The 288358-nt window shown below is 43.0% G+C and overlaps 4 protein-coding genes across 10 annotated transcripts in view; 2 read left to right on the forward strand and 2 right to left on the reverse strand.

The window, feature by feature from the left end:
• The first annotated feature begins 4091 nt into the window (after window positions 1-4091).
• esr2b (estrogen receptor 2b) lies at window positions 4092-43323 on the forward strand. Of its 5 annotated transcripts, none has more exons than XM_040138012.1 (10): window positions 4094-4411; window positions 21097-21618; window positions 22732-22952; window positions 23042-23158; window positions 24368-24718; window positions 27302-27440; window positions 32168-32301; window positions 36486-36669; window positions 37298-37633; window positions 38598-43323. In XM_040138012.1, the coding sequence occupies exons 2-10, from the start codon at window positions 21188-21190 to the stop codon at window positions 38710-38712; spliced, it is 2028 nt and encodes a 675-aa protein (XP_039993946.1). In that variant the 5' UTR covers window positions 4094-4411; window positions 21097-21187; the 3' UTR covers window positions 38713-43323. The 5 variants fall into 5 exon arrangements, with proteins under 5 accessions (XP_039993949.1, XP_039993946.1, XP_039993950.1 ...); XM_040138013.1 differs by lacking the exon at window positions 4094-4411 and adding an exon at window positions 14805-15178; XM_040138015.1 differs by lacking the exon at window positions 32168-32301 and having other exon boundaries at window positions 4092-4411; window positions 37269-37633.
• A 107-nt stretch (window positions 43324-43430) lies between these two features.
• On the reverse strand, window positions 43431-200328 carry syne2b (spectrin repeat containing, nuclear envelope 2b). The gene is made up of 130 exons (XM_040137436.1): window positions 200306-200328; window positions 194024-194168; window positions 186092-186153; window positions 181807-181902; window positions 181632-181709; window positions 181206-181298; window positions 180821-181023; window positions 179692-179891; window positions 177466-177566; window positions 176345-176434; window positions 173633-173746; window positions 173073-173210; window positions 172556-172720; window positions 172001-172113; window positions 171351-171519; window positions 170499-170595; window positions 170065-170264; window positions 169499-169663; window positions 168639-168779; window positions 168420-168521; window positions 168053-168229; window positions 167780-167938; window positions 163948-167613; window positions 163372-163506; window positions 160750-160943; window positions 160330-160399; window positions 160014-160114; window positions 159765-159885; window positions 159297-159596; window positions 158142-158737; window positions 157632-157787; window positions 157130-157280; window positions 156704-156862; window positions 156149-156316; window positions 155955-156056; window positions 155591-155791; window positions 155124-155331; window positions 154818-154930; window positions 154477-154679; window positions 154141-154248; window positions 153131-153410; window positions 152353-152682; window positions 151892-152221; window positions 151478-151777; window positions 150808-151035; window positions 150392-150508; window positions 149606-149932; window positions 148702-149046; window positions 148230-148408; window positions 147216-147432; window positions 146831-146929; window positions 145971-146135; window positions 145072-145419; window positions 144642-144778; window positions 143813-143942; window positions 143260-143433; window positions 136817-143086; window positions 135680-135925; window positions 135053-135208; window positions 134449-134690; window positions 132229-134296; window positions 131058-131392; window positions 130425-130569; window positions 129969-130169; window positions 128809-129068; window positions 127922-128081; window positions 124830-124985; window positions 123517-123657; window positions 122634-122810; window positions 122134-122271; window positions 121683-121868; window positions 121380-121493; window positions 120935-121087; window positions 120735-120851; window positions 120346-120483; window positions 119014-119145; window positions 118254-118331; window positions 117036-117203; window positions 114291-114365; window positions 112158-112388; window positions 107174-107404; window positions 105892-106014; window positions 105271-105386; window positions 103921-104032; window positions 103525-103659; window positions 102934-103083; window positions 102052-102246; window positions 101602-101706; window positions 100761-100880; window positions 100451-100651; window positions 100156-100329; window positions 99454-99585; window positions 98040-98233; window positions 97439-97577; window positions 96994-97212; window positions 95434-95586; window positions 95130-95306; window positions 94373-94528; window positions 94092-94235; window positions 93670-93840; window positions 92505-92635; window positions 92217-92421; window positions 91084-91266; window positions 90457-90564; window positions 89278-89432; window positions 87713-87860; window positions 87527-87621; window positions 86846-87077; window positions 85612-85806; window positions 83500-83625; window positions 81295-81450; window positions 77967-78125; window positions 76236-76402; window positions 62249-62411; window positions 57887-58074; window positions 57564-57714; window positions 55165-55347; window positions 53686-53823; window positions 53321-53515; window positions 52325-52628; window positions 51345-51413; window positions 50646-50782; window positions 50378-50507; window positions 49206-49417; window positions 47851-48051; window positions 47308-47436; window positions 46219-46410; window positions 45453-45527; window positions 44748-44797; window positions 43431-43891 (listed from the first exon to the last, which is right to left on the reverse strand). The coding sequence occupies exons 2-130, from the start codon at window positions 194109-194111 to the stop codon at window positions 43681-43683; spliced, it is 33231 nt and encodes an 11076-aa protein (XP_039993370.1). The 5' UTR covers window positions 194112-194168; window positions 200306-200328; the 3' UTR covers window positions 43431-43680.
• A 5001-nt stretch (window positions 200329-205329) lies between these two features.
• gphb5 (glycoprotein hormone subunit beta 5) lies at window positions 205330-208953 on the forward strand. The gene is made up of 3 exons (XM_040137437.1): window positions 205330-205358; window positions 206254-206452; window positions 208393-208953. Exons 1-3 carry the CDS (start codon window positions 205330-205332, stop codon window positions 208582-208584), a joined length of 420 nt encoding a protein of 139 aa, XP_039993371.1. The 3' UTR covers window positions 208585-208953.
• Window positions 208954-233634: 24681 nt separating this feature from the next.
• kcnh5b (potassium voltage-gated channel, subfamily H (eag-related), member 5b) overlaps window positions 233635-288358 on the reverse strand; it is a 150571-nt gene continuing 95847 nt past the window's right edge. Inside the window, exons 11-14 of one of the 3 annotated variants that reach the window (XM_040137468.1) lie at window positions 286377-286569; window positions 268326-268522; window positions 234616-234810; window positions 233635-234531 (exon numbers count right to left, since the gene is read on the reverse strand). In XM_040137468.1, the coding sequence (XP_039993402.1) occupies window positions 233716-234531; window positions 234616-234810; window positions 268326-268522; window positions 286377-286569 (1401 nt within the window). In that variant the 3' untranslated portion in view covers window positions 233635-233715. Of the gene's footprint in view, window positions 234811-268325; window positions 268523-286376; window positions 286570-288358 lie in introns of all 3 variants that reach the window. The other 2 variants (XM_040137467.1, XM_040137466.1) reach the window with 2 other exon arrangements.

Genomic DNA, 288358 nt, shown 5'->3' on the forward strand with positions numbered 1-288358 from the left:
TGGACTCGCAAGAAGCAGAGCAACTCCACATCAGTGCAGATAGCCTGTCTGAACACATGACACAATCGCTCAAACACACACTGAAATTCACAGCCCTCCCTCCCACACACACACACACACACACACACACACACACACACGCACACACACACAAACACATTTCCCAGTCTGAAGGGGAGGGCACACTTATCTTTTTCTCTCTCGCTGGTCTCTGTGCTACTGGAGCAAAGGCTAAAGGAGAAGAGAGGACATAAGAGGGAACACACAGTTCCTCCCTTCACTCAGGATTTTTTGGAAAGGAAATAGTCCTGCCTCATATCATATAACATCATGCTGCAGTGTGTGGCAGTGACTAATATGGCAAATAGAATTACCAGAAGATAATTGAAGTAGGAAGAGAAAGAATCCGTGAATCAAAAAAAGTATTCTGTATTTCAACAGGACTAAGAAGCTGAATGAATGAATGAATCATCTGAGGGAAACATACAGAGGGGAGGAAACAAAGTAGTTTTCTATCAAAACTCCATTTCTTCCTCCTTTGTTCCATCCCGCAGTGGATTTCGTGGAGTGCGTCACGTTTAACGTATTCAAATGCTCCTCAAAACAAACTTAAAGTGGCTGCAAGATTAGAATTTCTCCCGAGAAGATTGTGCTTATTTCTCAACAATTAGATCCCCATTTTTCTGACTCAGTCCATTTTTACTATGACGAAAATGATTCATGAACTCAAATAAATGATTTTGGAAGCTGTTTTTTGTTTTTGTTTTTAGGTTAAAGCTATAAATGGCTGAAATGATCTACTCCATACTTTAAAATTAACATTATTATGTCCAAAAACATGGGTTAGATCAGCACTTTCCATTGACTTTTGACATTTAAAGTCTTATGATCAAGATGTTGCAGCATTTAGGACAATGGCAGGTCCTAAAACAGTTTGTTTGTTTGTTTATTTTGTTTGTCTTAGCTGGAAAAACTATCCCTGTTTGATCTTGATTTAGACGTTGGGACACTTAAACCTTCCCTGAGGTGGCTCCTTTACCAGGTTTTTACATAGCATAAACCAGGGTGAATACATATTCTTCACCTGCATCATATTGTTAGTTGGTAGCACTGACTGACTGATATCTGATTTTTAATCAGAGGCCAAAATCTACCAGGTTTATCAGTTTTAGGACTTTGTCACACCAGCATTCGTGAGAGTGAAGGTTCAGGAGCAAAATTTTAATGGAATTGCCGTGAACTTTGGAAATTCACACCAAGCTTTCACGTGGACTTAGATTTTGGCGAAGATTAATTCATGACCACCGCAAAATGTCTTTACAGTGCTGAACTTTTAAGGGAGCAGAGAGCCAAAGAGAGTGTCCAAAATGGAAGAGGCTGTCATATATAGTGCTGTCGGAGCACAAACGACTTCACCAAATCACCAGACAAGAACGCTGATACATTGGACCATTCTGCAAAACCCTGGATTACATTTAGTGACGACGGCCTCGGTTAATGGCCGAGTGTAGAAGTATGTCACTGCGTTATCGAGCGTCCAGCAGCACCTGACAAAGAAACGTCACTGATTTTCATTGGGCCACTTTCTTGTCTGACCCGTTAGACTGGGTTAATTGCTAGTTTTACAAATATTCTGCAGCTCCATCATATGGTTACTGGGCAGCATTGACAGCAGACCTTCATCAAACGGCCACAGTCAGTCTGACTTGCCTTTTTTTGGCCATTTTTCTCGTGGCCTTGAGAAGTATTTTTAAAATGTCAAACAAGTTTTGTAATCCAGCTCAGCTAACTGCTCTTGCTCCAGCTGCAAAATGTGAAACTGTACAACCCCAACCTGCTGACTACCCCAACTACGTCTAGATTACGGAGAGAAGAGGACCAAAAAAAAAAAAAAAAATCCCAGAAATCTGAGTATGGTGTTGAGGTCAGTGAAGGAGACGGCTGACATAAGGCAGGAAGACCTTATATTGATGAGACGACTTTAAAGAATCTAAATCAAAGGCGGAAATCGAATTAGAAGGGCTATGTAGGAGCTGTGAATCCTGGCCAGACAAAGCAGTTGGAGCCATATCACTGTAAAATCCCACTGCGTCAGCTGTCGCTGAAAAGGTTTATTCGAAGCACATCTCCACTGTTCATTAAAAACCACCTACACAGACACGAACACAAAGACTAATGGCATTAAATGAAAATGATGGTACTTTTAATTAGTTATTGGTAAATGAGGCCCCTGTTGGCAAAGGAACATGTTTACAGACTGAGTAATTATTGACTCCCAGAACAATTTCTTGAAAATGAACACTCTGCCGATTCCTACCTACAAACAGCCTGAAAGGGTATTAATACGCACAGCGTTGTTGCATGGTTCGGTTTTTCCGTCATGCTCTGCGATGTGTGAGCCTGACGCAAAAATAAACTATAGAAAAGAGCCGAGGTAGGCGAAACCCCCCCCCCAAAACAAAGGTATTTTCATGTTTCTACTCAAACAGAGTTAAAGCTGCTCTGTGGGCACTATTGTACATCGGAGACTCCGAGCGGCAACAAGAGGTAGGGTCAGGTTTTATAAGAAGGAAAAGCGGGAATCGGTAGAGGAAACACTCAAAACAAGTTAGCGAGAGTCAGGACTGTTGTGTTGCTCATGAATTTCATAGAAAATTGACTTGCACCAATTTTAAAAGCCACACCAAAAAAAAAAAAGAAATCGTTGGACAGTCTACACATTTATAAGGTTCGTTCGCCCAAATAACGAAAGTTTTCTCAGAGCTGACCTTATGATCTGAGTGACAGAAATGGGAACCAGCTTATGTGATTCCCTGTGTAAAGTCTACTTCACAAACGACCATTTCTGTCTAAAAACTCAAACCCACTCACTGTGATCTGAACTACTAAACTCACCACCTGCTCTGATTTTTTTTTTGTCAATGAAACATAAAATCGACGAATCTATTTCTCACCGCCTGAACGCGCCTTAAGGCCGAAGTTCTGAGCCCTTTGGCCAAACCTTCATCATCCACACGTCCCCCGTCCTATTTGACCCGGAAGTCCCTTCCAAGGCCGTTTGGATCTCACCTTAGATTTTTTTTTTTTCCTTTTTAACGTGCCAGCTCTTTTTGAGAGATTACCGATCAGGATAGCTGGAAGTGGACACAGTAACACGGACGCATGATGATGTTACGCAATGTAACGCAAGGGCACCACAAACTATGGCTGCAGAGAAATGACCACAGAGTTGAAGCAGCGCGTCTCTGACACAGTTGGACCAAAAAACTGACACGGCGCGGCGCCGTTCCCGGATCACGCTGTGCTGCTGTCTTTTGCACACAGGCACGTCAGTACATTTAAGGTCATACCAGAAAGGCATGGCACTTTACTTAGCGAGACTCTACTAATACACACACACACACACACACACACACACACACACACACACACACACACACACACACACAAACAATACATCAAGAGGTCAGCAGGGGCCCACCACTCATTTCTCCCCCAGTCCCTTAAAGGGTTAATACGGCCCTGAGAAAATAAATAGAAAACAGCTGCAGATCCAAATAATATACATTGTGTGTGTGTGTGTGTGTGTGTGTGTGTGTTTATTGTAGCATCACCGACTGAAGCAGATTTTACAGCAACATCTGCCACAAACTGAAGCTCCGGAACAGAAAATGAATCATATGCAAACCAGAGCTGCAGCAGGAGGCTGGATGTGGAGCTCTGTATTTTTCTGGCCTGTCACTTCTTTTGCTTTTTTTTTTAAAATGTGCTGAAGTTTTTTACGAGCACATACATTTTCCCGGTGGATGCAGATCGTGCTCTGCGGGCCCCGTTGGGCCCCTGTTGTTTTTTATTGAGCGCCGTCCCCTGTCAATCATTAACTGTGAGCGGACGAACTGAGCGGAAAAGGCGCTTGAGACGAAGTCCGGGGTCTGGTCACAGCAACAGGTTGGTTTTCATCATCTGACCAACCGGGTCCGATGAAGCGAAGCGAACGCGCATCGTCCTATTCCCGGATTTTTAAAACTGTTTTGGTTGTTTTTTGGTTTTTTGTTTTTTTTCCCCTCACACGACTCGTCTCAGTCCGGTTTCGGACCCTCCTCCTACTCCAGCGCTCCCCGGGAAGGCGGGCTCAGTGACGTCCTCCGGCCGGCCAAACCTTAAACCTGGCGCTTCGAGGGCTGGAGGGAGGATGAAGGCAAATGTTGGTGAGACGCCGGGACGGAGGAGTAACGCGGAGGAATAAGCACCGGCCGCATGAGATGTCCCCCTCTGGTTTCCCTGCTACGCCTCCGTTGTTTCCCGTTTGTGTCAGCAGCTGAAAACCGACTGAGGTCCGGCACCAGCACCAGCACCGCCACCAGCAGCAGCTGCTGCTGCTCCCGTGACCGCCGCCTGAGCCGAGTGACAGGTCTGTGGCAAGAAAGAATATGTTTTCCTTCCACAGCTTCTCATCGCTGTGCGCTTCGGAGGGTGAAAGGTGAGCGGTCGCGTCCGAGTCCGAGTCCGACAGGTGCAGCTCTGCCCGGTGCCCTTAGAGGAAATGCTCCCGATCCACGGATAGGACTCGGCTCGTCGCAGGGGGCTTCTCTCGGGTCCCCGGACAACTTTACGCGTCGCTTTTTGCAGCCGAGCCCCAAACCCGATTCGTTTAGCTGTCGGGATGCCGCTCGGTAAGTCGCCGGTATGCGGCCGAAGTGCTGAGTGTTTTCACACCGACGTGCACAGGAGCGGATTTTTCACGTAGCTGTGAGGCGGGTGTGTAACTCAGTGAACTTGCACCAACCCTTAGGAAAGAGACAGATTAGAGTTATAGAGGGTTTTTTATATATAAACCCCATGTTTACACCGGTCAGCCTCAACGTTCAAACCGGTAACTGCTTATAATGGCTCATTTATGCAGTATATACATGTATATGTGTGTGTGTGTGTGTGTGTGTATATAAAATATATATATATATAAAATAATACTATATATACACACATATATTTGTGTATGTATATAAACATATATATACACATACACTTGTATATATATGTGTGTATATATAGTATTATTTTTGTACTATAGAACCTTTTATGAATTTTATACATGGCGGTGATGCTGTTTGCTAAATATTAACTGACCAAAACGCAGCATAGAGAGAGACAATAAAAGTGAACGACACGTCATAGAGGAGCTGACAAAACAAAGTCCATTTAGTAGTTGCTCCGGAGCTTTCGGTCGTACCACACGCTCCTCCTCAGCAGATCAAGTTCGCAGAGGACTGTCAGTGTAAACCCGTTACATTACGAGGAGGAAACTCTCGAGTTGTACTTTTTGAACCTTGCGCTCGCCGTCAGCTGGTTGTGTCAGTCAGAGTTTCTTCACTTTTGTTCCTCTGGCAAGAGACAACAGAGACGTCGGACATTCGACCAGTTGCCCTCCTTCCTCTATCTGGCTGCACCTTCTTTCTTCAGTCTCCTAGAGAAGAAAACGTCCAGACGGCTGAGCCCCGAAAAGGTCGAGTCGGGACACCGCTGAGGTCACACCAGCGAAGATGGAAAATCTCTGAACGTCAGTGTTTATTACGCTGTTAGGAAACAAGCCCAGTGACCGAATGCATTAGAAAGACCGGAGCGCAGCAGGACTGTATAGGCTGACGCTGCCCAGTTTCAGTATCTGTAATCCACAAAATGTCAATGTCGTGAATATTTTTCAATCAAAATCTTAGTTGAGAAGGATTGAAAATAAAAAACAAAAGTATAAACCCAGAAAAAGAAGTCGTATGGATACGAAAATGTGGATCGATGTTAAGGAAGAAGCTCAGGTTTTACGGCATGAAAGCCTTGATCCAGCAGAGCCTATCGTATAGAAAAAGGTGGCATGGTTCAGCCCTAATAAGGATAACCCTTTCATCCAGGATCCAGGTTGTGCACCGGATGATATCTTTTTCTGCAGCTGAAGACACCAAACCACATAACAGCAGATTTTAAATTCAGATCAGTCTGTTAAGTTTTTTCCCCGCAAACAATGTGGCTCAGAGGCCCGTGGGATTCCTGCAGGGACCTAATGTGTGTCTGCAGATCTGCAAGAGCGACTGGAATGGGTTTTTTGTCTTATGTCTCCCAATAATGCTCCTCCGGGGATCTGCATTTCAGACGCTGCTCCTCCACAGTTTATTACAACATTACCGTAGTTTTTATCTAAGGGTCATTTGGCTTACACTCTAATCTTTTGACGCCACATGTGATTATTTTATCACACCAACAGAACGGACCCTATCTGCCGCTGTTCCCCTGGCTCTGCAGTGGAAGTCAATGAGGATGCAGGCCTGGCCACCTCCTCCCCGCAGCCTTGAGACGGTTCACACTGTAATAATAATCTGGCTGTTACTGTAAATACCAGATTCCTTTTCCACTCGTGAATAACTGAGCTGTGGGGGAGTGATGTGTGTGTTTTGGGGGGAGGGGGGGGGTCCTGCCATTACCAAAAATAAGAAGTCGGACTTTAAGCGCATCCCCTTCCGTTGTCCGGGGTTCGCCCACATTGAAAAGAATTCCACCGGCCGGCGCCGTAAATCGTAATCAAGGTCACGCTGCTCAACAATTCCTGCCCCCCACACACGCACGCACACTCACACCCTAACCCACAGGTCTTCCATCACCGGAGATACCGGAGTACAGAGTGTAACTAAAACACGGCTCTAGTGAGCAGAAAAGCAGCTCTGCAAGTTTGATTCCTCGCTTGAGCCGACCCCCAGTGGGTGCTTCTAGGCTGGCGAGGCAGCGGTGAGACGTGGGGCGTCCTGCCTCAGCCGGAGGGCGGTCTCTTTGTGCAGCACCAGGGTGCAATCGCAGTAGACACGGTGAAAGCTGTTGTTTGATCCCCGGAGCGCTTTCTGTAACGGTTCAGCTCGCCTGGCCAGGTGGCAGCAGAGCTGCCCGCCACAGGGTTCCCGAAAACCCCGAGAAGGTCTCGGTCCTCTGAGAGGAAAACTGATGCAATTTGAACCACTCTGGGTCCGACAGCCAAAAGTTAGACATGAAGCTGGGTTGGATAAAATGAACTTGGGCCGATGCTCACAGCTGCTCCCTGCTCTGATCTTAGTAGTAGTATTAGTGCTGCTGCTGTTGTTGTTGTATTCGGGGCTCAGCCAAAGGGCCGTCTCCCCCCATATCGCTCCCGTCCTCGCTACGCTGCACTGGCTACCTGTTAGGTATAGAATGGATTTTAAACTTTTACTGATTACTTTTGAAGCCCCTTCATGGCCTTGCTCCTTCCTCGGCCTCAGCTTAGCTCCGGCCCTACGGGCCCAGGCCGCCGCCTGCGCTCCTGAGCGCCAGTCCTCCTGACTGTTCCCACAGCCCCCCTCGCTGCAAGAGGAAACGGGGCGTTTTCCGCTAGAGCCCAACAGCTTTGGAACTCTTTACCTGAGGAACTTAGGTTGGCAAACTCAGTTCCTTCTTCTCAGTCACAGCTCCAAACTTTCCTTTCCCTTTTTTGTTTTTAGAGTTGTCTGTGGTCACTTTTATTCAACCTGTTTCTGTTGCTCACTCTGTTTTATCAGGTCTTATGTCCTATGTTTTTATTTATGTGTCTGTTGTTTTTATCTTGACTGTTTGTATTCCCTTATCTTGCTCTGTCAAGCACTTTGTAACTCTGTGCTATAAAAATGAAGTTCATTACTATTATCACTGTTATCTTAAAGGAACATTCCAGTGGTTTTGCGTGTGTAACCCTCACGTCTTGCTGTGTGATGCACTCCAGTGCAGAGCTGCAATGATGCCAGGAAATTAACTGACAACTATTTTTTCCCATTTCTTCTTTTTTTTTTTTCTCCGTTTGTTCGTATTTGCGGCTTTACCTCGTCCCACGTGACAGTTCACCGAAGAGCTTAGGGAGTAACTCAACTCTCCCTGAAAATTCCTGTTCGCTGACCTCCGGCCGTTTAAGTCCTCACCTCGCCGTGCAGTGATGTGCAGGTGTACTTTCACGGACCCCCGTGACATAACCGCTGTACTGTTGCGAGGCAAGGCGGCCTGGACCGGCCACCGAAGTCTTACGCATCCTTCATCTGAGTCTCCAGTGTAAGAAGTAGGGCGTAAACCACCTGCGGTCGGAAAATGCCTTGTGAAGATCGGCCGAATCTCGTTTGAGACTCCAGCAGGCTGAGTCGGGCAAATCCAGGGCACATCTTCCACAGTGACGGTCTTTTGAATGCAAATCACCTCTTGGAGTCTCCCTCGCTGAGCTGCCTTGGAGGAATAGTACCAAAAAAAAGGGAATTCTGTACTAAAAAAAGAAAAAAGTGGCTCTGGAAGACACCCAACTCGACTGGACTGACGGGGACAGCTGGGGCCTCACGTGAGCTTTAGCTGAACTTTAGCATTCTGCACATTTTTGCACGTATCGTCAGCTTTTTTTCCCTCCCTTATCTGTTGCGTGTTGGGAAGGAGGTCACAACAGAGGCAGTGTGGAAGGGAGCAATGGCCACAGTGATCAGTACCTCTCTCGGCAGACATGTGGACATGTGAGTCTAAACCTGTCCTTTACTGTGCGTAGCCTGACGCCTGACCCTGACCCCTGTTGAGTTTTTGCCTACCACTACTGCCGAGCACTGTTTACGTAAGCAGGTCTCCATACTGTTTGTGTGGCGCGTCATGGCCACGCTCCGTTTGGCCGCGCCGGTGCGCCGCTTCTCGTGTTGCGCCGAGGGGGGGGGGGCAGGCGAACTCCCTTCTGTGGAGTGAAAACCGGCTCACGGGGCAGACGAGTGTGATGTTGAACCTGTGGCCTGATAATCAAACGGCAGCAGGTTAAGACGCTGTGGTGAACTCTGATTTCATATTCTGACTGCTTTTAAGTGTCGACAGAGACTGTACACCACCTTGAGAAGCCCCCCCCCCCAGCATCCAGCACCGCACGACCTCGGCTGCAACATAATACACATCTGTAATACACTTTATTCAGACACGTATAGAGGCTTTGGAAGTGCAGTCATCATGTTCTTCGTCGCGCTCTTAAGGGCTTAAGGATGCAAACATTCTGCGCATGAAGTTCATGAAAATGATGCATCAGGTACCTTTAACCATCTCGGACCTAATATACTCCAAGTGTAACTGTTGCCAACCCCCGCTGTGTTTTTAATTGGACCCGACGAGCCGCGTTGAATTAGTTTTTAGACAGAATGGCTGTTCACGGTTGCAGTTAACTGGTGTAATAAACGCAGTGCTGTGCTGCTGATGGTGCGACAGTTGCTGATGGTGGCCGCCGGGCGTCATTCGATCGAATTTTTATGTGATACAAGGATGAGGTTTTTGGATCATTGTTTAATTAGGGCCATTATAGCTGTGATGGGCCTTTTGAGGTGAAGCCTTGAGATTTATTTTAAACTAAGCAACAGGTAGGTGGATATTTCGTGCGTAAACCTGCGTGTGTGTGTGCCACGCTCGGTTTGTGGGTCGAGGCCTGTAGAGCTTTAACACCCAGTGGTGCATGGAGCTCAGAGTTGGTTCTCATGGCGTTAAAGATACACACTGAGTGGGACCCAAAGCGTGATCACTGCTGTAACCACGCTAGCCACACGGCTGCAGAGTGTCTCCCGAGTACACAGCTGTGGCCCTGGTTACTGCAGCTGGTGTTGCTTTACGGATGAAGACTGCTGGATGAAATCTGTGTGTATTTTCCTGGAAAACTCTGATTTGAGACTCTCCATATATTCTTATACTGTATCCGTACATTGGTCGAAACCTAGGTTTCCCATTGACGTCGGGAACCTCCATTCCCGTGCAGGCAGGTCAGAGGTCAGAGGTCAGAGGTCAGCTGCAGAGCATCGGGTCTGGAGACACAAAGATTCCGTGTGTTGCTCACTGACACTTCAGCAGGTGAAGGTTTATTAATGGCAGAGCCTGGATGCTGTGGCTCTGTCTCTGCATTCATCCAACAGACGGGAGTCACATGAGCTGTTTTCACTGTAGTTCTCTGCTGTGGACAAGGTCTCCCCTCCCTCCTCTCCTCTCCTCTCTTCTGCTCTCCCCTGCCCTCTCCTCCCCTCCCCTCTCCTCTCCTTTCCTTTCCTCTCCTCTCCCCTCCCCTCTCCTTTCCTTTCCTTTCCTCTCCTCTCTTCTCTCCTCTCCTCTCCCCTCTCCTCTCCTCTCCTCCTCTCCTCCCCTCTCTTCTCTCTCCTCTCTCCTCCCCTCCCCTCCCCTCCCCTCCCCTCCCTTCTCTCCTCTCCTCTCCTCTCCTCTCCTCTCCTCTCCTCTCCTCTCTCCTCTCCTCTTCTCCTCTCCTCTCCTCTCTCCTCCCCTCCCCTCTCTTCTCTCTCTCTCCTCTCCTCCCCTCCCCTCCCCTCCCCTCCCTTCTCTCCTCTCCTCTCTCTCCTCTCTCTTCTCTTCTCTCCTCTCTCTTCTCTTCTCCTCTCCTCTTCTCTCCTCTCCTCTCTCCTCTCCTCGCCCCTCCCCTCTCTTCTCCTCCCCTCTCTTCTCTTCTCTTCTCTTCTCCTCCTCCTCTCTCCTCTCCCCTCTCCTCTCCTCTCCTTTCCTTTCCTCTCCTCTCCCCTCTCCTGTCCTTTCCTTTCCTTTCCTCTCCTCTCTTCTCTCCTCTTCTCCTCTCCCCTCTCCTCTCCTCTCCTCTCCTCCCCTCTCTTCTCTCTCCTCTCTCCTCTCCTCCCTCCTCCCCTCCCCTCCCTTCTCTCCTCTCTCTTCTCTCCTCTCCTCTCCTCTTCTCTCCTCTCCTCTCCTCTTCTCTTCTCCTCTCCTCTCGTCTCCTGTCTCCTCTCCCCTCCCATCTCTTCTCCTCCCCTCTCTTCTCTTCTCTTCTCCCCCTCCTCTCCTCTCTCCTCTCCTCTCCCCTCCCCTCTCCTTATACTCACTATAGCATGACTGATTCTGTGTTTTTGTTATTGGAATATTGCTATTTTAAAGTTATTTAAAAATCTGGTAATGATAGATCACTCCATGTTTTTCTTACATAAACACACAACTTAAACAACTCCTAAATTTGAATTTTTTTATATTTAAGGAGCCAAGATATGTCCATTTCGGTGTGTTGTGCTCTATTTGGGAGAAACTGTGTCTTGGCATCACTGTTTCTACCCTATTTCAATTATGTCTTTGGCCTTTCTGTGCTTAGAAGTTATTGTTAGTCATAAGCAGATCTCTCCATACTGATGCACTGCTGATAAACGTTATATCAGCCCATGGGTAAGAATTAATGAATGCATTTTTGCTTAAAAATGATAATGAACTAATATTCACTTATCAGAAATCAGTGAGGTATCACAGTCGGTTTGACTGTAACGTACTGATGCGTGAAAACTTTACACCTGGCACCTTTTGACACACTCATTTCCTCTTCCAAAATAATCATTTAATTCCAAGTGTTTTTACAGTATTATATCACTCAGTTTGATGAAAAGGCGAGACCTTGAACACAGGGCTCAAGAGAAGACGAAATGACTTTCCCAGAATGTGTCATATTTTTTGGAGCACACTACTACAGGAGATGGGCTAGACTCGTCTGGCAGGCGGAGAGTGCAGCAGCAGTGACAGGTGACGGGTAAAATTACTCCGAATCCTGACACCGTAATCAGCCCGTCGCTTCTGCCCAGGCCTCTCGCTGTCCGGCTCCTCTGAGAGCGAGCCAGAAGCAGCCCCCATCCGGCTCCTCCCGCTCCCGTGTAGTCTGCCGACCTCTTCAATGCGGCACGGCTCGTCTCCTCCGGCAGCTCCTTGTTGGCTTTGTGAGGCTGAGAGAATGGAGGAGTAGAGGCTGGCTAATGGTTTTGCTGGGGGTCTTTGTGTTTCGCTATGTGCTGCTGGCTGGGAGCCTTTGTCCGAGGGGAGGGGGGCTGCTCCCCTGCTCCCCTCTCTGCGCAACAAAATAAACACATTTTTAATATACTGGCCCGCAAACTCTGCTCTCTGGAGGAAGAGATTGTATTTTCATTCACGTTCGGGTCTCATGATGTTCTTTGGTGCTGACATATGCTTTGTCAAAGCGCGACGGGATGTGTGTTTCTTTGCAGAACACACACGTCTGGAGCTCTCCAGTAGATAGAAGTGTTTTTATTTTTTTGTTTAAGTGCAGTTCCGACATAAGAGGTTTTGGATCAGAGCTGCTTTTGTGGTCAGGCGCAGCGAGAAAAATCTCATTGCTGTGAGAAAAAAAACAAAAAACAAAAAACCCCACATTTTTTCCCAATGCGAACAGGGTCCTAGGTGGATTCTGTCTCGGACTGGGTTCTGCGGGGTGTTCCAGGTTTTGTCAGTGTTGTTCATTCGTGAATCCCATTCCAAACATCCAGTCCAAACATTTTTGGACTGGATTCATGTCCAAATTCATGTTTATTTGTGTCTCAATTCATGTCGGATTTCTTCTGACTCCTAATTTACGTGCGCTCTGCAGTACCTCCAACATGTCAAGCATTTTCTTCCTTCCATTGACTCTCAGCCAGTGGTCTTGTCCAGAACAAGTTAAACTGTTGGCAACAGCAGAAAAAGATTTTAATTTATTGCCCTGAATTACTAAGATTACGTCTGTATGTCTAGGAAAGCCTTTGCATGTGGTGAAACGAATTATCGATTAGTTGATTAGTGAGAGAGAGAAAAGGAAGCAGTAACAGTTTTTATATCGGATCAATCATAAAAACTGAATTTGAAATCATTTTTAAGTAGAAGTGCCAAACATTTACTGGTTTTAACTTGTGAAATGTGAACGTTGGTTTTTTCTTAGTCTTCTAAGATGTGAAGACTGTTGTCCTGACGAAGCGAGCAACGAAGACGTCAACTTTGGCTTTTGGGAATTGTGATGATTCTCCCGTTATCTACAGACAAAACAATCAATTATTTTTGGGAAAATAATCCGCAGCATAGTCAGTAATGAAAATAATCATTGGTTACAGTCCTGGAAGGGTTATATTAAATGACAAAAATGAGCAAAATGAATTGATGAATGACTGATGCAGCGGGATTTGAGGTAAATTCGGGTGTTTTTCAGTAAAATGAATCATGTAATAAGGAGCGCGGGTTCTGCGCCCTGACTCCTCCTTTAGATTAGAGGATGACCTTTTGAAAATTTGCGATTTATGGTAATCATACCATCAACTTGACAGTACGAAGGACCATGCATATGTTCCGTATATTACGCGACAGTTTTTTTGTTTTTCTCGTGGGTATTTACTTCACTCGGTTCTGCTGCTTCAGGTCATTGCTGCCCTGCAAAAAACTGGACATCATCAGCAAGACATTTAATGAAGCGCTTAAATATTTGTCATCCTGTCATCTGTTCTAGTGTCCCGCGATAGCACTGTTTAATTAATTCATTTATTTTTTTCCCCCCACAAGACGTAATCTTTGAGCGAGAGACGATAACAGCATGGGCGATGCACTGTAAAAGTGAAATCAGCTCGCTGCTGGCAGACCTTGCACTTGAATGTAGATTTTTAAGACTCACTGTCAGGTGACGGGAGTACATATTGTCCTCCCTCAGCGGGAATACCGTGTTTCCAGGTGGCACACAGACCTTCGACCTGTCATGCTGTGTGTTGCTGCTGTGTAACACGAAAGACTCGGTCAGTTTACTTAACCTTGAACCGGTTGTGTTGATTCCAAATAGGTGATTAGAGCAAATAATGACTCTGACTCGGCATGTAATTGACTGTGTTCCTGAGAGTGGGATGTTTTGCTTGCGTGCCCGCTGCTCCACCGCACGGTTCCTCTTCTGTTTTATTCCCGAAAGAAGCTGCGGACGCAAAGCGCTTCACCTCTGCACGCCAGAAGACCTGCTCAACGGCTTCGTGTCAGTCAGCAGTAGAAGAGCAAGGCAGACTTTGATTATCTGAAAAGGGGCAGATTATGATTAACCCGGGTCAATTTTTTCGTGGATCTGTTGGTTCACAGTCAGGAGCTCCTCACTGACACTTTAACAGGGGAAAAAAAGCTGTTTTTGAACATCGTGGTGGTTACAGAGATTGAGTGGTTACAGTGTGATGGAGTCAGCAAGTCAGTTTGTTCCAGTTGCCAACTGTAGTTACTGGGGGGGAGAAAAAAGAAAAGAAAAACCTCAATCCGAGATCAAATTGTCCTCGTAGAGCAAGATTATAAAGAGACATCCAATCCAATCAAAGCCTAGAAGATGTTTGTGCAGTATTTGATGCTCCTAGAGAATTAACTTTGAAGGAATTCATCTGCCCTTCAAGGTTTCATCACGAGCTAAAAAGTAAAATCCTGGGGGGTTGCTGTGGCAACAACATTCGGGGCCATTTCCATTTAAAGGCGCAATGTGCGAGTACTGGCCAACTGTCCAGTTCGTGCTCCAAACACGTAGGGGGCAGCATAGTACCAGAAAGTCGGTGTAGCAGGCCGGGGCTAGCTGGTTAGCTCGCTAACTTCGGTAGATATCTCTGCAGCAGAGTACAGAGACGACTCTGGAATAACGTCCAAACTGTTATTTCTTCACATTCTGATGATAATCTCAGTTAATTTGTAAACGTTTTTAAACTAAAATACTCACATATTGCCCCTTTAAGGGTAAAACGGTTTTTATCAAACATAAATCCAACATCAAACAGTATTTATCTCAAAGACGGGATTTAAGAAACAAATCTCACTACTCTCTCATACATCTGTGATATATTGTTTTAATTCACGCTTGGTAAGAAATTCTTATGCGTAATCATTAATCACAAACTAACAAAACTTTACGTTTATTTACCCCACCCACCCCCGCCTGTTAGAGTTCAGTTTTCAAGCTAAACAGAATAACAGAAATTATTCAGGTGTAAAGATGGTGTGCAGAGATTTTAGTTACCAAACCATGGAGGCATTAACTGTTTGGATGGTTATACAGTTTTTGATCGACGATCGGATGAACGGTTTTCCTCAGTTCTCACCTTCAAGACACAGTCAAAGCTGTAGCATGTACAGCCGTTTTAACATACTGTATGTTCACCTTGTTTAACATTAGACAGTTACTATATACCTCTGCCAGCTGAATGGAAAAACGGAATAAAAGACAGAGTTGCACTAAGACAGTGTCCTTTGACCTTTTGTTGCCTGCCTGGTGGTTTACCATGGAAGGCTGCCATGAGCATCAGTCTGTCCAAAGCTCAAACTTCGGCACAGACAGTCTGACAAAACAGATTTCTGCATAGTCGATGGGTAAAAGTCGAACTGCTGAGCTGCACAGCCCGAAGAAGTGAGTGAGGCGTTTAATCTTTTTTTGGTGTCTTAACATGCATTGTGCAGACCTGTTTTAGCCTGTGCTGTGCTTGTGGCTGGGAGACTGTTTAATGTCAGGCTTTTTTCCAAGCAACAGTGAAAGACCGTGATTAACTATATAAATGTAGGCTGAGAGTGTTTAATTCTGGCAAGTCTCAGAAAATAGTCAGGGGTGAAATGTCACTCAGAATGTAGGCAGTTAGTTTCACCACAGTTAATTTCTATGATTGTGCATACCATTATAATTTCCTGATATACAGCCAGTCTATATGAAAGCAGAATCCTACCCTGCTGCTGTGTAGTTGTATGTTTTTGTAGACCTAGACCTGGTCGTGTTTAGACCCTTGCAGTTCAGTGTTGTTGACGATTTGTGTGCCAGTTTTTGAGCTAAAAACGCCAGTTGACCACAGGGTCTTTGGCAGCCACGCACCTGTATTCAAGTGGATTTGATGCCGAATCCATTTAAAGCAAAAACATCTGAAATTTAGCTTGAAAAAAAAACAAAACAGAAAAACATAAGCTATATAAAGTTACAGCTAATGTGCAGGAAACAGTTGCCTATTTACACATCCGGCAGACACGTAGCAGCTATATCACCGCATTGGAAGTCGTGTTCATCCTGTGTCCTCTGGATGAATCCAAGTCCTCAAGTCTTTTCCTCAGGTCACGGACGCTGCGGCGCGTCAGAGCTCGTTTTGACGAAAAACGAGTGTCTGCTGCTGGAAACGGGCTTGATGACATTGACGAACCATAGAAATAAATGTGCTGGAAAACCAAAACAGCGAGCTAAAAGAGACTAAAACGCACCGTAGCGCTTAGAGCTGCTGATGTTTTCAGATTTTTACACCTGATATTTTGCTTTGGAGCTGTAACACGAGGGATTATTGGACGACCTTTTGACCTCAGTGGAATGCCCATGTTGTTCTGTATCTGCTTGATGTGTATGTTTTAATAGTTGCAGCACTTTTAGTACTAAACACTTTAACCACACCAACTTAATTAGCTAAAACTTTACTTTGAGTTTATTTTTGGAGTTTTATGCCCCCTAGTGGTCCAAGTAGCTTCCTGCAGCTTTGAATAGTCATACATAAGGTTCTGGAGTCACTTTGCTGATTGTTCTGTGTGTCTTTTAGGCTCAGTTGCTCTTAGATGAAGATCTCCAGACTTTCGTCTCTTTTGTGAAAACTGCTTATCCAAATCCTGCGAACCAACTTCAGTGGTTTGATCTTTCAAAGGACACAGCAGAGGTGTAGCTGGCTGAGCCTGGTCTAGTCTCACCGGGACCAAAACTAATGGTGCATTGAGGTGGCGCTGGTCAACTTGCAAAGTCACAAGTTTCCAAGCTCATCACTAGCAACCTCAAAATAGAAACTGGGACATGTTCCATGATACCCGAGTTTACAGTACAAGCTGGTAATGTTTAACGTCAACACATGATGGACAAGTGACAAATATTGTACGAGGTTAACGGCAAATATTCCACATCTGTGTCATTCATATTTATCTGTAATGCCCTGCAGTTAATAACAAGTCAAAGCTGGTCACAGATACAACATGACCATGTGACATTATCTGACTTTAAAAGTCGCGGCTCATCCTGTCCACTCGTGCCATGACACAGTTGACCGGTGCACAATGGAACCTTCCAAGTTTAGGTGAAAAGGCTGCTTTTCTTGGCTGTTTTTGCAGTGTTTGAAGTGAGACAGGCCGTGTCAAGCCGTTATGACATAGACGGTTTAGATGTGACGACTGCGAGGGGTTGATCCCCCGAATTAATACACAGCAGTGATGGTGCACAGAGCGAACAGGTAAGGGGGCACTGTTTTTGAACGGGGCCACTTTGACCTGACCTGTGTTACGCGCGTATTGATCGTGTGATGTGATTGGAGCAGCGGCGGTTTGACATGGCGTCTCCCGTCCGGTGTCACATCATAGCGGTCATGAACTTCAAAGAATTTAAGTATGTCAGCTTGCAAACTGCTGTCATGACTTCCTCTGTATGTCCACACCAAACAAGGAAGTAGTGGTTGTCATCATATATAATGGGACAAAGTTGCATTCACTGCTTCTCCAGTTGTGAAAAAAATATCTGGCGGTCCTTACTTTGATTTGATATCCATCGATTGGTTATTTAATATGTTTTTTTTTTTTTAACTACATTTTGAAGATGCTTCACTGATTGTCACATCTGCTTAATGTATGTTTGCACAAGTACCCCCCCCCCCATTTCTCACCATTGTTCTCTTCAAGGTCCACATCTCTCATGAACACGCGCTCATGAACTCCCTGTGCTCTACCAGGTGTTGGCAATCTGGACTTGTGGAAGGGAGGAAGCAATAGTTTCCCTGGTCGGTTCTTCTCTAGCTGGGTTACTGTAAAGCTACGTTTTGGCGTTTGGCATCGTCCTGTAATTGCGACCTGAGGCCGCAGTTGCTGCTGTTCATTATAAGTATAAGCTGATTTTAATATGGATCACTTTAGGGGTAAAGCCTGTATGTAGAGGTTTAGGTCTACACGCCAGGGTCGTCATTGCGTAGATGCACAGTTGTAACTCACTCTGTTTATCCTGTACTCCAGAATTTTTCGTCTCTCTTTTGGCCTGTGGAGTATCAAATAAAGGCAAACATCTCCAAAGAGACACCCAGACATCCCAGGTGTATATTTCCATTTGTGACTGGTGGTGTCTGAGGTTCACTGTGCTGCAGTGTTGTTGATTCTGGCACTGATTAACCAGCTGATGGCTTCTCTGGCACAGTTTGGTTATGGTATTTTGCAAGCTGGGTAAAGTCACAGGCTGATCCTTTTATGCTTTTACACCAAACAGCCAAAACATTAAAACCACCTGCCCAATATAGTAGCGCCAGCATTAAGGTTTGTCAGTAATTTGTGCTACAGTAGCTCTTCTTTGGGATTGGACCACACAGGCTAGTGTTTGCTCCCCACCTGCGTCAGTGAGCCTTGGGTGCCCATGACCCTGTCGCCGGTTCTGCGGCTGTCCTTCCTTGGACCATTTTTCGGTAGGTGGTAACCACTGCGCACTGAGAACACCCCACAAGACCTGCAGTTTTGGAGATGCTCTCATCCTGTCGTCTAGCCATCACAATTTGGCCCTTGTCAGAGCTGCTCAGATCCTTACTCTTACATTTTCTAGCCTCTAACTTCAAAAACTGACTGTTCGCTTGCTGCCTAATGGACCCCCCCATCCCCCACCCTCTGCTCCCCTCCCCGACAGGTGCCATTGTAACAAGAGAATCAATGTTATTCACTTCACCTGCCAGTGGATTAAACGTTGTTTATATTCTGTCTCCGTTCATGGATTAAATGCTCTGTTAATAAATACTGAGGTGATCTCTTCACCTTTGACACAGTAGGTTGCATCGCTCAATATCTCAGTGTGTGACAGAGAGACGGTGCATGCACACAGTAAAATACCTGCTTGTAACCGTCTGTAGGAACATTTTACATGTTTTTATGGACTTCACCTGTCCACATGTAATTCATTTACTTTATGTAGTACTGCAGAATACCTTAGGTTAATGATTTGAAATCTGATATTTGGCAGAAGCACATTCTGTGAATTATTAAAACTGTAATGCCTCCTTATGTGATTTTGACTGAGTAATTTCATGTACTAAGGAGCCCCGGGAACTAAACTCAGGAACTAATTCAGAAAATAAAAGCCCTTTTTGTTTCTTTCCGGTTGAAAACAGTGATGATCAGGCGTATTAGACTTGAGACTGATTACAGAAAGCGGCAAACTTTTTTTGTTACCTAATTTTTTATTCCTCTCCAAAACCTCTCACTTTTCTTGTGTGAGCCTTGTTTGTACAAGTGTTTAAGTCAGATTGTTCATACCCTCTTCAGTGCACAAAGTAGTTGTAAATTGCTCATGTCAGCCCGAGGAAAGCCACCCGCTCACGTGGAGTTGTACGTCCATGATAGTTGATCATTGGCCCCAAATTGTTATACAAGGAAGCCTGTTCTGCTCCAGGGCGGCACGGCCGTGCAGCGTGCAGCAATGTCGCCTGGGTTCTGGCTTCGAACCCCGGTTGAGCTTGGGCTTTTCTGTGTGGACTTTGCATTGTCTCCCCGTGCCGGCATAGGCTTCCTCTGGGTACTAGAGACTTCCTCCCACGGTCCAATGACGCACAGGTTAGGTTAGTTGGAGACTGTAAATTGCCCGTAGGTGTGAGTGTGAGTGTGAATGGTTGTTTGTCTCTATATATTGGCCCTGTGATAGATTGGCGACCTGTCGAGGGTGTACCCTGCCTCTTGCCAGATGCCAGCTGGGATTGATTGGACGAATGGATGGATGGATGGATGGATGGATGTATGTTCGTTCCGGTCAATTTGTGGGCAAGTTTCACTCAGGAAAATGTCAGCAAGAGTAAAATTTCTGCTCAATTTCTGCCGACACATAACAGAACACAAAAACATAACAAATATTGCAGGACCCAAAGCTGTTCGAAAATAAATATGGTTGCCGTGTCACCGGAGCAGCTCTGTGCCATGACCGAATAAGGAGGGAACGATCTGAAATGAAGTTAGATGCTAAACAATGATAGTGATCAACAATGTGGGGGGGGGGGGTGCCCATTGCCATTGTGTTCTTTGTAGTTTACTGCTGTGAGACTTTGAAGTTTGAATGGATGTTGGAGAGGAGACATGCAGGGGTAGGGCAGAGGACTGAAAATGCCAGAAAGATGAGGCGCCTATCTGCTGAGCTTGTTCTGCTTACTTTTCTGCTTTAGTGCGTAACTTCATTGGAACAATTGCCAGATAGAGGGGAGGTTTTCACCCCCCTTGTAGTTGTTGAGTAGTTGAGAAGTCAACCTAAAAAGCATCGTTTGAGCGTCGAACATTATTAGAAATCACATCTGTCTACAATCCTAACAATGCCGCCACAGGCAACTGCTGCTCGCTTCAGGTGTGAATGGACATTGTACGTGACTTGTAGCTGTCCTGTGGCTTGTGTTTGATCCTCTAGCAACGTGCAGTGCTTGAAACACCACCCGAGGTACTACGCTGAGATTCTCTGGCTGCAGGAGCTACAGTCCTGGAATTAAATTCAGCCCCTGGTTAAAATGCATGTGGAGCTCCTGAGTTCTTAGAAAGGTGCCTGGAACAGTTCCTGTGGTTTAAAAGGGCTCTGAGTGTGTTTGTTAAAGCTCCTTTTGGTCAGATCCACTAGGATCTCATTCCGTCCTCTGACTGTGATTCACTCAATAAAAATCCTGTTATCTTTTGTTTTTTCATGTGGTCTTTCGAGCGTCCTTGAATAATAGGAACACTACTGGTGGTAGTGTTCATTGGTAACTCCCAATGAACGGCACTGAGTCACAACAGCTCAATATTCGTGGACAATCTGATGCAGCCTAGACGAAATTGAAGCAAAACGATAAAAAAAGACTAATCTTTTTTACGTCTGGTCTTTGTAAAACAGAAAGTGAAAAGGTGATCTTCCCAGAAAGGATGCATGCATTTTGGAGAAAATCAGTACTTCATTGTTTCCAAAAAAAAAAATCTCCGTAATCACAGTTTAAATAAGTGTTTTGTCAACAATGTCTGACTCCAATTTTCTGCTTTAAATTTCCTTTAAGACCAGAAAAAGTGTCACTTTTGAGGTGTCATTCAGGAGTGAAGCTTTTCAAACGGAGCCGCGGTGAATGCTTTGCCTCCATGGTTACTGAGAACAACAAACACTGAAATTCTCACACAGTGAGTTGAATAAGATGAAGTGACAGAATAGCAGCTTTGATGAGGCTGCAGGGGACGATTCGATATATACCTGAGCTGGAAGTATGCTGCTAAGCATTGTGTGTTCTGTGATGTGGCTTTTGTTGTTTTTATTTAAGTCTAATAATTTAACACAGTATTTGTCCCCTTCTCCTACAGGACTCGTCTGCAGTAGAACATGCAATAGAGGACCCGGCTGCAGCATCGTATTCATCATCCCTGTCAACACACACAGTCCATTGCCCCTGACATGGCCTCCTCCCCTGGGCTGGATGCGGACCCGTTGCCACTGATTCAGCTCCAGGAGGTGGACTCCAGTAAAATCTCAGAGAGGCCGAGCTCCCCGGGGTTCCTGCCCACTGTGTACAGCCCTCCACTGGGCATCGACAACCACACCGTCTGCATTCCCTCTCCGTACACGGACAGTAGCCATGAATACAACCGCGGACATGGACCTCTGACTTTCTACAGCCCGCCTGTGCTGAACTACACCAGACCGACCATCAGTGATAGCCAGTCATCTCTGTGCCCCCCCCTCAGTCCCTCAGCCTTTTGGCCCTCCCATAATCACACCAACGTGCCTTCGCTGACTCTGCGCTGCCCCCAGCCTTATGTCTACAACGAACCCAGCCCACATGCACCCTGGTTGGAGCCCAAAAGCCACAGCATCACCCCCGGCAGGTGAGATTACTGACACTGACAGATGTATTACCTGAAGGGGTGTTCTGTACTGGGTTAACGGGTGCTAATGAAGATAAACCCAAACAATAACTGGCCTAGTTTAGATGAATAGAGCTTTTGGGGATAATTCTCAGAGACTGAAAACATTCTGCCGTAACTTTCGAACTCCAAAAGAGGCTTAAGGGCACCTCTTTTCAGTGTTTACAGATTTTCAGCAAAAAAAATCTTCTTAAAATAACTGTCGACCACAATTTCACGTCCCCATTCACCAAAACATTGTTTCCCATCACAAAAAATGACATCTTATGATGCTGACATTTGAAGAAATGCATCGGGTCACAGAAAGTCAATGGAAAAATTCAATTCAATTCAATTCAGTTTTATTTATATAGCGGCCAAATCCTAACAGAGGTTCTCTCGGGGGAGACCGGACTCTTTATAGTTATAAAATTAATAAAATGAAATGCAACTGAGCCTCCAGTTATTTTTCCACCTTCCCGTTTAAGTAAAGAAATATGTAAACGGGTTTACCCAATGCAGCACAACATAGGCATGTGTCAAATAAACTAAAAAAGAAAACAAACGCAAACAAAAGAAATGAAACCTTGGAAAAACATTCGATCAACGTTTTCGTGAAGTTTGAAAGTTTTAGTTTTAGATCAGTCGAAGTGTCCGCAGTCTACCTGTACTATCATTTCTTTTACACTGCGTCCCCAAATCATACGCTGTCAGCGTCGGTGGAAATATAGAATGTACTTTCAGTACATACATTTCATCCAAAGACACGTCATTCGTAGCGATCCCGGTACTGGATGGGTCTACCCTTCACATTACGGCAGTCTTCCAGAGATATCTATCTTCTGTCATTACGCTGTATATTTAGTGATTACCTGGGCTGCCCGCTCTCCAGTTGATGACACCAGCAGTGGATGTTGGAGATATATATATACCCATTACGTTTAATGATGAATGCTGTCAGTTTTCTGATACAATTTTCCACTTGACTGAAATGCGGCTGCGGAGACATTTTCAGCAAGACAGTACCTGTAGGAGGACTAATGGCAGATGAAAGACAGGCTAAAATTCCGAATGTCAAGTTGTCCCTTTTCACAGAGTCCGCGTTTCCCCTTGCAGCTCCATCATCAGCTGTAACAAGATGGTGGGGAAGAGATTAGAGGAAGGAGTGGAGGGAGTGAACTCTTCCTCGTGTGCATCAGCAGTAGGGAAAGCCGACATGCACTTCTGTGCCGTGTGCCATGACTACGCCTCGGGGTACCACTATGGCGTGTGGTCCTGCGAGGGCTGCAAGGCCTTTTTCAAGAGGAGTATCCAAGGTATGGGCTCTGTCTCTCTGTCCACATCTCTTCGCCGTTTCCCCTCCTCTCCCCATCCGTCAAAATAATCCTTTGCCTTGTTTTATCAGGACACAACGACTACATCTGCCCCGCCACAAATCAGTGCACTATCGACAAGAACCGACGTAAAAGCTGCCAGGCCTGCCGCCTACGTAAATGCTACGAAGTGGGCATGATGAAATGCGGTAGGCAGTCACTTTTTTTTTTCTTTTCTTTTTTCCCCAAATTATAACTGGGGTCCTTGATATGCGTCGTCATCTTACAAGAGCACAAAAGTCCAAGCACCAAACGGTGTAAAGGGAAAGGAAGGTACCTCTGAGTTCATTCTGAGATCTGAACTTTGAGAACTCTGAAAACACACAGGACTTAAATATCAAAGTACAATCATTTTTTAATCATCTTTAGTTATAATATGAAGTTTACTACGTACAGATACTAACAGGCATTTCAGCCATTATTGCTTCAGGGAAAGCAAACTGAGAGTGAGGCTCTTTTCAAGCGACGCCAGGGCTTCACCACCTGGTAAAAGCCGAAACTGTGCAAATGGCTCCTGAGAAGCTCCACTCAAGTCTCTCAAGAGCAACCGGACAATAGCTGCAGGGGGATGGAAGAGAGCAGAGAATAACTGGTTCAGAGCTCCATCTCTCCACTCGCTGAGGGTCCTGGTTTCATTCCGTGTGCGAAAAACAACTCAAGATGCAAACAGTGAAGCAATTCAACACATTTAAATGAAAGGTTTGCACAGTCTTGTCCCGTCAAGCGTGCCGATGTCTGGATTTTGAGTTTGCTATTTGAAAATCTACAGACGACTTGTTCCTGGTAGATTTTTGTTTTTTTTCTAGCTGATTCCAGGTGGTAGGACTCTGCCCTCGAAAGCAGCCATGTAGGCCGCAGGGATCTCCGGGAAATTTTGATCCCATTTGAGAGATTTGTGTTAAGTAGGAGAAGGCAATTTGACAGGAGTCAGTAGGAGCTATTTATTGTGCGTTTCAGTCTTTCTGTTGTCTTTTCAAGTCCCGTTTGTCAAGACACATTCAGTTCTGTTGGTTACTCTGTGAATCTGGAGTAACCTTGGTCTGTTCCACTCTTCTCTCAGCGTAAAAGAAAAAGAGTATGGAACACAGTGATGACGACCTTTGTGTTTATAAATGCCTTTGCTCCATTGAGTCACCAAAACCGGCTTCCGGAAGACCTGCTCAGAGGTATAGACCCTGCAGATCCAACTGAGGGAGTTCCCGCCGCATCTAAGTTGTTGGAAATTAAACTGAAAGAGTGCGGATTTCCACTTGACATCCAAGACTTGCCACAGTTTTTTAGTTTAGAACGCATGAAACAAGGGACATTACAGGTCATGTGACAGACAGTCTCTTTCACTTTCTGTCCTCATTCGTCAGGTATGAGACGTGAACGCTGCAGCTATCGGGGAGCTCGACATCGCCGTGGTGGACTTCAGCCTCGGGACCCAGCAGGAAGGGGCCTGGTCAGGGTGGGGCTCGGTTCTCGAGCTCAGCGGCATCTCCACATAGAGGTGCCTCTCGCCCCCCTCCCTCAGGTGAACCACACACACCACTCGGCCATGAGCCCGGAGGAGTTCATCTCCCGCATCATGGAGGCAGAGCCTCCAGAGATCTACCTCATGGAGGACCCGAAGAAGCCCTTCACCGAGGCCAGCATGATGATGTCCCTCACCAACCTGGCAGACAAGGAACTGGTCCTCATGATCAGCTGGGCTAAAAAGATTCCTGGTAAGATCCGAACTGTCAAATCCTGTCTTGCAATAATCCATTATTGCAGCTTGCGTTAGAGAAGAGCCTATTTTCACCAAATCTAACCTTAGTCTTATATGAATGTACAACTACTTAATGCAAGTGTCCAAAAAAAAATTGAAAAGTGAAACTGGGCCCGTTGAGCTGTTTTGTTGTAAGCTCTCAAATAAGAAAACAGATCAAGGCCAAAAGTTTTATTTAAAAAAAATAAAATAAATAAAATTTTAATGAAAAATTGAATGAAAAAGAAGTTTACTATTTTTTTTTTTTTCAAGGTTCAAGATGAATATCAAACATAAGAGAAACAACTTTAAAGAGAAAGGTTTTCTGAATTAATCATATTTAAAGTTCCAATCCAATACACTTTTTGTTGAATTCAGTGGGTACCTCCTCACGGTCCTCTGGCTGCCGGACTCTGGTCTTCCTACACGGCCCGGGCTCCGTAAATGGGATGTAAACAAAGCGGCTCGGACCGAGCCGGTCAGCAACGGGGGGGCGTTCATGCATGTGCACAGAGGGGAGGGGGGGGCGGCAAATCTGGCACATGCTAACGTGCTGAACTCTCCTGGACGAGAAAAACAGCCAAAGAGCAGAAGGTCAGACGAACAGATGCTGAAAAACGAGCGCTACGATCAGGCAAGGGCGAAGATTGTTTTCATTTTCAGCGAGCTAGGCGGCTGCTTAGAGGAGAACGGGGCTGCTGAGGAGTCGGCGTATTTTTGAAGCTTTGAAATTTGCATCACTTGGCCTTTCCCAACGACGACTGTGAACACGCCAGAGCCCTAACAAGCTCAATAAGGTCCGAGACCCTGGTAAAAGTATCTGAGAGCTCAAATCTCTTGAGGTGTCCAGATTTTGTCTGGTGCTCCTTTCACTTTTTTTCCCCTGTATAATTGTACAAAACCAAAATAAGACACTAATCTTGACTAAAATGTTGAAAAGAATGTTTCTGCCTTTAACTTTCTGCCTTTTGGAGATCAGTTCGTCTTCTACTCACTTCACAGTAACAGAAACCTGGAACAGGGGTGTCCAGACCTTTTCATGCCACTGTATATTGCCTAGCGCCTGAACCCTTGTGGTCATGGTCTCACAGTAATTTTTTTTTTGGACTTGACTCAGGAACTTTTAATTACAGTCCAGTTTACATGTAATCAAAGAAGAATGGAAACACGCTGTGTGGCCTTGCTGAGTAAAAGAGCCATTTCAAGGTTAAGGTCAGGGTAAACATTAGGACCATGTGTTCGTAAAAACAAACCAGAGGCTACAGTAAACACATTCATGTGTAAAATGCAATTAGCGACTTTCCTTATTTCAGTCTAGACTTATTGGCCCTGTCTCTTTTCCCCTACTTTTCCATTCAACTTTTGTTTCGCTCCAATTTCCTTTCTTTCCTATCCACTTATCTCCTCCCGCCTCCTTTGCCTTTCCCTTCCATTTGCTTTTCTCTCCTCTTCCTCTCGCCTTCCTCTCAGCCGACGTTCAGCCCCGCAGGTGACTTTTCAGGAGAGGTGTTAATGTGAAGGGATCACAAAGACCATTTTCCCTGATTCTTTTTTTTTTTTTTACTCAAACAGAGGTGAAAATGAGTGTGCATTGTCTGCTTCATAAAAGACCTTAGAAAGCACGGACAGGTGAGAACGGCGCTGTCAAGGAAAATACAGAGTCGCTGTTCGGTGATGTCATTGTTATACAGCTGGCTGCTGTGGTGGAGCGTTTGGAGATTTGGGCATTTCTATTTTTGTCGGTAACTCACAACAGTATGGTTGATAGGCTCCTTTTTAAAATTTCAATTTAGCAGGAACAGTTAGAATAAATACTGGCATTTTGGGTAATGGCGTTGTTTAATCCCTACAGAGGAGCAGATGAGAGGACTGATATAGGTTTAATCTTGGCGTGTTCAGTACCAGATGAGAAAACGGGGGCATCGGCAGGCGGAGCGTTGAATTCACTTCCCTCAATCAAAGGCCTTCAAATATATTAAGAAGTTGAATTTCACGTACCAAGGTCTTGAATATGTTTTCTTGCATCCTGTGGACGGCAGGATTAGTTAAAACCCTTGGCTGTCGGGAGGCAGGTGTTAAGGAAGCGACTCATAATAGGCACGTAAGCAAAAACTTCAGTTAACTGATGATTTATTTTTTAATCGGTTAATCCATCCGGGGGTTACACCAGCCTTTCTCTGGGTTTAGACGCGTGTAGTCGCGCTACACGGAGAAGTTACCGCAAACAGTGCCCAGACGACGGAGCGACGTCAGCATCCTCTCTGTAAATGTTTCTTTTTATCTTTTAGTTCTTTAGCCACAGCGTTCATGGAAAGTGCCTGGAGGGGGGCCACGCTACGGTCGCTAGCATCCCTGCGTTATCATTACATGTTAAAAGCAAAATTCAATAAGAAGAGAAGAGAATGGAGATGTGAACTGTTCAATCCCTTGGTACTAACTCTACCCCTTCCCCGGTCATTTTTTGGATTTTGTGGCGACAGTATGTTTACATAAAAAGTGAGTTTAAATGATGTTGTTGGAATTAAAGTCCACTTGCCCTTTCTGTGTGCTCTGTCCTCAGGCTTTTTAGAGCTGAGTCTAGCAGATCAGATCCACCTGCTGAAGTGCTGCTGGCTGGAGATTCTGATGCTGGGCCTGATGTGGAGGTCGGTGGACCATCCTGGAAAACTCATCTTCTCCCCTGACTTCAAGCTCAACAGGTGAGACACTGACTCCAGCGCCGTCAGGCTGACCGGGCAAATCGCTCGGCCCCTTTTTTCTCCTCGGGAGACTCAGTGATAAAATCGCAACATGTCTGGAGGTGTCAGACAATTGATCGGTTTGCAAACATTATTCCCCTGAAGCTGATCTCTAGACGTCCAGAACGCACATTGAAGCTGAACGTAGTGTGGTCATGTGTCATATGGCTCTAAAGGTGTTAGTGAAGTTGTTCATTGGCCCTTGTGCAGATTTAATATCGATGGGTAATGTTTTTGTGAGAGACTCTCCCGACAAATGTTGTTTTTTTTTTTTTTGTACCCCACATGCTAAGGCATGTCAGCGTTTACTTGCCGAGGGTGTTACCTCACCTGCCTCCCCGGTGGAGCGTTCAGCAACGAGCCCTCAAATACATGTTGCTGATATTTCAGAACTTTTGCTCTTATAAATACAGCATATGTACACTACCGGTCAAAAGTTTAAGAACATGCCCATTTTCCCACTTTGTATTGAATTTCTAAGCGGCTCGAGTCCAGTGAATAACATGAAACGGTACAAAAGGTCAGTGGTAAACTGCCCAAGGTAACAAAAAAGAAGAGAAAAAAGTTTAGGTCACAAAAAATGGAAAAATAGTGTAAATTTCACAGGAAACAGGCCTTTTTCAGGGATTGAGAAACGGGTTAAGTTACAGCTTTTTCCTGCAGCAGTGGAATAAATAAATGAAGCCTTGAAATTGAAGTCGAACAATTTCATACAGGTGCCCCAACTTCAGTCGACGACCTCCAAACCCTCTGCCTTTACCAAGGCAGCGTTGGAGCAGACTGTGGTGCTACAGCCCCTGATCCATTAAATGGACAACGCCGAGCAGCAGGAAGTAGTTACCGGTACACTGGTGTCAGAACGGTGCTTAAAAAGACACGTAACAGAAGAGGACGGAGGACGGTTGGTCCGTGCCTCATCCTACGGCGGGATAATGACCCGAAACGTTGGAGGAACGGGACCGGACGGCTTCACGTGACGGAAGACCGGCGCGGTCTCCAGACCTGAACCCCCTGGAGCTGGTTTGGGATGAACTGGAAAGAATGTGAAATAAAAGAAACCTGCCAGTGCAACACATTTGTGGGAACTTCTGCAACAGTGTTGGGACGAACGTTCTGAACAGTGTTTGATTTGCATCGTAGAAAGAACGTCAGGAGTGTGTTCGGCTGCTGGACGAGTTAGAACTTTAGATTAAATTCAGTTTCTACAAGAAGATTCCAGGATTCCTTGTTTTTAAAATCTCCAATTGTTTATTCGTTCTTTACTTTAATTTCAGAAACACGGAGAAATTGAATTATGTAAATTTAAACAACAGCTGGAAAAGATGGAAGTGTTGTCAAACTTTTGCCCGGTAGTGTAAATTACATATGAAAGGTGGGAGGAGCCTTGGTTCACCTCAGCTGAAGCGGTTTTCTTAAAACCACTGCTCCTACAAGAACATTTGATCCCCGAGCCTCCCCGTGTCCTGATCTGCTCTTCTTTGATTTGCTGCTCTTTGCTATTAAAGCAAACTCCATGCAGTTTCATCTTAGCAAGATGACCTCTTTGCCGTGCAGCAAAACGCGTCCATTGTCAGTAGCTTAACGTTGAGTTAGGGCGAGGTGGAATCAAGTCACAGAGGCACTTCTTCACTGTCCGATTGATTCATAGAGGGGCAAAAAACAAAACAAAACTCAGAGTAGCAGAGTGGGAAAGTAACTAAGTGCACGCCGGAGGTACTTTTACGTCTCCGCGTTTCGTGGGGAAATATTTCAGTTTTCACTCTACAAGTAGCCTTCGAGCAGCTCTGGCTGCCCGTTATTCCAATATGGAGCTTCGTAACAGATGAAACCACCCAGCAGTCTGCAGAGGCTGCGACGCCACGCGACCACCGTTAAGACGCCGCTTACGTGTCCGTACAAGCGTCATTGTTAGTAACACACAACTCTCTGAGAGGGAGCTTTTCTTTAGATGCGTCAGGCGGCTTTTGCTGATCAGACTAACGGGCTTTTACTTCCGTAAAATTTGATCGTTTCGACACTGTGTGTACATTGACTTGGGTAAAGGGTCTGACACTGGAAATGGTTTGCTCCGGATTTGGAGCTGGACGGCAGAAATAAAGCTCTGGCTCCAACGTTTGTCTTCCGCCCGGTTTCTGTCTCCACCGTGGGGTAAATATAGCGGCTTGCGGCCTCTGTCCGAGGGTTCACGGCGCCCGATCCCGAGTCTCTCTCCCTGAACGTGCGTCTCCTGCCATACTTTCGCCATTACGTCGGCGGTGGTTACAGTGTAATCTCTGATGAGTTGACATCGCACAGTAAACAGGGAGCTCACTTAGACCTTGAAACAGTAAAGATATCAGCGACATTTGCTGCAGATAAATCTCTCGGTTCCTCTTCACTGCCGGCTCCTTTCCGTGCCAAAAATCCTTTATCACTCGCCGTTCCCTACCGCACTGACCTTCAACTTTGGCCGAACAGCAGTTGGCTGTTTGAGGCGCTGCCGTCCACCCTTCGTCTTCGCGGTAAACACGTCGTAATTAGGGTGTCACTCGACCGGCGCTTTGTGTTTCCTCGCGAGTGAGCTTGATCCTGCAGTTTGTCAGCGGGAGCGGCAGTCAATAAGACGTTGGGGCGAAATGTGTTGTTTCTGGCGTTTGAGGTGCAGGGGGATTATGACAGGAGGTCAGGATCAGATTACTGGGCTGTGGAGGGGTGTGCCACGGTGCGTATCACCGGATCAAATGCATACAAACACAGATCACATGATACCAAAGTTTTTATTATTGTTATTGTTGTTGTTGAATAACTGGCTTCTCTTTTTAGAACAATTCAGTTTTGCACTTTGAAGTGACTGGTGAAATACAGCTATTAAGTTCCGACAGCTTTCTCCATTTTGGACTCTCCGGCTCTCCGTTGCCTCAGCCGTCAGATCCGTCATGATGGCTTGCTATTTGTCAACAGTGTGAATTTAAATTTTGGAAAAAAAAAAAGTCTTTGTTGAAGTTTTCAAAGTTAAACTTGATCTGTGCAAATTCACTTTGCCAATCCACTGACTGGCATTTCCAGTGAAATTGAATTTTCACAATTTTTGGGCCTTAATGCTGGTGGTGTTCTTTTTTTTCTTTTCTTTTCTTTTTTTGTTGTTGTCAGAAAATCCCATGAAAAGACCAAAACCCAACACTGTGTCAGTCCATCTCCCAGTACTCTCCCAGCCAGGATGTGTTTTTAACAGTTTTTTGGACAACAGTGCAGCTCCAAGGCAGAATAAGAGGAATGAGAGATGTCACTGGTAAGAGGATGCATTCATTGTGGGTTTGGGCCCTTTTATGTGATTTGCTGACGGGGAGAGAAAAGGAGAATCATGCAGCCTGATCCTCATGTGAAAAAGACAAAAGCAGAGTGAGATGATAGGTCAAATCAAACGAGGACGACAGAGAGGGAGAAAGCCGGAGACTCAGGTGGTCTGGTGGGTTGAGCTGGTGTTTGACCTTTCTGTCCCCACTACCACGGAAACTATCGCCATAAGCTTAAGTTAACCTTGATGTGTTTTCATAACACCGCCTTATTTTTCCTCTGTGGAGTGGTCCCCGTCAGCCGGTGGAAGCCCTTTCTCCTTGGACCTCTGAGGAAAACATCCGGGATGCAAATCCCGCTTTCTGGCCCCTTTTTTTTGAGCGTTTTGCGGAGCCAGAAAGCAGAATCATTTTCCGATAGTCCCTCTCTTTCTGCCTTTTTGGTCTCCTTCCACTCTCTCTCCGTCACCACACATCGCCAGCCTCTTCGTTCCCCGTCACTGTTTCACTTATTTAGCCTTGTGTGTGTTTTACTCACTCCAAAAAAAAAAAAAGCCAGTGTGTAAGATTCAAACTGCAAAACTGTTTTTTAGTGTTTTAGAGGAAAGTAACAGAGTGTGAGTCAAGCCAGATGGAAGCTATTGGTGTCTCAAAGAACCAGAATTTGGCAAGTCGGAGTTGTAAAGTTTTTAGAAGATGACAGGACGAGTAGGCTGCAGTGTTACCAGGCGTTTTACACACCTGCCACCAGGAAGTGGTTGTGTGAAAAGCCTCGGTCTCAGTGCCAGCATGATAACCTGACCTGGATCCAGACCTCCGAATCAACACAATTCAGGCCAATTAGCAGGGTAACAGTAGTAGTGAAGTTTGGGAACTAAAAACGTACATTTCTGTGCTGAGTTTTTTTTTTTTTTAAATTTCCATTTCCCCATAAACACGTACAACATATATCCAAGAGCAGTTGGCGGCAGCCAGACCTTACAAAACAATAAAACTGGCGAAAGCAACAAAATGGAAAAACAATAACTGAGACAAACCTACAACTAAAAAACTCAAAGTGGGGGGGGTGGGGTGGGGGTCAGTGGAATAATAACTTACAGAATATTAACAAAGAAGAATAAAGAGAGGGAGCGTTAATAACGATGTCTGACAGAGATGTCAGTATTTTGTCCTGCCCGTTGTACAGTCGGAGCTTCAGTTTTGCATAAATGTGTCCGTATGTTGCCTGAATATATTGTCCTGTATACATGAGGCAGACAAGAAGAGTGCGGCAGGAGCCCGGGGAATCTGATCCAGAGGCCCCCCGTTGCTGAATTCTGTCCAAACTGACACGGACACGGTTTAAGTGTGACCTGATCCAAGCTGCCGCTTGTCTTTTCAGCTTTTCTCAGCTTTGCCTCTGTCACGTCTGTGCAGGGAGGAGGGACAGTGTGTGGAGGGCATCATGGAGATTTTCGACATGCTGCTGGCAGCCACCGCTCGCTTCCGCGAGCTGAAGCTTCGGAGGGAGGAGTACGTCTGCCTGAAGGCCATGATCCTCCTCAACTCCAGTGAGTTTAACTGACGCCGACAACCCGCACTCTTCCCCTCACTGCCCCCGAGGACGACGAATTGGTTTGCTGCGAGCGACACAGTCCCGCTCCAGCCCGTCCGATCGGTACAGCGCTACGCGGGTTTGGGTCTTACGTAACCCAGATAAGGTTCTCCCTCTGCCTTGTTGTGGTTAATGAAAGAGTGATCAGTGACACCCGTCCCATGTCAGACCTACGTGAGACAACAGGTCTGACCAGAGCAGAAACTAAATATTACAAATACCAGCGTTGAACGTGTTTTCCAAAAAGTTTGATTGTCAAAATAATGCTCTTTGACCCGACAACCAAACAACTGACTGAAGAGTCAAGAACTATAAATCAATGTAGAGTGTCCAATATATTGATCTCCACTTCTGTGCTTGGCCCTGTTTGTTTGTCTGTGCGTGTTTTAAAATATCTGAAAAATGCTACTTGACCAGTTTCTATTGAAATCTGGTGCAAAGTTCAGCCATTGCACTGAGGGAGAAGCTCACCGTTCGGCACAATGTGGCCAAGCACCGAACATTCTGGCTCTCGGCTCCTAAACTCTGAGGCGCAGAGGGAAAAAATAACTTCACCCCGTCGTCGCTCGTTTGGACGGGCCCCAAAGACGTTCGACACTTTTTGTTTTTTCATATCCCATACTTTGGGTCGGGGTTTGGATCTTTGTACCGGATCTAAATTCTCTCAAACCGCCTATTGATATCTACTGAGGTTCAGCTTTTGGCATTTGTTACTAAATACAGTAATAAATAACTGAACCTCAAAGATCTCTAATCGTATTTTGAGCGCCGAGGAGGCGGAATGGAAGTTGCCCGGGTTGCTCTTAAAATAACACTATGTGGAGATTAGAACAGGCTTTGCTTGCTGTATCATTCCTCATGTTCATACCAACCAATAACACATCCCTTCCCAAATTCGCCACAAGTCCGGTCTCTATCTGGGCAAAGGGCCGGTTAAAACGGTAACATGGTGAGTTAGTACGAGGCTTCAAGTGTGTATCTTCCAAAATGACAGAACCACAGTCGTAGTTTCAAAAGGAGGGGATTTTCTCAAAACATGACTCAAAACATGATACCTACTCGGTTTGTGCCTAAATTTAGCTTCAGGTGATCTGGGAAAAACGCTGAACAGGAGGACGGATCACAGAAAGCAAAAGCTCCCTTTCATTAACCAGACAACAGCCAACAGTGTCAGAAGCGACAGAATTAAGATCGAGAGGCTGCGGCTGATTTAAAACCTGCCGTCGGCGACGGTTGTCGCTTTAATCTGGAGAAGCGACAGACAGCGTTGGCTAAAAGGGAGAAGCTCGCCGCCGATATCAAATGTTTGCTGCATTTCTCTGCCCTGAAAAAAAACAAAACACACACACAAAAAAAAAAAAGGAGTTAGGAGACAGGAGAGAGAGAAGGTTTGATTAGATTTGTCAGCATTTGAGCTGCGCCCAAACAGGAGCCTGATCCAAGATGGAGCTGGCCGGTGGAACCCAACCCCGTCCACAGGGGTTTTGATAACTGGCTGCTGATACTAGAACATGTACAGTACGTGTGGCCTCATTGGACGGAGATTAGTGGGTGGTTTGTTTTGTATTTTAATGTTTTGTGCAATTGCAACCAAAATTAACATGAGACGAGGATTTATCACCCTCACGCAGTCCTGCAGAATCTGATGACGTTTTGGACATAGGTGGTCTCACAGCGGCTCGGTAGATTCAGAAGGTCGCGAGTCCGACTCACTGAAACAAGGAAGAACTCATTTTGGTACGAAGCCCCAACACGCCCGGGGTTTAGTCACTCACCAATAGTCTGTCTGTGTGTTAAAGGTTGTTATCGCCCTGTGTATTTTCCTCCAGATCTGTATCTAGATGCAAATGAAAGACTCTAGAGGTTTGTGACCATGACAGAGGTGAACTCTCTCTCTCTCTCTCTCTCTGAGCTCAAGTTTTCCCCAGTTTTACTGATTAAGAGTTTATAGAAATTGCCCGTCGTCCAGGACAATAGAAGCTCATTTGCAACTCAACAACCTTTTCCAGTGCTGCACACCAGGGGTACACCCTCGCGCGGCTTTTGGATTTTTATTTTTTTTTAACCTTTCATGCGCTCCCAGCGGTCAGTGTCCCCTCCCCGTCCCAACTCACGCAGAACCGCCGGCAGACCCTGCGCAGGTTTCCCTCGAGGTGAGGGACCTCTGTGCTTGTCCTCGCATAGATTAGCAAAGTTCCTCCCTAACACACACACACACACACACACACACAGACACCCACAGACACTCACACACACACACACACACACACACACACACACACACACACACACACACACACACACACACACACACGGTCCTCTGGCAGACTCCGTTGTCTCTGTTGACTCTGTTCCACTGCAGCTGGGGTGAGGAGGAGGAGGGGAAAAAAAAAAAAAAAAGGACACATTGTGCAAGAATTGAAATCGAGTCTGACGCGTCAAAGGAGCAGGGAGGGATTTTAAGATTTATGACTTTGGACGGATGGAACGTTTTGGCTCTTATCTGCTCTGTCTGTCCTCTGCCCCGGTGGTGGGCGGACAGCTTCTCCCCTCTACCGCCCTCTAGTGTTTTACCTGCGGTGTCCGTCATGCGTGTCTGGGGGTCCCCGATGAGCTGGATGGACGTGGTTTCCGTTTAATGGAAGCAACTCAGATCTGAACACGAAAACGGTTTGACCTGACCTGTGTAAACAACGGCTTGGTTTAAATTGGCCTCTACTTGGATTATGAGAAACCTGGATTAACAATCTAATTGTAATGATAGTAAACTTTATTCGTATAGAAACGCGGCTCAAAGTGCTTTACAATGAAGAAATTACACATGAAAATAGACACAGAATGGACATAACACAGGGAGAGAATGGCATAATTAATGTAACATAAGATGGAAAATAAAACCCACTTGATGATGACTATAATAATAATAATAATACTGAAAATAAAGATGAAAGTAGAATACGTAGAGTGCTTAACACCCAGCAGAATGCAGCATTTTAAAGAAGGGCCCAAGTGTGAAGCAAAGCCTGTATCAGGAAAGTCGTGGCTGGTTAAAGGCTAAAGTCAAGAGATACGTTTTTAGCTTTCCAGCTGGCTCCCCAGTGTGTTCCTGAGCTCTGGGGCTTGATCCTTGGTTTTCTCCGGGCCGTTTCTTGGCACCAGTATCCGGTAAAACCCGGTATCCGGTACGAACCGGTATCCGGTACGAACCAGCAGCGGATGGTGGCAGTGTTCTTGAAGGCAGATGGTCAACAAGGGAGTTAGCAATGTAGCCATTAGGGCTTTAGACATAAGGAGGAGGACCTTCAGATCAGTGCTGGGTGTTAAAGGAAGCCAGTGCGGAGCAGTAAAACCGGACTAATGTGCTCTCTCCTCTTGTTTCTGTTTAACATCCGTGAATGAGCTGAAGTCTCTCTGTTTTTGTTTTTTTTCGTGATGCTGGTCATGGAATCGGCTTTTGAAAAACACATGAATCAGTTTTTCAGCACCTTTTTGTTGACTCATAAATCGTCATAGTTTTTACTGGACACATGGTGTTTTCATGGGACTCGAATCTTAGATCTAGATCTAAAACAACACCCAGACTGGAAACCTCAGATTTAATCCAGGGAGTTTATTTCCCCAGATTATTGCACAGCCACTCTCTTTGGTCCGCGACAGGTGTCTCAAAAAGGAAATGGCCAGGTTTCAGTTAAATCTGCCAGAAATGTTTATGGTCTCCAGAGGATGAATCCCAGTATTTTTGGTGACCCCCCCCACACACACACACACACAAGCACCACAGCCACAGGGCAGAGTGTCCACATGAACACGAGATAAATGAAACCCTAACGCCACTGAGCATATTCATGCTCCCCAGAAGTTGAACCCTAAAGATTTTAATGACCAAGCCTATTGTGTTTGTGGTTCCGTAGCCAAATCGTAAGTGCGTTGTTTATTCAGTCCGACGCTTTCGTGTTGTGGGGTGCGAATGTCGCGGCCTCTAGAGACCAACACGAAGTGTGGAAGCTTCTTCTGAATTTCGCCCCGGTACAATTAAACTCTGGAATAAAATGTAAAATAGCTGTTGCAGGCTGTCTGTGATTATTATCTGATGTACGGTTTTTAATGCAAGGTCAATGTCGACTGTGCTGTTCGTTTCAGATCTGTGCACGACTCCCCCTCAGACGGCCGAGGAGCTGGAGAGCAGGAGCAAGCTGCTGCGTCTGCTGGACTCGGTGATCGACGCTTTGGTCTGGGCCATTTCCAAACTGGGCCTGTCGACCCAGCAGCAGACCCTGCGCCTCGGACACCTCACCATGCTGCTCTCCCACATCCGCCACGTCAGGTACAGAGACAGAGGCAACAGGAAACTGCGAAACAGCAGCAGAATCCAGAGAGGAAGAGACATTGAAACGCTTGCCTGTGTGTTCTTTATGTTTAACCTCGCAGAAACGCACGCACACGTTAATTCTCAGGGGCTCAACGGGTACAGGTACATGCAATCACACGTGAATAAACACGTAAAGAGATTTGATTTTCTAGTGGTTGGATGGTTTTGACTTTTAAAGGAACCAATAAAAGCATCCCTGCAGTGATGAGGATGATAAAACTTTATCAAACATATCCAAATGCATCTATGCAGTGAAAAGTGAAGAGCGGCTAAAATAATGAATACATTTTATGTAAATTTCAAAATAATGCATTTTTGCCAGTTTGTTTTTTTGCCCCAGTGGGGTTTAGAGGCTTTTATGAGCCTAAGTTAAAATAATAAGGTTAAAAAAACAAAAACAAATCTCAGTTCATCATGAAGCATGTGATCATGTACCATGTAACCCCTCCGCGTCCTCCTTGGTTTTACAAAACAAAAGTTTGAAAGAGCAAAGACGTCTTTGCTTCTCAATCAGTATCTGTGACTTGTGTATTTCACCCTCTCTGCTCCCTCAGGGTCACGGTCATCTCTCTTCTCTCTGCAGTAACAAAGGCATGGACCACCTTTCCACCATGAAGAGGAAGAATGTGGTGCTGGTGTACGACCTCCTCCTGGAGATGTTGGACGCCAACACAGCCGCCGCCAGCAGCCGCAGCAGCGGCAGCAACGGCGGCGGCAGCAGCAGCAGCAGCAGCAGCCAAATGTCGTCCTCGCCGAACTCTGACATTTACTCCGACCAGCACCAATACCCGCCACCTCCGTCCCACCTGCAGCCTGACCCGGACCAGACCACCTCCCCCACCACTGTGCCTCCACGCGGACCGGCCGAAACTCCCACCCCGGTGCATGGTGTGGTGGTGGCTCACATGGACGGCGACGAGTAAGTCGGTGCGGTGAAAGAGAAACTCTGATCCTCTAGGGGACTCAAAGTATTAAAACCAGCAAGAGAATTCCATTACGAGGAAAAGTTCGGTGTTGAAAGGTTTACTTGAGTAGAATGTGCTCAGTTAGCAGCAGCAGCATCATAGTGAAGGGGACTAGAGTCGGGTTCTGAGGCATCCAGTTCAGATGCTTTCAGATCAGATCAAGAAGGAGAGGATGAGATAGAAGAAAGGAAAGAAGTGGAGAAGAGAATCAAAGCAAAAGTGAAGAGAAGTAAAAACACGAGGAAGGAAAAGCAGGAAGGGCAGAAGATCGGTTTGGAGGAAGAACGGCGAAGAAAGAAGGAAAAAAAACAAGGACAGATGGAAAGAGTGGAGGGAAGTTCAGAAGGAAGATTTGAAAAGTAGAAAGGAGAGAAAGTAAAAGGGAGAAAAAGGACAAGATAAGAAAAAAAGGCAACGGAAGGTAGGTAGGAAAGAAGAAATAAAGTAAAGGTGGTAGGAAAAAGAAGGCGTGAAAAGAAAAGCAAAACTTAAAAAGAAAGATTGGGGGTAAAGAAGTAAAGAAATGAGGAAAGAAGGAAGGACAGGAGGAAAAAAGTTAAGGTAAGGAGGAAAGAATAAAGTTGGAAGAAAAGTAATATTCTAAAAGGAGGGTGTTGGGAGGGAGAAGTGAAGATATTAGAAAAGGAGGAAGAAAAAGTAGCAAGAAAAGAAATGAGGGCATAGGGAAGGAGGGAAGGAATAAGTAAAGTAAAAAATTATGTAGGAAAGACAAAAGAAATCAAAAGAACATGAAAGAAGAAAAAGAAAAAGCGATATTTTCATCCCACGTTTACAGTTGTTGGAGAAAAAGTACAAAAATTGTCTCCGCGTGTCCAACCGGTGCTTGAGAACAATACCTGAGTAAATGTGCTCGTTTATTTCACCTCCAGTAAGTAACCGTCATAACTCTGCCCACAGTTACATCCACCCGGAGCAGTGGTCACCGGAAGCGCTGGACCGGGGTCCCTCGGGGGATCCAACACACTGCGTCATGCCTGAGCCGGTTATCTTGTTAACCAACCTGGAGGGGTGACGGGACTGAGAGAGGCAAACTGAGACTGAGCCTTGGCGGCTTTGCGTCCCCCAAAGACCCAAAAAAACAAAAAAACAAAACAAAACAAAAAAAGGCTTAAAAAAACCCCCAAAAAACCCCAAACAAAACATGAAGTGCTGTTGTGAGGTAAAGCTCTTTTTCTCCTGTTGAGATGTTTTTAGTCTTTGGGGAAAGAAGCGTTTTTGATCGACTGTATATTTTGTGTGCGTAAGTATTTCTCGTGAATGTGCACTACGGCAGGTGTTCCTGGGAACATCGCTGAACCTCTGCCAGTCAGTCAGTCGTGCTCTTTTTTGATATGCGGTATTTGTATCTCTCTTTTTCACCTCGGTGTCACGTCCAGAGCGAGCCGTGGACAAACCATCCGCAGTGACGTGCATGTGGTCAACACAGTGAATGTCCGTCTCCATAAGGGTCGTCAGTCATGGGGCTAGAGACGGGCCGTGTTTCCTATCACGACGTGGTGTCGTTTTGTTTCCTTTTTTTCCTGCCTCTCCGTCACTACTACGGTCTAGTCTGGTGTTTTGATCCGTGCCTGTTCATCCAAGGTTTTTCTACTCTCTTTCTACAAACCACAAGTGTCCGCGGCGTCGAGAGGCAGCGGTTTGTGGCCTTCTAACGAAACGACTGTTGAAATGGCTTTCTCCTCTGTTCACCTGGTCAAAACTCAGGCTGAGTTTACACGGCAGGACGTGGCACAGCTCTGTTATTTTTATTTTATTTGGACTGTGAGAATTCAGTCCAGCGCACCAGCAAAACTGAGAGAACACGGTCCAATTCAGCACAATACACTTTAGTTGATGACACGATCGCTGAAACTGACGGCCTACTTGAAAAGATAAAGTTTACGGGTTAAGTGTTAATTAATTACCCGGCTAACGGTGCAGGTTGTAATTCTAACGTGTTAAACGTTACATTGCTAATTGCTCACGCGTTGACCTGCCGACCCCTCTGTGTATAAGCCGTATGTTAAGGACCTGTAGTGAGCGACGTTGCTTATGTCCAAGCGGAATTGAATAAGTTGGCACCTGCAAAACGGAGGAAAACCTAATGCTTCTTTACTGTATGGATGCTTCATGTTATACACGTAAAGTTGAGGACACGTGTAAAAACCGGTAATTTAAGTTCTGTCGGCCTAAGCTGAACCTTTTAAAAGTAATATTGTGCTAATGCTAACATATTATATGTATACAATACACGGTAATGTTATGGAAGGTCATTCAAAAGTTAAAGCTAGTAAGTGGACTTTGAGTTGACCTGTCTAAAGCTAGTGACTGAATTTCTTTTAGCCTGAACTTTAGTCCCGATCGTGCCAAATGCTGGCACATTACCATGCCAACTACTACATGCCAAATATTAGCATATTACCGTCGCTAACCATACACAAGTTGACATGCTAAAAAAAAAAAAGCTAAGCTGCTAAATTTATACTAAATATTAGCACGTTTCAAACTGTTAAAACATTTCTGTATTGATATTTAGCAGCGATTTAAAATTTTGCAACAAGTTAGGCACGTGAAGATAAATCAATGTTTGTTTTTGTTTTAACCTGAACTTCATCAGTGTGCTATTATCAATCTACTCACCCAGCGAATGCAGTGCCCTTTCAAAACAATGTAAACGCAGTAAAATCAGCCATTGCTCACGTGTGTAGATATTTTTAATGCTTGTTTTGGACTCGCCTGTTGAGCTTTTTTCCCCCACAGCGGCCAGTTTAAACTCACATCACACCAGCTGTAGGCGGCCAGTTCATCATGGTATACCTTAGCGCAGATAGTGACCACTGCAAACTATTATTTTCTCCAAATATATTGAATTCAAAACACACTTAGTGTTGTACAGTATATACTGTATCCCTAACACTGATGAGCATTCCCTTTTTGTTAAGTGGTGATTTAGGAATTAAAGCTAATCCTGCTGTGGTTCTTACAGTAGTTGACCTCGACAAAGTGCCTCAGTAAAATGACTAAACAGAGGGAAAAAAATGTGCCTGCATATTCATATTTGGTTTGTTTAGGTTCAGTTTTGCCTATAAAAAAATATATCCAGGCCCGTAAATGGACAGAGTCTTGGAAGCCTCTTATCCGACCACGTTACTTAGCACGATGGAGCCATCAGTGGTTCTTCCCCACTGAATAAGCTGAATGTGAGCGTCCTTCCAGAACTTGCCTGTTTTGTTATTCTTGGCCTTCTCTAGGTTTGAGGAACTGTTGGCTTTAGGTCCTTAAACAATTTGTCTTCTTACACATGTAAAACCTCATCCCTCGGGCTTGTTAGTTGTGGTTTCTTTGGACGATGTTCTCATCAACCACAACCACGGTTCTGTTGGAAGAGCAGCAGTTAAGTCACTTGGTATGATCCAAGTTCAAACAAACAGAGGAATAAATGCCGGAGAAATTTGGATGAACTGCCCCGAACGCACTATTAAGATGCTTTTTGGACATAGTCGTGAGCTGTGCCACTTTTCTGCCGGTGTCAATTCAGCCTTCGTGCCAGATTGTCCACTGGTAATAGACAGATACATGTTCACTATCCTTTATGTCCTGATGTCTGTGGCTTGTACGTGCATGAACACACACACACACACACACACACACACAAACAACAAATCAGATGACGAAAATATGTCTCTTGCCGGTTTTGTGCGCAACACACACATTCACACCCCAGGCCTGGTTGAATTCTTTGCCCTTTCAAACCTTTCAGCTCAGCCAGGATCTTTCTCTGACCCGGCGATACAGTCGACGTACAGCAGCAAGTCATGGCAAACACAGTTTATTGTCAATCAACGACGACAATCTACACATCCGATAAATAAGTGTTCACAAAATAAATCAAACTTTACACACGTTTTTCTGTTGTTTTTTGTTTCTCTTCTGTTGGCCCTCTGAGCGGAGCGTGAGGCGGAGGTTGTGTCCAAAGTAGGATCAAACTCTTGAGTTTCAAAGCAAGTGACACAAAATCCTCTCTGTAATATTCATATTAACACAGTAAATTAGCAACATGTAATGATCTTTGATTGTGCATGTACACAGCTACATTCAGTGCCCTAAGAGTCACTTACATTCATGTTCTACTCCAAGTCTGGCGTGTTACAGATTTTCACACCAGTCCTTCAACTGCATTGAAGAAGAGTGTTTCGAAGCAGCGTTCAGGTAAATCCCACATGTACATCACCGACAACAAAACGTATCCTTGAGATAATTCTTTGTTTTAACCTGTTTAATGCCTGCAGGGCCTTACGTCGGGGGGGCCAACGCGGAGAACACTGGGTAAGTTCTGAACAACCTCAAATTGTTCTTAAAGAGGTATAGTTTAGAGTCTCCGATGACGTTGTAGCTGTGCGTTCTCTGTTAAACAGCTGAATGGCAGCGTTGGCGTGTGTGAGTACTGCTGGTAACTTCTTGACACTGGTCTCCAAGCCAGAGGTAAAACTGCTGCATCAATGTCAACCCAAAAAAAAAAAAAAAAAATCCCTTTAAAGCCTCATTAAGCGGTATCTTTTCAAATCAACTCCCAACGCTGTAGCCACACAGAGCTTTTAGACACCAGTCTTTGTTTTGCGGCTGAACGTAGCTCGGATGGGTGAATAGCCAGTCCAAGCGTAGCTCCCTGTCCCAGCACCAAAAGGCAGATGACCAGACTTAGCTACTAGTGAAGAGAGCGGAACATCGGTCTTAAGAGCCAGATGTTTTTTTTTTCAGGAATTAGAGACCATGACTCCAGCAGGATGATAATGTTGCTCTGTGTCTGCTAAAGAGGCTTTTATGCCACTAGGTTAGCTAAAAGCACTTGATTAGCTATTGCCAGATCACAGTTGTGTTTAGAGGCTTTCTGCCCCCAAGTGGTCAAAAACAAAAATCGCTTAATGCAGCTCTAATCTGAGGATCTGCGCCTCTTTGCAAAACAACTTCCCAACCACCTGCTGTAAAGTTTAGAGGGTCATAGGAAAATGTGTCGGGTCATTTAGAAAGGGAGCGCCGAGCTTCATCTTTATGGCCACCACAGCAATAGGATTGTGAAATTCTTTTATGTTGTGTGGTTGTGGCACTCAAACTGTTGCCCCGTGTGCAGTTCATCTGATAAGCCCTCGGTGCCACACTCAAACACGCATTCATACACAAAAGCAATCATTGATTTACCTGTTTCTATCTCAGTAGTTTGCCTTATATACAAACTTTAATTAATGACGCCATTAAAAAGTCCATTGTTATCTGAACTGTTATATTTCTGTTGGCTAAAGAAAGGCATGTCTGCAGAGGAGTCACTGCCATCGTTTGGAAAAAAAAAAAAAAAAAGTCATAGCTAACGTATCTTAAATACCTTAAACAACAACACACCTTTCATTTCTGTACAAAATGTGCTATCAACAAGTGGCTTCCTTCTATGAAAAACAGTTCAAATAGCTGCAGTGGTAGAAAATGGCTGCCGTACTTCTCGGCTTCTGGATGCTTTGGTAATAACTGTCCTTCAAATTCGATACCACAGGCTGTTGTGAACGTACAAAATATAGATATCAAAATAAATCTTCAGAGTTTTTTTTTTTTGTTCCTTTGCACCGTATATTGAAGATGTTCGATGGGGACGTTAACTGGCAAATCTATACATATATATATTAAAAAAAAAAAAAAAAAAAATCACAACTTTAAAACAGGCCAGTAATATGGCTTCTTTTTTTTCCTTTTTTTTTAAATAACTGGCGCTCCGCAAATAATAAATACATTTTTAAATACACCAATAAAATTTAGAGTCAAAAAACACATAATGAGGCCTTCAGACACGGAGGGCGGTGCTTCTTTTCTGTGGAAGTCAGAGGGTATATTTGACCTTGTGTCTGAACACCCTCCATCTTGGATTTCAACCTGATATGTGGCCGTTTCCTTTCCAGTCCTCCCCTCGCCTGGAGAAGCCAGAGACGAACTTTCCCACCGAGCGCCACGGCGGCGCTCATGTGGGCGGAGGGCCGTTGGTGTAACGCAGCATGGGGTAGAAGGAGCGTGCAAAGTTGTTGGACATGGTGCAGCTGTAGTCCTCCTCAGACAGAGGCACCAGGCAGGCCAGAACCAGCAGCACCAAGAAGAGCAGGTGAAGGGGGAAGGCGGCTCGTAGAACCCGGTAGAAGAAGGGTCGGCGTAGGGAGGAATCCCTCCTCTCCTCCCTGCATGTGGACAGAGGCGGCTTGTTTCAGTTTAAACGGGAAGACGCGGCTGGAGGTTGACTTAAATGAATGGTTTGACCTTTCGGGACACAGGCTTGTCAGCGTTGGAGGAGAATCTTGATGCCACACTCGTGTCTATGCGTTAAGGACAGAGCTACAGCCAGGAGGTGATTAGCGTAGCTTAGCAAACAGCTAGCCTGGCTCTGTCTAAATCCGAACAGCACAGCTTCGACTAACTGGTATCTGGTTAGTTTAATCTGTACGCTGACAGTCTGTGGGTACAGAGGGAGTTATTCAGCGTGACTGTTTCTTCAGGCGCGTGCAGTACACCTGTCTTGACGGCAAGACCCCTGGAAGTCCCCGCTCCCAGAGTTAACGCTTACAATCGCCCTGTAAATCCATTTTTCTTTTAGAATTTCCGTGTGTTTATGCATTAAACTAACTCCAGCTTTCTGCTAAGCTAAGACACCAACTGCCTCCCAGCTCTTGCTCCATACGCGTAGCTTCAACTAGCTCTCGCCAAACAAGTGAATTTCCCGAAACGTCAAACTGTTCTTTCAGAAGAACACCTTTTTTTTTTTTTTTTTTTTTTTTTAGGAACTACATCCTACCAAAGAGAGAATTCCTATGAAAACTGTGGACAGGGACATAGTTGCTATAACCATGTGTGGCACAAACAAAACTCCACCCTGTCGTATTGGGTCGGAGGCAGCTCTTTCCACACCTGGATGAATAAAACTATCTGCGTGGAGTGAGATAGCCGCTCTACCGAGTGCCATTCCAGTTTTTCTCTCTTTTTTTTTTAACATGTTTAAACTGAACCCTACACGCTACACATACAGCTTGTAAAAGTTACCTTCGAGTTGCTGCTTGTCCGACTGTAGCTGCCTGCAGACCAGACGCCTCCTAGAGCGAATCACAAGGCAAAGGTATGAATTCATTTTCTTTACCCTCAAAACACAACCCAACATCTGTAACTGCTTTCTAGACTTGTGGTGACAGTAATCACAGTTTGGCTTCATAAAAATGTCTGGAACAGATGAAAACTTTCCACACGTCCAACACTTGAGTTCGTGATAGGACTGAATGCCTGACAGCCTCTGGCTAAACCTTTTTCCATGGTAGAATGTCAGTGAATTTACTCAAGTATTTCCATTTCATGTTACTTTACAGATTCAGACTTATCATACAAAACACAAGCTTATTAAAAATGCTGCATTGTCTCAGATTAAACTACCCAGCAGAATCTAAGAGAGTAAAAATTGGTCACAGTCCATTTTTAATGCAGGAATTAGTATTCTCACATAAAATGTCAAAAAAATCAATTCAATTCAAATCAGTTTTATTTATATAGCAGCCAAATCGTAGCAGAGGTTCTCTCAGTGCACTTTTCACGTAGAGCAGGTCTAGACCAGGACTCTTTTATTGATATAATGAAAACCCCTTCCTATGCTAAGTTTGAATAATTGTACACGCTCTGTTTTATAAATGTCAGTGAGTAACTCTTCATCACCGTAGTCAACATTCAGCCTGAGGCTGACAGGTAAACATCGAGGTGTACCTTGTGCAGCAGCAGTGGAGGGCTGAGCGTTCCCAGACCGATGCTGTCCACCTCAGAGCTGACTGAGCAGGTTTCCTGAAACACAAACGGAACATCAGATAAAACTGGTCCAACCAGTTCGGGGCCCAGCGAGCGCTGACCCTGCACTTACTGGAGCTTCGATAGCATCTCACTCACGTCGTCCTTTTTGTTTTGAGGAATGTCCAACACTAGACCGGTGTGTGTAAACACTGTCCGCAACTAGTCAAGTCAGCTCGCTTGATTAAAAGGTGCAGTGATCCTGATAATTGTGCATCAAAACCTAAACTTTTCTCAGTAACACTTTATTTTGCTGGTCTGTAATTAGTCACCATTTCAGGCTCCTGTTAAACACAAAAGAATGTTCATTCATTAAAAACTTTGTTTCATATATTCTGAATTGCTGTCTGTAGCTGACCTGCTGAACACTGCCTCAGTTTTCCCTATAGCTGGTATTTTCCACTAAACTTGGCCAGGAGGAAGTTTCAGTTTCGGTTGCGCACAAAGCCGAAATCAGAGAGTGGAGCTTTGTCTCATTGTTTTCTATTGTTTGACGCGACTCTACATTAAACGTTACAAACTGATGCATTTGAGAAGTTTGTCTGGTTTTTATAAAATGAAATAAAGGCTTTCGGTCTTGTCGCTGAAGCTCAAGTGTCATGTGATGCCCAGCTGTAATTTGCCCGATGGAAAAAAAACAGCCACTCGCTTCCTGTCAAACTATGTCAAAGCGATGAAGTTGACCTACCAGCCTTCCCTGCAGCGCCTGCAGGTCGGCGGCCGCCTGTCGCAGCAGCAGACGCAGTTTGTTGCCGATGACGTGGACCTTCTCCTTGGCCTCCACGCTGTCCTCGCCGGTGGCCTCCAGGAGGAGCTGAGAGGAGATGGCCTGCAGCGAGGAGACCTGTCGCTGACGGCCGCGCAGTTCCTCCTGCAGAGCCTGCAGCAGAATCCCATATACAGGATTGACCTTAGAGTTTCTATCCATCCTCTGATCAATGGCTCATTAAAAAGTAGGTTTCATGTGACATGACAGGCAGAGATGGTAGTGCATTGTAACACCAACTCATCTTTCAAATGAAGAGTACGGGTATGTATGCAATTCTCTGTTCTTCACTATTTGAGGACGTAACCGGCGTTTTACTCAACTCAAGGGCCTTAAACTTGCCTGCTCATTATGACTGTTGCTATTCAACCATCACCTAGTGCTTAAACTGAACCTGAAGTGATTAGGTTGGGAAATTAAACACAAAGAATTTGTCTTTGGTGTTGTCCTGCCTTTTGAAATTCAAAAAAAAAAAAAAAAAAAAAGTTGTGGTGACAGTTGATAATTTGTTCCTATAACTGTCAACACAGCTTTGTATTCAAATCAGATGTTTTTATTAAATATATTAGATTCCCTAAGACCTTGATCTATCGCTGAAAAGGGGAAAACTTGGAGGAATAATTATCTTTTACTGATGTCAAACATGTTATCCTCTAAGCTAATGAAAACCAGGTGTCGCTGGGAGACACTTTCTTGTAGTGTATTTAACTGTGATACCTTTTGTATAACGACTGTAAAAAGAACACAGCCCAGACGACTGTAGGCTGTAAACCCTTGGTTTAAATTGGGCTAAAATGTAGACGATTTCCCATAAATGCTGCCACTAGCTGCTGGAAACCCATGAACAAATGACAGAAGCAACATTCTCAGAATTTGTCTCATAAAATGATCGATTTTAAGTAGAAATTTAAGGTTTGCGCTCATGACACCACCGGGGTGCGAGTCCTCAAACAGAATAATGAAGTGACAGACTCTCATGGCAGCGGCGGGGGAGATGATCTGTCTGCTCACCGTCAGCGTGTCCCGGTGCTCCAGCAGGGCGGAGCGCGAGGCCAACCGGTCGCCGACGTTCACGGCGTAGAGTTTGCGCTCGGCCTGAGCGAGCCACAACAACAGAGAGTGCAGCGTCTCGTGAAACTCCTGAAGAAGAGCGCAAAGGTCAGAGGGCGAAGGGCGTCGAAGCTATTTGTCTTTCACACAACGCAAAACATCCGATTTGTGAGAAGGGCTGAAATTGAACAGTCGCACCTAATATATGAAACTAGATAATCTGTTAGCTTGTCTTCAGAATGCAGCACTGTCGCCCCACAAAACGAATTTTTCAATTCTTATCGAGGTCCCAAGTTTTGGGGAGATGTGTATAACCTGAAGCACTAGACATCTGGAACAGTTTGTCATCCTCCTGCCATGAAAATGTGGTTTGGATATTTTTTTGTAACATTTGCAGTGTTTTGCTTTTTGCGAGCGTCACAGAAGAACTGTGTGCTTGTAGAACGTGGCTTAGTACACAACACAAATGCTCCACAACCTACAACAGGTGTGTCCACGTCTAACCTGACACCGCATGAGGGCGGAGTGCAGCCTCCTCTCCCAGCTCTCCAGGCCGCCGCAGGCCTGCGTCCAGCCGAGGTTGGCTGAGCTCAGAGCTTCCTGCAGCTCCCGCAGCTCGGCGCTGTCGCCCCGCAGGAAGTGGCGGCTGTTCAGGTTGACGGAGATCATCAGACACTTGTAGCTGTTGAAGGTCTTCTGCATCTCCTGAACCGAGTAAAATGAATGAACTTTCTCGTCTAAAATACACATTCCTCATTCCTCACTTCTTTCCCAGCCTCTACCATTTGAAATAGCTCAATGTTTAGATTTTTTTTTACACGACTCTCTTATGCAGCTGCTCCCGTTTCAGTCACGTTAAGGCCGCGCTTGAAACGACTGCATGGCCGCAAGAACAAATCTGAGACGCATTTCTGGCCCTCACTTCCTCAGCTTCACCAAACTGCGGCAACGCGACAGTTCATCTACACTCAGACATCAGACACAAACATTTTCAGAGTCTGGCATTTCCATTTAAACTGGAATATAACACTAATTTTTACTTGAAATTGAAAAAAAAAAAAAAAAAATCAATCAATCAATAATAATAAACACTGCTTCCCTGTGTGGGAGTGTCTGATTTCTCTTTTCAAAACAGCAAACACCGAATTCAAGGCCCAAGGCTTCATTTGATGCTTTTTAAAGTTTGTAAATGCTCGGACTTGGCAATAAAATTCAAGGCAGAGTATTTCAGTAGTGGCAGATTCCCTGATCTCACTGTGTGGTTACAACCCTTTGCCCTCAACAACATACGGATAGTTAAATGAATACACTCGGTGAAAAGATGCTGACAACATTCCCCATCAGTTAGACCATTAATTATTAATTCAGCTGAGGCTGAAAGTCTGCTTCTATTTGAAAACGCCGTTAGATGTTTACTCATCTTGTTTCATACTGAACTGAATTTTTCGTTTGTGTTTCTGGGTGTTTTTTCTAGTTTGTTCTGTACCTGTTGGTTACTGCTACAAAACAACTAATGTACTGGCAAGTGAGTCAATCACTCAAAAAAAAAAAAAAGTGTTATTGCTACTTAATCAGTCAACAAAGCGCTCAAGTAACCAAAGAACCAGACGTTAGACAAAACAAACTGATAAAAATGTTCAATATGCGCAGTCAATCACCGTTTTTATAGTGATCTAATAACAAGTTTGTTAATGGATTTGATTTGAAACTTACTTCTATGACTGTCTGTGTTGGTTGTAGCTGTTGAAGATGAAACTAAGCCATTTTGTGTTTTCGTATTATGCAGGTATTTTTCATTTTCTTAAACTGACAGCTGCGAGGTGGTATTTAATATATTAAAACGCTGCTGAGGTCGGTACCTTTAGTTTCCTGATGTTGACCTCGATGTCTCGGACGCCGGTGGACGGCGCGATCCGCTGCAGCCTCTCCAGCTCCGGCAGCACCCTGCCCAGCCAGGAAGTGACGTCGCAGAGGTCAGAGTTCAGCTTCTGCCACTGCTCCAGGTCCTGCTTGATGTCCGTCTCGTTGTTGAACTTTTGCGCTTGTAGCAGCTCCCAGCGCTCGATCACACCTGCAGAAAAGCAAGAGTCAGAGTGAGGAGGTGCTCTTAAACGCTGCTGTGTCGTTGTGTACAGCCTCTGTGTTTGTCATGGTCCCTCTCGTTTACATTGAGTTTAATTAAATGGTTAATATCAAGGCAGGATTTAGTGTACAAGCGCACACGTGAATGAGCATTTGAGCAATAAATGCTATTAGTAATGTTTGTCCACGACTGACAATGTAACTGTTTAGCTGTAGAGCTAAATGCAGCATTTCTACATCAGCTGAATCATTACCACTCGAATTATGAGGCATTTTTGTGAATACGGTAACACACAAGACACACACAGAGAAGATTATCAGCCTGCGCATGATGTTTTTACATCAGCGCTGACAGAAAATCAAGTGACGATTTTGACAATCGATTAAACGCCAACAATAAAGCAACTAGATGTCAACTATTCCCTGGTGCCGGCTTCCCGGGTATGTGGAGTTACTGTTTTTTATATCATTTAAAATGGAATATCTTCGAGTTTTGGATGCTGGTTAAACAAAACCATATAATTTGACGATGTTTGGGAACTTGTGAGGAGCATTTTCCACTATTCTGTGACACTGTTTAAACTAAATGATTAGTCAATTAATGTAAAAAGTATTCGGTACATTCATTGATAATGGGAAAAACCCTTAGTTGTAGCCCTTTCTGAGATACGTCAGTGTGGTTTACAACACAAAAATGTCATCCAGAAGGAAAACCAAAGGCTTATGGGAAAGTGGGCGCATGAGGGATGTTCAACCAAGTCCTCCTCTGTTCACGCAGATCAGTCTGCCACATGTCACACTTTTTTTTATTACAATCTGCATTTTCTAAAACTTCCGTCAGGACTTTGAATGCATCTTTCCCCGTGTTCTACGCTGGCTGCTGTTCAGGTTTCAACAAAGTCAAAGAGAGTGACGCCCCTGACTCCAGAGTTTCTCTCTGTCACCGTACCTGTCCCGGTCTGTTTGTCGGCCGTGCTGCTGGTCAGACCCGCATCCTCCAGCTCCTCCTCATCGTTCAGGATCAGCTTAACTCGCTTCACATTGTCGATGCTGCCGCTGCACTCCGACATCAGCTTAGCCTGAAGACGCACAAATTTAATCTCAAACACTCATTTTACATCCACGGTAAAGAAACAAACCCAGTTTAAACCTGCCAGGGTGGATTTGTCTTTTCTGCCATGGGAACAGTTCGAAGATCTGGATGTGTGTGTCCTTACGTAGCCCTGCGGGTGGAAGGGAGTACTGGTGGTGTGTGTGGGAGACGAGCTCAGGCCTCGGATGGTTTGTCGGGGAACTCGTTTCCTCTCTGGGGAGCCCGGCTGGTGCCAGCTGGGCGGGTCGGTCACGGACTTCACTGAGGGGACAGAGAGAAAGAGGAGTTGAAGAAGTTGAACAAAATGGTGGTAAAAAAAAATGTACAGACACAAAAAGACAAAACGGGTTCAAAAGTCAATCAGAAAATGGAGAGATAATGGGCGAAGACAAAAGCCAAGAGTTTCAGCAATGAAGTATCAAAACAGTCTCCAAGCTCTTCCATCAGCTATCTGACACATGCATGAAACTAAGGTGTCTATCAGTATCATGCAAAACCATTATCAGCAAATCACAAATAAACTGCAAAAATACATAAATCGATCGGTGCATCATGCAAGTTTCACGACTTTCAAGACTTGATCTTGATAAAGAAAAGATTGTTACAGTTTTCAAAGCGAATAAAAAGTTGTGCCAGTGCAAAGCCACATCTGTGACTTAGGATACAAATGGGGCAAAACAAGGGGAAATAGGAAACAAGGTGTCTGTGAATTAGATCAGAGATGGGGGATGCGGGGCTGGATGAGTTCGGGGTTGCCGTGAGGCGGGAGGTGGGTCCATAAACACACGGCGATGCAGTCGCATGCAGCAGGCAGAGTGCCTACCCGAGGCCGCCTCCACTGCTCTGACAGTGGCTTTAACAAACGCCTCTGAGCTCTCTGTGACCTTCACATCTGTAAGAGAGACTGGAGGTCAACAGCGGCCGACAGCTGCTCTGTAAAGGATGAGGCTCTGCACAAGTTATGGAGCTGTTTCAGGAACATCAAAGAATTAAAGTTAACAGAACAGCGGGGACGCCAAGACGGGAGGGAAGACGGTGGAAGATCTGCTATAAAAACTGACGGAAAATGTGGACTTAAAGGACACATCTGGTGTTACTTTATAGTTTTCTTCTGGTCATCAAATCCCATGAAAAGGCCAAAACCGTTCACTACAAAGTGACAATATTTGACATTATTGTTGAACATTTTTCAAACTTTTGGTTACTTTTCATTTCACGACAGCCTGGAAATAAACTTTGAAATGTCAATCGCAGTAAACAACTTATATTGTTTTTGCTTAGTAATGCAGGTGGGCGCAGGGACTGTTTTGAACCCTCTCTGCTGCTGTGTTCGAGGACGCGCCGAACTCCGAGGTCACCTCGCTGCATGTTGTAGTCAGGGCTCGATTTTTCAGCAGACAACTGTCAGTTTTGGGGCAAATGAGCGTCCTGGAATTCACCATCAAGGAAAGTTCTCTTTCTTGCAGCTGCTGCACTACACGATGATAAGATAAATTCTGACCGAGAATAAAGCTGGAACATTGTCAGCTGTGATAATTACTTAGACCGTCTCACCCAAATTAGCTTCATCAGCGTTCTATGCATTAGGATAAACTGAAACCAATGGCTTCCTAGGTGGAAGGGAATACCGTTAATCTAAAAACCTGCGTGTTTTGAAAAACTGTCGGTAATTGGTACTGAACATACTGAAAACATACAAAACTAAGTTTTTTATAATAACAGTAAAAAATGGAAGCAAACTTCTCTTTTGACTGACTGAGAATAGCAAACACATCATTTCTACAAATAAGCGGCCGTCATTACCTGACAGAGCACTGAAGAAGGTGGCGTCCTCGTCGTCCTCGTGCGACGACGACCCTCCCACGTCAACGGTGTGGTCCCACTCCAGCGGGATGGAGTCCACGCTGACGGGGGTCTCTCTCCCTGACCGCTCCAGAGGAGGCGCCAGCAGGTGGCACATGGCCTGCCGTCCACCTGAGACTCCACCTACCGCTGCAACGTCCTCCTCCTTCTTCCGCGTTTCTCTCCACGAGGTCCCGTTGGTCAGATCGGGTGAGTCGTCCCGGTCTGTGTCCCGGTCTGAGAGTTCCCGCTCCTCCTCCAGCACCTTCAACACATTGAAAAAGAAGACAAAGATACTAAGTTCCGAAAGATTATTTTGTCCGTCAGCTGTGTGTAGATTTAGAACCAATTCTGGCCCCAAACACCAAGTGTAAACATGGGTGAACCAATTCCTTAATGACAGACTCACAAAAAACAACCCTATCGTCATCCACGTATCCATGTTTGATAAATTATCATTGACGGTTCGTAAAAGATGTGCTTGACCCTCGAACTACAACTTAAGCATGGGATCATTTTTTTTCTTTAAGTTCAAACCAGCAACTTTCTTTCTCTGAAATCAAAGGTTTCGTAAGGTGACAGACATTTCTTTTAGAGAAAAGTGAGCCACTATTGGAAATATTTGATCTGATTTCTCCTGTACATCATCACGGAGCACCTGTGGCTCCATCTCCACCAGATCTAAAGGAACTGTTGGTTTGCATTATTAAAGAACTGTTTTCACACCGTTATTTTTAATTGATTTAGTTGTCAAAAAGTGCAACACTTAAAAAGAATAATATCAAATTCATCATCTATGAATTACACTGAGGCGGTAATGTTTGCAGTGTGTATTTTGTGAACCTGGAGTTCTTTTCTGCCACCACTTTGAAGTGGTCTACATGTTGTATCTCTTCTATTGACATTTTGTATTTGAGGGGAACGTATGTGAGTGCTCGCCCTACATGCAGCACTGACCGGGCGTCTGTTGACGAGGCGGTGGTGGAAACGAGCCACCCTGCCAAACACCTCCTGGCAGTAGGAGTGCAGCTCCTCCAGCTCGTCCTCGATCAGCACGGCATCCAGAGGAGCGCTCTTCTGGATCAGGTTCTCCCCAAACACGATGAGGGCGTCGATTTTGTTGGTGTTGAGGGTGATCTCCTGCTGGAAGCCCTACAGAGGGACACACCACATATTGCAGTCTTTTAGGGGGCCAGAGTAAGACCGCTTTAAAAGTCGGTCTTTAAACTAAAAGCTAAAAATGAGAACGGTGTGATTTACGGTATATTGCAAATAAATAATTACAATAATCATACTGTAACGGTCAGTGGGAGCAGACTTACGTTGAGCTGTCTCATCTTGTCTTCGATGTCACTCTCAGAGAAGTGCTCCACATTGGTGAGCTGGAGGTCCATCTCTGTCAGCCAGACCAGGATCCCCTCGCGAGTTCCCTCGAAGTCTTCTCTCTGAGAGGTAAAGTGCTGCAGGAGCACGGAGCAGAGGACGGAGATCCTTATTTTAATACTGTGCGGATAGTAGCATTGATGCAGATAGCAGTACTGTATTTTCAATATTTATTAAAAAAATATTGTCATCATTTACAATTCTGGTGAAGACAGAATAATTTTAACTCTGATCCTTTACTGGATCCATCTGTAAAATCCATTGCGGTCACGAAAGTCAGATACATCAAGGTAACAGGTCAGACTGAGGTTCAAGCAATGAACCTCAGCGAGGCACAAAACGTGGGTTTCAACTTTAAAAAAGCGAAGAAAAGTGAACTATGGTTCATGGAAACTTGAAGGTGCAAACTTACCAGCCCAGCTGTAATTTGTTCTGTACGTATTTTCTATAATTTAATTTTTGGGTGTTCAACTGACATGATTGATGATCATTTCTGGAAAGTATTTATTGATTTGTTGGTAGCATGACATCACTTCGTGGCCTGGATCCTGCATCTTTACTCTTTCAACATCAGGGACCATGTTGGACTTTAACGTGTCATGCTTGACATTTTTGTAGTTGTGTGTGATTAGATATTATTAAAAGATGACTCCTTTTTTCCAAAGAAGCTAAAATATCGTTAGTGCAGCGTTTAAGTCAAAGTAAATGGAATTTTTTCTACACACATTCCATCTGTGGTGCTGAGCTGAGCCGTAAATATAAAAAGAAAGACAAAGACTAGGGTGTAGATCAAAATGTTGTATCAATAAAGTGAATTATATCTCAGCACCATTAAATATCTCATCTCCAATCTTTGATTTAATTACTGTGATTGTACGTTTTTACTCTTACGTTAGGCACCGCCCAGCTGAGCCAACAGTGTTGTGAATGTGGCTTATAGAGAGCGAGCCCGCAGAGGTCAACCGACACCAATCAGCAGAACTCCTTGATTACACGCAGTCTTTCAAAAAGCAACATAAGCATCCTCCATCTGCTCAGCGATGAAAACAGCTTCCCGCCAACGTGACGCCACGCCAAGAGGTGACCCAAATCCTGAAGGCTTAGGGCGGAGCTGAGAGCAGGGAGATACTGCACAGATCTGCTGGGAAGGTTCGCTGATGGTCGGTTTCGGATTTCGGTCTTACTCGCTTTTTCTTTTTTCGTTATTATCATAGTCAGAAAAAGGAAAATCACTTCCTCTGCTGTGATACGCGCAGTACGTTGTTGTTCAGATTTATCAATCTCCTGCTGGTATGGGAGGAATTTTCCTAACACGTCTCTAAATATCCTTCATGATTTTACTGGCTGCATGGGTGCAGTTAAAGGTTTTAAACACTGTTCATGACCAGCTGCCATGTCCTCTAACCCCCTCGTCTCACCTTGAGTCTGCGGAGGACAGCCGCCACCCTCTTCTGCAGGCCGTCCCACCGCTGGTTCCCCTCGTGGACCATGACTTTGAGTTTGCTGGCGGTGTCGGTGCGGTTCTCCCGGGCCAGACGGCGGTACTGTTTGTTGACCAGCTCCAGCTGCGTCAAGCGCTCGTGAACCTGCCGCTGGAACGCCTGAGAGGGACGTATATGGGGAAAGAAACGAGCACAAAAGAACGATGAGTCTTCATTTAAAGTTTTTGAAAAGCAACAGAATTCTTTACAGTTTGAGAGTTACTGCCTGAAAAAGTGAACATATATCACACTCAGAAAAAAAAGAGTGATCCCATGACACACGGGGTTTGGTTTATCTGTTAACGTGTCCACGTGGAAATGGAAGTGTGGGAGAAACAGTCACTCAAAACCAAAAATAGCAGAACGTAAAAAAGAAGTGCTACACGATGGAAATGAATAATCTGATCTCTTCCCTGAAATATATGAGTTGAGAAGGTATTTTGTCAAAACGAGGGGGGAGAAAACTGCTTCTTAAGAGGAAGGCATTTTGAATTTTTGGGCACACACAAACTGGAGAAACTTAAATGAGATAAAAAAAAAAAAATCACATCCACTGAATTTAAAAAAATAGAATTTCTGGGGACCATATGAATGTTTGTCAAAGGAGTGTTGTGTTGAGGTCATCAATCTGACTTTCAAAGTTGTTAGTTGTTAGTAGTTTGCTCCTTTATATTGAAAAATGGAGATTTAACCTTTTTATCCGTGCGTTAAGATGAAATGTTGGATTTCAGTGAAGAGTATTTTCAACGTTGGTTGTAATATTATGTTGTTTTTTTTTTGGTGTTCATTTATTTCTCTTGTGAATTTCTGTATCCAATAAGATTAAATATGGATTTTTAAAAAAATCTGTTGTAAAAGAGAAAAAAAAAGATGGTAATGCGTGTTGTATACATGATATCAGGTGAAAAGCTGGATGAATGGTCGGTTGACTTTGAAGAAACAGGAAGCAACCTCAGACACCATTCTGATGAAAGCAACATTGCTGAAAATGGTGAATAAAGCTGTGGTCTATTGCTTTTATACGTCATTGTATCCAAACCTGGATCTTTTGGGAAGGGGGGATGGACGCATAGATAAAACTAGGGCAAGCACACATCGTCTTTTTCTGTCTGATATTCATTATATATCAAGGTCAATACATAGTTATAGGCACTGAATCTGCCCAGAGAAGACAACAGGCCTCCACCTCCAGAGAGGATTAACAACCTTTTCCAGTCAGTTTATGGATTTGAACCCACATCTGACTACTGATTTGTTTTTTTTAAGTCATGATGCGGCCACAGCTTCCATTAAATGCCGCTGACAGCCAGTACAGTATATAGGTCAGTGGTCCTTCCGCAGGATGAAATGTGTTTAGAAATCGACACCACCTACACTGGATCGCTGTTGCCGTGGAGATGAAGGGATCCCAGCAAAATCCAGATTACCGGACACTAATCTGCGTTTCTAATCCAGACTGACACATCAAAGGTTACCCTCGTGTCTCAGCACAACAAGATACCTGAACCTGAAACTGCTCTCACACTGGGACAAACGGTGAATACGATGAGGGGGTGAAAAAGTGTCCTGGCGAGCCGCTGTTTTAGAGCGGGTCAAACAAAACAAAAGCACAAAATACAACACTGGCTGCTTATAAACTGAAATTAACTTCAGCTTTCAGACCTGCAGATGATTTTGAACAACTGTCATTTAGTTTTCTGTCAAAGTAAAGGATAGCAACATGTGGCTGCGGTTGGTTCCCGATGATGGACATTTCCACCAGCCCATTAAGGGCACATACGAGTCTAAATTCCACACTTGCTGCGTTAAAATGGAAAATATCCACCTTTAGGATAAAACAGACTGACAACAACCGATTACATTTCTGAAAGAAACCATTGCTAAATGTCCGTTCGTTGAGATGCTACTTAGCTTCATGATGTCAAAAACTAAACTCCTGACAGGAAGAAACAATAGTAATTCCTCTTCCTTTATAATGTTTCCTTTTCTTGAAACAATGCTTACGGTTGTTGGTCTTTTAGACCTAATGAAGTTTGGAGAGTGTTCTGTCAAAACTAGATAAACTCCCTTGATTTGGACAAATCTATGGGCTTTCCTGTAGCACCACCACCACCAGAGGAAACATCACACTTTAAGCTGCTGTTTTTGGGTCTAGCAGGGTGTTGGACCAACTGACCGCTGCCTGAAAGACAGTGACAGGACATTAAACTGATCTTCCTGTTAATTTATTATCTTTATTGGCATCACTTCGCCTTTTGTCCCCCCTTTCCAGTGGTCTGCCAAAAATGAAACACTGCTAAAAAAAAAAAAACAAACAGAAAGAATTGTGTGCTGACCTCGAACTTCTTGAGCTCCTCCTTGGCGCTGGTGTAGAGGACGTCGGCGGATTCCGGGCTGGCTGCGGTGAACTCAGCTGTCTTCAGCCAGTCTTCAAAGCGAGAGTAGTCGTCCAGGAACTTACACCAGAGACGCCAGGTTTCCTCGATCCTGACATCAACATAATGAGAAAACCTGTTCAACCTCCTACTTCATATCCACTCATGTCAGTCCACAATGATCCATGTCGACACATTTTTTTTATATTTTCCGTTATGAAGTGTGCATTATAGAGGCTGGCTGACTGGTTGATTTACACAAGTCCCATCCTACAGGTGCTCACCTCATCCTCCTCTCCATAGACATGGCGCAGATGTTCCTCCAGCGACGGTCCAGGCTGCGAGTGGTCTGCTGGATCGAGTCGTTCTCCGAGTCGCTGCCACAGGCGTCAGCGTCATGGAGCAGGACGTCACACAGCGTCAGCACCGACGCCACGCTCTCCGTGTGCTGCTCGATGTCCCGCTGCAGATCCTGCAGGTCCAACGGCACAGAAACACTTCGATCACACCTGCGGTTTTTAGACAAGCCAGGGCTCGTCGATGAAAGTCGGATGGACTCACATCACTTCTAGCTCTTCCCAGGTTATAACGGTTTCAAAAACAGCCAATAATTCCTCAGAGAAATACCAGCATCACCAGAGAATGTCTGTTATCAGCTACTAGCTATTAGCCTTTCCCAGAAATTTCAACCTCATCTCATGATTTTCATCGGCAGATGGCGTTCGCTCAGCTGTCATGCAGGTAGCTCAGCTGTTACGAAGCTACCAAGATAAAGACCTTCAGTCGAGCGTCCACCGGTTGACTGGGAAGGGGTTGAACCCGGTGGAGAGCTAGAGAAAGATAAAGGAAGCGATCCGCATCTGATGCCACGGATCAGGGGAGACGGGGTGCATCATCTCTGCACATGTATGACCACCTGTTATCATGTGACTGAAGCTTCATCTTTAAGTCACGTGATTACGAGTGAACCAGCCCCGTTGGCGATGACATTGACTTAAGATTGTTTGTCAACCTAATGCACCTTATGACTGTTTTCATTACCGGTTGATCTGACAATTATCTTCTTGATTAATCATTAACGTGTTTGGTCTGTGAAAGATAAGAAAATAGTGGAAACATTCACATAATTTCCCAGAGCCTGAAGTGACGTCTTTGAATTGCTTCCAAGAGTCCCAAACTCAAACACATTCAGTGCTATAGATGACCATAAATCAATAAAATTTCATGCATGTAAAAGCGGCAGATCTTCACATTGGAGAAGTTAGAATCATCCCTTTTTTGGGGGGAGTTTTGCTTGGAAATGGTCTTAAATGATTAAGCCGTTGCAGCTGTGAACTAATGTTTCCAAAGATTTAAAATGTACTTTCTGCTTTCAGATATCTCTCTGGGGCTGTTTCACCATCAGCACTTTATCTGAATGTTTCGCAGCTGTGGGTCGCTCCCTGCATTTCCTTTCTGCGTTGCTTCGTGGGACAGTAGTGTCCACTAAAAGCACGTCAACTGTGTCCCAATTTAATACTACATACTCATTTCAAGCACCTGTAGCATCTGTATGTAGTGTATGAAGTGTGTTCACACTACAAAACATGATTTTTTAATGTACTGTTGATTTACACATTTGCTCCAAAATGTAATGCACAGAGGAAATGGGGAACTACTTAGAGCAGCAAAAGATTAAAATTCATTGAAGACTGTGGTTAGAAAACAATAGAAAAAAAAATAAGACATGTCGCTGTCTCTCTGAAGGTTTAATTGGCAGTGACATTTAAAAGGTGAAAGTTTGACTGACATCTGCTGTATGATTTCCTGTTAGTGTGAACTGTAAACTATGTTGATTTGTTGTACACTAATTGCAGAAACGATGCACCATAAAAGTCCAGTATATTGTACACACTGTTCACTATTAGACACAAGTATGAAACTGGGACGCAGCTCTGTTTTAAGACATTCCACACTATATCGAGGGCTTTGGTTTTTTGGGCGTTTGTGAACGTGTAGCTCCCTCTGAGGCCTGACAGCACTTTTTTCAGTTTGTTCAAAGTTACCACTCTCTGGGTTGCCGTGGTTACAGGTGAAAGCTTAAAGAGCCCTTCCACGCAGGAGTCATTTCAGCCGTCCCTCATCCGCTAATGGAGAGAGCTGCAGGCTTCTTCTAAGGAGCAGGAGAGGCTCCGTCTCTTTCAGCCAGCCTGGCTCTCCACCTGTTCCTCACTCACCAATTCAGTCATGCTTTCTCTCTCTCCTTTTTACTGCATGTCTGTCATCATGAATTGAGTTATTTCTTTCAGACATGTACTCCTCTTCTTCATTTCCTCGTCCAAACTCAGACAGGACACTTCAGTCCAACTTGATTTGCGGATACGCTCCAAATCAGACACACAAAAGCAAAAACCCTGGCTCAAATTTACAGCCAGTTAAGATGTGAGCCCCATTCACTGTTTTATCCACAAACTCCATCATAAAGCTAGACTAGGAAATATCCAACTCTAGCTCACCTACAGCCATTTCATTACTGTCTCCTGTGAACCCATCCGTTGTGTCCAGCCTCTCAGAGAGAGTGCGGTAATCCTAAATAATCGTGAACGATCCAGTGTCTGCACCGCAGTGAGCGGTGGCATCAGATACAACAGGAGCAACAGGAGGGATGAGATGAGCTCTCATGGGAACAGGGCGCCCAACGCACTTTTCGTTTCTCCTCACAAAAACAGCGCAGGCAGAAGAGCTGCGTGAGAAGGGAAACAACACACCTGCCTTCCATCGCATGCGGGCGCACAACTGGCGATTCTACTGGGAAACTCTGTCTCTCATTATCACATTGTGAACACCCGTGAACCAAAAATATAAAGGTGATGCCAATGTGCCAAACACGATCCGCTAACCACAAACTCCACCAGGAGCTGATGTCTAATGTGGCCGCCCTATCGCCCAACCCCGACGGGCTGTTTTTTGATTCAATATACGCACACAAATCTGGTCCTGATACTGGTAGAGGCAGTGAAGTAGACCGCCTACTGTACCTAAAAGATCCAATCTCATTCGTCCTCTGTCTGAATATTTCTCCCCCTGAACTTTCCTACTCCTCCGCTTCCTCTCAAACCAGAAAATTTGCTACTTTACTAAATCCATTTAGTAAAGTAGCAGTGCTACAGACTACAATTGGACTAACAGGCTAAAGTCCGTTCCTTTTTCTGCACCACCCTCTGGGGGCTGCTTCTCAGTGCATTTACCATCTCTCAGCCCAGTGTGACAGCTTCCTCCTTAACAAATACCCCTCTTCCTGCGGCTTGGCGAGATTTCACTTTGCAGCGCACATTGCTCGACTCCTCGGTTATTATGCGCCGGACCACCACAGGGTGGCCATAACACGAAGGGTGAGTCACCAGCGAGCGAGTGAGGTACTTCCTGCCCTAAAATTACCCTAAAATGACCTGTGGTGTGTCTCCATTCTGCTCTGTGCAAATTTGAGACAGCTTTTTAAACCCCCTTTTGATGTACGTTTCCTCTCTGTAAATTCCCATTTGAGCGTTTACTGATTTTACTTTTACCCATAACTCTCATTGTTCCTCAACACAGAAACGTAGGAATCTCCTGTTATGTTTTAATTATTCTACCTTTTTCTCCCCACATTTTTTTTTTTCGGTCGGTTTGATAGGGTGAGTGGCTCTGAATGTGACAGAAAACCAATGAGCCTCAGCCACAGTGACGACGGAGAGAAGAAGTGAGACAGATGCAGGAACTCAGAAAGCTTTGTCACTGTAATTGGGAGCACAAAATTGTGCCGTAATTTCTGAATTCATTTAACATTTAACATCTGAAGAGATGGAAATCATTGTAGCAGACACCGAGATATCCTAGTATGGTTGAACAACAAAAGCACTACTTCCTGCAACTGGCATAATGCAACTAGATAGCAGGACCCTCACTTTCTGGTTACATTTTCACATCTTTTGAATTCCAACCTCCCACTTCATGTCGCAGGCTTTGTGTTAGAATATTGAACTCCGAAGCCCAAGTCGAAATAACCTCGAATGACATGATGAGGGTTATTTTCTTACACTTAAAAACTCCCTCCAAAGCCTGAGGAGATATCATACAACTTTTCTTATTCCACTGTTCAAACTGTTTCTCGTACGTAAAGTCAGTGGAATGGCCCTTTAAATTCTGACTGGTTTATCAGGTCTCTCACAGGGATGTTTTGACTGAAATGCACCTTTGGACTCTCCTATACTTTTTATGTCCAAAGGCTTTTTTTTCTTTCTTCTCCTTCTACTAAACATTGATTTTCTGACAGCTGTCGATCTGTTGTACTGATGATTCCACCGGGAGACTTTCATGTCCACCAGAGCTTTGAAGAGCTCCAACCTGTCAGTGGCCTAAAACTGTCTATGCAGCAAACACACCGGATCTGTGATTCCGGAGCCCCGGACAACTGAAATAACTCCTCACCCTTTGCTAGTCTACTGGAGATGATGAATTCAAGACCAAAGCCGCCTTTTTCTTAATCACTAGGGAGCTACGCTAAGGAAAGCTGCAGTTAACTAATTTACAAGACATTCAACCAGATGAAAGCCGTGTTCGCACTTACACAAAGGTAGTAAGCGGCTCAAATATCGCATTAAATCAAAAACCGTTCCATCTTCGCCCACCTGCTGCTCAGCCAGTTTCCTCTGAATCTCATCGCTGTGGCAGACACTGTAGAGCACCGGCTTAGCCAGCTCCGCCTCGATGCGAGACAGCCACGTCCGCAGGTTGCTCATGTTCTTATCGAGCTGCTGCACCGTCACCAGCGTCTCCTTCAGCTTCCTCACCCTGCAGGAAGACAAATTCCACGTTACTGTGTCGCTGGAGTTTGGCTGCTCAAACATCGTGTAACTTTTAAAGCAGTTTTGATACAATAATTCCTCTGGGGCTTCTCTTTCCTACATTAGCATTTTGGAGAAATTATTTGAGTATGTATATGCAGTAGTTCAGTAGAAAAAAACTGGCCACATCAACATTGTACAAATGTATAAATCCAATGAATTAGTCGATCTCTAAATACTCCCCCTACTTCTGTCTGTGGCTCTCAACCAAAGGCCCTTTGGTTCCTACTGAATATTAAAATCTTTAAAAAAAGTCTCAACAATCCATGGTTTAATTGTTTAAAGAGCTCAGTGATTTCCTAAAACAGCTGGACACTAATTTTTAGCAAATGTTACTCAAACAGTAGGACACGGTACGTTTCCTGGGGGCTATTTTAAGCGGCAGAACAACACGTTTAGTTCTCCAGTGAATATTTTTTGGCAGCAGGACGGTGTGTGTGAGACTGAGTCATAATCAACTACAGCGTGTGTGTTCATGGTGATGAAGGAACATGTCATCCAGTGCAACCGTGTGGCTGAAAGATGGTGTTTTAATTGTTTTCAGATAACGATGGCGCTCTGTGGCTCAGAGGAATAAGAGCTGCACGTGGGATTTGTTCACAGTCAAAAATACATACACACGTTCTTTAACGTCACAAGGTTCAAATCCTTTGTTACTACACAGTCTCTTGAATCAACAGGTGAGCTCAACACCCTAAAATGCTGTATTGTGTATGAATTACTACTTTACCAAAGAGCAGCTTTCTTTGACAGGTACATTCTTTGAATTTGGTAAAGCAGCCAATAGTGTCGGCCCCAAAATTCCAAAATCTTGGGGACCTGAAGGCGCAACTGGTGCTACAACGAAATCTGCAATAATATCTGTACGTTCAGCCCCAAAACGGGGACGCTGCAAGACCACATCAGCCCCAAAATAATACCAAAGGTCTCAGGTTAATGATCCAGGGTTCAGTTTTTCGTCACGGCAATGCTTACAAAATCTGATTTCAGTGTTTGAATAAACAATTTCCAAGGTTTTGAATCCAAGTTTATACAGACTGTAATTGAAAAGAAGCGATTCCTGTGCAGCTTGTCACTGTTGGAAATGATCAGATCTGCTCTGTGTCTCATTTGAGGTTAAAAAAAAAAAAAAATGTATCTGAAGTGGGAAAGTTTGAGGTGGAACGTGAACACAACCTTACGTCACAGTGCAGGAATGCTGAGCATGGCTGTCCACAGTGAGAATCACACCCATCACCCTGCCATTGTTAGCGCTCCGCTCGGCTCCACAGCGCAGATTAGCACCGTGGCAGGCTGGCGCAGTGTCTGGGAAGCGTTGCTGTCATTCTCACGTATGACACAACAAGAGCCATTATTGCCGAGCTGCGGGCTGACCTACATCTGAGTGAGAGCTGGGTGTTGGTCTGGGAGAGAGACTGCATTCCAGTTCTGCTCCCAGGTCAGTGACCTACATCAGCTCATTCCTCTACACAAACCGTCATGTGACAGAGCATTCCACCAAAATCCACCTCCGAGTGTCGGTGTGTGTGTTTGCGTCTGAATGGGTGGTTCAGCCTGAACTCCAGACACATCCAGAGTTCAGTCTGCAGGTCTGTAGTTGCCCTTAAACAAACATATTGTAGGTCAGGCCATTCTTACTGACACCAGATGGGTCTTGTACGTTTGTTTAGCACGAGCTGGCAGTCGCACTGACAGTCGTGTTTTCAGCAGCGGAGGTTTCCGTTTTCAAATGAATTCCAGTGAGTTTGAAGGCTTTTGCATTCTGCCTACTACTAGAGTTTTGAGGTTGATATTGATACGTATGATGGTTGATAGAGTTTCTTTACAGAAACTCATAACATGCCCAAACATCTTCATACAGATCCCTTCTTTTTTCTTCTTCTTCTTTTAAGATTCGTGACAAAGACATGAACCAAAAATAAACGTGTCAGTTCTCTGGACAAACTCTGTCACACCGTTTCTACACAATCTCAAACACATCTTTGCCATTTCTGCACTGAAATTTCCTGTTATTTATTTACCGAGAAATACATGAATACATTAATATCTGCGATAAGCTTACTGGTGTATCTCCGGTAGTATCTCTCTAATCTAAAGGCCTCGATTTGGAAAAAAGTTCAATTTTTCTCAGACGTTGGATCAGAAGAGCACAGAAAGGGACTGGGCTGTGCAACTGAACTGTTAAGAACAAAATGGAGGAAAACCTGGAAGTTCAATTATTTGTATCTCGTGTCGTAGTATTGACTTTCCACAAACTATCTAACTAGCTTCACTATCAAGCTTGGTAAAAAAAGCTTCTGTGAGATAATGGAATGGGTTTTAAAGGTTTTTGAGCCTCTCATAAAAAGGAGCATGTTTTCCTTTAGTTTATCTGAAAATGTAAAAATCCCAAAACTTTGAGAAACACTTTGAGAGTCTCAGAAGTCGCAATATTATGCTACGGGTGAGTCTTGATGCAGCTGTGTGTGTTTGCGTGCATGCAGATGCGAGCCCAGGGCTGCGTGTCTCTCCGGCGCGTGGGGACGTGGAAGTAGGCGGAGGGGAAGAGAGCAACATCAGTGACATCGAAAACATGCTGCCGCGTTCATGGACGGACATTTAAAGGCTCACTGCATCCACACACGAGCAACCACACACACACACACACACACACACACACACACACACACACACACACACACACACACACACACCTGCTGTCCTAGCTGCCACCTTGTATAGATACCAACGCACATGCAAGAAAACGGCAGCTGAACTGAAACTGCTCTGGAGGAGTCGGCGTGCGTCTGCCTGCCTATATGCCTGCACTGACAAAGCTGGGCCCATCCCCCTTCGCTCCTGCTCTGCGTCTCGCCTCCACCTCCTCCTCCTGCTTCTTCTATTTACCACAACAAAACACCCGATCTGCTCCCCTTTCTCCCGTCTGCCTCCTCAGCCTCACGCCGGCCGGGTGCATCAGGGCATGAAGAGACTCGGGATCAGGGTGCGAGGTACTTACGGGCTGGTGAAGAGGCTACTCCATGGTGATGGCTTATCCGCGAACATGCACTGGCTCCCCCCCAATCACTCCCCTCCCTCCTCTGCAGTCTGCCTGTCCCTTCCTCCTCCCCTTGCTCCATCCTCTCTCCTCCACTTCCAGCTTTTCCAAACAGCTGGATGCACTCCAACAGAATCACTCAAGGATACACGGAGTCAGGAGCACCTTTGTAAAATTTGTAAAATGTTCACTAGAGCTGGAACTAAGTAATTATTAAATAATAATCTTGACTTTAAAATGGTGAAGAAAGTGCCCAAGGTGATGACTTCAAATCGCTTGCTTTGTTCAACCAAAAGTGCAAAAAAAGCCCAAAATATTCAATTTACATTGATATAAAACAGAAAAAGGAGGCAAATACTCACATTTTAGGCGCCGAAACCAGCTAGTGTTTGTCATTTTTCTTTGATAAATGACCAAAACAATTAATTTTCTGTTGACTGACTAATCGGATTATCGACTAATAATTTCAGCTGTAATATTTATTGTGGAGAAAACACATGATTAAAGAGATAAAAGGCCTAACTTCAAATATACTGAGGAGCCAGTCTGTCAAAGAAATGGTCCTTTCTCGTGCCAGGTTTTTCCTCCTTTGCTTCAAAACGAACCGTATTACTTTTTTCTCGTTCTATCAGTCGTTTATGTGAGTGTTCGAATCACTTTGAGTGTTCACTGTCAGTGTGATGAATGTCATTCATTTAAAAGGCAAAAAAGCTTAAAAATAAAGCTCTGTCTCAGCAGGTATTACAGAGAAATTACTTTCAATGAAACAACAGGTTATTTACACTATACCATAACCTTGCATTTAATTTGTTTATACATATATAATATACTTATATACACACACACACACACACACATACACGCACGTATACACACATCCTCTCACACTGGGTCCTGGCACAACTCCATACTGCTACTATCGGGTATATGGGAAAGAGGTGTTTTTGAAGGTTAAAAAAAAAAAAAATGCAGGTAACCTTGCAGTTCTCAGAGAAAGAAATCCTGTATTTATGTGTTTGGAAATCATCACTTCAGCCCTACTCACTCAGCAGGGTCAAAGATTACTTTTGACGCACCTAATGTAAGAGCAGAAAATGAGATAATTAAGTTGAAAACGATCTATAAAAGTAGAATATCACTTTAAAATAGTACGATCCTAAATCAACGAAGTCAACAACCGTGATAAAAGTACAGAAGCCTATTAAAGTTAGTCCAGGTCTTCAGCAGATTACAGATGCAGCCGTCCATTGCCGTTACCATTATTGGTATTGGCTGCAACCTCGGACATTTCCGCCAACAGGGCCGAAGCTGCTGACACAGACAGACCCAGTGGGAAACCTCAGCTGGAGAAACCTCCATCCGTCACCTTCTTCCATTTTCAAAAAAACCAGCCTGGGGCACAGAGCACTAACAGCAAGTAATAAACTGTAGGTCTGAAGACCGGTAAAAGCTAAACAGGTGGAGGAGAAGAGGGAATGACAAGTAAACGCACAGAAATGGAGAAAAAAAGGCTCAAAGAAAGAAAACAGAAATGTAAATCCAAAGCCCTTTTCAGATATGGAATACAAAACACTGTAAACTCCTGTCTGTTAAAGTACTGGCTTTCTGGTCTTCAGATAGAGGTGTCTGTTATGTAAATGTTTGCTGTGGCTTTTTTTGGAAATGGGCCACAATGCTTACGTGCTGTTTGGCACCTGGTGCAAGAGAGGGAGCGGCTGCAGGTATGAAAAACAGCAGTGAGTTAGAGAGATATCAGAGTAGGGAGTATTTCCTGTTCCCTCACAATCAGTGATGGGTTTAAAACCTTATTTTGCAGTTGAATCCTTAATTGACACATTTTCTCACCATTTTCATTTCTTTAGAGAGAATAAATGTTTATCGGGCACCTACTTCATAATGTCCAAAGGTGCAGAAGCCCTGTCCCACCCGTTAGACGCATTTGGCCTCGGTAGCGCTGCTCTAGGTGCGTTTTGGTCTGTACCGGACTCAGTCTTCACACAACCTTGACAAATTCTACATTATTGGAAAGCTCTAAGTCTCCTGTTTTTTCTATGCAAAGCATATTATGATCCTCATATTACTGCAAAAGCTGTTGATACAGAACTGGTTCAGACTTGTGGCTCCAAAATGTTTTTCACACAAAAGATCCTACAACAGGGCTAGATTCCCTTTTTCATGCCATAAAAAAAAAAAAAAAAAAAAAAAATGGGGCAAAAAACCATACATTTCTACCATGTATGTGCTTCTGTAACTTTGGTTCGATTTTTTAAAGACTTTTATTTCAAAAGGAGATCCAGGTTTGTGACTAATCAAACAGGTTGGAAAAGTGAAACATTTTTCGATTTTGAATTTTGGGCGTTGTTCACAAAATGGGGGCGTCTGCTAACGGGTTAATTCTTCACAAATCATTTTTACAGATTGGTCCGACGTGAGAAGAATCGCGGCAACAACTTAAAATTGTCCCATTCACATGTTTCATTCTCAGTGTATGTGCAATGGACGCTTCAAATTTAAACATCATACTTCTGTAAAATGCAAATTGGTCCACGAATTGCTCAAAACTGGTTGTGATGTCAAAATCCCGCTCATACGTACACTGAGATTTAAAGTGAACACAGAGAAACTTTTCCCCTTCAGCACATGAGCTTGAAGACCCAGTTTGTTATGTAAAAGTGACTCGGATACTTCAAACATGAGACCAACATGTGAAATGACTATCACATGTATGTAAAGAGGTGCTCGTCTGGAAGGGGCTTAAGGATACACGTGTTGGAGGCTTCACACCAAAACACCTTTTATCCTCGTCGTGATGAATGAAATATCCTTTGGTCCTGATTGCAAATGCCAGACGTCTTGTTGTGTGTGAGCCTCCTCTTTTTCAAGGGGTTTGGGCTTTCTGAAAAGGGTAGATACGTATCACGCAAACACGTTCACACAATGGAGATATCACTGAGAAGCTTGAAACCTAAAAAACTCAATTCTCTAATTCATATTCACTTCGCCATCACACACACAAAAACACAGTTTCTAAGAAGTCTGAAAGGGCCACAAACACACCAACCTATAATTCAGCTTCCCAGCCTCACACACCAGGACATTAACTCTCAGACAACTCCATCTTTCCCTCTCACAATCCCTTGTTCAAACTTGAAAAATCACCATGGTAACTGAGCCCGCCAAGAACACAAGAAGCTTGGCATCATCACCACGACGACCAGATCTACGGCCGCTTGAAAAGGGAGCCGAGTGGTTTTATGCGCGCGCTGTATTTCTTTCATCTCGGAGTTAAACTGCCAAACAACATGACACTAAGTAATGTGTTAAAGCTCCACTTGAAATTAACAGCTCGACAAACTGCAATTAAGAAAACCAAAACACTGCAACAATAAAAGAACTAAATCTGCACGTGTGCCAGGCGTGAGGAGACGGAGGAGGAGGCAGGAGAGCAGGAAGATTGTTTTTTTTCAAAGACAAACACCTGCCTCGCGTGCATCTTATTCAGACAATGAGGAGAGAGGACGGTGGGCTCCGGTGGCCCCCGGGGCCGAAGGCACATCAGCACAAAGGTCGGTGTCAGCAGACGGCAGCTGCTGGGCCGGGTGACGGAGCACCCGGTTTGTTCTGGGGGACAAAGGCGAGCCGTGAGCCAGTGTCAACGCATCTAATCCCTCGGCAAGTCAAACCTCAGCAGTCATCTGCCGTAACTTAGTGAGGCGAGACGCAGACAAAGGCTGAGGGACATCATAGTCATCACTGACACTGAATCAGCCCCTCTTGAACCCCATCGGTGCTTATCTGAAAATGTGACACAGTACTGACGGACTCTGGCAATGGACCAACCAATGAGACCAACCACTGACTCACGTCATGTTTGTGAAGTAAGCGCTTTTCTTTTCAATGCATTTGTGACATATTGTGTCAAAATCTGATAAAACATTGGGTCAGAAACGACTCAGTCAGTCAATGTGGGCCAGCAGGGGCCAAAACTCAATTATGCTTAGCTGAAGTGACGGGACCTGGATCGGGTCAGTAATGTCTCCAGTTGGTTTCTAAAGGTACATTTTGAAGCTTACTGTGGTGGTATCATTGTGAGTAACTGAACCCGGAAAATACAAGTTTGGGCAAAGTAAAGGAAGGCTTGGTGGAACTGCCGTGGGACGAGCAAGCATCAACCACAGCTGCTGAATATCTAATTATGAGACACATATACCAAAAAGAAATGTTTCCTTAAGCTATTATATTTCCTTAATGGAACAATTGTTCCCAGAACTGCCACTACGTCACACATTAAGAAGCAAAATTGCTTTTTTGGACCCTATTGCTTTTGGGACTTTATGAATTGATTTCAATACACCCTGAGGTTTTTCTCATGTAGTGGCCATGAGTGGTACTGCATCTTTAGGCATTTCCACTTTAGCTTCATCTTAGCTAATAGTGGTGGTCTGGTGGTCCAGAAGGTTAATAATTACTAAGAATCGAACCAAAGAAAACATAGCGCAGGTGTAAATCAGCACCTTAATTCTAAGTCGGCTTCTTGCAGCGCACGCTTCATTGGCTCAGAGAGTTGGGGGTGTGTCCTCTGTCAGCGTGCGGAGCCTGGGTGGATTAGACTGCTGAGGGGTTAAGGGAGGGCTGGAGCCCATTGATCTACAAAGCTACTTTTAGCCACGTCTCTACTTTTTCCCCACCAGCACGCACGCATGCATGCACGCACACACACACACACACACACACACACACACACACACTCGTTGCTTTGATTAGTCTCACCATGCACAGTCAGGAACACATTTTTATTAGTAGTAGAGCAGGTCATCATTGACGAATTGCTGGGCTGGTGGCAACACTGAATAATGTAATTTCATCCTTACTTGCACCACAAAGTGCTCTGATGGTTTTGATGTGTGACCAGCATGGACATGACTCACTAGAGAGACACTAAGGAAAAAAGTCATCATATAGCTGTTGTTTGTATCATGGCTATAATTGAGGAAAGCAAGCATGAACCTAAACCTAAAAGGTTACAGAGATAAAACATTGGGTCAGAAACGACTCAGTCAGTCAATGTGGGCCAGCGGGGGCCAAAACTCAATTATGCTTAGCTGAAGTGACGGGACCTGGATCGGGTCAGTAATGTCTCCAGTTGGTTTCTAAAGGTACATTTTGAAGCTTACTGTGGTGGTATCATTGTGAGTAACTGAACCCGGAAAATACAAGTTTGGGCAAAGTAAAGGAAGGCTTGGTGGAACTGCCGTGGGACGAGCAAGCATCAACCACAGCTGCTGAATATCTAATTATGAGACACATATACCAAAAAGAAATGTTTCCTTAAGCTATTATATTTCCTTAATGGAACAATTGTTCCCAGAACTGCCACTACGTCACACATTAAGAAGCAAAATTGCTTTTTTGGACCCTATTGCTTTTGGGACTTTATGAATTGATTTCAATACACCCTGAGGTTTTTCTCATGTAGTGGCCATGAGTGGTACTGCATCTTTAGGCATTTCCACTTTAGCTTCATCTTAGCTAATAGTGGTGGTCTGGTGGTCCAGAAGGTTAATAATTACTAAGAATCGAACCAAAGAAAACATAGCGCAGGTGTAAATCAGCACCTTAATTCTAAGTCGGCTTTGCAGCGCACGCTCATTGGCTCAGAGAGTTGGGGTGTGTCCTCTGTCAGCGTGCGGAGCCTGGGTGGATTAGACTGCTGAGGGGTTAAGGGAGGGCTGGAGCCCATTGATCTACAAAGCTACTTTTAGCCACGTCTCTACTTTTTCCCCACCAGCACGCACGCATGCATGCACGCACACACACACACACACACACACACACACACACACACACACTCGTTGCTTTGATTAGTCTCACCATGCACAGTCAGGAACACATTTTTATTAGTAGTAGAGCAGGTCATCATTGACGAATTGCTGGGCTGGTGGCAACACTGAATAATGTAATTTCATCCTTACTTGCACCACAAAGTGCTCTGATGGTTTTGATGTGTGACCAGCATGGACATGACAATGTTGAAATGGTTTCCTGATCATGTTAAGCAGCTTGTGCAGACCCAGTGTCGAGAGACACTGCCCATGTTTATCAGCTTAGTGGGTTTTCACCCCCTCAGTGCAGCCTGCATCAGGCCATCCTCTGGGACGAAGTTGAATGTTCACGTAACGATTGTTATGGTTTCCTGCAAGCCAATCAGAAATAGGTATGTTCTGTGGCCGTGGTATAACAAAATTTAAATCAAGAGTGTGACAACTGCACATTCCATCACAGCCATGAGGCTCGTGCCTCAGCAGCGGCTCTTTAAAAGGCTTAGCCTTGTTATGCTGGTCAGTCCCTGAGGGGACAGGGGGGAGGAGGGCAGATCCACTGTTGTGTGTTATGCTCCCTCTCCACTCTGGTCCCCCTTCAATTGTTAAAGATGGAGGGCAGATCTCCTTACTAACAACCTGCCAACCGTGACAGACACCCTCCTCCTCGTCCACCGTGAACCTCACGGCTGGGCCTATGTGGATTCATCCTCTTTTTCAATTTTTGCTTTGATTGGAGATTCTGGGAACTCTTCACTCGTTTACCCCTTATTAGGCTGTGTCCACAGTAAATGGGATACTCTGAAACCATCCTTTTCTCTCCATCTCTCTCTTCCATTCACACCACTGATGGCATTATATGGGGTCAATTTGAATGGTGTAGTATTCTTTATTTTCTTAAGTGCAACCAGTCCCCTTATGAAATAGTTCACTGAAGTTACTTTTATGACAGTTTGCTACCACTTATTCCAAATACTTCTCTGCTGTTGCTGCCTAAAACATCTTGAGAACAACCAGATGACAGGTGTTTAATGCCAAGTTCACACACAAACAGTAGAGACGTGAAAGGATGCCACTCACTGCGAATTGAACCTAAAAAAAAATAAAATTAAAAAAAAACATTGTGGTACTGCTACTCAAACTCAAGACAACCAGAGGCTCGATGTGGTGAAGTTAAGAAAGGTTCACTGAAATGTCCTCTGACTAACAAAAGCGAAAATCAACCACACTCATTTTGATTCCCTTGTGTGTTATTTTCTTCTCCACTCGACTACGTAAAAGTAGCTCAAGTGAATTGGAGAAAAAGCTGACTGTCACAGTCAACGGCTTCCCAAGTGCCCATGATGACAAATGATGCTGGGAGACACACCACCTGGGAGAGGAAGCACTTCTTCACGCACTGCTGCGGTGGCAGCATAACTGTTCAGTTGGAGCTAAATCTGTATATCACATGCTCAACACAGGCACGCGTACAAGCTTCAGGCCTGTTTGAGACAACAGACTTACTGCCTCTTTCTGTCTTTATGTGGGAACTGCCACTGTAGGTTAAAGTATCATTTTTACCAAACAGAGATTCAGTGTCTGAAAACATACGTTTATTCAGATGAACTTAATGCTAAAATTTCTCTTTTACATTATATTGTGACGGAGAAACAGAGCCTGAGGAGAGATGGCGCAGCCACAGCCACTAAACTGCCACCATATGGCAGATCTGAGTCGTTCTCGTGGAGGATAAGTCAACCCCATCCCCCACCTGCAGTGGTTTAACCCATCTGGCTCCGAGAAAGCATTCCGCTGTAGCTCAGCTCAACTCAGTTCGGTTCGATTTGCTCTGATTTTCGGTGTGGACAACATCAACCTGCCATCTTCTAAACATAGAATCCTTTCACAGGCACCGAGCAGGCAGTTATCGGGGGCAGAATTCACTCATCAGTTTAAATTCGCTGCCCTGTTGTTTGCTAGAGATGTAGCGGTAATTGGTGTGCACTCCGCCACCCTGCTTCCACTCTGCTGCACAGCGAGGACACTTGCCGGTAATAATACTGTTTGACAATGGGAAAACCAAGTTATTGAGGGAGAGCAAGAAAGGTCAAAAAACCTTTTGCTAATGCATGATGCTTGTTTTTGAGATCGGCCTTGTTAGTGCTGATGCGTAATTATCGAGAAAATAAAATCCCACCGTTCATTCTCAGGCAGAAGAATCATATTATGGGGAAGCCGAAAGTTAAGACTTACAGCACTAAACTCTAGTTGACAGAGGACTATTAAATCAAAATCTGTAACCTTTTAGGTTTAGGTTCATGCTTGCTTTCCTCAATTATAGCCATGATACAAACAACAGCTATATGATGACTTTTTTCCTTAGTGTCTCTCTAGTGAGTGAGTGGGTCATGAGAAAAAAATGCAAACATTAAAAAAAACAAAACAAGTAAACGTTATTTTGTGGAGCAGAAACGTTTTTTCCACTTTCTTATCCCGGCAAATCATCTCACCCCTCAGATTCATATTGGTACCCCTTGCTCCTTTGAAGCATTGGCTCCCAGTGTCCCAATGGAGCTGCTCAGGGAGCATGATACCATTGACCCTGTTCATACCCGGCATTAACATACGTCCTGGGTGATCCGATCACAAGTGCACAGCTCTATGTACAGGTGTGAATACACCCAAGATCCGATCGCTCAGACCACATTCATGTGGCCACATGTGTGTATGCAAATGTGTCCTGGGCCACACTGAAGGACCGCCCACTCAACTGACTGAATCATGTAAGCTGGCTTTGTCCACGATATCTGAAAATTTCGAAAAGCCGACAGAGATATATATATATATATATATATACACACACGAGAGTGTCAAACATCTCAGGCGATTTGGTTTGCCTGGAACACGCCAAGGAATAGACCCAGTCAGTATTATTTTGATTTTTTCTTTTTCTTCTAATTTCCGGCAGACCGGGCACGGGAAGGACATCGTTGCCAACCGCCGGTTAAAAACAACAACGCATTTGGTCCTTGCGAACCGAAAATATGTAGATGTTTACTTGCATATAGAGCGGGGAGGTGAGAGCCGATCATAAGTGGTCACCTGAGACGCGGGTGGGGATGCATTCTGATGACGGATGTGAACTGATGTACTGAGAGCTGTCCACTTTTGGTCGGATCACCTGAGGCGCATGTCAATGCCAGGTATGAACGGGGCCATTGAGGCCAAAAGTTAAAGGCCACAGTAGGCTGCAATCGAAGTGCTTGTCAGAGCTTCCAACAGTGAAAGCCCCTTTTCAACAGTGAAACTGGGGAGGGCTCTTAACTTTTTGAACGCAATACAATGGATGACAGTCAGGCCTGTTTCATGCAGGGATTAGGCGGGTGTTTGGAGGTGTGAAAGTTAGCAGGGTTGGAACTTCTCTCTCAAGATCTCATTTTACATTCTTCACACAACTACCTCATCCCTCTTCATGTTTACAACCATGAGGTACACCATGAATGGTTTCCAGGACTGTCCAAAGGGGCGTGGCGCTTGAACAATTTACTGTGCCAAGACCACAAATAGACAGACACAGAACTCTTGGAGAGATTTTGGAGGCAGTGTGATGCAGCCAGGAGGAGGAAGTAGCAGTAGGCTTTTGACCCAACCTTTGGCTGTATGGACACTTTTGCTTTTAGATGTGGTTGGAAAACCTGGTTCGTTTGTCTCATTCTGAGGCCTTTGCCATCACTGAGGTTGGGTCTGGCACCAGGACATGATTAAACCTGCCATGTAAAATTAGACAGCTTCTTTTTCTTAATATTCACCACAATAGATTGGCCAGCGGGTTCATCTCTTGCATAATGCGGCTCTTATGGAGATCAGGAGTAAACTGGCAGTAAGCTGCTGAATGGACATTTCAGCAGCTCTCTGTATACAGCCACCACTCCTCTCTGTGTGTTGGAATGAGATTTGCATTTGTGGATTAATATTAATATTACTCTACCCTCTGTCAGCTCCGAGCTTTTCTACTTTAATCTGCAGCCGCAGTAGAATAACAGCTGTGCGCTGCCCGTTCCTACCCTCCCGACAACACACAGATAAAGCTGCGTGTGTTGAACCGTAGCTGAAACAAGGAGGATTTGGGCTTCAAAAGAGTCTGTAATGAACTATGACAAAAGGAAGAATCAACAGGTTTTCTGGGAAACTGAGTCTTAGATTTGAGAAGCATTTGTGGGGTAGACACAGCCAATCATCTTTCAGAGTAAACAGTGCCACACATAGCACCTTCAAGGATCTATACCTGAACTTTCTGCATTTGAAAGATCGAGTCGTCAGACCAGTTGCCTGACAAAAATCGAATTCATAAAATGACAATAAAACATATTCACCTTACCGTTCATGTAGCACCAACTATAGCCTCACCTAAATCCACAACTGTTCTCATTGTTGTTGCAATGTTGAATAAAATACAACAGTGCTCTGTTAAAAAGGTACAAAGTACAAAGCTACTGCTTCCATCCAAGCAGCAAAGTCCTTTAAGGTACCACCATGTCAGTTTCCAAGAAGGGTTGCTCTTATAGTTATTGTTCAACATAGTCACATGAACCACAGCTATAAAAAAGGAAATGAGAGAAAATAATGGTCTGGTGAAAATGCCAGCACTGTGATTGGTACACACAAAACACTGGTTGTATAGCAACAAGACTAAAAGTCAATCCACTGAGTTGTCATGTTACAGTTACCATGTTTTGGTATCCCGATATCGTTCCGTTTGCTCGTATGCATCTTACTGTGCTAATGTTAGCATGTTAGCGTCCAAAGGTTTCCCTCTGAACTGAAGTGTTCAAGGACTGACAGACTGACCAAATCACATGACCATCCTGAACCGTTTTCCATGGCCGTCTTTCCTCCCACCCTCACTTCATCCTTGCGTGCTCTCTTTTCCTACCTGGCCTCTATGTGGTCAAACAGATGCTGCCAGCGGTCGTTGATGTCCTTCAGCTTGTCGTTGATCTCCGTCTCCTTTGTCTTGTTGCTGGCAGTGATGAGCTGTTCTCCGAGCTGCTTTAGGTGGGTTTTATTCTCACTGAATAGGTTGATCTCCTCCATACAGTCCTGATTCAAGAGCAAAAAAAAAAAAAGAAAAAAGAAAGAAACTAATAAGTGCGTGACGGTTCACATTTCCAACAAAAGCGACTATGCATATTCCCTGTTATGTCCATACAGGTGTAAATAAAGTGACACATTATCATTGGTGTAAGTCCCACATCAAGGCCAGGGTTAGTTTTATAGTCACTACAGGCAAGAGAAATAAAAAAGGTTTAATACTCAGTGACAACCATTAATCAAACTCAAAATATACTTTCAAATAAGTATTAATTTATTTATCCCCTTCAAATTTTTCACATAACATGTATACATTCGAGAATACTTACTACAGTTTCAACTGGAAATTCACCTCATTAACATTTTTGTTTGCCTAAAGTACATAAACTTTACATATAAAACAAAATCCTTTAACTTGATTTATTCTTCACTACATTCTTATTTAAAAATCAACTTTTTAGACAAAATCTTGACTACTCCTGACTTTGGAAGTTTGCCAGAAGGTAACGAAGCTCCTGTCGAGACTGTGCGCCGGGGCAAAACACTAAATTTAAAGCTCCAGGGCTTGAAAAGATTTAAATCTTGTGACAAGGCAATAAGTTGTTTGGGCTTCAGACACCCCCCCCACACACACACACACACACCGTAACAAATGAAAGGGGCCCTGAGTTCGACACAAAACAAACCAGCGTGGCCCTGCTGGGGCCGAAACAGCTGTCGTCTCTTAACAATCAGGAGTGAATTCACAGCTTTTTCAAAAGCCCGGACCGTCCCTCCACCACCCAGCCCGACGTGTCCCAATGCAGAGCAGCTCGCAGTTCAGAGCTGACTGAATGACACAGCAAAATAAACACGGTGGCAAAGTGAAACAGTCAAACAGAGCCAAACCGAATCTTCACTTTCATCAAAATTTTACTTTTCTCATTTTGTGTTTCACTGATAACCTTTGACGACTTTGCATGGTGATAGGGTTTGAGCAATATGACTCAACAGAACCGTACCACTGTGGAATTATTAATTTTCGCTACAGCAAATATCAAAACATAACCAGAAAGCATTTACCTGAGAGAGTTGGAGAAACTTGAATGTAGGACGAAGGATAAATACTTTTTCCACACGTAGTGATGTGCAGTCATGGGATACATGTGCCTGATTGTTTTTTTTTATTTTGAGCACAAAAAAACTAATTACTTCTTTCTTTGCCCACGGCCCTACTTTCTACAAAATCCTATTAAAAAGTTGTTTAAGACATTCTGCTAACAAGAAACACAGACAAATGGGACCTAAATTATATCCTCCCTGAAACTTTTAAGTCATTTTTCACTGCTGGCAAAAGGTCAAGCTGCACCTTCCTCAGTTTACTTCATCGTTTAGCCCAAACAACCAAGTGTCTCGTTCACACAGTAACTTTGATCATCTGCTCCGATGGATGATGGAGTTTACAGCCACAGCCATCCAAACCTGTGAAGTGCCACTAATCTAATCTTCAAGCCACTGTAACCAGTAGTTAAGTATCTATTGTTATCACAGTGACAATGTTGAATGGGGGTGTGTCTTTGCTGCAGCCTCCTACCTTCTTCAGTTTCTCCACCATTTCCTCAATGTTGAGGTCGGAGTTGTGTGCCACCTTGTTCTCCATCTGCGTCAGCCACTCACACAGCTCCTTGTTCTTCTCGTTGAAGATGATCCACGCGTTCAGACGGTCCGCGATCTCCTGCTTACGCAGAGACACCTGACGGGATTGGAGGACAGAAATTTACCTTAAGACGCTTAGTAGTGCTGTGTCTGAACATCTTATCACTGATACTGGTGCGGCTGGTGCACCAGTCATAATATCGGAACGTCATTTTAGTTTCTCAGTTTGATTTGATTGGAAGGGGTGATGAGGAGGAAGGTGTTGAAGTTGTTGAAGATAACTGACACCAGCTCTCCTCAGCAGTAAAACTCTTGTTTTCAAGCCCACTGCTCCCACATTATGCACAAGCCATTTACACCAGAAACTCCAGGATCAATACGAATCATGAACAGAAAAGTTTGGATTCATAGCTAGTTTAGAGACTGAGACTTCCCAAAAAAATTACTGGCACAGTTTGGTTTCAAATTAGTCACGTTTTAGCTGTATCAAACAAAAAATCTTCTCAGTGCATTCTTTAGTTAATAACTCTGAGGTCCTGAGAATGGGTTAGGCTTAGCAAAATACTCGGATATGCCTCTAAAACCAAAATACACTGCATTGTGCACTGTGATCCAATTGTGGCTAAGTGCTTTACTGAACCAAGAGAAGCTGTTACCTGACCGAGCAGCGATAAACAGCAATAGGTGGTGTGGTGCTGTCGAAGCGGCAGGAAAAGTGTCTGAAGCATGTCAACAGACAGGCCTGCATGGTGTTTGTTTAGCTCTGATCAACTGTCTCAGACCTCAGTCAGTAGCGCTCAGGGTGTTTGAACTGACTGTACTTGAGACAGACCGATTCACCAACAACACAAACGTGTACCTACACACAGGCATGAATGTAAACATACAGTCACACACACATATACACGTGCAATCATGTGTATCAGGACCATTTTAGACTGTCTCATCCACTGCATGGGAAACAATCCTGGATGCTTCCTGTTGAAAAGTTTTTGTAGAAAAAAAAAAAAAAAAGCTCTTTATCCGAGGTGGGAACGTTATTCAGAGAAATAATTTTTTGATAACCTTTATGTGATGCACATACTTGAAAACATGGATGTATTAGGAGAAGAGGATAACATGTTCCACTCACTCCAAAGAAAGTTGCTGACTGGACTGGTACACCAAAAAAGGTTTTTCAGGCTTTAACGCTGAGTCTGACCAGAGTCCCTCTCTGGCTCAGCCGGTTTACTCCCTGAGCTCGTGAATGGCACAAAAATCATGTGGAGATAATGCTCTTCGTGGCATTTTAAATTCCATTGGATATACTGGCTGAAACTGTCATAATACCAAGAGTCATTTCTTATAAACTTTTCCAAATTTCCAGCATTTTCTTAATAGTTTTACACTCTTCTTTAAATATTGGTTTGAACGGGAAAGATGAGCCCAAGATCATCATATGACCTGCAATTTGGACTGTGGTCTACAATAAAAAAAAAAAGAAAAAGAAAAAGAAAAACCTTGTTCAGACTTTTGCTGTTCCTGGGGGGAAACATACTTAGGATAGCAGACCAACATTGGTTCACTAAATGACATAGAGAGGGCGATAAGATTGACAAATATACCTCAGGTTAACTTTCCTACCCCTATTAACGAGCAGCAACAGGAGGCAACCAATACTGTCTCCCTGCAGTGGATGAAACAGACCAAAACAAAGGTACGAATGTGTGTGTGTGGGGCTCTGTTTAAAAGAGGTTTCAGTTAAACACACAGAAAAGTCGGTGTGATCACCTTCCCTTCCCCCAACCAAACTCATTTTAATACAAAAGCACCTCTTCCTGAAGTCGCTCAGCCCATTTCAACATTTCTGTCACCATCTGTTCCCCCATTTGCACAAGGCCCCTCACTGTCACCCCCCACCCAGACCTGTTGGTCTCTTTAGTCGCCGTTTAAAGGCTCACTAAGATTTATTAACTGAACTCCTCATTAAAAGGCTCAGACTTTTAACACCGATGACTGGGAAACACACATAAAGTAACCCGGGTGAAAAACACAAGGCACATTAACATGCAGCACAGCATAATAGACTGCAGATGTGAGAACTGCCACAAACATGTCCGATGACTGTTCCCTTCCACTTTCCACTTTTGAGGTAATTGAGAAAATTAAGATTTTGAATTAAGCCTTTTAGCCTCTGCACAAACTTTTCCCTCCCTCGTTCTCTTCGTCATGGAGCAGTTTAAGGAGCTAAATTGTCTCACCTGACCTGCTGCAGTTCCAAAACACACACACGCGCACACGCTAACTAACGAAACACAAAGTGAGTGACTGTTTGGGTTGGTGGTTTCCATATGTCAGTTCATCACTTATTAACCCTCTCCAACCAACAGTCCAACAGTGAAACTTGTCTGAGCTGGACAAAGGAAAGATTTAATAAAAAAAAAAAAGGGGAAAAAAAAAGAAAACAAGGGGGAACAGACCTTTATTTGAAATGATAGTGGAGAAACTTAAATTTCCACAGATGCCACATATGCTAGAATGAACCTGGGGAAATGAAGGTAAAATGATGCACGAGACCTAAGAATATTTACATGTGACGGATTGGTGCGGCGACATGAAGTTTTGGGTTTGACTGTTTCATTCAGAGTAAATATCATACATCTTAAATTTAGAGCCAGAACAAGCTGATAAACAATATATACATGATAGCGTCACATATGGTGGAATAAGATGATTTTTTTTTTTCCAGCCTTAAAACTTCTTGAAGGGGATACTAACGGAAATGGCACGGTAAGGAGCGAAAGATGGGTCCCAAAGGAAGAAAAATGTTGGGCCACCAGCGTCAATTCACTCTCACTACGCACTTTGTATGAATCTCCGCACCAATGATACCTTGAAATGACTTTCCCTGGCGATTTAACTCCAATTGTTTCAAGCCAGATAAGCATTTGAACTCAGTGCACACGCTTTCTAAACATGTTTAGCCGAGATGGTAAATGAAGTTGCAAATTTACCACGTCATGTTTTGCCATAAGATACACAGAACCACAAAGGGAAGCACATTTAAAGTTGAGACATTTAGACAGTCCACATCACATATAGCACCAGAAACAAATCTGGTATGGAATAGCAAGGTGAGGAGATACTGCTGTAAGCACTTAAAACAAAGCACAAGGGATAAAGTCCAATGAAAGCAGATAAACAGCAGAAGCAGCTTTTCAAAAGATGAGTTTAGTCAGATTTTAGCTTTAGGTAGGAGCTTGGTGTCCTAAACCCAGCAGACTAACCTTGAGGCAGAGCTCTTCCCACTGGCAGTGCAGGTGCTCCACCTGCTCCTGCAGCAGCAGGACGTCGTCAGCGATGATGTACTGGGACAGATCCGTCTTCATGGCGCTCAGCTCCGTCAGACTCTCAGCCCAGTCCTCCAGGGAGTCCTCGTTCTCCTGCATACCATAGCACACCAACCACCACAACAAACTGTCAGGGAACCCCTCCACAGCTGCTCTCTCACAGCTACTCCCTAATGTCTCTCTCTCTCTCTCCCTGGCCCCTTTCCCTTTCTCTCTCTCTCTCTCTCTGTCACTCTTCTCTCTCCCTTTCTCCCCGCCCATAGAGAGAGGATTAAGGGCCGCAGTCTGCAGGCCGGCCCGGGGAGGGGTGACTGTGGAGGGGGAGGGGATTGTGGGAGGGGTGGAGGCTGAAGGCTCTGATGGGTCGGAGAGGACGAGTTGTGAGTCAAACCTGTTTCAAACTTGGCTTTGCTCACTTGAAACTTTAAGTCATCGTTTCCCTCCCATCTCAAACTGCCTCAAGGCTAAATGTCTGTTTGTAGTTCTTTCATTGTTATTGTTCCCTGATGTCTTCAGACTATGTTTGGAGCTATTTTCATTTCTCATTGCTTTACTTTGATTATTAACCCTTTACAACCCACTGATGCACCTTCTAGCACTGTGTAGAACTTTCAGACTGATGGTACTATGAAGCGTTGCATGACTGTGAACTTGTACCATACATACCAATGGATTAGACTGTCATCTTTATAAATACTGAGCAATTGAAGCCTTGAGGGAATAGTTTGACATTTTGCCTATTTGCTTTCTTTCAGAGAGTCAGATGAGGAGAGTGATGACACTGTCATATCGGCCCATTAAAAACAGCCAAGAGAAGGTTAGTTTAGCTTAGCATAAAGACTGCAATTGAGGGGGAACAGCTAGCCTGGCTCTGGCCTAAGGTAAAAGAAAAATAAAAATCTTGCTGGCAACACTTCTAAAGCTCAATAATTGATCCGTAATGTCTAGTTAGTTTAATCGAAGCAAGCATGTAATAAGCACAAGTTTTGGTTTGAGGTGGGGGTTGTGTGCGGGACTATTTCTTGGCTGGGAGCGGTGAGATCCTGGTGGACTTTGTCACGTTCGCACAGAGCCGGGCTGTTTCAAGCTAACAGCCCGCTGGCTGCAGCTTCACATTTACCGTATAGACATGAGAGTGGTATCGATCCTCTCCCCTAACTCTCATAAGCACATTTCCCAGAATATCAACGTATTAATCTAAAAATACCTCCTACCCGGTCAGAAATGTAATAAATCCTGAAAAACTTTGTGTCCCATCTGATCACAAGGGTCTAATGATCAGAAACAGTCCCTTTGTTTCACCAAAAGGGGGAGTGGGTGGTAAAACTGTTAAAAACCTGGTGAAAATTTACAACAATCTGGCAGGAATTAATATCATCATAATAAAACAATGGCATTTGCTTTCTTTGTTCTCACTTAGCAGCAACTTATTTGTTTTCTGCGTTATTTATCTTGATTTTCTATGACTGGCTTTTCCGAACTGGTCTCATCACATAAGGACATTGTTTGCCGTAAACTGCAGTGATCAGTGTCTTCATGCAGCAGAAAATATTACAACATTTGTTTGTGAGGGGGACATGAAATCTGGGTCAAAATTGGTTTCAAACTTTTTGTTTTTTTTCAATGAAAATGAAAACATAAAAAATCGTAACCATGTTTTTTTTCACTGCTTCACATTGTGGATACGTAATTTCTACCAACTACAAAGGGTAAAACATTTCAGACTCATACAACAACTTGTCCAATCCAAAATCTGGGCTGTTTTATAGGGAGAAAAAAAAAATCCAAATTGTTGAGGTTAAACTAAACCAAAAGAACAAAAGACGGTTTAACTAATGGGACAGAGGGAGTCCTGGTCAAAATATATATTATATACATACATATAATAAAAAAGTACCATTGTCAGTCCCATGTTACTTAGCCAGACAATCCACCCCTGGCTCCACACACTGAGGTTTAACCCAGCCAGTGAGCTTATTGCTGCCTTCAGAGTGTTTCTGTCTTTCCACAGAATCTTCTGTATAAACAAAACCCTGCCTGTGGGCCAATGTACAGGACAATAAAAAAATATATGTCGGCAATATGTGGTATTCTGCATGTTTGGATCTATGCTTGTGCAAGCAGGTGTTGGTGCAGATGTACCTTGTTGAATTTCTCGGCACTCTGCAGCTCATCGTCGCAGTCCGGCATCAACTGGTTCAGTCTGGTCTTCATGTCCTTCAGCTGCAGCATGCTGTCTGCTAGTCCGGCCTCGCAGCGCTCCCAGTTCTGAGACACAATAAAAATAAAGATAGAAAACAACAACAACAAAAAAAACGAATTGGGCATACAGAGTGTTGCAATGGGTTCTTCAAATACTGATTGGCTTTGAGAATGACAAGAGAACCACTGCTTTCCTTTGTCTTTTACTTCCTAAATATGTCCTCTGTCATTCATTAAAGCTGATTGGATTAACTTGGCTGCACTCAGGCAAACAGAAACCGTCAAAGGCTACAGGGGACAGATGGAGGACAGAGAGTGCAGATGTCTCTACGGTCAGAGAAGACTGGTGTCTGTCCAGGTTGGCTGTTGCATCAGACCTGCATAACATATCCACCTGTAGCTGATTCAGGGCAGCGAAGACGACGTTGAAAAAGGTGTCAGGTTTACAAAGCCATTAGACTGCTGTGCTGTACCTGGAGTATTTTTAATTCCTCTGTCTGTTTTTATGCTATGATGAGTATTTCCTGCATCATGTACACTCCTGATAATCAAGGACAAAGTAGACTGGATATGCCCTATATTTAGCTCCAGGTTCAGATCCAGGTTCTGGAAAAAATTCTGTTTAAGCACTAAACGTTCATTGCAAAAGTGAATGCATGAGTAACCCACAATGCGAGGTTGAGGATGACTGGTTGTGGAGGTACGTAACAATATAATCCCACTTCCCTTGTTTCTTTCCAAATCTGTAACGACCAAGAGCAGCTTTCAGGTCACTTACGTGTCCTTAGATTCATTTAAAAAAAAAAAAAAAAAAAAAAAAAACCCCACATATTTAAATTGGAATTTGATCAGATTCAGAGAGTATAATGGAAATAGGGTCATACATTGTCAAACTGTCACAGTTTGTCCTAAATCATGGAAATACAAATAAAATAAAATCATACTGGGCATTTTGGTTGAATCTTTTCAAATCTAAAAAAATTCATCTTATTATTATTTTTTTTTTTTACACTTTTCAGATTGAACCAAAGATTAGGAGACTAGAATCCACACAGGCTGATGTAACTGTCTCACGGGACATCGGTGCAGCATCTCCACTGCCGGACATATTGACTGAAAAGATCACATTTCTACAATTCCATTGATTTTGTCTGTCCAGTGGAATCGGACCCTCCAGTTTCATTGACTGGAGCTCACTGGTCTGGTCTTCCACACAACTGAACCCCCGACACCAAAGACAATTCACAGGTCAAACAGTCACACGTAATACAAATCCCGATGTGAGATTTGGCCCAAAACTTAATTCCTACCATGCCAAACAACATGTTACCTGCTCTTGCAGAATGGTTGATACCACAAATACGCATTAAGCAGTAAAATACAGCTCTATTACAGACCCGATCTATCGATAATCTGTGTTTTTATTCCTGCCGAGCTTTAGAGTACTGTCTCAAACCATTCAAAACCATGCGTTTGGAAAACTTATAAAATTCAAAACACGTTCATTCCAGAGCCTGAAATATACAGTGCAAACAGCGTAGAAACGTGTAGAAACCTCACTGCAAGGTGCAATTGGGGCTGCATTTAAATTCTCAATCACCTCTCCGATTAAATGATGAAAATTACAGAAAATAGGGACAAATTCTCATCACAATCATCCCAAGCCCAAAGTGGTGTTTGTGATGTTAGCTTGTTTCATCTGGCCAACAGAACAAAACCCAAATATATTAAATGTACGAAGATATAAAACAAAGAAAAGCAGTGAGTCTTTCTAATTTCGAAGCTGATATTTTGATATTTTTTCATTTCAGTTGCTTTCAAGCCAATTTTAAATCCAGGACCTGCTGGGTTTTGGGTCCAGACTAGGTCCAAAAAAGATGGATTTAAATCGACCTTTTTAAATCAAATCAAGCCTCATTATTAGCCAAGACCAAAACAGGCAGTTGACAAAAATAAAGGCTGAGGAGTCCAGTAGATGTTCATGAAATCATCACTTAAACTTGTGCAGAACCACAGCGAGTTACAGGAACTTGACAGGGAGTGACCGAGTACCTTGACGATAGCTTCGGTGAGGTCCATCCTTCGGCCCAGCAGGCTGTGGAGGTTGTCCCACTCCTCCTGCAGGGTTCCCAGATCCGTCTGCAGCTGAGTCTGGGTCTCTTCATCCCCCATGGAGAAGAGCTGGCGGCCGACCTCTAGAGTGTGGATGAAAGTGCACTGATACCTCTGGAACAACAGCTCTGTGTGCTGAGGAGGAGGAGGAGGGAGGGGAGAGAAGGTTAAAGAGGATTTTAAAGAGGGCGGGAAGGAGGGAAACATGGGAAAAAAGACATTAGGATAGAATTCTAACCAACTGGTTGCGCTCCTGTGGTTTACATGGGAAACCTAGTTCATTAAGGGCACACTGGTGGTTGCTTTTATTGTGGAGTAGCTATCAACAGGCTGAAGAAAAAGAAAGTTATGTTTATTGTATCTTCATCACAATCAATTCAAATCTCCTCATTTCCCCTTTCATGGTAATTAAAGACTCGCAAAGAATCAGAATGGGAGGACTCGTTTCCTGATCTCATTTGTCTTTCTTTTGATGTAGACGCAATCAGCAACGTTTGTTTCTCAGTCTTTATATCATCTATTAACTCAGCCCTCAGACTCAGCTTTAAGCAGTTGGTTTCACTCCTGTTTGCTTCTGTCAGTGGTAAAGACTGGTCTGGATCCGAATTTTAAAAAAAAACAACAACAGTTTTTGGAACATCAATGCTCTGCGGGGATCTTTTACAGTTCCGGAAATGTACAGACTAGAAATTCGACCATTTCCTGGTTTGTGACGGTGTGGAAACGAGTCGTTTTTAAAATCAGAGGCAGCGGTGAAGAGCAACATTTGTCAAGTATAGCAACAATTCTCACTCAAAAAAAATTATTGTATCAAAGATACAAAGAAATAAAATGAAAAAACCTCCTGTTTTCATGTTTGGTAAATAATAAATAATAATATCTATATCTATTCCAAACTCTATCGTAGCCTTGATGTTGTCTTTTTCTGGGACTCGGCTACATAAAATATTATTCTGTCCTGGATGATTCATTTTGTTTTTCATCTTAGAGATTTCAGGTCAGTAGCCTCATTTCCACCACAGTCAGGCTGAGTTATTAAGCCAGTGTTTTATGTCCCTGTGAAACGACTTCATTATAAATCCTCCCTCACAAATTTTAGAAAACTCCCATTTTTGCCCCATCCGGCATTCACTATAAATTCCGCCATATTCCAGCCCTGATTTGTCTGTCCCACCTGGAGGTCTTGTAGGGAGCGCCTGAGCTGTTGCAGACTACAGCGGGCCGGCCCAGCGGGGGGAAGCAGGGTATGTGTGTCCGCCAGGAACTTCTGCAGCTTCCTCAGGCTGCGGCCGTACAGGTGCCAGTGCCTCACCAGCCCCTCCACCAGAGAGCGCCGCTGATCGGCACGCTGCAGCGCCCCCTGCCAGTGCTCCCTGAGCTGGGCCAACTTCAGGATAAAGTCACTCCTGTGAACATGAACGCAGTTAAATGTCATTCCAGATTAGCTCTGTTACGTTTGAAATGCATTTTATATGGCAACATTTCAGCACAACTCAATACCGGATCCATAAACTGCTTAGGGTCTCATTTTAGCATATTAGCATACAGGTGACTCTGGAAGGAATTTGGTCCTTTGTTTTTGTGGAAATTTTCACCTGCTAGTGGCACTGGATGAAAAGTCAGGGGATCACCAAAGTAATTATAATTCAGCCTCTTGAGACCATGAAAATCTGTATGGAAATTCAAGAAAATCCATCCGGTAGTGGTCAAAATCTGTCCTGGACTGACAGGCCAACCACCTTTGTCGCTATGCGGATCCACGCTACTAGCTTGACTAAAAGCTAAGAAGGTCTGAAAATTCAGTCAAAGTTTGAGCTTTTCACCTCCTGCTGCTTTACAGGTTTGAGCTTCTTACCTGTCGTCCACCTCTCCTCTATGCAGCAGATGAAGAGCTTCGGTGATGACTGAATGGAGGATTTGGTGACCAGTGGATAGCTCTGCCTGAAACCGCTGAAACACCGGGAGAGATCAGGATTACATCTGTGTGTTTTCTGGTGTTTTTGTCAAGTCTGTCCCTGAGTCTGTTAATCATGCCTGATACCTTGTGTGTGCAGAGCTGCTGTCTCAGGCCCGCGTAAGAGCCGGCCACATCCACCGCCAGACTGTCTTCCATCCTCTGCAGGAAAGACATCCAGCTCGCACACTTCTGCTCAAAGCTCTGCTGCCTCAGCGCCTCCGTCTGCAGCTCGCTGCACACATGAAACAACTGAATGAGCAATGCTCCATCATCATTTTATTTCATGTATATATCTATATCTATAGATATAGATAGACATATAGAACTGTTTTTAGCCACATAAACCCTGTAAATCCCCTTTAGAGTTACAGAAATGGCCTCTTAGGGGTTTGTTCTTGTTAATCAACCCTTGAGTTTTGTGTATTGCTGCACACCAAGTGCTTGTGCATTTGCCGTTTTACCTTGACAAGGTTTTTACGCCCTCAAATATGATACATGCTCATGTCACGGTTATTGGGAGTTGTCTTAAATTATGGCGGGGGTAGAGATTTTGGCGCAAAAGCAGAGGCACAAACACCTCTGCCTAGAGTTTTCACTCTAGGCAGAGGTGAATTATCATCAAACCACTGTCAGTGATCAGCATCCTTGTCTGAATCTCCTCAGGTATATTATGAGGCAGTAAAAACTTGCTCAAGTCCACTGATCAGCATTAATGATGCAGTCATCTCACAGTTAAGTGCAATACAAGGTATTAAACCACCTGTAACTATTCCTCATTTGGCAATTAATTTGCAAAATGGATAATATTCTATGATAAAATACTTTCAGTATTTATTTTTTACAGTTAATTTTCCATATTGAGTTTGTTTCAAGATGCAAATAATAGACTTGATTTAGAGATTAAATTGAAATCATCATTTTTACATACAGATCCTTGTTGATAATGTTGGTAAGATTACGAGAAAAAGTAATTTAATATGTACTGAGTAACTGAATTTCAATCTGCTGATGAAGATCATGGGATATGATCGAAAGCTCCGGAACAGCTAATGAATGGACATTGAGGTGAGATGGCTTTGTCAACCCATTTTATACAGTATTTTTGACCAAACAATGATGTTTTCAAGAAATTTGACCATATAAACTAGAGCTGAAACAATTAGTCAATTAACTGATCATTCAAAAGAAATTAGGGCTGCAATTCACTGCATTATGGATTAATTTCAAAACAACTAATCAATAGTCACCAATGTTGCAAATGAGTTTTCTGTCTAGAGCTGCGATGATAACTTTATTCATCCATACATTGATCGACAGAATATTATTGGGTCAATTATCAAGCAAATATGATAAACATTTCCTGTTTTCATCTTCTTAAATGTGAGTTTTTGCTGCTTTTCTCTTAATGTCACTGTAAATTAAGTACCTCTGGGTCTTAGTTTGTTAGCCGGCATTTTTCACTGTTTTTCTGATGTTTTATGACTAAGAAATGAACTGAACTCACGCTATTGATGAACAATATGTAATTACATTGCACCCTCTGGCATTTACCGGCATTGAATATAACTGAAAACAGCTTCAAGCTGTCGTGCCTGTCTCACAACCATGTGCTCATTCAGTCGTTAGCACACAGCGCCTCCCTCACTGACCTGCAGGCCTCCTCGGCTCTGGCGGAGGCGTCGGCCCAGCGGTGGTTGAGGCGTTGCAGGCGGCGTGCGGCAGCGTCGCCCAGCGTCAGGCTGCAGCTCAGCTCATTTAGCACATCCAGGTCAGCAGACAGGCCGCTCAGCTCCAGGAGGCCAGACTGGAAACATATGGTGGCATCAGAGACTCAGAGGGATCACAGCAGTCTGGACTACTACACACGTGACACCAGGGCTGAGGACCAAGACACTACATGCTATGCATGCCGTTTGACTTTTCTACTTCTTGATTCGCTGTTCTGTAATTTCTCTACTCAGATGGAGACAAACCTCTTGATTAATTTAAAATTCACTTTCTACTAATTTTATATATATATATATATATATATATATCTATCTTTAGGTCTATAGTGAGTCCTAAAAATCTTATTTTTCTTAAAAAGTAAATTACTAAATGTCTATCAGTTGGCTGAGAATACTTTAATCTGCATTGAATACAAATAAACTATCACAGATAATAGAGATTTAAATTATTTCTTGACCTTGGAAACAGAAGTTTTCACAACAATCTCACCTAAAAGTGTCCAACATCAAATCCTAAACCAACTGGGATGACACGAGGTCAAGAAAAGTGCACATAAAAAATTACATGACAACTGGGCAAACTTCATCTGCTGAGGAAGATCATGTGATACGACTGAAAACTCCAGAACAGCTACAAAACGGACACTGTGATGAGATTGTTTTGACAACTAATGAGGAAATGATTAAGTATTATCTTGATGCAGGACTGAATAAGACGGTGGAATCACTTGTAACATTAGAAATGACACCTGATTCAAGAAAAACATTGAAACAAGATGATTTGTCTCGAATACAGTTTGAAAAATTCTCAACAGTCACAATCTTTTCTCTTGTTCTAAGAAAATAAAATTTTCTGAACTCAGTAACGTAGAAAATATCTTATCAAGATGCAGATTATAAATGAATCTGTTAAGATATAGGCTAAATCTAAATTTAATCTGCTCCACACATAGTTACTGTGACTCAACAAAACATCTCTAGCTATAAAATATTCAACACACACACACAACTTCATTTCAACGTAAAAGTCTCGTTCAGATGAATACTCAGAGGAAATACTAGTACTGCAGTCATTCAGAAGCTCCATTCATGCCGTCTCACCCGGTCTGCTGTCTGAGCCGCATACTCCAGACGCTGCTGCCAGACCTCCAGGTTTCTCTCCAGTGTCTCCAAGAGGTTTCCAAACTCCTGCAGCCGCTCGAGCTCCTCCTACATGAAAAACATGACGAGATGGCACACGGCCATGTGTGTCTTAATTTATAGGCCACTTAGTGCACTACGGGATTCAGGCCAGGAAATATCTGCAGAGTGAGGGCAGCACTCTGACATCTTGTATGTATGTATGTTTGGCAGAGTATGTGCTAAAATGTGTACAAGAACATAAAGATGAATTAAAAGCCTGGCTCGTATATGGCTTAACACTTTAAAAACAGAGGAAAATAACAACAAAGGGAATAAAATCCTTTTGGATAAGCGACAGAACATCAGCTATGAACTGCAAACACGTTACAGAAAAATAAAATAAGCAGGAGGTTGAAATTCACTTGACCATGCAACTGTTCTTGCAGAGGGCCATGTTTACCTGACAGCTCATAAATATTCTCCTCAAGTCAAATACTTCATCACTTCAAGTATCACTCAATGCACTTCTGTAAGACACAATGGACAGAAGTCCTGCTCGGTCTTGCAAAATCCCACAAACACGCAAATCCATTCATGAAGTTGTACCTGCTGTTGACCCAGCTTCTCTGTCAGCGTCTGGCTAAGCTGCAGCACACCACGGGACAACAACCTGCTCTCTGATTGGACCAGACTGGCAGCTGAGGGTTCCAGGTGGCTAATCAGGTCCTTGGAAGCCTCCAGCACCCCCTCCAGGTCAGACTGCAAAGTGTCTGTTCTCTGTAGGAGACTCTGGAGAGGACAAAGATTGAGGACTTTCTGGAGCACGTACTGTTAGTGCAGTAAGATCCTTCTCTGGCTGAAAAGCCTGGAAAACACATAATCTGTTCAAGCTGAAGCAGAAGAACTAGCAATGGTTGAATAATACAGAGACAGTCCAGAAAATCTGGACAGTCATGTGGGAAATGACAAGTAAACGAGCACAGAAACTGCTCATCAGAAAAGGAAGTTGATGCACAGCTGTGTTCAGACACCAAAAACAAACCAGCTTACAAGGCAAAGTGACCACTTCAGTGTCGTTCTCTTCAAAAACAATTAGCTACGTGTTTTAAAATGGTGCAATTAACATCACTGATGGGAAGACAAAAAAAAAGCCTCCAGTATCTGTCGGTCTGACAGAATAAGTCTTAACTTAAGGTCATCTAAGGAGCTTTTCAGGCAATTCTATTTCCATCTCGCAGTCTTCCTCGGGGGGTGGCTCTGTTGTCATCAAGAGCAAGCTCCATCCACTTAGGAAGGCCGGGAGATGCGGCTGAAAGCTCCAGAAAGAGCTAACAAGCGGATCTTGAGTGAAGGTCTTATCTGTCAAAACTACTGTTTCCAAGGTCAAGAGTGAACCTTGATGCTGTTATCTGTTAAGCACAATTGAGTGCGAATGTTGCTTCATGAAAATATAAGGACAAAATAAAAACATGACATCTTCTACGCAAATTATTATCACTGTTAAAGAAAAAGGAAAAAACAGGCCAGCCGTGACGCTCAACTTTTTTTGCCAAAATGTGGAAATGTCACATAAAATAGTTTGAGTTGGAAAAAAACTTTTGACAGCCATTGGAGCTTAATGGACGTTCTCTGGACTTGATGTTCTTACTTTTTGCATCTTTAAATACCCGTTTTGTCCTTCTCGGTGTGCTGAGAAATTTGCCTTTCTAACAGTCTTTCTTGTCAGCTTATTTCCTCACCTGAACATTGTGAATCCTGACAGCGACCTGCTCCGTGGTGACGTCATCTCCGGGCGCTCCGCTCAGAGCGGACGTGAGGTCACTCCGCAGCGCCCGTAGCTGCTGGGAGGAGGACGCGGCCAGCTGGGCGTAGACCTCCCAGACCCGCAGGATCCCCTGACTCCTCTGCAGCTGCTGTTCCAGAGCTCCAGAGACCTGAGTCCAACTGAGAACCAGGAGAGCGACTGTGAATGATTGAGTCTCCGTGTGTTGTTTGTGTGCGCGCCCGCACGCAGGCGTCTGTCTCACCTGTCTCTGTGTCTGTCCAGCTGCTCGGCGAGGAGGGCGGCAGCAGGGCTGATGATGTCTCTGAGGGAGGAGACGGTCTGACTCAGTTCATCCCACTCTGCCCGCGAAGCCTCTGTCTCCTCATGAAGAAGCTGCTTCCAACACAACAAACACTACAGTCAGTCGTCACAGGTGCAATGTCCAAACTAGATCTGAATCTGAATCGTAATGAATCCTCTTTCTGCACATTGAAGCAAGAAGCGGGTTTTACAAGTAGCCGATTTTGGAATAACGTCCAAATGTGGTGTCTTTGAACATCTATTGTCCCAGCATTTGAATTCTCCCACATTAGGTTATCCTCATCAAATATGGTCAGCGTGGATGAGAAATCCCACAAGTGCTGAGGAAAATGGAAACTTTGAACAACTACAGTCCCATGACAACTGTGCAAACTCGAGTGCAGCTTGAGCGAAAATTGTTCCGTCAAAGTGCCTGACGTATTCAATCTAATCATCAGGTTTGGACAATACTATTCTCACATATCAAAATGAGAGGTGCAACTACTTTAAATCCCTGAAATGTCATGATAAAAGAACACATCTCTAAGGCAATGTCTTAACATTTATTATTTTCATTGTGTACAGATGGCTATACACTGCTGTAGTTGTGATATCGGAGATTTACACAGTTCAATTATTTTAATATTTGCTGTTTCCCCATCCGCTTTATGCTTGGATTTTTTTTCTTGAATCATTGAAGACTGTTTGTACATTTTCAAAGTTGTGTTTCTACACACTTGCTTGCCCCCCCCCAGTCCCATTATTGTCCATTGTGTAAAAAAAAAATGTCATCTGAAAAACATATGTAACAATAAGAAGACACTGTAGGTACTTGTCAAAAATAGCACCACTGAGTATAGTTTGTAGTTAATGAGCTAAGACATGTAAGACCAGCAGAATGGTCCTTAAGTATTTCAAAGACCTTCAATATTCAGGACAAGCATCTACAATCGTCAAAACATTGAAAAAAAAAGTTTTATTTATTCACGAATTCCTGAATATAATCATACATTTGTCTTGGAGAGTTTTAGAATCTGTACAATAACCAAAACCCTCTATCTTTGGGCCTTCACTGTGGATAAGGACAAACTTCAACAAAAAAGTGCCAGAAGGAGTACCAGTCGCACCTGTAGCCTTTCATGGAGATCCCTGTGTGCCTGCAGGCAGAGCTGAGGGCTGCTGTGATACTCCAGAGTCTGAGACAGTCTCACTGTTGTCAGCATCATCTGGTTCAGGCTCTTCTCCGCACGGTCCCAGAGCCGCTGAGCCTGAATCAGCCTCCGTCTCACCGATTCATTCTGTAAAAGACGAGAAGATGATCCGGTAACAGGGAGAAACAAGCAAATCCCAAACAGTTATGAGCTGAGAGACTTTAGTCATCACCAAGACGTGTTGGATCTAGAGCAAGTTCAACACCAGTATGAGTACATCATGCATACTTTTCATTTTTACCGCTACGTATACTTTTTGTGTTCATTTCGTCATTCTGTTCATTCAACTTTTACGTCTACAAGACATTTAACTTCTAAATTTCCCTCGTGTCACTCACCTGTTGCCTGACAGCTGCACAGGCCTGGATGCATTTATCTGCCTGAGAGATAAAATCACAGCTGCTGTTTCCTCGTCCGCCGCAGAGTTTGTCTCTCAACTCCTGAAGAGCCGCGGACTTCCGCCTGATCTCCTCCTCCAGGCTCTGATACACAGACGGGAGGAGACTTAAAATCTTTGTTAAGTTTCATGACCACCTGCAGACCTAAAAACTATATGTAGCTCTTTTACAAGTGTTGTGACTGTTCACACAGAGGTCAGAGTACAGATGTGACTCCTCACCTGGCAGGTGCCGATGCTCCTCTGCAGCTCTGTCCGGCTGCTGGGTGTCTGAGCTGAGTCGATCCAGAGGCTCTGATCTGTGATCCAGCTGTTGATCTGCAGCAGTCGGGCCTCCCGCTCCGCTCGGTTCCTCAAATCCTGCTCCACCTCCTGGATCTGAAATTCACAGACACTCAGACTTTCCTCATCTCCTCTGAGGGTCTAAAATGATAAAAGATCGGAAGATATGGCCAAAACTGATGACTATAAAGCCTTGTTGAGCTGCATTGAGCAGTGAGAAGAAAGCTTGTTAATCATTACGAAAGTAACGATAAAGGGGAAATCCAAATCAAGTGACTAGATCAACTTTGATGTCGGAATAGTCTGTTATAAAACCGGTATATAGTATATGGTCCCATGACCCTATACTATCTGTAGATCCAAATAAAATAAATAAATACTGATAAAAACCTGTTGGATATGTTTGAAAGCTCCAGAAGAAAATAGTAAGCTGTCCTTGAGTCAGAATTGTATTGTCGGACTGCAGTTTCCAAGGCCTAGATTGAACTCCATTCGCAAATTTATGCTAACATGGAGGAGGAGTCTTAAAAGTGAGCTTGACTTCCATGTCAACAGATCCGTCTCCAGGAAAACTGAGCTGGGATGAGCTTCATCTACTGATGAAGACCATGTGATGCGGCTGAACGTTCCACAAAAAGCTAATAAGTGGACTTTGAGTTGGGATTGTTCTGTCGCAGTCTGACGTTTGTTTTCTGACCTGAGAGTTGAGGGTTTCCTGTAAACTGAGCCACTGATGGTTGAGATGACCCTGGTCCTCTGCAAACTGGTTGCGTTGGTAGCGCCCCCTCTGGCCATCCTCAGTGCTACTGGTCTGTAATGGCCGGTTCACATAGTCCAGTGTTGCCTGATGGGCCGCCATCTCAACCTGACACCCCTGATAGGAAAGAGCGAGTCAGTCAACCAGATATGCAAGTAAACGGAGAGACTGGCAGAAAATACTTGAGTCATCGGGATATTTAAGCAGAATATTTCTGGCAGTTCATCATTCAGTCCATTTCTACCTTGCAGTATTTTAGGAGCTTCGTGACATCAGCCTTCGTTGAGGATTTCTGCTTGATCCTGCTGCGATTCTCCTCCAGCTGGCACTCAGCAGCTCCGAGCCAGACCTGCAGCTCCAGCAGCGCCCCCTGCTGGGTCAACATCTTCTTCCACCGCTGAGGAGGAGGAGGAGGAGGGAAGGGAATGACGTCAGTCTTCATTGACTTTGTCAAAAAATTACAAACTACTAACTCTCACAAAAGTCCTTACTTCCACAGAATCTTCGACGCTGCTTTATTTTACTCAGCTTTTCATCCTCTGACCCTCAAGAAACTGGAAGTTGTTACTAATGTTTTATTTTTTGTGCCTCTCAAATATTAGGCCATTCAGCCAGAAAGGTGCTGCCTCGTTAGCAAATATGTTGTGTTATTTAAAATTTTTAGTCCTGTAAATGATCAAGCTCCTGAAGACATCTCAAGTCTCCCTGAGTCCAGATGATAAAAATACCTTTGTGTTCAGGTGTGTGTAGCCAAGGTGAACAGCCATTAAATTACATAGAAAAAACATGCCTGCACAGCGTAAAAATAAAAAGAGCCTCCTCGGATGCACAAAATTATGTTTGTCTTTTTAATATGTAAATACGGAAGATTCATGTGATTTCTCTCTAGTTTTTGTTTTAAACTGTGTGAACCTACGTGCTAATTTGTGAAAGAAATTCTAAATGTATTTGTCTGAAATGAGCTTTAACCAATAAATTTGAACTTAAACTTGAAAAGGCAGGTAAGTCAGATGGCAAAAGGTAGAGGGAGGGGAGAGACATGAGAGAAAAAGAAAGACTATAAATTGGAAGAGCAGACAAAGATAAGAAAGATGGTAGAGAAGAACAGAAAAAAAGAGAACAGCAGGAAGGGGGAGATGAGAGGGAATGAAGAAGATGGAGAGAGGGAAAGGAGGAGAGCTGAGAGGAGAGAAGGCTTGGAAGATGGGATAGAAAGGTGGAGGGGGAAGAGAGAATGGAAGAAAAATATTGGGAAGGAGGAGAGAGGCAAGTAGAGAAAGGAAGATCCAGACAAACGACAGATAGATGGATTTGGGGGGAAAATGGTTTCACACCAATAGGGGCGAGAAGAGTCCTCAGGATGGCATTGTGCTGCACAGTGGGGATGTTTAAAACTAATTGGTGACAGGAAGACTGCATCGTGGTTTTTTGAAATACCAAACCCCCCTGTCTTTGCATGTGGGCAGGGAGAGGCTGAATTCAGGTAAACTCTGACGGCAGAAACACACAGGGAGAGAGGAATGTTTTCCGCTGTTATTGTGGTCAGGGTAGCTGAAGAAACCCGGGCTGGATGTCTGTGGTCTGGTTCGGTTTTGAGAAGTTTCACGGCATTTTAGCAACTCAGAGAGATAATGAAAAAAATTACTGAAGAAAAGTTTTAAAACATTCAGAAAGTCAAAAAGAAACTGTGATCAAATCTACTTTGATCCAGTGAGAATTACACAGTTAAATACCTGAGACAACCCTCTGGAGGAGGCTGTGGTTTACGTTTACCTTATGGAGGTCACGTGTTGAACCTCCTCACCTTATGCAGAGCTTGCTGGACGACAGGGACATCAGCCAGCAGACTGGACCAGTCCACCTCTATCTGTCTGAGCTGGGATTGGATGGGTAGTGAAGTCCCTTTGTCTTCCTGATTTCTATCTGAGTGCCCGCCTGCTTCGCTCATCTGGACCAGCTGGGAACCGGCGCCAATCACCGCCACCTTCAGTTCAGATCTGGCCTCCACCTCTTTGGTCAGAGCCTAAAGCAAAACTGTTTTGTTATATTCTGTTCTCCGCAAACGCAAAAATGACCAGAACACAGTTTGTCATTGGGGTCTGACAAGGCTCATTGATGAATAACAAAATTTGCCCAGAGATGAACTGACCATCTGAATTTGGTGATAGCAGGTTTAAATGAATTCTTTTCTCAGTGGAGTGTGTTATTTACACTGGGCGAGTTTGCGGCTGTCTCCGGCTCCTGCTTACCACACACTGGAGGTAATGGTCGTGCCTCCGTTCAACATCCATCTCCTCACTGGCCGTGACAGTGAACTGACTCCATTTATCAATCAGCTCTCTGGCCTTCTCCATCCAGTCAGCTAGTACAGCAGAGTCACGAAGAAACCTGTTTATTATAGCAAATAGCACCATTTAAGAAATGACTGAAACATCTGCCAGAAAAACAGTGGCATCTAAAAAACTGAAGTTTTTTTTGAAGCAAATCTTGTTTATAAAAAACTTACATAAAGTTATTTATTATTTAAGAGTCTTACTACATACTTTCTTATTAGGTTTTATTATTAAAAATAATTTTCTGTTTCAATTTTATGATGTTTTGGTCACATTAGTAACCAGGCTTATGAAGAATTAAACCACAAAGGAAGGAAGGATAGGGACGGGAACAATATAGGGCAGGATTTCATTCCAAAATTGAACTTAATAAGAAAAAAAATGTAAACTATGCATATCCAAACTATTCTATGCTTTCTAGGACATAACAGACCAAACCTTTACAGTCTAAACATATGACAAGTTCTGACTTTGCAGCAGGAAAGTTCTCCGTTTTTCTTTCTTTCTCATCTCTCACCTGCTTCTCAATTTCCTTTTTCTGTCGCAGCTGGCGCGTTCCTTCTCCACCCTCTCGTGCAGAGCTGTCCAGCGCGCCCCCAGCTCGCCGGTGGTCACGCCCACTCCGCTGCAGCCCGACTCCTGCAGACGTAGCCCCGCCTCCAGCATCCGCCGGAACCGCGCCTTGTTCACCTCCGGAACACCCCCAAGCTCCTGCCAGACAAACACAGCTGTATGACCCTGCATCAGAGGTCACATCTTCATCTCCTGAACCCAAACACAGAGGGACAGTGGCCATTTTACACCATGTCAGACTCAGCTTAACATCCGTTAGCCTAGGCCGCACTTTGAGTTTTAGACTCTGATCTCGCGCCACGTTCACGTCGTATCGTTTAATCCGTAATTAAGAGCAGCCGAGTGGGAAAAACCGTTCCCGTCAGAGTCGGAGACATCAGCAATTTCTCGCAGCGACGATATTTCCCACCTATCGGAAAGAACCACAGACACGTCAACAAACTACAATTGATTCAGCTGATTTTATAGGAGCTATAGAGTACACTGCTTGTTTATATCTGTTCTCACTTGGCAACAAACTGCTCCAAATATGTCACACAACGAAAGAAGCTAATCTGGGCTGTTTATCTGGGCTGACTTCAAGGTTAGCATCCGGTCTAGCACGGGGGTGTTTTTCGTTCTTCGCACTCTGCCGACGTTGCATGAATGCAGCATTAATGCTGTCATGTTAGCATGCTTATGCTCACGCTTAGCTTGCTGATGGATTTGCAGAGTTTTACCACAGTTCTAAAAGTTTATTGAATTCAGTTTAGTTGGTTAAGTTTCACTCAAAGGGCTCCTAGTTCACCGGGGGCTTCAGGTTGAAATGTATTAAAAATAAACACAATAAAGGTGCTTTAATTCTCCTACAATGAGTGGTAAGTCTAAGTATAACCGAAAGTACAGCGGAGGTTGAATTCTGAGTCTGACAGTGTAAAAGTGAGCGAGTCTGAGATCCTTCCCTCATCCATCTATACCCCCTTCGTCATCTCTTTTACCACATACACACTCTGTTGACCATTGGACAAGCTTCAACACCTCGTCCATTTCAGAGGAATAAGAGACACATTTCCAATCCCACAGCAGAGCAACAAGGAATACGAAGCAAAAGTAATTCTAGTTGGAGGTCCCCGCTCGGCTAATAACCGACTTCAAAGCCGAGGAACATCATGTACCCCTACAGAAAACAACCAATTCGCTTGTATGTAATTGAGCCAATTAGGTTTTGAGTGCAATGCACAAAGTACAGCGCGGAGAGTATGCCCAAATGAGCAGAGCGGAAAATTGCAAAATGCACTCTGTCCTCAGGCCGGCTGCTTGTTGGTGAATCAGAATTATCCCCGTCAGTCAGAAAGAACACATATATTAATGAAAATTACCAGGTAGACAGAGAACTTCTCTGATATCTGCTCCTCAGAATCAGCCTCCTCGTGCATTTTGGGAAACGAAGTCTCAATTTCTTTCAGCAGGGAGTCTGACCAGGCTCTGTCCTCCTCCCACTGCGACCATGTCTGACGCAGACAGAGAAATGGTGATTGTCAGAGGACATTTCTCATGAAAATCAATGTTGTGATTGTTTTTTTTAATTGTTCTTCTCAGTGCTGTTGGCTTTATTTACCTCCTCCTGTTACATAAACTAAACGCACATGTGTCAGTTTGCAAAATGTCTCATAAACAAATGAATCTGGCTGAACTTTGGCGGACAGATTAATCTGAGATAGATCAGTGGATTTGGTTTTGGTGATCCAGATCAAAGGGGGCCTTTCTGGCACTGAATAATTGAAGTTTTTTTTTTAATTCTCATGCATTATGTTAAATTCATGCTTTTGTGGGACATTTTGTCACACTGTCTTGGATACCTTCAAGTTCTAAATAAATATACTGTAAGCTTGTAAGCTAAGATACTAAGAGACTCAGAGGCCTGGATTGGAACACACTGCAATGCAATCCCTCTCTGTCTTTCGTGATTATTTATACACAATGTATGTCCAGAAAAGGAAACGTATTCGCCTTTGTTGGATGGTGTAAATGTGTCGTCCACGGGGGAAAACGTGTTAATAAACCGCATTGCGTGATACTACCTGTAACGTTTCCTGCATCCTGGTTCCTTTCTCCAGTCCGAGCTGCTGCAGTCGGGCCACCTCATCCCGCAGGCCCATCAGTACGCCGTCCCGCCTCTGGGGGACGCTCTCCGGGAGTCTCAAGGTCAGGTACTGCAGGATCCTAAAATGATGGCCCAGGAACTGGAAAAACTTCTGTTGACAGAAACAGTACATAATGTTAAAGATGATATTTTTAAGCTTTTGTCTTCAGATAGCGAAACACTCTACACCATTCTAAACTACTCTAAACTTTCTCCGTCTCCCACAGACTGACCGTATGACTGCCGAGCTGCTGCTGGAGCTGAGCTCTGCTCCGGAGCTCTGCGTCAGGCTGCTGCGTGAGGCGTCCGGAGCCCAGAGTGAGCAGCTCCCGAAGGCCGTGGACCAGCCGCTCATACTGCTGCTGCAGCTCCACACTGCTCCTCAGCTCCTCACAGCGGGAGCCGACACCACGGAGAGATGTGTCCAGCTCGCCCTGCGCACAGGAAGGACAGACACTTTGAAGACTCAAACATGCGTGGGACGACTGAATCGTCTCTTATTTAGCAGGATCTAAATTGGACGACATGCAGCAGCTGGCATACCTGTAGCTGTGTGGCCTGGTGGACGAGGGAGGCGGGCAGGTTGTGTTGGTCAGCCTCCTCCAGCAGAGAGTCGACCTGCTCGACCTGCTGCTGCAGAGACTCCTGCATCTGAATCACAGCCTGGAAATTAAAGACATGTACACTGTGACAAATGAAAACTTGATATTTTACCGACAAAGTGTCAAGAACATGTGAAATTGCTCTCCTTAACACATTTTATTTCGCCAGGTCTCTGGCTACTTCTGAGTCTTTTACATATGACAATGCCAGCATCGTCAACAGCTCGATGCCTGAAGTCACGCTACATAGATCAGCAGCTTCTGTCAATACATATCAAAATGACACAAATGATACTTAAAATAGTGTCACACGTCAGTAAGCGATCTGTATTTGTTGCTCTAGTTTCTGCAGATTATAATCTCTTCAGTATCCCTGTACTCTGGGAGCAATGCTCATATTTTTCCCCAGTAACGTTCGGTTTTGACGGCTTGTCACTTATTTCAGTTAAACTTATGTTAGGCCATGGACGTGCCCTACTCTAGAAGATGCCACGGGCGAGTCGATTTGCGTTTGACCTTTGACCTTTGATGAGTTTACTTTGAGTTTCGTCAGTGACGACAGAGACGGGTGAGATACAGCGATGCCGACAAATGACAGATTTCTTACCATCTTCTGTTTCTATGATCTGTTATTTTTTCGCTGAGCATTAATGTGGAGAGCCTGCATCTAAACTCACTACGATCAGTAACAGTTGACTCAAATCGCTCAGATACAGCGCAGTGTTTGTACATTGACGATAGCAGCATCTTATGACAGGGAGACATCTCCATGGAAACAGTACCTGTAGCTGTTCATTAAGGCCCAGCTTTCCATCGAACCCGTTACATATTTGACGAATGGTCGACTGGTTAGAGGTGAAGGCTGCATGCAACTCTTTCAGGGGTCTCTGTTGGGTTAGACAGAGTCTGTAAACTGCATGCAAACAGCAAAGGTTTCATTTTGAATAAGCAAGAAAAGTCTATTTCCACATTAACAATGCAAGTTTGCAGTTAGACTAGTTATAAGTAAGTTAGGTAAGGTAACGTGGGTATGAGGTAGACTAGTATTCATTATGTGGAGGAGGTGAGTTACTGTGTAAAGGTGTGAAGAGACAGTGGGATAACTCTCACAGATCATCAACACTAATACAGTTCAGATAAAAATGAGATTAAGCAGGACCTCATTTAAATATTTTCAGGGTGGTTTTATTTCTGCCCGTGCAGCTAAACAAGTGTCAGTAATGATATCTGACCTGTTGCTTTGCCGTCTCCTCCCGCAGGTTCCTGAGCTGCTTCTCTCTGCCGGTCAGAGCAGCCTGGACCACAGGAAGGACTCTGCTCACGTCGTCAACACACCGCCGAGCACCATCTGACCCCAGGATAGCGGTGACCTTCGACCCCTGCGTGGCCAGCTCGCTGCCAAGGGTCGCCAGCTCAGCTGACAGACTCTGAGGTAAAGGAGATTAAAATCATGTTCAGGGAAGTCAAGTCCAGATTGAGTTTGTGTCATTTCAGGTAAGATGGTACAAAAATGACAATGTTTTCGGAGGAGTGTGGAGGATATTTTTGGACCTTCAGTATGTCATCAATTAATCCATGCACCATTTTTCCAATTAACCGTTTGGTCTATACAATGTTAGAAAATAGTAAAGTCCCTCAAAAAATTCCCAGAATCGAAGGTGACAACCCCACATCGCTCCCCTTTGTCTGACAAACGGACCAAAATCCAAAAGTATGACATTTTCAATGACATAACACAGAGAAATGAACAAATCATCACATTTAGAACCAGGGAGTGTAAATGGGTCAAACAACATTAGACACTTTTTCTTGCTTTGAGTTTGAAAGCAACCTGAACAAATAAAAAACCCCACAGGTAACGGATGTTGATGGAGGTGCGTTGTGACATATGATGACCAGCAGATTCTTCGATTTAACTGAAGCTGAATGTTGAATAAGGTGGACGATAACACGATTACTGATACAGGTACTAATTATCATGACTCCACATCAAATTTGTCACACGGCTTGTTCTTTAATTTAATGAAATCGAATTTAAAGTCTAAGCGTTTTTCCTTCATTTAAAATGAGACCAACGCAAAATAACTGAACCACGTTGCAGTGGGGAGTCCTACCTGCAGCTGCAGCAGCCTCAGCTGAGCATCTTCTTCGTGTGCCGGTGAGTGCAGCAGGTTACTGATGGCGGACAGGGACAAGGAGGCTCCGCACAGCACGTGAAACAAACCCTCGTCCAGTGTCTGATGGGAGCCGTCCACAGAGGAGGCCTGGGATCAGAGCAGTACGGTCAAACTACGAACGAAGTCTGAAATTTTAGGAAAGTTTAGGAAATTCCTACATTTCCTCTCCAAAGTGCCCAGGATCAGCTGTCTCACTCTTTCAGATGACTCCATTACGTGGTATAAGCGCATACCCACAAATGATGTGCGGCACGTGCATCGTTTCCTGTCAGTCCGGAGCGCATAACTAATGAGTGTAAATACATTTAACGGAATAAAATGCCAGCCATAGACAGTGCCAGTAAAATGGGTTTGATATGACGAAATCTTAAGGAATATAAACTGAAGGGGCGAATCATCTAGTAACCCCTCAGATTTATCTTGTGGATTGGAACTGCTGGTCTTGAGTATGAAACCAGCACCACTCCAGAGGTCACATTTCACAACCTCTATAATCTCTGATAATCAGCCATGATATCGGAGCCTCACCCCACTCGGAGGCACTGCAGCTGTATCTCCCAGCTCTCTCAGATGGCTGATTAGGGTTTGAAGCTCTTTCAGGGTTTGTGTGCCAATCATACGTCCTGCTGTTCCATCACTACGCCTCATAGATGAGTCTGTCACCTTCAGGGAGAGAGAGAGAGAGAGAGTCACGTATACAGAGGGGCAGACAAAAAGAGAGAAAAACACCAGAAGAAAAGTCAGAGATGCACATAACTCTTATCAAGCCCTGCAGGAGTTCCCATAACACCAAAGAGACAACAAAGTGCCTTCTGCTCAAAGAAGGTGATAATCAAGCGTAGCGAGAACACCAATTTTTCTTTTCTTTTTTGTGTGCTGAAAAGTGATAATCAAGCACTTCGGCTCTCATGATGAAGGCCTTACCTCAGAGGGAGGAAGCAGCCAGCTCTCCTCCGAAGCCAGCAGCCGACTGTGAAGGCCATCCCACTTCTTCTGCACAGAGTCCTCCCCCCCATCAGCCTCAGCAGGAGGCGACCTGCAAGGAGAGAAAAAGCTGAAAATGAACACTTCCTCTCTCTTCCTCTTATGTTCTTTCTTTCTTGAAATTGCATAATTCCATTGCCTTACATGTCAGTCTCTACTATGTAAACAGGAAACATATATAAATATGTTGCACATATACACTCACTGAACACTTTATGAGGAACAACTGCACACCTGCTTATTCATGCATTTATCCAATCAGCCAATCATGTGGCAGCAGTGCAGTGTATAAAATCCTGCAGATGCGGGTCAGGACCTTCAGGTAATGTTCAAAGATCAGAATGGGGAAAAAATGTGATCTCAGTGTCTTTGACCGTGGCATGATCGCTGGTGAGGGTTTCGGAATCTGCTGATCTCCTGGGATTTCTCTAGAGTTTTTACTCAGAATGGAGCCAAAACCAAAAAAACATCCAGTCAGCAGCGGCTCTGCTGGCGGAAACGCCTTGTGTATGAGAGGCGTGGTAACGCACCATGTCACAAAGCAAGAGTCGCCTCAAACTGGTTTCACGGACATGACAGTGAGCTCAGTGAAATTCAGTGGCCTCCCCAGTCTCCAGATCTGGATCCAGTAGAACAGCTTTGGGAGGCGGTAGAACGGGAGACTGGCAGCGTGAACGTGCAGCTGACAAATCTGCCGAAATGGTGTGATGCAGTCAGGTCAACAGGGACCATGGATTCAACATGGATTCTTGGGGAATCCAGGCCACGAAGACCTGAGGCTGTTTTCAGAGCAAAGGGAGGAACTACCTGGTATCAGTACGGTGTTCGTAATAAAGCGCTCGGTGAGTGTAGACGTCCTTAAAAAGAATTGAGTGGCATGTTTCTTGATTCTAGTGCATCTGTCTGCCCCATTCTGTCTTGTTTCAAGATGCTGGCAGTTATCATTATGAATATTCTGAAACAAGCTTCATCAGTGTGTTTTTTTTTTCCAGAGGTATTTCTGGGGCATATCTTGCCTTTGTTAGACTGTTGGCACTGGGGGAATAACAGGCAAACGAGGGTAGAGAGAGATGAGGAAAGACAACAAAAGTCCTCGGTTGGATTCAAACCGGGTCTCGGGGGAGCACAATGATGACTTGTTAAAAATGGAAATTTAAAAAAATTGGAGAAAATAGGCATGAAAACAGTAAGATAAAATAAAATTAAATGAAGCACATGCACATTATATACTCTTCAAAACACATATGAGAGAGTAGAGATAGGAGTAACCGCATGTGTATTATTATATACCATGGTGACAGCTGGCTGTGGTCCTCTGACTCCTGGCTGTAAAGTCGAGCTCGGTTGCCCTGCCGGGCGATGGCCTGCGTCAGTCCTCTCTGTTCGGTCAGCTCCTGCTCCAGCTCCTGCACAACAAACCGCAACAACACAGCGTATAGTTATCTGAGCTTCCTATGCGTCCACGTTAGGGTCTTTACATTTTCCTTACATAATACAAAGTTTGCTGTGACTTGACATGGTCAGCAATGGTCCCGATAAGACAGCTATGTTACACTGACTCTCATGTTTTCATGTTGATGCGTTTGAATGGAGTTGCTGGTTTGAATTCCAGAGCAACACATCTGGCTGGCAAAAGTGAAAAAGAAACACAAACTACTACCAACTGAATATCACTAAAAATCAGTGTCTTGGTTTGCTTTTTTTAGACTGAGTCTGATATTCAACCTCTGATGTAGCCTTACGGCTACAGAAGAAATTGTCAGGGAAAGCTGATATGAGGTTTTAATCCAGAGTATTCCAGAGTTTGAGTGTCCCTATTTAAGATATTTAAAGATGAATATCATATGCTGATGCTGACATTATTCCAAAAATATCGGTGCCCCAACAAGTCCAACCCTACACCTCCAGTACCTTCTGCTGTTGCAGGCTGCTCTGTCTGAGGAGTTTGTTTCTCGGGCAGGTGAAGATGTCCTGAACGCTGCTGCTGCGCTTCAACGTAGACCCAAGCTGGCGCCCCGACTGAGCTGCTGACCTCTGAGGAGTAAGAGATAAAGAGGAGACACCGGGAGGAAAAACGACCATCAGAGGTGGAGTCGTCTTTTTCACTAAATCAAAACCAATATTAGTGATTTAAAGTAACTCGCGAAAGTAGAAAGTAGAAATCATTTAAAGTAGAACGTTTGTGGAAATAATTGACTGATTACAGTTTCAATCAACAACTTCATCAACACCCTGAAGACGTTATGCTCATTTCGTAGTCATAGGGAGTAAAAATCAGACTTGTTATCAGATTCCAAACATCTTATCATGAGTTTTGTCTAATAATGTTTGCGTCTTTGTTCCCAATTATTTAACAAACAGCCGACACAGCGTTAAAAGGAAAATGTTCGCCTCCTGTGGGTTTTTAAAGGTCAGCGCTCAGATTTGAAAGACTTGCATCTTGGCTTAAGATTTGCCTGTGAAGACTTGTGGCTCGAGTGGGACTTGTCTGCTTAGTGCTTGTCGGCATGGAGCTAAAAAGAGCTGCTTCCACGCTGAGCGGGAGAACCCCTAGCGGGGTGCTGGTGAGCCTGCAATGGCTTATTTGCAAACCTGTCAATGATTATCAGGGAGTGACTTTGCCACATGTGCCCCGTCTGCTCTGCTTTCAGCCGCAGAAACACCTGCCTCAACGACTTTTTGAACATGTAAACTACATTCAAATTTTTGAGTAGAAAGAGACAGAACAAAAGCTTAGTACATCAAGTGGAGCAAAAGAATTTGATTCTGCGTTTTGTGGGAAAGATGACTTAGTTAAATGTTTTATGTTTCAAAATTTACTTACCGGACTTTGAATATTTGTATTTCCATCAAATTCTTTCAGACATAGTTTAAATCACATGTCCTGCTTTTCAGGGTTTCAAAATAAAAAAAAAAGTGAAGTTACATAACATAATGTCACATATCCATATCCCAAAAAATACCAGACATTTTCTTATAAGGGAAATCATTTAAATTGTTAGTACTGAGAAAGTGACGAAAATAAACCAAAATTAGTCAAACTGAACATCTTAAATAGCAGAACCTATTTTACCAGCCTACCTAGACCTGACTCTGATTGATACTTTCAGCTGCATGTTGTGTTTTTTATCCCGTTTCTAAAACCTCTTTCCCTTATTAAACGTTCAGAGTTTGAATTACGGATCGTATGTACCTGTTCCTGAGGCTCTTTGTGGGTGATGGTCCTCTCCTCTCCCTGTCTGTCCTGTAGCAGCTGCTGGAAGGAGACCAGGTTGGCCTTAAGGAGCTCCAGTTTGGAGGACAGCAGCTCAGCCGCCTCCTGCTGGGATGCCGCAGCTCCCAGTTCATCCTGCTGCTGCGGGTCAGCAACCTGGCCGAGCGATGACAGGCTCGCCACCTTCTGCTCGATCTCCAGGAACATCTCCTGAACACCCACACCAAACAGACTCGTGTTGAACCGTTTGCAGTTTTAACTAGAACTGGAGATCCAGGGATCCACAGATCCAGGGCCCAAACTGGCTTTTACCTTCTTTATTTTTAATTTATGAAATTGTTTACAGTGTTTTAAAGAATTAATTCATTTTTTATCTATTACTCTCCGCTGAGGGTTCACATGCTAACTGGAACTTCAGCTCTCTACAGCGCTTGAACTTACAGTGATTCTTAAACTCCTATCAGCCGTTTTACTGACACTTCCACTTCAACTACTTTCGGTGCATTCGCTTCATGCTTACACTTCAACTGACATTTCAGCTCCTTCAAGTACTTACACGTTGGGTTTACTCTCCAACTATCCCTTGAACTTCTTTCATCGCCTACAATTGATCTGATTCTTCAGCTCCTTTCAGCGCTTGTCGGAGCAAAGTTGTCCTGAGGCAGTGGGCCAATCACAATCGAGGATTCCGGGAACTGAAGGTTGGCCTTGGACCCTTTTGTCCACCAGTTAGACACATCCCTGTCTTTTAATCTCATTTCCTGCTCTCTTTTTGCCACTACTGTATCAAACACAACACTTGAAACAGATTTACATTATGAGGTCAGTTGCGAACAAAGCATCACAAAGGTTCGATGTTGAACTTAGATGTGGGTCACTGAGTGGGAGTCTCTGTGAACGAGGCTCTATAGTAAAATTGAATAGGAGACAAGATCTCATCAGTCGCTGTTTTTTTGCCCACGCAGCCTCATTCAAATGTGACGTGTGAACGTAGGACGTGTTTAACCTCTGGAACTTTAATGGAGGATCGAGTTACACTCCCAGGGTCAGCAGGGAGTGAATCCTGGGAGAAAGGCCAAAGCTCTGAATAAAGACATAATGTTGAAGCCTGTGAGGGCATGACTCTATTGACTGAAAATTATCACACCACAGTGTGAGTCATGCAGATCATCAAACACCGAATACCTATAGAGACTAAGATCTTCCATTGAGGCTTTATTTGTATAACAGGATGAGCAGAGGTAGAAAATAACTGAGTACTGAACCTTTAAGAACATCTCTGAAGTACTTGTACGTGTTTTGCCATTTTTTGAGAGTTCCTGCTTTTCCTCCACAACATGGTAGAAGAAAATATTGTACGTTTTACTTTACTATATTTATCCAAAAGTAACATTGCAACTTTATTTTGCAAGATTTTACAGTGAACATGAAAGCGGATAAAATACAGATGTCAACATTTCAGGAAGTCTGAATAGAAACAAACCTGTTTCAGCTTGATAACAGTCCGTGCATTTTAGACATTTTGTAAAGAGTTCCTCTGGAGCAGCAAGTGTTCATTCAACTGATTTGGAAGAATGAAAATCCACAAAATTTTGAGAAATAGGATTTTTTAAATCCCACTCTTATGCATATATGTTTTCATAATATTGACACATTAAAAGAAACTTCTTTCTACCTCTGATACGATGGATGCTTCTCCCTGAATATAGCATTGTTGACTGTAAAATCACACTGTATAATTCACGTACTAGCTAGAGCTAAATTTAATCATAAAAACTATTGGGTGAATGTTTAAGTTACAAATGAGTTTAATTTGATCTTATTTTATCTTTTGGTTAACAAGAGACCTGCGCTGGTTTAAAAAAAACACTTACCAGCTAATATTGTGTATCTTATATTCAATGTAAACTGATAACATAAATCAATATATATAACCTAGCTGCAGCAGCATTGTACCTGCTACTGTCTCCTGCGATATGTTTTCATGTGTTTGATTGGTAGTTAGGGAAAAGCTGAGAAGACCTTCAAACCACAACTCTTGACTTGTTGATTTCTGACTTATTGATCTTGGCCAGTGTGGTCACCACCCCTGCAGCCACGCTGTGCCCTCAGTGCAAACACCAGCAGCTGGCATTTAGTGTTTATTTTAAACTGTGAACTCTACAATCATTTGTTTTTCTGAGACGAAGGTTGCAACGTCCTGACAATAAGCTAGCTATCTGACATGACATAATATCGCAAAGTTTAGCAGGAGCGAGACGGATGCAGTGGGATTCAAAGAGCAGTAAAAACGTTTGATGTCTAAATAAGTGTGCTGTGGGGTTAACGTTACTGAGAGAATTGTTTGACTTTCCCCACCAGGCCTGGTTTGAATGGACAGTCTTTCATCCACGCGCGACTTAAGACTTAAAGCAAACTTCAGAGGTAATTAAATCCCAGCAGGCGACAGCTATTGAACTCATGAGCTCACTGAGACCTATCTGAGAAACGTGCCGGCCTGAGAACAAGGAAGAAACGACAATATAAAAGAGTATACGGCATTCAATGAGGACAGGTTATGTCCGGAAACGATCGAGATGTTATATTTAAAAAGATCTTTTAAAACAGTCACGAAAAACAAACAAACTCACAGAAAAACATAAAAAATATTTGGCAGACAGTACGAAAGGCAAAAGAATACAGAGATGGATTGTGGTAAATATTGTTAATCAAATTCTAAAACGTGTCATTACTCAAAAATTCCAAAACTAATTTTTAAATTTTTTTTAAATTAAGTTAAGCCATGGATTCAATTGAGAAGCTAACTATTTTTTTCCTATATGCCTTATTTATTAATTCCAATTTTGCTTATTGCTGCTATTAAGTGAAAAACTCGGAAAATGTATCTCGCTTATAGCTAATAGTTGAGGATGGTTACAGAATGGGTTTAAATCTGTGGGGTCTGGAGTGTCCCTTAAATAATTATAAACTTTTTCCTTGTCTATTTATAATCCATGAATACACTGGTCATTTTAAAAGAGCAATTATCAATTAAAAGGGGAAAAAAACATGTTAAAAATACCGTAACATTTGGCAATGACTTATGATGAACTGATAATTAAATTTGAAAAAGGAACAGCAAAGACAACATTTAAAAAAATGACATGAAGTCCAACCCACAGAGCAGCAGCTGGAGCTCTGATTGGCCAGATGTTACATGTTGGCGGCAGATCTGATTTGGGTCGGAGCTCAATATATCTGGTGTATACGTGTTTTCAACACACAGAAATAGCCACTGATTGAATGTGGGGTTTTTTTTTTTGTAGTTTAAGTGTCTCCGTGTGCATCTTTTAACCCTGATCGTTAGTTAGGTTGTAGTGTTAGTCCACAGCACAACCTACTGTGCATCAAGGAAGCACACACACCACATATATGAATATGAGCCTTGTGTTTACAGCCATAAGCGGTGAGACTGCCGTCATTATTGTGTTATCAGCACCGAGGTACTAAAAGCAGACAGGTGACTCATATCTATAACATCCAGCTGCTAGAGGCAGCTGCCAGACAGACAGGCTGCGTGTGTCACTGTACACACGTACACACTCCTGCAGACATGTCTTTAACTTTAACTGACCTCGGCATTCCTGGCCAGTCAACTTTGACCGCTTCCTGCACAGAGCCAGATGTGTCTAAAGTTCTTACATCATACATGAGACTCAAAAAAACAAAAAAAAACAACAACATGGGAGGGAAATTTGAATCTGTGAGCTGCCAAAATATCTCGGGCTTGTGGTTTCTTAACTTTGTTGGTGTTGCAAGATCTGAAAATAAGCAGCATGGATTTGGAAATGACTTATGAGTCATAGTTTGCTCTTGAAAGTACTATGTGCAACTTAAAATATTTGTAAAGTCACATGACCTTACCAGCGAAACATGACTGTTGTTATTATTAGGTGCTTGTTGCACACAGACGGATGAGAAGCAAGAGGATAACCTCAGAATGAAAAACTAGTTCAGCCTCTCGGTTCTTGAAGCCGCGACCCCGAATCAGTGTTACTGTCATTTAAGACCAGCTTAAAGCCGAAGGTGCCGTTCGTCACAGAGGGCAGGAAAAGCTCCACTTGCTTGGTTGAGATACAAGCAAACACGGTCATGTTTATTCCTTGCAGACTTTGCCTGTGATCTTCACTTTCCCCTCATGAACGAATAGAAAATGTAACATTTTCAGACCTTTAAAAATAATTCAGATGAAAGAGTCACATCGCCCTGTGCCTGAACTGCTCACCCTCGTGCTGAGTCTGGGAACCAGTGAGCTGACACGGTAGGTTTACATCAGCAAACAGAGCAAACATTAAAACTGCGATGGCCAATAAAGTGATAGGAGTTTCAAAGCAGACACTTATTCTTGAATAATTACGTATAAAAGCCCCCAGGTTGCAAAATCACGCTGCAGCCCACTAAGATCTGATTTGGTGATTTCTGGGTTTAAAGAAATCTAGATATGCACCTTCAAATGAGGCTAAACCTGATTGAAAGAGGAAGGTTTTTTTTTCCCACTGTTTCAGTAGCCTTTTTGCATGTTTTTGCATTTCTGAATACCCATTAGATTCACAGCGTGGCTTCCCGGGGTGAATGTAAAACAGTGTTGAAAAATAAGCTGGTTCAATTTACAGCATTAATTACACGAGAGGCAGAATAATCCAAACTTAACCATCAGAAAAAAAGTAAAGTGATTCTGCAAAAGAATGGTTTAACAAGAACACGATGAAAACAAAAACCAATAAAAAGGTTCAAAGGTTCAAACATTACATCTATGTGAGACACAGATAGAAATATTTTTTTATCTTTCAATCTGTAGTTAGGACCTAACCTATACGTAACCTAGATGTCTAAAAATATTTACTTTATAACCATATTTATCCCAGACTTAACTAAGACCAGAAAATCCTGGGATTGGCTCGGTCCCCTGGTGGGTGTGTCTTACCTGGCAGGTGAGGAGTTGCTGCTCCACGCTGTCCTGCATGGTGGATGAACCGGCAGCTCCGGCGGCTACCGGGCTTCTCTGGGCTTTCTGCAGCCACAGCTCCAGCTGGCTGACCCTCTCCAGGCAGACATGGAGAACACCTTCTCTGGGGCAGGGTCCAGGCCGGAGCCCGCCCGGCCGAGGCTCCTCCAGTCGCTGGGACACAAACACAGCACACCTGGCTGAGCCTCCCTGCTCCAGGGTCACAGGTAGAAAGGGCAGAGAGGGAGGGAGGGTGAGAGCTGAACGGGCTCCTGAGCAAACTGTAGCTTTCAGATGAATCCACCTGAACAGGTTGTAGCTCTAATACCGATCCAAACAAACAATTATGAGATGTAATTCTGCTTCTCACACCGACACTTTCACTACCTTCCCCCTGCCTGGTTCTCTCCTTTTCTATCTTTCCCTCGCTCTCAGTCTCTCTCCTCTTTCTTTCCCTGTCTGCTCCACCCACCTGTGGCAGAAACCACTTCCTGGAGCGGTGGCCGGGTTCCAGTGACAGCGACTCTTTATCACAGGAAGAGTGAGAGAGACTGACAGGGAGAGAAGAGAGGCCTCAGGCCGCAGGGGTGGAGCTGAGTAAGCACTAAACACGGAATACAAACACTTTCCTAACTTCCTCATGCAACTGTTTATGCAGCTTGTAGCTGTCACTCATCTGATAACTTATTCCATCAGAGGCTTAGAAGTTTTAGTTTTCTTTTCCTTTTAATTTCCTCTTCTTCACAATTTTTAGCCCCTGCTTCCTTTTTGGAGCAAATTATTTTTTGCACGTGCCCTGAAAAGTCCAAAGCTCACAGTTCAGCGAACAGCTTGGTTTCCCTCGTGACTGAGCGCTCTGCAAACAGTTGCCAAGAAAACTACCGAGGATTTGACGCAGCCCTAACAGGACGTAAAACACCAAGAGTCAACAAACCTGCCTTAAGTGCCAGGATCAATCACTTGACTCAACCATTCACCAGGGTTTCATGTCAGTAAGTCTAGTGTGAATAGAAGGAGCCTTCTATGTAACGAAGAATATTTTTTTGATAAAAGGTTTTCTCAAATTAGTAATATGCACAGTCAGTACACTTATTTCATGGTGGGATCACAAATTTTAATAACAGCCAAAGCTCGAAGTAACTCAGTGTATCTTGAAACTATATTAAATGCGAGGGGTCCATAGTGAGTGTGTGAGAGACGAGGACAAGTGGAATGAGGGAATTAGTTAAGTAATTTTACAGCATAATTTAGTAATTCAAGGCCACAAATTTTAAGTTAAGAACACAAATGACTAAATTTAGGAAACAAAATGAGTGTCTCAAGCTCGCTAATGATTCATTTTAGGAATCAAATGTTCAAAATTTGCTCCCCATGCTACCTCCTGGGCTCTGTATGAATGTGAATTCACAAATGTAAAATGCGTAACGGGATAAAAATGCATGAACGGTAGATGCAAATGAAACCAAAACAGCATTCACTGGGTTTTGAGTGTGAGTAAACTCAAAAATGGGGCAACCTGAACATCCAACTCCAAGGCTGTGTGCCGGGTCAAGCATAAAGCCCTTCAGCTAGTAAACCAAATACCAGATGGTTGTTTTCTGACTGAACAGTAGTTTTGTCAGCTCAGTCCATCCGTGAGCTGGGTGCAACTAGGCTCCACCTCTGCATCCACTCCTGTACGGTTAGAGGGTTAGGGGGACGACGGTGCTCCTGTCTGTGTATCATGCTGAAACCTGGGCAGCGAGTATGATATTTTTTTGATCTATCAGGGGTGCTGCAGGACGCAGGCCCGGTCTGGTCCTGATGCTGGCGTCTGAATGTGGAGGCGGGGAGGCTGGAGGCACCGAGGCCTCTGCTGATGTTACACTGAGTTGAGAAGGTGTATGCGCCTGAGTGGTGGTTACAGTTGATGCTTTCTAGAAGGATTTTAGCAGCCAACAATCCTCCATCTGTTGGCAGAACCAGACTTTGAGACGTCTCCACTGACCACCTCGTTGCCTTCTGATCTTACAGCTCTGAAATCTTTGGTACAATCACAATCTTTGTGAGTGTGTCCTGTGCAGGTTTGTGTGTGTGTGTGTGTGTGTGTGTGTGTGTGCTCTGTGTATGTACTGTGTTTGTCTTCAGCCCCTCTGGATTGCTGTCATGCCCCCTCCATGCAAGCCCCCTCTGACCCTGCATGAGCTCCTGACACAGAAAAAGAGACGGAGGAGTAGATCACTGTTGTGGGTTTATTTGTATTTGTGCTCTTGTTTGGATATGTAGACAGAATGGAAAGACAAAAGTGGAACAATATACAAGTACAGCACATGCCATATAATGTAAGACATCTCAGTATTGCTGCTTTCAGGTGAAAACCTTGTATCTCCAAAAATATGGCAGCTTCATAGGCGTTGTTACTTTTCATAGATTGATATTGATGAATTGCTGAAGTTATAGATGAGCCTCTAAAAGCTTGCATAAAAGCAAGTAGCATAATTTTCTGATTGTTTATGTACAATTGCTCTAATTAGGTATTGCTAGATTAAAACTAAATTTGGAGGTTTTCACCTGCCAACAGCAGTGTGTTAATCAGTAATCATGTCAAACCAGTGCATTTTCATGGCCAATGATCATCCGAGAAAGGTTGGATTTCTTAAGTATAAAGGCTGTATTGCAGAAAGTTAGTGATTACGCTGAGTCATAACAAAACCAGAATCTTTCTCCACACATTCCTGCTGCCAGGAAGAGACTGAGCATTTAATCAAAGTAATAATTACTCAGTTACTCAATCAATTCTGTAAACAACAATTTATTATCAAATTCTGCTTATGGCAATACAAATGGCAGATGCATTAAAGCAAGCAAGCAAGAGTTTATTTAACATATGCTCTGCATTTGCTGGCAAATAAGCTCCAATGGTAAATGAAAAGGTCAACGATCAAGAAGTTTAACCATTCTAAATTCCCATTCCCTATATGATACATTTTAAAACATGGTTCACAAAATATGTCTATGAGTACACTTTGTTTCTGCCTTTTCTAAAAACATTACCCCATCAGAATTCAGGGTTCTGCAAAAGCTTATTACAGACTGTTAAAAACCATCCACCCCACATGCTAAATACCATCAGTCTGCTTTCATTTTTTGATAAAACAGTAACCATCACCCTGCCAACCACTTCTCTCTTAGTTGCAAATAATGTGCTGTGTCACCTTGAACCACATCTCAGTGGTGTCTGCTTGTCACCGAATTGGCAGAAGTACTCCTAGGATGGGTAAGCTCAGTAATCCTTCATGTAAACACACAAGTAAACTTAGAAAAAGTACGTGTTTGGCACACATTAGATTTGAATTAATTACTTATTCTTATCCTCTATTTTAATTTTAATATTTGCAGTAAGTAATACGGATAAACAATCCAAAACAAACAAAGCATCCACAGCTTTGAGCTGTAGAGGCCAATATATGGATTTCTCTGCCATGTAAATGCACTGAGGGTTTAAAGTCAGACATTTCTAGAAGAACTGAGTTCTAGGCTTGGTGCTAGAATATGTCAGGTGTTCTAGACTTGGTTCAAGAAGAATGAATGTTCTAAGCTAATTTCTTGAAGAGGTTAAAAGTTCTGAGTTTGTAGACAAAACACAGACTCTAGAAAAAGTCAAAAGTGAGTTCCAGGTTTTGTTCTAGAAGATTCTCGATTCTAGAAGAGGTCTAAGGTTAGATCTAGAAGAAGCTGGGATATCTAGAATGGGTTCTAGAAGTAATTGGTGTCTTAGGTTTGGTTTTAGAAAAAGTGAGGAGTTCAGGGGTTTTGTTGCAAAGACAAGCAATGGTTCTAGAAAAAGTCAAGGGCTCTACAGCTGGCTCAAGAAGTATGGAGCTCTGGATTTGTGCGTAAAAGTGGGACGTACAGATTTTAGTCTAGAAGAATTTGGATTTGAGTTTCAATGGTCTGATTGAAGTAGAAACCTTGAAATTGAGAGTTCATTCCAGCGGACAGTGGGCATTTTATGGTGGGATCTAGAAAAAGTTGGTAGATCAGGTAGAACAGGTTGTAGAAGTAATTTATGTTTTACGTTTCGCTCAAGAAGACACGAGGAGTCATAAGGTTTAGTTGTATATAAAAAACAAACCTCTAGGAGAAAAAAGGGCTATACAGCTAGTTAGGAGAAGAGTATAGAGTTCTATATCAGGGTGCCAACATTGGTATAAAGGAATTTGGGAATTTCAGTATTGTGGAAGAGGTAGTTCTTTTTCCAGAAAATTCTACAAGAAGCCTTGTAATCTAGGCTTGATTCTAGAAGACACCTGGACCTCACAGGCTGGATCCTGAAAAAGTTGGGGGATCGTAGAAGAAGTAGGTTTTCTAGATTTGGTTATAAAAAAGGGTTTTTTTGTAGTAAAAGCCTTGGTTCCAGAAAAATTCAAGAATCTTACAGCTGGTTCAAACGAAACATAGAGCATTAGATCTAGTAGTAGAAGTTGGAATTATAGACTTAGTTCAAGAAGATGGGACTAGAAACAGTAGGAGCTCCAGGATTCATTCTAGAACATTGTAGACGAAGACCTGATTCTAGAAGATTATTAATGCGTTGTAGAAGACACTGCTGTTCTAGGCTTGGTTCAAGAAGGAACGGCAGGACTGACTTTGATTCTAGACACACTGTGAGTTCTAAGGTAGGTTCTAGAAGAGACTGGAAGCTCCAGGATTGGTTTCAGAAAAGAAATGACAAGTCTAACGTCTATTGTAGAAGAAGTTGTGGAATCTAGGCTCATTTCGAGGATGGTTTGGAGATTTTGCACATTAAGCTAGACGTAGTCCTTGGCTTAGAGTGAGAAGAAGTGAACAGTTCTACTTAAACAAGTTCTAGATCTAAGAGACTACACATTTCTGTTGGGGCCCAGAGTTGGATTTGGAAACTTTTACGGTCGAGGCTGTGTTTACCATGCTCTCAGGCAGAGACTCATTTCTGACTGTGCCCAGGGGGTTTGATAAAGCTTCAGATGAACTTGCTTCTGTGTTGTCAGTGGGGCCCTCAACATCCTGAAGAAACATGAGCAGGGTTAGAATATCAGTCAGGTCAGTCAGTTAAATACACTGATCATTTAGTCTACAGGGTTACCCACAAGGTCAGGAGTCACACAGTTATTGATACACTCTGTTAAGGAATTTAAGGAAGTTACATAATGTTACAGACATCTTTTTGTTATCTTTATAACATCGGCTTTATGGTAAAATAAATTCAATGGCTCTTTTTGGCAGTTTTCAGTACTTCTTCAATCTTATTAAAGGATGGAAGTTGGCATCATTAAAATAAATGTAAAATGGAAATGTGAAGTAATTTTACACTATTAGCTAACTCTTAAGTAAAGTACAAAACATGCATGAGCTCAAATTACTAGGTCACAAAACTGTAAGAAACTGATAAGAAGAAACAAAAGATCCACCACAACCTATAACTGAGATTAATTAAAAGATATGGCGGTCAAAGTTCTATACTTTTGTTGCTCTCAACAAATCCCATTAAAAGATTATAACCAACAATGTGTATTCTCCAACTTTCCTACCTTGTCTTTGGCACTCAGGCCCAAGTTCATTTGTTCCTACTAAAGAAGCAAATCTTTTAAAATGGGCCGAAGATTTTTAAAAAAGGCAAAGTAAAACTTCTGGGTACCATAGTTTTTAGCAAACAAACAGGAGTAAATAGTGCAATTATTGGGGACTATTTTCAGACGTGGATTTCGTTTCCTATCGAGTATTTATGTCGGCAGTACAGTGTATGTGGGATTGAGAGAAGATAATCTACAGTGTGTGTTCATGGTTATGATTGCAACAGTGTGGCTCGATGTATTTTAATAGTTTTATGACAACACTGGAGCAACTATATTATGTATCAGGCTTCGGATACACAGGCAATACTTGTTAGTAGGATCAATTCATTGTTGGTTAAGGTCTTTTTGTTGGATTTGTTGACAATATGGAAATATTGAACATTATCAGACTTATCCTATTAAAAAAAGCGAAGAATTACTCATTTAAATTATTTCAGTAGGAGCCAATGATGAGTTTTGACAGTGCTGAGAGTTGAGTTACCTGTCCATCTTCTCCAGTCTGTTCAGTGCCTTGTCCAGTAGCAGCTTCAGCCTCTTCTGGGACAACAACCACAGGTTCCTGACACCAACAATAACATATATTATAACAGTCTATATAAACAAACAGATGAAACTGTTAAATGCTGAAAGAGAAAAGACTGCTGGTAACCTTTATGAGTTAACAGAATTCATTCATCTACAGTGCAGTCACACAAATTACAAAACCTGTTTGATACTGCCCTCTAGAGGAAGAACAAAATCCAGGGAGGTTGAAAAAGAAAAGAATTGGAAACTGCAGTGACTGAATAGATTTATTAAGGATCACGAAAGGATCTGATATCCTGCGTAGGGAAATAGTAGTAGAGGTGAGGAGGGTGAAGGAACTCAGTGCCAACAATGTGGAGTGCGGAGTGACCCAGGTCAAAGAAGGTCAGAGATTAGTCATACAGCCTTTACAAATGGTTTAATAGGTTCAGTAGGATAACTAAATTGCTGGGATTTATGATATCAGGAAGAGCAATATGGTCTCAGGTGTCTCATCAATTTTAACAAAATTGGTTGACTTTCAAATGCTTTCTTATAATTTGTTCTAGAAATCGTTACGGCATCCAGTGTGATAAATCCCTCCCACCTACTTTTAAGTAGTTGACCTTGGTAACAAGCAACTCCGAGGGGGAAAAAAGAGGTGATCGAAAGAACCGAAGGACAGAGAAGGAATATGGATGAATGGTTTTTCCACAGTAGCTCTCAACCTTCTTTACCTCTGGAGAAGCACCCAGGAAAGCATCCCAGAGCCACCACAAAACACCTCCTCCACCTTCTTCCACTGTCTGCTGCTCACTGTCTTTTGTCTCTCTGGCTTCTTCAGCCTGGAGCACGCCTTGATGCTCCCGCTGCTGACACGGAAACACGCTCATGTGCAGAGTCACATGGGGGGTGTGGGGTGGAGGGGCTCGTGGTGGGGGCGGGGGCGGGGTGCGGGGTGGTCAAAGTGCATCTGGGACTCTGAGCTGCAAACTGACCATTGTTTCTGCTGACGACAGTCATTGTTTACTTTTGCACTAAAAGCAGCTATAACATGCTTTTCAACCTTTATAACTTTGGAGAGTTATATTTGTTAATTACCTGGATATTTCAAAAACCTTTCCACTGATTTCAATTAAATCTGGTGAAAGGTTAGGCTGTGGACCAGGGAAAAAGTAGATAATATGCTTTTTTAAATGCAGATCAAGGAATTATCTTAAAATATTTCTTAACACTGAAAAATAAATAAATTAAATTCAGTGTTTTCACCATTTTCTCATAAACTACTACACTGTCTTGTGAGAGAGTTCTAGTTTAATCAGAAACACATAGCTATGATGCCTCTAGTAACTTTGTTAAAACTGAATACACCATGTTTTTTAAAGTCGCAACATTACATCAAATTAAAATATTCTACAATATCTTGCATATAATTTTATACAATATTCCCACAAAATTCTGCCAGGCATATTTGGTATCTTTAGAAACTCTGGGATTTCCACTAGAATTTAAAGTTAAATTATCTGGGTTTAAACAAAGTGTGTCTGTTCAACATGTGTTTATAATGAATCCAGTTGGGGAGGTTAACATGATGGCCAATTTTTGATGTGAAAATGATGTCTAATGAGTGCAATATGTCAAACATTAGCTCAATGTCCCTGTGCCTGCACTTTTAACGGCAAAAAAGATTAGTATTAAGCATGCAGGGAAAACAAACAACAACTTTGGAATATTTTACATAATTTGTTAATAACATACGAGTGGGTACGCATGCATGTTAGTAGCAACCACTCTACACTTTGCACTAATATATCATAAAGAAGCAAACAACAAATTTAAGCGCCACCTCTCAAGGCTACAGAGGGTAGCTAGTAGTAGATAGTCGATATTCAAAACACAGGTTTTATTATCCAGTGATGTTAAGTTCATGTAATTGAGGTAACAGTGAGCATAAACATGTTTTGGTGGTACACCGCTGAAGATCTACGTGTGTAAAGACACAGTGTTCACCAGTTTGGTTGTTTCTTTCAGCAAGAGAAGAGAGGAGGATGGCGCCCTGGCTTCTTTACCTGAGCACTGTCAGGTGTCCCGGACTGCCTCTGTTCAGGTGAAGACCACTCCACGGTCAGCGGTGTGGGTCCAGATATCTTCAGTACATCCTCTTCATCATGGACAATTTTGATTTGGCCCTGCTCTGTGTCTTCCTTCTGAGAGCCAGCCAAAAAGTAAAGTTCTTGTTAAATTGACTATTACTTGTCTTCTACACATGGTGACTTTGGGGCTGTAAATAATCTTGGCAATATAGGATTTTAAATCAATCTCAAAATAATATTTCCCTTCAAAAAACGGAAAATATTTCAAACTCCCAGATCTCCTAAACCAGTTTTAATCACTAAAACGAAACAGTAACCTAATAACAAAGCACAAAATACAGTTTTGGACAGTGAACCAAACTAACCTCAGCCTCCCCTGAATTGGATATCAGGAGGTGAGACTGAGAAGTAGTCTGCTCAGCTGACAGAGCTTTGGCTTGGATCGGAGTTGGAGGCTGCTGGATGAACAGCGCTGGGACTTTCTGCAAAAACAGTGAAGAAAAAGGTTCAGTGAAGGACAAGTCGATAGTGCAGGACTGACGGATTGATTGCTTGATTTACTGACCTTCTCCAGTTCCAACAGTAGAGTCTGGAGCTGGTCCACTACACTAAAGACAGTCAGAGTCTCGTCAGCCTTCTCTGGGAGACAAAGGCCTGGTTTACACTTCTGGATCTCAGCCACTGTTCTCCTCATGGACTGGATCCTTTGCTCAACCACCTGTACACATAAGAAGAGCATTCAGATAAAGAAAATGATGATTAAAAACAATATTATATATTTTTTGAATGTTTGTATTGCAAAGTGGACAGTTCAGAATTGTACACACTGCAAAAAAGTTCCACCATGTAGAAATTATAGTTTGAGCCACTAAAGCATACACTGACTGCCTCTGGCACCGACAATCACTTGATCAGTTTCACACATGATTTTAGTCTTTTCTCATACAAACAATCACTATGTGTTGATATAAAATACCGATGGAAGAGATGTGTCCTTTTCCTCATCTCACCTTAAGACTTTCCTCTCTGGGGCTGGGGAAAGTCTCTGGAGACGATAATAAAGTCTTGATCTCAGCCACATGGTTCTCTATCTGCCTGACCTCACTCTCAATGGCCTCCACCTCCTACAAATCAAGAAATCACTCAATATATTTGGCCATTTACAAAACAGAAAAGTACGGGAGCAGAAGGATAAGCAACAGATGTCTCGGTAAAGAGAGATAAGATAACATAAATGCAATAAATAATATCTGTTGAAGATCTGTTCAAAGACAACTAAAAAAAAAAAGAAAAAGATAAAATAAAGAACTCACAGCAGAGGCGTGCTCCAATTGAGACAGAGGAACAGTGAAGCTGTCCTGAACGTTGGCCACTTGGCAGTCAGCTTGGATCAGCTGTTCCTGGAGAGCTGTGACGTCGCAAACCTGTGACATTTCCTGCAGTACTGAACTGAAGCCCTGCAGGGTGGTCCGGATCTGTGCTGAGTCACTCAACACCACCTGCAACACAAGACAAGAGAAGAATTTTTGGTCAAAAATGTGTTTACATTCAGTATAGATCCATCAAGAGGTGTTCGATTTTTTTCAGCCAATGCAACACTGAAACAGATTTTCCTCGATTTACATTGACCACATTCTCCTGCAGGAAGTTATACATAATGAACTTAAGTGTTTGTAGCATTGAATGGCATATAATAGTAAAGTAGAGAAACTGTATAAAGAAAGAGTGGTGTTGAAAGTGCAGTGCGGTGTGCAGTGTACTAACCTGCAGAGCATCAACATGGCTGCTCAGACATTTAGCGGTGGTGTAGGTGCAGGGGGCAACGAGCCACGACTGAGCCTCAGCCATCCAGCTCTTAGAGCTGCTGATCATCTCCTGATGCTCCTGAAGCCACATATGAATCTGAGCAGAAACACAAAACAATATTTAGTTCACAAGCTTAATCAAGAAACCAAACCGACTATGTGAACACTGTTGCATAGCCACCGACCATTACAAGCGCCTAACAAGTGTTGCAAATGAGGGATATATAACAGTTGAAAATAAGTAGTATAAACATTAATCAAATACATAGTTCTAGGTTGGTTGATTTCAAAATTACAACAACAACAAATAAAAACGGTCATTACATCCTTCTTCTTGTTTGACACCAAACAAATCTAGAGGCACGACAACCTGTAATTATGACTCGGAAATCATAAGCAGGGAATTAGACGGGTAACAAACACTGGCAGTTTCAATTGTAAACCTTAAGTCTTTCTGACCTTGCTGAGGAGGGTGGTCCTCTGCTCGGCCTGTTTGGCCAGTTGGGAGTGAAGCTGCTGGACCTCCCCCAATCTCTCTGTGAGGATCAGTGCCTCTTCAGGCTTCTCCAAGTCCTGCATGTCCACCTCTAGCGCTGCCAGAGAGGAGTGCCACACATCCAGCTCATCCCATACACGCTAGACACAAATACAAGCATATGTGAAGATGCACTGATAATTGATTTATTTTTTCAGACATGAAACTATGCTTTGGGTGAATATTATGACAGAACCAACACATTAAATATATTGACTTTGAAATAAAAATCCCAATTTATACATCACCTAGAAGAATCTTTAAGTTTTTAAGCAGCGTTTACATTTAGTAGTTTTGTGTGTATTTTTAAATGTAGCCAAAACAACCAGTGATCAATCACTAACCTACAAAATTATTCAAGGTGATGAATTTAAAAAAAAACTGCTCTGGCAGACAAGATTATATTATTAATACGAGTATGAATAAATAATAGCCTAAGAAAATGAGACCTTTTTGTAGGACAAGGCACACTCTGTGATGAAAACAGTGTTTCTTTTTTTTATGTTCTGTGTTCTTGACAAAGCCCCAAATACATTACAAAACAAACTGAAATGTTTATTGGCTTTATGAAAATGTCAGGAAAAGCCAAACTCCTCCATGACTTCTCTCATGACTGGGTGCGAGCTCTAAAATCGGAATTTGGATCTACCACACATAAGTTACTCAAAACGTATTATATGTTATTTGTTATATAATATATATTATAAGTTATTATACATTATATAGTCATTCGATAAGTTTTCTGCAAGACGAGAGATTACAAAATATTAATAACACAGACAGAGTCTCCTCCATGTTTCTACCAACCTTCTGAGTGGTCTTTGCTTCATTCACATCAGGGCTTCTCTGTTCCAATCTCTTCTGAACTGACCTCAGGCCGGCCTGGATCTCAGACAGCTTTGCCCCCAGCCTGTGGACAGGACCACTCCTCTCCACGGCCTCTCCCATCTGATGGACCAATCAGGGACAAACACGTCAACAATTACAGTAGGAAACAGGCTTTAAAGTAAGTACTACAGGAAATGTTGTTTTAGTAATCGATTTTTCGTGATCTTGAGCATTTATTTCTGCAAATAAATGGATGAATAATCTTATTTTTTCCTGTCTAAAAACTTTAAAAAATATGAACTGCCTTAATGCTTAGATTATTAAGTGCCCCATATTATGAATTTAAGTAGGTCTACTGTAGAGACTTACACCCCATCCCACAGGCCCCTTCCAAAAGGAAGAGTACAGCAGTGATAATATGATAGTATGGTAGTATAGACAACAAAGATAGCAGTGAAAGTAAATAAAAATAATTAAATAAAAATAACAATGAGATCTGGCATTAATAACAGAAATGAAGACGAGTCGTAATAAATTATAATAACGGAACTTCAAACCAAAAAAGTATACAAAAAGAAAATAACAAAACAAGAAGGAAGTCAGTCGTTGATAGCAGCAAGGCAGGTACACATGGAAGCATGCACATAAAACCCAGCAGCCAATCAAAGTAACTGATTAATGGTTGTCAATTGGAACAGAATCAATGGGAGCAACCTCTTTTTTCCCAGTTTTAAGAATGACATGACATTGTCTATATCCAGGATTTAGAAGATGAGGGTAGAGAGGATTCCAGCAGCAGTAGAATTCTTCTGCAAGCAATTAGGGAGGTGAAGGCAATCCCATTAGTGTGAATATTTGTCCAGATGTTATCTTCTGTTGATCTACCACAGATGGCTATGCGAGGGGATGGTGAAATCTGAATCTGTATTATTTCAGAAACTACACTGAAGAATGACTCCCAAAACCTTTTTTGGGGCACAACCAGAACATACTGTATGTGTTACATCACATACAGGGGGATTTGAGGGAATGCGGTCATTCATTTCTTTTTAAGTTATTTCTGAGCCATGTGGGGGAAATAACTCATTAGAATCCTGGCAAATGTAGCCACGAGTGGAATCTTAAAATTGACTGAAATATGTAACAACACTTCCTGTATTACATTAACTAGACTCTTTAAATTTTCCCTGAAGTTGCTTGAATATGCGTCTGTGCTTTTACAAAATTTCAATTAAGGGCCCATAAATTTTGCAGCTTTATACAAGCTGTTTTAAAATCAAAGTCTTGTGTACCTTCACTTCAACTTGCTGCAGTGACTGCGTGACTTCCTGCAGTTGGCCTTCGATCTCGACTGGGACCAGCGTGTACATGTCAGAGTACTTCATTCTCAGGCTCTCCATGATGCGCTGCAGCAAAGCCTTCTGGGCATACAGCTGGCCGTGGACCTCCTGAAACCACAGACAGAACAGAATCTTGTAAATAAGCCTTGTTTTCTGCAGCAATACGTGCCACAAGTCAGCTTTGCGATGACCATTTTTCAACACTGAAAAAAACACCTCTGTCAATGCTTGTAGGCAGATTCTTAACAACCGCTAGTGACACATCACTTTCCTACAAGCAACATCAGCAACATTTTTGTCAGGAAGGTGTAAGTTTTCAGTCTAATAGTGGAAATCTTGCAGTATTTTAGAACAAATGGACAGAGACATTGATCTTATCTCCATCTTTTTGTGAATAAACCTGCCTGCGAGCTCTCAGCGCTTTGTTGAGCCTTCAGCTCTCTCTCTCCTGTCCTGCTTTCATCAAACACAGCCTACCTCTTCAAAGTCCTTCAATTCCACAACAGTTAGACAGAACTCTTTCCACCTCAACAAGAGTCTACTTTGCAACAACGACCTAAATTAAAAAAAGAAAATCCGTTAAGATGTGAGAAATGACACGGAGGAGACCACCTTAGCCTGAATACGTCCGATGCTCTGCTGTAGAGGGAGGTGCGTCTTGTTATCACCACGGGAAACTGAGCGTGTTGTGTGTGCGTGCGTGTGTGTGGGTGTGAGGGAGCGATACAAAGGAAGGGAGGAAGAGAGGGTATAGGGAGACGGTTTCTTGGCATGAGAGAGAGGGACATGGTGAGCGCAAAAGTGTGTGAGTGTGTATGCATTTGTGCGTGTTCTTGTACGTCTATCTTTGTGAGGACAAATTTGTGTTTTGAGGGTGAGGACATTTCTAAAAAGTGAGGGTGTTTTGCAGTAAGCGATAACGTTTTGCAAATTGTTTACAATTTTGGAAAAGGTAGGACGTTTTTCAAAATTGAGAACATCTTTAAAAAGAGAGGTCTGTTTTGGAATGTGAGAACATTTTAGAGAAGAGGGGACGATTTTAAAAAAGTGAGGACATTTTTGGAAACCAAGGACATTGTGTCCGGTCGTCACTCCTTTAAAGGACTGTTGGGTTTAAGGGTTAAGGGTCGGAGCGGGGTTTAGATTTAGGGGCTAGGGAATGTATTATGTGATGAGGGTCCTTACAAGTATAGAAGTACAAGTGTGTGTGTGTGTGTGTGTGTGTGTGTGTGTGTGTGTGTGTGTGTGTGTGTGTGTGTGTGTGTGTGTGTGTGTGTGTGTGTGTGTGTGCGCGTGCATCTATGAAGCGACTAGGCTACAAAGGCCACCTGGAAGATCCACTTACAACAGTGAACAAAAGGTGTCTGGTACAAGAAGGGGAGTTGGGACGGTGGGAGCGCTGGGGGGGAGATGTGGGGCGATGGAGGGGGTGTCCAGGTCTTTCATCAACACGGACCCTCTCCAAGGGGAAGGGGAAATGTGTGTGTGTGTGAGGAGAGAGAGCTGGAGTGGATGGGGAGATGTTGGCCTCTGCTCAGGTTTTGGGACAAAGGGCAGAGAGATTCTCTGGGTCTGTGGGTTGATAGACGTGAACAACAAACACCAAACACCAAACAGCCTCTGGGCCTGAGGCCAAGCCAACGGTCAGACGTTTCGAGTTTTACTGGACACTTGCACCACACAGCACACACCCTCTCTCTGTGTACATTCAATCAAAACTTTCAAAATCTTTAGATATGCAGATCTGAGGAGACTTGTGAATTAATAAATGAATTAATTATCAGATTTTTTCCCATCCCTTTTGTCACCTTTTTTTATATCAGTGTACATACTGAGACTCAAACCTATGCAAAACTTGTCATTTACTTACAGTATTTATAAGCTAGCTACCAGCTGAGCTTCACGAGAATCTTTAACACACTAACTGTATTGAGACTGAGACTACCCACTGCATGCAATGTTAATTAGACTGTCATCATGTTTGTAACGTGTAATTTTCAGCGTGTAGTTGTCGAGATGTATTTGGACCTGTTAGGACAAGTGTGTTTCACGTGCTGTTTATAAAAATAGCAATGATGTTACAGTGAGTACAAATGCATCATTGTGTTTTCAGTTCAGTTGATGAAACTGTCCTGTCTCATTAGAGACCCATTATTTACAATCCACTGGCCAGGAGGGAGAGAGGAACTCAAACTCTGAGCACACTGTAATGTGCTGTTAAAATCGGAGGTTTCCCCAAGTGGGATCTGGAGACACCCAGAGGTCCCTTAAAGGTCCCGGGGAGTCGCTTCCATAATGAGGAAAAACATTTCTTTACAATAATAGGATGTCTCTGTCCTTTTGTTCTAAAATACTGCAAGATTTCCGCTATTAGACTGAAAACTTACACCTTCCTGACAAAAATGTTGCTGATGTTGCTTGTAGGAAAGTGATGTGCCACTAACGGTTGTTAATTATCTGCCTACAATAGTAGGATGTGCATGGATGGTTGGTTATATCATACCAATTTTATTTTCTATTTAAAATTCTTATGGGCTCCTTCTGTTTGGAAGTCACAATGTTACCTATGGTTTTTATGGAATGATGAAAGCTCAGACTTAGACAATGCTTCACTTGTTGTTATTGATAGAACACCAGAAATGCAGAGCAGGGCGCAGCAATCACCAGGCACAAAATAAAATAAAATCTGAAACATTATCAAGCTACTTGTGACTAGTTGTGTGGTTAGTTTTTGTTTAGATGTCACATACAGCATTGCCAAAACAGAGCTAAATGTCCTGTGGCAAGGTGTTGGTATTAGTTGGTACTGTAGCAGAAAATGAATGAAGTTCTTTGTGTCCTCGTGAATTCTCTCTCAGAGAACTTCAACAGTGAAGGATGTTTAAGGGTGGCAATTTGTTCCTTGGTGTAATGATAGCTGGACCTCAGAAATTTGTCTACACGTCATGGCAGAGTTCAGTTTTTCACCATTGATGTATCTGTTTTGCAACCAAACACCCACAGAATGGGAGCAAGTACACTTCAGAGGAAGCAAAGTGTCCTACCTGAAGCTCCTGTGTGCTGTTGCTCTCCTCCATTTCTGACAGAAGACCACCTGCAGCCTCCAGCCAAACGCGGACGCCCTGCAACTCCTCCTGAACCTTTTCTCTCTCCTCCAGCTCCATCCTGGCCGCCTCCAAACCCTCCCTGCTCCTGTGCTTCACACTGTGGAAAAAAAACACAAACATGTTCATCCAGCAACAACAGTTAAAAACTTGTACAGACTCTTACCTCAAATCCACGAAAGGAGGAGTTCGCATTGAGAACAACATCCACCATTAAACTGTAAGCACAGAGCCTCCCGGCAGTTCAAGCACTGTCAGTGCAAATGTCTTTGAAATACTGTACAGCCACAGAGCACTGCAGTCTACATCCGACCCACTTTACCCACTTTGTTTTTCTTGGCGTAGCAGGGCTTATGGGTGATTGAGTTTTTCTTGTCAACAGCCTCACACAGTAGAATTCATTATGTAATTTATACGTTAACAAAAACAAAGCACTGAAAAGTCTGTAGGAAAATTATCCAGACTGAAATTTCACACAAATATCTTCAAACAAAGTGCTTTTATCTTGTGTGGGACATTCACAGATGATGGAAATCAAGACAAACGAATTTTGGGGGGGGTCATATAGGACAGTTAGTCTGTTATTAATGGGTATCAATTTCATACACCTGAGTTATTCAGCGAGTGTCGGACTGCTGTTTGGACAAGATTTAGAGGCAGGTAATGCAGGAAATGCATGCAATGATGCATGATGCTAATTATGTTCTGTGTGAACGATAAGTGACCAATGAAGAATTCCAATCTGGATTTTGGTAAGTCTTCACCAGAACGCTTCAGCCACAGTGATCTGGATAAAGTTAAGACCTACACGTCGAACAACATCTCACCTGCCGTATTGGGCCTGCATCGCCTGCAGCTGCTGACAGAGTGGAGTGGGTGGAGCCTGCTCTAGGTGGGCAGGGACACCTAGCAGCCTAGCAGCGCGCAGTTCCAGTGCAGACAGGGATCGATGCTCACAGTCCAGTCTGTCCTGGTACTGCTCCCAGGCTTGCAGCAGGTCATGAAGCTCCTCAGTGGAGCCCTTCACCTGTGAGGCATCAGGAAGCTCTGCCTCCACCTGCCCCAGGACGGCAGAGGCCTTCTCCACCTGACGGGAGGAAATGCACACATTTGAAAATGTACAGCATTATATTTTCTGGGCTGCAGTCGAGGAATGTCTATTCCCCTACTTTCTTATACCACCTCCCTGAGGTCCTTCACAGATTGCCTCAAGTTTACTAACACTAAAGCTAGTAGTATCAAATGTAGCCCAACCTTTACTTAGCTAAGTATTTCTTTTCATTCTCATTTTTACACGCCTTCATCTCCTCACGCCTTTACTATTGCAACAACCTCTTCACCTGCCTCAACAAAAAAAATCTATTCATCAGCTCCAGACTGTACAGAACTCAGCCATCAGGCTTTTAACAAGATCCAAGAGAAGTGACCACATCACGCCTGTTTTAGCCTCCTTACACTGGTTCCCAGTATGTTTTAGAATGGATTTTAAGATCTTAATGTCGACTTTTAAGGCTCTTCGTGGCCTCTCTCCGATCTCTATATCTGACGTCTTAGTCGCATACGAGCCGGTACATAGCCTGAGATCCTCGGGCAGGAGTCTTTTAGTTTTCAGCCTCTAGTTCTCAGGCGCAGCTGAAAACTAGAGGTGACAGAGCATTCTCAGTCAGAGCCACGAAGCTATGGAACGAGCTGCCTGAGGAAATCCAGTCAGCAGAATCAGTGACCTCTTTTAAACCTCTTCTTAAAACTTACATTTATCAGAGAGCTCTTCCTGATTTTACTTGATCTTTTATTGACTGCCTTTTTGCTGGTGACACTGCAATTTATTTTATTTGTTTTATTTGCTTTTTGCTGGAATTAGTTCTTATGATCTGCTTGTTTTGAAGTTGTTCCCTTGTGTGAAGCACTGCTTTTTTTTTTTTTTTTTTAAACTAGGTGCATGTAAAGCTGAATTAATAAATTAATGTTTATAACTACATCTACTTACACTGTTGGTGATATCACTCCATTCTGCGATCCTCTGTTTACTACGAGTTGCCAACTCCTGTGTGCAGCGCCGTAGTCTTGATACCCGTTTCCAGACAGCAGTCACAGTGGCCTCCCTGCTTCCACGACAGCTCTGCTCTGGGCACCACTCCCTCAGTTCCTCCAGATGCTTCAGCAGGGACTCCACCTCCTCACACAGAGCCTGTTAGAGAAAGGGTCATGGCAGTCTTTTTTTTTTTTTTTTGTGTAAGTGTAGATCTAATGGTGAGGAGCAAAGATGATCAATCAACATAAACATTCCTATAAGATTTAACCCAGAAATTGGAAAAAAGGAACCACAAAATAACTAAAAAAATCTGGGTCTAATTTTTCTTGAATGTCAAACTCTTTTTTTGACATAACTTAAAATATGAGTCCCCAGAGCTTCAGCCTTGCAGAGAAGCAGTCTGTTACGTACTCTGAGCTTTGCCTCCTGGTCAGTGCAGTCAGCGAGACAGGTGACTTTTTGAGAGACAAACTGTAATAGGCTGTTCTCTGCGCTGTTCACACTCTGGATGATTTCATCTTGGCACTTGATGTAATTTCTGTGATGTTCCTCACACCTGAAAGACAGAAATTCATTAAGAAGCGACTGCTTCTACTCACATGCACAGACAAATCTGAACGCACAGAATGGCTGCGTAGTCTATTGTCCACGGTAGATCTTGCCGTCTCTACCAGGTAATATGTTTTGTCACTAAGTTTGGTGAATGTTCATCACTGTTTATCACTACATGTACCTTTTTTTTCTCTCCACAAAACATGTAATGTATACTATTTCTTTAATCTAAAAATTAAATATTAAAACATTTCTGGACTTGTCTTTGAAAAAATGATTAATGAAAGTCCTATGCAATTAATGCAGGTTATTTTTAGTGTTATTATTCCTCTTCTTATTGAATCTCAGTGTGTGTAACACTGTCATACAGAAATCTGATCTTGGATCTGTGTAAAAAGAATACCGATCTATAAGACTTCAATCTATAAGACGGGATCTATAAGTCTTCAATTATTAGTTGAGGAATCAGACTTTTCTCGGTGAGCCTAGTACCTGCTGAGACACTCCAGCTGGACATGGCCCTTTGCCTGGAGAGTGGACATCCTCACCAGGAGCTGACTCAGAATATTCTCCTGGAGCTGCTGCACCTTCTGAGGGGACAGGTAAGGATGCAGAGCAAAGTGGCTCTGGAGCCGCTCCCCATGGGTCTGGAACTGCTGCTGCAGTGTGGCCAAAGCTTTCTGGGTCTCCTCCAGCCTTTCAGTGCAGAGTCCAGCAGAGCCCTGCGGTGGCAGCAGGGACACCTCGATGTCCCTCAGGAACTGCACTGCTTGTTTAACAGCACAGGTGTAGCTTCTCAGAGACTCCCTGGCCTGGAAGATGCTTTCCTAAAATATAATAAAATATAATTTTTTTAACTACACACTGTAATCATACCAGGCCTATAGCACTCTAGTCAGGTTCCATTCAGTTTGTCGATGTTCTTGACAATATTATCCATGTCCACTATAATTTGTCATTTCTGTGTTTAACAGAGCTTGTCACACAACTATGGTACGTGCAGTATGATTCAATGTTGAACCAGGAAGGAGTTCTGCAAAATGTAAAAGACAGCACATAGTTTGATTACATCGTCTTCCAAATGAGTGGTTTAAGTACCATGGTAAAACTGTGGGGGGGTTGTTCATGTGTGTGATCATATTCCGATTATTCCCTACCTAACTTGTTCTATCAGTGCTGATACATCCTCAGCTTTTAACGGTTAAGATTACCATTATTTCTGCAGTAAGATCTTAGCTTTGTCAGTGCTTGGTCTGTGTTGGATTCAGTCAAATGGTTTGAACCCAATCTTGAAACAGATTTTAGTGGACCTGGTCTTGGAAATGCCTGGGACTTTACTTAAGAACACAAGTTATGCCCAGGACAGTACTTTAGTATTCGATAACGAATACTAAACGAGAAGAGTGTGTTTTAACCAGAAGAGTATGGGATGGGTGGATTTCACTTCCTCACACTGATTAAAATGATGTAAGATATTGTAAATTGTAAGAATAATATTGGATTAATTAACTTTCAAATGCTTCTGTAGGATTTTCTAAATGCTAAATTTAGATTTTCTCATTGTCAAACTCATAAAAAGCATTTGAAAATCAGGAGAAAAAACCCCAAAAAAATTAAAAAACAGAAAAAACAAAAAAACAAAAAGGAGAAAGACGCAACTTGCCATTTTTGAGTCACATTCACTAAGGACTGCATTCCTCAAGACCATCAGATCCTGGGATCCACTTCCTTTTCTGTTCCCCTTCTTTTGCTCTAGAATCTCCAGTGCTCTCATTCTTGACTCTACAGTCTTTTTCAAACACATGATTCTGTGGTATTCCCTGTTGATGACTGTTTCATCTGGCTCCAGCACAATGAGTTTCCGAAGCTCTTGCTGGATCTTTGAGAGGAAGGACTGAGTGGCTTTCTTCTCTGCTTCAAGGTCCAGTTCCTTCAACAGGTCCCACTCGATGATGCTGAGGTTGTTGTAGAGCGTAATCTCCCAGGTGTCAAGGCTCTCCTCGTTTTGTTTAAGCCTCTGTTGTTGTACGGTCAGCTGAGAGGGGTAGAGGTCAGCAGAAATCATCTGAAGTTTGGAGCGAGCCTCCTCACACAAACACTTCATCAGAGGAAGCTGGACGAGGAGGGTCTGACAGACTTTGTACTTCTCCTCCACCTCCATGCTGTCTTCTTTAGTCTGGCGGACCTGCTCCTGAACATCCTCCCTGAGGTCCTCCACACGCTGCCTCATGTTCAGGTACCTTTCGTGATCTCTGGCTTTCATTTCCAGGGCAACCATTTTGCTGTAAAGTTCAGAAATGACCGAGTGCAGTTCCCTTGTCTTTTCCTGGGGAATCCAGGGTTGCAGGTGGTCAACCTGCGACTTATGCTGCAATATCATCTGTTTGAAAGGCTCCAAAGCTTGCAGGGACTCCCTTGTGATGGGAAACCTGTGTGTGCTGAGATCAACTAACATCTGCCTCAGGCTTTTTTCAATGGTGACCAGGTTTTTCCTGTTTGAATCTACAGTCTGGATGAGTTCATCCAGCTCCTTTTTGTTGGCCTTCTCATAGCTACTAATGGCTCTGATGTCCTCCTGGAGGTTAGTAAGCTTTTCAAAAAGCTGACAGTTCTCTGTGATGCTTAGTTCAGAGGAAATGTCTTTACTCTTCATTAAAAGAGCCTCGCAGACAGCGACCTGCTTGTCAGCCTCAGCCAGTGTCTCCTGCATCTGACGAAGTCTGCGATCAAGTTCAGTTTGGCTTCTGAGCTCACTGTCTGCAATCCTGGAGGCCTCTTTGTGCAGATGAGCCATAACCCAGGAATCTAGATCAGCAATCTGCTCTGACAGCTTTTCTCTGGTCTGCAGCCCTGACTCTATTTCTCTCACAGATTTGGCTAGCTTATCAGTGGTGGACTTTGAGAGTTGTTCAAGGGATTGCAGAGAAGTGCGAACCATGGGCACTTCCTCAGCCTGGTCCAACTGTGGAAGGAGTTCCGTCACCTCCTCCACCAGTGACTCCAGTTGGCCCTGTTTGGCCATCACCTCAGACTGCAGCTTCTTCAGATCTCTGAGCTGCCGGTGAACCTCCTCAGGGAGGAGGGCCACCCTCTTCCTCCTGCCCTCAATGTCGCTCTCTGTCTGCTTAGCCCAAGCAAGGCCATCTCTCATCACTGCGATGATTTTCTCCATGATGGGGTTGCTGCTGTTCTGGGTTTGGGTGGACACTAGTTCCTCTGTGTGGCTAAGTCTGTCTTTGACCATCTGGAGCCCCTGTCTTATTTCTTTTGTTTCCTTCTCCCTCTGTGAGCTGAGCAGTAGCACCTCTGAAAGCTGCTGCAAATGGAGGTATTTCTTCTGGGCAGCCTTAACCTCAGCACTTGCTTCCATCAGCTGCTGCGCCTTCTTGCAATTCCACTGAGTAACTGAAGGGGACTTGACTTCAAGGTCTTTGTCAATTGTTTCCAAATATTCCTGTAGACCTAATATCTCTGACTGAAGGCTGCTTGACTTGTGAGAATGGACATTTGTGTGATGAAGGGTCCTCTCCACAGCTCTCTCCAGGCCTCTCCACTTCTCTTGTAGGTTCTTCTGCGCAGTCTGTGCTGTTGCTCGCTCAGACTGGCTCAGGTGCGGGCACAACTTGGTATAGATGACGAGCAACTCCCCGAGTACTGTTCTGTTCTCCTCCATACTTCTCTGTAAGGAGCATAGTTGCTCTGCCTCCTCGGAGGTGCTCTGCTCTTGGGACCTGAAAGAAAAATGTCTCCACATCATGTGCTTGGCATTTGGGTTTTTGCAACATATTGTACAAGATGAGAAGTGTATTTCAGTGTCCCACAATCCTTGTCTCTTCATACATCTTTGAGATTTATGTTACATTCTCAAATAGATCAAACTCACATTTTCACAGCATCCAGTTCTGCTGTCTGTCTTTCCATTATGGTCTTGGCTAACTGGGTCTGTCTGCAGTAATCATTCACAAGCTGCAGCTGGGCCTCTTTACTCTGGATGAGTGCAGCTGCATCCTGGACAGCAGTACTCCACTGATCCTCCACTTGCTCCAGTGTGTCCCTGTTCTCAGCATCAGCTCCTCTCAGCCGGGAGAGTAATGACACCCTGGCCTGGGCAGTCTCTCTGCACTGCTGTACTCACCGAGCAATAGTAAACACACACACCATTATTCAAAGGCTGTATTTTTAATCCAAATGATATATTTATTGAGATTATCTGATTATTACTAAATGCAAGTTAATGGCTATGAGTGGTTTCAAACAGTTACAAACATAAGGGTCCGTTGCACAATTATTTTGGTAAATGTGTACTTGTTTTTAATATCCATCTCTTGGCTGGTACAGATATCCATTAAGATGCCCAATTCGGGAGGCACTTTGGCATTATTACTTACTTTTTGACAACCTGCTGTCCAACTCCAACAGTATCTACAAATCCAGCTGCTGCTATAAATCATTGTTTCTTCAGTTAGTCATGTAGTCTATCATCTCACCTGAGCCTCCTCCACCTGCTGGGCCATGGCTGTTGGGCTGAGTTCAGCTGGGCGATTCTTGCAGCTCAAGACTTTAGATACCAGTCTGCTTAGACAACCATCCAGATCACTGGTGGATGTAATCAGAGTTTCTGGAGCATCCTCCAGTGATTTACCCTTGAGACAAAGAGACACATCAGAGCCTGGAGTCTCAAAATTCAGTTTGAAAGCCAGAAGATGTTTTGACCATGTTTTAGCTTTAGTATTTTTAGCCCATTTAAGGCCTTTATAAGAAACTACCAGAGTTTTCCAAGTAATCTCTCCTAAAAGTAATTTTTCTCTCTAAAAGTAAGAAGTAAGTACATGTTGAGAGTTTCTGAATTAAAAAAAAAAGTGCCATTCTTTACTGTGTATTTGTTAAAACAAAATGGAGAGCAACAGCAGGATGTTAAAGACATGAAAGAACTTGACAACCATGAGCTATATTCAAACCAAAACCAATGCTGACAGAGCATGCTCATCACAACATTATTCTCATAACATTTTTTTTGCATTTAAAGACTATGTGTAGGATTTAACAGTTTCTAACTTTAGCAACTCCTATTGGTATAATCAAAAAGGCAATATTGCAGACAGTAATCACAATACCTCAATGAGTTGAATGTTGGGTCCTGTCCCTGCAAGTAGCTGTATTTCTGTGAAGATGTTCGTCATTGCAAAGCCTTCTGGTGCCTCCAGATCTACTTTCTCAGTCTTCACAGCACTTTCTTCTGCTTTGTTTTCCAGTGTAGGTAATGCTTCCACCTGGGTTACTTCATCCAAGATAACGTCAGTTGATGGTTTCTGAACTGCCTGCGGTGATACAGGTGATATCTTGTCAGCACTGTACACCTGCTTTGTGGACACAAAACACCAGTATTAATGCAAGAAAAATTCTGACACACAATTGTATACCGTTACGATTGAGCTAAGAAAAGAACTCTCTCTTTCTTTGTGGAACAAGTCTATAGCACTTGAATTATAACTTTTCTTTGAAAGTGCACAAAGAGTACTCCCTATGACTTGCAGGATGATGATATCATGTATGAGGTAGCTCATATTCCTATCCTGGGGCACTGAAACCTTTGGTTACACAGGTAATAAATGTCTCCGGCTTATGTTTATTTGCTTTGCATGTAATGCTAATAAAATGTAGTAGTATCCTGTCTCAAATATCTAGTGCAAATCTTATGGAAATTGTAGGCTTCATTTCAGAAGCTCTAAAGGTAAATTGACTAGTCATCGATAATCTTCTAAAGAATGTAAGGGGGCAAGTGCAAACATGTATATGGAAGAGACTGAACATAATAGAGGACGTTTGTAAATCACTCGGGGCAAGAAAACTATATTTATCCTCTTTTCTCTGAATATTGTTTTGTCTTTCTGTCTCTATCTACTTAACTTGTGTTTGAAGAATATGTAATATTAACTTCTGTAGGTATTTTGGACTGTTACTGACACTGCAAACAGACATTTCTGCAAAGACAATATATACTGTTGAGTGGGGGAAACTTTTGCCTTGGATAGCTATTGCCCAGAAACCTGTTGAGATAAACTTAGTAAGTACACTGTTAGTACACTGAGTAAGTTCTATTAAAATTTTATTTTTATTTTTCAATCTACAAATTGCTTTCTCTGGGATGGTACATAACTTAGAACTAAATACACACTGTTCCAATATCACAGGCTCAGTTCCTCCCAACACAAACTAAACATATTGGTTTGGAAAGCAGATGAATGTCTTACCTGTGGCGAAACAAAGTCGTGAAACTTCACTTCACAAGTGGTGGCTCCTGTGCCTATTGGGAGTGAAACATTTTGTAGCTCTACTCTGACCATTGTTTCCCTTTGTTGTTCCTGAATTGACATCTTCTCCGCCTCTTTCTGATGTTGTTCTTTCTTTTCTTTTGTATCTGTTGTGTGTCTGTCTGTTTGGGCTTTATGGGCCACACTGAGTCCAGACGGGGATTCAGTTCGACTCTCTTGCACTTCTACTCTTGTCATCTTAACTGTAGACTTGTCAGGCTGAACATCTGTGGTCCTATCCCTGCTTTGTTTTACTATCGCGAACTCAATACTTGATTCCATCGTTGGTTCCTTGTCTGTTGTGACAGTTTTGTATTCATGTACACTCGTGTGGATTTCTGCCTTTTTATAAGATTCTGCATCCTGGCTCTTGGGTACATCCTGCACTTCATGTTTCCATACTTGAGCATGTTTTTCTTGGACATCAGGATCCTTGAATTCTTTGAGTCTTTCCTGTGTGGTTGTGAAGAGTTCTAGCTGAGTATCAGTTTGGCTTGGTTTAACACTGTCTTGTTCAGATAAGCTTATTTCTAAAAATTCTTTCTTTGTCACTGCTCCGAAAACAGCAGATGCAGGTTGAGTGGAGTCACTCTGAGGTGTATTTTCTTGCCTTTCATTGCTGATTTGTTGCACTTTGACACTTGTCTCATCTGTAGCCTTCTCACAGTGAATGTCAGCCGTAGTCTTATCTTTGTTTTTTTGCAATTTTTCGCACACGATACTTGTTTGATCTATATCAATCCTTGGCACCTTCGCTATTCCAACAGATGAAATTTCATTCTCCTTTATAGTGACCTGTGTATCTGGTTGTAAAACACACACTTCAGCCCCTTTGTGGATTTTCTCAACCCTAACAGATTTTTCATCCAGGCTCTGAGGTGCATTTTGCATGTCTTTTGTAGACACTTCAACATGCACTCCACAATCCTTGACCTCTTGGAGTCTTTCCTGTGTGGTTCCCAAGAAGTCTAGCTTAATCACTGTTTCGCTTGTTTTTACATTGTCTTCGGTGTCAGTGTTATGTGGTTCTCTTTCACACTGGGTTTGAACTACATCTATCCTTGGCTCTTTTGCAATCAAGATGAATGTTTTTTCATGCTCCTCAAGACTGGTCGGTATATCAAGTTGTAAAACATGCACTTCATGCTCCATGTGGATTTTCTCCATCCTAACAGACTTTGCATCCAGAGTCTCTGGTGCAGCGTGCATACCATGTGTTGACACTTCAGGATACTCTTCTTGGTCCCCATGTTCCTTGTCCTCTGTAGATTTGTCCTGTGTGGTTTTCAAGAACTCTATCTTAGTTTCAGTTTGGCTTGGTTTTACTATGGCTTGCTCGTATAAGTTTATTTCTATAACATCTGTCTCTGTGTCACATTGTTGAAATAAATCAGAAACAGCAAAAGTGGGTTGAGGAGAGTCCATTTGAGCCACATTGTCTTGAAATTCAGCACTGCTTTCTCGCACTTTTATCATGGTCATCTTAACTGCAGCTTTCTCTGATTTAATATCAGCAGTAATTCCTTCTTTGTTTTCTGTCATTCTTTTGCTCTGGATACTTGTATCAACAATATCTATCTTTGGCTCCTTTGCTGTTATGATAAATGTGTTTTCACTCTCCTCTGGACTGGTTGGTATATCTCGTTGCAGAGTGCGCACTTCAGCCTTCTCTGGCTGAACATTAGTGGTAGTCATATCCTTGCTCTCTGGTACTGTCTCACTCGGGATACCTGATTGTTCTATATCCATCTCTACCTCTTTTTCTTTTGAGACAGTTATGATTTCATAGTTGTGTATATCAGTTTTTGTACTCATTTGTAAAACAGTCACTTCTGCCACCTTGGGAATTTCATCCACCTCAACAAGCTTCTCACACGGGCTCTCTGGGGAATCTTGCATTTCATGAGTTGAAAATTTAGCTTGCTCTTTTTGGACACCATGTTCTTTGTCTTCTTTGGGTATTTCCTGTGTGGTTTCCATGAGCTTAAGCTGACTCATAGATTCGCTTAGTTTCACTATTTCTCTCTCAGATGGGCTTTTTTCTGCCACTTCTGTCTCTGCCTCATGAAGCCGCGCCACTGCAAAAACAGCAGTGGTAGGTTGAGTAGAGTCACTTTCAGGCACAGTCTCTTCCTCTGGCTGGACTGGCTTTATATCACGTGTCTGGCTAAATCCTATGTCAGGAATATCGAGCACCACATATCTCTTCTGAACCTCTGATGTGTTTTTCCATAAATTGTCAATGTAATCTGCTCCATATGTTGTGTCCGTAGGCTCAGAAGAGAAAGGTGGTTGTGTTTGACGCACTGTACCCCAGTCTCTTTCTGCAGACTGGTTAATGGTTTGTTCTGGGGCCTTTTTGGATATGTCTTTAGCCTCCTGTAACTCTGAGTTTGTATGCTCCTGAATGGCACCAATGCCACCAAACTGAACAGTAATCTTCTCACATACTGGACTGATGCCCTCTACACTAGTTTGATTCTCTTCTGCAGTTTCCCCTCTTTGAGGAACAGTTGATTTCACAACATCCTTGATATCACTAACAATCTCAATTTTCTGACTCTGGGTCTGTGGTGCTTCTATCTGTTTTGCGGCAACTTCCAGAATAGGTATGGACCCTGAAGCCATGGCAATCACTGGGCTCTCAGATTCACTCTTAGTTTGTTCAGGTTCCATATGAGCAGTTCTATTTGTGACAGCAAATGTCTGTGAAGTTTCAGAAAGTTCTTGACTCTTTGACTGTCTCCTAATTGGTATGAGATTACTTTCTTCCACAACTGCAGTTTCAGTTTGCCCTGTGACCACCCCTAAAGTTATGGCAGGCTTCACACTGTCAAGTTCCTTCTTAGTATCTTTAGCCTCTACATCAACAGATTTTTCAAGAGCAGAGACTGCCTCTGGAGCTCTAGAAATTTCAACATTGTTTGACTCTCTTCTGGTTGGTATAAGCTTAGTTTCTTCTACAACAGCAACATCAATTTGCTCTATGGAAGGCAATGCTGACCCCTGAGCGTCACGTTCATTCTTGGTCTGAATCTGCTCCTTGTTAGCAAGTTCTAGGGAATCTTTTGGTGAAAGCTTTCCTTTTTCTACATCAGCCATTTCAGTTGGTGCTGTGACCAACTCTGGAGTTGAAGATGTCTTCTGACTGTCAGGCTCTTCCTTGGTCTTTGTCAGCTCTGTGGTAGCAAGCTCTGGGGAAAGTTTAAGACCCTTAGACTTTCTTTTGCTTGGTGAAAGCTTTCCTTTTTCTACATCAGCCATTTCAGTTGGTTCTGTGACCAACTCTGGAGTTGAAGATGTCTTCTGACTGTCAGGCTCTTCCTTGGTCTTTGTCAGCTCTGTGGTAGCAAGTTCTGGGGAAAGTTTAAGACCCTTTGACTTTCTTTTGCTTGGTGAAAGCTTTCCTTTTTCTACATCAGCCATTTCAGTTGGTGCTGTGACCAACTCTGGAGTTGAAGATGTCTTCTGACTGTCAGGCTCTTCCTTGGTCTTTGTCAGCTCTGTGGTAGCAAGTTCTGGGGAAAGTTTAAGACCCTTTGACTTTCTTTTGCTTGGTGAAAGCTTTCCTTTTTCTACATCAGCCATTTCAGTTGGTGCTGTGACCAACTCTGGAGTTGAAGATGTCTTCTGACTGTCAGGCTCTTCCTTGGTCTTTGTCAGCTCTGTGGTAGCAAGTTCTGGGGAAAGTTTCAGACCCTTCGACTTTCTTTTGCTCGGTGAAAGCTTTCCTTTTTCCACCAAAGTAATTTCAGTTGGTGCTGTGACCAACTCTGGAGTTGAAGGTGGCTTCTGACTGTTAGGGCCTTCCTTTGACTTCCTCCTGTTTGGTATAACCATAGCTTCTCCCACTATAGGAGCTTCACTTATTTGATTGTCAAGCTTTTCCATGGTTTGTGTTTCCTCCTTGTGGGAAAGTTCTGGAGAAACCTTTAGACTCTTTGACTTTCTTGTGGTTGGCAAGAGTTTACCTTCCTCCACAATAGTAGTTTCAGTTGCTCCCATGTCTGCTTGTGCAGTTGAAGTATTCTTCCCACCTTCAAGTTCTTTCCTAGCTTCCTTAGACGCAACATTAGTAGTCCCATCAACGACATACACTGGCTCTGGAGATGTGGTAACATCAACACTTTTTGACTTCCTTCTGGTTGCTATGAGCTTTGTTTCTTTTAAAACAACAGCCTCAGTTTGCTCTAAAGATTCATGTCTGCCAGGCTCTTCTACCATCTCCGTCACATCCTTGGTGGCAAGTTCTGGGGGAAGTTTCAGACCCTTTGACTTTCTTTTAGTTGGTGAAAGCTTATGTTTTCCTACAACAGTACTTTCAATTGCTCCTGTGGCCATATCTGGAGTTGAATACTTTTGACCATCAAGTTCTTTCTTATTTTGTTCAGGCTCCACATCAGGTGATTTAGCATGGGTAAAAACTGTCTTGGAAGATGTGGCAAGGTCACCACTTTTTGACTTCCTCCTGGTTGGTACAAGCTTTGTTTCTTCAATAACAACAGTTTTATTTTGGTCACTGGAACTCAAAGAAGATTTCTGACCTTCAGGCTCTTTCATTATCTGAGGTGCCTCAGTGTCAGCAGGTTTAAGAGAAAGTTCTTTACTCTTTGATTTTCTCCTCGGTGGTAGAAACTTACTTTTTTCCACAACAGCAGTTTCAGCTTGCCCTTTAACCAACTCTGAGATTGTGGAATGATTTTCAGATTCTTGTTTTGCCTCCTTAGGTTCCTCACCAGCAATTATATCAAGGGGAGACACTCGCTCTAGAACTGTGGAAACCTCAAGACTCTTCGACTTGGTCTTGGTTGGTATAATTTTAGTTTCTTCAACAACATTTTTAGTTTGTTCATTGGAACTCAGAGAAGGCTTCTGACTACCAGACTCTTGCTTAGTATTTGTTTCTTCCATACCAACACTTTCAGTTTGCTCCCTCAAACTCAAACCAGACAGATGACTTTCAGATTCTCCTTTCACCTGCGCTGCCTGCTGGTCAGTGGGTTTTTGAAGAAGGGTTGGACTTTTTGACTTTCGCTTGGGTGGTAAAACCTCACTTTGTTCTGAAACAACAATTTCAGGTGGCTCTGGAACAAACTCTGTGGTTGGAGACTTCTCAGGCTCTTTAACCACACATGTAGATTTTTCAGCCGCTGATACTGGCTGTGGAGTAGTGGAAATATCAAGACTCTTTGACTTCTTTCTGGTTGGTATAATCTTAGTTTCTTCCACAACAGCAACTTCAGTTTGCTCCTTGGATCTCAAAGATATCTGGCTGTCATACTTTTCCATGGTCTTTGTTTCGTCCTTGTAAGAAAGTTGTGGGGACATTTTTGGACTCTTTGACTTTCTTTTATTTGGCAAGAGGTTACTTTCTTCCACCATAGCAATTCCAGTTGGCTCTGTGATCACCCGTGCAGTTGAAGGAGTTTTCCCATTCTCAGGTTCTTTCTTAATTTCCTCAAGCTCTGCACAATATTCAGAAGTTATATGCTGGGTGGTGACTGGCTCTGAAGTTGTGGAAACTTCTGAACTCTCTAACTCTTGTCTTTTTGGTACAGACATAGGTTGTTCAGCAAATGTTTCTGATACATCTAGAATAATGGTTCCTATTTTCTTTGTTTCCTCCATCTTATTATGGGCAGGCTGTGTATCAGTGGTCAAAGCTTTGGACTTTCTTCTGGATGGTATAGGTGTAGTTTCCTCATTACCAACAGGTGGAGACTTTTCAATGACCTTCTGGATCAGTATAGGTTCCTCAAGAGCCGGTTTAATTTGCTCAGTATCAACTGAGTCACCTGTAACATCTGGCTTAATACTTTTAAACTGTGGCTCTTGAAAGGTGTGGTAACTTTGTTTTAAAATAGATTCTGAAGCATATGTTGGACTCTGAGATTTCCTTTTAGTTGTTTCAATCGTGGTTTGCTCCTCACCAGTACTTTTCGCATCTTCCATTACTGCTGTCACATTAGGTTTTAGTGTTTTAGTATCAGTTTGCATGACCTCGGCTGAAACTGACAATTCATCATCAACTGAGGTAGATTTTTCTGGTAAGGGAATGTTTTTTTGTAGTTTAACTTGTTTCTCCTTAGGTAAGCACTTGTTTTTTCGTGGTGATGCCAACACAGAGGTCTTTGTTTCCTCTAAATTAATGGACAGGACATCAGAGGACTGAATGTCATGCTGTTTTTGTTTCCTCCTTTCAGCAAGTTCCTTGAATGGAAGGATAAAACTGGCATTAATTACTAGAAAAATTACTTAGCTGTTTCTTAAATATAACAAAATATTTATTGGCAAGACTTGTATATACATGTTTTTTATATTTTTTAAACAAAATGTTTATGATCCAGTGAAACATTCAATTCCAAATGTATATAATTAAATACCTTTAATCTCTGGCTTAGAGAACCTTTATGTGTGTCTGCTTCTTTGAGGGTCTCTGAGCATTCTTTCTCCAGTTTCTCAAACAAAACTGCCGTCAGACAGTCTGTTAGAAACCGCTGGTGAGAAAGCGCTTCCTGCAGGCTGACATGCAACTTTTCACCTTCCTCTAATGTCACCTAAGACCAGAAGGAAAAAGTGTTAAAGTGTCTGTGGTGATGACAAATCTGTGTATGAAACACCATCAGCAAATGGATCACACATTTCCAGGTGAGTGTAAATAAGCCACTGATAAGTGCTCCATAGATTTGAAATGTCATACTTTTTGAATCCTTAAACTCACTAACCTTTCTTAAATAGACTCTCTATAGGTCCAACATCTGCTAGTAAGATGTGCCCGGGCAAAACACTAACAGCAAGCTAACAGTAGAAGACTACATGTACTATGCAGCTCTCAGATATACCAGTATTTAACTGCACAACTGCACAGAAGGGTGTCACTGAAACAGAGTATGTACATTTGTCGGCAAAGAAGTAAAAGCATTGCAAGAAAGAAACCTGCACTGAAGAAATTGACTCCGATGGTTTGATTTGGTTCCATTGCTGCAGGGGGTGAAGACAATCTGTCAGACAGCGAGCTGTGTTTGTAGAGCAGTCACTCTGATGCTCATTCAGCCTGGATTTTAGACTGTAGAAATAATGAAATCATATTGTAAACACAACATTTTTCAAGGTACCTGCATATATTGTACTAGAAGAAATCAAAATTAACAGGCTAAAAATAAAGGTTTTTTAGGATGAAACAGTGTGCAAAAGGAACTACGGCAGGTACAAGAACTGAACAAAACATTTTTCTAGCACAACAATTAACAAAAGGGAAACATTTATGTGTTGATTTGATTCCTTAGTTAGATCAAGAAACTAGGTATTGTATAAAATGTAATCTCTGGTTGCCTGAAACAGGTTATAAATAAAAGAGAACTCTGTGTTTTTTGTTGTAACTTATCAAGAGGCAGAATGACCCACTGTACCTGGTTACTTGTATGTAAGAATAATCGAAAACTAAATTGAAATAGAGGGATCCCAGCTGAGAATTTGTTCAAGTAGGCTATCTACAGTTTAAAAAGCCCCAGCGGCAAAGTGGGCAGATGGTATTGCAAGTCCATTAGGTTGGTGACTTACTATATATTTTCCCATTTATACCTTGAGTGAAAAAGAAATATATGAATCAAACAAAAAAGTGATAAACAGTGGTGTGGGCTGTCTTTTGATCAAACTAACAATCATAAGTCATAAGTGTTAAGTATTTTTGTTTGTGCATTCTTTTATATTCATGACAATTTTACTACAACAGTAAGTAAATGTCATCAGGTGTACGGCATGATACCTGTCATGTTGCTGGCACAAAGATTCAACCGCACTGATAATTTCTGCTGGCAGCTCATTGGTGGCAGGTGTTGACTTTACTTCCTGGCGGAGATCATGAACTTTCACACCCAAATCTTCTAGCGACGTCTCACAGTTCTAACAGAAAGGGACAACAATATCACATGAGTAATATTTGCATATCTGCAGGTTGTACACTGCCCAGGTTCATATGTTTGATGTGGACTGCCCCCTAAAAAAGTTGCTTACATATGCTTATTCTTTTAAGACAACTGAAATGTAAATGTGATGTAATGCCACACTCTGAAAGTACAAAATTGTTTCTAGAAGCATCTATTTTCAGTCATGGATTCTGGCAAACATTTACATTTTAAACTAAAAAAAACAAAAACAAAAAACAACAACAACAAACAAAACACATTAGAAATAACCTGAAGGCTGTGCCAGTGCTGTTGAAGCTGAGCGATGTTGTGCTGTGGTTCACTGTAACTGAGCGCCTGGTCCAGAGAGCGGAGCTCCCATTGCAGGGCTGCAGCTCTCTCCTTCAGCTCCTGGGACCTCCTGGCCAACTGACTCTCAAGCTCTTCCAGCCGGGCCTCACAGACTGTCAGGCGCTCCCTCACCTCCTGCTCTGAGGTGGCACAGAGGTCGTGAAGGTGGCTGACCTCCAGGGTAAGTGCATCCCGACCTCCAGGGGTGCAAAGGCTCAGCAAATTGTCTCTGGCAGAGTCTAGGTCCTTCATCTCTCTCTGCTCCCTGTCCACTGTCAGGAGCAAAGCCTGGCACAAGAAGGGAGGAGATCCAGATTATTAAAATGCAGAGTGAATGGTGATTAACATCCTTTGAAAGTGATTTTGAGTATTAGGTTAGAATTTGTAAAAACTTACAATAATCAAACAAACAGTCATAGATTTTTGGGCACTGGTTGGATCCAGAAATGGCCACGAACAAACGCACTTAACGTTTGCATTGTAGATGGGCTACAGCCACAACAAAGAACCACTAACAATAACGTCATTAGGCAGTTATAATTTTTCAGATTCTCAAAATAAAACAGATGCTGTGACTACATTATGTCTTTCATCTTTTGAAAGTACAACTTTCCATTTTTTTAGAGAAAAACTGAACAAGCATACACACTCCACACATGAATCCTCGTGTCTTTGATGTTTTCCTCAAATGTCTTAGAAAAGTCTTGGTGTTTACTAGTAAAACGATTTCTTCAGTTTGGTGCAACACAACATGAATATTTTCAGTGACAGATCAAAATACGTGCCTCTGGGTTATCTCGCTTTACTAACAAATGTGTGTTTGTGGCGTATTATCTGACCTTCAGAGTGTTGACAGCACTGTGCAGACCCTGTCTGTCTGTTGGAGGAGCTCCCAGGCCTTTAACGTGCTCCCTCAGCCAGTCCTGAGCTGCTTCATGCTGCTCAACCAGCTGGGTGCACAGCCTCTCCGTCAGGATTCCCTGCTCCAAGTTAGCTACCGCATCCTGCAAATAACAGTAGTTATATTATCACGTACCGAGTCACTCTGCTGCTGGTTAAAGCATGGTCACTATCTCATTTTTTCACTTGTTAAGGCAGATAACATCATTTTAGACGAGCAGAGTTTTTGTTTTGAAGTGCGGAATAATGGGAATAAAGGGACATTGGAGTGGGCCACAGAAGATGATCTTGTTTTGGGGGTCAAAGGGAGAAAGAAAAAAGAATATGTAGTGGTGATTGTACTAAACAGAGGAAGCTAAATAATACAGTTTTAACTTTTATCCAGAGGGTAAGAGACCACGCCTGGTCTAAAAATGTAACATTGCAGTGCTATATAACCACCCACAAAGAAAAGGGTTCACTTATAATAATAATATGCAAGACAGTTGCGTTTTCTGTGGTGATTTCAAATAGTGACACATTACACTATCAAAGACATTTCATGCCTTGGTAACTGCTGATTAACCACTGATTCATAATACTTAACAGAGTTAAGTAATATTTACATTACAAATGTATTTAATATAAATCTATATTTGAACAATGAACAAATGTACATGGTCTGAAAATGTATATGTTTAAGCATGACAGCAATAAATCATCTACTTTTCTATTAAAAAACTCAATAAAGACATTACTTATATTTTTCTCTAGGATTACTGTGTACACGTATGTTGTCACTACAGAGTACTGAACTCACAGTCAGCTCTTTCAGCAGAGCAGGAATGGACTCCTCCTTGGCTGCCCAGGAGGGATCTGTCCAGTCACAGTCCTGTGTGATCTCAAACAGCTCTGAGGCCTGGAAGACAGTGCAGTACAGCGAATGTTCCATTTTATTTCGTGAGCCTTCACCTAAGAACATTTTCCTCATTTACTTTTAATCACATTCTTTGGGCTTTAGTAAAGTTGTACACAGTTGCACGAAGAAGAAAAAAAAACTGCAGGAAAAGAAATAAGCCTGCTGTGTCTAATACTGCAGGGGTTTGGACCTGCCACAGCACTGACATCAAGTTTTGTCATCCGACTCAACATTAATAATACTCCGAAAACATAAAGCTAAGTTTGCTATCCTACGAGGTCTTCACCTGTGTGCGAAGGTCCGAGAGGACAGGGGCTATGGCTGTGCTCTGGTCCAGCAGGGTCTGGGCCTGTTCCTGTGCCTGCCTCCGCTCTCCCAGGCCCGGCCAAGGGAAGACGCGTGGCAGGTTGGACGTCTGCTTCTGGAGCTCAGCCAGACGGGCCTCTACCTGGCCTCGCTTGTACTGACAGGACACCAGGCGCTCTACAACACCCGTCAACTGTCTGAAGAATCACAATAAATTCGGTCGTAAGTCAACCTTCAAATTCAAGTGATCACAGACCTTAAGAAAACATGGAAGCTACATTTGTGATGTCATCCATAAGGTTATGAAAGGAGATTTGGAAGGTTGGATGTGGGTTTACCGCTCACCACCTTGTTTTCTAGTTACTGGGGTCATGAAAATGCTTCATCTTTCTGGACACAGAAATTGGTGACTCAGAATTTTAAAAAAGATTAGCTCTGAGCGCTGACTTTTCAGAGCAAGAATCTAGCTGCCATTAGTGTTTCTGTATCTTCATGCACTTTCATATAGGCCATTCAGTCATGGTAGTGGCCGCTGTGTAAGGTTGAGGTCTGAAAAACAGTTCCATGTTGTAAATCTCTTGTAGAATCTTTCATGTCCCATCTCTTTTTATTAGTGGCCACTGAACAAAACATTCATGTTGTCATTAGCGAACAAACAAATATATAATCTAATGTTTTGAATGTCAGTCTTTGTGGTTTAATTCATCGATATCATAAAATATTGTTTACTTTCTTAAGCACTTGAAAGAGTTAGTAAACTTTAATACTGTTAATTTGATAGAGGATTTCAAATCATTTAATTCAATAAGCAGATCTGAGAAAATGGTATCAAAGCCCAACCCTACCGCTGGGAAATAATTTAGTGTGTTGCTTTAGGACAGTCAGATGTTTGCAGCCGCAGATGGCTGAACCTGGATAACAAGCCTCAGGCAACCTATCTGTATCTCAGCTCACACAGTGACATTCCTCAAAAATCTAAAACAGCTTCCAGTACCTCTGAGTCTCCTCAGCACCCTGCAGGACCGTGCTCCACTGCTGCTCGGTGTCTCCGACCATCTGCTGAACCTCTAGTTTCTTTTCTTCCTCCAGGTCATTTTGCTTACAAAGACTCTGTGCTCGTCTCTTCAGCTCCATCACTTGAGCCTCACCATTGGACTTGGACCCTAGGATGACCTAAAGAAACAATCACACAGTTTTTTATTATACATTTATAAGAGATATAGGTATTTATTCCATTAATCAGCTATCATTTGTCCACTGCCTGGGTATAACAAACAAAACAAAACAGGAACATCCACGGTTTATCATCTTGTCATCTTCTTCTTTACTCTAAGCCTATAAGATAATGGCATTTTACTTGATGTACTTCCCTACTCAAAAAAGGGACGGTGAATTTACATAAGCAATTTGGAATAAAACACATTACATATTATTATAAAAAAAAACAACTGTATTTTAAGTTTTACCTGTGCTGTGTTCAGCCTGTCCTCTATCTGAGCCTTGCTGCCCTGAGTGCCTTTCCCTTTGGAGTCAGCCTGTTCCTGCAGCTCTTTAATCCAGGTTTTAGTGCTCCCTGCTTGGGTACAGAAGGCCTCCATTTCCCTGGAGAGAGAGTACTGGACCTCAGCTTTCTTTAGAGTGTTCTCAGCAGTCTGCAGAACTGTCCTCCATTGCTCCTCCGAGTCTTTCACTGTCTGTTGAGCCTCTCGTCTTGTGTTCTCCTCCAGGTCCTCCTGGTCAGACAGACTCTGGCTTTGTCTCCTCAGCTCTGTCAGCTTGGAGTCTCCCTCAGGCTTAGAGCTCAGGACAGTCTGAGAGGAAGTTACAAAGTATGTTGCAAACAAAAGAAATCATGTTAACAGACAGGGAAAACAAAAAATGTCTGTTGCAGAGAATGTCAATGCGCAAAAAACATCAATCTGTCTAACAAAATTACCTGAACACTCAAATCAATCCTGATTCTTAGGTTTTGAGTTAAATTGATTTACTGTCATGTCCAACCTCTTAATAACAGCTTAAAAATATATGCGATGGTGGTAATCTAGGATCAAGTTCACCACCATTTATCATGGAAATATACTCCTGACATTTTTGATAAAAGTAGGAACCAACAAGGGCAATAGCTACATGTACCCTGTTTAGCAAGTAAAAGACTACAAGTAAAACAGATCTATTTTTGCTCTGGATGAAAAAACATGCATAAGATAAGGAATTAAATCTTGAGAAATGCTTAACAAAATTACAAAATTTAGCCAAAAGTAATTTACATAAGCAAACAACAAACGCAGCATGCTTGCCATCTCTTTGTCACACTTTTATATTAGCAAAGATGTATATGTTTTCCCCAAACCTTTTATTGCTCCAACTGACCTGTACGGTGTTTATTATCTTTTCTGGATCTATCTGACTGTCCAGAGAGACAAGGCTCTGCTGTTTGTCTCCCAGCCATGCTCTGGTGTTTTCTCTCAGGGCCTCATAGTCCCTCAGCTGGCCCTCCAGAGCACACTGCTTCTCAGCCTTATCCAGGGCCTGTTTAGCATCCCGCAGGACTTTAGTCCACCGTTCCTCAGCGTCTTTTACTTTTTGTTCAACCTCTTGTTTTTTGTTTTCCTCAAGGTCCTGACCACACAAACTCTGGCCTCGTCTTCTGAGCTCCTGGAGCTTGGATTCTCCTTCAGGCTTGGAGCTCATAATGTCCTGGAGATAAGGTAAAGAAAGTCACATCTAAAAGGCAAGACTTGTTTTGACTAACTGAAACATGAGTATAATCTGTGAAATCCACAGCATTATTAGGTCAAGGTAGCATATGCCTGACTAAAAAGGAAGAGGAAATCCAAAACAAGCCAATTACCCCACAGTATGACATTAGCACTTCAGTAGTAACAACTGAATAAGATTATCATGTTTTTACCACTATACTGTTAGCAAACAGTTGCATACTTCATCCAGCAGACACAGAGTCACATTTGGAGTTTTGATTCTATGATGAATGTAAGTCCAATGTTCATTTTCCTTTTAGCACTATTTTTGGTCTCCACCAGCTCCTGAGAAAAATATTTGGCTCTTTAGCTGCTAAATGCTCCACAGTCTTCACCATTATGGTGATATAATTCTCCCTGTAAAATGACCAACACTACTCTTGGCCTCTCAGCTCACCTGTGCTGTGTGCAGTCTGTCCTCAGCTTTGGTTTGGCTGCCCAGTGAGTCCAGTCGTTGTTGGAGATCTACAAGCCAGCACCCAGCATCCTGCTGATGGGTATCAAATTCTCTCAGCTGAAAAGAAGAAATTACCTACATAATGAGGTGCCTTAAAATCGCTCAGGGAGACAAAGGACATGTCTGGCTCGTGTTTATTTAGAAAGTTCATCATACATTCCCAATGTGGGAGCACTGTAAGATAACTAATTTAATTGATTATTACATTAATTGATGTCAGTATAGTCCAGGGACAGTGTCATGTCAGTCATTATATTAAGGCAAAGCGGAACCCTTGGTGCTCCTTTTACAGAGTGCATTTATAGAGTGACCTTAACAGTACCACAACATTGACTTCAACTACTGACTTCTCTCACCTCCAACTTCCTCCTCTCAATCTCCTGAGCGATCTGAGCTTCTGCAGCAGCCTTGATCCCTTTAGCAGCCTGCAGGACCATCCTCCACTGCTCCTCTGTGTCGCTGACAGTCTGCTGAATATATACTTTCCTGCCCTCGTCTGCGTCTTTATGGGCACACAGGCCCTGCCCTCGCCTTCTTAGGTTGTTGACCTTACAGTCACCTTCAGGTTTGGAGCTCAAGATGATCTACAAGAAAAAAAAAAAAAAAAAACAAAATTACCTGCAATAGCTGATTCATTCAGAACTCAGAATGTTAATACAAGGAATATTCAGGAAGAAACAGGAAGAGTTACATCGGAAAACAAGTTACTTGATAGAAAATGGAAATGAAATTTGGCTAGTCTTAGATCTTTACAACTAATGGGAACAAAAATGTTTAGTTTGACAAAGGGTCATGTTTTTATCTAAATGAAAAAGGTTTTCCTCTTTGCAGTTGCCATCTTTGGACATCTCAGCTCAGAAATGGCTTAAATGGCATTTCATTACACTATAAATCCCCAATATTGCTACAATTGCAAACATCAGGTATGTCTCAAACTGACACTTTTAATGCCCATATCTTTTTAAAAGCAACTCATCAAAATTCAGAAAATATATTGCTACTACAGTATAGTAAGATCAAACAGACCTCAGCTGTATGACATCTTTCCTCAGGTGGTGTGAGAATACCGACAGACTGCAACTTCTGTTGTGTGTCTCTGATCCAGGACTGAGTGTTTTTACTCTGAGTGTCAAAGTCATCTGAAAGACTTTTGAGCTCTGCCTGTGTGGCAGCCTGTAGGACTGTTCTCCACTGCTGCCCTGCGTCTTTTACCAGCCGCTGAACCTCTGGTTTCCTGCTTTCCTCAAGGTTCTCACACAGACTCTCGCCTTGTCTCTTCAGGTTGAACACCTTGGACTCACCCTCAGGTCTGGCAGTCAAAACAGCCTGAAGGTTGAGACAACAAAAATGGTTGTGTGTGAACTTAGAGATCAGAAGTTGCCTGATAATCTAAACTTCACAACCTGAGATTTTCAAGTCAAACCTGATTTGTGAACTCACTTGTGCAATCTTTACCCTCTCTTCAAACTGCATATGAGTACTGAGGGACAGCAGCTTCTGCTTCTGCTCCCTGATCCAGGACTGGATGCTTTCACTTTGGGTTTTGAAAGCATCAATGTCCTTCTCAGAGGCAGCTTCAGTCTCTGCCTTGTTGAGCACCTCCTCAGCAGCCCTCAAGACTTTACTCCACTGCTCCTCTTTGTGTTTGACTTCATCCTGAACGTCTCTTCTCCTGCTTTCGTCCAAGGCCTGGTTGTCACACAGACTCTGACATTGTTTCTTCAGATCTTGGAGTTTTGAATCTCCCTCAGGCTTGGAGCTCAGAGTAGCCTGATAAAAACAAATATCCCTTTAGGTGACAACCATAATCTGTTCTCAAAAACAAGCCTTTACAACATGTTCTTGAAAGTATAAGCCACCACAACCTCAACAAATTGATCCACACACAATATTAAACTCACTTGTGCAATCTCTAGCCTTTCTACAACTTGCATGTGACCACCAACAGCCTGCAGGTTCTGTTCCTGGTCTCTGATCCAGGACTGGACATTTTCATTCTGGGTTTTGAAAGCAACCAGGTCTTTGTCTAACAGAGCTTGTGTTTCCACCTTGTCGAGAGCCTCCTCAGCTGTCTGCAGGGCTGTCCTCCACTGCTCCTCTGTTTCTCTGACCGTCTGTTGGACTTCTTGTTTCCTGCTCTCGTCCAGGTTCTCCTGTTCACACAGACTCTGGCTTTGACCTCTCAGGTTGTTCACCTTGGAGTCTCCCTCAGGTTTGGAGCTCAGAATGGCCTGGTGACACAATGGGGAAAAAACTGAAAACTTTTGGAAAAGAAAAATATTTTTAAGCCATGATAGCGCCGTGGCCTTGGGACTGCAGTGGCAAGCATTAGTATGTCCAACACTTTGGTCCACATTGAAATATTTTAACAACAACTGGATGGAATCCAATCAAATTTGGTACTTATACTCATGGTCCTAAGAGGATAAATTCTAATGACTCTGATAATCCTCTAACTTCTCATCTCCTGCTTCCAACAGGTCAAATGTTCTACTTGTGTAACACTTACATGACAGGTAAATTCTAAGCCTTATGATTGAATTCCTGCAAGATTCAGATGCAATTTGGGATTAAGGCTAAAATAGTAGGCTAATATGCTACCATGTGAACATTTGAGTGACCTACTCAAAAAGTTAAATGATACTTAAATCAGATCAGATTTACGCTCTTTCCACTGACCTGTGCTTTGCACTTAATCTCTTCAGACTGGATGTCTCTGTCAGGGGAGGTGATGGGTTGCAGAAGGTCCCTGATCCAGGTCCTGGTGCTCCCAGCCTTTGTATTAAACCTGTCGTACTCCTCCTCCAGAACACTCTGGGCCTTGGCCTTTTTCTGCAGCAAAGTCTCCAGGTTTCGGTAGCGTTGTATCAGGTTATCACTGTCTTTCAGGAGGCTTTCAGCTCTGATGCCTTGTCTGCGTACTGATGCTAACAGCTCACTGAGTGTCTCAGCTCTACCACTGTCACATGGAAAGAGAGACATAAGGTACACGTACAGGACATGTGGAAGGGACAAATGCATCACACAGCATGTGATGAATCTGTATTGCTCTGTGGATGGACAGTTCTAGGCTTCAAGCTCTATCCTAAATATGTAGCCTACTAACACCAATATCAGTGTAAGTAATAGATAGATGGGTTTCAAATTCCACAACCCTTCCTTTACAATAGTGAGCCAATTTAATGGTGAAATTTTGGCTTATCACTGATTTATCAATATTAGAGTATTTGGTAGCAAACATGCATGTTTTTTCCCTAAATCAAGTTTAATTTGTTGTTGCATTTGTTTTTATTCATATTCATATTATTAGAAAATATTGTAATTATCAGTGGAGTTAGTTATTGAACATTTACTATAGTCTTATCTGTAAAATATCCTACCTCAGGACAAATTTTCGTCTCAGCGTTTTAATTATTACTTCTGACAGACAAATATCATATCAGTATTAGAATAAAAAAAATCAGTCATCAGTCGGGCCCTGCTAAATTTCGTACTGTATAATATATTGGTAAGTAATCAATGTACTATACTTTTTATGTGAAAGTTACTCCCAGTTATACTTGTATACTTCACTAAAATGTTTTACCACCTTCGTTGTTGTTGCCCTGAGGGTACAATAAAGGCCACTGTTTTTACTACACGTAAGCTGGAATGATTCCAGTTTTGGTTGTATGAAGGTTGAATATCACCTCTCATCCTGAAGGTCTTTTAGAAGAAGTTTGACTTTGTCTGACACCACGGACTGTTTCTCTTTGGTCTGCAGCCAATCACGGAACCAATCATGCTGATTTTGTAGACTACAGAACAAAAGAAAAAAAAACACACACACAAAAGTCAAGAAACATTAACTTTCACTTATCATTTCACTTCAATTTTTGAAGTTTCTGATCACAAAGTCCAGACTATAATTTTGTATTCATACATGATAAAATGTCGACTGCATTTTAAATGACTATTTGTAGAGGCGGTGATTCATTTTTATTAATGTGAACTGTTGCTGTTGAGGGAACCAAGAAAGTATTTACCTGTTCAAGTCACCGAGGAGTGACTCCATTTGTGTCTGCCTGTTGTGGCAGTGGGTTGTGAACGTGCGCAGCTCCTCCTGCTGCTCCTTCAGCCAGTCGGTGAAGTCAGAGAGCTGCTGGGGAGGAAACTGCTGGCTGGCTCTCTCCATCTGAACTTTCAGCTGGTCCAGACGTCTCTCTGCATCTTTGGATTTTAGGAAACCCTGATGCACACAAGAGAAACTGTGAAGGCCCTTCCATCCTGAGAAGTTTTATTTATATCTAAATCTGACTTAAATCCCACAAAGGTTCATATGACCAGGGTCTCACATGTCTGTCTCTCTACTCTTCCATCCACTTACAGTGAGTCTTTGCAGAGATGTTTCCACATCTGTTCTGTTCTCAGGGTTCTCAAAGCATTCATTGACAGACAGCTGCAAGTCCTGGAACAACCTCTCAAATGACTGCCTTTCATCTGAGGAAAAAGTTGAAACTATTACCATAATGTATGATTATAAAGCAAACAACAAGTATAAAATATCAAACAAGTAAATCTGTATGTTGACTCACAACTATGTTGCATATCAACACCTCTCTCAATGATAATTCTGGTCTCTTTCTAATATTATACAATTTACTACAGCTGAAACTACAAACACAACACAAACCTTTGACCACCGTGAGCAGGCCCTTGTCCCTCTCCTCTCGCTTCAGGTGAATCATCTCTTTGGTGCGGGAGATGGCCTCCCTCAGCCTGCTGCAGTCTACAGACAGTGCCTCCAGCACCTGAGGAGTGGCCACACTGGAAAGCACTCCTACCTCCTTCAACACGGCCTCAGCCTGTTCCTCCTGAGTCTTGAGATCATCACACAGATCCTGGCGGGGAGAGATAAAAGGTTATTCCGCTTAACGAATTCACCAATGTGGGACTGATATGTTAGGACCCAAAAGCTTGGATTGAATAAGCTCAAAGTCAATCAAAAACTATTCCCATTTCCTTTTATGAATACAATCCTGTACTTTACATGTTCTTTACTGCTCATAGTGTATATTGTACAGTATATTTATAATCCTAATTGTCTCATTTCTTAAAATGCTATATTGCACTTTTCTCTAACATATAACATCTGTGTACCTGTATCTGGGCTTCGACCTTTGGTCCTGAAGCATCAACCTTACTGAGAGAACACTGGATGTTCTCTACAGCTGACTGGCACTCCTGTATCTTCTCAGCTAGGTGTTTCATCACAGCTATCAGCTCCTCAAAGACTTCTGTGCAGTCGGTAAACAGCTCCTTCACCTGCTCAATCCTCTTCCTCAGCTGGGTTTCCATTACCTGGAAGATGCAGTGAGGAGAGGAGAAGAAAGGAGCATGTTAGAATAGAACAGAGTAAATCTTCATTGCTGCTAAGGAGTGACGAATTTCTCAGCTTCAGCAGCACCTGTTAAAACACTGTAAAAAGGACACAAATGCTGAAAAATAGAATGTTTAAACTCACCTGCAGCTCCAGTGGAGCTTCCTGACTCTGCAGCATTTCCTGGATCTCTACAGACTTCTTGTGGAAATGTTCAATGTTCTCCTCATTAGCGTGGATCTCATCCTACAAAGTGAAGTGTAAAATGGTTGAGGGTGTCCTTAAAATGAAAATCCGCCTTCAACAAAGTGTGAATTTCACATCTACAGAATTCTTACCCTCATGGCAAGTACTTGTTGCTCGTTGTGGAAGGGATGGCTCTTTGCAAACAGGCCAAGTTGGGCTCCTGCCCAGCCATCCACCTCTCCTCCAAGCATCAGCTGCTTCTCCCACAGCTCCAGCCCCACCTCAAGGTTGTCCATGTACGCATCTGTCTTCTCAGTCACCTGAAAGACCACCGGAAAACAGCAGGTTCAGCTGAAAGCAGCAGTGTCCCTAGCAGGGTTTAGTCTTTAGTTGACTTTAGCCCTTTTCTGACCTGTGCAGCTTTGAATCTTAATTCTAATATTCCTCACAGACAGAGCTGGTCTCGGGGCAGGAGATACTGTAATCTCAGTGAGTGAAGACGAGCAATGTGAATGTTTTTACATAGTAATTATATTTTCAATGGAGCAGAATAAAAAGTTAAAAATCTTCCTTTGATCTGTCTCCTATGGATTCGCCAAACCTACAGGTTTAGTCGAATTTTTCTATTCGTTTGTAAATATGATAAATACACTATCCATATGTTCTTATCTTATTTCTAGGGAAATGCATAATGCATAGATGCTTACATCCAGCCAGTTGTCCATCAGGGTGTCAGCCTCTGCTTCGAAGGGAGACTCACTGCAGTCTGGGAACTTCTTCAGTTGGGACTGCAGCTGCCTGCAAACACCTCTCATCTCCTCCATACGCTCCCCAAGACCACCCAGCTCCTCCTTAATATCTCGAACCTGTATAAATGTACACAGATTAACATGCAGTAGAGAACAGCAATCTCCTTTTAGAACGTGTCTGCCATCTACTTGTTCACCACACTCACTGTGTATATGCACAAAAATTTAAGTTGTGTTAAACATGCTTTGGGATATACAGCATATAAGTGTCAAATTCACTTATTAAATGATGATATTATTGTGTGTGCCCATATAGTCCTATTACATTTTGGACTCAGCAATTCAGATTCAGAAAGAAGAGACAGAAGTATTTCGTGAACCCACCTTGGTTATACTTCTCTGCAGGTTGTCCTTGCCCATGTAGGAAGCCTGATCACTGATCGTCTGCTCTGCTCTCTGCATGGTGTTGCTCAGGTGACTGCGGCAGCTCTGAAACCTCTTGAGATTCTCCAACAGGACGCTACACTGCTTCTTCCTGCAAAAGGAAAATAACAGAAGGGATTTTAAGCAATGTCTCGATGCATGCACTGCTTTTGGCAACCTACACCATAGCATCTGAACAGAATTGTACGAATAGCTTTACATGAATATCCTACTAGCTAAAATGACAATTTTTACAAAAGACATCTTTACCTATTAGAAGCTACAATGAATAGTTGATTGCGGTCAGTGTGTTAGCTAGCTAAACATACTATCTGTTCAGGTTTACAGATGCAGTGTAAATGCAGCTCAGTTTCAGCTAACGCATGTTAGCAAAGCGACCAGGAGACATTTATTAATTTATTGTGATTACTTGAGCTGAACCTGCTTCTCCTGCCAAACCAACCTGTCATAAAAAACTTTCTGAGTCTCTTTCCACTGAGTTTCCAACTCCTGTAAGAGGTTTTCTCCTCCTCCCTGTTTCTCTTCGAGTTCACAGAGGTTCTGGAGCTCTGCATGCTGGGCCTGCAGCTGGCCCTCCAAATCTGACAGGGCACGAAGCCTGGAAAATAGGAGATTATTATTAAGACATTATTCCATGAAATCAGGCTTTTAATTTTGAAAATAAATGTATTAAGATACTTCTTAGTTCTATATTCGAATAATTATCGTGCATTTACATGTAGTATTCCAACTCTGATTAAAACTGCAGGCATTTCACACATAAAACCGAATGGAAAGGATGTCATCAATAACACAAACAGCAAAGGAAAAGAGAACACACATTTAGAGGAAAATGTGAAAATCCTAACCGTGAGAAACAATTACGTAAGAACATACGACAAAATTACATTTACAACCATCTGAAAGATAGCTTAAGTATTGTTGCAACAGCTTAAAGTCACACAACACACACCTGTGTTGCACAGCAGGCATGGTGGGCTCCTTCAGGCCTTGAATTTCAATCGTATCCTGCAGCTTCCTCAGCTCCCCTAGCAGCGTCCTCTTCCTCAGGCCAAGGGATCTACTCTGGGTCTCCTTCCTGAGGCCCTTCTGCTGGCTGGCCAACCCGCTGTCAGCCTCCTCCAGCCTTTTCAGCAGGGCAGTCACCATGTCCAGGCAGGATGCTGGAACACCATCCCTGGTGACTGTCAGTCTGGCTCCTTGCAGGAGCAGATCCAGCTGAGGTGCCTTTTCTTTCAGACTGTCGATGCTTTGCTTGATCAGAGCCAGCTTGGAGCGACAGTCCTGCAGTACCGTAGTGTCGCTGCAGGGGGCGCCTTGGACTCCGGAGATGTCTTCATCCACAGTGCGCAGTGACATGAGGAATCGGTCGAGGGCGCGGGCGGCTGCTTCGCTTTTTCGGACCTGCTGTCGGAGCTGATCTAAGCTGGTTCTGTGAGTCTCAACCTCACGGGACAGAGGGAAGCAGTCTCTAGGGTCCAGATCACTGGATTCAGGGTCAAGACGAGACAGCTGGTCCAGCTCACTCTGGATGTTGTCATCCAGTTCCTATTGCAAAAGGAGATTGTGTGAGATTGGTTTGCGAGGTCTATGTGCATATTTTTCTGCCAAAGCTGCTTGAGCTACAAGCTTAATGTTAAGGTTAATGTCAAGGTACATTCAGGGTTAGGGTCAGGGTTTATTTTCCCTTCTTTATTTTCCCCAAACTGACCCCTGGAGTGTTCTGCAGACTTGATAAACTCATTTAACTCTAGTTTTTTCCAGAAATTTCTGCTATTGTCCATTAGTTTCTGTCTTCTTTCCACTGTTCACTTCCTACAGCTTTGGGATAAGCACCAAACGTTTCCTCGAGTTCAAACACTCAACTCACACGGACTTGTGTGACTTGTGTTCAGTCAGGACACACCTCTAGTCTTAATCATCCAACTGACTAGTTTAGTAAAGGTTGTAGTACTGTGTAGGTTGCACTGTTCTCTGCATACACATCTAGTAAAAGTCAACCTGAGAGAAGTCACTATTAATAAAATCTATTAATGAATACATAACTCTATGTGACAGAATGACAAAATTAAACACAAATGAAGGATGCGTATGGCTGACAGAAGACCTTAATATCTTTCAGGATGTTGGTATTGGCCAGTGTGAAGGCAGTGATGTCTTTGGGCTGTCTCAGGTAACGGTCCAGACGGTCCGTGAAGTCCACCATATGGTTCTCGGTGGAGTCAATCTGTCTGAGGGCAGCGGCTAGCGAGCTACCTCTCCTCTGAAGGTTGAACTGTTGGCTGCGCCACTGCTCCTGCAGCTCCGCCTTCCCCTGCTCCAAATCAATGTTACCACTCGACTGGGAACACTGGGAGCACAGGTTTCCATACTCAGACCACAGAGACTCAGTCTCCTGCCTCAAGAACTGGTAAAAAAAAAAAAAAAAAGTTTAACTCAAGATAATTGGTATTTCATTGGGATTGGTTTCATTAGTAAATATAGTACAAAACCAAATGTCATCTCCAGACACTGAAAGAGTCTTCCAGTATTTAGTTATGTATCTTTTTCTGACACACACAAACTTGTATTGTACCTGTATTTCCTGCAAGCGTGTATGCAAGCTTTTAAGAGAGACGGCGTCAGAGGGGATATCCTTGATGCTCTGTTCGTTTTTAGCAAGTTGGGCTTGCAGAGTCTTCTTACAATTCTCATATCTGGGGATGTTTTATGTTAAAACAAATAAAGACAACAAGTTAAACACTGAAAATCCAAATAGTATTGATAAATACAATGTATGTTGATTTAGAGTATCAAATCCTAGAGTGTGCTAAATTATGTCTACCTTTCTAATGCCTCCTTTTTGGTGACTTCCTCCTCTACAGAAGCCTGCTTTTCAGCCTCCCTCCTCTCCTCGATGACTGTCTTCATTGTCACTTGGGACACCTGAGTAATAGCATGTTATCTATTAATTCAAACCTCTGGTCTGTTCAGTGACCGGCTGTAAAAGATTGTGATCAGCTCCCACGTAAATGTGAAACAGTTGTTACTGAAACATCGCTTGCATGGTCTGAAGACATTCCCTGGAAAAAAAGGTTTTAGAGGAGCTCTAATCGAGTTGAATCTAGAGAGTACATGGTTTCAGTGGGAGTGAGTCTCACCTCAGCTGAGACTTCAAGTTTGTCATTTTCCTTTTGTGTGGTCAGATCCTCACTGAAGGCAACAGGAATCCTGTGAAAAAGAAACAAGCATAAGAATTTCTGTGTCCCTTTTTTAAAAATGTATCTTAATTGCTACACAGGACAAATTCAGTCTGCAGACAGGCATGAGTGGAAGTAGAATGTTTGACTTGTGACATTTCAAGGAGTTCATGTCCAAGAAATCATCTAAAATGACAGGTTGCATCCCTAAATTTCTTCCTTTGAATAAATGTCAATGTAGAGAACAAACAATCCATCTCAATCTCCAGACATCCATTTTAATATGTCATTCGCCCTCACACAGACTTTTTTATTAAAACAAGAATAAATCTGCCATCAACATCTGATGTTAGAAGACTGTATTTCACTCTCATATCCCACCTGGAATCAGCGATTGGTGCGTCTTGGTCTCCGCTGAACTGGTGCTGGATGGCAGCCAGCCTTTTCTCACACTCCCTCAGCTGAGTCTGGGCCAGGCGGTGAGCATCCTCTGGGCTCAGGGTGTCACACAGCTCCTTCAAGGCCTCGAGGTGCTGCCCTGCCTGGGCAAAGCTGCCATCCACTGAGAAGCAAGCCTGGTAAATGTTGACAGAGTGAAAACTAAGCATACAGGCATGGTAATTAGTGCGTTCGCAGCCAGATGACTAATACTAACAACTCATTCCTAGTTAAATTCAGAACCTTGCTTTGTTTTAGTTCAGCTTTTTTGTTCTTTGTTTTTTTGATTAATAAACTATAAACTATTTTTAATATCTATATTTCTGATTAAGACAGCTTGACAGACATACTGCAACACACAAGCCAACCCCCAGATGGCAGCAGCCAACAGATGTACTGTACAAAAAAAATAAAAGAATGCTGTTTATTTATCTTTCACTGAAACTTTTTTGTCTTCTATACAGCATTGTTCACACTGTATAACTGCTAAGAATTTTATCTAAATACTTTTTTTTGGTTACTTTGTGTTTGTGTGTTTCTCTGCCCATAATTGAGATACTAAATAGTGTATGGTACTGTAAACAAACCCCGACAAAAACAGCACACTCTTAAAAAGCAACCAGAACGCAATTACCAAGTCTCATTGGCAATCTCCCTGGAGGCATACAAAGAAGGAGGAGGAAAAAAATGTTACATAAGCAGAGCAAATAAGCTGGCAGCATACCCATCCACTGAAGCACACCTGCCAAGAGCTTAGTTCTAGTAATTTAGCTACCTGAACTTGTTTTTCTAATCGGGAGCTTAAGTGCATCTCACACTGCAGGGCAGCTGTGTTAAAATCTTTCCTTGTTACTTCAAACCGTAATTGTTGCAAAAACCCTGAGATCTCAGCTCTCACGGCCTGGGAGATAGGATAAAATGAATTTGAAAAAAACCACATGACAAGTTAGAAACATAGTATTCAATAAACTGTTTATAATATTCAGTTCAATTCAATTCAATTCAAATGTATTTGTATAGCACCATCTCATACCAAAGCAGTTCAAAGTACTTTACATAAAAACAAAACAGCAAAAATGTACTTACAGACAGAAACAACCATGCATACATACACATAAATACACACATACAAGCATACATGTTGTGCAAATACAATGCATTCGTAAAGGAAAAGCTCGACAGAAAAGGAAAGTCTTTCGTTTGGAGTTAAAAGAACATAGCATTGGAGCAAGTCTAAGATCAGCTGGCAAAATGTTCCATTCTTTAGGTACATAAATACTAAAAGTCACCAGACTTTGAAAGTGTTATCTGAAGACAACGGGAAGTCAGTCATGTTTCCAGAGAACTGGAGTAATCTGGTCTGATCTTTTTGTCCTGGTCACAAACTTGTGCAGCTGAGTTTTCCATATATTGTAAACTATGGATTGTTTTGTTTGGAAGGCCCAAAAACAGAGAATTGCAATAGTCCAGCCTGCTCATGAAAAATGCATGCATGAGCTTCTCTGAGTCAGACTGGGAAAGAAAGCCTCTGTTTCTGGAAATATTCCTGAGCTGGAAAAAGGCAACCTTGAAGATGCCACTGGAGTCTACAGTGGAGAAATGCTTGAGCCCGTAAGCACGCAATGGAGTAGGTATGTCATGGCTGGCAGTAAAATTAGAAGCTGGGATATTGCGCCTGATGTTAAGAATTTTATCATTGAAAAATTTATTGCGTCTGGCTGTTGAGAAAGAATCAGAGGAAACAACAGGGGAGGTGCCAATGAGGTTATCAACAGCTGAGAAAAGTTGTTTTTGATAGATTTTATGGGTGTTGATAAAAGTTGAGAAGAGTTCTTTTCTGGCCGTTTCAAGCTCCATTTGTAGTTCCTGGGGGTGTGTTTGAAGATGTCCCGGTTATTTGAAGTTTCGATTTTCTCCACCTCCTCTCAGCTTTTCGGCAGTCTCTTTTGAGCTACATTATGATCTGTGCATTTCTCCACAGGGCTTTACATTTGCTGGAGATTTGTTTTTAGATCTCAGGGGTGCAGCACTATTAATACTGTCCCACAGAAGAGAATTTAAGCGAATTTAAGCCAGTTCATTACCACTGCTGCTCTCAAGTAAAGGCAACAAGGAGGACTTTGCAGTGAGAAAGTGAGATTGAAAAGACATCAGTGATGTTTGGCAGAAGTACCGTTTCTTGACATGACTACTGACGACAGCTCGATCAGCGACTAAGAATGCATCAAAGAAAACACAGTAATGGTCGGACAGTGCAACATCATTGACAGCACTTACTCTGATACCTTACTCTTCAAGTTAATATGAATGCTTTATACGCAAGCAAATTAGCAATCTGCTGACATTCATATCTAAAAACAAGCTGACAGACGCAGAAAAGGTTACAAAGGTTTTAGTAAATTTATGGTTCAAAGACATGCACAACAAATTATCTAACACATTTGTACCTCAAAGAACACAATTAAGCCTCATTAAGCTAGCAAGTGTGAACAGTTGTCCATTCACGGCAATTAAGATCACACACATTAACACACAACTACCACAGTAAGTGAGCTTGTGTCCTACCTCCCACTGTGTCCTGACAGACTGGGTGAAGAACTCCATGTCTCTGAGCTGTGAGGGGGTACAAAAGGCCTCCATGCTCTTGGCTGCTCTCAGGAATCCCTCCAGCAACTCTGGGTCCAGGGTCTTTAGAGTCTCCTGAGGGGAAAGGCATATATTACAATCGCAGACTGGCTCCTTGCAGATTGGTTTATTTCAGTTAGAAACTTAATAATCCATTAAAATATGAAACACAAAAAAAGAGAAGTTGTTCATTTTGGCATATTTTGTGTGAATATTTAAAAGCATCAATTTTTTATCTATCCTGAACAAACCAACAAAATGCAAAAATCATGAGAAGCTTAACCTCCTGTGTGCCATAGGATTTCTTTCCAAACAACCACTGAATGTTTGAAACGACAAACGTAGCTCTCATGAACTGGGCACACTGTTTAAACTGTTATATCAATTGGGAGTGGCATGTATCAAAACAGATATGTAATTGCATTTAAAATTTGCAGATTAAAACTTACTATTTAGCGTCACTAATGAAGACTGATATACAGTAAATCAGAAGGCAATATCAGTAATTAGGTTTACCTCTTTCACTGATACTTGTTCGGGTGATATGCATTTGTCTTTGAACACGTTAATGGCTTCCAAGATGTGCTCCTGCAGACAGTGCTTGGCCTCCTCAAAGCCGTTCCTGGCCAAAGCCTGGGCCTTGGCATACGCTTCTGTGTAGGCCTGGGGAGGTGCCTGAGCCAGGGCCGGAGGTGTGATGCAGAGGTCTGGTGACTCAGCCTGGGACTGAGGCAGCAAATTGACCTGAGAGAGGAGAATGGTTTGGGGCTGTTGTGGTTTGGGCTGTGGAGGAAACTGGGTTTGTGGTCTTAATTGTGGAAGTGATTGGATCTGAGGTCTGGCCTGTGGGGGTGATTGAGCCTTGGAATGTGTTGTAGTTTGGGCCTTGGGTAATGGTGGTGAAGGAGCCTGAAGTTGGGGCTGTGGTGGCAATTGTGGCTGAGGTTTGGGTTGTGGCAGAGATTGGGACTTGAGTTGGGTTGGTGACTGAACCTTGGATTGAGTCGGTGAATGAGTCTCAGGTTTTGGTGCTGTTTTGTCCTGTGGCTTGGGTTGTGCAGGTGATCCAGTCTTCTGTTGGGTTTGTGACGGAACCTCTGGATGTGGTGCTAATTGGGCCAGAGGTTTGGGTTGTGAAAGGGATTCATCTTTTGGTTGAGCTGGTGACTGAATTTGCAGCTGTGGTTGGAGCTGGGCCTGATGTTTGGGTTGTGGAGGGGGCTCCTGGAACTGAAGATTGAGCTGAGGCTGCTGAGTCTGGGCATCGGGTTTTGCTTGTACCAATGGCTGTGTCTGGATGTGTGTTTGCAGCAGTGTTTGGAGCTGGGGCTGTGAACAAAGCTGAGGATGGGTTTGATGTGGTGGTTGTGATTGGAGAGGTATCTGAGTTTGCATCTGACGCTGAGGATGATGCTGAGTTTGGGGCTGATGCAGAACCTGTGAATATTGCTGAGAGTGCGGCTGTGGATAAGGCTGGAGCTGTTGTGGTGCCTGAACAGAAGTCTGCTGCTGCACTTGGCCTTGTTGTGTCTGGATATGAACAACATTATAAGCTCTCATCTGAGGATGCTCTTGCATGGGACCCTGGGGCCTCATTTGGGTTTGAGCCCAGGGTTGGGTTTGTGTTTGTGGCTGCATTTGAGGATGAGTATATGATGGCCCTTTGTGAAAATACCCAGGGGGCCCTATCTGAGGTCCTTGCTCTGGCCCAGTTTGGGCCCACTGTGGTAGAGCCTGAACTGTTGGATAAGCCTGATGCTGTGGAGCTTGATCTATTTGCTGATGGTATTGTTGAGGAATGGGATGTCTCTGCTGGGGGAAGGGTTTATTTTGTGGTTCTTGCTTGGGTGTCCACTGTTTGGATAGAGACTGAACCTGGGAGTAACCCTGGGGATAAAGCTGAGGTTGCACTGTAGTCTTTGGATGCTGTACAGACATTGGGGAAGAGTCTCTGACTCGAGTCCAAGCCTGCAGCTGGCCCTGGGAGATATGGCCTGGATGCTGGACTGGTGGCTGAGCAGGTGTGGGATACTGAGTTAAAGGCTGAGAATGACCCTGGGGCTGGACTACAGGTTTAGCTTGGGTTTGATGTTTAGTCAAAGGTTGGGCCTGACTTAGCCAGGCCATTGGCTGATTATGGGTTTGAGCCCGGACCATAGGCTGTGCATGTATTTGAGTGTGGGCCTTTGGCTGGGGATGGGTTTGAACCTGGACCATAGGCTGGGCATGGATTTGACCATGGGCCTTTGGCTGAGGATGGGTTTGAACCTGGGTCATTGACTGGGCATGGGTTTGAGGATGGGCCATGGACTGAGGATGGGTTTGAGACTGGGCTATAGACTGGGCATGGGTTTGAGAATGGTCAATGGACTGAGGATGGGTTTGAGCCTGGGTCATCGACTGAGCATAGATTTGAGACTGGGTCTTTGGCTGAGGACCGGTTTGAGCCAGGGGCATTGACTGAGCATGGGTTTGAGGATCAGCAATTGTTTGAGCATGGGTTTGAGGTTGGGCCTGTGTAGGTGGCCTAGGGGAAGGGGGCCTGACAGGGGCCCATGACTGTGGATGACTACGAAGTTGAATGTGGGATGGTATGGGAGGCTGAATCTGGCCCTGTAGTGGAGTCTGCATGGGGGATGATGGACCAACTTGAGCCCATGTCTGCACTTGAGCTACAGCTGGACCATGGGCTAGATTGTGGAGCTGACCCTGTTGCTGCACACTTAGCTGAAGTTCAGCTGGGCCACATGTTTGGGCCTGAGGCTGACCTTGACACTGGGGCTGTGGTTGTGTCTGTGGCTGGGTCAATAACTGTTCCTTCACTGGGCCATAAGACTGTGGAAGGACTTGTGTCTGTGACTGACCTTGGCTCACACTGGTTTGTGACATGGTCCTCAGCGGTTGCTGGCTGTCTGCGTAAGTGTGGGACACACTTGTTGACTGTACTTGGACTACTGCCCGAGATGCAGACTGAGCCATAGTTTGGAGTTTTGCCTTAGCTTGTGGGTGAGGTTGAGCCATAGTTACAGTCTGGGATATAACCTTGTTGTCTAAATCTGGTTGTGCCTGTATTAAGATAGACTGTGGTTGTTGCGGTTGTTTTTGTTGTTCCTGTTGTTGTTGCTGCAGCAATTGTTCCTGTTGCTTGCGTTGCTTTTCCAGTTGCCGTAGTTGTTGCTGATGCTGCTGTTTTTGTTGTTGTTGCTGATCTTGATGTTGTTCTCGCTGTTGCTGATCTGTATTTTGTTGCTCTTTTTGCGGTTGTCGCTGCGTAATAGCCGCAACATTTTCCTCATGCTGAGGCTTGGGACTTTCTGTATATTGATGAACAACTTGAAGTGATGCCATTTCTGCATCTGACTTTGGTTGTGTAGTCTGAACTACGTACTGAGTAGAATCTGGTTCTGCATATGGAATTTGAGTTTTATACTCTCCTGGGATTGGTTTCTGAAGCCAGGGCCGGTTCTTCTTGGCCCGAGCCTTTCTGCTTTGAAGCTCATTGAAGCTTAGGGGCAGTTTCTGTACAGCTGGCTGTTGTGGTGAAGTCTGCTCATGGGGTTCTGGCATCTGTTTTACTTGTGTTTCAACCTGTATATGAGTCACCACCTGCTGCTGAGTTTGATGAATTTCTATCTGCTGCAGGTGCTCCACCTGTTGTTTGTCCTGCTTCTGCTGCCGCTGTTGTGGCTGTGTTTGCATCCGCTCCTGCTGTTGTACTTCTTCTGGTTGCTGCTGCTTGAGTTCTTGCAGTTGTACCTCTTTTTCTTTTTGTGTGTTAAGTTGTTTTTGATGCGGTAACTGCTGCTGCGGTATCATTCCTTGTTCCTGAGTCTGCTGTTGTTTTTGTGAAGCATTCTCTGAAAAGCCCTGAGCCTGGGCTTCTGGTGGTGACTTTGTCCTGGTCTGCATCACAGCCTCCGCGTAGGTATATGGCATTGGAGGAGAAGTCATCTTTTCCTCTCTGTATTCCTGCACCACTATCTTCGGAACAAAGGTTTCATGACACTGATGAGAAACTAACTTTGTCTTGGGCTGCTGAGTTGGCTGCCTAGTGTCCAATTGTCTCAGATGTTGAGGCTTTTCTTTAGCCTGAATAAAGACTTTTGATGGAGGAGTTTCTTCAGGGGGGCTTCTGCTTCTGTCTCTTCTGGCTCCCAGGCTGCTCAGCATACCTACAGCCTCCTGGAATTTAAATCACACATATTAGAAAAACGGTCATTGTAATTTTAATATATTAATATTCTCTGCTATGCTTCTCTTGCTATACACTTAATGTTTCCTAATGTTTTAAGTACAGAATATCCAAACGTAATGGCTTGTCTAGTCAATTTATAAAAACACAACTGGCCTGTGACTGAGCAACAGCCGCTCGCACATGGTCCTGTATAGTGGAAGCGTGGAGGTACTGGATGGGAGAGCTCTTCTGACCCGTCATCACCATCACTTGCAGGTCCTGCTCCTCTGTCACCACCTGACCCTCAAGCTGTAGACCACGGGAAATCAGGACCTGCAGGAAAAAATGGTGTTGAATAACCACCACGGTTTCCTCAAATATGCATAAGGGTATCTTTATGAAAGGACATAAAACAGAACAACCTTTCTAATCTGTGGATCGTCTTACCCTGGCCCGTGGGTCCTGGCCCTGCTGTTGCTGTTGTTCTGCAGTCCTCAGCTGCTGATAGAGCTCCCTGGCCTCTGTTTCCCAGTGCAGAAGTTCAGCCAGGCGACTGTCCAGACCCGACAAGCTGTGCTGCAACTCCATACACACCTGCTCTGCCTCTGACAGTGTTTGAATTACCTGGTGACATTAAGGAATCGGATGGTAATGAACTGATAAAGTTAGAGTACAGACTGTACATTCACAAATTGTAGCTGCCAGTAGCTATTTAGTTAAAAAATGTCATAAACAGATTAACAAAATATAAAGACTCGTATGCTTCAAAATACAGCTGCATGAAAGATATAAAATAGAAAGAAATAATTCGTACTTCAGGTATAGCAAGCTTCAGTTTCTGTAACTGATTTGCTGGGCATTCTGGGGATGGACCCAGACCATCCAGATCCACCTCTTTTAGCTTCCTTATTATGAACTGAAAAGAAGAAAGCAAACAGTCGATTCTGGAGAGACATAACTGAACATTTAAAGTAAAAAATCACAGCAGTGTAGTAAATGAACAAGGAATGTCCAATGACACCATTAGTCCTACCTGTATTCTTTTTCTGTAGGTGCGCAAAGGACCTGCCATCACTTCCAGAGGCTCTTTGAGAATCAGAGTCGCTTCTCTGATAAGAGCATGGGGGTCCTGGGGTCTGGCCAGGGCGACAGCACTGGGCTCAGTCACGTTGTCCTAAAAAATTCATAAGTAAAGATGTTAAAAATAGAGAGAGTAAAAGAAAAACTCAATAATCTGACAATAGATAGATACTTGCTTTTACTACATAAGCTAGTCAGACGTGCTTCGACTGTTAAGTTTATTTTTAACTATTAATCATTAATTCTGGTATTTTAATAAAACTTGTTTCTTGTATGTTAATGACAGAGTGAACATGATACAGTACTCTAATGGAATAACTGACTGAGGTATTTATAACATCTGTCAAATATGCAAATTGAGATATCAATGAAACTGCTCTCAAAGACTATAAAGCCTTGCATTTATAATTGCCTTCCAACAAAAAGTAAAGGTGGAGTAACACTTTCAAACTTGAGGCCACTCCTAAACAGTACAGCGTGGGGATAAATAGAGTAATGGGACAATTATACCTTCAAATCCAAAACAATGAGACATTAAGTTATCTGAATCCCTGCTGTCACTAGTCACTTGACAAGAAATAAACACAGAGGAAACTAGGGCAACATATTGGGACAACAAAGCCACTCATCCTGATTAGGAAATAGCCCGACAAAAAGTTAAAATATATAGAGTGTGGTTCCAGCTTGAGCTGCAGTGACAGGACAGCAAAGACAGTTTATAACCGGAGATTGAGCAAAACAAATGGAACTAATCAAACAGCAGTAGATTTATTGTTTCTCACCAACCAGCTTTTTCTTTGTTCTATAACTTACAAAAGTGTTTCTCTTGACGAACTCGGCCCAGTGCATGTTGAGCCTGCACAGCTCCTCTGCCAGGCTCCTCCTGGTTTGAGGGTCCGTTGACTCGATCAGGAAGTTACCCACCTCGTTCAGGTGGGCCTGTCGGGAGCCCCACTCAGCCAAAGATTCAGACGTCACCTAAAAAAAACACCAATATATCCACTTTAAACAACAGAAAGGATGAATAAAGAAGTCTGTATAAAAAAAAAAGTGCGTCTATAAGCATAGGCTATTTTATTATTTTTTTGTAATACATTTTCGTAGAAATTTCCAAATACGTCTTCAAATGCAGAACTGCTCTGGAGGAAGGAATAATCTCATTGGTTGAGTTGCAGTGGGTGGAGCAAAGAAACTAGCTGTAGTTGCATATAGCTTTGTATCTGAGATAGTTTGCTTTTTTGAAATCAGTGCATAAATATGTTTAAACACTTAATCAAGAGAAAACTAAACACAAGGAAATGTGCCATTGCACATTTATACTATATAAAATACTTGTTCATCTCTTTTGCCTCTCTCTCTCTCTACTGTATCTACACTACCGCTGGTCTGTTGCCAGGGCCGAGTGTTGCAGAGCCCTGCTCCAGCCAAGCCTGCAGAGAGCTGAGGCAGTCGCTGTAGGAGTCCCAGGCAGACAGGACCCGTCCCATGGTGGTCTTGGCTGTGGTCACCTCCTCCAAAACCACGGCAGTGTCCTCCTCCAGCTGCTTCACCTGCTGACTGACGAGGCGATAATCTGCAGCTGAGGAGCAAGGACGAACAGCAGTCAAATACTCAATCTAAAAATGAATCCATGAACTGGCACGATTATCAGGGAAAGTTTTCAATTAAACTACAAGCAGCAAAACAGATGTGAAAATTAAGCCTGTTTGATCTGTTCATTCAAAGTCCAGGTAAAAGTACAACAGATTAACCTTGTTTAATAAGTTACTTATAGATGTTAAATATATCTGTCATGCAGGCACCGAACACTTACCAAGGGCAGATTTGCTTGAATATTTCTCAGATATCCTTTTCAGCTTACGAAGAGCTGCTTCCAACAGAGAAGATAGCTCCTGTGTGTTTACCAGCTCCTGTGTTTAAAAAAAAAAAGATTGTACGTATACAGCTATTACATCCATGCTCATTAAACATTTGTGGATGGATCGGTGAAAAAGGGGGCAAGTTTTAACACAGAGTGAAACCAGGGGAAAGACCACGTTGTTACCACAGCTATAGGTTTTGCCCTCTTTACAGTGGTCAGCTTAGGAAATGTCATGAGGTTTGGCGTGCTAAATTGCACAAATTGCTAATGCTAATGTAAGTGGTAACATGTTAAACATTACCATCAGTGTGTAGTGTTGCGTACACAGCCATGCATAAACATGCATGGACCCCAGGAAGATTAGCAACTGCTGCGGCACAAGTTAAGGGAGATCCAGTCAGATGAACAATAATCATGCTATCCCAAAATGTACTGCTAACTTAACTTAATTTAGCATGTTTAGAATCAGCCCTAGCATGTTACCAGGGTAACGTGTTTATTTGCTTATTTGCTAGCTTTATTAGCAAATAAACACGAAAAAATGCATTCAGTTAGGATACTGACTGGATTTTGGTCAGTTTCTGAGGTATCCCATCATGAATTGTGTGAAGAATTGGACGAGTGGAAAATTTTCCTGTTAGTGGCACTAAATGATAAGTTAGGGTACCACCAGAGTCATTAAGCTTGACCCTCTCGGATCAATGTCTGTATAAGATTGCAGACAATTACCCAAAATCTAAGTTATATAATGTGTAAAGCACCAGTATGTTCTCAAGATGACACATCTGGACAAGGACTACTCACATGCCATTCTTGCAGCAACACCCTGACAGCCTCCGGAGAGATGTACGGCCTCTTCCAGACACGGAGCTTGGTCCTGATCTGCCCCAACAGATCCAGAACTGTGTGGCGGTGCTCCCGGTACTCCAGCTTGATCCCATGGTATTTAGCGGTCACTCTCACACTGGTGAACCTGGTGAAGAAATCCACCAAAAAAAAAAGTTAAAATTTTGTATTTAGGCTTATATACTCCCTGAAAAATAAGTCAAAAGAAGAAACAAAATTTAAAAAAAGCTAAATTGTGCAGGTAAGAAGGGGAAACAGGGGAAAAAAAAAAAAAAAAACTTTCTCCCTGTTGGAGAACTTAATGGAGAACTTCAGCATTTTAACACAAGAATATTATATATAAACCGTCAGACTAAAACAACATTTAACACAGCTGTTTATGACAGCAGTATACCATGTGTCTTGTGCTGTAATTGTGCAATTTGTTTTTTTCTGTGCTTAAACAACGGTCTTGAATATATCCAGTTCCAGCTCACGACATTATTGTACTTCTAGAACATTTAGCTTAAGGAAAGTAATCAATTCATACACTGTACGTACAGTAAATGTGATTAAACACATGCACACATATAGATGAAAACACGGTTCACCTGGGAAAGTAACCTCACCTCCTCTTTAGCTCATCCATCTTGTCAGTAGGAACCATCGGGTTTCCGTACCCATCCAGGTTCTGGAAGGACTGGAAGGTCTTCACCTGCTGCGGCATCTCCTCTAAGCAAACCTACAGTAACATTCAGCAGTGAGCTCATTCACATGTACACTTACATGTTCACCAAAGTTTATATAACCTTACAAAGAGGAGAGTATGTCAACAGTGTGTTCGACAGTTTCTCTGAGCAGTAAATGAACAGATGGATACTCTGATAAAGGGGTTATTCAGCTGAGGTTATTTTTAACCTTAACTTGAAAAACCCTGCCTGAGGAATCTGGGCTTGTTAGGTCAGTATCACTGTTTCTGTCTTATCCTGCCGTTTTAATCCGTTTTATTTTGTTTTATTTGTTTTTATGCTTTACCATAAATGTTATGATTATCTGTTTTTTATGTTAAGCTCTTTGTGTTGCATTTTATGCACGAGTTGTACTTTATAAATAAAGTTTATGATTATTATTATTTCACTTCCTAGTGTCGTATAGCTTAAAGGTTGGATGCAGTAAATATTCACTTTGAGCAGCTCCTGTTTCTCCTTGGCTTCGTCAGCAGCACGGCCGTGGTCCTGTGGGTCGCCCTCCTCCTCGGCCAGAGCCCCCTCTGTTCTCAGCAGCCAGCGGGCCACTGTGTCCAAGGGGGCTGGAAGACTCATATCTAACTCAATTTTGTATTCCCGAAGCTAAATGAAAAAACAGAGCGAAAGAAGGCACATTTAATTACAATGAAACTGTCTTCTAAATTAAAATGCATACATACACATTTGTAGTGTGCATAGAAGTTTATAATAAAGAGGTACACAAATACTAATGCCTGCATAGTTGCATACATGCAGTACATATTGTAATAGTAATTAAGCCATTTTGGATCAAAGTTGGTGGATCAAATTATGTTTTATATATTTATATTCACTGTTACAAAGAATTTGAAAGTTAACCACATTTAAAAAGTTGAAATATACTTATTTCAAAAACTGCACAAGCTTTACAGCTTTCCAAGATCTGGATGGGACAAGAGGTTTGAGCGGAACTAACCTTTTCAGTGAGGGCGTCCCACGCCTCTCTGAGAGCCCGCTGCTCTTCGCTCAGTTTCGGGGTTCGTCTCATTGCCGTCAACAGAGGCATAATGGGCCGTCGTTGCTCATTAAATGACACCAGAAAGGTCTGAAATACCTGAGGGATGAAAAATTGCATCTGTAGTGCCACTCTTGTAAAGTCAGCTCAAACAGCAAAATTTCTTGTAGGACGTTAATGATACACAACATTCAGCAGGATTTTGTTCCTATTTCCTATGAAAACGACTACATGCATTATGGTAAAAAGCATGATGAGGCTGCTTTAAAGAGAAGAAGCAGCACTACGCTCTAAATAGCTGAAGGCAACAGCATTAATGGAATTTTGAAAATTATCAGAATCTGCAGTATCACTTGTATGAGACAGAGGCTGCCAATCGTGTCTTCAAATGTATCATTGGCCTGCTGTAATCATACAGTATATGAATGTACCACATTTAAGACGACAATTATGCTGTTGTGCTACACATAACACAATGTTTTGGTGTTATGTATCTTGATAGGAGCTAGTTGAAAACATACATGGTATCTCTCTGGGTAGGTCTCTCCCTCTGTGGAGTCCCATCCCTCCTGGAGCTCGTCATAGGCCTGAACCAGCCAGCACGTCACTTCCTGCGCCTTACGATCAGGTGTTGCCTAGCGACGTGGAAATGACAAAACAGCTATTTGCTGAAGACATTCAAACAATTCCAGGCGTAACTAATTTCATAACCCAATGTTACATACACGTTTATCAGGGGTTAGTCATAGGCAGTGATGTTGATGATCGTGGGAGCACACTGAGGCCAAAACACAGGAGAAAGAGGGAAGCCAATCTCTGTCAAATTGTGCAGGTGACATAAAAAAACCCCAAAAGCACTAAGAGGGGCCATACATTGACATCCATGACAACTGAGACAAACTAGGTTGAAACATGGCTCCCCATACAAATCTTTGGGTAAATAAACAAACCTGCAGTTTTTGTTTTTTTGTTGTTTTTTTACATCCTTCCACTGGTACGGGATACCAGTGGATGGGTCATAAAACAAAACAACAACTGCAGAGACAAAGCTCTTCTACTCTGTCAAGTGCTTAAATACTTTATTTAGCGCTAAAATTATGTAAACAATTTTCTGGTTATTGTTAAAAAAAATGAAATAAACCAAAAAAGCTGAGCGAAAGGATTTCCCACAATGCAACAACACCAGTCAAGACATACTTTACAAAAACAGAATGGCAGCTGGGGTGACGACATTTTTTTGGATTTAAAGCAAGCCTGTGCACAGCAGAGTACCAAACCCATACATAAGTTTGTTTTGACGACACTCATGAGAACATGGCAACATGAACAACAGCCACCTTTATTCTCTGCCTTTTCCTCTGTAAATGGGGATGTTTGAGGCAATATTTTTAAGCTATGCTATAGTAAAATCTATACCGTATGTCCTGTAGTAAATCCAGTGTGTAGTAGTACGCATTAAGGTCTATTTTCTTTAATTTTTTGCATTTTGTAGGACAATTCTAGATGTAAATTTGAACAAAACTCTTAACTTTGCAGAACTCTATTTTCAGTGTTGCACACCCTGCAACATATCATGCAAAACCGCTGCAGAATGAATAACACTGCACGGGGGTAAAGTAACAACATAGACAGCGGAAAAACTCAAGTGTCTAGGGCAGCTACATATGAACATGCTGATGTCTTGTCAGAAACTCGAGCTGACAGCTGTTTTGTCCACTGTGGCTGATCTCTCATGAGTTCTTCAACAGACGAAACCAGCAGGACTTCAGCAGAAGGAATGGCCGCACTGCAGTCGGCCCATGAGCGCTTCATTCATCTCATGGGAGGCAGATAAACACACCCTGGCCGTGGTTTTGGAAATCTTCCCAGAGAACAGGGCAAACTAGTTCAATTCTGCAAGACGAGTTCTGCTTTTTACCAACCTGTGATTTGAAGGTAGCCCTGGCTTTAAAACAGCGGAGTTTTAACTGAAGTAGAATTCGTGCTGTCTCATTAAAAAAAACTTTCGTGGCATTTCTTTAAGATATATGATCATCAGCAAAAAAATCCAAAGTTATCTATGGGTGCCACAAAGGATTGGGGTGGCTGACTGACGCCACGTGACACGGCACTAATGAGGTTGAAAACTGCAAACCAGCAAGGCACAGACTGAATGAACTCGGAAAAACATCGGTTCTTTTTAAACCATAAAGCAGTGACAGGGGGATGCGGCAAAACTGAGATAGAGCAGATTCAGACAAACATGTACAGAAATCATATGGATTTGGGTTTGTTTTCCAGATTATGAATTTGCTGTATTTTTTGTAAATATAGTAAAACTGTTTCTTTATAAATGTAAAGCATTATTGAACTGTTTTTGTTTAGGTGACCTTTAATTTCGGTCAAAATGTTTATTATCTTTTATTTATTCATTCATCCTTTCTGTTTTTAATAGTATAGTTTGTAGTATAGTTAATATAGTTCAGCTTGTTTACAAACATGGGATTGTCTAACTGAACTGCCTGAATCTGAGCACAGAATGCTCCTGTATACTTCTGCATTCATCCTGTTGCATGTCTCAGCAGTGAAATCATCACTGGCAGCCATACGTGCCCGAGCCATAACAGAACCACCGCCATGTTTGACAGATGAGGTGGTGGCTTTGGGTCATGAGTTGTTCCTTTTTCCCTCACACAATATGCTGTTTTCATGATTTCGATAGAGGCTGATTACTGTTTCATCGGCCATAGAACTGTTCAGGAACTTTACCGGTTTGTTTTCGTGCCTTTTTGTTAACTGCAGCTTGGCCTTTCTATTTTTGAGGTAAAGTATTTTTGAGGGTTTGCATCTGCCTCTGTGGCTATGATCATGAAGTCTTCTCTTCATCTTTGAAAAGGACGGCTACATCCTGAAGAACATTCTTGACTTGCTGTGCTGTCATAAAGGAGTTTCTTCATCATGCAAATGATTTTCTGCTCATCCACACGACTTGTGCTCCTCGGTCTACTGTCTACCTTTCCGAATACTTCCAGTCTTGACCCTACAGTCCTCCTCTACACCTACAAAAAGGCTGCGGCGAATTCCATCCCTAAAAATGTTAGTATTGAAAAAATATATTTTATTTCACAGTGACCTTCATGCTGAGAGCAGTTATTATCTAATCTAACGTCTATCTGTTGCTGGGTAATAAGAATGCAAGTAGGTGGGTTAAAGGTGAGAGATGAACAGTGGTGAGTTGTGACAGTTGTGTCTACCTGTCGCAGAGGTGAAGCAGAAATAGCAGGAGTGTAGTGAACAGGCAGGTTGATAGGAGAAGGACTTTTAGGAGGAGTCAGATATTGTGTCTACAAGGAAAAAGGGAAGGAAAGAGAGAGGAGAGGAAACAGAAACAGTGAACCGAATGATGCAGAAATCCCAAACTAAAAGTTACTGTGGAAAGATTGTGGCAAGTGGCAGAGATAACTGAAGGACAGGGGACCAACACTGGCAAAAACAGATATAGTACTTCTTAACAGTAGTTATGGTCATGATAACCAAATTTAATACAACTTGGAGACAACTAAAATAATACAATTTACACATTTTCAACAGTTTTACCAAATGTGCTCCACAAGCTGTAATTCATCTCATTGTGCCTTCCAAAAAAAAGGCTGACTCATCTATTTGGGGGATATCCATTTCTCACACACATCTGTATCTGCATATATTCTGGACAATTTGCAAAAAGGAAATGACAGTGAGGGACAGAAAAACCGCACAAGACCAATACATTCATTGTTCTACTGGAAAATGTTCTGCCTCTAGTTTCTATTTTTAGAACAACTCGATGACCAGATTTAAAGGATTCCTGCTCGACATGGGTGAGATTATGTACACATCGCACATAGTCATCCATGCAGCCATCTTTACACTCAAATATTGATTTTCATTAGTCAGACTCTTGCAACCACATGGATTGGAGCAGTTTAAAAAAAGATGAACTCACTAAGCACCGATTTACTGATTTGCACATCAAAAGACATCTAGGTGTCAAGGGTAAAACTGGCAACATTTGGTTAAAATATGAAAGTATTTTTAGATATCTAGTTTGCATGTGACTGTTGTTTCAACGACAGTTCATCAGTGACTGCAGTATAGTTTCACGGTGAAATAAATCAAGGCTTACTGAGCAGGACTGAATTAGACAGAGCTCAGCCGCATCCTAATTGTTGACATTGGACTGCGGTGGATAAACTGCTGAGACCATCTTGAGCAGAATCCTGTCAGAACTAGGGGCTACACTGACATGAAAACTTTTCTGCAAATGTTGTTGCAGTGTGAAATGGTGCACTGTGTTGCTCGACGTTTGTGTAGAATATGATACAGCGATACAGACCTGCATTTCTTCCTCTGGCACTGGCAGGTCTCTGGAGTACTGCAGGAACTGAGCCACGTAGGTCATGATGGACTTCTCATCCGGGTCTCGAACGTCCACATCTGCATTCATATCACAATCCCCTATGATCAGCCTCACACTAACACAGTAACATCAAATGTTTAGACTAACACACGAGCAAGCTCCTGAAGCAAGTGGAGTTCAATACTGGAATCTGAGGAATGGAGGTGCAACTCTTCTGTTTTTAAAAACATCCAGCTGATAAAAGTCTGCTAACAAATTATCAAGCAGAACAAAGTGAAACAAGTGAGGGTTTTATGTAAGACTGAAGCAAACAAGCAGCGAGAGAGTCAGCAGACTGTAAGATCGTCATCTCACTTGCCCTCAGGCTCGCTGGGTATGGCTCAGTCACGGCACTTAGCTACACTCAGCTCACTTTTACAAAGAATCACATCACAAAACATCAATTACTGCTACATAAGTATGTCAGTGAGAAAAATGAATCATTTTTGGGAAAGAGTTTTTCAAGCAAACCAAAGGATACAGAGGGATAAAGCTACAAATGAGCAGAACACCAAAACAGAGTTTTCATGCAAATCAGTAGAAGTGCAACTGTAGAAAACCGATTGTGGAAGACTGGCTAATAAATCATAATAAAAAGGCCAATCCATGTGAGTATGTTGTGAAAAATCAGAATTCAAGTCAAAATTCAAGTCAAAACTCAATTTGAAGTCAACATTTTTTGGATGAGCCGTTCTTGAGAAAGCTTCACTCGCTTTTCTACATGTTACCTCACATGAAGAAAAAAGGTGGAACTACACTACAAGGGCGGTGCACTACCCAGACAGTTTACAGCGCACACATGCCAGGGTTTTAAGAAAGGCTCCGCTTTGATAGTGAGCGGGGCCGCCAACCCCAGAAATGACGCGGTTACTCCAGCATTGCTAGGGGGCACAGCTATGTCATGGCAGGTGCGTCGCTCAGGACCAAAGGAAGTGCAGTGTCGAGTGTGAAGTAATGACGCTATCAAGAAAGCTGCAGGTTGGATTAACGCAGCCGAGCAAACAGCACCCACCAAAAGACATTAATAATGAGCAGTGAGTCAGCTACCGACATGAGGAACCTCATCACAATTTAAATTGATTTACCGTCCGTCGGCCTCCACACAAACTTTATATTCATCTAAGCTGATCTAAGAAGAAAGGTTCCTTCATCCATGTAAAAAAGGAAATGTGTCTTCTACACTGCCAAATTAGTGTTGTAGTTAACCAGTTCCATTTCTCTGTGCACACAAACCGACGATACTGTGTTAAATGTGTTTCTGGTTATTGTACTTCTCTGCCATGAAAGCCGTGGACAATGTGTCATATTATCGAAAAGGACTACATAAAAAAATGTGTGCAAGAGGGAACAAGTCCTAAGTCATTAAAAAACAAAACAAACCGAGAATTAGTGAACACAGTTAATAATTTCAAGCCTTGTATAATATTCCTAAAATATTACTACATGGAAATATATCTGGCAGGGTATATTAAAAGCTAGCTTACCATACATTACATTCTTATGGATTTTCTAAGATCACAAATATTATAAAATATTTTTATTATATTTCTCTGGTGACTTTACGGTGTACAACCTTTATCTGAGTTTTAATTTATAGTGCATTCACTCACACCTATTGCACCAGTCAAACCTGAAGAGTGGAAGCAGAATATTCACAATAAACCTTCATTAGGGCCGCCACTCCCAACCCGGTGGTATGGACCAGTGCAAATGGAAAGACACACACTGGCACAGTGTTATGGCCTCCGCAACCCCTTTTTAGCTGTGAAACTAGGAGCCTTTGAGTTTTGAAACTTTGATCATTGTCCGTCCTCTAAATACTTTCATTGCAGCTGTCCTGCATTTTTTTTCCAAAGAGTTATTAAAAATGGTGGAATGGCATAAAGGTTGTGTGAATGATATTACTGTTTTTAAAAAAAGAAAAAAAAAAAAATCACTGTAGAGACTCATTTTAGTTTGCTTCAAATTACATATTTAGCAAATCGTGCATGAGATCAGAATTTAAAGTCATATCCAATATTTGTTGTTTTCTTTGTCATTCAAAAACTGATCTCTCACACACAGAAGAGAAACCAATAGTTTTAGTACAGTACATGCTCCCGCTTCTTCTGTCATAGCGTGGTTTTAGAACTTGGTTGATTTCAGTGAAGTTCAATTACTTACCATCAGGCTCCAGCAGTCTGGGGATCCTAAGCTCTTTCTCCGCGATGTGGAAGGCCTCCTCCAGGTTCTGTTTGTTGCTTCTGGTTTTGGCTTTGGACAGATCCACCAGGTCGGGCCGCAGAGCATACAGGATCGCCAAGAAGACCACTCCACTCCTCCAGCTTGCCTTGAAGTCCTTCACATTTATTGAATAGCCAGCTCTGAGGGGAACAAATTATCCTGTTATTATTATAATAAAAGTCATTCGTATTGCATTCTTCTCCTGGGAGATAAATTAAATTAAAATTTGAAAACATGAATGCAACCAATGATCAAAAAGAAAATAAACAGACAAAAGAATGAATCTAACAATATATGTAAAAAAAAAAAAAAAAACATAAAACCCAACCAGAGTATTTAAGTTAAGTAAAAAAAATATTTAAAAACCAGGTGCAAGACATCAAGGACAAAATCATATTAAAAATAAAATACTGAGAAAGTCTTTGGATTAAAATGAGTTTTACTGCTTAAACTACTGCTAATACTTTGGGTTTGGACCCCATGTGGGGGTGCTTAAAACTGTGTCACAGGTGATTTTCAAAATGTGCATATAAATATTTGTTTTTGTTTGTTTGTTTGTTTTTTAAGTAAATACTGGTAAATAGGTTTAGTGTGTGTATGTATGTATCAACATTTCCATGTAATTCTTATGGAGCTCCATTGCCATTTCTTTTTGACAGAAAAAACACAAAAACAAAGTTAGCCCAGGAATTTGATGGTATCTCAAACATCTATAAATAAATATAGGAAATGAAATACATAACAAATAATATTGTTAAAGCTCCTGTGTCTAGGAATGTATTTTAACAGATTTTGGCAGCCAAAGTACCTGAACATCTACAGCTCAGACAGAAAAGCCCTGATCACTTTTTTGGTCTTTAGCCTAGACCTGGAAATGACCATGAGGCCATGAGATACACTATCACCTTCTTGAATCATACACATAGCCCACAACGGAAGAGTTGTATCTACAAGAGGTTTATCGATGATTTGGCGAGATGATGTACCAATGCAACCCTATATAAACCCTACACAACACATTTAAATGCATCTTTGACCATTAATGCCATAGAGTTGACCGAGTGCTCACTTGTGACACTGCTCCCTGACCCAGAGCAGCAGGGCCTTCTTGGCAGAAACCCTGAAGCGGTTGTGAAGTGCTGAGCCTCTGGGAGGAACAGGACTGCTGCTAGCCGAGCGGCTCGACAGGGTGGAGCGCGAGTCTAGACTGGCCAAAGACTCCATGGAGGACTGACGTGAGTCGAATGATAGGCCACTGGCCAACTCCTCAATCTAAGAAAACCCCCAATACACACAGTCAACTATTTAGGCATTCATGTTTGGAAACTGAGTTAATGGTAAAAACATTTAACAGAAAATGTATAAAATAGGACAAAAAGAAAGGAAACCAGTGGAAACCTGTGGAACAGAAGACGAAGAAAAACATCTAAAAAAATTAAAAATATTAAACTCACATGATACTGTAGAATGATTGTCCATATGAGGCCCAGGATGATCGATGGTTTGCCATCAATGATGTCAGGAATGTTTATGTTGACTAGTTTGATCTGGGGAGAAACGGGAAATGTTTTAAAGTCTGTACTGAAATCATTACAAAAGGAAGAAAAATGAATAATTTTCTCCATTGAAAATGCTTGCACATTTTGGGCCAGTCAGTAACTAGATGAATCAACTGACGAAGTTTCCAAAAAATCAGACGGGTGGTGCAGCAGTTACAGCAATTTGGAGTTTCACCTGTAAATATACCGGTGTACACCAGTGTTGATGTAATTTTCAGCTGAAAACGTGTCATCTCTGTGGTTTGTTCAATACAAGCACTTAAGGTCTCACGATTAAGTTGTTAATCACAGTTAGAGACCCCCTTATTATATGTCATTTACCGATTTCTTCTTTAGAAAGGAGAGGGCTTTCTCAATGTTGCTTCTGTGCTGAAACATTCCCCTGCCTCTCTCCCGACTCTGCAAAATACAACGGGAGTGTCAGTCAGTTGGTACATGAAGAGTGTCAGCTGTTGGTTGGAAAGCATGTTAAGTGCTGAGCAGAAACAGGACTCACGATGCGCTGACCGCTCATCACCTCCAGCAGGTCCAGCAATTTGGAGCCATCGCAGAAGTCGCTGAACAGATCCACGACCATACATGGTGGCCTCCGCTGTCACAACACACACACACACACACACACACACACACACACACACACACACTTTACTCTATTTTGTTTGTTTATATTTGCAGCTATAAAGCAGAAAGCTCATACTTTCGCCAAGGCTGCTAAAAAATCTATATTAATAATAAAGAGTTAGTCTGTAAATGTGTTGTATACATTTGGTAACGATTGCTCAATACAGATCTTTCAAATTTTTGTAAAATAAATCATGCTTACAAGAATTCTGTATCCATTTTAGGGAAGTTGTTACTCAAAAAACATGAAAACTTACTTATCATACTCATCAAAATATGTACCGAAATTGAACAACAAGTGTAAGAAAATTTGTAGTAGCGTTAAAAAAAATTTTATTTTTTTGCAACAAAATAAAAATCTAACTGCCAGAAAATCTGTTCAGACGCAAATCTGGGGGGCATGCGACTTTGGAATTTTCCATGTTTATGAAGCTTGAGCTAAAAGATGACTTGCTCCTTGTGGCATCCAATGAAAACCAATTACCCAAACTTCAAAACACGCGGTGGTCAAGCTGAAAACAGGGCTACTGATTAGTTTCTGAGAATCTGACATTTTGGAGATGGGAAATCCAGAAAGTGATGATTGTTGTAGTTTTACCATGTAAACCTGGCAGGCAATAAATCGATGTTTTGATCTCACAGAGACCTTTGTCAGGCTTCATGAAGCCCGGATGAATAACATGCTTACGCATACACAATGTTACTCATAAATGACAGCAACTACATATTAAAATCACTCTGCCCCCCGCTCTGAATCGGGAAGGTGTTGAATTACAGTGTCTGATGAATGACCCCAAAAAGCTTTTCACAACAGAAACTCCAGGGCCCTGCCTGTAGATGGCCAAGAATAACATTTTCTGTGACCATATTGACAATTCGTGTGGTTTTTATGATGACGTAGACATATTCTGATTCGAATAGGGGTAATATAATTACTAACTTTAAAATTTAACAGTAGAGTCTTTATCAAACTTGTGTACTGTATTTTCTTGATGTGGACTAAAAGTTTCATCCACCGGGAAGTTACCTAATTTTAGCAGATAGCAGTGTCAGTATACTTGCCAATAAGTAACAAGAAGTTGCAATGCAGAAATGTTAAGTTTTTGTCTTCTTAAATTGGATAGTTGAGTTACGACAATTATTTATTTTTTTTTCAAAACTATCTATATCAGGAACAAAACTTACTTTCCTTCATAATATGGTCTTTCAGCTACAAAATATCTTTAATGGGAACCTAGTAGTCCATCACCTTTATTAACCTCCACAAATAACAAACACGAGGATATATAACAAGCACGTCTTAAAAGTCCCACGGTAGCCCATAACTGACAGTACAGAAGAGTTACATAACCTTTGCCTGAATAGCAAAACACTGCCTTTCGAATTTCAGCTAGTTAGGACTTTCCAAAGTGGATATAGAGCATTATGGAAAGAAAGACTATTCACATGTGACACAAGGTACTATTGCAATACGAGTTCTACTGTGAACAACCACCAAAGGATTAACAATTATCTCCGCCATTCAGTTTACTGACAGAGTCCTCACTGAGTCAGGTTCAGTGTTGGACTCACTGAGGGAAGGGGAGGGTGGTGGCCGTCTGTTGCTGTCTGTCTGGGTGCTGTGAACCTTGCTCTGCAATGCTCTATTTATGTACACAGTTCCCCACCACCACCTCCACCCACCCCACTGTCTTCCACTGTCACATTGGCAACTGACCTCCAACATGAGGCTGAAAGAGAGCTCACAGTCTGCAGCTGACTCATATTAGGAGGTCGTTTGAAAACAAAACAGTGACCTTGTGAAACAATGTTTCTGTTTTTGCCAAATCCAAGCCATGCTGCATCTACTTTAAACACAAGCTGCTGACGGAGAATGCCCTCTAATGGTAATTAAAAGTAGGATGTGGTCGTTTTTTTATAGGGTTTGATATCTCTCATGAAGCATCATCTCATACGTTTATTTTGGTTTCCTTTGCTCAATGAGGTCTTTCAGAAGAATTTAATAATGTCAGGTTATTATCAAATGCTTTACAAACTGAAAACAAGGAGTTTCTTGTAGTGAGGATGTCCCGCCTTCTCTTGAATTCCACTAAGAGATAAAATGGTAGGTTTTGAATAGACTTTTTCAGGCCCTGTTCATACCCGGTATTAACATGCGTCTCGGGTGATCCAATCACAAATGGACAGGTCTAATTACAGGTGTGAATGCACCCAAGAAGCGCTGAGATCCAATCGTTCAGACCACATTCAGAGGTGGTCTGGACCGCATATGGCCACGTTCTTTTAGCAGTGTGTATGCAAATGTGTCCTGAGCCACACTGAAGGACCACCCACTCAACCGACATCCTCTGCTTAAGTGGACGTACGTACGCATTTGCAAACAAATACAAGGCGCACAAATTGTGTAAATTAGCTTTGTCCATGACATCTGAAAATTTCGACAAACCCATAGAGACACTATTCTTTTGATTTCCGGCAGACCGGGCACGGGAAGTTCATTGCTGCCTCCAACCAGTTAAAAACAACGACGCATTTGGTCCTTGCAAAAGGAAATCATGTATGTGTTTATCAGCATATAAAGCGGGGAGGTGAGATCCGATCACAAGTGGTTACTTGAGATGCGTGTGGAGACGTATTCTAATGCCCGATGTGAACTGTTTTACTTAGAGCTGTCCACCTGTGATCGGATCATCCGAGACGCATGTTAATGGCAGGTATGAACGGGGCCTTAGAAACTCAGGATTTGCCAAATGGCATTCTCACCTTTCACAATAAAAGTGTCAGAATCAACATTGGACAGACATGGAACCACCTTTCTCAAACCTGAAGAGACCAATCTATTGTCATGATAATAAAAATTAACAGCAGGATGTGATACTTTATGACCTCTTGGGGTTACCCTGGCGCTGAATCTCACAAGAACGACAAGACCAGATAAAGTACTCATGGAACAGGAACTGATCTATAAAATCATTTTTAAAATAAATTGGAATAGATTTAGAGTAATTTCAAAATTTTCAAAACAGTGATCCTGGGCAAAAGGTCGCACCACATGATATTTTGACACTTTAAGTAAAAAAAAAATAACAAATACTAGTGTTTCTTGAAAAGAAAATTTAGGCATCACAGTATTGACCCGTATTCAACAAACAAATGTATTTCAGATAGGAAATACAGAACCAGAAAAGGCAGAAGTTTCTCAACCATGACAAAACTGAGTAAATGCTCTCAGGAAGGCGTCCTTAATATTTTGTCCTCACAGTGTGCTTACGTCTTTACAATGTGATTTCTTTTTGGCCCGACTTCCCTAACTTTGCACTTTGTAATACATAGTGTACACACAAGTATTCTGAATTAAAATTCTTCAATTACAAAACAATTTTCTTCTTAACTGCACACCTTGTTTTTTGTCCCTTTCATTTTATACTCTTTAAAAATATACATCTCACAACATATTTTGAATTTGGGTTACAGTGAGCAGGTTACATGATGTTAGATGAACCATCTTATTACTGAACCATTTTATATATTGAGGGAATATACGTGTACATGTGAGTACAGCTGGGGATCCATATCATGCCCTTATATGTTTCTGCTCTCCGGCATTTTGTTATTAAGCTGCATTAACCGAGCTTAGGGAATGGAAACTACCGTGTATTCGTAAATTATTATACAATGACCGGATAAAATGAACTCAATTATGTCCTGAGGGGAAACTGGGTCATTTCAGCAGAAATGAAGAGCATAGAGAGAAAACTAGCTGCGTGCTTTAACATAAATCATAGTGAAGATTAAAGAGTCTAATCTGCTAATATAAAGTTCTTCTACATTAAGAAGACTAAAAGATTGCTATTTAGAGAGTAGTGTGACTTATAACCAAAGTTAAAGCCTTCTAGGGTATTTCTGTTTTTCTGGTTTGGTTTCATGTGACCAAATTAACTATATGTGTTAATTATCATTAGACTCACTGTATATAAAGCTTTGAGACAGGAAGAGATGTAAGTCTGTATACTCAGTATACTTATGTGGACTAATCCCTCAACACATTGCAGGTCTTTTGTAGAAATTTCCTTTTCTAATCAGCTTAAATTCATCGATCACAAATACCGTCCCCTCAGTCAGTTATTGTAGAGAGGTCAGGGTTCAGAGACAAGGCTCACCTTTGCCAGCTGAGCGTTGACCCAGTTGCTGAAGGTCCTTTTCTGAATCTGTTCTTGTTCCACTGTTGAAGAAGAAGAGATACAGGATATCAAGTTTAACTTATATTATCACAACGGCAAATAGTAAAACACACAGATAAGGTCATGATGCTATACATGAACTATTTACACTGAGTCCAACTGTAGAGTTGGCTCAAGTCCCAAGATTGCTAATATTAACAACAGCGAGTGTGCTGTATGCTTCCTTGGTAAAGAGAGCAGTTGACTGCAGGGACCCTGAGATCAAAGCTAACTAACCGCAGCTAACATCAGAGATTAGGGTTCATGTTGCATCTCTTTAAATCAATGTCAGTTTCATTTAAGTATGATCACAATCTTTCCTTAACTTTAACGCAACAGTTCAACGTTTTGGGAAATACACCTCCTTTTTCTTGCCGAGAGGTACGTGAAAAATCGATACCACTCTCACATCTGCACAGAAACTATGTAGGTGGAGCTAGCAACAGGGTATCTTAACATAGATTAAGACTGGAAACAGGGGCTGGCCTGGCTCTGCCTCAAGCTAACAAAATCCATCTACCAGTACCTCTAAACCTCACATGATATCTCCTTCATTTAATCAGTACAAAACCATTACACTGTTGTACAAACTCAACAAGCATACTTGGGTCCCTCTGGCAGTAAAAAATAATTCCTCTAGAGGGTGAAATGACAAGCGACTCATCTAACTCAGCTTTCTGGACAGCTGTGAAAGTCTGAACGAAAGCACAAGTCACACTCACTGCTCACCCAGCTTCAATTTGTGAACTCAGTGCTTGTTTACTAAAGTCAGCAAAGGGCCTCATATGCTCTAGGTTTATTCAGTAAAATTTAAAAAGAGACCATACCTGTCAGCTGTTAGTGTGTAATTCATTAACAACAGGAAGTCAGAGTTTTGTACACCTATTTTGAAATTAGCCAGGCGTTTACAACTATGTTAACTTTGCTTTTTAAAAGCAGCGTGATTCTGTCGTTAACACCCAAGGGTTTGGCCAATCGGTTTGGAAATCCTTTGGATATAATAATGACAAACAGAAATATTTGGTCTGTGTGTTGCATGAACAAGCACAAAACCTCAGTTCAATAATTAAAACCACAGAAAATAATTCAATATAAACAGAGCTGCAAGCAAAGAATCTTAACTACAGATTACCAAGCATCCCACAGACTTTGTAAAGTACATATTTTTCTGACTTGTTTTCAAGTACTTTCAAATATATGTGAAAGGGAAAAAACTAATTATTTTGTCTGCAAGGCATTTCTGACATACATCTATGCATCAGCAATACATTTTTCAAGCCCTTGCAAAAAATATAATTGGAAGGCAGTCTGACATAGAGGAACTGCAAAAGTACTGACTTCAATTTCCCTGGAAGTACACTTCTTGGAATAAGATATTTCATACGACATTTTGAAAAATCATTTAAAATATGTTGTTGACACATTGATACATTTAAAACGTGTTTATCAAAATGTGTAAAGTGGTTTCTTTTTACATTTTGAATGCATTTTGAGATATGCACTGTACTGTTGTACTGTATTGGCCTCTTGACAGCTGCCATCTGTGAATTTATCTTGCTATATGAATGCAAAGAACGGTGTACTGACGAAGAGCATGCATAATCAGTGAGGCAGAGCTTCTATCATTTTCACTGGATGTAATTTGTTGAAAACTGTAAATTATACATGTATATTCACAAATAAAAACTGTATGACAATTATCACAGGAAAGGAAACACACAGAAAGGTTTCAGCATTCAGCATTAAAGTGTAAGCAACAAGAGACTTGGTCAGTAAATTGGCCACCACTCACCACTGTAAAGCTCAGTGAAGTCATTCAGGTCACATATGATCCAGTCTTCATTCTCCATCGTCTTATAAAGTCAACTTACTGACTCAATGAAAACCTTGTTTTAAATTTAAAGGGTATCACTGTTGCCAGATTAAAAACTGCATACAATATCTCCAAAAATTATCTATCATTATCTATGATCTATCTACTTTCAACAGGATTCTTTTTTTCCAACTTCCAATTACATTAAGCTTATTTAGTTTAGTTAATATTTTAAATACGTCCACATAGTTATTTAACGTTGTACTGTTTGCTCAGTACAAAAACTAATGTAAAACTTAAGTAAAAATCAGGATTTATGAAATAGCAGCTATGAAGGTTGTTGCCTGACAACAATGATACATATTACAATTTTTCCTACCACTGTTAATTTTGAAACGGCCTCATCTTGCAGATCCTGAAGTCTGTAACTTGGGTCAAGCTGAACTTTTGCCCACTTAGTTTCCCAGTTTACTGCATTAATTACAGTAGCTAGAGACTAGTGGTCCTTCCTCCTTCATGCTGAGCTGCAACTTTCTGTCAAGCTGTAAGTTCCTCTGAGATGCATTAACGGACAGCTTGCAGACTATTTTCTGCCTTAATATGTTTAACAGCAGGCCATCTCTGGCTCGAGTTCACTTGAAGTCTAATCTTAATCATAGAGTGACTCATCTTATTATAATTAATCTGGTATTATCAAACATATTTAACATATGGACAGAGGCACCGCTGATAACTTATCTTCAAACCAACAAAAATTATGGGAAACCTAAAGATTTTAAGAATTCCTGGCTGCCAAGCCCAGAGGATCAAGAAACCGGAGAGCTGTTGACTGTTTGCCAGAAGAATTATTTTAAACAAACGCATTTGGCTACTGTAAGCACAGCACTTTAAAGTCAGTTCCAGACTGCTATCATTTTAGTAGTTGTATAAGCTCCTAAAATGAATCCCTGCTATATCTCAATAACAGGATTCATGACAAACTCAAAGAGGGACAGTTTATAAAAGTACCAAGATCTTGCAAATCACCAATTCCAAGGTGTTCTGGATGTACTGGAATTCATGGTCATCATCAGGATTTTGGTAGCTACGTATTAACGATACACAGTAGACCTACCATAAAATAACGTCATAACTTCGTTTGCTAGTACAAATTGGTACAAATATGTCTGATTGGCAGAAAAAAACAGAACAGCAAAAATCAATACAATTTGAAACTGTGCTAATCACACAACAGTATGCATGGAAATGCATTGTAATCACAAAAGGTGAATGAAACCGAATGAAAGTGAGATCAGAGGGATTCAATGACATTCGCAATGTTCATGACGATCACTGGAAGATATCAACGATAGATTATACCTTTGACCGTGCTGTTTACGTTACATAAAATAAATATGGTTAGGATACATCTCGGAGGTCACTGGCCTGGTATAAAACTCTTTAAGGATTTTATAAAATGTCACCCATAACAACAGGTGACATTTAAAGTTCTCAGCTGCTGATAAAATGGGTGGTAACAACTCAGCTCTGCTAATGGTTTTAAGTTGTTCTGTTGTGTAGCAACTTCTGGTATGGGCTCACCATCTTGGTAACACAAATGAATTATGTACTAGCCAAAATACCTAGAATTGGTCCATTACTTTGCAGTAGTAAAAGCTAGTAGTTGCATGTAAACATTAACACGACTTAATTTACAAAATTAGCCTGCAGGCCTATTTCCAAGCTAGCTAAAACAAAAAACCTGACCAAACTGCAAAGCCTCTAGAGAAGAAATAATCATTATATAATATATATCTCAAAATCTCTACATCTCTATAGTCTCTAAATACGATGTCTGGTAAAGTGACAAAAAATTTAGCAATAACAGCCCCAAAAGTATCTGACTGGTGGCTGATGTTGACTTCTCCACATTGATTCCATATTTATTGCAAAGAAGACATTTGTTTACTTCTGTAAAATGTCACAGCAGAGCTCTTTCTTTAGGGCAATGCTCTATTAACTGTTTCACAGACATCAAATAAAGCTACAGTCTCTAGATAGGAGCCAAGTACTCATTTGTGTTTCTATTAACTTCCACTGTTGCTGTGTCCTACAGTGGCTGCTTGTAATATCGCAAACTGAAAACAGTTAATTTTTTTCATCAAAGTAGTGGCAATACATTATTTAACATATGCCCACAAATCCTCATACCGGTATAAACCTACCCTGGCCTTAAGAACGATCTTCTTTCCAAAGGGAAAGAAGCCTGTACTTGATTTTTGATTTACCTTCTGATTAAGGACAACAACAAAAAAAAACACTGCTAAGCTGGCAAATCATGGTTCAGCAGAATTTATTATGTTATTGAAGTATTTAAGCTTATGATGAGCTTAAGTCTCTCTGTTCTAGATTGATATCTTGCTTTTGACTAACAGATGTGGACTTTCACCATCTAGTTTTTTTATTTATAGCTGTAGATCTACCATTATAATGCAGCAGTCTACCGTGGAAGAACATTTTCATACGCTGATAATTAAATCCATTATATTTTTATACACTAAATTCTACACAGTTAGTTTTGTTCTATACCCATAAATTTCACTACCATAGAGACAAACATTAAACTCACCCATGATGGGATCACTGCTGATTCAGCAGGGAATCTTACCAGATCAGCAAACTCTGGTGCACACCAATTTAAACCCAACTTCTCTATTTAGTAAACACTTGGTTTACCACACTGACTCTGCAGATCCATGACTGCAGGAGAAGGCATGTGAAGAAAAAACTGATATGCAATTAGTTTAAATGAATTTCTTGTCTAACCAGCTAACAGTCTACACTTCCAGCCTGCAGGCAAGCAGGTCAGTTCATCTGGGCTCCGCCTCATTTAGAGATGACTCACAGAGGCTTCAGGCCTGCCTAAACAAGACCTGCAACAAGCTCCTGCAACCTCATGGGTACTTTATGCTACAAGAGCTGGAAAATGTGTGTCAAATTCAAATGTCAACTGCTGTGAAAATTTGGATCTCCTATGTAACCTACCCTAACCTAACCCCTCCCAGTGAGTGTGTGGAGGCCATTACAACAACTGTTCTCGATAGAATTGACTTGCCGTTCAAAATCCATTAGCATTGTTATCACTTTCCAATATTACTCACTGTTTATCTTTTGGCTGTTATACATTGTATGGAATATTTATTAGCCGTATGAAACAGTACATCGTATCATACTTTATGAAAGGATGGCATTAAGATTTGTTTTAGATAATGATTCTCAGTGCAATCTGCAGTATTTCTTTGCTCAGTGTTCTGCAAAAACAGAATTCATTTAGAATTTTGAAGCATATATCAAGTTATGAATAAAGTTTTGAGCTTCCCTATGAATCCTGAATTGGTTCTGTCCAAATATGGTACATCGGAATACACATAACCATACATTATAGAAATTAAGGCAGTTTTATATCATAGCTAACCCGACATAAAGTCGGTAGGATATACTGTATTGCACAATGCGAGTCATCGTTTGACTTATATATGATTATTATATTACAGATGGTAACATTACATTATAAAAAAAACTGAGTAGATAACTGGAACTGGGCTGTCAAAGAGAAGCATGTTACAGAGCCTTCATATTTCACTGTTAAGGCCCCTAAGCTTTGCAGAACCCTGCCTGATGATAATCACCCAGCTGACTCTGTGTCCATTTTTAATTCACGATTTAAAACTTAGACCAAAGATCAAAACTTAGCTTTCTCCATTGTATTTTAAATAAGAATTTGTTTATAATTCCTTTTTATTTTTGTTTGTTGTTTTTACATTTGCTATACAATGTTTTTAAAACGTGCTAGAAAAAATTAAATGATAATGATGATGTCAATTTGTGTTATAATCATATATCATACTTACTACCTACTGTTAGATGGAATCATTCTCGTGTTTTTATATGTTTATTCATATATATATATATATATATATATATATATATATATATATATCTATTCACTCCTTTTATCTTACGAGCCAGTAGGTAAGTACTCTGAACCTTCTGTGACTGAGTTTATCGATCTAAAATGATCACATAATAAAACCAGATTACATGTATCCTGTGACTCAAACACTGAATACGACCAACATTCACACACAATATAGGATATTTTTAGTGACATTCTTTCGTCATTACCACTTCAAATATAAACAGAAAAAAATTTTCCGGGTCTTATTTAACAAGCTGGCTTGTCATGGGGGAGTCTTACATCATCCATTCTGCACGTTGTACCAGCTGGAAATTACATAGTAGGAAAAACATTTAGAGGGCTTTAATAGAAAACACTGTGTCCTAAATGTGTGTGTGTGTGTGTGTGTGTGTGTGTGTGTGTGTGGGATGCACTAAAAATAGTTCAGTGGAGAACTTTTCAAGATTGGACCCATACCTAGGATGTTGGGTGGATTGAGAGAGAAAGGCAGAAGGGCAATTAGGAGAAAGAGCAAGAGACCGAGAAAGTTTGGGAAACATGGGCAGGGGTTTTTAAGAGTTTTCAGATGATAAACTTTAACCATGAACCAGGTCTCACTAACAAGGCACTTTACCAAAAGAGCTGAAATACGATGCACTGGAGCTCAAGCAGAAATTAAAATCAACCTGCAAATGTCACACTCACTGTGAACCCTGAGCCTGAGAGCTACATTGCTCATTTTGTGTATACAATGAAAAGAGTACAAAGTCTCAGTCAAGATGCATTATACCATCTATAAATAAAATGTTTTGATGACCATGTTACGAGCTGTTTCTTCAGACATCACAATTCTGCAAGGTCACAGGGTTGCAAAAACCCGGCCATGACAATAAGGTGTGATCATCAGTGGGGGATGTTACTTTCCTTCGGATAAATCGGCATCTGTTAGGTGTAGAATTCTGTCATAATTTTGTCAGTAAGTCATTAAGTGTTTTTGATCATTACCAAGGCTGAAACTAAATCTTATTTGCATTTTCAGTTTATCTCTAGATTATTCTTTTAATTAACGGTTTACTCTATAAAATGTCAAGAATGAGCATCAAAATTTCCAAAAGCCCAAGTTGATGTCATTAAATAGCTTGTCATGCTTGACAAAACAGTCCAAAACCCAAAAGGTATTCAATGTAAAATGCTACAAAACAGAGGAAAGCAATTAATTTTCTACATTTGCTAAGCTGGAACCAGATGATATTTTGTCTTGATAAAAGCATTAAATAGATTAAGTAGTGTCAGCATTAAACATTGAGTAAGAACAGGTGACATCATATTAGTGGAGGACTCATTTTGGAATTAAGTTTCAGAAACCTAGAGCTAAAACCCCAAATCTTTCAGATAAAGTGAGACTTCAGTTGAAGATCAACTTGTAAAATTGGGAAATGATTATGTACACTGATCAGCCGTTAAAACCAGTTACCAGTTATATGTTTCAAATGTCCAAAAATCTCCTGGGAGACAGCGAAATGATGAGCGAGCAGCATTTGTTTATTATCTCCTCCACCCTCTCGCTCTCTCCCTCCGGACGGCTCTTTTGCAATATGACTCACGTCTCTCCGAGAGCAAAGCTTCAGTTTCAACAGATTAAACCATGCATCACCTCAAAAAAAAAAAAAAAAGTGACGAAAATGAAACGGGACGGAGACGAGGTCCTCAAACTTCTCCCCTGAGTGAGACACATAACTGAGGCTTAATAGTTATTATGTTGCCATAGTAACCGAGATAAAACACTGAGATCAAGAAACAGGGGATTTCTTTTTACAATTGCATGACCTCAGCCTTCGTCTCAGGGTGAGTGGAGACCAGAAACAATGAGCCTTCACGCAGTTTAGCTTGAATGCTTGTTGAAGTAAAAGGCTGACCTATAACAGCACCATGGTACCGATAATATCCTGAAACTGTGACCAAAATTAAGTTTCAAAGCACAAAAAATGCCTGCTCTGGTCTTTCGAATAGCTGCAGAAATAATACAGTAAAGCCATCCAGCCACAATAAAAACCACACATTACTGCCTGCTCAGTCAGAAACACTGCACTGTAATCTTTGCTGGAAGTAAAGCAAGACTGACCCTGCAGCAGCATGTGGACATTGTCGATGTCCAGGGGGATGGACCCCCTTTCCACCAGATCATCCCTAGAGTAGAAGTCGGACGACATACTTTCTCATCCACAGCCTCCCGGTAGCATGGCACCACTCTGAAAGAAAGAGAAAAGCTAACATCAGTGTTAATGCAGTCCAGCGTGGTGTAAAAAATACAGCAGAACAGTATCTCTGCGTGGTTAAAGGTCTGATGCCCATCGGAGCCACTGTGATTAAATTTCTGGATCTTAAAGCTGACTTTCCCTCTGGACAAAAACACTACATTACCAAGCTTTTTGTCAAATAGAGAACTTGGAAAGCTATGTATTACTGGAAGTGCTTGTAGCTGCTAATCAAGATCAAAAAAGGTTATACAGCGTGTTTCTTAGATATTTACTTAAAAAGTTAATCATTTTATGTACTGCCAGTGTGCTTGAATTCAAATAGTGGTGTATTGATATTACCATATCAGCATTGCAAGCAAACATTTGTATGTGCAGTACGTACATCTGGAATAATGATGCAGAAACAGCTGAACAATAGATGTATCGATACATCACCAATGTGACTATAAGAAAGAGTAATGCATGGACGAAACATTTAAAGTAACATAACATGCACAAGCAACAACAGAGTCAGATTTTAATGCGAAGAATTTACTTGTGAATTATTTGACACGTTGCATTCCACAACAAGCAATATCAAACAATGTGTTCATTTAAATATTCTGTGATACCCGATAAGTACATGAAAACTGTTGCAAGGGACCAAAAGATTACATAATTCCCCAAGGTTTGGAGAAGATGCAATCAGTGGCATCGTAGATTATTGTGCGTACTGTACAGACAATTATCCCAATATGGAGCACCTGCTCCAGGTCCATCTTTCCTCAAAATCTAGTCACACCTGATACTGTATACTGTGTGTCACTGATGGACACACTGAGTAGACCAATCTCTAGTCTTTTCATCATCAGGAAAATCATGGAAAACTCTCCTGGCCCAGCGGCTCTTAATCTTGTGTGCCCTCCCTGTTTAGGCCAAAAAGAACTGTTCAAACTTTTTATTGAGCACACATGTAGCCAAGTGCTAGGTTTTTGTGAGCTGTTTTTGCTGGAAAAAGAAAAAAGAGAAAAAAGGATCAAACCTCAAAAAGTGCTTTACAAAGCAACAAAAGAGTCAAGACCATAACCCCACTGAAAAAACACAGATACAGAAAGGACAGGAATAAGCCCAACAATTTCCTGAGAGACCTCAAGTTTAGCACCGGCATCATTCAAAGACACAGAAAGCCATGTACTGCTACCAAACACTTCATCAACAAACCAGCAGAAAACACTTCTAAAATAAAGTTCAGGGGGAGTTTATCAAATGAAACACTGTTCACTGACCGTTTACATTGAGTGCTGGATGAAGAGTGCTGGCTGCTGGGTTGCGTTTTATCTTGTTCTGTCTTGCCCTGGGATATGAATAAGTGAACTGAGAAAAATGTGTGACATTTAGACATCTTTCCTAACACGCCTGACTAAACATATCACACTGTGAAAAAATAAAGGTGCCTTTGATTTGACCAGTGCATCTTTCTCTGCTGATCACAAACACGACTGACAGTTTAGGGGAGCAGACAGGTGACTGAGGCTAAAATAAAAACAACGTGACCAAATGTCAGATCGTGATAAATAGTGCTTTGTTTGCTTGAACCTGCCTGTACTTCCAGAGGGGTGGGATCTCATTCAAATGGACAAAACAGACAGTATCATGTATCGGTATCATCAACGTCCTGATGCTTCCTGTACTGCCTTCAAGTATCACCCACCTCTTAATCCCGGTAGCGTTGAACAAGTCCAAAGATGTGTTTCCAAGTTCTCCTTCAGGCTAGCATATACTCATCGGGCTAACAGGTGTAAAACTTAGACATCACATAGTGTTTAATAAGTCATTAAAAACACAGCTAACTAGAAGGGACTCAGAGAACTTTGATGCTGCACAACAAAATTTCTGGATCTGGTTTCATATCTGATTCAAAAATACAGATACTGATAGGGCCCTTTTTTTTTTTTTTTTTTTTAACATTTTTAAAAACCTGACACATCCTATAATTCCCTATCTGCCAATCAGGGCTGGGATATACAGACGAAATCGGTATTCCAATATTAAGACCAAAGAGGACCAAGATTATAACCTTCTTGGTAGAGGTAGTGACAGAATTTCAGATATTCAAACAAGACAAAATAATGACAAGGCCTGTCTGTTTAAATGTAAGACTGAAGGAACTCCAGGCGGAATATCAATCTTTCAGTTTAAGACTTGGTTCACATTGCTGACACACTACGTCGACAGGAAGGCTGCTGCAGCGCCTGGGGGCCACAATCCCAAAACCTTAGTCCTGAGTTTTGACTGAGAACCAGGCACTAACACTATTCAGATGATCTTAAGACTCCTGCCTGTTTAATACGATGCCAGGAATTCGTTAAAGTAAGCTGGAGCGTGAATGTAAAGCCTGATGAACTATCAGCAAAACTCTGATTTTGATTTGAAGGAGGAGTAAAGGTCTTAGCTGACCTGATAAATGCCAGCTAACTGACAACAATACAGTTCTGAAGCTCCTACAGATCCTAAAGCCATTACATAAGCAACACCCTACAAGGTCATCAAACAGTCTGTTGTAATGTCAGACAGAGGAAATTATTCTTTCCTGGTTGGTCTTCCTTCCTTCCTTTAAGTGTTTTTAGACAGTATGTAGTGGCACACATGAACGTAACACTATCACATCAGTCAACTTCCTCCTGTTACAGCACAATTAGATATCATAAAGAGAAGTTGGCAACTGTCAGACTAAATAATTGACAATGCATCAATCAGATTACCAGCAAAATATTTAATAACACTAATACTAATAACAACATTAAACCAAATAATTTGATAAGTCAACTGGTCTCGAGGCATCGGGCCTTCAAACACACTAAAATACATAAATAAAGCTGCATTTCTAAGTATTTGTCCAAGGTTACTCCCATGTTGCTGTTCAACCTCTACGCAGCATTGCTGCAGCAATTAACAAGCAATTTCTAAAAACACAATTTCAGAACAGAACCACTGTCCTCCAGTGTTAATGTGGGCACATGAATACATGCTGAAATAATGCTACACTGTGTGTGTACGTGGATGGTGTCTGAACCACTATAGCATGGCATTTAAGTTATCCTGAGGCTTCATGTCAGCTGCAGAAAAAGTGACCAGGGAGAGGTGAGAGAGCCAATGCACAGGGGTGAGAGAAAGAGTGGGAGGGAGGCAGAGTCGGAGGAAGAACAAGCAGGCCCGAGAGAGGAAGAGAAAGACAAAGTGTTGTAAATAAAAACAAAAAAGAGAAAAATTAGCCAAAGACCCCAGTAGACAGTAACTAATTGGAAACTGCCATGGGACTCAAACACATGTATCATTTCCAGGAAAGGACGACGGCTTTCATTGCTTCGTATTTTTCATTGTCTCCAACTAGTAAAAACAAACTGCATACAGTTGTTAATGTGTCCAGTAAAATTGCAGGCCAACAACAATACAGGATAACACTGTTGTATGAGTCACAATTGGAAAGGAAAAAGCAAGTAACTCTTAGTGATGTATCACAAGTCATTTTTAGTGAATTTGAATTGTTGCCATCGGGTCGAAGGTACAATACCGCGTGGTCGGACTACCCCTACGCACTGATCTCTTATACCTGGCAGTTGCTGTGTTACAGAAACAAATATGATGTGATTGGGTGTGTGAGATTTATTTGTCACATGCAAAATAAAACATTTCCATAGGACAAATAACTAAAAGAGAATGGAAAAGAGTGAGAGAAAGGGAGGGAGGAATAAGTGAGGGAGGCCAGTCAGGCACAACAGATGAAGAGAGATACAGAGCTCAAGAAAGGAGGAAGCAAAAATAGAGTTAAGGAAGAGGAAATACAGCAGAACAGAGGGGAAGAGAATGAGAAAGCATGTGTCAGAGGGATGAACCCAAAGGAGAAAAGAAAAGAGTCAGAAAAAGAAGGAGAGAGAATGAGAGAGAGAAAGGGTGACAAAAAGATTATGAGTAAGTAACAGTAAGAAAATTAAGGGAGAGCACGCAGAAGGGCAAGAGAGAGAACCAGCAAGCCTGTGACAGATCTTTCCGAGTCAAAGTCACAAGTCACTCCGGTCAGCTCTAATTGTAGTAACAAGGCAGGAGGCAATGAAACACATCACCGAGTGTTGTGGAAAAAGCACAGGGGGGGCACATCATGAGACCACAACACCAGCTTTAGATGCTTTTTTTAATGTATTTATGTGGGAATTTATCCAGCTGAAGTGCCCACATTATTATTTACAGCACTAGCCTATGGGGAGGTTGATGGGGTAGAAAGGGAGAGATGCATTCAATCATGTTTACACCTGAGAGTTGCCCAAGTCAGAGAGACCTACATGAATAATTTCATAGGAGTTCGTTCTTTTTTTTTTTGTTAACAGATTCTCTGAAGTACGACCCAAAGAAACCACAAAGAACCCCTTTCCTCCAAAACATGAACAACCTATTCCTCAAAATCCCTCCTATGTTCAGCATTATGGCCAGAGAAGCTTCAGGTTTGACACCAACAACAACAACACTCCACCTCATTGTCAATGTCGTGACTCTCTCTGTAGCAACAATACACTCTCATTAGCTCTCTCTAAATGATTTCCAAAAGGTCTCTGTACTCTTTGTATGAGCCTGGGCCATGAATCAATAGAGTCAGTGATGCTGAACCTGTCACACCTGTTCACAGACACACCCTGGAAGATATGATAACAGAACAGGGGAGAGGCAATCTCCGTCTTCATCTGACTGGATACACAACGCAGAGGTTAATTAGTACACAACTAGTACTACCTACTAGACAGAACTGTGGTGTACTAGTACTAGCATCAGTAGCAGCAGTATTAGTAGTAGCTGTGGCTGTACCAGTAGACAAACTGTTGTGGTATGGCCAGCAGGATGGCCAGATTATAAACGGAAAAATAATGACCAAAAGTACTGGTCAACTGCTTAGTCGTCTGAAATCACTTGAGAGCCATGTTGTGTCTGAACAAATAAGCCTCTAATATGTCTGCAAACCAAAATGTGCCGTTAAACAACACATTCATAAAGAAACTGATTAACAGATTAAACAATATGCCACCCCCGATCAACATAACCAGCGTTGCAGCAGTCAATAAACTACTGATTAAACTCAGAGTACCATAAGACAAACCACATACCAGTATGCACAAATTTACATATATGTTAATCATACTTCTGAAAAGCCTTTTTGGTTTTAAGGGACGAAACTTTAATCCAAGAATATGCTAAGTGTCTGAAAATTAGAAATTAGACTGTCAGCCTGAAGAAGCCCCCCGGGCTTGAAAAAAAAAAAAAAAAGTCAATTGCTCTGCATTTCTCTAAAACTAAATCTGAGTTTTAGGTGGGTTTAACCTTCACTGCTTCCCTGTCAAAGTCTGAAGCCAGTGATCGTGAGTTAAATGAGGGGTGAAGTAATAAAATCGTCCCTCTAACTAGACTGAAAATGCAATTTAAATTGATTAATACTCCATTTTTAGACATAATACCCAAAACTTGTTATGTTTTGATTATGACAAGAAAACCTCACTATGTTAGGCGGAATACATTCTAAAGCCATCCTATTATTCTGTAAAACATATACACCGTTAATTAGTAATAGACGTTCATTTGGGCAAAATAATCTATTATTTCATCAGACAAAATATGTATGATATCTACCACTTTTATTTAATTTGCAACCTACTTGGAATGAGATTTATTACAGTTGACCCTTTTTTTTGGTATCACTGCTTTATGTTATCAAGTGCTACAAAGTGGGCTCCCTTTGACGGCAGGAATGTTAGATTGCGTCGGTGTTATGAAGCTGTCAGGGCCCAAAAATAGCAGCAGGGAACACGTGTGTACGGCTGCTTTCAGATCAGCGCACCGGAGCCTTATCATGGGTCCCTGAGGAAGACCGCACGACTTTTTTTAATAACGCAGATTGCATGCGGTTGCCCTGCAGGTTGGCGAAAAATCTAATGTAAAAGTCATTCTTCTCAAACACAGGGGATGACAGCAGTAACATTGCTGATATCTGGGATCATTTGCGGCTGGATCATGTAAATCTTACCAGCAAATAACACAGTCAAGAGCCACTTTGCAACTGCAGATGCAATTCGTTATTCTAAAGTTTCTGCGAAATGAAAAACATTCAAAAAGTTGCTTGTACTTACATGCAGCAAAGAGTGCGTTATTGGTGAAGATGCAAGATGGAGGTCCAGGCAATAATGATCTCTAATGGGGAAGAACAGAACTTGCTCTGTAGTAGTTGGTGGAGATGAAACCTGAGGCGCAGTTTGACAGATCTGGAGTCCGCAGAGCGGCAGGACGGGTCGATCTGTCACCGGAGCAGCCAGAGCCATACCGGGGCCGGGCAAAAAAACTCACTGGGACGCTAAATATAGAAACCAGTCAGGGCTGAACACACACCCTCTTCTGTTCCAGATTAGCACTGGTGGCTGTCACCTGGGTCAAAGGTCCGGCTCCGACAAGTGCATGTAGCCTGAAATTTAATGTCAGCTCGCTCTGGACCGAATCCAAAACCCTGAGGACCCGAGTCTAACTCGGGTCTCCTGTCATTCATTCATTCACAAAGATTGCAAGGGGGGGGGGTGTAAACTATTAAGAGCAGAACATAAACAGAGAGACTACTATTATAAGAGACTGTGTTAGGCAAGACTAGTTTTACCAGACCAGGAACCAACGTGGAGTTTGAATGTAATGTAGCCAGGCGTTAAGTACTTAATGTGACTGAGCAAGGTTAAGGTAGTACCCTCCACCTGTCATGGTATTTTTAAAATAGCTAATATCACAAAATATGGTTAGTCCTGTTTACCCGGTGGTAAGTGTTTTTTTTGCGGCGAATATACTTACATCAGTTAAATTCAATTTATAGATCATTAAACTGCACTGACACTAACGCTAATAGTCAAACTTGCCGCTAGGGCAGATCGGCGGCTAATTTAGCTTGTCATCACCCCTTCCAGACGCAATGGAAAAAAAAAAAAGAACGAAAATGAGAATATGCTGCCCAGTCCTGTTTAACTGGCCTTAAAATAAGCTATGCCGTCCCAATAGATGATGTGGACACTGCTGACAAGGCCACCACCGCTGCCGAAATGAGGACAACATCATCTGCTACAGTTCTGGCTAAGGTTAGGTAGCTACATTACTAGCTAACAAAACTGTTTGCTAACTTGTCAGGTCCAAACGCCTGCAACACTTTAACGGTTACCCAGACTCCAAACCAAGCAGTGTCATTCGTACACACTGAACAACTTTCCTTTAAATGGAAAAACTGAAACTTTAAATCCGGCATTTGGTTGAAAACTTCTTGTAACACAATATTAAAATTTCGCGGCCGTTTCGGAGGATGGACTGCGCATGCGCGTTTTTTTTTGAGCCCTCAATCTCCCAGTTAAAAAAAAATATAAATAAAAATGTAAAAAACCAAACACATGTATATATTTTCATAAATGAATAATAAATATTAAATAAATAAGTATTAAATAAATAAGTATTAAATAAATATATAACATATAATAAAAAAATAAGTTGATGAGTGGCAAAAAAAGATTGTTGGAATGTCTATTAGTTAGGAATATAAAGGCTATAGGTGATCAAAACTATCAAAAGGTTCATTGTCTATTCTTACATCAGCCACTGACTCTGAGTTACATTTAAAATCATGACTTTGTTTGTGACCCATTATTTTGCATTAAAAGGAGCTCACGCAAATATGAGAAGATCTTTGTGTTTCAGAGGGACAGGTAGGTCTGTGTTAGTGCCCGTCCGTGCCGATATACCACGAAGAACCTTAAAACACATTATGCAGTGCTTGAAGCAACTGCTACACGTATGATCCATAAGTTTCCCAAGGTGCCCTAGATTGCACCTAAGAGCTGACATGGAGGTCAGAGTTCACATAGGCTGGGTCCGCATTTGAGAACAGGTTCTGAACTCTGGGTGGAGCGCCAGCGTCCTAACAGATTATCTATCTTTGAATATCTGCAGAATATTAAAACAAGATTTTTTTTGAGGGCACCATGTCTCTAAAAGACAAAAGACAAAGGAAAGACACATATTGAAATGTATATGGACTTGAAGAAACTAACAAATTGATAAATAGCATTCAAAATATTGTTAATTTTAAGTCATCAACAGAAGCAGCACCAGAGACACTGTTTGTGTAGTAGTTGCCTCACACATCAGATAGAAATGCATGCATAAAATATTTCTATACTTGTGTTTTTGTTTATTTGGCCACAATTAAGCTTTCCACATTAGGTGTTTTCCTGGTTTCCACATAGTGGACAGTAAAACCTAAAACAAATATTTGGTTCACAGGAGCAAAATGTGACAGCAAAACTTAAAACATAAGGAACACACAAAGACAGCAGAGGAATTCGATTAAGGAGCACTGTAATAACAAAGTACACAATATTAGGAAGTCAACAAGGCATCAAAGCAAGAACTAGACTGCTGCAATGTGCATATCCTGAAATGTCATATCATAAAGTCAATGGTGTGAACACAGGTTTTAGGAGAGAATCAATACTACAAGTGAGCACCAGAGGTCAGCACAACACTTTTGGTCTGGTGATGTCTGCAGGCTAAACGCTCAGGATTCCTGTGTTTTACGTGAAGTCTTTATTTACATGAGGGAGGCTGAAAGGGCATTAATGAGGGCATTTTGCTCTTTAACACCCTGTTTTATCATGAGCTGGTCAATGTAACCACCGTTTTGCCGGGGGTGGAGATCCTTGCTTAAGGGGCACCCAAGTGGCAGTGACCTCTCATGTACTTTTCCTGCCAAGAATTTTGCAGGTGGTCTGGTGGACTCAAAGGGGCAGTCCTCTGATTAGAGGCCTGCTGGCTTCTGCTGCTTTCTGTTATTTCAACATGCAACCAAAGGCAAATTACTGATTGTGTGAAGTTAAGTAATCATATGACTTAGTACCTACAGAGTACCTTTGTTTTATTTTGCCTATAAAATAGAAAATGTGCAGATAAACAATGTATAACGCTCACGTATACAAATCCTACTTTGTATCTCGTTTCCATATTCCAAATGATATCAGTCCAGATGTTTTTAACATTTAAATGTATTGAAGAAAATGTCTGTCTTGTTTTTTTAATAGCATTTGTATTTCCATTCCCATGTTAATTACACTAATTTGTATGGATTAGAAACAGGAAGCAGCCATACAGAAATTTACATCAAGCACAAAGCAATCCACTTCTCCTCACTCGCTTCTTCTTGGACATTTCGACTCTATCACACGGTCGTTATCATTGTCACGTTAATGATCATCGTTTGAGCAGACATGGGCGGGAAGTCCTAAAAGTGCTAGAATTATTCAAACTTTGAACATAAGTTCCATCACAACTGAGCCAACTTCGTCTGCCTTATGAAGACTGCCTGACACTGTCAAAAGCTCAAGAACAAGCTAGTAAGTTGCGACTGATTTATCAGCTGCTGCTTCCACTGTTCCGGATGTTCCTGGTGGACCAATAACTTACCAAGACACTTCATGTTGGTTCTTACTTTAATTTGTCACCCTGTTCAGGTTTAGCAGTTGCCTTTTCAGCTGTGTTTCCTCGCAGCAACGAGCTCCAGGGGTCTAATTTTGGTCATTATAATTTCAGTATGGAGTTCTCCCTATTCTCACTGAGTCTGCACAGGCTTGCTTTCTCACATAAATACATCCCTGTTGGCTGGAGTGTTCAAAATCTCCCTGCCATTGCCCTAATGTGAGACATTAGCCTACGAATCGGATTTGGTCCCTGGTTGCTCCAATCTAGCCACCCAATTCTATTAGTCAGGATGGGTTAAATGAAGAAGAGGGATTTCCTCATGGGAATGAAAAAAAAAAGCTAAAACTTAATAAGAATCTTTCATTAACGATCCGCAAATAACTACAAAAAAAACCTGGATCGTGGAAATCCAGGCTTACTCCCATTTTACTGGATTACAATTAACATCAATGTAATCACCACTATTATCCAATTACATGCATTCTGTTTTTCCACACCATGCACATTGTTCAATAATAGCCTCTGGATGGGTAATTCTTTCTGATAGAAAGGAGGACAAAGTGTCTGAGAGGAGTGTGAACCTGCCCCTGACTCATCCTCCTCAATATTTTCTAATCTAACTTTAATTGCTTGGCCTCAACTTTCAACTTTATTTTTAAAGATTCATTTCCCAATCTACTTGAGAGCAGTTCTGCTCTGATGGCTCCCCACGCTGCCCGCGGGGCCTCTGACGATAGTAATTCCTTGATGAGGCGCTTACTCACCCAAATCAATTCTTTCCCCTTCCTCACATCTACTTGTTTCCTTTCTCCTCCTCCTGTCATTGTCTCCTGTGAGGGCTGACGCATCCTCCAACATGCATCTATTCCGTCTCGAGTGAGCGATCCATGTGATAAAGCCTTTAAGACACGGCCTGAATAATATTCGCTTTCTCTTTATGCGTGAAGAAACGTCATGTGGAAATGTCACTGGCAACAGAAAAGCCCAAAAAAAACCAAAAAAAAACAAACAAAAGACATAATGAAAAGAATGAGACAAAGTGGCAGAATAAGGCAAACAGCAGCGCTGGAGCTTGGGGGTGAAGTCATTACAGTCGGCATGTGAGAACAGGAGCTGGGTCTGTCTCTGGAGCCAGCTTATTGAGCTCGGATGAGTGACAGTAGACACAGGTAGGCACTGTGTATGAGTATGTTGTTCCCCCTCTTCCATGTGGATTACTGCGAACAAAAGGCCAGACTCTTTTCCTAATCAAGCTAATGGAGTGGGAACAAGCTGGTGGCTGAACTAGATGGGCGGCGACAGGTAGAAGGGCCTCGGGGGGATTTAGGGATTCAGGGTAAGAGAGACTGAGGTGAGGACTTCAGCTCTTGATTGGCAGAACACAGGATGATAAAAAGCCCCGGCTTGTACTGTCAGATCCGTTAGCAGGAACATACAGTGACAAGCACTGTGGTTCATGTTAGCCGTCCACACTGGCAAAGAGCAGCTTCAGAGCTGATACCACAGGCCCGGGTGCTACAAGTGTGAGAATAGCTGCTCGTTTGACAGCGGCAACCTGCTTAAACTTTAGTGTGTCATTGTACTTTAGTGTCTATTCAACAGTCAACACATTTAATCCCTGTTTTTGCCTGCGGGACAACGGGTTTGAGTTACAGCTAAGATGACGCTGCAAAGGAAGAGGTCACAAGGGTGAGTACATTCAGAAAAGACTATTTCGATTGGCTTACTTTCACCAGGATAAGCTATTCAGTAAAAATACTGCTTTATCAAAAACTAATAATATAACTGCTCAGGTTCAAAGCTCTTTTGTAACCTTGATAGCAGCAGTTGAGAAGACAATCACGCCACAAGGTGGGTTCAGTCGTCAGCTAGTTAGTTAGTTCGTTTTAGTAGTTGTGGACCTTTTGATCGTATCACATGATCGTCAGCAGACAGAGTTTGACATGCTCAAATAGATGATGTGCAAGTCTCCACTTTTTTCTCAGAGGATGTGATGCGACCGAGAGCTCCAGAAAAGCTACTAAATGGAACTTTTGGATAAACTTTTCCCAACTGCTGCTGCCAAGGTCAAGAATGAATTCCGAATGATGAACTTCAGCTTTCGGGCCAACATGGACGAGTAGTCAGAACAAAGAGAAATCAGTCGAGTCAACCAGACTGTAGTTTACATTCGAAAACCTTTATATTCATATGGTCTTTTAAAGTCTGTCAAAGTAACAGATAATGTACGGTGAGACAGTCACTGCGGGAAAATACACATTGAAGGAAATTAATTCAACATCAGGGGCTTATTTTTGAAAAAAAAAAACCCTTCTGCCTATGAATTATCTAAAAAATAAATATTGGATTTAGTTTTAAATACACATTGTGACAAGACAAGATGAGGGATTCAGCCTCTACCTGCTTCAGTGTTCCTGAACAAGTGACAAATCTATCCAGATTTCTTCTGTACCCGCACCTCTAACCTGAAGTTGACTGAAAATACTTAAAAAGCCATCTTTAAACAGCCTCTTCTCATTTATCTGAATCTTTTCTTCATATCTCAGCATGTTCTTTTAAACGTATCTCAACTTCTCGCCTTCAGGAGACCTGCACTGGTGCTTTGCTGGTTTCTACTCTGGATCTCTCTTCAACCAGACTCCCTCCACAGGGTGTCAGCTGTCAATCTGCGGCGCTTCATTGGTTGTGCAGTCCGGGAGTTCACCTTCCTGGCCAAGAAACCCGGCTGCGGGGGCCTGCACATCACCACTGACGCCTGCTGGGGGCGCTGTGAGACCTGGGAGGTGAGCAGCTGGGGTTGAAAGCTACTGTACTGCACACACAGAGAGAAGAGGAGTGTAAATGTGTTTATACAGAGAGGCGATGTAAGCAAAGCTGACAACTTTACACAAAAGAAAAATAGCCTGCTGTTTGCATCAGCTTACACTGGAAGAAAGAGAAAAGAAGAAGATGACGGATTAGATGCAGGTTCAGCCAGTCGGACGGACTAAGGCACAGATGGAGAGACAGACAGGCAGAAAGACGGCGAGATAAATACTTTAGATACAGATACGGAGAGACGGGTGATCCCCATGGAGGAAGTTTGTTTTTGCTTTCCTCCCTCTGCAAGGAGGTCAGTCCAAGGTCAGGTGTGCATGCAACCGGGGATTCAGCTGCTAGACCGATACAGTAAATAGATGGACAAATACATGAACAGATAGAGAGACACATGTGCATGTGAGATGTCCAAGACAAACCTACTCTGTGTTTATATTACCCTATCAAGATTTCATTATTGTCACATAGTAAATAGGGGCTGCCTGAAGTGTAAATCTTGCATGCGATTGGAGGAGGACAGAAGGCTTTTGGAGCAGCATGCCCTGAAACGGAGCCGACGCTCTGCAAGAATGGAAAGCAGTGTGGAATCCAGAGATTGAAGTGACAGCAGCGCTTTCCTTAACAATGCCTCAGGTGCACAAAAGACACAATTGGATTTCCTAAGTCACCGGATACTGATTACAAAAAAATGACCAAAAGAATGCCGTGAAATCTCAAGTTTCATCGGGTTTATTGTGGCCAGTGACAAGCGGCATTGGGAAGCCCTGGATTCTCTCTGCTTTATTATTGCAGTGTAGCTGGTGTGTGCAGCAGGCCCGAGCTTTGTTTTGTGATACTCTTCGGATCCCCTGGGGGAGGAGACTCATCTTTTCGTCTGCTCTACCCCACAGGGAGGTCAGAACGCAGTGGAGGGAGTCGGTGTCTTGCTTTAGGAACAGTCTGTAGGACAGACAGTTAGCGGGGCCGGCGGGCAAATCTATGAACCTTAGATCACAGGACAGTCTCTAATTACAACCACCCAGTTTCAGGATTTACAATCTTACCTCCTGCGCGTTCATCCGAAGTTATGATCCGGTCAGACGTTTAATTACGGCAACAGCAGAAAAAGATACGATTCCTGGAACACCAACGCTACAAGCAATTACTAGACGGTTTGCAGGAGTGTAACAAATCTCCAGTCAAACACGGCTTGATAGCAAAAGGGAGGTTATGAGCAAATAATGACAAGCTGAACAAAACAATTTCTTAAATACGAAAAGTCTCATGACATGGATTTCTTTTCACATCAGGCTACTGTGACAAAGAAAACAGTCTAATCTTCAGGTTGGTTTGTAGCTTGAAGTCACCCAGTTGAGTTTTTGCCCATGTGGTGCTGTAGGGTAATGCTTTCGGGCTCAGGCCCATGTATTGTTTATATTTTGTGTCCAACCAGTACACATGCAAGGACTTAGATGCATGCTACGTGTTTTTTTTCCCCCCAATATTTGGTGGTGGCATTGCACTGTAAAAAGGTAGCAAAGTGCCAGTAGAATTGGAGAGGAAAAAAAAAAAACACCACAAGCTGAACAAAAAAATTTTGTAAGCATTTTTAAAAACGCTCTGCAAATGTTTTATGGAGTAGGAAATGCATTAAACATTTTAGTTCTTGTAAGTACTAACATGTTTAATGCAATGCCTTCATTTGCCTTCTTTCTGAGTTGAGAGAGTCTGTAATGGACAGATATCAGAGTGATGTGAATATTCTTATCTAACTCTCGAAAAGAAAGCGAATTTGTGTATTTCCCAAAATGTTCACTATCCCTTTGAGGAATCACACACTATATCTGAGATATTTGCAACCCTGTTCCTTTAAAACAAAACCATCAGAGATTCAGTGTGTGTGTGTGTGTTTGGTCTGTATTTCCAGAAGCCTGTCCTGGACCCTCCCTACATTGAGTCCTACCAGCGGGTTTGTACCTACAATGAGACCCGCCTGGTCACCGTGAAACTGCCCAACTGCCAGCCGAATGTCGACCCAATGTACACCTACCCCGTGGCCTTGAGATGTGGCTGTGGGGTCTGTCTGACCAGCACCACTGAATGTATAACCTCTGTGTGACACAGGTCTGAACAGGCAGAAATTGTTTTTGTTTTTAACATTTTTACACTTTTGCTTTTAATAACTGCTCTGGAATCGGAAAATTGGACGATGAGGTCTACAGACAACACGTATGTCATGAGAATAGTCTGTAAAATGCTACAATCACATAAAAACGTTGCTAGTCAGCAATGCTAGCTTTCGAAATTCAAACTACTTCCCGATTCTGTAGCTGGAATTTAATCTCCACTAAAGTTTGTCTGTGACTGTGGTTCCTTGGCACTGCCTGTTAAATTTATGTCAACTGTTCAGATATTTTCTCTATAAAAAGAGGGTTTCAGAACACATACTGTCTTCTACAGGAAAACAGCCACCAGAAAAATTAGGTAAATTTAGCAAATAGCAAAAAACTTACATATAGCACCTTTAACGCTCTATAGCTTTGTAAAAATGTTTCTGTTTAGTTTTCTGCTCTGCTCAAAATTTAATCCAGATGTAATTTTCTTTAAATTGACAAAAATGATTTTTAGGGTAACTTTTGGTAAGGCATAGCCACTTTCTTTCAGGGTCTTTTTTTTAATTTGAATTTTTTATATTTGCTTGAATAAACAAAATGTTGTCAGTTTGGTCATTACAAATGTGAATGTGTTTATGAGGTATGGTTAGTTATAAACACTGGTACATCTGGTCCATTGTAAATCCTAGATTGACTGAGTTTACTCAAATATGGAATTTTAAGCAAATCAAATTATATATTTTACTCAAATTTCTTGATTCCTGAGGACACTAACAACACAAATCATGGTGTACATCATGCAGGTTAAGCCATCAAGATACATTTCTACGATATTTTAATTTGAGTGGCTATTCAATGAACAAACAGAAGGAAGTTTTGTTCTATTGAATTTTGATTTTGTAATTTTAATTTTCATAATTTTAATGACTAACATACTAACTAACAACAGTTAGTGATTTTAGCTTGAGCCAGTGCCTTGGTTTTTTTTTTCTCCCACCAACTGAAATGTGTGATTTCTCGTAACACTGCTCTAGAGGGAGGCCAAAGATCAGCCTTGGCTGCAGAACAACATCCCTGGAGCTGGTGGGGATTCAGCATCCTGCCACAGGACACTTCAATAGGGCAGATGTTCACTGTAATGGGGGCTTGAACTACGACCTCCCAGTTATCTCTCTAAACTTTCTTTGATATAATATATACTTTTAAACCAATATTTCTCTTTTCACTTGTGAGATTTAATATACCTTCCTTAAAATGTAGCAATACAGCGATCAGCCACATCCTTACAACCAGTAACTGGTTTTGACGATGTGGCTGATCAGTGTATGTCACCTACTTCCCTCAGCACCCCTTTAAAAATCTACAAGAACTTTTCCTTCTAAAAGCTAGCAGTCCGTTTTAAAGCTTGTGATCGCTGTAACTGACATAATTGATAATTAGTCTTTCAAAGAATAATCAGTCGTTGATGGGCGGCTAATGACGTGACCGCTTGTGAGCGCTTAATTAACTGACCTGAGCTCTGAGGCCAAAGCGCCTGCTGGTTAGTCATCGGTGTCGGGGCAAAAAGAAATCAGCCCTTGCTAAGTGTTATTATTCATGATTCCCAAGGAGAACAGGGTTTATGTAATCCCTGAGTGCTCACATGTCACTGAAGAGCTGCAGGGCTGTGTTTGAGCCCAAGAGCTCAGAGGGAAACAGAACACACTCCTCCCAGGATACAAACCCTCCCTCTTCCTCTGTCTGTCTCTGTTTGGCTTCATTCACACATTACACTTCAGCTCTGAACTACTGCAAAGTGCTGATTTTATTTATGGATGGCTATTGATATGCACTCATCCATTAGGACATATCATTGTCAGTTTTTACTTTTTAAAAAATCTTAGAATTTGTCTGTTTTTGTTTTGAATATTTAATATTGAGTAAAGAAATGGGTTAAAAAAAAAAACAGTAATAAAATATTAAACTCTGGTGCATAATAAGAGGCCTGATTGTGTTTTCTCTCCATTTTTCCTCTCAATTTTATATATTATTCTAAGTATTTTCTGAGCTGTCCTCATCACAAGAGGACCTTATTTTACTGAAAATGACTTGGTCATTTAAAATAAATAACAATAGCTTTTTTGTGTGAGTATCTGTAAAACATTTAAACAATCAGCCGTATTTACCGTATAACAGATGGGTAGCAGTGCTGAAAAGTGCTCGGAGTAAAACTAAATTTGATTTTGTGTCAGAGTTCAATCAGAAATAAGAATGACAGCGATGAGTCACCGGGCATTTCCCTAATCATAGGGTCATCTAAATGGCACGTGAACGTTTTATCATCATGACTGACACTTCAGATAATTAGTGCAAAGATAATCACGAAGTTCTATTGATTCTTCTCCATCTTTAGAAGCTAGTAGTACTATCTGTAGTCTGATATACACTAATACCAGGAGGTCTTTTTTGACTGAGGTCACTGTTACCTCCAACCGTGAGTGACAGTGAGTGAAATACATCCTCTGATGTACAGAAAATCCCGGGATGCAACAGATTTTTGTGTTTTATTTTTAAGCTTAAAATGTCAACTGACAGGGCTACCTTATACCTGAAAAACCGAAGTTACAGCTACTTACTTTAAGGCCCGTGTGCACGCGTTCGGAGATGACGCTCTTAACTGCATGACTTGAAGCAGGTGAGCGGGTCTTAAGTTGGGAAATACAGACTGAATGTTGGAGCTGTTGTTGGAGCTGTCGCAACAATCGAACCCGTGACCTTACAATTACAGAGCAGTGTTTACTTTGGTGAACAAATGAGTGAAAATTCAGACTTTATTCCCATCACACTTTTGTTACATTTACTAGAAAAGTCAAATATAGGTTAGCCAAGATTTGATGTGGTATTCTTTTTTGGAAGCCCAAGAGTTTAACACTTAACGTTTGTGTTGGATTACTCAAATAGTTTGTTTTGATGTATTTTTAAAATTTGAAACACTGACTTTGCATTTGCTTGTTTAAAGAGTAACTTGATACCAGGCTGAACACCCAACAGTGGTGCCGCGGTGTACTGACACACACTGGAGTACACTCCTACATCACTGCAGCAACATGAGAAGCCACCAGAGGTCAGCAAAAACATGATTTTTGGCTGCTATTAAATTGCTCTTTCAAAATTCAGATTTTTTCTAAAAAGGTTCAATTTAAACAAACTTTTGAACTGAAGTACACTACACACCAATATTTAATATCAGCTTGCATAGCATGGAGTAAGTTGGTGGCAACATTCAAGGCAGTTGATCGCAGATATAATCAAAAGGCCTCAAAAGGCCTCAAAAGCCAGTGGATTTTGCAACTTCAAAGAGGACAAACCCTGAATTACAACCCAAGCTGGGGGCATTAACCATCATGTCACCAAAACACACCCATACATTATCATAAATGTTCTGAGATTCTGTTCAATTTCTTCAGCAGTCGACTGCCATTTATTAATTTTTTCGCCACTTACTAAAATACCAGGGATAATTGAATAACCATTCGTTTTGAGTTATGTGCTTCTATTTTAAGTTGCAGTATGGTAATAGTTTTGTATAGTTACAGAACTTTTACCTCCTAGTTTGCTTCTTCATACTAAGACCCAAACAAAAGGAAAACAATAAATAGGTTATATTGTTGTTGGATTCTCTTCCACAATGTGCAGCTGGTAAAATTAAACTGATTATCGTGTCATATGCAAAGGCAGTTCTTTGTAGCCATCAACTCCAGAACAGAACCACAAACTGCCATAAAAAAAGGGGGGGAAATGCATATACAAACAGTTGTCTGAGTGAGTGCTGAAGAGGCTTTTAATGGTGAAGAGAAAATGGAGAGGTTTAAAGGAGAAACAGAGGAGAGGTCAGCTGTCTGGGCTGTTGGCTCTCCTGAGACCTCTGTTATCTTCAACAGCCCTGACAGGAGAGTCGCTGTAATGACCCCCGCTGTCCTAATCATTCCTGACATTACCACTTCCTCCTTTGGCTGTAGGGGAGGTGGGGGGCTGCAACAGCTCTTGGCAGGAGGACCATAACACAGAGGGAGAGAGGGAGGAGGAGGAGGCTCTTAGTGAAACCATGAAACCATCAACTGAGGTTCCTACCCTGAGGTCTGCAACCTCCTGTGGGAGCTCAGAGGGAGACACGATGACTCATATCGGAGACCTTTGTTCAGGATGAAATGAGCAGTGTTCGCTTGATCATTTTTTTTAAAGGGGGCTATTCAGAAATTTCTCATCTATCTCAACCCATGCTCTTACTCTGATTGTAAACAAAAATCCCGGTGTGACGTTAGGACACTACTAAGATATTTAAACTGTTTAAAGCTCCAGTACTCAGTATGTTCATGTTAACAGTGACTCGACAGACTGCGTTTATATGGAAGGAAGTGCTAGTATCGATGAACCCAATCCATAGTGATTTTTAGCCTCTTTTAGCTCATTGTTTTGGTTTTTAAAGCACATTTACTGTGTGGGACAGTTTCAGCGCTCTCTCGTTGCTATTTTCATCAGACAAGCTGTGAAAAAACCCACTGTCCACTACCCGCTCAGCACCAAACAGCAGGCAAAGTTAGAGACTAGCTGGTGAATTAAGGGGAACATCCAGCGAGTCAGGAGCCAGATATGTTTCTCAGGATGCGGAGAACAGATCAGAGCCAAAAGGAGAATGAATATTGAACCTACATTCATCCATTGTCAAATGAATGCTAGGGTTGCTCTGGGTCTGCTGGATGGGCAGGTTGGCAACTGCTTGCTAAACACGTTCGCCACAACTACTTTATGACACGGTAACATGTCAGGTAGTTGTGGAGTGCCTCCGAGTCAGCAAATCAGTTAGTGCGGCTGCAAAGGAAAATTTCAACAACACAAAACATCTAAACTGCCAAAAAGGCCAAAAAGTCACATGACAGGCAGAGAGGTTTACGTGCAGTGTAGGTTTACATTACCAATATGCGGCAGGAAAAAAAGAAACTGTCTTTGCTCGCCTCATTGTCATAACAGTGAAGAAGGCACTACCGATTACATGAAGCAGCCAGTGTAGTGCTGCTGAGAGGTTCAGCATCTTTGCCCTTTCCATAGAAAAGCAACGGACATTGCCACAAAGCAGTTCTGCCACCGATGATGTGTAGAAGGTCGCTCAGCTTGAAAAGCTAGAGACGCCATAACAAATGTTCAACGGTTTACAGAAGGGTTCGGGTTTGATTCTCTAAATGGAAAACATGGCCAAGAGAGCTAAAATGTTGGGAACCTGACATGAAAAATCGAATCAGGTCATCCTAGGACCAAAAGCAAACGAGTAGAAACAGACTATTTCTGCTGTGGTTTGAGCATAAAACATGCTTCAGGTCATAAAATAACCAAACTAAGTACCTTTAATGCAGTTCTCTTGATTGAAACATTATTCACAAACTGGCATTTGAACTGACGTCAAATTGTTATGTCGACCTGGAGGTTAAACACCTAAAATAAATTCATTTTAAGTTCATTAGAAATGAGTGTTCTCCCACGCTATTACTGTAAGTCTAGGTCACTAAAACAGGGTTGGTTTCTCACTTTTTCTCATTAATGAACTGCAGGTTGGGATCAAGTGCAGGTGAGCGGCCTTTGCAGTCGAGTCTTAAGGGCAACTTCCCCTCCGGTGCCTGTGAAACAGCCTGACAGGTACCAGCTGAGGTTATGAATTATACAGTCGCTCCTGCAGGGATGTGGGATTGGCAAAGAGGATCTGTGAGGATGACGAAGCTTCGGGGGAGAGAATAGCAGAGCAGCTCTGTTAGGTGAGATTTCTCCAGGGACATACCCACTGTAGATGGTTATCGCCTTTATTACCATAGACGTAATATGACAGAGGTGGCGTGGGTGACGGCTGATTGATGAACTCGCTTTTGCTGGCAGAAAATTCCGCACACAGCATTTTTTTCAGCTGTGGAATCATGAAAAGAATCATGGGAAGTGATAATGTATTGGTTTCCTTGTTGGTTTTGAACAAAGGCTGAAAGTACATTTGGAGGTACTGCTACTAATTTCCATTCGGATAAACCTTTTACCTTTCCTTTCTACATTTCAAAGGGAAATGTGGTACTTTTAATGTACATAACTTTAGAGATTTACATTCATCTAACATTCATGCACAAATTAAGAGTCCGTCCTTACGAGAGAAACAAAAGCATTTGTTTTCTGTTCAAATGCCTAAAACAACATATATTTAGATGTAGATGACCTCTAGCGAAATATGTGAAATATGGTTTTCGTCCACCAGGAGCAAAGGTGCAAGTAGCGTGGCCTTGTTATTAGTTCCACAAACCTCTGGAGGAGGAGGTCTGCGTGGATGGAGGGCCAACAGAGTGTGTGGACACAGAGTTAGTTATCGGCTCCTCACTAACAGTCACAGTTGGCACTGTTCGACCTTCAAACCAACACTTGGGATGGAGCAGATTTGCCCCCTTTATTAAGGACACAAAACCTCAGGCTGGGATGGATGGACGGGTCCGCAACGCGTTTGATTTGGACAAAGAGACTGCAGTTAGTTTGCCATTCAAATGCATGAGAACAGCCCTTAAAGACATACCGAGGAGGAAAATAAAACAAGTTAATGAATGATAAAATATAAGGGAAAATAGACAAAAGATAATAGACAAGAAGTAAAGTTTCAGTGCAGTATTAAATAGCTAATTTGATAAAGGAAATAAAGATGAAGCAAAACTAAATGTAGTTAATCAGAAGCAAATGGGGGAAAAAAGAGAGTTTTGAATATATCCCTATGACTGCTTTCACACAGTTTTTCTTACCATCCCCCTTGCTGCTTTAGAACAGATCGCCCACTGGATACAATCTGTCAGCCTATCAGCCTTAAATACCATTGACAAATAATATAACCGTGAGGGGTGGCGGTGGAGTCACTGCACTCCCACCTCCTCTGCAGGAGATAAGACAATAATGTCATTACAGCACCGGGAGGTCACACCACTGCCACTATACTGGCAGCGTGTTAGGCACTGCATAATCCCACTCAGCCAGAAATCAGCAGAAAAAGCTTTTTCTTCTTTTCTTTCTAAAAAAAAAAGCTACACTAAAACACACACACTTTGTATTCACAGCTTAGGGGTTCGAGCTCCTGCTTTCATCTAGAGGTACAACATTTAACAAAACTTCATTTCACTGACGCACAAAAATAGGAGCAACCGACAGAGAGGAGGGTAAATGTGAAGGTGTCTGTAACCTGATAATAATGTGATGACCACAGGAACAGAGGAGTGAGGACATAGCAGGAATTGAGTAGCAGAGAGATAGTAAATATAAATACACAAAGCAATGATAATAAAAAAAAAACACGGTTCTTTATCTCAACAGCCAGTGAAACTGTGATGTGAAACCTTACCTAATATGTATTTTAATGAGATGTGCTGAACAAGTACATCGAAGGCCACCGGTGTGACTCTGGCAACATGTGCTCATCAACCGTAATTCAACTAAGGTAATGAACCACAGGCCTGTCAGGCATCGTGTGCCAAGTGTTGGCTAAACAGATAAATGTAATGTAAAACTCAACACTACACGCATTCTTCACATTATTTGGATTGTCCAGTTTAGATATTTTAAAGAATAGTTTGAAATGTTGCGAAATGCACTAATTTGCTTTGTTGCCGGACATGAGCTGAGAAGACTGACACCACTCGCTCTCATGTCTCTGCGTTAAAGGTGCCCTGGGGAGTTTCTATTTACACTCAGTGTCACTCACCAAAATTCAGCATGTGTTTCCTCCAACAAACACGCTGAAAGCATGTTCTTCCTCATTTGCAAAGCCGATTTTTCCAAAAAGTTTAAATCCTGCATTGTTTGCGTCCATGTTTACAAGCTTGCGGTATTACTGCCACCTGTAGATGACTGAAATAGAGTGAAAGCATTTGGCAGGAACTCATATCGTGCCCCCCCCCCCCGTGTGTAATGGGAACTAACAAAACCGGGACGCAAACGTACAAACATCCCTTCGTAGTGCTACTGCTGATCAAGAACTACACAAGGAAACTTAGAGTATGAGGCAGGAGTCAGGAGGAGATTAGCCTAGCTTAGCATAAAGACTGGAGGTGGGCGGAAACAGCTAGCCTGCCTCTCACCAAAGGGTGAAAACATGTCTAACGACACATCTGAAGCTAAATGATTAACGTTATGTCTTGTTTGGTTGATTTGTACACAAACAGAAATGTGACTTATTGCATTAATATCTGTGGTTTTACGAGTTGTTATGTGCCGGAACTATTCCTTGGCAAACAGCAGCCAGGTGTAGTGACTTCCCCGAGTCTGTCAGGCAGGCAGCTGAAGATGCTGCACGGAAACACGGGGCAGATGGACAAAGAGGTGTTTGTCTTTCAAAATTATGAGTTGCCAAAAACTCCATTTAGGGGCTCCACCACTGAGCAAAGCTCTTGTCTTTCCTTTTTTACAATATTAGTTAGTCTCTCCAAGGCTAGACAGGCTGCCAGTCCCTTCACCCCCATTCCAACAGAAGATATGTCCATGTTCTTCCATAATAGTGCAATTATCCTTCTGGCTTGTGAAAGTCCAAAGTCAATGAGCAGCGACTGCTGCAGAGATTTAAAAAAAAAAAGTCTTCAGGGTATACAGAGAGTTTGGCTCGTAAAGGAATTTCCTTTCCAATTATCAGGCTTATACATTCAACCGCACTCTTCCAGAATCGCTGTAGCTTTGTAGACTCCCACAAACAATGAACTAAGGTACCTTTTTCCTCTCCGGAACACTAGGGAACATTTTACTTAATCTGTTAGGGGTAAAATGAGTTTGCACCAACCATTTGTATTGTAATAAATTGTAAAATTTGTATTAATAGACTGGGTCTGGGCCTTAAAACAAGCCGTTTCCCAATAAATTCTCCGTGCCTCTAGCTTTTTGGAAGACGAATCTCTTGAATATGTTAACAATAATACATAAAGAGAATGGTCCTTCACCATTTATGCGGGTGAGAGGTCGTTCCCTCGGTTTTAGATAATGGAGGTACAGACAACACTCGCTGATGAGTGGAGAAGAGAAAATGTTTCAGCTGTAAGTACTTAAAGAAATGGTTTTTTTTTCCCTAAATGTCACATTTCTTGCAAAACTGCAGATTTTCTTCTACATATAGACCCGGAAATTTTCTCTACAGCTTTGTTGAACCACAACTTAAGTCCGCCATCTGCATCCACCTCCCCGGATACAGAACAAGTGTTGCCCCATACAGGGGAGAACTGTGACACTGGCATTTTGCAGCTGTGTTGCCAACATGTTGATGTGCAGAGTAGCTTCTGAGAAAAGGACTCTTTGTCCGTTTACCTTGCTTTTTAACCCCAGCTGAATATAAGTAAAGCTTAAGAAGAAGCCCTGATGTTGATTTCTGCTCTACAGTCACCCAAGCTGGAAAGGGAGCCACAGAGATATATTACACTGCTGATCTTAACCGCGAAGCCCAATAATACCATTTTAATTTGTGAAGCTGAAGCCCTCCTCTTTCATTGTCAACTCCTAGTTACCAAATCGTGTTTACGCGTGGCAAGGCCAATTTATTTTTGTGGAGCATCTTTCAACAACGAAGCCGTTCAAAGCGCCTTTTAGACAGTATAGTAGTTTATGTACTTAGTCGTGCAGCGTTCTAGCGAAGCCGAATTTAGCGCCACCACAGTGTGGTACTGGTGATGGTGGCTCAGTGGGATGACGAGGCTTTAGATCCCAGATGCCCCCCCCCCCACTGTCTGCTTTGCTTCCGCCTCCTCCTGATGACGTAATCCACTGAAATCAGACAAAAACGTCCCTTCAGAACACGTCCAGAACACAAGCAGACACTGGCTCCGGTACAGTAGAGTCCGTATGCACACGCAAGCATGAACTGAAGTCCCGACTACGTGCAGCTACGCGCACAAACCTGAGTTGTCGAATGTGCACACAGATTCAACATCATGTGCACACACCTTTTCCGTCTCTTGCCCGGATACACGCTCTTCCTTCCAGACTCGCACGGAGGATTCGAGTGCCGCGATGAGACTAAATCCTGGCGGAGTTTAGGAATCAAAGCGGTGAACCATGCAGTCATTTGAAGGAGAAAAGTCAAATCACCATGATTACATTAGTCAGTGAAATTAGTGAAAAGTACAGGTTCGAATTTTAGCCGCAAAAATGTTATAATAAATGACTATAATAACCCAGCACTTTAGATTTGACATTTAATTTATCGTTTAATGCCACCTTTGCTCTTTGTTCTGGAGTCCACATCTCTGTTCTTTGCTGCGGCAATAACCCGACTGCCCCCAGGCATCAATTAAGCGTGTACAGTACATCTTGTGAAAGGACAGTATAGAGCCAAAAGAAAGGCAAGTTCCTAATTATGCTAGAGTTGTTTCTACTGATGTGAGGCGATCTATCGGTCCAGATCTGCTGTTTCATTAAGTATTAGATTTTAACGATGGAGCTAGTGACACGATGTTCGGACTGAATTCGCCATCTTGGAAAACGTTTCCCTTACCCATCACAGCATCCATCTCACTGATCCTGGACACGTCACATTTCGCTCAGGAATTCATAAGAAGTCACTGCGAGTTGTATACCGTAACTAAAAACTCAGCCAACTAGAGACTTTAACGACATCAGGCAGGTGTAACAGAAAACATCATGTATTAGTACCCAGAGAAGTGTACGCGTTTGAGTCAATACAGATCATGGAATCAGAGATGGTGCAGTATTACCAGGGATTACACCCATCCGACAAAACTTAGAGGTTGCTAGGAAGATTGTCTGTCAGCCGCTGAGCTCTTATTTACAGCGTTCTTTCCTTATTAATGGGAAACTGAAATATCTTCTCCTCATCCCGTGCTTTTTAAGAGAGCTGGATGCAGCGCCGCCGTTCAGCCTCGGTGCCGGTTTGTCCTAGTGGCCACTCACGCTACTTCAACAGAAGAAGAAAACAAAAAAAAACAGATGCAGCCCAAACAGCGTTTTACGCGTAGACGTCTGTAAAAGCGGACAGGACGCCTCAAACTGCTAATAAGGTCATTTGTATTATGCATTTCTTTAAATGATGTAGGTTCATATTTGTAAAACTCTCCCAGAGGCCAGAAAAGGGATTTTTATTTGTGTGGTGTCATCCACATGTAAAGTAAAGTCAGGGGGAATGCGTTTTCTGCCAAGGAACTGGCATTTAAATAAAGATTTGTCACGATAACGCAACGTTAAGGAGGAATAGGAGCCAACTAATGTGCAAGTTCACGGCAGCCAGCATAGCCAGGCTGTCGTCATGAGCATACGTTTGCTAGGAACCTTACGGCGTGATTAACTCACAACACTCAGAAAATGTGTTGAAAACTTTAATCGAAAAAGAAAAAAAGAAAAAAACAGGAGTAGATAATATTACTGTCTCATTCTATGGCAAAAAAAAATGGGCTGTTGCATCATCAGGGGACCAAGCAAGAGCATTACTGACAATAAATGGAAGATTAAATTTACAGACTCAAAGAGGACGGCTTATTTTCTTCTCTACAATCAACTGATCTCCTCACGCTCGTGCCAACACTTCTGAAGTAGCCCAGATCAATGGCCAGATTCAATTTGGAGTCCGTGAGGAGGGAAGGGTCCATTGGGGACAACGCTTCGAGACATTTTCTATTAACGGTCCAATTTTCAAATATCTCACAATGGCCTCAGACTTCCAGTTGATCTTCCACAAGATAATTAAAGGTGACAATACAGGCATTACGGGCCTTACTACAGTATTTCCACTGGTATTGACAGCAGCCAAGGGGGAGGAATGAATAACACGACTTTGGTCTCCAGGCCCTGGAGCAAAACACGTCTCATCCTGACGAAGCTCTGAAGGCAAACGGCTGTGTTGGATACGAAAGGAGCACGAATATAAAGACGTTACGCTGCCTGGTAACTTACTTTCAAGGGACGAAATCAGTGTCTCTGCATCCGACACCAGACCAACTCCACAAAGATCCAATGAGGCACTTTCACTCTTTACTCTCACAATATTAGCTTTGACAAACGTGTGCTACATTTACAGTCGTATTTAGAAAGTCCATAAATCTCCTTTTTATATTTCAAGAGGTATTTTTCGTATCATTATTGGGGCCCTGCTGTCTCGTAAAAAAAGTTGTGTAACTGTGTCGGGGTGAAAAAAAAAAAGGAGGTGGATTCAGAACTCGAGGGGCACTTTTTGCCTTTCAGCTGGTCCCCTTACGTAAACTGGATTTTTCACCTCCATTAAGGACTAAGAGACTGCCCCAGTTTGGGGATGATAAAGTAGGACAACATCATGTTGACTACTTGTTTTGTTTCGCATTTTTGATGTGAGGGTTGTGAGAGGCTGTAATATTTATGACTGGCTGCAGCGTGGAAACAAAAACAATTATAGTCACAGAAATTCCTCTGTGCTGTAGGACAGAAATGGCACAGTAACGGATTTTTTTTTTTTTTTTTTTTCTAGACCAATGAAACCGATAAATATACAGTTCAGTCATTGGGATATTGTGGATAGCATGAACTCACCTCCGGTGTGATGAGCCAGCTGCAGGTTACTCTGGATTCTGGGACAACTTTTTATTCTTTCTTGTGTGGAGTTCAAGAAAAAGTAACCAAAAATAAATAAATAAATAACTAAATAAATGCAGGGATCCTAAGGGGAGATATTTTCCCACGTGCACCAGATTCTGTGTTATGGAACCGCTACGGGTACATGAGCCGTACGTAGGGAGTCCTCTTAGGGGCTCTGGAGGAACGGGGGGTTCAAGGAATCACAGAATTGTGTTAGCGGTAAACAGCCTTATATCTTTAAAATTACTGACAGTTAGAAAAAGTTAAAATACTTTATTTACCATCTGTCAAACACTTTAATTATACACGTAATTATACCTGAAATCAAAATTTTAGGTTTAAAAAAGTGAACCCTTATATGAATAGTGAAAATAAAAAATAAAAATTAAAAAAAAAAGCTATTTTAATTAATTGGCCCCTTGTTGATAGTCTCTTCTGATCCTGAGCCTAGAGTGTGACCTCTCTGCCTGAGGATGGAGGCAGGCCACTGCAAATTTGCCCTCGTGGAAGCCGGATCAATAAAAGAAAGAATGACACAAACCTTTCGTGTCGATTTCTTTCTTCTTCATTGGATCTCGCCTCTACCTCGGACAATCATTCTTTGTCTCCCCGAAGAGAAAATAAATGAATAAATAGTGGTCTGGAGGGTCCGTAGGGCAGCATCTTTTTTTTAATCAGTTTTCAGTTTCTGTACAGTCTATGAATAGTGCAGCACCTCAACGCTTCCTCTTCAGATCTCTAGAGATTTTCTCCGAGGCTAGCAAAATTAAAAGTTAACTCCGTGGCACAAATTTCAAATCTTAATATCACCCCCGTGTTCTTACTGAATTTATAACCTCTCCCTCTCCAACATTTTGAGTGTGAAATAAGCTCACAGACCTTTTCTCCTCCCAGTATCATTGATGTCAAGCGAGTCTGAATCTGCACTGAGAACAGTACTGGTGAGCGATAACTACGTTTGGTAATGGCCTCTTCATGTGACTGCTGTGAGAAATTTGAATAATTTTTTTGAATTGAATTTGTTGAAAAGTCCTATATCTACATTTGAAAAGTGGCAGAGGCAATGTGCTCTTCACCAATCTAAAATAAATTACGTCTGTTTTTAATAAACAGTTAAAAACTACAGGAGCTTCGCTGTAAAGTTCCCTGCATTTCAGACGTTTGAAGATGAATTTTACCCGGTAATTTTATTTTATAATAAGTGTACTATATTCAGTATATTGCATTTTGGAGTGACACTTTCAAAGAAAGTTGTTATATTGTTTCGGCTTTGAAAAAAGCTAAAAAATACCGAGTGTAAACTGCCTCTAAAGCTGTTGGCTCACACAAAGAGAAGCTAAAATACCAACGCCCTCGTATCATGATTGACACTAAAAAGGAACAATTCTGGAGTAAATGAGCTTCAAACTACAGTAACTCGGAGCCTTAAGTTGTGTGAGATAGCCTTTCACACTTTCACTTTTCACCAGCTGCAATTAAATCTGTTTTCCCAGAGAATCTGCTGGCTCCCCCTCAGCTGACGGGTGTCAGTTTGGGTAAAAGAGTTTGTCTCCCCCTCTCTATTTTCAGGAGCAGTGAGGAGAGGCTAATTGGGATAAGCATGTGCTCCGTCTTGGCACTGAAATGGGGCTCGGCTTTAACTTCTGGAGACGGCGGAGGCTTCACGTGTCCAGGCAGAGCCGCAGGTGGACCGGCTGGAGCTGCGGCGGAGTCTTGACAGGCTAATTTCTCCTCTTTGTTTCCTTTGGCTCGCCATCATTTCTCACCATCCGCGGGAAACTAACCGTGACATTTCTGCTGTCTGCCTGTAACCGGCCGCGGAGATTCGGAGCCTTTCACACCGCCGACGGTCCCTGATGTCAGAGGAATGCCTGATTGGGTTAGTTGGACAGATTAATGGGTGGAAAATGCAGGCAGGTAAATAGCTACACTGATTAAAAAAAAAAAAAAAGAGTGGCATCCACCTTTTTTGAATGGTGAAGTAACTCCAATCACAGCGGTGACTCCAACACTCGAAGTCTGTAAACACGCCAAAACTGTCAAAGTACCATAATGAGATTCTGTGGCGTTAAATTGGGCATTAAGATGATTTCATATTACACTGATCGTCATAGAGAGCAGCAGTCGGGAGCCTGTAACATGAATTCTGGTAACAGAGACAGAGCGAAACAGAAAAAAGTGAGCAAGAGGAAGAGCCCGAGAAGAGGGAGAACAATGAATATCACCGAAGGTGTCTGAAAAGGTTAAGCTGCGGGACGGGACGAAGAGTCTCGAGGTTTTTACAAAATCTCTGTCTGTCTGCTGACACGGCAGAGAGAGTTCAGGAATAAGTGAATGAGACTCCGTCTCACCACTTTACGTTCTTCCACTAAACGAGGGAGGCACGGTGCGGCCTCGTCTGCACGATGCCCTCCTCTGGCCCGGGTTTCACCCGACCACCAGCGGTGAGGCGACAGAGAGCAAAAAAAACCAGGCCCATGCGCAGCCATTCCGTGTCAACGATTAACAGTTCAGGCTAGCGCTTCTTGTGAACGCCGGAAGTAGCGCGCGGCGTGTGCGTTAGCTGTGTCCTGCTCCTCCGGAAGACCCAGTCCGCTGAGGTCTGTGTCCTCTAAGGGACTGAGCGCCCGTTCCGAACTTAAGTGGACGTAACCCAGAGATGAGGGGCGGCTGACCTCTCCGCCTCGAACTCTGGTTGTCCAATCGTAGCTTAGCGACCGAGAGCTCACTTGAACCCAAAGCCCCAAAGTCTCCCTGAATGTAAAACCTCAACCACAGCGGTGTAAGTTCAGAGAACAGTTTTATTTTTCAAATGGCTACAAGTGTTGGCTCCATCCTTCAAATGGTTTTTGATTCAGTATTTACATTATTTTTCTCTCATTAATTTTTATCGTGTTTTAATTATATCACCAGTGGTGGACGAAGTACTCAGATCCTTAACTTTAGTAAAAGTGACAGTACAGCGATGTAAAACTGCTCCATTACAAGTAAAAGTACTGCATAGTAAAGTACAGACGTACTACCAGCAAAATATAGTTGAAGTATCAACAGTAGAAGCACGTGTTTGGAAGAAAAAGAGCTCCAGCCATCTACATGATATGATGTTACGTAGTTTGGTCCAGGGGTTCCCAACCTAGGGCTCGGGCCCCTCCTAAGTGTCACAAGTTAAATCCGAGGGGTCATGAGCTCTTTGATGGGAAAGGAAAGAAGAAAAAGCTATAAAACTTCATAGTCATTTTTCTGACTTTTCTCTAATCTTTCTTTTTTTCTGAGATATTGGATAATTTTACTTCTTCCAACCTCAAATGGTTATTTCAACGAAACTGAGACGTTTGCAGGGGAAATGTCTCTTTAGTGGAGCTGCTAACAACTCATACATATCAGAAGCACCAACTGGACACTGTTTATATGTATTATTTATATAAGACGTCACAACCCAGAATGATTTGGTGATGATTTAATCTTTAATAATGTGTGGGGTTTAATAAACGCATGTTTTTTTTTTCCTTTTTTTAGTCAAATCTTAATCTGAAAAGTAACTAGTAATTATTACTGTCAAGTAACTGTCGTGGAGTAGAAGCATAAAGTAGCATAAAATGAAAATACAGTAAGTTCATTACAAGTATCTCAAAATTGCACGGAAGTACAGTACTTGAGTAAATGTACTTAGTTACATTCCACCACTGTTTATGACCTTGCTTGTGCTCATTTGTCCTTTATGATCTTGTTCAATATGTAATGTTTAATAGCTGCAAACCATTTTATTATTTATTATTTCTAATATGCTGATAGGCTGGTTTCTTGTTATCTCACAACAAAATCTTTGGTAAAAAAATAAATAAATCAAAATAAATCAAAATTTTTAGGTTAGAGAAACCCATTTTAAAAAGTCACATTTTACATAAAAATTCCAACATTTTCAGGGAACTCATTGTTGACTTTTGTGAAAATGTGAACTTGCCGTCTGTGCATGTTGTGTGTTTTTTTTACTTACAAACCACCGCAGCTCAGAAGGACAGGGGGAGGTGAAGAGCTGTCTTCTTGGTGCTTCAGCTCCTGCCGGGTGCCAATACAGATCAATAAACCCGATTGATTACTTAATGCCCCTTTCCGAAACCGAGGGCAAAGGAAGAGGTTTCTAAAAACAGAGAGACGGACAAAGACGGACAGGAAGCCCAGAGAGAGTATCCCAGACGGCTGTTTATTATTCTGACACTACAGTTAAGGTGTGCAACTGTAAAACAATACATGAGTCAGTGTGGGATTTTCAGTGCTGCTCCATACCATTGCTTTAACAAAACCAGTAGAAAATGATAACATTCCAGTAGAAAAAAGAGAAACGCTTTTCCCAAAGGGCCCATTTATTAAAATCGTCCTAAGTTTTATGACCGAATCTGAGCTGAAGCTGAGACTGATGAAAAATGAACCCCGGTGAGAAAATCTGTTTGTTTTACTTTATTGGTTTATTTAACGATTCCGCAGGTTGATTTTCTGAGGTAAGTGAAACAATAAAACATTCTATCATTACCCAGGAAATGACTTTCATTTCGTGTAGTGTCGTCTTCAACACAATTTGTGGAATCCAATCGAGCCAAAGGACGATTTTAATAAATGAAGCCCCTCGGCCGTGCCCGCCCGTCCCCAGAGAGGTGGATCCACGGTGTCAGTCAGTCGGCACGACGCGGACCGACCCTACATCATCAGCATGCCGGGGGGGAGCGTGATGGAGTTACGGGAGGGGAGATCAAAGAGAGCGGACGGGACGGAGAAAAAGGAGGATCGGAGGGGTGAAGGTGGAGGGTGGAGAGGAGAAAGAACCAGATGAAGAAAGAGGGAGGAGGCGTTTTTCAAAGAGAGATGAGAGATGAGAGAACCTCCTTCCAGTCTCAAGACAGAAAGTAACCGAGAGGAAGGAAAGAATGGGGCAGAGAGGACTCCTCAGAAAGCCGAGGGTGGAGAGGTTTTACCCGAATGAAAAGAAGGAAAAAAAACCCATCACCACTCCCAGCGAAGAGCCTGGGAGAGCAGAGTGAGGACGGGGGTTGGGAGGGCTGTTGTACATTCAAGTGGCAAAGCTGAAAAAGCCTGTGCTGAAAAGTGTGTGCGTGTGCGTGTGTGTGTGTGTGTGTGTGTGTCTGTAGGGCTCAGATCACAGGAGGAGCTGCCCTTCATTCTCTTGTCAAATGAATAAAGGAGAGGATGAGCTCTCTGCTGCCCGCGTCTCCTCACACGACCTGACAAGTCGCAAAGTTTCAGGCCAGTTCACCCACGGGAAAACTCTGAAACTCGATACACGGTCGAAGCCGTCGGAGGAGGCCCCTGTCCTGCGTCCCAGACCGCCGAGGGAGCCCTTTTCTCGGGTCTTATGTTAGAAAGGAGTCACTCAGAGCTTCAAACTGCAGCACTAACCTCTGAAATGGCCCCGTCTGTCACGTTACGTTACGCAGTAACGTACGGAGCCTGGAGTAAAGAGACTTTTACTGTGTTTAAGTCATATTTAAAATATTGTTGGAGAAAAGAATAAGTTAATATTTCCATTTTCTCATTCTGTCTTTAAATGATCCATGAATAATTGAGAAGCTGTGATTGAGCTCTGCTTTCTGCCAGCACAGCATCTGGCCGGCGGGAGCTCCAGCTGTTGCTTGGCGGGTCGGACGCTGCTAACACATCTGTACATTAAAGCCAAAAGAAAACGCTAACTGTACTGAAAGGCGGAGATATTGGTAAATGGAATCACAGAAAGAAATTACATTTAGAAGCCTTTACACTTCATAGATATAGAAATAAAACCCTTACAGCTTTATGATGCATTATTTAAATGACCTTTTAATTACCTGACTTCTATATTTAAAACAGAAAAAACACTGTGAAAGTATCCTATTATTCCAGTGGTACACTTCAGTGCAGGTGAAGGTTTCTTCTTGAACGTTGTAAAATGAGAGAAATGCTAATGAAAATCTTAAATGGTGGGGCTCACTCTAAAGCAAACCTGACCCAACCGCTAGTTTTCCAAGCCGGAACTGCAAGGAGAGCAGCGAAGACGCAGAAAACACGCGGGAGATGGCTTCACCTGTCACGCAGATGTAGATGTTTGCCCAAAGTAGGAATAAACATGCTACACTTACTTTTTCCAGAAAAACAGAAAATCTTCCATAACTGAACTTGACTTAGCAAAGCACTGCCAACTAGATCTAAGCAATCAGATATTGGCGTATATTTTTTTTAATTACTCTTTGTTGGATAGGGTTGTATATATATATATATATTTTAAATAGTAAAAAATAAAGGTAATAAATCTCTTGCTGGACTGAGGTACTGGCAGCGGCATGAAGGGAGAATCCGTGGCATGCAGCCATTTTGTTGAAGATTTCCTCCAGTTATTTGTGTGATCTGAAGTGCGGGAGCAACTTTCGGGGACACTTTGTAGTAAGTTAGGGATGTGCTCGAATTTACATTCCAGTTTCTCTGGATGTCTGATCAAACCACTCTATCAAAAGCCAACACGTTTTTTTGTTCTTCCTTTGAAAGACTATGCTCTCTGCTTAACATTTTTCCACACAGCGCCCCTATGGGCAGCCATCTTAGCATCAAAAGTAGCTGAGCTACAGGCCGAAGAGCTTCGCCACACACACTTTCTCCGTGGGAAAAGAGTTTCATACCAGGGATCTCAGTTCCTGGCTTCAAAGACAAACATCCTTCAAATACGAGCTCAGTTTCGGAAATGCCATTCAAGGAAAACTTCAAGAGCAGGATTCCCACATAACTCCGAATGATTAGAAAATCAATTTGATCATTTCTATGATTTAAAAGTTTTGCAATTGCAGAAAAAGAGGGGAATGACTGTTCCACCAGAACCAAACAACTAGATCCCTCATCCTCGTGTGGCTTTTGTTTTTGTCAGGTGTGATCTTAAGCTGTACCGTCGGGCCACTGGCAGCCTCTGCAGATATAATCATCTCAGGTCTAGAGACAAACGTACAGTACATCTCTAGCGTTTGGTGCATTCTGGGAGTTATTTTGTAATTTACATTTTTGCTGCATCCAGTATTCCTCGAACATCAGTAAGTGATTTCCTGGTTTCCCCAAAAGCTTCAAAAAGGTCCCTCGGAGCAGGGACTCTGTAGCCCAGTGAAGGAAAGCCAAGTGTGTTAGGCTCGGTTGGTCAAACTAGAAAAACTTTGCCAGAAAAGGGGCACAATGCCTCACACACTACCATCTGCACCTCCACAGAGACACAGGCTGCGACGGCAACTATGGACTAACCTGTCTACGATAGAGGTCTCAAGAAGGTGGTCAAAACCTGATGTGAGGTGTATAAGATGGGAAAAATTACGTTGTCAAACTCTACTGGAAATACAGTACCCCATTCACTTCACTTAATGATCACCATAATGTGACGTGTAAGTGTATTAAAGTGGATTTTCCTTTCAAACTGAGTCAAGAAATGAAGACCTGGAAGTCAGAGGTGTGCAGGAAGCCTAATAAAATATGACAGTGTGCATTAATTGCATGATAGCTCCTGTAAAACCATGCACACATGTTAACATCAAAACCACAGGAGGGAACGTCGTCAACCTCTCTGGAAAGTGGAGGACAGCCTGGGCCAAGCATTTTGGAGCCGATCCAGAGAGGGACTCACGAAACTCAAACCCGAACCCATCGTGCATGAATGAACCTTTTCAAACGGGAGACCCAGCCTGAAAGAGACCCAAGGACAATCAGACCAGATCCAGAGCGTGGTCCATCAGAACAGGTCCACAAATAGAAAGAGAACTCCAACAGTGTAAGTAGCATGTTGGTCCATGTTTGGTTGGAAATAGTAGCAAACATGTAATTTTCCCCCATCTGAATGCCTCAAAGAAAAAAAACAAACATATTTGTCTCCTGTGATAATGTTGATGCATCGAAAACCTTGTTACTGCATATAACTGGTCTTGGTTACTTGGAATCTAGTGGAAAGTCATTCTAAGTTTCATGCAGTTGAAATGAGGGAAAAGAGTTGAAAGTTTTACTTGAAATTATGACATGAAAATTATTGTTGTTGTTTTTTTTATCACAGTATATCAAGTAATTTTCTTGATTCGTTTGCCAAGAGCAGTCTGTTTCTATTTTAGTCCTTTTAGCTGTTTGTTGAGTTTGACCTGAGGGGGGGCGCCAGAGGGAAATCCATGTTGTTACTGAAATCAAAAAAGGGGCCATTTTTAGGATCTTCTAACTCAGCTCGTCAGACTAAGCTTCAATCGGTCAAAGCACGCTTACCTTAGCGTGATAACTATTTAATATGAACATGCTCATATTTAGCATGTAACGTTGGGCAAGTCAGCATCTTGGCTTTAGTCTAAACTACGGCAGAAACTGACTGGAATTCAGACACTCGTTTTAGAGATCTCCTGTCAGGAAGTCAAGTGTTGGACAAGTGGCAAAAAGAAAAGAATTTTGACCTGTTGGTGGCGCTGCATTCCCGTCTGAGTCAATGCAACCTGTACAAGCTTTAAACTGGTCCAGAGTGCTGCAGCAAGACCTCTGACAAGATCCAACAAAAGAACACAGAACCCCAATCTTGCCATCCCTACACTGGCTACCTGTACGTCGTAGAGCAGATTGTAAGATTTGATGATTACTTTTAGGGCACGTGTGGGGTTGACCCCTGTCTATATCTCTGCTAACCCCATACAACCCCCATCTGTTAATAGTTCCTGGGGTCGTGGCTGAAGACCAGAGGAGACCAGGCCTTAGGAGGCAGGGCGGCTCTAATCTGGGACGACGTGCTGGAGGAGATCAGGCAGACCAGCCCTGTCTCTTTGTTTGAATCTCTTAAATACGCATTATTTTAGAATTGCATTCTCATGAACTGCTGTTGTGTTTTTATCCTGTGTTTAAGTGCAATTATGTTCTGACCTCATTCGTTACCGTATTATTTTAATCTAGTTCATTTATTCTATATTTATCCGGTGCTTCTCGGTTTTATCTCCTTGTAAAGCACTTGTTTTTGAAAAGTGCTACAAAAAATAAAGTTATTAGTACATGAAAACTCATCAAACTCATTAGGATTCATCCACTTGGGGAGAAAGTGTTAGACTGAGAGACTCATGCCTTCCCTAGATAGTTCAACAGTTCATCTTGATTTTATGCAACTCATCATTTGGTAAGTTTGGTTCCCAAATAAACCCTCAATCCCTCAAATAGATATATTTGCAATAACTGCCCTTATCCTGGCTCGGCTAGTGACACTATGTACCTTGGAACAATAAAAAGTCCATCAGAATCAGCCTCTTTTCAACTGCAGGAGAATCCAGTGTTGCATAGCCTTGCTCCATACTCCCTATAAGAGACATGTCAGTAAGATAAGAGACATGAGGCATACTGGCACGTGCTGCTCTACACAGGTACAGTGGTACTAAATTCTTTCCCGCATCGATCCTGGGGGCCAAATCCTTTCAAACTGCCGCCGAGGTGCCCCTGAGCAAGGCACTTGCCCCTGGTTCTTACAGGGGATCTGCTCAGTGGCCAACAGCAGCGGGGACAAGGGGCTGCACTGGGAAACTCCCAGCAGTGACTGAGTGCGAAGCAGGTTGGTGCAGAAAAAGAGGCCTGCGTGCACAGGATGGAATTCCCATTTAAATGAAATGTTCTCATTTGCACAATGGAAGCCATTAAAACTGTTTTCTCTCCAAAACGTTCCAAAGCAGAACCTGATTAGCACATAGTGACAGTGACATGTCTAAACTCGTCTTCATCAGGTGTGATTTTTAGGCCAATTAGCATTACAGAGGTAATAATGCTCATCATTTTCCCCTCCGCTGACAGCAGAGAGACACAGATCTGAACGAGTCAGCATGTCTAACATCGCGATCGGCTTCAACCGGGACGGAAAACACTTGCTTTAATTTCGGTGCAGTATGTGGTTTACTGGAAAGTTCTGAGAGCCCGAAAACGGTAAATGACAACAACGTTAGTTTGAGCTGACACTTTTTATCCGAGAGTGACAGACGTGTCTTCATGTGGAACTGGGACCATTAAAAAATAGTTTTTTTTTCACATTTCCAATGCATTGTCAGTTACCTCTTAGATTCTGCTTCGTGCACACCCATCTACCGAACGCCGGGATCAGACCACACAGTATTTTTTCTTTTAAAAAGGGTCACTCCTTCAGATCGGGTCGTCACGATGCGTTAAATCCTTGTTCCAACACATCGAGGTCTTTGACGACCTGAATGACGTGCAAAGGGGATCGAGCGAGAGGGGCCAGGATTGACGCACCCCCACGTTTCAAGCAACGCGCCGGTCAGATCGGCGAACGGCGTTCCAACCCCCCCCCCACGCCTTCGATGTCAGAACCGGGGGGACTGTGCGGACATCGTGGATGCTGTGAAACCAGTTAAAGGAGGTAAATGAATTCGCATATGTGCTGGTTGTTCCATGGTGGCCGTGTGTAGTGCCGGTTACATCTGCCAATGCTCTTTTCCGACGCCCTGCTTCTGTCGGATCGGGCCATTCTGCATACTCTGATCCTGGCGTTACACTGATAAGTACGCAAAAACTTGTTATGTTTTCATCTTTTTAAAAATGTGCCGTTTGCACCACCCCTCTCTGCACGGACACCTTGCAGTGGCATCACAAATCTAGCAACCAGGCCGGACACTGAACAGATCTGCTGCCCTGTCAAAAGCAGTACACTTCAGCTGAGAGGGTCCTGTGCTCAGCAATTCAACCATTCACTGCACCCTGGTAGCCCTGGGGCTTGAAGGTGCAGACTGTGGCCCACAACATCCTTGTCTGAGTCTGACCACAAAAGAAAGCAGCTGTTTACTTATCCAGGAGCTAATGACCTCCGGTATGGCCAGGGGAAGGCGTGAACCATCTAAGTCACATCTGGCTTGTGAATTCCTTCTCTCACATCAGCCTGTTTTCTGCCACCTGTCCAATCACTCCACACTCTGGGCAACAAAGCAGGAACGACTTAAATCTAGTCATTTAAAACCGACTGAAGCTTTTGTGACGGCTGCTGTACACCTTATTCTCCCTATTCTGCCTCATCGTGTATGTGTGTGTGTGTGTGTGTGTGTGTCATGGGATGAGCGCTGCTGCACTGCAGGGCGAGGAGGGACAGCGTCTGAATCTCAAAAGGCCTGAAAAAATCTTGACTTCCAACAACAACGAAAAAAAAAAACCCCACTGATCTGACTTCTGAGCAGCAAAAGTCTCCCTGGGCCGTCAGGGTTCACATCAAGAGACGCCGTCACACCGTGCATGTGTATGCATATGTGTATATGTAGGGACGCACACACGCTCACACACACACACTGCAGGCTATATGTGCGCACTCTGGAGCATAAAACTACTCCTTTGCATGCAGATTTAGAAAACTGATATCATAAAAAGTACAGTATTCTATTTTTTATTACTTGAGCTTTTTGCGGCGAAGCTGCTGTCCTTAATGGAATTCGGAGCGGGCTTCGGCGAGACGCTCGCTGGTTAAGACTGCCGTGTGTGGTGCCGGGGCTGTGGGATTACATGTCACTGTGCTGAGTGGACTTTTATGTGAACTAAACTCCGTGTTATGTCCCCAAAGCCTTCTAGTCATCCCAGCTTTACCCAAAGTGCATTCTGCCATCCCTGATCCACGCAGAGGAATGGAACAAAAGAAATTAAGAAAAAAAAAAAGGAAAAAAAAAGCGCATTTCTTTCATTCACCAACATGATAACAAAGGTGTAATATTCAGAATATTCTAGAGTCGTACCCGAGCAATGCATAGACAGAGGGAGGATTCTAACAAAATAACCATTTGAGGGTTTACCGGACATCAAAACGAGGCCAAGGACGTTTCCGTAATCAAAAATAGAAATTATTATAAGAAGCAAAATCACCAACCGATATAAAAAGATTCACCTCCAACCAGAAAAAATTCCCTCCCTGCGTTAAGGGATGCTGCTTCTTCACATATGGCAATCTGTGTTCTTGGAGGGCGAGGTGACAGCAGAATCAGATTCTATTTCATCTCACAGGCAAAGAAAAAAACAAAACAACCTTCATCCCTTTCGATTTCTCTATTTATAAATAATCCATGCACAGTCCCTTTGCCAGTAAACCCTTTTTGTTATTTAATGTTTATAGTGCTACCAGTATGCAAACCCTGAATGTCCACATAGTAAATTATCAATGAAAAATATTCATATGTACAGTGTAGCTCAATAAAATGTCTCTTTAAATTCGATTTGCATGCAGTCAACTGCATAATATACAGGCAATAAGTATGTTCAGTTGTTGTTTCTTTGGCAGGCCAGAATCCAGCTGGACATGCATAGAGAGGTATGTACAATCAAAAAAACATGGGATCCGGGTCAGTGTGGAGCGTGGACTCCCGCGTGACCTGGAGATAGTCAGTGTGCAAATGTTAAAGAAGCCAGTTTTTTATCTCAGAGAATTGAGACCAGTGGCACTGCTGAATCTGACAGAGCTGGATGCCCCAAAAACGAGCGTAACCTCGAACTGATAATTGTGATCGTAGAAGAACAATGTGCCATGTGATCACGCTACACCACCGGTTCAGCTCTCTTCAGAGCCCCTCGTCCTTCTCTGAGTCTGGAGAAACAGGCCTGGAAACGGTGAAAATGTCCTGACGTTGTATTTTGGTTTTGGGTGTGGTGGAGGCAGACGGCGGCCCCGTGGACGGCCGCCTCTTGTCTGACAGCAGTTTGATAATCTCAGCTACCTGACTCTCCAGGGTGCCCAGGCGGCCTCCCAGAGTCTGGATGTCCTCCCGGAGCTCCAGCCTGGTCTCGTGAAGGGCGGCCTGCAGGGCCTGCTCCGGAATGGGGCAGAAAGGGTGAGGGGACCCCGCTCCTCCGGGGAGAGGGCTGTGGAGGAGCGGGGTGACCGCGGCGGGGGTCCGAGCCTCCCCCGCCCGGTCGATCCGCAGCTCGCTCTTGGTGATGCCACTGTCGCAGGAGTCCGTCTTTCGGAGGGGATTGTTACTCGACACCCCGCCCTCCTCCACATCCCCACTACCCCCTGCCTCCAAACCTTTGCCCTCCTGAGAGAGCATCTCCACAGAAACAGCCTTGACGTTGTTGTTCAGGCCCTCCTTCCTGGCCTCCACTGGGGCCATGTTATTTTTCAGGCGCATCCAGCCGCTGGCCTTGGGGGCCGGCTTTCCCAGAGCAGGGCTGGTGCTGACTTTGAGCCGGACAGTCTGCTCACCTCCCCCTCCGGCAGAACTGGGCTGCAGCTCCATGATATCACAGTTGTTCTGCTTGGCGGGAGGCTCGCCGGGATGGCCGTACGCCAGGGAGCTCTGCATGGGCGTGACCTGTGACACGGTCAGCACGCTGCTGCTGGGCGGGGCCCCGTTCTGCATGGAGGAGTGGGGCCGCTGTAGGCTGAGCGGCAGAGAGTGCTGCAGGCTGGAGTGGCCAAGCTGCAGGCTGTGGGGGTGCAGGTGCTGGTGCTGTTCCACCTGCAGCTGGTTCTTCTCCAGGTCCACCTGCGAGGCGGCAGACGCTCCCTGGCTGCGGAGCTCCTTCTGCTGCTTGAACTTCTGGAAAAGCTTCCGGACCGGATGGTCCTGCGGGATGGTGAGCTGCACCTCGTTCTTCGCTCGCTGCCTCTCCTCTTCCTCCTTCTTCACCTCACTGATCTTGCGGAAAATTATCTGCGGGGGAAACATGGAAACAACATGGTGCTTATCAGAACACTTATCATTTCATACGAATACTATGAATAGTAATGCTCCCTCTGGTGTTCCCCGCCAACCGTTGCACATTAATCATTGGAGGCCTTTCTCTATAACAGTGAGAAAAAAAGTAGAAGATTTATTATTATGGAAATCTGTCGGTCTGTCTTAAAATGTACATTCACATGACATGTTTTCAGTGCACTCACGTACTGCAAAGCGTAGCTGGATTCCGGAGATCCGTCTTAAATTATCCATCAGTGCTCCTACACCTCCCCCTGTATTATTCAGCCTAAATCTGGAGCCAGGCTCTCTCCTGGCTCCTCTTACACACTAATTACATTGGGAATGACAGAAATCCCTGCCAGGCAGGCAGCCAGCCATCCAACTGGCGATTGAAGTGTTATTCTTGGTAAATATGATAATAATCCCAATAGATGGCAACCTGAGTCGGTCTTCTGGCTTAAAGATGGACGCGCAGGAAGTTGCCCACCTCGCCGCCCGTCCATAATCTACCCAACCGACCATTTTTTACCTCCTAAACTCCATACTTCCTGCTCATCCAACCACTGCTCCTTGGAGCCTACTGGGCCAAACCAAGCGCAGCCTGCTCGAAGCTAGAAGAGAAAATTTGAGGAGCGGGAGATTGAGAAGTCCCGTCAATTAATTCAAATCTCCGCAGCTTCCGGGAGGCATAACCTGGAAGATTAACACTTTTAATTAAATCAACTGCGACACGTGCAGCGTGGTAAGTAAGTAAATGAAACGTTTTGTTTTTTTTTACTCGTCACTCTCTCAAAAGAAAAAAGAGTCTACTGTCTTTGTGTATAAATCAAAACAAGACTCAGTCACAACAACTGAGGATGCTGACATGACAGGATCAAATACGATCAGCCTCCACTGACTAACTTTACTTTCTATTAACTTCGGGAGCTTCCGTCCCCGCCTGTTGCCACGTCAAGAACCAAAAAGCACCAGACGCAAGTATCTGTGACAGTTCTGATGCGTATAAGTTCATCCAAACACTACGGTGAAAAGTATATGGATCTGAAAACGGAAAAATACCCATGAATATCAGTATGTAGACAGGATATTTCTGTATTTTTACCTTTAATCCTCTACAGAAGCATTGGTGAGCTTCTGTTTCTAGTTTCCGACATTGCATTTATTTATCTTTAAGCAGTCACATTTACAGTATCCCGGATATTTTCTGAAAGCCGTCCAGTAAAGCCATTACCCTCAGCTGACTGATGCAAGTTAATGGAAATATACCTTACGTGGAGCTTAACAGATTCATCTTCCTTCTTCACATCAGACGTTTTTCCCTGAGAACAAAGCAACTTTATATTTAAGGTAGAAAAGCTACAGTTTCTTAAAGAAATGTAAGTGTTCTCTCTTCCACTGAAAAATTGCAGTTGCAGAAACAAGTCAAACAGCTTAAATTTCCTGGGAGATTATAATGAAGTTACTGAAGCTCTGAAAGAAGTCGATGTGGCAACTGAAACAGAAGAACTAAGAGAAGTGAAAGCGGCACTCAGCGTGGAAACCGGTTGAAGTTTACGCACTAAATGAGGTTGATATGTCCATTCAACTGAAAGCGCAGAAAGGAGCTGAAGTGTGGACTGAGGTGAAATAACAAAAAAAACACCAAGAGGGGGTTAAGGTGAAAGTGCGAGAATTGCGTAGTCATTTGAAAGGAAAGTGCTGAAAGGAAGTGAAGCGTCAGTTGAAGTGAAAGGGCTGTAAGGAGTACGTCACTTTAAGTGAAAGTAATGAAAGGATTTGAAGTGTCAGTTAAGCTGAGAGTGAAAGAAGATCCTGGGTTAGAGTCCAGTCTGGAAACTGTGTCACACGTCACTTTCCCGTCAACTAAATGAGCGCCCAGTCTCCGCTCACAGAAACACTGAGCTAAAGCCTAGGTTGTCTTAATACTATACTAATAAGGACAGAAATTGTCCAGTGGACAGCTCATCATTCTGCTCCTATAAAAGGCTGACATTTACGGTGAAACCAGGTCAACTGCCCACGCAGGGACCTTACGGACAACTTCAGTTCATTACCCATATTCTCTCACACACCCACACGCCCACACACCCAGACATTGACCAGCTCTCCGTGGCCAATTACAGTTTATCTGGTAAAATTTATTGGATTCTGCCTAAGATTTAGAGAAACTGTTGACAAAACAATCTCGACTCAAGGTCCACCTGCTTGCTCATTCTTCATCAGCAACCGATGTTTGCTCACTTAGAGATGCAACTGCGTGGGTTCAAACAGCCCCATTATTTTGAGCACTTTTGGGACTCTTCATCCACGTTGGCCTAAAAGTTGAGCTTGGCAGTTTATTCCTGGCCTAAGAAATAGCTGTTGACAAAACAATCTCCGCTCAGTCTCCACTTACTAGACACTGGTTGCCCAGAGCTAAACACTTGGACTAAGGAAACACAGTTGATGGTGCAACAAGTACTTAAATTTGGAAACGAAACTGCGCCGTCAGACGACTCCCCTTTTCTTTACCGAAACAACAACAATCTGTTTTTCTGTCCATGTGTTCCATTTTGTTATTAATATTTAATCGTTGCCCACCCTTGACAGCCGTTGCTGACTAATCGAGCTGGAGGGGAGTCCCTGCTGTGAAGCGGATTTGTCCTCTGCATCCGTCCCAACAGAGCCTGCCTCAACAAGGGCTCGTCATCTCAAAGCCTGTCTAGCACCGCTGTTCCTCGCCGACTTCCCTGTATCCATCCCTTGACCCTTGCAGCTCGCTCTGAACGCCGTAGCCCCAGTGTGTCTCTGACCTCGGCCCCTCGAGCACAACCTCGACCTGAACCAGGGTTTGCGCCTGCTTTGCTGCTTCCCAAACGCGGTTTCAGACGTCCTCCTGGGCCTCCCCTACACATAGAGACACATGCTAACTCCCTGCTCTCACATGCGGACTCAAAGGCTCTCTAATAAGCCTGAAGCTCGCAGGCGTGTTTGCACGCTCATGCTCAGTTCTGATTGGGCAGTTTTCTTCTTCTGTTGTCACTGCACTGGAGAACTGTCTGTTCCAGGCAAGGCGGTTTTCTTCACACAGCTGGATGTACACCTGTGTAGCAGAGGTAATGATTCCACTTGCACTTACTTTCCATCTTAGTACTGTTATTTGCTATTTTATATTTGTTAATATTGCTCACCACGTGTTGTTATTAGTTTTCCACCGGGACTGGTGCGCACCAGTCTGCTGTATCCCGTCCCTGCGGTAGGTTGATCCGTAACAAGCTCCCTAAAAATACTTTGAGGGATGATTTGAGTAACTTCAAGGCCTCTAACTACCATAGCAAATGCTTTTGTCACAATATTGATTGTGAGTAATTTGTTGCAGAGTAATTTATTGAGCTCACCACGTTATCTGGGACTTTGTTAGCTTGATTTGTAGCGTCATAAGATGCAGTACCTCCGTGGTGTAATTTGCTAACCAACAGTTAGCCTAATTATTTATGTCTTTGTTTTGGTATTGCCTAGAGCTTGTTACCATGAAGCTGGCTCTGAGAGACCCAATATCATTTTTACATCTACTGTCAGTTCATTTTGTTTACATGTAAAATTAGTGACCGCTCTGCTGTATCCTGTACCAGTATATTTTCTGGAGCTTGTTACAACGAACTTGGCTGTGAGGGACCTATTTTCATTGTGTTGTTATCAGAATAAATGGCTGTTTGTAGATGTGGATCTATGTGGCGCAAACTGAAGCAAAGAGAATTGCAACTCAAACCTATCTGACGCTTTATGACTCCACCTTATTAATGTACAGAGACGAGAGAAAAATGGAGGGGCTTGGGAGACAAAACAACTGACAGGCAACCTTTGGACACCCTGAACCTCATGACTACTGCAGCCCTATTGCCAGATAACAATATTGATACCGGATTACTGCAAAACCCTGGATTCCGTTCACTGACAACCTTCCTTTTATACATCCAGCGCTAAAGTTTTTCCTTTTTAGTTCCACTCTCTACAGTATCTGCGCATGGCAGCTGCACGCTTGAACCAAGAAGCCCCGGTTAAGAAGCCCTGTGATACATTAGACACACTGTGATTTACCCAGATCCACCACTATAAAGACTTTGGCTGCAGCGCGTCACTGCAACGCGTCGTCAAGCTCCTCAGAACGAGTGCCTTGACCTTGTGGCGTCAGGTTGAGCGGCCTGACTGACCTCTCACATCCAGCCTAACTTCCGCTGGCCCAATTATTCAGTCCCTGCGTCTCCCCGACGGCCTGGAGCCTCATTCACAGTCTGAAGCGGCTGTCCAACGCGACACACGCGTGGAATAACCGGGGATTATGAGCAACGCTGCTGAATGGATCTCTCTCATCGGTGTCTGAGAAGTGAGAAGTCGTAAGAGAAGGCGAGACGGATAAATGGCTCCTCGTGAGCCACTCTGCTGAACAGCAGAGGTTAACATGAAACCGGGAGCTTCTGTATGATTACTACAAAGATTATAAAAAAAGTGTTGTGTGAGATCTGCTGTGCAGCATAACAACCCCATTTAACGACTGACTGCTTTTGCCTTTAGATGTATAATTGAAAGTCGGAAATGACCTTAAGGCTGAACTGTTGAATCATATCACGCCACTAATATGAGAGACCTTCAATGACATAAAACCTTCTTTAGCCCATTACCTGAGCAGGTTATGAGATCAGGTTACAGACTAAGTTGCTGAATAGTTAATAAAGGCCTCATGTTAATCAAAATGTTTATTCATTCCAGCAGGGAAAGCATTCGGATTTGATTTCATCCTCTGGTGAGTAATGCGCTTCTTTGAGAGGCGTTTTAAAAGCTGGTTAACATCAATTCACCGGCAATGTGTTTGAGTTAATGGTATTTTTCAAATAGCTCCTTTTTTTCCACATTACCTTTCCACGCTTTGCACTTTATCTGTCTGTTAAAGTTATTCCTTTGTGGTCCATTGGTAAATGTAGGCCGAAGTGAATTTAATGCTGTGCTTCCAAGAAACATTTGTGCCACAGTTCATTGTGTCCTTACTGGGTTCAAGATTACTGAACATGGAATAACTTACGGCGAGGCTCAGACAAAAGGTAGAACAATCAGCCAGAGCTGATTTTAAGTTTCATCGGGGTAAGTTCTGGCCTGAAAACCAGACTGAGTCGCCGTTTCATCTCACCTCACTAATTCAGCCAGACTTTGTGTTCATGTTGACCGATTTCTGTTGGGGAGGAGGGATTACCTGGTTTCGTTTTTGCCCCAAACATCCATCCCTTCTAATTTTCAGTTGACAGTGGAGCTGTGGGGAGTGGTTGCTGAGAAAAGTCAGCGTTTTCCATGACTCCTAAAGGAACGCGACGATTTACGAGTTCTTATTTCTGTAATTTGACTTTACGACAACCTGCGCCGCAGTGTTGATGCTTGTCACCATTTTTGCGTAAATAGTTCTGATAGTATTTTTTTATTTGACGTAGCGGGGGGGCAGGTCAAGACGCCCTTATATGCATGAATATTAACAGTTGAAATGACACATTTTAATTGTAGAGTCTAGGTCATTTATTCACCTAATAATTTAATATAAATATAATAAATAATAAATACACAAACCCTCTCTGGGGCCGTCTTGTTTATTTTGTGCTGTCTTACTCATTTTTGTTCAACTTGAGACTAGAAATTTGCTTCCAAGTCTTCATGACAGTACCCACGTCCTCCTGCGTCATGTCTAACTTTGCTAAGCTCTGCAGTCAGCTGTGGCTGACCAAAACCTGGGTTTTACCCCTGAAAAGGTTTCAAAGTACATAAATTTACCCCCCCAAGAAGTGCATTATTTAGTAGACGACATAATTAAGACTGCATTGGACAACTTGTCTTAGTGGGGAAGAGAAATAGCAAGTGTTTCAATAATGTTTATTTATTTTGTCTGCATTTTGCTTCTAGTGTCCATGCAGCATCTGAAATTAATTTGGGAAAATAGGACAAACGTACGGCATCTTAACTAATAGGAATATATAAAAATGTATAAAAAGTCAGCCTCGTGCAGCTTGAAAAGGCTAAATGTTTTTCTGGAGTCTACTCCACTCAGACGTTAGCAATGACCGGGACAGAAGATAATGCTGTTAATGTAGGTGCACAAAAACAGCCAACAAAACCTCAATCACAGACGAAAAGAGAAACCTATTTGCACCCCGGTGGAAACAACAGTTATGTAACAGACGCTTCCTTTGAGCTTGTACACACCTGCGTCCTCTTACGTTTGTTTTTGAAATACAGTCACTGCACAGCAAAGCATGTGCCACCTCAAAAAGCTGTTTGTCTGAAAGATACCAGACAATCTGTGTGTGTGTGTGTGTGTGTGTGTGTCGATCGGATAGATCGTCCCAGAAGGGAAGTCACAGGTATGAACCATGCCGCAGCAAACGTACCATCAAATTGTTGAATCAATTTCTTCTCATCAACTAACCAATTAATCAGCTAATGTTTCAGCGGCAGTCGATAGGTTGAATAAAACTGTTCATTAAAATTGTATAATCTTATGACCTTTCCACAGAATATGCAGTCTGATGATTCTACACCGTGGGGGTTATCTAAGAGCTGGTGAGCATGAAGTCGGTGTAGTCCCTCCGTAGTCCAGCCCACACCCCTCTGAGAGCACTGCAGCGTTCTCCCGAGAGATCCACATGCAGATTCGTGGATGCATATGCTAATAGAAAGAGAAATTAGCAAGCAGAGCCTGGAGGAGATAGACTACCCCCTAACAGGAAGTACATCAGAAATAACGCAGTCACAAGAGGAAAGAGAAAAAACAAACAAACCCACAAGCCCTCACAGAGACATTAGAAGACACCGCAAGAGTCTCCATCTCCATCGCCAAAAAAACAATGTTAATCAAGTGAAGGCGCCAATGAGCCCTCTACCCGAAAAATAGCCACCAGCAGCAGTTTGCATCCACTTTCAGAATAAAAAATGCAGACCGTCGTTGCATTGGTACATTTTGTTTGTATATTTCCCATATGTGATCACGAAACCACGTGGAATATTTGCCATGCAACTAACCAATCACATGGCCTGATGATGCAGACTTCTGATGCTAGTTAAAAAAAAATACACAACTTGTTGTTTTGTAATTGGGAATCTTGAAATCGTTGTGGTTTGCACACGACAGGACTCATCGGCGACGAGGGGGTCACAAACGGCAAGATCTCTCAGCAGGAGGAATCCGCGACGGGTCCGTCTGGTCTCCGGACCTTGTCATGAAAAACACCCGCGAGAAGAGACACGGGAAATGATGCGACGCCAGACACGCGACAGGACTTTTTTCCCTCCAACCTGGAGGTCCCCAAGAAATGAGCGGTTGCGCTGATTTGAAGTCAAAAAACAAGGAGAAAAAAAGAAAAGAATATGGGTGAGAGAATGGATTTTCTTGTAGCCATGGTTGTTATCCTCCCCCAGGTTTCCTCTCACTCTGCGCTGTCACTGTCTGCAGATCATCGCAGCACTCATTGCCGGTCACAACCGGGTCACAACGCTTGTCACACTCCTGGATTTGGACTCCCCGACAGGTCCAGATACTACGATGCGTCTACGATTCATCAGCGAGTCTCTCGGATCGCGTGTCCGACCGGTTCACAAATAGTGATCGAGTGCGGATTTGCCAGCGCCGAGCGAACGCCGATTTGCCTCCGATCTGGGGCCTTTCTTAACGATCCCCACAAACTGTCGGCGAGTGGAGAATCAGGGCTAAAATCGTGTAGCTTGACCTTGGCATGACAGTCCCCACTGCCTTCTGTGGACCTCCAAACCTTGTTTGACTTGCTCTGCTACCTGTATTCTACCGTCCTGATTGTACTGTGGTAGCGCTCGTATTGTTCTTGACGCACGAAGCAGTTAATGGCTTGAGGCCACGGTGTTTCTGGCCGGCTCGCTGCCTGCGTTGCAGTCGGACCTCTCGGGTCATCGTGAGGTTGTTTCCTAACTGCGCCCCGCAATAAGATCCAGATCTAATGAAGGCGCTTTAAACGACTCTGTCCCTGGTCTGTGGAACCTGATGACCTGAGATCTGTCACAACTGTTTACACGTTAAAAAGCTAACTGAAAACATTTCTACTGGGTTTTCTGTTTTATTCCTTCATCATTTTTGCATTTTTCATGTATTATTTTCCTCTGTACTACAAAGTAAAGCGCATTGAGTTTGCTCGTAATGAAATGTGTTTTATAAATAAAACTGCCTTGCCTCTATTTCCATGTAACCTTTTTATCCCCGTCAGGAAAAGTGCATTGTGAGTAAAGTTTATTTTTTTTATTATATTACTGATAATGTACCGTTGAAGGCTGCTGTAACAAAACACACAAAACGCGAGCTCGAAGATGAATCAGCAAGACCACGCTCTGTGTGGTCTGATCTGGTCTGAGCCTGTGGTAGGAAAGGCCCCCCTGTCCTGCTGATCTTGATGCTTAGTGGTCTCTCTCTCTTGTTTTTCCAGCTCCTCTCAAAGGGCCTCAACCACAGTAATTTGAAGGAGGTGGTGTTACTTGTTTCTTAATTTGATTTGCATCTAATTAATTAGCTTTATAATTGGATTAACTCGTGATTTACATGCACATCAGCATAACAGGCAAATAACCCAGAACTCAGCAGCCAGCTTTTATCCCATGCTTCTAATTAGGGGCTGATTTACACCTGAGGAAGCAGGTGAAAGTAATTATCTGGCTGATGGAAGAGAAAACCAGGGGTTCTCTTGGTGTTAAGACTCTAGGGTTTTGAAAATCGCCCCATATTTTGGTAATTGTGGCCTGAGCAGGTGTGATTCGGAGGCAGGGAGGGGGGCTGGTTCCCACCTGCTGAGCCCACTGATGACCCTGTTCAGGCAGTTGGACCGGAAAAAATTGGAGAGGAACTGGTTCCTTCCAACGTGACAGCTGTTGGACCTTTTTGCCAATTTTTTGGAATTTGCTTGAAACCTGCAAAAACATTTTAATGGAAACATAAACAGAGATGCAAATGAATATATATAGTTTGTACTTTAGGCTCAGTTAAATAAACTCGATTAGATCTATAGTTTATGTTTAAATTAGAAAAGTCTTTTTTTTAAAAATCCAAACATAAATTGAAAAAAAACCTCAGTTATTCAGGTTAATTTAAAGAACAGTACTTCCACCTTTAGCACCTTTGATATACGACTTTTCAATGAACTTGCATGTGGCTGCGGAGGCGAGAGGACCGTGACAGACTATTATGGCACAGATCCAGTGTGTCATCCTCTTTACATCAGGAGCCAAATCGACGCACAAATCTTATAAAACACTTCCAGAGAGATGGAAGTGACTTCCAGTCGACTCATCACCACTTTTTAGAGAAGCAATTCTGCTCCTCCGGCTCTCAAAGTATTCGGTCAGAGTCTTCCATTGATGCAAGCGGAGTCATGACTCAGATACTGTTTACACATACTTATGTCCTAATTTAGAGAAAAGGGAAACAGAGACAACCGACAAAGAGATCGGAAAAATGGAGGAAAATTCCAAAAATGTTTTAAAATGCTTGTAGAAAATTTCACAGATCTTCGGCAAGCATTCAGACTGGAAACCGGGACTGTGATTACAGTAGAAACCCGGTGTCCGCCTTACACAGTGATCTCCGCTTCCGCATCAGTTCCATCATTACCGGCGTCCGCCCATCACGGTTCTCACAACATCTGGAGCTCGGTTACAAAACGCAATGTCAAAGAGCTTTTCTGCTCTTAAGTAACTAGTGGACATCCAGCCGATACACAAGTTAGACAGTATGAACCCACAGGGCTAACGTCACTGTGTCGTAATGTTGAGAACAGAACGGCTCTGGTGTTAATAGCTACAAAGAGCGGTGGCGTTTCGAGGAGTCAGGCACGCTGTTCCGCTTCATCGTGAGAAATGTTCTGCCTTGAAAACGATGTAACAAGACAAGGGACTTCATTTACTTCCCCGAATCAGAAAACGGGGATAAGAGCAGGCATTATTCTAAGGAAATAACCACGTGGACTCTTCTGCTCCCTCAGCTCCAGATGGCTCTAAACATCGTGGAACCAAAAATCTATTTTTGTCTCAGACTTCAAAGCTCTCCTTATAAAGGCTCAGCTCAAATCAGTTAAACTGGATTTCAGCGTCGATGAAGCACGAGAACGAGAGCGCCGGAGACAGAACAGATGCAACGTTATGTTTACGAGCTGCCCGAATGTACGTCAGGCCTGTTTAAATATTCAAGAGCGGAGCAGAGGGAGAGTGTCAGGGTTTATTTAGGGTTTCGCAGAGAGACGCTGGTTGGGCTGAGTAATGTCTTCATTTTAGTCAGGTCATGATATTCCGGCTGGAGGGGAGGAATAAAATAGAAAACATTACACACTGGAAACCCGGGCAGAGGGAAACTGAAGAGGAAGGTCGGGAAGAGGAACCATTAGGTAATATTAAATCATTAGTATGTTACATATAGCACTGCATATATGTACATTGCATTGTTACCATTGTTTTGTCTTGTCTGTTAGATGCTTAAACTGCACACCTTGTTCTGGCAACACTGAAATTAATTACAACCCTGCTAATAAAGCTAATTTAAAAATGTAAATACAGAGAGAAAAACACACACACACACACACACACACACACACACACACACGGAGGGTGACAAGAGGTAAAGAAGGAAGAAAAGGCAATAGAGACAGGACTAAAAAGAGAGGAAGGGAGAGAATGAGAAAGAAAACATATCAAAAGGAGAATGAAAAATGGAGAGAGGAGGAGAAAAAAGGGAAGAGGGAGACAAATTGCGGCGGAGCAGGGGAGGAGGAGAAACATTAAAGGTTATGGTAAAGATTTGCCTGAAGAAATCGAAAACAGGACAGAAAAAAAAAACCACAGACACAGAGACAACATGGCGAAAAAAGGAAGAGAATATACGGGCTAAAGAAGAGAAAGTCCAGCCCACCGCAGTTTGCTGGATACGGCCAGACCGAGAGGGAGAGAGAGAAAACAGAGAGAGGTATCGGATTAGTGCTTTTAGTTTATAGTCCATAACGGACTTTCACTGCCGGTTTGTTCCTTCACCAAGTGCTCATTAGGACGAGGCCAGTTCACTAACCAGGCGGGCTTTGGGCCTCCAGCTGACCACTCGCTCACCGCGGCGGTGGCAGATGAGAGGCAGCGAGAAACGCCTCTGCACAAGGGTGACCACGTCGCGCCGTAACTGCTGGACGTGTAAATGAGCAGCTGTGTGCTCACACGTTCACCGTGTCACGCTAAAAAGACGGCGAGGCGTCAGTGTTGCGCGGCTACTGCCGGTTTACAGGTTGGGAGACCTGCAGCTCCGGTTGCTGGACTCCAGCCGGGCTTTTAAATGCGCAGAGGAGGAGATGAGCCGCACAGGTTTAAATACACCAGTCAACCTGTTGTGTATTTACAGTGTGCACAGCTATGACAACTGAAAAATAAAAATAAAAAAATCTTCTCAAATCTCAAATCTCAGTATTTTGCACACTGGAGAAAATATATGTTACATTAAAAACTGGAATCTTCAAAAAAAAATAAAGGGAAATAAAAGGGGCCTGATGAAATGAGGTGAGAGAGTGAGAAAGAAATCAGAGGATATTATGCTCAGTATGGCCAGAGCAAGAGAGAGGAGATGGTTTCTGCCTCCTTATCTATCAAACTCAATATCAAATGTGGCCCGCGAGGAATCTGCTGCAAAGCATTGTGGGTCCTGATTACCTCCAACCTCTCTGGCTCTCTGTGCACTTTTTATTTTGACGTTTCCCTCCATTTATCAGCCGATGCCCGTCTCCCCCATCCCTCTCACTGTACGGCCGAGGTGGAAATCAGTCTCCCTCTTTTTTTTTTTTTATTGCTGATGGTTTGTTGTTTATGCAGAGCTGCCGGCGGTCAGACGCGGCTCTCCCCGCCCTCGTTCATCACCGTAATTGTCCGGCAGGAAGCGGCCATGTGTGAATGCGGTGAGAGAGCGTCGTGGCGGTTTGCGGGGATGACGGAGGAGCCCATTAGAGAGGAGCGTGACTTTTTTGTGTAACAGGTCGCTTTCAGATAAATCAGCAAAACACAACGCAGGCCAACGGAGCAGAGTGAACCTGGCGCACACTTTGACTCTGCTCAGTTTCAGACAGCGATGCGGCCGGTTTGGCAACGATATTTCTAAGCCTTTTTCACAGCAACGTGACAAACAAGTTAGGTGACACCTAAGACTGTCAACATTTAGCTGCACCGACTCTCCACTAAATGGACCGCGATGTGAGATTGTTTCGTCAACTACTGTTCGAGGTCAAGAACCAACTCTGAACCTGCACTTTTAGGCCGACAAGGACGGGAAGCCTGTCAGTTGCTGAAAAACAGAGAGAGAAAGAAAAAGGGAAAAAGGAAATTTGAACATCTATAATTACATAACAACTCTACCTGCCGAGGAAGACCACGTGATACGATCAAAAGCTCCAGAAGAGAGATACAGTGAGATACATGGAGATGACAACTCCGAGACAGCTGAGTCATCTACGACAGAAATGTAGTCACAACTTCATTTCTATTGTATTTTGTGTTTTGTGTGTGTGTGTGTGTGCATGTGTGTGTGTGTGTGTGTGTGTGTGTGTGTGTGTGTGTGCATGTGTGACTGGTTGACAACATTTAGAAATGACTCTAGAGCTTTCAGTCATTTCACATGATCTTGATCAGCAGATGAAGTTTACCAGGAGCTTCAGACACATCTACATCATCTACATCTTTAATCCCGTGACCCCGGTAAACTCCGTCCGCTAATGAAGGTCATGCAATCTAATCAAAAGCTCCTGAACGACGACTAAATGGACCTTGAGGTTAGAGGGGTCAACTGCTGCTTCCACGGTCATGGATCTCAACCTCTCAACTGGTGTGTACTTTAGAAACCCATTTCACTTGGGTCATAATTTTAGCCGTTTATAGAATATCTCAATTTTTTTAATTCTGACTGCCCAAAGGACCCAGTTCAGTTCGAAGGAGTGATTCTCCATTTAAGTTAGTTTCGAATGACCAGATTTCAGCTTCAGTTTAGTTTTTAGGTTTTAGTTTCATTCAGGTAGTTTCAGTATTAAATTGTGTTTAAAAAAAATATATCTATCAATTAAAAAAAAAAAAAAGGGGGGTTCAGTGAAGAGATGCTAGCAGGTATAAAATATTTTTTAAAAATGTTTGGGTTTCGGCTCATGGGAGTCTAAAAAGCCAAAAGAAAATATAAGAACTAACCGAGTAAAAAGATCCATCACACAAAGTCGGGTCCTTCTACCAAAGACAGACGCCGATGCAGAGCCGGGAGTTTCTGAAATCGGACCTTTCCTCTTTAAGAGGTGAATGGTGAAGAAGTGAATCTAAAAAGATGTTCTGCCCTGATGGAATGAATCAGCAGGAGAAAGAAAAAAGGAGGTGAGTGGAGATATAAAGTGTGTGACGTCACACCACACACTTCTAAATACAGAAAATCGATAAGGGAGACACTTTGACATGGACTCTCTTGGTGAAGTCAACATCTACCTTCATTTTTCCATTTTTTATTTTCACTTTAGTATCGAATGAAATGAGTTTAAAATCTCCAGTGTGACCCTCACCATGTTTGTGGGTTTGAAACACGATAAACTGCAGTGAGAAATAGGGAATGTAATATTGTCTAAAACGTCACTTCTGCAACATTATGCGCTCTGACAAAATGTCAACTAACACTCTGAGGCCGAAAATAGGTCAAACGTGTCCTGCAAATCTCCACATGGGTGTTTTCCTTTGTTTAACACCCGCGTTTTCCCTCCAGTTACTTAAATTAAAGGTGGGGCTGCAGTGCATGGTGGGTGTCGACATGCCTCACCATTTAGCTGTAATGAAGGCCAGGTGTGTGTGTGTGTTTGTCTTTTTCCCCAATCTGAGTCATTAAGAGGGCGACGAGAATCAAAAACTGCTAATTGACCTGACTCTGCAGGCTCTGATGTAAAACGAATTTATGTAATTACCAGCAGGACGGCTGCATGATGCCAAAGCCAGCTCAGCACACTGAAACGCATCCAAGCACACACTCCCGTCTGCAGCTGCCAGCCAGCAGTCTCACAAGCAGTGTGAATTATGCAAAGTACTCAGAGTAAGAAAACAGGATCTAGCTGCGGCGGAGCCGTTTTTGTTTTTAATCCCGCATTAGCTGAAGATATGCAATGATGAAATTCAAAAAAGGGTTCGCAGCGGCAGCAAGTGGGGGGTTGAACAGCTGTAATAACAGGCAACAGGAAGCGGGATCGAAGTACCGATACAGGTGGTTGAGTTATAGGTGGTTTATCCAATTCAAAAATCAATAAACAGGCTTGCAGTTGGCAGGAAATCCGAACAGGCCGACAGATCTGAAGAGGCTGAGGCAGGTACAGGGGTGGGCACACATGACAGGACTGATTACAGTTGCTATCTGAGCATTACGACCGGAAAGACAAAATAGGACTGTGTTAAGAGGCGGGTCAAGTCAGTGATGACAGGCGGGAGACAAAGTCAGATGGGCAGAGGCTTCTACAGTCGCCGAGAGGACAAGACAGCGGAGACTTTGATATAGTGCTGAGAGGTTTGAGTGCCCCCCCAACGTAAGTACCAGGCTCAGACCTCTAAACGTACTGAGGGTTTATATGGCTCTGTAGTGCTGAGTGGTTCCAGCAGTGAGTGCACACAGCTGCGGTGAGCCCCCGGGGGGAAATGCGTCAGTCGGTCACAGAGCTAAACCTCGCCGCACGGCACTCGGGCGAGTTTTTATCGCTCCTTGGGCTCCCGAGGCTTTTACCTACGGCTGTCAGTGAGTTTGGTAACATGTGAAAGCTGAGCAGGTGGGAGGAGGCGAAAGCTTTTCCCGGTGTCGGACATTAGAGCGTGAAGCGTACGGCTGCTTCCCGGGGGCAGCGCTTAGCAGCGAGAACTCGATTCGTATTGAACTCTTGCCAGTAGGAATTTTTAAATTTCAGCACGGGACCAGAGCTGATAGTGAGCGGACCTGAGGTGATCCGCTCGAGTATCCGATATATTGACACACAGACCCGGGACCCAACCCAGCTTGACTAAACATCCAACGTGTACCTGGGCCAGCTTGGGTCCCTGGTTGCTGTGCACTATAAAAAGAAACATCATCAGCATATTAGCAGACTTCCCAAGATGCAATTTGAAAGTTAAAACTCTCCGAAAACCGACATGACGCATACTTGCTGTGTGTCTTTAATACATGTTAAGCTAAATCGTGTTTGTTGCTTCTTGTAATGGTGAAAACAAAGCAAACCGCATTGAGGGGTGGAGGTTAACTCAGTCCCTGCCCCCTTTTGCCTTGCCTAGCACGTCACAGTGGTCCCTTGAGACCCCCCCCTGGACTATGCAGGAGTCACCGTGACAGGTGGAAAGCGAGTAATAACCTCTGGAGTTGGCCTGGGATGCTGGAGGAGACATTGTCTGTGTGTGTGTGTGTGTGTGTGTGTGTGTGTATGAACGTGAGCATCTACATGATGTCTGAGCAGGTGCACTCAGTCCTGCACTCGATTAAATTCTTTTTGTTGAGTTGTAGTTCTGCTTTTACACACACACACACACACACACACACACACACACACACACACACACACACACACACACACACACACACACACGCACACACAGCAGTCAGACTGATGGATAGCGTTGCTCGGTTGGCTCACACAACAATGGCTGGAGTGAATAAAAGCGTCCAAACCGGACGGCGGGCTCGCGCGTGTTGGATCTGACTACTGACTGCGATCCCGCATCAATGAGAAAATGAAATGAAACAATAAGAGCGAGCGACGGGCAGCGGCGGTGAGGGAGGAACGTTCCAGCTCTGTTCTGGCAGACATCGAAGGCGCTCGTATCATAGAGCTGCTAAAAATAGAAACGGTGAGAGAGAGAGAGAGAGAGAGAGAGGAGGCTGGGGAGAAGACAAGACTGCAAGAAGGGATAGAATTTACCGTCCTAAGAGAGGAAAATGGACTTAGAATAATACAGTATTCTAAGAGACTCTAGCAGAGTGAGGTAAACACACACACACACACACACACACACACACACACACACACACACACACACACACACACACACACACACACACGGCCAGGGTACCAAACCCAGAGGGAATATATACAAACACGATCACGGTGACAACGAATGCCATTCAAATACGCACATGACACTTCAGACACACATGGTCCCATGTTAACAGCCTTGTTAGCGGCAGCTACAGCACAAATGCAGTAAAGCACATTGTGCAGGTCTGTAAGTGATTATTTCCATCATCGTTCAGTCCAGCAAATATTCTCACATTACATACAGGACATAGATTCGTTATTTACTTCACAAACTAGGGGCCGGGAAGAATATTTTTCCTGTCATTGACATCTAGCAAAATGTTTGCGATATCCCATAAAATAACTCAACTGATGTTTGTGTGTCACATCAGACGTAACTCATAACATCTCTGGTACTTAAATTAAACTGACTTGCTGTGAATCTACTTAAACTTCAATTCCAGTGACCCCAAAGGGAGCCAAATCAAAATACATTAAAATATGGAAAATTATGCAAAGTATATGCCTAAACACGCGGTGCAAGCTCACATTAAATATAATGCCCATAAAGGGACAGCAGAACAGAAAATCAGGAGCACATCCCACCATCATCATCCAACCCAGTCATTGGTGGTTAAAGCTATTAATCAGTAATTTGCACAACAAGATCTGGGCAAACTACAAAATACTGTCGTCATGTGATCACGATATGATTCCACTGAAGAGTTGATAAGGGATGATACTGAATTATCGCTGCTATAAAACGTGAAAACGTAAAAACAATAATCCAAGTCTGCTTCGCACGTTACCGGAGCCCGAAGTGACAGAGGAAGCACTGAGTCATTTTATCTGACGCACCGCAATCAGCAAATATTTCATATGTTCACAGAACCTATTGACAACGCTATTAATCCACTAATTGTTTTGGCACTTGCAGCAGGGCAAAATAATAACACACACGCACAGGCCCCCACGCGGGCAGCATAATAAAGAGACTGCTTAAAGAACAACATTTGGACTCTACTGCGTCCACTCCTTTTAGCAGCGTGTTCGTTTTTCTCATCTCCGGCAACTAGTCCAGGGAGAAAATCCTCCCTCCTCTTTCGTTGATGCAGCTCCGACTTCTTCTCCTTCGCAATTCATTATTTACCAGACAGCAGAGAGAAGAAGAAAATGAGACTGAGAGCACGGATGACTGGTTCCCCTGACTGTGCTGCACCTCGTCCCCTAATGCTCCCGCCGGCTCCGTGTGGACGACCCAACCTCGCCCAATCGTACAAACGCGCACGCGCGCGCGCGCAATTAATGTACCCACGCGTACACGTGAGCACACAGTCGCACAAAGATGCTCCCCTATAGGCACATATAAGACCCCAACACGCCTGAAAGCTCACGTTTACACACAGAGGCACTTACACAGATACTGCAGTGTACATGTACTGGGACTTCACCCGAACTTTCCTATTTGAATCTGGTTCAGCGGCTCGGCCCAGTGATTCCTTTACTGACGTGCGTTTATACAAATGATTTTTGCCGTTTAAAAATATTGAATCACCGAAGTCTTCTGGCGTATACATAGAAATACTACAGTGCAGTCAGAGAACGAAATGAAACACTGACTTAAGAAAAAATTAAATAAAGTGTCTGACTTTCAGCTTCAATTTTTAGGGCGTAGAAATCAGCTCTTTTTACACGCAGTCCTTGCGGGACCAGCCGGCAGGACCGTCACCCTAGCCAAACAGGCAAGGCAACCGAAAAGACTTTTTTAAGGAAAACCCGCTGAAGACCAGAGTGAAGGCAAGCAACCGCCGAAACAAGGGAGAAGGAAGGCGCCTAAACCTTATGACTGAGCAAATACACTAGAAAACACCCTGAACCACTGGTAAGGAACCACTGGACAACCAGCAGCTTGAACATTTGCGCTGAAAAGGCCACAAAAGGTGGAGAAAAGCTCAAGGTTTGGCGTGTAGGACTGCAGGGCCTGCACAGGGAGTTGGAGGTAAGTGCACTTTGCAAAGTGAAGCTAACTTCAGGTAAAGCTTTTTATTTACCTGCAATCGGCCGACACCAGAGATCAACGCCATCGGTCGCCGATGTCAGTCGCACAATCATCCGTTCAGCAATCGTAGTGTTTCCCCCTTTCTACAAATACTTCCCCTTCTTTCTGCCCCCTAAAATTTTATTAGTGTGTACAGGGTTACAATTCATACATTGTTCATCTAACGTGAAGGTAACCTCCCTCCAATTGACTGTTGGGTAAACTCTTTCCATTCTAGACATGCATGTTGGCAGGTAACAGTGATAAGGATGGCAGATTTAACAGAAAAAATTCGGACGGAGTAACCCACACTCCTAGAAATTACATTTCTACAAAACTAAACTGCAACAGAAAATATGTTTTGTACGAAACATAACTGCGACTGCATTATGTTTTCTGTTACCATCTGTTTTCTGCCAAAATATGCGTTTCTTGCAGCACAATATCAGCTTGCAGTGACTCCAGCATTAGTAAACTGTTTTATGGTTCTCTTTAGACCCTCACAGCACTGGATCAAGGTTCGGGAAAGATCCTGGTCTGGTTTAATACAGACACAGTTCACAGTGACTTCAGACACAACCTGTTTATTTACATTCAACCTAAACCACCATCTTTCCCGAACCAAATTCCTGTTGTTGTCTAAACCGCAGACGGGACTGTGGATGCGAACCACGGTCATTGTTCATTCAAAAACGCATACGTGGCCTCTGAACATACTCCAGCTAGTGGTTGTATAGAAATGTGGATTCTGGCCGGCAGACTTTATCGGCTGTCGCTAACCGGCTAATGAACACAAACTAGGGGAGCTGGTTGAAAACCGTCTCCAGCTGGCTTGTAAGAAAATGAAAAGCCACATACATGATGTAATGCCAACTGAGTCCCATCTAATGCGGCGAAAAAGACTGAATGCTAAAGCTAACTGATTCTAAGGGAGGACTCAGAGACCTCGAAAGTTGAGGATTCATGTTGAAGCATTGCAAATAAAATGTGTACTGCAGGAATACACAGAAAACTTGCTTCAGTGTGGGGTTTTTCAAACAATATGTTTCAGTTTTACCAAAAAAACATACATACATTTGGTAAGATTATCTTTGGTAAACTATGCAAATCCAACACAGAAGAGGACAGACTGCAAGATTGTTGAGAAACCCACTGGGCCCGATTACGGCCGCTGAGATCTTTCTGTCTTCAGTTCCTCAGCACGTACAAGTCCAAACGCAGCACAAGTTTACCTGTTTTCCGGGTGTTTCCCAGCTGTTTTTCTCCGTTTATTATCAGCTCTTTACCAGGACAGATAAAGTCCACCAATCCGAAATTAAAAATCAACTCCACTCTTGAAAATTCAGTGAGTCAAGTCCGCTGACATTATTAAATGTAGAGCTGAAACTGTTGGTCCATTAAGTTTATTGACAGAAAAGCTGTTTAGTTACTGATAAAATACCCAAAGGATTAATTGATTATCAAGCAAAAATGCCAAACATCGGCTCATCATCGTAACTTGAATATCTTTGGGTTTTGGACTATTTTGAAAACATTAACAAGCCTGTGGGAACTTCTGATGGACGCTTTATAGATTAATGACATGAACATAAATTAGTGATTTTTCCAGCGCGAATGTACTAAATAATCAAAACAGACTCCAAATTACTATAACGTAGCACAAAACCGGGACACAGCTGCACATACAAACCTTTATCCACCTTTCTGTTTATTTCACAAAGACACTCAGTTCCTCCTACTAACACATTTTCAACTTCCCCATCATCCAACAAACCCGTGCTCTCTCTCACACACACACACACACCTCACCCAGAACATCTTTCATCTTTCAAAGATTATGTGCAAATGAACACACGGCAAGTTTCTCCTCCTCCCTTCATCTCCTCAGGACACACTCCTGTGCACACACACACACACATCCGAATTTATTTATTATTTAAAACCCGACCTCCTCAGAAACACTTGACACTGCTAACAAGGTAACAGAGGGTGCAGCATAATGTTCATCTGGCTTTACATACACTTGTAACCAATCGTGCTGTAATGTTATAATTTTCTGAGCATTAAAGGGCTGAAAATATGTAAGTCGAATAAATACAAGCCGTGGACATGTTTCCTAGCGTGCTGCTGGTCGGGTCATGACTCAGTTCAGTTCGACATAAACACTCTGAAACACGTCAGCAGCTCCGTCTCCCTGTTGTCGCTCTGTGGGTGCTGCAGATGATCGGCACTCGGGAGCAAAAGTAAAACGAGAATCTGTCAGCCGGTAAAGACTCTCAGGCTGCGTCTTTGGCCCTCCGAGGTGCAGGGATGGGAGAAAAGTAGAACAGTGAGCGCCGACAAGAACTGGCAGGGATCGAAGGACTCCACTTGGCGTTTGCCCCTAGAGGTCGAAGCTGGTTTGTCTTTACGGGAAAAGTTTAGAAGTGGTCTTAACAAACTCTATCTTTGGTAACATGAGGAAAAGAAAAACAGCCGCTGATTAATCCCAAACATGCGATTACCTGTTTTAAATCTTGCGCCGGGTTTATGGTAGTGTTGGTCCGTCAGTCCAACCCTTTGGTTTAGAGAGAAAAATCTCAAAAACTAGGGGATGGATTCCGTCATTAGGATTCATCAGCGGCTCCAAATTTCCACTTCAATCCACGACGGGACACCTCAGGGACTGATAACTACATTTTTTTGACAACATGCCAACTACACCCGTGTTTACGTGCGAACACAACATGATAAACATACGTGTGTGACCACGCCAACTATAAGGAAATTAACAGACAGATCACCAGGTGGACGTTACCAGACAAAGATGGCAGATATATCATACGACATGTGTTGGCTGATAAATAACAAGAGGTGTAAGCACAGAAGAGACAGAGATTCCTGTATGTCTGATTTTAAACTGTAAACTGTATAACTAAAACTAAATTGAAGGGATAATCTATAAAAAAAAAAACACAAACGTACATTCTGGGCTGACGTTAAAAAACAAATTTGGGACAGGCTCAACTTTTGCAGCAACGCAACGTCACCTGGCGAGGCGCTGCCTCGACCAATTCAATCACATATAAGCGCACATTTCCGGCGTTGTGTTCACTCCGGTCTGTGAGTATCACAAACCATTGCGAACACATTACGCTGCTGCTCCAACGGGAATTACTGTCTAGTAAAATCGAATCCACCAAATCCGCCCCAATGCAGGCCCCTGCACTTGTTTCGTGGCAGGGCCGTTTTTGGTCTGAATCCACGCCAAGCAACAATTTGGTACTCAGGTGGGTGATGAGCGTGACCTCCTCACAGGGCCTCTTTATGTGGCTGCAGGACTCTGGTCTTGTTTACTGTGCTGAGGCCAGAGGAATTTCCCCTCATCTGACATTTGCAGAAGTCACATCAGGCTGCGATGAATGTCGAGGACGACAGATGATGGCAGATGAGAACCACCGCTAATCACAGTGGTCGCGTGAGAGGCGTGTGAGTGTTTTCACACCCTGCGGACATCCTGTTCTGCTCGCTAAGTTCTGGCCCGCAGCTTTTGTTCGGCCCTCTTTAACGACAAGCCAGTTATCCCGCGGGTTGCATTCTACATTTCTATTTTTAGCCCTGGGAAGTTGGGGCTAACCCTGCTGCCAAACACGGCTTTAGCCCACATTACATTGAGCCTCTGCGCAGTGATAGCCACCGACTCCGAGAGCCCCAGGCCTCGGATTAATGCAGAACGTCCCAGACTGCCTTTGGCCCAGGGCTAAGTGTAACAGATACAGATATAGACACAAAAGCTGCTGAACCAAATCTGAAACATATATTTTAAATTTCCTTTCTGTCACCGAGCCGCTAGCGTCAACACTACTGTGGGTCTACATTATCCATCTGTTAGCACAGTGCAGTTGGTGAGAATCAGTACTTCTGAACTGCTACGGATGAGAAAGAGACACTGGTCGGCTGAACCCTCAGAGCACACAGATCGCCTCTGTGTGTGTGTGTGTGTGTGTGTGTGTGTGAGAGAGGTCATGAAATATACTGTGTCTTGCGTGTGATGAACAGAAACAGCCTGTGTTGTTTTGTTACATGGTGCAGACGCTGCTTTACTGAGAGCGGGCATCTGCAGCTCCGATGACCTGAACACCTCGGTTTCTCTCTCTGTTTGTTTTTGATCCCATTTGCGAACAAGACAGAGAAGAAGATAAAAGGTGTGTGCGTGTGCTACGCGGCGACGTGCTTCGTCAGCAGTCACCGCATAAAAAAACAGCGTGTAAGGCAACGGGGGTTTGAAAGGAGGGCTCCCTCCACGACGCCTGGTTGTCGGTAATTGCCGACTTTTCAAAATGTCAAAAATAAATACATCTCCGACAAAACTCCTGCTCCAGAGTTTCTGTCCTGCAGCTCATCCTGACCTCTGACCCTTAAAAAGCACAAGTGTGTCTACTGCTCGAGCGACTGTTTTGCTAAAATGGGGAAAAGTGGTGAAATTCACTGTGGACGCATCGATCACAGAACAAAAAAAGCAATTAAGATGGATCAATAACATCAGCATTGATGCGTACGACACCTCCATTAGAGCACACTGGTCTCACGGACAGAAATCAAGGTAAACTGCCTGGATCTGGGAACGAGGGAAGAGCTTTTTCACGGGAGGGGGCGAAACCCAGACACGAAAATCCGCTCAGCAATCAATTCACTATCCCGTTGACTTTTGTTCCGCTGCGAGTGAGCAGAATGAGGAAGAAGCTTTTGGGAAGCTCTGCCCTGGGCGAGCCGTTGGTCGACAGCCTGTTATGAAGAGCTTCTGACAACTCCGCCGGCTCCTCGCTGATTACGGCAGCAGCGCGAGCAGCGGTGGAAGTGGTCCCTCGGATCTCTTGAGCCGTGGCGTCCCGTCAGGACAAGCAAGGCAGGCAGTGCTTGACCAGCTAAAGCCGAAAGTAGACATCAATTAGAGCGATAACGAAGTAGAAGCGATGCCTCTCCTTACGTCTCCATCTCAGGGATCTAGCCTGTCGTTTCCGTGGGCGTGGCCCTGCCCCGCTGACGTAGGCTGGGGCCTTTCTATCAGAGGGGGGAGCAGCATTTTTTGGACGCGTGCACGGGATCTTTGACGGGTGACTGGCTACAGCCGCGAGTGTGCTTGTCAAGCCGCCCTTGACTCTGCTTCCACCGTTCTGAGATCATTTGTGATATTGCAGGCGTCATTACAAACATGTGCCGATATGTCTGGAAAATGTGCTTTTACAAAATGAGTTCAACAGTCTTTTTCTTCCTAAGCGTCAAGAGGTAGCAGCAGCAGGTAAACGAGCAAATTACACTGTGATTTATCACCTCGGATCAAAGTTGTCTCACTAATCACCTCGGTCGACATGAGTGACACCTTTTCCTCCCTGTTAATCGAGGCGTTGGGTTCTCAGAGCAAGATCTGCAGTGAGTTTGACACAGCGTGTTGTTATACAAGTGTCCAGCGCGTTGGTCGTGCGTGTGGCGAGCGGGCGAGAGAGAGAGAGGGAGAGAAAGCGTGTGTGTGTGTGTGTGTGTGTGTGTGTGTGTGTGTGTGTGTGTGTGTGTGTGACCGGAGCAGAGAGGTAGAGGTTAGCAGGATAGCTATGAACGTAGCAGTGCAACGTGCGTATGTGCAGTTTCGGCTATTTGTCCGTCAATAAAGACCCAAGTCAAGTTCCCGCGTCTCGCTCGCCACGCGCTGATTTAAGTGAGGGGGGGGCTAGCACCCGCACGCTACTGCTCTTAAGTAAAAGTGGCAACAGCGAAATGTAAAAACACCCAACTTTTAACCGCGAGTAAAACCATATCGGGCAGGTGAGTGAGACAATTCAACAGCGCACTACCAGAACGGTTTCCTGTCACACAGCAACTTTGTATCTCCAGTTCTGGGGATTTACTTTATGGTTTCAGATCGTTGTGTGCGGATATATCTGATATATGCAGGCATGTAGTGTACCGTATCAGATCATACAATATAAGGACTACACGCACTCTGCTTCTAAACAAGTTTTCTGCCAATTTTCTGGGATATTTTTTATTAATTTTTAATAATACCTGTAATAATTCATCTCTTTCTGCAGAAAACTCCATTTTCAGACCAGCGGTGTATGTCAGAGTAGCACATCTGATTTTCCTGCAGGAGGCCAGAGTTTTCGTACTGTTACAGATCTGCACCTCACGTTCCCGGTTCTATTAATCACAGGTGCAGTCTTTCCCTAAGTTTAACCGTAGCATAGCTGCCGAGTGCAGATATTGCAAAGAGAGAGAATTTTAATCCATCGGTGCTGGATGCTTTAAACCACTGGTCGGCATCCAACGTTACTCTGAGTATTGCAGAATCGTCCGATTGATTTGCAACTTTCGGTGGATTTTTCTACTTTCGGTTTAAGGATCATATTTTTGTCTATAAGCTGAGAAAATTCTCAAAAACTGTTCAGATACAATAAAAAATGCATTGGGTCGTCTTTTTTTTTTCCTGAGTTCTCTGAGATCCATGAATTTTTTTTTTTAAATCTGGGAACAGCTATGCTTTATGAACTGTTCTCATCTTTAATGTAGAACCTGACTCTGAAAAGTAACTAGTAAGTAGAGTCATAATGACTGAGAGTCTCAAAACGGAACAAAGGACTGAAACTTCACAATTGCACTGAAGCAGCCTGATTTCCTGGCCTCTGAATTTCCACCCACTTCTCTGACTTTTTCAGGAACTCACGTAGAGCAGGTGTTGTGCTCACTGTCTGTTGTCGACAGGGACTTATTTCAACGAGGTTTAAAAAAAGTCAACTGCTCCTACCAACCGCTACCACAGCTTCTGTGTTGCCATCAAAACGGTGTCGGAAAAACAGATATGTGAACTGCTTTTGACTGGTTAGAGCAAAACAACCTGCAGATAAAACATCAAAAATATGAATGGCCAACCCCAACCCTAGCCCTAACCTACACCTGATTCTGAACATAACTCTGAAACAGAGTCTTAGCCCTCAAACAGCTGTTTAAACTTGTGGGGGCCGGAATTTTGGACCCCACGAGTATAGAGGGCTCCCGTTTTTTTCGGACCCCGCGAATATAGATAAAACAACACACACACACACGCGCACGCACGGCTGCTCAGTGAATCTGCTCCAGTGCACAAACGGAAGTGTTTATATGAGTGTACTGTAGACACACACACACACACTCACACACAAACACGCACGCGCGCCCTGTATGCCCACCCGCCTTTATTGTCGGCCACATGAATAATCCAACAGAGGGCTGCTGAAAGCCTCCCGGTCTGCAGGCTTTAGCCCTGAAGCCTGTCCCTCCCGGCGCACAAGCTGTCCCGAAAAAGCCCCGGACACACTTGCGGGCCCTGTTTACTTGTTTATCTAGGTTCCTGAAACTCGGCGGGACGGGGATGAATACCCCAAAGATGAAACACTGCGAGTCATCGGCGGCCAGCTCCTCCTGGTGTGGATTCGGATCGGTGTGTCTGCAGTCGCTCTGTGCTGGCATCGGAGCCTGGAGTCTGGCAGCGTCGGAGGATCGGACCCAGGCAGCTCACCAAGCGGAAAAACGTCCAGGGGTTTATCAGGGTGACAATGAGGCGGCGATATGCCGACGATTAAGGACCTACACACACAAAGATTTTAGCCAATAAAAAAAGCCTCAGGGGAGTTTCTATATAGCACATCAGTGCCAACATAAGGTGAGAACGTGGCAGTGGTCCTTTATACCGTTTGTCCTTGAGCCTGAGTTATGCCAGAAAAGGCCATGAGAGTGAGAAACGAAAACCAGTTTGATTTCACGGATTGTTGCTCTTTTTTCCCTTTTTCTTGTGGGATGAATATATTTTTTAAATTTTTTCTCCCAGGGTTCCCCATTATTCTTCTGGTGAGTTAAACAGGAAGCCCAATGTTGCCACGGAGACAAGTTAGCAGCTTTGCGTTTACTGTTTTTGGCCAAATTTGCACCAAATAAAAAAATCATGCTGTATTTCCAGCTTACAGTCCTGCTTGCACTGTACCCACGGCTGTGCAGACACCTATCCTTGGGTTACTGAAGAAAAAACACGACGAATATGAGACAGGGTTGAGAGGAGCTTCCTTTTTCCACGATTTCTGAGTGAATTTGTGGACGTTTGTCCCCCCACGTACGCCACCCCTGAGGTAGCGCCACTATCTGGAGCGACTCTGGAAATGTGCGATGACGACATGTGACGTCTGTATGCTCAGATCTGAGAAATAGTGCGAGTGCCGTTCCAATGGTTAACAGACGTTCATGAGCGCCGAGACCCCCCCCTCCCTTCATGGGCCTCCACACCAACACCTATTCTTCCCCGTTACATGAGCTGCCGCTGAACATAAGTGAATTCTGATCATAGCACATTTTGATCAGAACCACTGCAGCAATATCATCACTTAACTTCCATCAAAGCAGAGGAAATTCTAAATGCAACGATTAAACGAGTACGATAGTAACCGTTAAATGAGTAGAAGAGGTGGGAGCACATTAGCATTCGTTCAGGAGTTGTGTTTGTCGTTTGTGTCCAGCTGCTGAATTTAAGTCCATCATCTACTCTCCTTTTTTGCTCTATTTTTTGCCTCCACCAGCTCCTGGAGGAAACATCTGGCTCTTTAGCCGCTAAATGCTCCACTGTGTTCACCAGCTGCTCTCTGGCCGTGCCCGTCTGCTGTCCCGTGGTGGGCGGGCTGCGAACAGCGGGTTCTGCCGGACCTTGTTTCCTGGACAGCCGCATGAACCCGGAAATAACGCCGATGAGAGCGGTGAGATCGAAAACCTAGAGTAAATGTGCCGTAGAGCCAAAACTATGAGCTGAAAGGGCCTAAAGAACTCAGTGGCGCTGCAGAGCTGATGATAATTCTCCGAGGGCTCACGCTGGGATCACGCATTGCGGTAATTTGATTCACCGTTACTGTAGAAAATGTGAATCAGTTGCGCTTTAGCCAGTATATTTAGTCCAACACTTGAATGTAATATGTCCAGCCTGTTGCCTGTTGTATTTTGCTTCCTTTCAAACTCAGTGTAGTCTGCTGCTGTGAGACTCTAAATTCTCATTACTCCCTTGCATCCCAATCACAGACAACTTCGAGCCTGTGACCGGCGATTCTGACTGTGATGAATAGTCTTCGGCATTTCCCTGGCGATGAGCGGGGAGATTTCTACTGACGAGGGAAAAGCTCCGGAGTTGGGACTGGAGGATAACCAAGCCCTGCTAAGGGCCTTAGGCAACAAAAGAGGAACAGCAGACCTGCGCCTTTTTTCTACAGGTAATACGTCTCTTTTAGACAGATGAAGAGGCGTTTAACACCCTTGGGAAAGTAGTCAAGAGAAGGGCCACATTTACACAGTACTTATGTGATAAGAGCCCTGGTGACTGGAGGTTTGCTGTGGCATGACCGTATCGCGCTCTGGCTCACGCTGTGCTGTTGCGTCTCTTCATTCCGTCACAAACACTGATGCGAGGCTTCTGAAGGTGAGGACCTAAAAGGAAAAAGGAATTCTTTCACTTTCTCTCTGTTGACTTCCAGCCACGGTAAACAAGGACAGCAAAGCATACTTCTTGCATCTGCGCCGCGTTACGGGGCCTTTCAGAGCTACGCCGGTTGGACCAGACCATCCAAACACGGCGAAACAAAAAATGTACGTTTCCATCCGCTGCCGTTATGTGAATATTAGAAGTTGGGCACATGGCGGAAAAACAGCCGTTGGCGCTAATTCTTCGGCCTGTGCCATTACACCACTGCGGAAGAATAGGACGCACCGAGGCGATGTGATTAAAGGAGCGGCAGTCAAACATCAAACGAACTAAACGTGAAGAAAATATGCCATTCGTGTTCGACTCGTATTAATGTAAGGAATGTCACGGCCTCCTCATCACTCCACACAGATCTGATTTTCCATCTCTTCGGTGAGATCTCTATTTATTCACTAAGTCCGTTTCCGTTGCACTGTGTCACATTTTGCTTTTATCGATACACCAGCTTTTCCACCTTGAGCCGAGTGTAAAATCCTCTTTGAGATGTTTTTTCAAATTTGCGGCGTGTCCACTCGGGTTCTCATGCGCACTTTCAATTTGTGCATAAAAACAGCAGGATAGAAACACACTGACAAAATATTCATCCAATTCAAGGCGCAGGAGGCTCCAGAAACAAACGAACAAAGATGAAATCGCAGCGGTTGCTTGACAAAACGCTTTGGCAGATGGCTTAACTTTTGCTGCAATGCAACATCATCCAATCACTTGCGAGCTCACATTCTTGGGATATTACGATGTAAAGGTAATGGCGTAAAGATGGGGAGTAAAATGATCAAACCTTAAACGGTTTTGCCGGGCTTTGGTGTCTGAAAAGCCTTCAAGCCCGGCTACGTGGCTGACTGAGAGCCTGCGGGGAAGTGAAAGTATCTGTTTTCATATGCAAACAGATATGTTTAACACCGATCCTTTAACTTTCCCAGATAAATAAATCTTTAAGTTACTCTGCGACGTCTTCAATTTACACCCAAAAGACCCAAGGTGTCTTGCCTAGCATACGGATCTGAGCTTGGGTTAGGGACATGTTGCCCAAATGTTTTTCTAGACCGCAAGTGAAAGACGGATGACTGATAAAAGAGATTTGTTACTGGTTTTCCCTGAAGCTTTACACTGCATTTCATAAAAGTGTAATCTGTGCAAGTTTGATGGAGACAGTCTTTAAGAGCGGTTTCTGTGAGCCACACGGGAATTAAACTGCAGAGTCAAAGTCTCCGTTTGAGATTCTTCGGTTTCCCAGACATGAGACGAGTCGGTCTTCAGCGTTGAACAAAAATCTTTTGACGCTGCCGCTCAGGGCCACTGATGCACAACGCTTCCTGGTGCAGTTCTTACAGGATATGGATGAATGGGCCAGACAGAAACACAGATATCGATACAACAGGACACGAAGCGTGTCAAAGGTTTTTACTGAGATACTGAGCCATTGTATTGGTTGTGATCTTATTAGTTTGTATTCAAATTGACACAGTGACGGTGAGCAGACATATTGTAATTCAGGATACATTCAGCTTCACCACAGACAGTTCAAGGACTAGAACCCTTTTTTTTTCTTTCCTTTTTTTAAATATTTATTGCCTGGGTTTGCATCTCAGCCTTTTTGCATCCTAACGTATCCTTCGAGAGTTGGCTGTTATTCACGCAGCAGTATTGAGCTGCTGGCTGGATGTCTAGACCGGGACCGGTGTGACTAACATAAACAGCCGTTTCTCCGCGCTACACTTTCCAATTACATTGACGAATATAATTGAAAAGAAAAGAAAAAAAGACAGGAGCAACACTGTGTGTACTGTAACTGCTGTGTCTACAATAGTTGCACACGTAACAAACCTTGTGAAGAAACAAATTCTATTAAAGTCATCGCGTTGTTGCTGTTCCGCGTTGTGTTGCTCTGCTCCACCGCTGAGGACTTTTGTTTTGAAAGAGAAGCAGGGACATGGGAACAGTCTCGTCGACATGTGCACAATGTAAAACATACCGCACGGTGTTTTTGGCTTGCTCAAATGCAAAGTGAAACTCAGCAGTTTGTGAGCATCGCCGCAAGATTTGAGGAAAAGGTCAAAACGCCAGCAGAACTGCGGTGCAGCGCTGAGGCGTTGGCCGTTCACTTCAGAAGGAGCTTCCTTCCTTCCTTCCGGCCATATGGCTACAGTTAAGGGCGTCTTTGCAGTTGAAGGGACGACCTCACAACTAGAAGGCGAAAAGTGCCCTCCAACTGCTACCTGCAGACCGTTTCTGCTAGAATGATCACAAAGTTGAATCAACACCTCTCTATAAACAGTTTCGACAAAAACCGAACACCACAGAATTCAGGAAGGGAGGATTTAGTCCTGGACTGCTGTATCAGACTGGGTGCATATTCTCTGCAGTCCAACATGTTTGAACAAATCCATTAAGCAATTCCCATCTATGTAAAATGCAGAGGCGATACTGGAGCCCATCCGATAGGGCCGAGAGGATACATTGGCCTAACGAACAACATCCAACACGCAGTTTGAAGAGAGACATGATTACTAAACACTCTTTCTCATACACAAACAAGTTTTTTGCCGCAGGGAGAGAAAACCGAGAAAGTCAGGATGCAATGAAGAGATAAAATGGAAGTCAGAGTGGGAAAGAGGGAAAGAGAGGCTGAGTACAGGCTGGAAAGAGAAAAAAAAATGCTTAGGGAGGCAGATTGGTCGCCATTATTGCATGAGTGACACGGCGAGTTAGGGCTGACACACATTCTGGTCTCCTCAGAGTCCCACAGGCCCCGTCTGAGCTCCCGCTAGAAGTTGTTTATCTTCATCATGGCGGCGCTCTAGCAGCTGACACGCATCCCGGGGAACAAAAGAGCGAACTGAGGAGAGGAGAGAGAGAGAGAGAGAGCTCTGCCCACATCACTGCCTCCGTCACGTGTTCACACGAAGGTACCGCTGAGTCAGATTCCGGCTGCACGCCGCAAAAAAAAAAAAGTGTTCATCTGAAGTGTTAACTCAGTTTAGAGAGAGAGTGTCTGCAGAAGATGTGAGATAATCTCCTTTGTTCCCGGAGCAGCTACGCTTGTTAAAGGCGTGTTCATGAATCAAGACACATTCTTTCGGAGCAGGTGCGGTTGCCAACAGATGATGAAGGGAGGTTGTGTTGAAAACAAGAGCCATTATCTCATCATAATGGCAGTTTTACTTTTTAACTCGTTTTAAAGCCTCACTGAGCAGATTTGTATGTGAACTGCTGCTGAGTAATCAGGCTAAATTGCACTCTGGAGACGCCATGAAAATGAGCATCCTGTCCTCTCCAACTGAGATGTACTCCTCTCGCGAACAAATCTTTCAACTGAGCCTAAAGTGTAAGAGTAGCTGACGAGGCCTGTCTGTCGTAGCTCCGCCAGGCAAACCCCTTTTCTTTACAGAAAGTGACCTGTAATGGTTGGACAGGGTACATTTGAGAAGGGCCCAACAGTTTACGGCAATTTCCTTGAAAGGGAATCATATGCGCTAAGGTTCTTGGAAACTGCTATGTCATTTGGTTCTGCAGGAAAAAAACGGAGACAGTTCAACTGGCTTGCTACAGTTTCATTAATTCTATTGCTCTCATAACCTAGAGAGCATTTTAATCAGTGCACAGCAGGAATGAAAACGCAAAAGTGTGAAAATGTCTAAATTCTGTCTGTGTAATTAATACAGAATTACTTTTTCAGGAAAATTTCTATGAAATTAGTAAGAAACTACAGAACCGTGGAAAAAATAACGTGTTACCCGAAAACTATGAGACAAGATTGCAGTTCCATAGCGATGCTACCGGCCCTTTCCACGGCAATTCATCTGAGAGCTGCTGAGGTATTTCAGCCTGGACCAAAGCGGCTCACATTGCCAAATTTGTCTACAGGCATGTATACAATTCAACAAGTATTAATAATGAAGTTTCCGATTATAAATGAACAGCGAATAAAAAGATCATTTGTGTTAAATGGAGCAGTTCATTGAAGGAAATTCCTCTGGAAACCGACAATGGCTCGTGTCAGAAACTGTCATTGCTCGATTTTACTCTCGGGACATCTAGAGTGAGTTGTGGCCTATGATAAACGAGCGACGCAGACGCGCAGTCAAAAATCCGTCGCGTGCATAATCTGTGAGCCAGCTTCATGCAGTGGCCGGTGGACAGAAGTGAGGACGCAGCATCGCGCCTGCAGCCAGAAATCTGGAGCCGAAGCCGGGCCTGAGCTGCGAAAGTAAGGACTTGATCGATACGCAGCCACCACTTGTTTCAGACATGGACAGATATCTGCTGCCTGCATCAAGATCATTGCCTTTGGATGAGTGCAATCAATATGTATATATACAAATGTATATGTACATATGTACACATATATATGTAAACACGCGCAGCACACGTACGCACACATACAGTACACGACATGTATTATGGTGGATAACTAGCTCGGTTAAAATAAAAAAACTTCAAAGCAACATTTACAGAATGTGCACGTGCATCCTCACACTGACGTGGACACATAGGCGTGGGTGGTCAAAACACACGCAGGAGGTCGTCGATAAATTAACAATCTATGAGCAATAAACTTCAAACTTACACACAAACAAACAGCCGCTGAGAGCCGAGAGACTGCCTGCCAGGTTGTCAGTAAGAGCCGGCAAAGGGCCACGGGACATAATGAGGCTACCTGTACCATATGTATAATTTACTGTGCTCAAAGCGCGCTGAGAGGAAGGCCTACCGAGCTGAGAGAAAACTCAAGTATGAAAAACAGCCTAAGGGCGAGTAAACAACAACAGACTTGTTATGAGAGAAAAGCAGAGGAAAGGATATTGGAAAGGAGGCAAGAAAATTCGAGGGTGTGATGACCTACCTCTGAATGTGTGTGTGATTATGGTTTGTACTGTATGCCAAAGCCTGTACTTTTATCCTCTACCGCTCTCATGAAGGTAGGGGAATAACAAAAATCCTTGAAAAATGAAAGAACCACCTTCTCGTTGTCCGTTCCAGCCCCTCAATCCCTGATTTTCCTCTCAGATTTCCCACTGGACGCCTCGGTCTTCTTTAATAAAGTGCTGCTCATTTTCTGCATAGACACTGTCAGGTGTCTGACAGTTGGAGCACTTCAAAGCCTGGATGAACATAAAACTCTCCTGGTTGAATCACCGGTAGAAAAGATGAGCAGCTATGTCAGAAAATGCCTGGTCCTCTCGTAAAAAGTCAAAGGCACAAGCCCGTGGACATAAGCACTACGGGAGAGAGGTCAGCTATGACTCCCGAGGTGCGACAAACACCAATCACAGAGCTTCAAATTCTGTTTGGTGCCTCTAATGGTGAGCTGAAACTAAAGATTATGCTTTGAAGAAAACCTGATGAGACATTCGGCAGTCCACATCAGTTCGGTTTCGGACGTTGGGTCAGTTTTGGATGACTCTAGCATCTATGGCGCACTGCTTTGTCGCCAGCTGCCGCGTCAAAGCTCCGACTGGCTTCTCCTCAGTGCCGACGGAAAGTGAGGCTCGTGGATAAATCAGCACCCGGGGAAATTCGTCGTACCAAACTGACGAGTGAAGGCTTTCTAGCGGCCTAGAGCACTACTACATTATCCAACGGTAACACACCGGCTCGGGCAGGCCAACTGGCACCTAAACACATTCTCCTATTTCTGTTTTTTCCTCCCGCGCGGAGAAAAGCAAACGTAACAAAGCATAACGGAGCGATGAAATGCCCATCCAGACTGAATATGAGGCTGAGTACAAACACGTAATGTCTGTAAGTGTTTGCAGGTCTGCAGATTCACGTAGGTGTGCTGGTGTGAGGATGCTTAGGACTGTATGTGTGGCTTTATGAAGACACTTCTTTCTTTTCTCCGTACTGTGTTCAGAAAAGCTGGAAACCTTACCCGCTTGCGCAGGTTGCAGGTGAGGATGAGGTTGCGGGAGAAGGAGTTGGCGAAGGCGGTGTAAAACTCCAAAACCTTGAGCAGGGCCTCTCTCTTGATGACGTGGAGGTCGCAGTACGTTAGCGCTCTGACGTTAGCACACGCGTGTGCAAGGGTGGTTTCTTTCCAAAAGACATCGCCGAACACGTCACCTTTACCTGATGAGAACAGCAAACAAGACAAGGAGGATAAGGGTTTGATGGCACAAAGAGAAGAGTATTAATTATTGATACATGCTGATGAAGGTGACACCCCAGGTAAAACTAACAGGAGAACTTAGTCTTATAGAATGTATTACAAATTCAATAGATGTGCTGAGGTCCTGGCTACTGGGCCACACCCGAATAACCAGTGTGTCCAATCCATGTTGACTGAGATGCTTTAGATTCACCCAAAACCTTCATTTTAGAAGGGTTAGGTGACTGAAATCAAAAGGCAACTATTTTAATAACCGATCAATTGTTCAAGTTGAGTTTTCAGCCACATCGCCTAATGCCAGTTTATCAGTCTGACTGTCAGGCTACAGGGTTCTGAGCATGTAAAGGCATTATGGCGTGGCACTGACTTAAGTCGAAAATACACAGCGGCTGATCCAGCGGCTTCAAACCACAGAGAAAGACATGCCCTCACCAAACAGGGGGAAGTCAAGGTTCAGCAGCTGGGACGTGATAATTGAGAAGAGGGAGTCTGACAAAAACACAGTGGCATTTTCTATTGGACCTGCAAATTAGGAGAAAAACTACTGACTGTAAAACACTAAACATGCACCGTCTGCACGTCTGCATAGACCCCGCACATCCACTCCTTTTCTGTCCTTGGCAACAGCTTTACCTGGCCTTAGCAACCAGGGCTGCCGATTTCACTATGTACACCGTCAGGCGCTGATACTCTCTGGCGCGTAACAGGTACAGTCACAGCTATTACATCAGTTCCAGATCCGACGCAATCCGAGCGGAATGAAGGGGGGAGAAAACGCGGCGGAGACGAAGAAAGAGAAAAATACTTTTTAAAAAGTGGACTGACGACAGGGCGACGTGGCACCCTGCACTGTTACAAAAAAAAAACCTGAATTCAAAAAGAAACCGGTGGTGTGACTCAGAACAAAAAGGTAGGGGGGTGCCGTGTAAAATAAGAACACACTGCATTAAGAGGGAGATAGTCCAATTACTGGATTAACACATCTAGTGTAGCTGCTGGAGGTTTGGCAGCCTTTCTTGGAGAGCTGTCAGTCAGAATGAACACTGCTGTGAGGGGAAAAAAAAAAGATCGGAAGGACACGAAAAGCTCTTCTCCTGAACTTTCCTCAACTGACATTTCGAGCGTTACCGCGACGGCAGAGTTTGTCCCCGTTGATCAAACAGTGTGCGCCGCGCCACGTTGGGACTTTCTTTGGATCTGCTGTTAACAAAGTTAGATCTTTTTTCTTTCTTCTCTTTGTCTGTTGCCTGGTCACCCACGGTGACTTTTGCTGCTGATGGTAACTACTCAGTTCTGTCCCGTTAATTCCAAAACAAACCGGAAAAGTGGAGGGCATCACTTCTCTACACGAGCGTAATCGTAAATGTAAGATATAATCACAGGGGCCGCATCAGGGAGCCCGCATCCTCTGCAGGTGCAAGTAGTTCACAGAAAAAGACAGAAACTACACAGAGATCACGAGGTTTGGGCCACGGATGGCCGAGTGAAGGCGATAGCGGCGGCAGCTGAGAATTGGGGACATTTAAGTGCTTTCCAGTAACGTTTGGTGGCCTGTTGATGCATTTAAGATCTGATGTGTTAAGTTTGCTCTCTTGTTCCCTTGATATCTGGCTCTTTCCCACACACACCAACATGCCTGTTCTTGTAATAACTTTCGTCTCCCTTTTGAGAAAACTGCGATATTTCATGATTTTATATTTTACCTGTAATTTCACCATCTTCTTACATTGCTTTAACTTGTGCACTCACTTCTGTTTCTATTCTCCATTCTGTGTTTCTGTTTAACTGGTCTGCAACCAGTTAGCATTTGGTGATAAACTAAACGACCCACCATGGTATAATCATGACAGCGTCAAGGAAGTTTCGACATGGCAGTGAAGGCACTAAAAGAAAAGAAAAGCTCTAAGAGCTCTGAGGGCAATGAAGAGAAGAAAAAATATTATTTCCAAATTCCAATTCAAATCTGTCTTAAAATATTTAACAGCGTTATCCTGCCCGTTGTGCTATATGGCGGTGAAGTATGGGGTCCGCTCAGTCATCACCCACCAGAACCTCTACGTGCAGAAATCTGCAGATACATTTTACACATTCAAAGAAATGAATTAAGAGCACGCGAGTTTTTTAAAGCACCTTAAAGCCAGCCCCCCCAAACATCCTCCACTCCAAAGAGAATAGAGTCCCCTACGTCAGCCGGTGCTGAGACTAACTGGCCCCTCTCAAAACACATTCTGACCCCTCTCACTACAACACTGCTCTCCAAACACCAATCAGAGCAAACCAAATTACAACACAGCGTAAGGAAACCTATCTGAAACACCGGAAAGAAGAAACCAAAAGCCAGAGTAGATTAGAATGTTATCTGTCCCGGCACAGAGATTACGAATCGGCAGAAGATCCTCCTAACTGTGAGAGATAGATAGCAGAGGCAGATCCTAACGGTGTACAAGTTCAGTGACCACAAACTGGCAGCCGAACAAGGAAGAACCCAAAAAAAATCATGACAGCTGGAAGAAAACAGAACATGTGGTCGCTGTTCAGCAGGTGAGGATGAGGCGGAGATGCACTTCCTCCTAAAATGTCAATCATTCAATGAAATAAGTCACGTTTACTTTAATGTGTATGCATTTGATGTTGTACTTTTAACATAATGTTGAAGTGAAATTCACATGGACATTCTGTCACTTCTAGTAATTTTAATGATTGGATATGTGATCGGACAAAATGTATATTATCAAGAAGTGTTGGGATCTTTCACCGAAGTAAAAGCAGTAATACCACTGCATAAAAAGCTGCATTAAAAGTTAAGTCCTGCATTCAACATATTACTGTAAAACTGATAGATATTCACGTATTCATGTAAGTGTACGTAGTCACGTGAGAACAGAACCATTATCGGCAAAATGTAGGTCGAAGTGTTAAGAGCGAAAGAAGCCGCTTTGCCAAATGAGTGTTCTGTAAAAAAAGAAAAAAACAACAACACACTTTTAGCTGTTTATTTTGGAGGATTGAACTTCCAGTTCTCGATGACAACAAGCTCTTGTTCCTTTTGAGTTTGAAAATCGCTTTGGACAAAAGTGTGTGTCAAATGATTGTAATGTAATCCCAGTGATGTACGTGATGGGTCGACAAAGCTCATCAAAAACACAGGTGTGCTCACACCCTCACCTTTACCTAAATGAGGTTATCTGTGGTCAAAACGCAGTCATTTCCATTTAGAATAAACAAAGACTTGCTAAGTAAGTAGGAATTGTGCGGTTATTTTTCAATATGAATAATAGGGCAAACGCTAAGGAAGAGGTGGTTTAAATGAAGTGGTTTTACAACACATGGGCAAATTGTGGTTTTCCTGCAAAAAACCCACAAAAAAGAAAACAAAACTCTTGAGCTTCAAGCACTGACCTTCTCAAATTGACCCGCTTTCCTCCGTTGGTCTCAACCCAAATGCAGCCACCTGGACACTTGACTCATCAGCTGCCAGCATGAATTCCCCATGCTAATCACCCAGAGCAGATGAACACATGTTTACACTTGTGAGCATCTCCTGGGCAACGCCACGGTTATTCTGATAATAATAGAAGTGTAATATGGAGAATCGTAATTATAAGCGGCATCGAATTTGTCACACGTCATCGGAAGCTGCGGAGTGTTATCAAGGGAAAGTAATCTAACATCACAGTTTTTTTTTTCAAAAAGAGTGGATTAATAAACTCCAAACAGGCTTCGATAACACTATGTTGTCAATCAACAGCACAAAGGGGGGCATAAAATACAAAAGAACCAAAAATGTAGAAGAAAATCATATTATGCAAAGAACTTTTTCAAAAGTAGTGAATGGCACATAGTGGCGCTTCTATACCCCCTTTCCCCGGAGACAACCATTCACACTCTGGCTGTAATAGACACAACGGAGCAAAATCTGGGCTAATCAGGACTCAAATCTGTGTCAAACCTGCCACAGGCGTCAGCTCAGCATTTTTCTGACAGCTGACCCGGATAGGATTTGACGAAAAGCAGTCCACGCTGTCCACGAGCTGTCACAACACCCTGAGTAACAGACGGGTAGCGCTTCCACTGTGAGCGTGTGAGCGAGTGGATGTCTTCTCAACAATTCCCTCCTCTGTGCCCCCCGAGGGCCCCTTTCTCCGCGAACATCCAACAGCAGCGCAGACCCGCAGCTCCTCACCAATTACCCATCTGGATGCGGGCTTGGTCACACGGGGGCCCGGGGACGGTGGTGGTGGTGGTGGTGGTGGTGGGCGTATGAAGCGAGTGTGGCACTAAATCACAGTGAGGACTGTTATGATTGGATGGGTGGAGAGGGAAACACTGCTGCCACGACCCTCACTCGCCAGGCTTTGTAATGCCGTTCGCCCACAACTGAAAGCGTCGCTCATGCTATCCTGCCTGTTCACCGTCACACATTAAACGTGAGGTACAAAAACGTCCCTGTGCCCCGTAACCTGCAACTACCGGCAGGTACAGTACTAGCGTTTAGTCAGACGTAGTCTCGCTTACTTTACTGCTGCTCGGTTTGGTTCGCTGCCTCGGTCCAGCGAATAAAAACAGGCTGCCAAACCAAGGTGGTCTGCTTCGAGACATGTGGAGCGAACAGGTTGTCAGTGAGGTCCGGTTGACTCTTAACTGTCTGTGTCTGTACTCTGTGGCCACTGATAGGCTCTCAGAGGTTTTATTATATTACATAGGCGTGAACACGTTGCTCAGTAAATGGCTTTATATCTGGCATGGGTCTTAATCTTCCACTTTTATTCAGGTTGGCACAGGAATTCCTAACTTGATCTGAAAATTTCTCATTGATTTTCTGTATTCCGAATATTTTGATTTTATATTGCCATTTGCGATGCAATTCTTTTGAGCTGATGGAAGGAGGCTCGGGAGGAGTCCCCGGTGCCTTGGGCAGGGGCATTTGTCGAAGCTTGGTCGGCCGAGGAGGAGAGAGACGAGGACAGCAGTACAAGTTAACCAGTTATCAAGCGTAACGCCAACTTACTCCGAAGGGAATCCTTCCTGGTTAACTGCATTTGACCTTGTGCCAAGTCATTCTTACCACATGTCCGAATAAGGTTGCTCTTCATGGAACCACGTCGCATCCATACGCGTGTGGAGACTCTACCGGTTACCTAATGCTAAACATTGGATCACGTCTACCTAAGTCGGGCTGTGTGCAGCTGTGAAACCGTCACGTCCTCCTCAGAGAGGATGTGTGTAAGTCACGACCATGAGGGGTGTTATGACTGCTCACCGGAGACACTATCACTATCAGCTATGCCAGAAATAAACAATGATCCATTGCTTACGGTGAGGGAACCTGTGTGTCACCTGCGGAGAAACATGGCCTGACACTACATAGATGACTAAAGATCTAATGATAAAGAAAAAAAATAAATGAATACCTAACTCCATCACACTTTTATGTTTTTGACTATGGATAATTGTAGTTTGTGGTCAGTGATGCATTCATGTGGTCTATATTTAATGCAAGGCAGCAAACACAATGTCCTTTGGGAAAAAAAGTAAAAATGAACAGCAGAGTCGCGTTTCGCTTGTAGTTGACAGTTGTTGTACAGTGTTTTGGTGTGCACACGTTGGTGCTCAGACCTTTGTCACGTTTACTGAAGACCAAGACATCGTTAAAACGTGAGTACAAGTGACCTACAGCGTGAAATCTTCTTAGTTTCCTCTATGTTCAAGAGTTTTGGATCCAATACACCCGTAAATAAGACTTTCTGCTGCGGAGTAGTTATTGCCTGTTTGTATGTGGTTAAAAATGTCTTTGGTCATGTAGGTAGAGCGAAAAATAAATACTGAAGTGAATAATAAATATATATATAATATTTTTGACTTTTGAATAAGGTCAACTTACTGGTGCTATCCAACAATGGGATGAATATTTCTCAATAGCAAGTATGGAGAGCATCTACAAGGGTAATGATAAGGGTAATGTCTAAATCAGTCCTACTACTCCAAACAGATGAATTTAAAATGATTCATATCATTTAAATCATTCCAACTTTTTTTTTTTTTACAGTAAAGCTACAGCGTTTCCTCTTTCAGGTTTCCACGGTGAGAACAATCCCCAAACAACCAACACCTTGCAGAATGTGAGTCCTGGTTTCTCACAACACCAGGACTAATATTCAGCTATTTCTTCAGGTCTCCTTAACCGAAGACCAGAGACAATCCATCACAGTTAGGTAAAGTTACAGAAGCTGAAACTGGGGTTTATCGAAACTCTGTCCAGTCTTTTGTTACCTGGACCTGGTTTACTTGTCCAATCACATCCCGTCCCAAAACAGTATTTCATTTTCCTGTTAAACAACACGTTTTACTGATAAAACAACACGTCTAAATTCCTCCCTGCTTAATTTGCTGCCGGGGTTTGTTTTTCCCATGTCACCCTGACCACCTGCGACACAATGTACAGTATATTGATACTCTTTTGATCCCACTTGACTCCCGCTGGACCCCACGGGACGCACGATCAGATCTGAGCCTCTCGACATAAAAAACCCAAATAGAAAAAAAGTAAAACAACTGAAGGTGTGATCACAGATTTTCTTAGGTATCAGCGTCATCAAGAAAGAGCGCTGTGTTATATATATTGAGAGAAGTGTATCGGTTGTAAATGAATTAATGTATGTTGGAGATGGTCTTGTCTGCATGAGACCAGCTCACCCTTAACATCCTGACAAACGCGTTGATGGCGCTGAATGCTGCTGTAGCCTGTGTCCCCCATCAGCAGAAAAAGAAAATTGCCTGTGGGCGGGTGAGCTCCCCCGCGGCGCTTTATCGCGCAGCGCAGCTCAACGGACGTCGGTCCGCTAAGAGGGATTTTCAGGCTGCTACTTGCAGCTGGTTGCTCGTGCCACTCTAACCCCTGTCAGGCCATTATCCTGCAAAGCTGAGTGGGTGGAGACAGTCATCCAGCTGCTGTGACATCGATATCCACCAACTCCAGCATTAATGGTGCTTATTGTGTGAGTAGTGGTACGACTATTAGCATCTGAAGCATGCTTTATAATTATTGTTGTACTTTTACTCCCAGATTTTGGACAGATGTCGTTCCAGCCAGAGCTTTAGTCTGAAAATGTTTGAATGCTTTTCCATTTTTGGACGTGAATTGATTAACGGTTAATGAGTTCTCCTCAATATGTTCAGAAAAGAAAAAGCAATAAAGAAGTTTAATGACGCTTCTTCTGTTCTCAACAAAAGGAACTCGACGTGCTTAAAAGTCCCAACATGATCAGCATGATATTAATCATAACCACTTATGCTAATGAGACTATTAATTAAGATAACTGATGTATTAATTACCAAATGCTGGTGTGTCTGGTCCTCACAACACATGCGCAGTATAAACATTTTCCTTTCCGTGATCAATATGCAAATGTTTGCAGCTTGGTCCTTCGAAATGTGATGAATTCTAGTTGTAGAAAACTCAAGAAGACTCGGGTTGAAAAAGAAGCAAACGATCGGTGTGGCGGTAGCTCACTAGTAAGCCCTGTGCCAAACACTGTGATTTATGTAAAGGTTTATTACTTTGACCAAAACATATATCCCAGAGATTGTGGGAAATGTCATATGTGGAAAATATAGTCATCAAAATGCCACTGAAATAAGGGTTATGAACTAAAACACCTAAAATTTTAGATGACATTCAGTAGTCTGGTTTCAGGAGACAGCTCGAAGGGTTTTCACCTGCAAATCAAATAAACCAGTCTTAGCTACTGGGCTGTGCTTCTGTCCGCTACTCCAACAATTAACTGAAAAGGCATAATCCATAAGCTTCTGCTCCATGAAATACATCTCACCTTAATTCATCTCCATTACATCCTCACGTTTCTATTCTGAGCAGCATGCTGACAAAAGGCCGAGCAGGGGGCTACTAAAGACAGGCGTCTGCATGCAGTGTGCCCCTGATCTCTACACACGTCTTTCTGGCAAAAAACCACTGCATGTGTTTGTTGATTCCATAAGACAGCAAGTAATGCCAGACTCACACAGCAATTTCACGTCCAAACACAAAAAACAGTTCATGTTTTCACTTTTCTCTCCAGTGGGTTAAGACTGAGTAACCTCCTCATTCACGGAGTTCAGCTGGTGGAGGGAGGGACTGCCTCCTCCGTCGGTCATGCCACCTTCACACAAACACACCAGCGTTACGGGTATTTACTTAGAATTTTACTCATTATTTTTGACTTCTCCTCCCAAGTTTCTTCACCACTAGGGCACGCACAGTCCAGAGTGCAGGGGACCTTGGGTAAAAATAAAGTCCTCAATCCTGCTTTGCGTTCAGAAGAAAACGTGTTCACAGGTAGATAGACAGGCAGATGTACTTGTACGCATTGCTGACGTTAAAAAAGGCAGTGTGTGAGGTGTTAAGTGTCAGTACTTTCAGAAGGACGACACCTTAATTTAGTCTTAAGATAGTCATGAAAAGCAGCTCTGCATTAAAACATTTTACAAGAATCTCTCTTGTTTCAGGTTCCCTTTCATCATTGTCCTTTTAACCTGCACTCTTAATATATTCCTCTTCTAATCTATTCCACATCTAAACAGCCCTGCACTGATTCCTGTTACTGGATCTTGTAACGCAGCCAGACTCGTGTGTGGTTGGAGGCTCATCTCCTCCTGCTCCGTGCTGATGTATTGCTCACTGGGCCATAACATATTGCTGTGTGAATAGAAGGCCAGACTAAAGTCCCCTACTCATAACCAAGCATGAATAATGGATTAAGACATTAATCAAAAAAAATGGAGTGAATTTTTCTCAGACCAAGAGCAGCGGAGAAATCATCGAGAGATAATACAGGCTACGGGGCCGGTGGTGTTTGGTCATCTGTTTATCCAACTGTTCTTTCACTGGCTGACCAACCACTGACCAACAAGTTATCCGGGGTTTGATAGTGTCTGGATAACAAGAATGAACTTTCAACAAAAATTAAACCTGGGGAGGAACCGAATGAAATAGACAAGTTCAATAGCCCAACGGATCGAGCTGGTTGGGTTAAACTGTGTTTTTCTGTGGTGGTTCTCGCTTTGATTATACTCCACTGATCTAAGGCACTGCCCACAGGGGTCGGAGGATGGGTTATATCCTAGGAATGAGATCAAACAACGAAAGCCACAGTAGCAACCCCTATTAACTCATGAAAGTTACTACAGGGACAAAAACATTCTTTTTGCTTCTCTTACAGCCACAGCAATAGTGGGGCTAAAGATGTAAAGTTTGTCCAAAGACTGGTGCAAGAGTAAAGGTCAGTGGATCATCCAAATGATTAGGAGTTATCCTCTGCAGATAATGACTATCTGTGCACAGCGTCATGGCTATTTGTCCAGTGGCTGTGGATATATAAACCAAAGTATGATAGGTAGAGTTACCCACGCAGTCGAGCTAATCTGTGCAGCAAATTCACCTTGAGCTTAACTTCTGATACACAAAAATCAGGCAATGGACCAATAGTAATGGAGCTTAACAGAATTTACTTCAGAAGCGGCTACCACAAAGTCCAGTTACATTTTAGCTACTGCTGTTTCGTTTAAGACGCCTCCGATTAGATAAAAATTGCGGCCCAAAAGCCCCATGGTTTGGTTTACAGTCAGTACGTAGATCAAGTAGATCTTTCATCCACGTGATCCTGAATCTACTTTGGTATCTCTACTGGGTTTTTACTAGGGCTGAAAAACAGAGTTTTAACAGGTGGACCTTATGATGCTGATATTTCGGAGGTCAAGAATTAACCTTCAAGCTCAAATATAACATTCTTACTCACTTCCTAAATTCATTATTGGTAAATTTTTGGTTTGCAGCATCGCCGCACTGTTGACATTTACCAACTGAGCTAACAGCACAAACCGGATACAAATCTGTCTTGGTTACTGATCATTTATCGCAAACGTTTGCTGCTCTGATGTTTCTCACTTTCTGTGAAATTGATCTTGAGTTGAGAGTTTTTTCTTTCCAGCAGTCAGCCAGTGCACCAGTGGACTTGGTCACCATTCTTTTGACAGAAGCCAGTGAGCTAATTGGACTTCCATCTGGCTGCTGTTGGTCTACCGTGGCCTAGAAAGCTGCAGCATCGCAGCATCGCAGCATTAACGGTTTCTGGACAGTTTCCAAGCCTCCAGAATCAGGATCTTTTTTGATCAGGACAGACTGACCCACCTTGCTGACTCCGAGATCTACCCTGGGTGTTACACATCAAAGCTGCCCCCTGCAGTCGTTGGCGAATGAGTTTGGTTAGAGCTGGTGTCTCAGTAAGCCTGGTGGATGATGGGAAATCAGGGGCTTATTACTAATGAGAATTTACTGGAGCTGCCACAGTATTGCCTGGGAAAAGTATTGTGTTTATGTTCACTTGCATCTGTTTGCTCATCTACTCTTGTGTATGAGATGTATATAAGAGTATGTATATATATATATATATATATATATATATATGTGTGTGTGTGTATGAGATGTGTGTATATGGTTGTGTGATAATTAATTGTCACCGAAGAGAAAAACTAATTTGCACAGCCTCTACATGCAGACTAAAGAGTCATAATAAAAAAAAGTAAACACTGGCACTCAAGTATGTATTTAACTCTGCTGCTTAACAGTGTGTGTAAGTGTGTGTGTGTTTGTGCGTCCACCTGATGCCACTGGACACTAATGAGAGCACAGTGTGTAGCAGCCTCAGGAAGCAGTTTCACTGCTCAGCCTGGGGAAATCAGCGGCTTTATAACCAAAACCAACACACACCCCCCCATGCTCTTCCTCTTTTTCCTGTCATCCTCCTCTGCTCCTTCTACTTCGCCTCATTTCCCTAATGTTTCACTTCTTTTGCAAATTCTCTCAATCTCTTCCAAACCTCCATCCTTCTGGCCTCCCCCCTCTCTGTCTCCCTCTGTTTTACCGTCCATTCTACCATCTGTTTTCTTTACCTGCTTGTTCTCGTTTTCCAATTCCCTCAAAATCCCCTCAAATCCTCCATTCCTTCATCCTTTTCCTTGCCTCCTTCCCTTGCAAATCCCCTCTCTGTCCATCCTATTCCTTTCTCTCTCCCTCTATTCTTTTAACGTCATTACCTTTTCTTCTGCCTCCATCTGCTCCACATTCCATTCATCCTTCCCTTTTCCCACATCATTCCCCTTCTTCTATCTTTCCTCAATGTCATCCTTCATCTCATCTTCCTCTCTCCTGTCCTGTCTTACAGGACTCTGTATATTTTCTTTTGTCCCTCCTCTTCCATTAATTTAGTTCAAAACCAGAAAAAGATCGTTTGAGCAGGTTAGAATCCAAAAAAATCTCTCTTCCTCCCCATCCTCTTGTTTCCCTCCCTCTGTCTTTCCATCCCCTACTGTGCTCAGCAACTGCTCATATATGCAGTCTGTCCCTGTGTGTGTGTGTGTGTGTGTGTGTGTGTGTGTGTGTGTGTGTGTGTGTGTTTGTGTTAAGAGCGCAGCTTTGCCAAACTTACGAGAAAGGAGAGCACGTTTATGTGTGCGTGTCAGTGCAAGTTTAAAGTAACTATTAATGTTTGTTTCCACTTCTGCATTCTCAATCACTAATCAATACAACAAGTGTCCTTCTACTGTGATAAGTGATGCATTTACAATTCTGTTTAATCTGGAATAAAAAAAACAAAAACAAAACAAATGGAATAGCCAGCATGAGGATTTAAAAGCACCCAGGATGAAAAGAGTGCCAACTAAAGCACCAACTCCAACTGCTTCAACAGAAAATCCAGCCCCGTCCAGACTAAGAACGAATCCGACTCACCCGGTCAGCACGATTAACAGGTGACAGGCGCCAGCGCCTGGCAACAAAGATGGCGGCAAAGAAGAAATTACTGTAATACAGCTAAACAAAACTTTTGGATGGATTAAAAAAACAAAAACAAAAACCCTGTATAGATCTTTACCGGTTGTGCGGCAGTTGGTGCCTGGAATAAAGGCTTTGTTCCAACCTAATTCAAAGGGCTTTATCTTCTATACCGTGGCCATCAGCGGGTCACAGATAGACTTCCTCTTTATCAACCGCCACACACAGACGACAGCCGTGACACCAGCGTCATGCTTGTGTACTTTGTGTATTAATAAAAAAAAAAAAGATGACGGCTTGAGCTTGAACATGGCGACGCTCGAGGGAGGTTGCAATGTTGTCGGCAGCGGTGACATCGCAGAGGGTGTGTCAGGCAGCCTCGCGCCGTGCGTTGCCTTTCAAAGCTCTCCGCCGTCGTTGCCGGGATCCAGAACTGCTCCTGACCTTACTTTCTGATAGCACTGATTCCGCCAGTCTAAGCTGGATATTGAGTCAAAAGCTAGCCAGCTTATGGTTATCATGTTAACATGCTAAGCCACTGGGGACACAAACATGCTCGTGTCAGCACATAAACGTTGGCCAGTACTAAAAATTGCTGGCACCACTGACTAATGCTAAAGACGGTTGGGCTTCTGCTAATGGTAACACAGGCCACTGTAAACATCAGGGCACTGGAGTGTCCACTCCTGTGAATTCACCTGGCGGTGATTCACATGAGTGAAAGTGCTTGAGAAAGAACCGACACCAAAACAAGTTGCCAGATGCAGGTCAACCAACCAGCTGCAGGACTACCTCAGACGGTGCCTGTGTACGGTACTGATATGTCCGCCTTCCAAATCCCTGCCTCATAAATTCCGCTTGAAGTTCATCTCTCAACGTCCTCATTTAACTGTACCTATCGCCTCTCTTTTCCTCTTGCTCCCTCTCCCGCTCTCTGTTTCCCGGCGGGAGCTCTGGTGCTGGCGCGGCTTCCTCTCCCGTTCACCAGCAGAGAAAAAGGAAGTTGGCTGAGAACGGGTCGCGAGGGTGAGGAAAACTCTCAAGAGGGAAGGGATTTTTAGAAAGGATGCCTCCCTCACATGCTGTGAACACACACGCAGACAAAGCCCTTGTCTCGCTCTCCTCACATCCACTCTCTCTTTCAACCTCTACTTTTCATTCCAGCTCTTCCCTCTCCTCCTACCACCTTGTCCTTCTCCCTCCACCAGCGCCGACCTCCTGCTCCCTCCACCTCCCTCTCCCTCTTGAGGCTGTGATCAGACGGCAGCTTTGTTCTCCCGCTCCAACACAAACTGCCGCCGTGAGCATCGCTCCTGAGGACTGGGACGATTTTTGGTTGCTATGCAACACAAAGTTCGACAACAATTTGAAAGCTATCCAATTAGCATCAGAGAGTTCAGTTGTTACCCGAATTGGTCTGTGGACCCCGAAGGGTCCTTGAGAGATTTTCAAGGGTTCATAGAAAATAAGCAATCATTTCATTACACAGCATTTGGAAAGTCTGTTTGGCTCATAGGTTTTCACTCTTCACTCTGTAAGTATCTCTTCAAATGCAGTTATGCATAAAGCTGTATCTGTCATACCTTCAAGAAAACCTTTAATTTTCTTTAATAATGGCTGAATCTCACAGTAGCCCAGGCATATGGTCTGTTTGAATATAAAAAGGTCAGTTCCAGAAGTCTGGGACTTCCAGGAACTGACCTTTTTTCTCTAAAAAGAACTACAGGCGCTTTTTGGACAATGAGCGATGGTCGCTGCGTCAGTGGTTTTCAGCTAAAACACGGCTGCAAGGAGAAGGCAGGGCGGCAGCTGCTCGCGCGATGCCGCGCCGCTGCGCGCAGAGTTCACGATGGTTCGACTTTCTCAACTCGCCGCCACGGCTCACTGTGTGACCGTGGCCGCTGCAGAGACTACAGCGGGGGGAAACGATACGGGAGTTGTCTGAATGATTCACCTCTTTACCAGCAGAGAACAGACAGATCAATGAAGAGAAACATCAACTTTAAAAGTCTGATTATCTGGTCTGAGGCAATAAACACTGTTTCTGATGCCAGTTCGCAAAACTTGTGTCATACCGCCATCAATTTCCTATATTCTAAGCTACAACACCCTGTATTTCGCTGCCGGACAGAATTAATCAGCACAGTCACATTGATGCCACATTCACCAGTATTTTATTCAGAGTTTCTCTTTCTCTATTATTTCTTCCATTCGATGGTTGGTTTCATTTATTCTGGTCAACTGTGTGCAGATGTTTAACAGGACCTTACAGGGGCCTCTGCTCCCTGAAGGGGCAGTGAAGTCTCATATCGTGAAACTGTGTGTTGACTCTGCATTCACAGCAAAAAGTTGCAACAACAAACAGCAAACAAGAGCAGCTAAAAAAAAAAACCAATGAGTGTTATCACTAGAATATATATATATATATATATATACAGACACACACATACACACCACATTTATAAACCAGGGCAAATTAGCAATAAAGGTCTGTCTCTAATAGCAGATAGAAGCCTGATTCTCCTCTTAGTTGAGGGACTGTATAAAAGTTTCACTTACGTCTTGATAGTTTTTTATTTTCTTATTAAATAAGGTCTACTACAGATGTATTCGAGAGGGACGATGGCACAAAATCATTTGGAAATCCTTGAGTGAAGAATCTGCAAAGTAACTGAAGTAAAATGAAATAAAGCAACCTGAAAAGTTAATGATAGCTCTGCTTACTTTTGGAGGGTGTGATGATTCATAGTTGAAAGAGGCCGAAGCATAATTGAGGCTGCGATGCAGTTTCCAATTCTGCAAGCTTTTAGAACTTTTTTGCAATGAGGCAGGAGATGTTACGCTTAGAATTACACTTCACATTTAGGAGTGTGTGCCTCAGACCTGACAAATGGTCTCCAGCATATGTTATATGGTTTGTTAGCTGAGGTTATTATTCTTTAACAGGACACTGCAATGGCTTCCTCACCTACATGGAGGAAATCCGAAGGTTTTGGTTTTTTTTTTTTTTTTGGTGAGACACTGACTCTGAGCCCCGGGAAGCAGTAAAGCCCAAGAATTTCCAAACGTGAGCCTGATAGTTTGGAGGCACCGCACCAGAAATAAGTGGAGAGCAGCCGCAGACATGTTGGAAAAACCCTCCACTGTGTTAATAACCCTGTCCGTCTCTCCACAGCAACAGCAGCTCACGATGACAACCGTCTGACAATTTATCGATTAATGTCTTCAGCGTGATGAAGCAATTCATCAAACATCTAATGTGCTTTTTATGAAGCTCTGACTGCAGCCTCGTCTGACTCGGGCGCATAATGAAGTTAAGGAAGTGGAGAGGCAACACAAATGGAGAAGCTGCAGAGACGGCTGTCTGCACTTGCTCTTCTCTCCCTTCCCCACAATATTTCTCTTCTGTGATATTATTTTTTCTTTACTTCTCTTCCTCTCTGCATTCTTCTATTTTTTTAATCTTTTTTTCAAATTCTTCTCTTACAGTTTGTGACGTTTATCTCTTTAATGTCCTTCCTGCTTTTTCCCCTTCTTTTCCGGCATCATGGATTCCTATAGACTGCTGTTGCAAACGATCCTCCCTATCTGCTGCAGTGGATCTATAGCTTTAACATAATGGATCGATAGCTCGCATGCCGGCAACTAGCATCACACATCCCGATCTTGCTACAATCTGGGGCTGGGGCGGTTTCTATTGGGGCCATCCTGGGTGTCTATCTTCCATAAATATTCCAACATCGACTTTACTTAGATTATATCGCCAAAAAGAAAGGAAGCAGACTGGCAGACACGTATTGGGCTTTTAAAAATCTGCTGCACTAACGGGTAGTTTCCTGCACATGGATTGAGCCTGGTCATAAACTAAAGAGGTTTTTCATTCCGACTTTATAAAGGGATTAATTGGTGCTTTAACGATTTCTGCTCCCTAGTGGCCACAAATATATTAATGCGGCTTTAAGGATACACAAAACGTGTTTGTGAGACAAACGTTGACCATAAACAAATGTTACAAAACTCTGTTTGTGATGAAAATTCTACAGGATACCTTTGCTATTCTAGATAAGGGAAACTTGGTGCTAAAGGCAGGTGTGCGAATTAACAGATTTTATGTGAAATGGGGAATTGTTAAAGACAACGTAGCTGCACTTATTTTCAGCCTGACCTCCAAAAATAAAGTGGTTTAGATGATCTAAAAAAGCTGTTGCCTTGTTTACAGCCTCTCCGACTGATTGTCTGCCCGCACGGGTTTGTTGCCCGGTCAAACTTATTTTGAACAGTGTTGCCACGTGACCAGATCCCAGCAATAACTCTGCTGAGGTCACCATAACCAGTAAAACCAGTAGCCAGAGATATGACAAATAATGTTTTCAAACAGTCTTTCTTGCCCAGAATGTGTTTTAACATGACCGTGCCACCATAAGTTGGTAAATAGTAACAGTAAATGCCCAACCTTTAAATATCATCAGAGCAGCGATCGTTAGGCTGATTTACAGTAGTGTGTTGCTCGTAAGTCAAGTTTATTTGTGTGTGTGTTTGAGTTCCTAAAAGCTTCTACACACACCAAATGGTCCCAACAACACCAATTTGCTCTGTTGTCACCGTCTTTCCTTCCTGTTATTGGCTGATCCGGGGCCTGTTGACGGTTATGAGAGTGTGCACTACACCGGCTGCCGCAGCCATTTCTGTCAGCGTTGCTATCGGCGCCCGCCCCAGTGAGAAGCAGTTTCCCCGACATCGACTCCGTTAGCCTCTTATTCTTCCTCTCCAGCCCTTCTCCTCCTCATGAATATTCCAGTGCGAGGCTGCGGAGAGCAGTATGTACAGCCGCTGATAAGAGTCTGACTGTTTGTGTTTAACTCCGGAAAGTCAGACAGGACGCCAGCTGACTGCTGATTTTGAATGCGACAACTCAAGTGTCGGCTTTAAGTTCACGCAAACCCTTGTTTTCCAGGTAAAATGTTTACATTTTCAAAAATCGAGCATAATAATTACCATTGATTGGAGGAAGCACAACCCTACGAAAAGTTACAAAAAAGTCGAGCAGGTTTACCTGATGGAACACGTGACTGCCCGGCCACAACTAAAGCTACATGTTTTCATTAGGAGATGGACACCGGTTATTGCCTACCACAGTTAGGAATCTTGTACTCTATTGTTTCAGTGCATTCGTTTTGTAGGTATACACAGTATATAGGTAAACGTGTGTGTGTGTGTGTGTGTGCTCTACGCCTACATGGCGCTGTTTCTCCTAAATGTCCATGTGTGTCAGGTGAAACCCAGCCTCGAGGGGATTTTGTTTTATCATGTTAAATGCCTGTTAATGGCAACAAGGTTTAAAAAAATAAAATCAAGTGTAAAAAGAGCAGGTCCAATTGTGTCCCTGCTGTCACGTATGAGTGATTTTCACTCCAGCTGAAGGATCGTGTGTGGGATCCCACAGTAGCTTAGCAACACGCCAGACTTTTTCACCGTGAACGTTTTAGTGTTGCACAATCACAAACGGTTAATGTTCCAAACACAGAATTAAATCCACACCATGGCTGCAGCTAACAGTTATTTTTGTCAATAAATGGTCAGAAAATGGTGTCAAATGGGTCCAGGATGTCTTCAAAGGTCTTGTTCTGTCCGACCAACAGTCCGAAACCCCAAATTAATTACAAGTTACAATGATATGAAAAAAGGAAAACGCTGTAAATCCAAACATTTGAGAGGTTGAATTTTGATATTTTTGCTTGATAAATAACATAATTTAATATTAAACTTACTGTCAACTTATTTTCTGTTAATTGACTATCCAATCCACACACACACACACACACACACACACACACACACACACACACACACACACACACACACACACACACACACACACACAAATATATAAATCAAGGCAGTGAAACTTAAAGTAGTTTTTTGGGAGTTTGATTCTCAGTGACACTTTCTCCCGTCAGCAAAAGCATCTACCAAATCACATGCCCACATACCTAAGATGGCGATGACCTCGTCGTCCTGGATGACCTCCAGTGACCCCGACACCACGAAACACAGGGTGTCAACGCTCTCCCCGGCGTGGAATATCAGGTCTCCGGGGGCGCAGTGGATGGTCTGAAACTCCACCGCCAGCGAGCGCAGGCAGCCGTCACTGGCTAACCGGAACGCCGGATGTTCGTTGAACACCTGAGTAAGAGGAAGGTTGCTCGGACTGTTAAAGATGGATTCTTTCAAGTTTGAGGTTGTTTCTTCAGTAGCAGCCCAGCGTACGGCTGCCTACACACCGTCACCGGCAGAGCTGGTAAGCACTGGTTGGAGACAGTGGTCTCTCTGTGGACAGTGTGACGAGGGCGGACTCACTTTTTTTTTTTTTTTTTTTTTTTGCTGCTGACTGAAGTCTCAGTGCTCAGAGTTCTCAGTTTGCATCAATATGTTGTATTGTTTCCGTCTTGGGTGGAGATGACTGGGAGGGTTTGTCCAGCATTATAGTATAAATTATTCTGCGAAACGATTGTCTTTACTGTCGGTACTCTGAGTATACTTTGATGCTAATACCTCTGCTCTCTTACTTAGGTAAACTTTTGAATACAGCACTTTTACTTGAGTACTGATACGCTGTGGTTTTGCTACTTTCACTCGAGATTGGACAGATTTGAGTACTTCTCCTACCACTGCGATCAGATTATAGACGACCAAGAGCTTTAAACACGGAGAGCTTCATTCTACAAATACATTAGAGCAAGAAAAGCTCGATAAGTGAAGATAAGTGAAGTGGACCTCGGGTTGAGGTTATTCAGTCGAAACATTTGTCCTGTTTAGCCATTAGTCTGTATGGCTTGTCTTGAACGAATTCAACAATTCTGTATCGATGAGCATGAGATATCTCAACACTAATGGGCCAAATGATCACTGAATTTGCTGTGTATCCACAGACCACAGTGGGTGACGCCGAATGATTTTGTTGACCATGGGACTCTCCCTCTATCAACACCAACAGGCCGAAGGCCCTAAACATTTTGCTGTTCCCATTCATGCTCTCCGGGGGATGAAAGCTTTTCTTTAGCACCACCCCTTATGACAAACTCAACAGCCTCAACGTTACTGATGCGAGTTTCTACAAACCGCATTAATCGTCAGTATGAGATAACTGTTGAAAGCTCGAGCTGGAGTGGGTTCCTCTCAGATCGCCGGCGAGGGGAGCAATGCAGCTTCCAGGGGAGACTAGAGGGGCCTTTTAAAGAAATATACACGTCTTCCTCTCATTTTAAATATTTACCGGCAGTCCCACCTGCAGAGGACGTCATTCGCTGATGTCCCTTCACATGTGCAAAATGAAAAGCGGCTCCCACACAGTGAGACGATCCTTCACCGTAACAGTGAAGCCTTCGCCTGGTTCGCTCCTTATTTCACTGAGAGGAGATGAGTGTTTTTTATATCAGCGTTTCCCGTCAGTCACCTGAAGCCCTCAAGAGAAAATATAAGTCTCCATCGGGAAAATAATCCCTCAAAACCACATCGCCTTTCAAACTCAACTGTCAGATCTTGGTATTTTCATCTAAGGACCTTTGTTTTGCCGGGACAGCAGGCGGCACGCTGTCAGCAGTCCCGAACTGCAGCAAAAGGTGGCCCGTTTGATGCGTTTGAAGATTGAGGACCACAAAAGCCAGAATTGCTCTAATGTGACATTGTTAAACTGCTCGCATCGTGTTCATGAACTGGGCTGGTTTGTGACGCTTTACATCAGAAGACACAGAGAGGCGAACGACTGTTTGTGAGTCCGGTTTTCCCTGAAATATGCAATTTGTTTTGCATTTCATATTCCTAGTCATGAGGTCTTGCATTTATTACCAGCAGCCACACTGACACAGAAAAAGATAATTAGTGATGGGAATGGGACGTATTTTTACTAACTTTCACTCACTAACGTATTAGCATATTGCTAGGATTCATTATTTTTAGTTTTAAAATCTGCATA

This window comes from Xiphias gladius, chromosome 10 (assembly GCF_016859285.1).
Source record: "Xiphias gladius isolate SHS-SW01 ecotype Sanya breed wild chromosome 10, ASM1685928v1, whole genome shotgun sequence".
Lineage (NCBI taxonomy): Eukaryota > Metazoa > Chordata > Actinopteri > Istiophoriformes > Xiphiidae > Xiphias > Xiphias gladius.

Bases quoted from the DNA above. Each gene is read 5' to 3' on its own strand.
- esr2b (XM_040138012.1), top strand. From the start codon at position 21,188: ATGGCCTCCTCCCCTGGGCTGGATGCGGACCCGTTGCCACTGATTCAG. The intron at 24,719-27,301 runs GTAAGATCCGAA...CTCTGTCCTCAG, and splicing joins CTGGGCTAAAAAGATTCCTG to GCTTTTTAGAGCTGAGTCTA. The intron at 37,634-38,597 runs GTAAGTCGGTGC...CTCTGCCCACAG, and splicing joins GCTCACATGGACGGCGACGA to TTACATCCACCCGGAGCAGT.
- syne2b (XM_040137436.1), bottom strand. From the start codon at position 194,111: ATGTCGTCCGACTTCTACTCTAGGGATGATCTGGTGGAAAGGGGGTCC. The intron at 170,596-171,350 runs GTGAGTAGTCCT...TTTTAAACACAG, and splicing joins TGTTGCTGCAAGAATGGCAT to GAGCTGGTAAACACACAGGA. The intron at 94,236-94,372 runs GTGAGGAGTCAC...TCTGTGTATCAG, and splicing joins GGAGCATCGGCACCTGCCAG to AGCCTGGAGGAGGAGATCAG.
- gphb5 (XM_040137437.1), top strand. From the start codon at position 205,330: ATGACGCTGCAAAGGAAGAGGTCACAAGG. The intron at 205,359-206,253 runs GTGAGTACATTC...TCTCGCCTTCAG, and splicing joins CAAAGGAAGAGGTCACAAGG to GAGACCTGCACTGGTGCTTT. The intron at 206,453-208,392 runs GTGAGCAGCTGG...CTGTATTTCCAG, and splicing joins GGCGCTGTGAGACCTGGGAG to AAGCCTGTCCTGGACCCTCC.